Below are 247030 nucleotides of genomic sequence, written 5' to 3'. Positions count from 1 at the left end.
CCCACTGGACGAACGAACTACCGTCGAGTTTGTAATGGACTATTATCGAGGTAAGGTATTATAAACTCCGTTAATTTCCTAATCTTATCGTTGCAAACATACTCTTTGAGGAACCAAAATTTAGCGTTGTGTTAGTAATGTTACTACCAATACGGACGTGCGTGGAGGATAGAACTCCACACATCCGTACGCTCTGTATTCTGTAATGAGAACGGGTCTGGCTTTTTCATGAGGTTGTCAGCTACAGCAAGTGTTGAGAGTTACTTAATTAACAAGTATTTTCCAAAGCTCTTCCTGACGTTCGTAATCTTTCTCGGATTATAGCGTAGAAGATCACGGTACACTTGTAGTCTGGTGACCCGCATTAACTGACACCTTGTCGCCCAGATCACTGAGGGTTCCAGAATAGGGATTCCTGTTATCCAGATTCGTGTACGTTCCATTGTTTATCACAGTAGCAGTTGATAACTTAATATACATTATAAAGAGTTGCTCTACCGACCGAGTCGTCGTGCCTGGGAGGTGGGTAACCTCTACATTCACCTCTACAAAGGCTATGTATACGACACTACCATAGCGAGATATTTGATAGACTTTTGATTAATGCAGGTATGGTTGCGGTTTGCAGAGTTGAGAAAATACCGAATCATAAGCTCATTTTATTACACGGATAAATTATCTCGCGCATAAAATGGAGATACCAAAACCGAAGCCCAACAGAAACAGCATGCCCAGTTTTCGATTAGCATGCGTAGTTTAGTTCGGTATTTTGCGCTCTTGACCAGCTCGTCAGATCAAGCAGTTAAAATAGCATAAACCAACGGGAAAATATCAGGTACCACTCTTCCGGTTCCGTATTCTTGCTTTTGCAGATGGCAATTTGTCGGAATTATTAGACCGGAAACCGACCGTTGTATCGTCTATTGACCATTCGGTAATTCTTTCCTTTGGAATCCAGATTGCTAACGCGCTGAATTACTTTCATCAAAACGGCATTACCCACGGAAATTTAAAACCCGACAACATTTTCTTAAAGTGCAAAGCGAATAATTATCACAAGCTGATAGTTGGTAGCCTGGAAGGTCTCCACGAACTGTATGACAATCCTCGTGGTGCGCCAGCCGACATAACCCTGTACAAGCCAGAAATTCACTATATGTCGCCAGAGTTGCTGCTAAAACGTTTCACGGATCCCCGACGACCAGTTGACGAGGAAACGGACATCTGGAGTTTAGGCTGCATACTGGTGGATCTGGCCACTTACTGTGCAGGGAAATATAAGAAAGGTCGCCGTTGCATGATTCTGGGCGACCAGAAATTTATCGGTGAAGTGGAGAGAAAGGAAGAGTTCGCTGACAAAGTCGTGACCGGGTTCATTCCGTTCGCTCCTATCGGCACACCCGCAGATTTTGCTAGCTGCATTGAATACTGTTTGCAGGAGAACATTACAAAGAGAGCGAAAGCCAGAGAGGTACTTAGAGAGTTGATTGGCCAAGCAGAAAATACCGTCAGCGGGCTAATGCGAACGGTAGCCTCCTGTGACAAATATGAACTGTACTACCCACTCTGATAATACTCGAAGTTAAAGTATGGTTAATTTCCTGGCAAGATTGAATGTTTTTCAAACGTACTCTCCGGACATTTTTATGTTGTCGCATGCACCAGGTTTATTCGATTATTACTCAGTGCTGCATGGAAAACTAGCAATCTTTCGCAAGTGCCAGCTGTACTCGGCTTTTCCCCGAGTAAATATTAATTTTGTTATCACGTAAACATCCAAAAAGTTTGTGTCAGTATCACCCCCACGAATAGCTGCGATAGCGAAAATGATCGTACGGTACAATGCCGTGAATGAAATCGTGCACGTTTTTTTATTCTTATTTGTTCGATGCACGAATTCGAGCATGTGATATTTCAGAATTGGATAACAAGTATGCACTGGATGTCATTTCGTCTTTTTAAGAAGACTTTAAACTTTAGATGATTAGCAGCAGCTACTTTAGATCATTAGGAGCAGCAATCGTACGTCGTCACAAAACCATGTACAGGTATGTATCTTAAGCTGGTTCCCATCAGTATAAGGTTGTATTTCCTTGCGTTGGAGAGTACTGTCTGTTGTCTTTGGTGGTGATTTCATATACAACCACCAAGTACGTCAAAAGCGCTCCAATAACCTAAAAAATTTAAGAAGAAGTTATACCGTGTTGAAGTGTTCGTGGTCTGAGCGGCAGAATCACTTGTGCGCGATGTGCACGTTCACTGCACAACGTTGACAGCAGAACCGTACAGCTTCTAAGTTATAACAACCAAAATGGTTCTGCTACCCATCTGTATGAGGAAAACAAATTTTCGTATGTGCTTAGCCCAAAAAATCTTGTGTTTGGTACTCTGAATTTTCAAAATATAATAATTAATTTCATTGTACAGTATTTAGAAAAATTCAGATTTACCGTAGAAGCGGCGTAAACTACAATAGGAAAAACCCTGAGAAGAGTTTTTGTGTTTAAGGTTTAAAACACTCCAAAATTCGCGTTTTTGTGCACCAGAAGTCACTTTTACTTTTTGTGTAGCCTGTTAGGAAACAGCTACTCACAAAATCCTCCCTAAAGTTGTTAGCAAATGATTATGATTATGATCCGTGTTATGTCTTCCTCTTTGTCTTACGGCTTTGTTATCTTTTCGTGTCCTTACTGACACGAAGGTTTTTGATAGGTTTGTGACGACCAGCAGTGCTTACGGAAACAATAAAGTTTTTATCGAATAGGACAATTCCCAAGCTGTAAATCCCACTGGATTGTCCCGAACGCGTTCTATGCAGCTGGTGGTAACGCCTTCAATCTTGGGCCTCCATTTGCATGATATCTCCGCGAATCCATAATATGCATTAATGATGCCGTGTGCCTAAAATAATATACAAAACACCTTACGTACAGATTAACCGCATGAGTATGGCAGCGGGTAATTTCGCACCGCAGTATTAAAATCTGATCCATACGCAGAATCTGATGCACTGTTATTCTATGTAGGTTATTTTGACCACTATTAATGTTGCGTGTTCGACTGCTCGCGCTACGGTACCAAAAGTATAGAAATACAGTGGACGCCATTAATGTGGTTACACTAGACAATCGGCCCGAGGACCGATATTTTAACGGCAAGACCAACAGCAGACCAAAATAAGTCGGTCATGTCCATTGCGCGTAGACTCGTATGCTAAACTTAGGCACTTGGAACTTGCACATTTCTCAACGAAAACCACCAAGCGATATCTCAAAAGAATAAGAAAGAAATTCTAAGAATTTTGGTACCAAACAAATTGGTTTTTATTACATCTAAGAGAAAATCGAGACTCCTAAAGTTTCCCGTAGACATAGCATAGGATTTGAATCCACTGTTTGGTTTGTTGTCACGCATATGCTTTGTCTACCGGAAACTTCAGGAGCCTCGATTTTCTCTTAGATGAAATAAAAACAGATTTGTCTGGTATCAAAATTCTTAGAATTTTTTTCTCATTCTTTTGAGATATCGCGTGATGGTTTTCGTTGGGAAATGTGCAAGGTGCAATTGTAAACATCAGCAGGCCGATGGCCAGCACGGAATTGGCTGTCTGAGTACAGATAAGTATCTGGTTGCGCGCGGTTTGAATGTAACCACATTTATGGTGTCCACTGTATCATCTGTAATCTGTATTATTACCTGAGTATTTTGGTGCGCAGCCGATAAAAGTCGCCCAAACAGCAGAAAAGAATTGGCACATGCAAATCCTAGTAGAGTCATATAATCCACCACCGTATTCTGAACAAATACACCCAGCGATACTTTAAGCGGGCCTCCCATGACGATGCCGATCATCAGCGCAATGGCCAAGACGTCGAATATTGTGTGGAAAAACGACACAGCAGAGAAAACCGAGTCTAGGTTCTGCGTGACCTTTGTCAGTTTCTCGTGCCTTTCGCGCGATAACTCTAACTGCTCGAGAACATCCTTTAACTCGGTTTCTCCTCGCTGGATTCGCTGTATGAACGCAGTATTTAAACTAAACGCCTGGACAAGGCACAGACAGATATACTGATACGGAATAACGAAACCAAACTGACCGAAACCGGCGAGCATCGAGGGAACCAGCTGAAGTACGATGAGAATGAGATGCATTGGAAATTCATAGCTAATAAAAAACAACGATAGGATCTGCAAAGAAGAGAACTGGCAGGCATGGAGAACTACAAGCTATTAATAAAGGTCATTTGGCTAATCATTATATAGGATATGCGTCGTCGAGATTGTCTTGAGACTGGATTAAACTGCAGAACTTCTTCCAGCTCAGCAACGGCGGAGTTCAGTGTCCGAGTGGAGAAACGAAATATGAACAGCATCATAAAACAACAGCAGTGAAACTGCACAAACATAAAGAAAACCAGAACCAGTGGAGTTTTCTCCTGGATGTCTGATGTGGACAGAGATTGCATATGGCATCTATCAGAGCGATTATTTCGGTGACACTTGCTAGAACAAGGACGATATTGATAAACAATACGCGATTAGAGAACCGTTGGTTGTGTTATCCATCTTGTACCATGGAAAATAACCGCCAATGCGGAGAAGTGGTGCGCACAATGTGTTCCAATCTCGACTGAACTAGCTTTGGATCGAGTCGTCTTCTCGTAAGTGGATGCCGGGCATGCTAAAATGTTGTGCGTATACCTGGCGGGTGAAAGGCCACATTAAGTTTACAATTTATCGGTTGTAAAAGGTTAGACTATAAGACTTTCCGATATTTAAATTTCATGAGAGAAGAATGCAGTATGCCAACGGTTTCAAACTGTCAAGGGTTAGATTACGGTATATAAAAGTAATACATTTTGAAGGCTCAGGTGAATCTTTTGAGTGTTGCTGACTGAGCAGAAACTCTGCACGAATGTGTGTATTAATTAGTAATTAAATTCAAGCCAGCGCGTGAAATATCGCGGTTGGATGCAGTACGCGAGTTGGCAAATCGGTCCAACAGAAGAAGAACGGAGCCGGAATCCGTGAACGAGCGCTGTGCATGTCAGTATGTAGTAGAAAGGTTTTACTGTATAAGAAACGTGATAAGCGGATCATTGGCTATGGCACTTTGGCTTATGTTGAACTCGCTACAGTGACGCAGTGCGGCATCTCGTGTAGTCAAGAGCAGCGAACATTTGAAGTTGTCTCGTTGCCTGAATCAGAAAATGATGCACAACGTTGGGGGCACCTGTGACACTGATCATAATAACTCTCCATAGAATATGCAAGTTGGGACAACGCTTTTTTATTTTTTTTTTGGGACAACGCTAATAATGATTGTAATTCTCTCTAATAATGAGCGTCACCCTCATCTTGCTTACTTATCTTAATATTATTGTGTCGCCTCCAGTGAACGAACGAACTACGACTGATTTTATAATGGACTATTGTTCAGGTAAGATCGGCAACGCAGAACATAAACGTGTAGTGCGCACTTCGGCAGTACATCGATAAGTAACTTATTAGCGTCGGTTTCCGCCCTCTAACGTTTTTCCTTGCAGATGGCTGTTTATCGAAAATTTTAGACGAGAAGCAGACGGGTGGATTGTCTATAGACCATAATTAATTCATTTGGAATGCAGATGACGGATGCCCTGAATTACCTTCATAAATACCACGCCACTCATAGAAATTTAAAACCCGGAAATATTTTCATAGAACGAAAAGCGGATAATTGTTATAAGCTGGTAGTCGGTGGTCTGGAAGTCTGCATGAATTGCACGACAATCTTCCGGGTCCACCTACCGACATATCGCAGTACAAGCCCGAAATCCATTACATGTCGTCCGAATTGCTACTAAAGCGATTCACAGGCCCCATCGACCGGTTGGTTTGAAAACAGACACGTGGAGTTTAGGATGCATCTTGGTGGACATGGCCACTTATTGTACTGGGGATTATACAGTGATAAAGGTTGTCGCAATATGGCTTTGGGAGACAAACGCTTTATGGGTGATGTGAGCAGAAAGGAAGAGTTTGTCGACAGAGTCGTTGCCGGGTTCATCCCGGTTATCCCTTTGGGCACACCCATGGACCTGGCTAGCTGTATCCACCGGTGTCTCAAGGAGAACATTGACAGAGCGACAGTCAGAGAGGTGCTAATAAACCTGATTGATCTAGCGCAAATACCGTCAAAGGGCTGATGCGAGTAGTAGCGTCCTGTGACAAATTTGAAATAAGCTACGGTTATGGCTGAGAGATAACCAGTTTTACGACAAGGATCAAGTTTTTAAAGAAATTTATTGCAGACATGATTTTTAGGTTACGAATAGCAGGCCTGCGTGGTTAGTACTGCATGTGCCGTTCTGACTTCGGATAAAGAGCCACAAAGTATTCTGTGTACATGTGTGTAGTGACGTTTACTCCCAAATAACATTTACACAAATGTGTTTGCTGCCTGCTAATCGATGCAAGATTTTGAAAGTTAACCACCGACTGCCGACCTAACTTAAAGGCCTGCAACCACTCTAGCGGGTTCATCGTAAATATTTCCTATCAGAAAAGAAAACCAACCAAGCATACGTTCTGTCCGGAAATAACTACAACTAAGCATACGTTCTGTCTCATGTCATTATTATTAATTTTGCCATCATTATGTTACATGCGAAGAACAACATAGCAATCATAAAGCAACACCAGTTTTGTACATATTGGTGAACCAAACAAAATAAAGAAATTTAGCAGGCAAAATGCCACAAAAGACACCGGAATAAGAACTGGAATGTTTAACAAATTGTTCGCGTCGCCTCCAGAGGCGTTCAGTGTACATTGTAACAGTGAACATAATAATAGCATCAGTCATACAGTACGCTCTTTTTTTTCTTCCTGCACGGTCTTATCAGCATAGCATTGCGGACCATCTTTTATGGTAATTTCATACACAACTAACAAGTAAGTCAACAGCGCTCCGATAACCTAAAGGAGAATTCAAGGAAACAATTATGAATGGAATTCTGGCGTGTATTTGTATTTGTGATCTCCGATAGTACTTACAGAAATGATAAACTTGTTGTCGAACAGGAACAGTCTCCAAGCTGTAAATCCGACTGGACTGTCTCGAATACGTTGTATGCAGCTGCTGGTAACGCCTTCGATCTGATGCCTCCATTTGCCTGATATCTCTGACAACCCATAATACGCCTCAACGATTCCATGTGCCTAAATTTATACTGCATGTAAAATAATAAATATGTAAAACGTTTTAGTAATTCTGCATCTGATAGCGAAAATTACGTGAACATTGAGGCATGCAGCCGCTAAAAGTCGTCCAAACAGCAGAAAAGCATTGCCACAGGCAAACCCCAAGAGAATCACCCAATCCACCACCGTGTTCTTAACAAACACTCCCAGTGAGACTTTTAGTGGACCCCCCATAGCGATGCCGATCATCAGCGCAATAGCCAAGACGTCGAATATTGTGTGGAAAAACGACACAGCAGAGAAAACATAATCAATTTTCCGCGTGACTTTTGTCAGTTTCCAGTGCCTTTCGCGCGATAACTGTAACTGCTCGAGAATATCCGTAAGCGCGGTTTCGCCGCTTTGAATTTGCTGTTGCAGACTTGTTATGAACGCATTGTTTAAGTGATACGCCTGGGCTAAACACAGACAAATATACTGATACGGAAAGACGAAACCAAACTGGCCGAACCCGACGAGCATCGAGGGAATCAACTGAAATACGATAAGGGAGAGATGCACGGGAAATTCGTAGTTAATAAAGGACAATGTAACGGTCTGCGAAGAAGAGAATTGACAGACATGGAGAACCACAAGAACTAACAGCAACACAGTAATAAAGGTCAGTTGACTAATCAGTGTATAGTATATGCGTCGTCTGCATTGTTTTGAAACTGGATAAAATTGCACAACTTCTTCCAGTTCAGCGACGGCGGCGTTTAGATTCCGAGTGGAAAAAGGAAATATGAACCGCATCATAAAACAACAACAGTGGAACTGCACAAACATAAAGAAAACTAGAACCAGTGGCGTTTTGCCCTGGATGTCTGACGTGGAGACGGATATGGCATCTATCAGGGCGATTATTTCGGGGACACTTGCCAGAACAAGGACGGCAGTGATCAAGATTAGACGAATAGAGAACCGTTGGCTGTGCTTGTCCGCTTAATACCATGGAAAATAACCGCTAATGCGGAGAAGTGGTGCGCAGAATGTGTTCCAGTCTCGACTAAACCAGCTGTGGATCGGGTCGTCCTCTCGTAAGTGGATACCGGACATGTTTGAATTTTATGGTGTATCTAGTGAGCTGAAGGCCAAATTATGGTTTAAAAAATTATCGCTTCTAAAAGGCAAGGCTACATTGCAAGGCTTGCCGATATTTAAACTGCACGCAAGGGCGAAGTATGCCGATGGTTGCAAAAGTTTGGATTGCTGCATATAAGGTAAATGCATCATCGACGTTTTGAAGCCCCTGATGAAATCTTCTGAGTGTTGCTGACTAGGCAAAAACTCTGTACAGCTGTGTGTATCAAGTAACTAAATTCGTGCCAAGGTGCATGAATACTTGGTATGATCTCGCGGGAGTTACTCGCAATATTCATTTGCATTTTAAATTTGAACTACCTTTTTCATGTCATATTCAAGATAAACCAAGGTTTCGGTTTGCATCTGTTCGAATAACGACGGGAATGCGACAACAAGCTGCTGTCTGCGGCATGTTTCAAGTTGCAGCGTTAATTCAGTATCCGCCCAGATTATCCAAAGCAACTTCAATTTTTCAAAAGCAGGAAATTCTACTTAAAAAAAGACATGTGCGTACGAGAAAAGCAAAAGAAATCTGCACGGTAAAGTTGTAAATTCAAACTGCGATATCCGTAACTGCAAGACGAAGATAAGTGAGCAATGACACAAACATAATCTGAATTTCGGACATATTTGGCAACAACCCCCAGCTTCCCCCCACACCCCAAAACGATGTTGCCAAAATTTAAAGATTTTGGTAACATCACAATCTGCCTGCCAGAGCCATGCTGCCGAGCACGGCAAGATTCTAAACGGGACGAAAAAGGCCAGCCAGTTACAATCGTTCAGTGACGTCATGAATTTTTAATTTTCGCCGGCAGCATCAAAAACATTTATCGTCAGCAGCACGCCCTGAGTTTTCGCATCCGCTACAATAACAAAAGAAGTGCACCGCTTTAGCCTAACGCTAAAACAAGAAAGTGAAACTAGCATCTGCTATAATCATCTTTTTGTGATGATATAATTATATAAAAATCAAAACGTTAAAAGTGTGCACAAGATTCACAGACTGAATACTATTATACTATTATACTATTATACTGAAAGAATTTTCGTTCTGAATTGCTTGCGGTAAGAAAACGTTTTAGAATGGATATATACCAGAAAGAAACCATATATTAGCCAATAGCCATTCCGAAACGTTTTATATATAGTATAACTAATTGTATAATAATTATAGTAGGTACAGTATAGTGTTTACCAGGTGTATGTATAGGCAGGTTTTACTGTCTGCATTTTAAAACTCTGTACCCCTGAATTTCGTACACTTTCTAACTTCATGCAAATTTTTCCGCAAGGAGCTATCGGTTCCCATAAACATAGAGATCGAAATACCTACAAGTCCACAACTACCAACATTTTAGAAATATTCTGTAATAAATCTGTACCTTCTGGTAAACTCAGTGCTACCGAATGCTAAAAATTTTTTATCGTGTTTATGATTTACTGGAAGCCAAAGAGTGGAGAGAAGTTAATTTTTACAATGACTAGAAAGTAGCATGGTAATGTGCCCGTAGATTAAATTTACTGTTTATGGTCAAAGTAAGTACAACATTATCTTTAGAACAGCGTTGTCAGGACATTTTTTCTAATCCATGTTTTGTAAAACGGTTTGAAGAAACGGCGTGATCCACGTCGATAGAAATGGCGGTTATTATCGTTTTTGAAATTTGGAATTTTGTAGCAAAGTTCGACAACAGTTGTTGATCCTTTTCAAGCAAGGCGATGGTCAACCACCCTGTTCTCTTTCTGAAATCATTTAATTCTATAGTCAGTGCGTTTCTTCCTGCAGCGTCTAAGCCACCGCACACGAATATTCTATCCTCGATAACGCATGCTGTATGGTGGCTCCTCGGTTGCCGAAGTGGCGCCATCTCTTCCCACGCGGCACTTTTCAGATTCAGACGAATACAGCCAGTAGTTGGAAATGTTGCATCGGAAACACGAATCTCTCCGCCCAGAATATGTAGGTATCCGTTCACCACGCTCATTGCAAAGTGCGTTCGCCATTCGGGCAGATCGGGCAGCGTTTCCCAGTTGTCCGTTGTGGTATCATACCGGAACAGGGTCAGGCATGTCGCATAAAATATGTATCCATCATATTTGGCCACTGCTTGTGCGGCAGCTAAGTCAGCACTGCAAATGCGGTAATGAAGTTGCGTAACATACATAATACATATTTGCTATCTCATGTTTACAAAATGTAATCACTAATGGTCAATTTTTTGGCTTACTAAGCTGTGGTCGAATTGAGAAAGCTAACTCTGCCAGTTGAAACATCCATTGCTTGAAATACATCGAAATAGTCCCAAAAATAGATCTTGTCATCTACCACTATCGGGCCCATGGGATAATATATGTTCAACGAAGGCTCTAGCTTACGGCAAGTTCCATTGCTTATATCCCAGAATCTGAATTCCACCGGTAAGTCCTCGAAGCTGGTTATAAATAATATTTCTTTTTCCGATGCTGCTGACTGAAACCAGTATCGCGATGTAAGGTCTGGAAGTGTGGGCTCACTGATCGTTCCTCGAACATGAAGACATTGAGATGAGGGATCAAATATCAGTAAATTTTGAATGGAGCACCCACTGCACGCAAGAAACACGATCATAACTTCCTTTTTCCGTAACTCTTGCAAAAGCGCTGTTGCGCAAATTCTGTCTGTGCTAACTGGGTGCAGACACCGCCGGATGAGATCCCCAAAGTCTTGTTCAATGAGATCGCCCACCAGTGGCACGTAGCCGTCAATTATCAGCGTGGCATACCGTTGATGAGTGAGACCATTACCAGCATGCACAATATTTCCATCTTTCGCTAGTCGTTTTTTGAGTGCATGTTGTCCTTCACGACATTCGGCCATTTCCAGGATTATGCATCCCATACTCCAAATATCAGTTTTCCGTCCCGGCGCCTCTGTCCCTTCCTGAGAAAACCTTTTTAGCATTTCTGGTGACATGTAGCGTGTCGTACCGCGCAAATGCGAAATATCCGCAGAACAAGTTGTGTTTCCTTGCATCACAACTAAATCGTCCAAATCACCGATCAGCAGCTTTTCGCGGTCACCATTCAGAATTTTTACGAGGATGTTTTCCGGCTTCAAGTCGCCATGAATTAAGCCATTCTGATGTAAGAATTCAAGTCCTTGGGTTATGTCCTTAGCGAATTGGATGATCTTTTGGTAACTATTCAGAATATTTCCGTTTTTCTCAGCTTCTTTTAAGATAGAAGCAAGGTCACCTAAAAATTATTTGTCTGCGTCAGAAACAATCCGGAATACAAGCCAAAATGACTAATGCGAGTTATGTGGCTAATGTCACCTTTGTGGCAGTCCATTGCCAGCTCAACGGTCACTCCCCCGGAAGTTTTGGTGATGGATATTTTATGATAAGCAACGAGGTGCTCGCTAACCAGTTCGGTGAGCCTTCTTAACCTTTTCAGGGATTCCGTCCAGCTGTCGCGGTTGTCAGCAGTTTCCAAATGACCACCGAAATGGACCACCTTGACAGCTACGAAACCTCCTGCATAAATACCACGCTTTATAACTCTGGCTTTGTAGACCACTCCGAACGATCCCCTTCCAATTACATCGGCGTGAGAGAAAACATACTGCATACTGCGACCATATTCTTCCACTGTCCTGGGTGCGTTGACAACTTTGTTCCCCATCTCAATCAAATAATTTAAATCGGCGTTGCACACTTGCCACTTCGGCATAATACATTCGCCATTACAATGTTTGAGTTGAGGTGTAACATCTCGATTATCAAGCCCCAATTTATCATCTCTTTTCCAGCGCTCTAATAAGCAGCGCATTGTGCAGTGAAGCAAAGTAAACGGAGATGAGCTCAGCTATCAGTGATTATCCTGACTGTTATCATGGAAACACAGATAACACTACCGCAAAATGAATGAGTCGGCCTGCTTTGCCGTTGCCACTCCTTCGCCTTTGATTGATTGATTTAAATAATTATTTTCGAGCAGCCGATTGCCTTTTTCAGCTTTGCATTTTACCGTTGCTATCGTGAAACTTTCCCCGTCCCCGTTTTTCGTTGAAGATTTGCTTGCACATTTTTACTGTCCATACCCAGTTTTCGCAAAAAACTGAAGTACTGGCATCAAAACGTTTTCGGATACTATTAGTTTGCATAACACTGAAATACAGAAAAGATCTGTTGTCCCACGGCTTATTTTCTCGAGTCAAAACATATTTGCGATGTGACTTCGTCAACAGTGGCGCCAAAGTGGTTTCGCGTACGTGCATAAATTCAAGTCACAATCGTTTCTGAACTTCTCGAAGCAAGCAAAATCCATGTCAGTCTGTGTCTGAGCGGTTAAAATGGCTATCCCTATCTGTAGACCAAAAATGTACACTGGTGTCTTACTGTTCACTGTTCAATATCCTAAATCTGATTACTTGATGACCGGGCAGTAGACATGAGTCTTCTTTTTGTAAAAAATCATTTTGCTTCGTTTCGGCCCACTATGCAAGTTGGGGAGACAAAATGCTAGTAGATAAAAGCATCAGAATTACGGAAGTACACTCAGACTTCACTGAAAAATCTTCCATCATTGTAGTGTGCTGTGGAAGAGATAGAGCAGTTTCAGTACAATTAGCCTTCAGGATAATGCCACAGTTAGTCCAAAGATTGAGATAACCTAACTCCAACTGGAATCCCCATCAGAGCTGGCATTCCCACATCCACATGGTCTGGGTTCATCACGGGTGGTCAGCTCGTACATAACAACCAGGTACGTTAGCAGTACACCGATAACCTAGCAAACGGGAAACAGGAGCCAGTGGTCAGAGGAACGCGCTCATAATTTACAGTATCATTTAAAATTCGAATCTTACCGGAACAATGAAGTTAGTATCGAACAGGAAGAATTTACAGGCGGTAAAGCCAACCGGAAAATCCCGTAGGCGCTGCACTGTCGACATCGCCATGCCTTCGATTTTTATCCTCCAGTCGTCGGCTGTTTCCGCTATTTCGTAGTATACCGCAGCAAGTCCATGAGCCTGTTTTAAGCCAAACCAGAATAATAATAACAGCCACAACAATAAAAATAGTTAAAAATAACTCTACGGTTGAACTTGTTTTTATCTAAAACTAAATACGTGCAGTAAAGAGGGAGTACACTTTCTTGTAGAAAAACGAGAATAACTGTGGAAATAGTAGAACAGAATTTATCCATTGGTGTCCCCATGGAACTATTTTTCGTTAGCTTTTCAGCAGAGGGGACTCTGTTTGCGGGTATAGAGGGGAGGAAGACTACAGGGAAATAATAATATTGAAGTTTGCAAGAAATTGTCTCCGGCGGTGACACTAAATGTCAAAATGCGATGCGCCGTTATGTGCTGCAACTAAAGCTTTACGGGTAATTGTTACAAGCCCAATTTACAATAACATAACAGTCTATCCAGCACAGTTGCAGACTTTAAGTTTTACTTGTGCATTTAAACTGGCTGCAGAGATCATCAGGCACACGAGTAGAAAGACGCTCCCGACGGCAAAACCGTCCATGAATATTACATAAATCCCCCAGAGTTGCTGTTGTAAACACTCCAAAAGGCACTTTTAACACGCCTCCCATAGTGCTCCCGATCATCAATATAATCGCCGTAATATCGAATGCCAGCTCTACAAATAGTGCGGTTGAAAAGACTTCATCCAGGCTTTTCGTGACTTTCGACAGTTTCCAGTGCCGCTTACGCGATGCATCCAAAGCACACAACAATTCCGACTGGTCTTTGCCGGTACTATGCACCAGGGAAGCGGCTAGGCGGTTGTTTTCCTGGAAAGCCCATGACAAAGAGCCAGCAATGTACTGAAAATTTATAGTAAAAGCAATCTTGCCGAAGCTGCAGGAGCAAAAAGGCAGGAATTGAAAAATTGTCACGTATAAACGGGTGGATAATGTATACGGTACAAAAGACACCGTGGCAGTGTGTAATGCATCAAACTGGTGGAAATGCAGAATCCATAAGCAAACTGAGGCGCCGAACACAAAGATCAGTTCACCAGCTAGAAACATGTGCATATGTTTTCGTGATCTTAACGATACGTCACATGATTTTAAGACCTCTTCAAGATCTTCCACCGCGTCGTTTAGCGAGCGCGTGCAAAAAGGGAACAACAACACCAACAATATACCTACACTATGGAACAGCAGCATCATGGCGGCGGAAAGCAGCAGCGGCGGCTTATCGTGTCCTGCAGTCTTTGGCACAGTCTGATACAGCGTATCAACGAGGCCCACTATGCTGAACATACTGTTCAATACAACCAGGATCCCACTGAACACCACGCGCAGGGAAACTTTCTGCGGAGAACGAGCGGAATCAGTAGTCTCTCCGCTTTTCACCCAAGGAAAATAACCGTTCAGACGTAGTAACGAAGACAGTAGTTTCCAATCACGCTCGAACCAGCCATAGCCAGGTTTTTCGCTCAACGTATCCGATTGCATGGTTTCTGGGGATTCACCGTGAGTTGTCGGTTATGTTTTCCTAATGTCTGTATTCAAAAGAATAAGACCTACAAAAAGATCGTACAACCGGCTTAACATGTGAGGTTCATTAGGAACAGCATTGAAGCGTTATTTGAGTACGAGTATGGTATTTGTAATTTTGTAGTATAATGCTGGATGTTCAGTATGCCAGAGCGGCAGAGCCTAAAAGGGATCAGTTAAAAGTTAAAACCACCAATGGGAATTATTATGGTATATTTGTAAAGCATCTACGCAGCGCTTATTTTAACACATGAGAGCTGCGGAATTTATTCATCGATTCTCAAGGGAGGACCATGAGAATCGATAAAAAAATACAATGTGATAATTTTTCTGTAGGCTTTTTCTATGGTAACTTGGTATTGGTAACCAAGTGAAGCATGTAAAATTATGGAGTTAATCAGTGAGCGCGAAAGAACAAGTTCAGCCAAACGTTCTATTTAGCCAAGAATCTGGAAGACGGAATTATGCGTATCACTTGTCACCACAGTGGCGAATCTAGCCTGGTTTCGGAGGGGGAGCCAGAGAACTCACACCAAAGGGGGGTGTATTCTCTCGCTTTTTTGGCGACCTCCGCCGTAAAAAAATTCGCAATGTACCCCCCTCTTGCGAATTTTTTTGACGTCCAGGTTACGGGGGGCCATGGCTGCTCTGGCACCCCCCTAGACGCGCCACTGTGTCACCATACCGCTACTTTTTTATGTCATTTATTAACAAGGTTCCCATAAGTAGCAACATGAGTTACAGGTTCAGCAACGCCAAATCCGACCAAGAATAAACAAAACGACTATGCGCCCGGCTTTCGGCATTCTCCGAAAGAACACTGACCAGAATTAAAGTGCAGTGCTCTTTCGTAGAATTATATAGATATGTAGCTTGCTCCGTGGTGTATTTGTAATTATAAATGCTGCACTTGATACACCACTCCAACTGGACGGGTGACCATAAAGTCGATTTGCCATCTGTGATAATGATTGTATGCTCGTTCGATGTCGTTCTAGTGACTCACATCAGGCATCTGTCCGGTCTACGTAAAAACCCTAAACAAGCTAGAATCAAATTCCGTTTTGTTCAGAATTCTCATTCACCTGCATTACACTTTCCCAAAGAAGCACAGCAAAGGTTAAAATCAATTTATCTCATTTCATATACCATCAAATCGTAGCAGAGTTGTTGATAACAGAATGACCGAAATTAAGTTTAAGAACCTGTAGAATAAAAGAATTAAGAAATACTGTCCAGCGCAAACCGTTTTCAACGTACAATTAGCTGGCAACCGTGACGTAAATTATAACCCGGTCATTATTGACGAACCGCCGGAATGTACGGGGGACGGATTTAGACCCGGGGCGGATTTTTACCCCGGTTGGAGCGGTAAACCGTGACGTAAATTATAACCCGGTCATTATTGACGAACCCGCCGTAGTAATGTAGGGTTCGGAAAAGACCCGGGCGGATTTTCGCGACCCTGGGTGGAGCGGTTTGGGGAACCGTGACGTAAATTATAACCCGGTCAATATTGACGAACCCGCCGTAGTAATGTACGGAGGACCGAAATTTAAACCCGGGGCGGATTTTTTAGCGACCGGGTGGAGCGGTTTTGGGAAACCGTGACGTAAATTATAACCCGGTCAATATTGACGAACCCGCCGTAGTAATGTAGGGGTCCGGAAGTTTAAACCCGGGGCGGATTTTTAGCGACCCCGGGTGGAGCGGTTTTGGGGAACCGTGACGTAAATTATAACCCGGTCAATATTGACGAACCCGCCGTAGTAATGTAGGGGGTCCGGAAATTTGGAAACCCGGGCGGATTTTTAGCGACCCCGGGTGGAGCGGTTTTGGGGAACCGTGACGTTATCTATAACCCTGTCAATATTGACGATCCCGCCGTAGTAATGTACCGGGGTACGAAAATTTGGACCCAGGGCTGATTTTTTCAGCGACTTCGGGTGGAGTACTGGGGAACGGTAACGTAAAATATAACCTGGTCATTATTGACGAACTCGCAGTGATATACGGGTGGTCGTAAAATTTGGACCCGGAATTTTGCCCGCTGTAGGTTGTGGAGTGTTTTATGGTTACGGGTCCCGTAACAGGTAACTTTACCGTGAAGAGCGCTTGCAAACATTTCTGTTTACTATCAGTAAAATTACCATAACCGCAGTACGTTACCCTAGACGAGGATTACTGTTACCATAACAGATTACTTTTTATGCAACGGGTTGTCATTACCGAATTTCTATAATAATTAATCCTTAGGGTAACGGGTTACCGTTACCGCAACCTGTTTTGTAATGGATTACTATGGCGGGATACTGTCATTGAAACCGTTACCGTAATGGAGTACCGTGCATGTTATTGTCACCGTTGTGGGTTTCCGCAATCGTTGCTGCTACCCTTTACATGCTACCCTGCTACCCGAACAATCATTTAATTGTTGCTTAAATAAACTTAATGTAAAGATCCTGAAAAAAGCTAACCTGAAATGGAATTAGAATGACTAACGCTGACTGACGCCGTTATTCATCGAAGATGAACTACAGAAATTCGCGCTCACGAGGCTTGCAAGTTACAAATTTATTTAAAGGAGTACGCTTAGAAAGCGCACATTCGAGAATATTAAACAAAAAAGGATTCTAAGGCTTCTGAGTAATTTTTTGAAATAGTTTTGAAACGTTGCCATAGCAAAACATCTATTTAAGAAACCCAGCGAAGTCAGGAGTCATTACTACCATTACTAACATTAACACTGCATGTGTTACCTGCATTGCCGCTGTTGTTATTCATATTCTGATGGTTCATCGTTGCGCGTTACCGCTACCGGCGTTACCACTCAAACTAAGCGTTATCAGTAATAACTGTTACGTTTGCCAGACTGTAACAATGTACAGTAACTGAGTCTGTTTTTGATAGTGTATCATGTCTCGTTACTGTTGAAACTAAAGGCGTAGCCGAAGGCGACGCCAAAACGTGGCGCTAGCGAGCGCAGCAAAACAAGCGGAGCTGGAAGTAAAACAAAAGGGTTCTATGGTTCTGTTAATCTGAAGGTATGTGACTTTATTGGTCAAATCAAACTTAAGGCAAAATAAAAAAAGAAACAAGAATTACAACAAGAAAATTTCTTTCAGCTTATCAAGGCCTTCCATCGTGCCCAGTGCCCAGCACAGACGCCGCATTACCCGTTGAACATCTATCGACAAACGCTGACGTTAAACTCATGCGAGCGTGCTTCGCCGGTTTGCTGCTGAAATCTTTACCCCAGTTCTTTGGCAAATGCGATTGCTGACGGCCCCCCACGGGCCCAGGGTTTCAAAGGCGATTGAAGCGAACAGGTAGCGGCCAACCAGGTACAAATTCAATCTGGATTTTTTATCCTCTGCTTGCACGGCGGCCGTTCCGCTTTGATCGAGTTGGCTTTGACATGTATGGCGCAACCGTGTCTACACATGTCACGTCCCATGCTAGGCACAATCCACGTTTCCAGGCAAATGCCGTGCAGCCGTCCGGACGGCGCTCCGTGGTGTGAGAAGTACCACGAGGCTCCAGTTTTGCAGGCACGCCGGCAGATATACATGCTCGACAAATGATGCTATTTAATCCGCCGTGACGCGGGTGTCTTCCGGCGGAGAAGACACATGACAGCCCATGATGCCCGTAACCATCTACGCGTTTGAGACATTTGACGCAATCATGAGGTTCGCAAATCGTGGCGCTAAGGCAAAGACCAACACTGATCATGAGTTCGTCGTCTCCCGGCAGGTTGCCGATGTGGGCGGAAAGTTGTGCGTTTAAACAGATGCCGGCTTCTGGCCTAGACTGGGCAAGCAGGCGTGCTGTGTTGACTTCATCGCCCTCGAACACCTGCAACAAAGTAGAAAGGAAACGTTACATAAAGGCATGTCTCACGGCTTTTGAGACTTCCGGAACGCGGGTTCGGGAATTTCAGCCTGACGGGCTTTCAGTTTCCAGGACTCCACTGCGCCGGCGACGTCGGTAATATCGTGGGTATGGAGCAGCGCGGACAGCAAACCGGAAACAGAATTGAATCGAAGTCAGGAAGGCTGGTAGGGATAATTCTTCTGACCGGCGGATGCCAATTCCATCTCTGCTAACTGGAGTGTTACTTGACCCCAAGGCGGAGTCGTTGTGGTTGGTCCGTACGTTCGAGATTTTTCTTGCAGTTTCACTTAGGCTTTTGTTACTGTAACGATACGGTCGCATAAACCGAAGGCAGAGCCAAAGGCGACGCCGAGCTGCGGCGCGAGCAAGCGCAGCGCGAGCGGAGCAGCAAGTAAAAAACGAGCGGATTCTATTGTACTGCTGTTCTGAAGAGATTCTCCTTACAGTTCAGGTTAAACTTTTGTTACCGTGATGATACGGAAGTGGAAACCGAAGGCGGAGCCGAAGGCTACGCCGAGCTGCGGCGCGAGCAAGCGCAGCGCAGCGAGCAGCAAAGTAAAACAAGAAGATTCTATTGTCCTACTATTCCGAAGAGATTCTTCTTACAGTTCAGCTTAACCCTTTTGTTACATGATTATACGGTAGCAAACTACCGTTTCCACTGAAACCGAAGGCAAAGCCAGGCGATGCCGAGCTGCGGCGCGAGGAGCGCAGCATAATGAGCGGAGGAGCAAATAAAACGAAAGGATTCTATTGCTCTTTTATTTAAAAGAGATTCTTCTTATAGTTCCGCTTGAACTTTTGTTACCGTGTTAGTACAGAAGTCGAAACCGAAGGCGGAGAAAAAGCTACGCCGAGCTGCGGCGAAAGCGCAGCGCAGCGAGCAACTAAAACAAAAGCATTCCGTTGTTCTTTTCATTAAAAAAATTGTTTTACGGACGAAATTTCCGTTGTCATTTTGAAATTTGCTAGCAAACTATTGTTTCGAGGAAAACCGAAGGCAAATCCGAGCGGCGCCGCAATTGAAGCATCAAATAGAACAATAGATTTATTTTTTCTATTTCAAAATTTTGTTGCAATCTGCATAGAAATTTAGATATCAATTTTGCAAATGAAAACGAATTATTTGATTGCTTGATCGAAGTTTCTCGCTTTGTGCAACAACACCCTATTTCAAACTTCAAAACAGTCTCATCCATAAAGGTGTGTATAAATCTAAATACATAAGTACAAATAAAATAAACCTCAGTGATTGAGAGTTTTGATTCTTTTGCAAAGAAAAAGAGAGGAGATCAGCGTTAAAGGTCATTACTTTTAAATACACCGGTGTTCACAGAAATTTAATGACGTGACCTTGCCCTCACCAGAATTGCGTACAATAGGTAACTTCCTAGCTAGGTAACGTGAAATTCCCCGTTTTTGAAACGACTCTTACCAAAATTCACAAATGTTTAAGACTTTCATAAATTAATGTCGACATATTTTTTTGAAAATTACGCGATTCATGAACTTTATTGTAGACCAAAGATTCTGGCAAGCTTAGTCAAATCAACATCCAAGCACTAAAACACTTTTGCACCAGGTGGAGTTGAGTTAGTACGTCAAGACCAAAAACGACATTGGATTGCTAACCATTGTTTTATGCCTGAAACGGTCACTAGGTTTTCAACACCATGGTAAGTAAATATGAGTTACTCGACCGTTATGTTCCAGAATAAAATCGACCGAATTAAACTGAAAGACATAAAAATAACATGGCACCCTTTACCCAAGAAAGTGATCCAGTTGGGAATCGTTACTGCGTTATTGTTACCTACGTTGCTACTGCCCCCGGACATCGAATAAGCTGTTGAAACGATAAATCGTTTGCGTAATAAATCAAGCCAAACCAAGCTTTACGAAAAACATTTTTGTCTCTAAAACAGAAATCTGCGCCGGCGCTTCTCAGATCCTGTGTGGTTACATCGGCATACGCGGTTTGTGTAAATAAGTGTGCCAATTTATTCGCAGCTAAGACAATCTTTCCGTAAATTTGAAAATACTGAAATTTAAATGGCTTCCATGCGCCTTACAACTTGAAAGCAATGACCGGCATCCTAAAGTAAAGAATTTGGTGCGAAATTGACGGCAATGTGCGGTATGGTATTTATATTAGTAGTGCCGCGTCGCAGTTGCTTGCCTGGTCACATCTGATCATATAGCAGTCCATTTGTATCACCAGCGGGGTCGTTATTATCATTTATATCAGTATTATCATCATTGTCACGGAATGAGATGTCTCGAGGTGGCGGCATGCTCGTATCGCGTTGCGCCGCGTGCGGGAGTATGGAGAGACTACCGCTATCCACCAGTCTGCTAAACTCATGCCAGTCAATCACGCCGACTTTCCACTCAGCATTAAACTATTATAAGTAACCGCTTAAGCTGCTTATCGGCCAAAAAATCGGCTCTACAATGTCGAGCGTAACCGCAAACAATATTTTGGCCAATACACAGATCAGTAATTCCTTAGGCTTAGTTAGCTCATGGTTAGCCATCGTTTATTTTTTTTCACGCAATTTTCAGCCAACAATAAACCATTTCATCTTACAAAATTCTGAATATAGTTTCTTGGAGCGCATGCACCAGCACGAAGCTCAAATAATATTATACTTTTTTTTAACGGAATCAAAATAGAAAACATTCAAAAATATATTGTATCGGCATAATTCCGAAAAACGGCATAAAACTAATGATATCATATCGGCATCGTAGCGGTGGCAAAACTGATTTGAGCAGCTCTGCTCATAAGCCTTCCACAGCATATGAAACAGCTACAAAAAGCGTTTAGACTCTCAACTACTACTGTTGCAGTCTTACCCAACCGCGTCTTTACAAGAAAAAAGTTTACACGCTCGCTCGCTTGCACTAAGGGCGGTTACGACCTTTGTACTAGTTATAAATGCTGCACTTGATACACCACTCCAACTGGACGGGTGACCATAAAGTCGATTTGCCATCTGTGATAATGATTGTATGCTCGTTCGATGTCGTTCTAGTGACTCACATCAGGCATCTGTCCGGTCTACGTAAAAACCCTAAACAAGCTAGAATCAAATTCCGTTTTGTTCAGAATTCTCATTCACCTGCATTACACTTTCCCCAAAGAAGCACAGCAAAGGTTAAAATCAATTTATCTCATTTCATATACCATCAAATCGTAGCAGAGTTGTTGATAACAGAATGACCGAAATTAAGTTTAAGAACCTGTAGAATAAAAGAATTAAGAAATACTGTCCAGCGCAAACCGTTTTCAACGTACAATTAGCTGGCAACGTACAATTAGCCGGTGCGATTTACAGAACCGTGGGAATCGTCGTTTTTCGAGGTCATTTCGTACACCACAACTAAGTAAGTCAACAGTGCTCCAATAACCTGCAAGTTATGCGCATACTGTAGCATCTAGAAAAAGAATGAATGTAGGACGCTTTGAAATCAATGGTTTACCGTGATGATGAAATTCATGTCCAACAAAAATAGTCTCCACGCAGTAAACCCAACGGGCCTATCACGCAGGCGTTGAATAGTGGCGCTTGTGATGCTTTCTATTTTGTGCTTCCATTCAGGAAAAGTTTCCGCTAATTCGTGATAAATGTCGACGATTGCTTGCGCCTGTAGTATTGAAAACCAGGTATACAGAGTACGTTACAGTTTGCCTTAAAATCGACCGGATACGGAAAGCGTGCCTATAATACTAGAATAAGCCGTACAACTCTTGTCGTTTTTACGTAGCTAATATAGCACTTAACTGTTAAAATAAAGTTACAGTAATAGAATGAATGTGTGCAATTCACCTGGGAATTTACGGAGGCCGCTGTAATCATCCGTCCGAAGAGCAAAAACGAATTCCCAAATGCACATCCTGCCAGGAACAGTAAATCTACAATACTGTTGGTTGCAAAAACACCCAGCGGGACTTTTGACGATCCTCCCATGGCAATACCGATCATTAACGTAATAGCCAGCACATCGAATCCTGTCAGCACGAACAGCGCACCAGAATAAATCCCGTCCAGTTTCCGTGTGACCTTTGTCAATCGCCAATGTCGTTCGCGTGACATCTCCAAGAGGCCCAGCGCTTCCAGCGCCTGCATTTTGTCGTTCTGCAACTGCGACAAAATATTTTGGGCAAACTGATTATTTAACTGAAACTGCAATCTCAGGCACTGGCAGATATATTGAAAGGGAAAGGTCAGCGCCAGTTGTCCGTAACTGCAGATTATCAACGGACCCAACTGAAACAGAAACAGGTAGAGGTGCACAGGAAATTCGTAATCAATGAACGACAACGACACAGTTAGCCCCGGTGAGAACTGATAAGCATGGAGAAACAGAAGAGCGAAAGCAAATGGAGTGAAAGCCACCTCTTGACAAATCAGGAACATGTACACTCGTCGCCTTGATTTTTGTGGAATAGGATACAAGCTTAAAACCACGTCGAGTTCTTCGACCGTTTCGTTAAGGTTCCGGGTCGCAAAAGGAACTAACGCCAGCATCGCAAGGCAGCTGCAGTGGAACTGCAGAAACATCGTGAAGGTCATTAGCAGCGCAGTTTTATCCGGGATACGCGCAGTCGACAAGGTCTGATACAGCGTATCGAACAAGGCAACCAAGTCGGTCGCACTGAGCAGTGCAATGAACACTCCGGTGAAGAGCCACGGGACGGAAAGAAATTGCTGCTGCGTCCCGGTTTGTCGCCATGGAAAGTAGCCGTTGATGCGCAGCAGAGGGACGCAGAATGTATTCCAGTCTCGAAGAAACCAGGAGCCAACGCCATCGGTTTCTTCAGTTACCAACATGGCGCTCGTCGACCAGGAGATGCAACACGTAAAATACGTAGTAATGTGTATAATACGTAGTAATATACAAATGTGTACCAATCTTTCGTCCATGAAAGTGCCTGTTAGAAAGCAAAACAAATTGATGCACTGGAGTTTAGCTACGCTAGCCGATTACCTGCGTTCTGCTACGCTGCGTTCTGCTAGCTACGCTACCTGCGTTCTGCTGCTCTCCAACTCCAAGTAAGTCCCAAATGAATATTATGTCTAATATCGTAAGTGAATGCACACACACCCGGCGTGTAGCTCGATAGCGACACCCTCGGTAACATGAGAATTATGTACTCTGTACACAGTACATTGTTTTCAGCAGGTTCAAGCAGATAAATCGCAGCAGCATGATTTAAAACACCTGTCTTATACCTATAAAAAATCAACGTTATCAAGATACCTGAAAGCATCTTTGACAATTATGAATGATCATTACTAAGCAATTTATGGTGTCTGGTGTGGTTTGCCTGAGCATGAAAACGATGTAGATAACAAAAGCATTTCCGACGCCGAGATATTTTTTTAAAAATTGCACCTTGGATGGTCGTGTTGTGGGCCTTCGGAATTGCTGATTCTCCGGCTGAGAATGCAGTTGGTTCAATCGTCCACAGAACAGTCACCACCTCTGCTGCTGTTCAGGCGTGTCTAAGAATTCTGATACTTAAGCTGTACAGAAATGAAAGAGGGCAAGTTGAGTGAGGGGAACTGCATTGACCACCCTCTGGCCAAACAGTTGTTTAAATATGCCACTGAATCACATACGCGCCATATATCTGGTCATGGCCAGCCTGTTTCATCAGACAACGGACTCGATCCGCGCTTGCCATGTCTGGGTTTGTGTATTATAAATTAAAACTCGTTTAGGCTCCACTTTTGCACAATAGGTATTCAGAAAGAGGAAAAAATATCATTTGCTAGACGCTTGAATTTGCTAGGGGAAAAAGGCCGTGATACTTGATAGGGATATTTCTGGCCCTGCTAAGGATTTTTCTAGCCTTCTTGTACATAAAAGCGACTGGAACCACAGCTTCCGCTTCGGCAACTCACATGTACGGCAACCGGCTTCGCCGGTGCCGCACATGCGAGTATATCAGCCGGGCTTGGCGGCCCCCGCTACTGGTACGACTGATAAACTCACATGTACGGCAACCGGCTTCGCCGGTGCCGCACATGCGAGTATATCAGCCGGGCTTGGCGGCCCCCGCTACTGGTACGACTGATAAACTCACATGTACGGCAACCGGCTTCGCCGGTGCCGCACATGCGAGTATATCAGCCGGGCTTGGCGGCCCCCGCTACTGGTACGACTGATAAACTCACATGTACGGCAACCGGTACTACTGCTGCTGATTTACGCTACTTTACTTTCTACTGCACTGCATCTACGTTCTACGGTATTTCTACACTAACTAACTACTGCCACAGCCACTAACCTACGTTGAACGGCCCAGCCGTTAAGAAGAACGAAATCTTACTATTTGGCTCTTAGCGCGCACACATGAAACGCCGTTGAAAACGATAATTATTACAAATTCTTCAAAATCTGCGACAATAAATCGATTTAAATTGTTATCGCTTATTTATACAATGTACTTCTTCATGAGCAGTCAGTTTCGTCACTATATGTTTATTCGTTAAACTAATACGACGTTGACCGAATCGAGTTTTTATTATCTCCGAACACTTTTCGTGGCAATCCACACAAAATATCTTGGTAAACTCGCAATTTTGCTTCATGCCCCAGTTTCAGTTTTCGGAAAAGAAAAACGATCAACGGAAGCAAATAATTAAGTCAATAAAGCATTAATTAAGTAATTAATTTTCAATTAAGGCATTATAATGCCTAATTGTCCATATTGCGAATCACCCATCTCCTGCATTTCAAACCGGACTCATAAGTAAAAATGTTTAGATTTGACCGATAAATTATACGCGTAAATTATGTACATAGAAATAATAAATACATTGAAGTCCATGCGTAGCGTTGACCCCACATACGGTCATTTTCAACGGGAATATTTCAATCCATGCTTTTAATGTTTTGTACCGGCACTTGAACAACAGGATACTGCTGCAACAACATATTGCAAATCCAGCGGCATTTTAAACCATGTAGAAAAAAATATTTAAAGAGCACTTTTCATAGTTTATTTGTGTTAAGTTTTGAATTTTTAAATATTACATATGTTTTTTATTTTGTTTACTATGCGTTCTGCAGCAATTTTTTAGATGTTTTTTTGGTAAGTGTTGCAGCGGTGCTTTTGTGGCTACAAAAATTCCAACGAAAATCGAAAAAATTTGAAAAATAAAATTCAGAATAGCCACTTGACTATGATAACTTTGAACTGCGGCTCAGTGCCACAACTTCAGTTCTGGCGAAATTTTAATAAAATTAATTTTATTACAAGGAAAATATTAATACAATTTGCTTTAATACCAGTCTCATAAATTCAACAATTTTCTGCATTTTTTGAAAATATAATAAATGCAACCAGCATTAATTATGAAATATTTCCAAAATTAATTTACGCATTGGAGTCACTGTACTGATCCACAAGTCAGCTTGCTTATTGAAGCGGGCAAAATTAATAATTTTTAATTGCCCAGGAACACTGCGAGAAAAAATTACTAGAAAATTCAAAATACGCTTTGCTGCTGACGGCATAATGCAGTTTCCGCATCACCAGCTATCGCTGCACATTTCACCCCAGTAAATCAGGAGTCAGGACATGAACACTGCAAACAACCAATGACCTTTACAACATAGCTTCAACAGTCTGTTCGTTTTCCGCGGCAAAACGTTTTATTAATCCGTAAAGCGAGCTCCTTCTTAATCAAAATTCGCATCAATAAACAGTTCTCCCTTAAATACAAATAAATCCAGTTTTTCGAAAATGCGAATACGTATTCGAAATAACATTGAATAAACCTGTACGAACGACCTAAAATTCCACAAAATATCACCTACATAATAATTATTATTATACCCAGTAGCTCTGTTAACATGTACAGTGGAACTGTGGAATAACAACTGCTACACCAATTACATGGCTTAAATCCCAAAAAAATAATAGAAATCAATCAGTATTTAAGTAAAGCATTCGTTTACAATCGTTTCAGTAAATTAAGTAATTTTTATTTTTCATAGTCGACACTTTCTGTTATTTATTTATATAAATTTCATTATTTATTAAATCATTCAACTTAAACATCAAGTTACACCATACTACCATAGCAATATTTTATTGTTTTATTCTCTGCTACTTATTAAGATGGGACTTAAAATTTAAGTCCCATCTTAATAAGTACTGTATATAATACAGTACAATCAGTCCGAACGACGCACAGACCGCTAAACTATTTAAACATGATAACCGGTAAGGAGAAAAAAGGGAAATTACAGCAATTGGACGGTGGTTTGCACACCGGGAAAAAGTACTCAAAGCAAACGTAGTTTAAATAAAATAAATCAGAAAATATTACTGTAATTTATTTGCGCCGGTGTAATGCAAGTACTAACGAATTCGTCGGCTTAGCGCATAAGCTCGCCTCTCCACGCCACTTCTTCGCTCTTTCGCTCACCTACCTACACCGGCTACACGTGACGTGTTGAACAGTGGACACTGATAAAAAAATGATCAATGATCATTTTATTATTTCTCCCTATTTTTATTTACCGTTTCTCCATCTTCCAATTTATGATCCGTGTTTTTTTTAGTTTACGGATCTCTTGAGGTTTGTTGTTTGCAAATAGACACGGGTCAGATTGCCAACTACATCCAACGCATCCGCGCCCGTCCGCCCAGCAAATGTTCGCTAATGCTGAAATCCCTGCAGAGGCCGTCGTCGAGCTCAACACCGCGAGCCAAAACTGGACGGTCCGCGTCGCGCTGTTTTTCGCGGGGGTATCCATTTTCCACATGTGGCATCTGTCCAGTTTGCTTGAGAATGATCGGTTCTTGTCGCAATTATCACAGCTGGAACGGGAAATGACATTCCGTAGGGAACAGGTGAGGGTTTTGTGGCGGATGCGGTGTGTGTCCTGTAGTCGAAGTGAGTGCTATGCTGTACAGGGTTCGATGGAATAGCTGCCGTGTTTAAGGGGATCACTATGAGATGACTTTCATATAAATGGGTTATCGTCTTATCGATATTAACATCAGCTTGTAGGAAATTTTTCGGGCTTTCGAATAGTATGTCTCGATGGGATATATTGTATTGCGATCATAAGTTATAGTAAAAAAACAAGACCGGGTCAGCATAGGCGAAGTAAGTGCAATGATGTTATCGGCTAGCCATGGCCAGCCGCATGGCAGATAGACCTGGACAGCAGAACAGAACGCCTCATGCTGTCCTGTGGCCGGAGCCAAGCTGATTCTTCCCTCTCTAGCTATGCTCTGTCTGATCTCTATCCTGCAAAACGCGGGCTTGGGTAGCCGGCTCTGCCACACATTGCTGCCGGTCAGTCAGCAAGCCTTTCATTCAGCTGCCGTTTTCCAAAAACTTGTGAAATGGCTTTAAAAATCGATAACTCCATTGTAAAACTTGCTACACTTTCCAAATGGGCATCAGATAATGTGTTATTTTCTAGAAAGCTTATATACCGAGACACTGCCATAGTCCAATAAGGCATGTTTGAATAAACTCAAAAAAACACTTTTCAAAAAGTGTTTTTCTTGATTTTTTTGTAAACTAACAACATTTTTTATTAGCATGTTGGAGAATATAAGCTTTCTAGGCTAAAACACATCCAATGATGTGTATCACATCTAATTTGAAAAAACTTTCTCATTCGACTTTTGAATTCAAAGTTTTTCCTTTGTTTCTTGAATAGCTCTGTCCAGAGAGAGCGTAGACAAGATCGCAATACACCATTGTGTAGCCAAACCCTTTGCGCATGCAGTCAGAACAATGGAAACAATGATCTTCCAGTTGTTTTTAACCTATTCATGTTTTCCCAGACCCACTTTCATCTCATAGGGATCCCCTTAACTTTACGTGATCGTATTTTGTCTGCTGGTTTTCTGTAGATTTTCGGTTTTCGAGGGTTCTTTCTGAAATCTTCTGATAAAACATTTTTAATTTATTACATCTTTAGTGTTGTGTATCTGACAGGGAAAAAAATCACTGGTAGTGGCTTGATGGTATTTATGTCGTAGCGCGCATCTGGTTGTTTACGTTTGGTGAATGATTCGAAAAAAACCTGATTTAATTCATTTAACCATTTTAACAGAATAATTATTGATTAATAATTTTTCTGCCGTGTTGTATAAGCATGTAAGAGTTTTCAAATTGCGGCTTGATTTTTTCTTTTTTTTAGGGGTTGCATTAATCGTTTTATAAACGCATTGTGGAGGCGCTGAGTTTTTCGGCGGCGTGATGGAAAATATGCATGACACCAGCACGGGATTTCCCAACGAAGTCAACTTCAGTAATCGCTTCAAACTGTATCCTGAGGTACAGCTTAGGACAAAATGGTCGCATACCCAATACCTCCACATTCAGTACGAATGCAGCGCAGTGCACTGTACGACTGAGTTCAAAATATCCGTTTCATACAAGTGCACTGCACCGCTTGCGTACAGAATGCTGGGTATGGGGCTATGCGACCATTTAGTCCTACATTGTAGGTCTGTGCTCCTTGACAGTTTGCCGTAATTCAGATTAAATTATCGACAGTTTTCTTTACCGTTATTTGATGTTAGTAATGCGTCTGTTTTCGCCTCATTATTTCCTCGGTATTTTTACCTGCGTTGTTTATATTCGGGAAACATAAAAAGCGTGATTTATTTGGTTTTCTTAGCTGGATACGTAATTTTGAGAATATTCCTGTACTCAAGCAACTGAAAAATATAATTTCTGTTTTTTGCTTAAAATAAAAATATTATAATTAATGCTGTTTTACAATTTTCTCACTTTGGCGCGATCCAGATTTTGGAAATGAATTGTGAGCCCGTACACTACAATAACCTGCAATTAATCACTTCAAAATGGTTCAGTTGCAGATTGCAAGACGTACAGACAGGTAGTTGTTTTGGAAGATACTTACTTCTAACAACAGTAAGCAACAACATTAAACAATAGTGATTGGTGAGTAAGCAATATAGATATACTTGAAGTTGAGCAAAAAAAATTTAAAATTTGTCTTGTTTTTTTTTAAATGGAAAAATCTCGGGATTTAAGGAGAAATAATGGAATGAAAATTTAGTTTAAAAATTTAAAAGAGTGTTACCGGTATGCTTTCCATACTGGAAAACGCTGTTGCGGTGGGTTTTTCTGATTTCACTGATTTGTCAACAGCGTTTGTTTAAAAATATTTGAAAATTCTGCTTTGAGTTTAGTGATTTCTCAAGTATTTTTAAAAGTTTCGTAGTGGGGAATTTTTTTAGTTTACTGGTTTTATTCCGTTCGAAAACTTCCCATTTAAAATCCGGTTTTCCGCAGTTCGCGCCGTTTGTCCTGCTGACGCAGATTGGCGTCCTGCTCTTCCTCTTCATCGCGTGCTACCTGGAATGCCCCCTATCGCGCCGTCATCCAGGACTCATTCTACTCTTTAATGGCCGGCTACTTCCTGTTGTGTTGCAGCTCCGTTCTCTTGACGTCCGCCTACGGGATCCGATCGTCATCGCGCTTTTCCTTTTGATGCAGCTGTTCACCGCAAGGTCCACTGGCCGATCGTTTCGCCTACATGACGCGCTGGCAGATGGCCGAATTTATCAGGTGTGTGTGTTGCCGGTGCCGGTGTGGAAGGTGACGATGGACGGCGTGGATGATGCGCTACCTGGCCTAGTTGTCCGGGCCAAATTCACCGGCTGGAAGAATTTCCATACCATGCTGTATATGGGGGCGCCGGAGTTTAATTTTATTGGAGGTTAGTTGCTACATTCGCTGCGGAATTTTCGATTAATTTTTTATACGTCGAAACTTAAAAATATCAATTATAATTTCAATTATAGTAATATTTAAATATTGATTATTATCGTTTAGTCATAACTTATAGTGAATTTAAATATTAATAATGAATATTGTGAAATCCTTGTGAATTTCCACTGAAATTAGTGTGGTGCTGGTGTTTAAAACTTTCAATGAAGCGCGATACTGTAATCGGCAGTTGAACGAGGTCTTATTCTTTCAGGAGTTAAGCGAACAGCCGTTGTAGATTAGGATAAAATTATAATAAAACGAAGTTTTGTAATAATCAAATGCTGCCGTTATTTCCTTCAGTTTATGCACGTTATGGTCAATCGTAACTACTGTATTTAACTAGTGCTGCTCGATGGTGTTGTAGTGCAATGGCTTTAAGCGCTTCAACTTCCAAGCCGTGCGTATGTGGCCCTACTTAACGTTAACGAATTCGCACTTAAAAAATGCCAGTCAAAACTTCTTGATTTTTTCGTCTGAGCTTAACTGGGAACGAGTGCCCAGACCGTAAGACATGTTAACGAATAATAATCACCATTCTATTCTTTTAATTTATTATTCTCCGGTTGGAACCTTTTTAACCTCCCTTTAAATACGCACTTGTACAATTTTACTCGTAAATCGTGATTTTTTTGCTCTTAATCCATTCTTGAATTTTATTACTTTTTTCGCATTATTTATTTACGAGTTCATATTATGTATTAATTTTCATTTATCGTTATTATTATTAATTTGTTTATTATTGTTTACGATGAATAATTTGGTCGTAAATCGTAATTTTTGCTCTTGGTGCACCCTTTAAATCTGATGTTGTGTAATTTATTCATGATTACGGATTAGTACTAGTAATTTAATCGGAATTCAATCATGAAGCTTAATTTTTGTTCATGGTGTAAGTATCGTTGAATTTCATGAGCTGCTTTTCCCTTTGGTTTTACAAACAGCCGACTCTTCGAACATTTTTGCTCTGTATTTCTTCCTTCGGTTGAAATTTGACAGTTTGCTGTACTGAATTTTTCTGTGATAGTAACGCAACTTTCTTTTACTGATAGTTATTTGACTTGTATCCTGATAGCATTTACCCGCAGACTTTTTGTGGCGATAAATTTCAATGCAATTTACAGCCCGTTTCTTTTAAAAAATGGTTGATACTTGTACAGATACTTACTGTATCTGAATTTTTTTTCTGCTGACTTGTGAGCTGCGCGAAAGAACACGAGCTTGAAATTGCTGTGGACGCCGCAACTCTCATGTGGCGTCGCTGCTCGCCTCGCGATCGGTTTATGACCGCTTTTCTTTATCGTTTATCCTAATTGTAATAAATCGTATTAAATAAAAATTAATATTGTTAAATCAATAAATTGTTCTAGTAAATGAATGGGTTTTTTTTTTAATTTCGACACTTGATTACTACATCGATTTATTACTGCTAAATTTAATCGTTATTTATAAAATAAATTTTAACAAATAAAAATTCTTCATTAAATTTTAATTAATAAAAGTTATTCATTCAAGTAGGGAATTATTTGAAAAGTCGAACTAATGTAGATGAAATGCACAATCAAACTTAATTCCTTTAAGAAATTTAAGCGGATTACACGCAGGGAACATTGGATTCCCTGCAATCACGCTTATAGCCAACCGCTTAAATGTTCATGTGCAGTGTATTTGTAGAGTAGTGGCATGTTGGGGGGAACTTCAAACGCTAAACTAATGATTCTTTCTAGTGATACTTTTGTCGGCTGTTGAATGATTGAATGTCATGTGAATAATTATTCAATGTTTTTCTAATTACTGTATGCATTTTTTTGAAAAAAGTTCTGTTATGTTTAGTTTGTTTTGTGACAAGGACTTCGCAAGGATATTAGTAAATTGAGGTTACCCCCCATTGGGCCCAACCTGTTTTTGCAACCGTAACCGACTACAGATTCAAAATCAGCGCATTTTTCTGATCCAGAAATCATCCTTCAAAGTCAAAAAAGATCAAAACCAAATTCTGACTGCTGGCCCCCCAGTGCCCCAGAATTACCTGGGGTGGTGGCAGTGGAGTCAAAGATAAAAAATTTTGTTTTTGCATTCTGCATACTTATTCTAGGTGAATCGGCAACGCTGAATCCGAATATGATGTCAGAAAAAGATGTCAACGGTCGCCGAGGGCGTCCGGTCGAAAATTTGATTTGCTTATAACTAACGCGCTGCAACTGGAACAAAAGATATGAACACAATTAATTAACTATTCTCAAAAAATTTGTGAGCATATTTGTGTTGGAAATTGGAGCGCAAAAAAATACCGATGGATGGAGAAATTGTTTTTATGCAGATTTTTGGATTCTTACGACGTTCCTGGCACATGGGCATCGTGTTGGGTTTGTTGAGTCGTATGCTACCAAACGGCATGTACAGTACCTACCTCGTATAATCTGCGCGAACCGCACAAGATTTTGGGCGAATACAGCAATTATCCACTGGAAGATATTCTCACCTGGATCAACAACAACACCGCCAAAGGTACCGTGCAGGTCACGAAAATACGAATCCGTAGATAATACAAATGATTAATTGTAAGATAACTATAACTGAGAAAAGGCACTTTAACGTAAAATAATAAATAGAAATGTTTACCGTTTTTTCTCGTATTTGTGTATTGCGTTTTTAATTTAACCAATAAGTGCGAAAAAATTAAAATTAGCAATAACCAATGTTCACGTACCAAAGAGTAACAATTAGAAAATCAATTTTTGTTCAACAATGCTGATCGGCAGACCGGGCCCGATGTTATGAGATTGTTAGAAATTATTTTTCGTTAGTACCAGTAGGTTTTTTTCTAATTGGGAATTTTTTCCGCTTGGAGTATTTATTTTTTTTAGCGGTTGGATAGATGCTGTGTTTTCCGGCCCGATTCCCACCATGGCCAACCTGCATGTGAAAACGGGACGCCCGATTGTCAACCGTTACGAGAGCGCCGAGGTACGGTCAGCGAATTTAATTAAAAAATTGATTTATTAAAGTTTGTTCTGTAATAATGTGGTAAACCCTGTAATTTAATAGTTTCCTGTAATTCCCGTAAACAGTTTCTGGATAAAAATTACAGTCCGCCGAACAAAATTAATATCTGAAATAAACGGTAACAAAATTATCAAAAAAGCAGTACGCTGTATATAATATTGGTACATTGCACCTGTTATTGTAGTTAAAGATGTCAAAGTCTTGGCATCGGTGCATCCCTACTGATGTACTCGTATTATGAATCGTAGAGTTGTGGCTCAGTGAACCCATGTACATGTACATGTATTAGCAGTCTAATAAGCACGTGCTTCCGAGACATCACACAATTTTCAGAAATATCTGGGTTTTCGAATTTTTCTGACATAATTGAATTTTTTAACGATTATCATTTGCAAAATATTTTATTTCCGTGTTTGTATAATATAAAGCATTTATAATTGCATATATGCTTTTCGTATCACTTAATAAAGTATACTGTACTTACAATGGCCTATAAAATATTCTTTATCGTGTCGAAAACTGATTTTCCCTTCTGTTTTTTGCCATCCATTTTTCATCAGATTTCTTCGCTTAGCGCTCACACATTATTTGGCGTTCATTTGCAATTACCGTTGGCAATTCTTGAAGGTATACAGAGACAGCAAGCATTATCGAAACGATTTATATCGAACATAAAATTAAGCTAAACATTAGATAAAATACCTTAATTAAATGTAGAATGTGGATAAATGGTTAAAAGCCATTTTAAAATAAATCTGGAAATTAAAACGGATTAGGTACTGAGCTAGTGAACATATGCCAAAACGCCGAATTAATGTAGAACTGCTTGATAGAAAAATATAATTAAATTTCAGAAAATATAAACATTAATGCTGATTTTTGTGAGTGATAACATGCGAAAACGCTGTAATGTACGAAATTTTAATTGAAATTAAGAGATTTAAAGCGGATAGAATGACAGCATGCGAAAACGATGTACTCGTAAGTAATGCTAAAAATTATGACTGAATTTATATTAGTGAAATTTTAAATTAAACCTTGAAAATTAATGAGACGTAATGTGTGTTCATAGTGGCGGCATGCGAAAACGCGGAAGTTATTAATTGTAATTTATTTCTAATTGTGATTCCACTAGTAAGATTTGTGAATGGAATTATTCGAAATATATCAAAATTGTTACTGATTTTTCTCTGAATGACGCCCCACAAAAAACATTGGATTCACTCACTGCGAAATTATTTATCTGCATTTATCATGTTGCCAGTTAAGTTGTTTTAACGGCAGAATAGCTTGGCTGCGTCACAAAAGAAGTAACTTCTTTAAAGAAATAAAAACTTAAAAAAATAATTATTCCATTTAGAATTAATTTAATAAATTCAGAAACGAAATTACATGTACGTATAAGGTAATTCTGTGTGCATAAGGTAATTCTGTGTGCAGAGCGGGCTGCGCGATGCCGGAGATGTGGGATGTGGAGGAGCCGGCACGTGTCGAATGCGAAGCGTGCTGCTGGCGGGTGGCCGCCGATCCCTATCCCTTCACGTGGATGTACGGCAACGACGTCTACGAGATCCTCAGAGTGTGAAGAATGATCTCGCTGTGGAAATGACGCCTGGTCTCTTAACTCGGTTGATGGCGGATCTTTATTTTATACTACATAAATAATTTTGCCACAATTTGTGTCACGCGGTTCGTTGTCTCTGTAATAAGCCTTGTCATAGATTTTTGCTGTGACTTAAGTGTTTTTATGGTGTTAAGTGTCGATGTGTTAGAAATTATATTACCAATATAATATACACTCATAATGTGTCATCTACTTGTGAACTATGATCATTGTCTTACTAGCTGATCTATGAGTGTACGGTGCACCCAGGTCACCAATCCCCTTGTTTATCAGATGTTTAGGTGCAGTAACTTACTAATATCGTGAATGTACCTAGTGCTATATAAGAAACCTGCTTGTATAACGTTGATGAACAGAACATAACAGAACAACACCAGTGTGTGCGACGCTTCCGGTTTCTGTTCCCGGGACTATAATAATCTCCTAACATAAATTCTAACAGATTATGAGACCTGCTTGTCTCTAAGCAGGAAGTTGTATCTGCCGTGTCTTACTAGTATAGTGGTTTGCTACTGTTACTACATGGACGCCAAGATGGCAACGTTGAAGGAGATAAAGGTCACGGTACTCAATGGCTCGAACTACGCTCGATGGAGAGTCGAAGTGGAGGACGTCTTAACTGGAGAAGGCGTGTGGAGCATTGTGGATGGAAGCAACAAGATACCAAGAGATGATCCAGCAGACGAAAAGAAGCATGCCGCTTATAATAAATGGATATCCGGAGACGGAAAAGCAAGAAGTATTCTTGCGCGCAACGCTCGACGAGGTTACCTTCAATCAGGTACGCGACTGTGCAACGTCAGCAGAAATTTTGGATCGGATTAAAGAGTTAAGGGAGCCGAAAACTGGATGCGACTTAATGACCGCGATGACTGAGTTTTCGGATGCTGAGAGTGGAAGGATAACGACGACGTTAACACCTTCATGTCAACGCTGCACGTATTGGCATCGAAGATCGACGCCTGTGGGAAAAGCCGAAAACCAGCGATGAGTGGCTGATTTCGAAAACACTGTCCAGCTTCTGCCAGTTGGATACGGACCCTTTGTGGCATCATGGAACATGATGGCGGGCCCTGACAAAGATGAGCGTCTTCCGTGAAAAGCTGATGTTAACAGAACAGATGGTCAAGACCCAGGAAGAAAATCGTGGATATCCTAAAGACCTTTTGGACTGGCCTATTCAGCTATAACTAGAGAGAAAGAGAGAATCGAACCGATCAAACCGATCCGACCGATCTAACCGATCCGACCGATCTAACCGATCCATGCATTTTAACCGATCTGACCGATCTGACCGACCGACCGATCAAACTGCTAATCAAACCGATCAAACCGGACCAGTTCCAGTGTAACTACTGCGGAATGGAAGGACATACGACCAGACAGTGCCCAACCTGTCGCAAGTTTGTGCCAACTGTGGAATCGTTGGACATAAAGCCCAATATTGCCGACGTGAACGCGTGAGAGAATCAATGTAAAAGATATCAAGGATCCGAATCAAGAACCTTGGAACCAGTGTGCATTTCAGTGGATATGGCGCGCTGGGTGAGAGGGAAGTGTTAGAAATTATATTACCAATATAATATACACTCATAATGTGTCATCTACTTGAACTATGATCATTGTCTTACTAGCTGATCTATGAGTGTACGGTGCACCCAGGTCACCAATCCCTTGTTTATCAGATGTTTAGGTGCAGTAACTTACTAATATCCTGGAATGCCTAGTGCTATATAAGAAACCTGCTTGTATAACGTTGATGAACAGAACATAACAGAACAACACCAGTGTGTGCGACGCTTCCGGTTTCTGTTCCCGGGACTATAATAATCTCCTAATATAAATTCTAACACGATGTTTTTCTGATCGGTTGTTTGTGGATCTGCAGAAAATTTTTTGTATTATTTTTTTGTGCGGTTGGATGGATTTTGTTTAAAATTGTTAATTTATTTCAAACTTGTACAAGCAAATTTTCTTTACACAGTAAATGAAATTCAGGAAAATTTTCTCCAGTTCAGCCTGTACTGATTTATTTGCCACATTTTGGCTGGTGTCACTGAATGTTAGGTTGTAGGTTTTAGCGATAGACTGGTTCTGTACTCCAGGCTTCCAGATAACTGCCGAAATTTTACATTGTTTTTGCACAGCACTTGCTGTACTACCCTAGGGTAGCAGTCTAACACTACGATATATTACTCGAAACTGTCTGCTCGTTTCCGCGGGAGGATCACATCTTTGGATTAAACAGTGTAGCAAAAAGCAATTATTCCGTGTGTTGCCGATTGCCGGTTACGCAAGAATCGGATTAACCAAAACGTTTTATTCTGCCCCTTTTAAAATTGCAAAATGATTGGCGATAATCAGTTTATACTTATTCATACTGTGGATTGTGTGCATTTTACAAGTTGCTGACACTGGTGCGATTGACGGAATCAAGGGAATCGTCGTTCTTCGTGGTCATTTCGTACACAACAACCAAGTACGTTAACAAAGCTCCGATAATCTGCAAGCGAAGTTATGCGCACACATTATTATCAGAAGGATTTGGTTAGACTTAGGAGAAACGATTTACCGTTACTATGAAATTCTTGTCAAATAAAAACAGCTTCCACGCAGTAAATCCAACCGGGTTATCACGCAGGCGATGTATCGTGGTTGCTGTGATACTTCCAATCTTGTGCTTCCATTCAGGAACGCTTTCCGCTAATTCGTAATAAATGTCAACAATTCCTTGAGCCTGTAATAATGGAACTGCTGATAACGTTTAAGGTACACTACTGCTGAAAATGGTCTCCTGAAAATGGTCTGAAAATGGTGTGCCGTATGCTGTCCAGTAGGAGAAATACTTACGTGTCTCGTCGTCGAGTCGTCGACTTCAAGTATTCTGTACATTACAACACTGACGTAATAAAAAGCTAAAGCAATATTAAATACCAAGTGAATTTCCACATTTTACCTGGGAGCTTAAACAGGCCGCTGCGATCATCCGTCCAAACAACAGGAACGAATTCCCAAACGCACAGCCCGACAGGAACAGCAGATCAACAACGCTTCCGGTTGCAAAAACACCCAACGGGACCTTCAGTGTGCCTCCCATGGCAATACCGATCATCAGCGTAATGGCCAGCACATCGAATCCCGTCAGTACGAGCAGAGCCGCCGAATAAATCTCGTCCAGTCTCCGAGTGACCTTTGTTAATCGCCAGTGTCGCTCGCGGGATATCTCCAAGCGGCTGAGCGCCTCCAGCGCGTGCATTTTGTCGCTTTTGAATTGCGACAGGACATTTTTAGCGAACTGGTTATTCAGTTTAAACTGCAAGGCTAAACACTGGCAGATATATTGAAAGGGAAAACTTAGCGCCAGTTGACCGCTACTGCAGATGAGCAAGGGGCCCAACTGAAAAATAGTGAGATACACAGGTAACGGAAATTGATAGTGGATGAACGATAATGACACAGTCTGACTAGGAGCGAATTGATATACACGGAAAAATAGAAGGATAAAGGAGAGCGAACTCATAAGGACATTCTGACAGATTAGCGACGCGTATATCCGTCGCCTGGATTCTTTAGGGGTCGGATACAAGTTTAAAACCATTTCAAGTTCTTGAACAGTTTCATGCAGGCTTCGCGTTGCGAAAGGAACTAATAATAGCAACAAAAAGCAGCTGCAGTGAAACTGCAGAAACATCGTGAAGGTCATTAGCAGCGGAGTTTTATCCATGATACGCGCAGTCGATAAGGTTTGATACAGCGTGTCAAACAAGGCCATCAAGTTGGCCGCACTGGTCAGTGAAATGAACACTCCGGTGAAGAGCAACGGGACGCAAAGAAATTGCCGCTGTTTGTCGGTTTGTCGCCATGGAAAGTAACCGCTCATGCGGAGCAGAGGAACGCAGAATGTACTCCAGTCCCGCCGAAACCAGGAGCTAGTTCCGTCACTGGACGTTGTATCTGTATTCGACATTTTTATTGTGCACCGGGAGGTACAATAACGTAATTTGCAGAAATATGATTGGCAGTTGTATGGTACAACTGTCCGGTTATGAAGACGCACAAGTTATGGGAAATATGCAAAAAGGCAAGCCGGAATCATCTGGTACATAGGTGAGCACTACGCGCGATAAGTAACCCACGAGAAAATCCCAAAAGACCATTTTTAATATAGGAAATGCATGGCACATATGGAAACCTTTGCCGTGTAACCCGATACACCGCATGGATGCGATAATTATATAAGTTAAATGATGCGGTGTTCTCCGTACACGAGAATGAAAACACTTTGTGCAAAGTTTTAAGCATCTACCGTAAGCATAAATACCACAGGAGAGAATCCAAGGAATTCTTCGTCAGAATGACAACGTGTCTCATCTTTCATACACTGCCCCGGACAATACAGTAGCCATCTAAACAATGTCAGCAGCACAAAACCATTCTGCGGCAGGATATTTTTATAACCTATATCGTTCTTGGTACATCATATTGTGGATCTTTGGATTCGCCGACTTTCCCGCTGAGATCACAGTTTGTTCGTTCCTCCGTAGAACAGCCACCGCCTTTGCTGCCGTTCAGGCGTCCATCGTACGCATAGGCGGCTGGAACCCCTCGGCCAGGGGGTCATGGCCCCCTCCAAAAAATTTTTTTTAACATAGTGGTCTATGGGCCTGGCCCACCCCAAAGCCAGTACTGCTGGCCCACCCCAAACCGGGAAGCTCCAGCCGCCCCTGATCGTACGTGATTGCTGTACAGTTCTGTTATGTCTACAATGACTGGCAAAGTTCCACGTTTAATGTTTTCATAAGCGTGGTAATATTTTCCACGGGTATTTTAGTCGCCGCGGTTATTCTGCATACCGCATGGTTTGGATGGACTTCCGGAAACCGAATTCTGAAGTTAATTTTTGATGTCGATGTGAAATTTGGTTCCTTTGTTACCAAAACGCAAAAAACTGTTCTGTTGTTTGCTTTGACTGTTTGGATAGCTTTGCAGATATTCGTGCAGATTTTAAGCGTTGTCTTGAGCGATTTGGAATATTTTGGTACATGCATCGCAGTGAAAGACTGCGTTTTCTTTGGCATTTTCTTCTGGAGAATTCATGCGTTCTATCGAAGTGTTGTATAGAGCATGGTTCTCTTTACCGGACTTCTGTTAACCCATTTAACGAAAACAGTCGGTAGCCGAGAGACATCAGATTTATCCATCCTTAAAGCAAGCCGGTGAAATCCGTCGATTAACAAGACAGTTCGATAAGGAGTTTGCCTACATGAGTGCACTTTTCGCTGTTCAAAACATAATCTACATGGTGACATCATCGTATCAAGTGGGACAAAGCCTTGCAGAAAACAGTGTTATCAACTGGTTTCACCTCTTTCTTGTGACGTGCTCGGGAATTAGGATCTTTGTCGTTATGATTATCTTTGTTCGGCTTGGAGAAAGTGTAAGTGAAATAAAATTGAAACAGTCGTTCACTCAGTCAAATGCCTGATGAAACAAATCCTCTGTATGAGTTAAAATAACATTTTTTAAAAGGACAAAATGTAAGCGCGCCAGTGCGATCATTTGCTGTTGTACTTAAAGATACTTTTCATGTTACCGGCACTGAGACGCCACGCTTCTCACCACAAAACCTACGCACTGGACGCGCAGGATCTCCTGGATGTCATTGATAGAGATTCGAGCGGGTTCGCCCTTGGTGGAATCCCCTTAAGCCGAGTAACCTGCCTCGAGGTAAATTCCTCCACTGAATTCACGGAAAACGACCGCTCTTGTGTCGCACTAAGTGCACATTAAGCGGAGCGTTTGCCGAAAGCCTCTATTAATAATTGAACCTCTCCGTTATGTACAGATTGCCGGAATAATCTTCACAAACGCCATCCTGTTCGGTGAACTGGGGCATTCAAGCCGCGCTGCTCCCGATAAGGGCTGGTTTATGCAGATGTTGCAGAATTCCGTAGTCAACAAAACCATTGTCCGTCCAGATGCAGCAGAATGCTACTGTCTAGCTGATGTCATGAAATGATTACTGGTGTAACAGAAAAGAAAGAGCGACGAGTCTTGCGTTTGGTGGTGATTGGTGAATATTAAAGATATGTATTACGTAGCATATCAGCAAGATCGGTTTTCTCCGCGGACTACGTTTAGCTCAGTTATGTTTCAGTGTTAATATTTGAATGAAGTGCTGCAACCAGCTTTGACCCAATTAAAGAGTGAAAAAAACAGACACCAATTTCGTTTTGTGCTTGTCCAAGCTTGCGTATTCTATAAAATCCAGCGTTCCAAAAGGTTAAACTGGAGACTAACACAACAAACAGCGTGTGCAAGGCTGTTTTTATTCCCAGCGCTCGTTACAGCGAATTCCGAATTTTGCTAGGGCATGTATGTACCCGGGCCAGTGGTATGCATGTCATCGAATGACGAAGTGTTAACATCTTACTTTTAAAAGAAACACTATTAAAAGGGTCTAAGTATCTTTATACGTACAACTGCCTCTGCGCTCGTGCATTTATGCACTCCATTAGATCGTCCTGTAGAAAAACAGTTTCATTGACGAAGAAAGTCTGGAGCATCTGCATAAACCCGTCTTTATCAAGGGAAGCTCCGCTTGCGTGCCCCAGTTCACCGAATAAGATGCAATTCGTGAAGATTATTCCAGCAATCTGTGCAAAAAACAGTTTTGCCAAATGTTGGTATTTTGAAATAACTCAAAGGCGATCCTTTCCTCCATATCTAAAACAACAAAATTTACCTCCAGACAGATTTTTCGTGTTAAGAACAATCTACCGAGGGAAAAGCCGTTCGGATCTCTATCAATGACATCCAAGAGATCCTGTGAGTCCTTTGCGTAGGGTTTCTGCTGGCACGCGTGGCGCCTTAGTGCCGGCACCATAGAACGCATCTGTTGGTACAACAGCAAGCGACCGAATACCGTGTTAAGACTTTATGTTTTACCCAAATATAGTCTTTACTCAGAAGGTACATTTTCTGGGGCAGAAGACTGAGTATGATAACTGTTTTCTACTTACACTTTCTCCTAGCCGAACGAAGATGACCGCAATGAAAGCAAGTCTAATTCCCGAACAAGTCACGAGAAAGAGGTAAACCCGTTGATAACGCCATTTTTCGCAAAACTCTTTCCCACGTCATATGATGATGTCACCATGTAGATCATGGTTTGTACAGCGAAGAATACACTCACGTAGGCGTTATGTGCACAGTCGGCGAAGGTTTTAGAGCTCTTGGTATTTTTGTTTCTGTATACACCGCCATAATTAAGTTTCGAGATTTACACTTTAATCCTCATTCGTAAAATATGTACTTAAAGAAACAAAAGTGTTGGTACTGCATGGTCAAACACGACAGAAATCACTAAAATAAACGCTTGTCTTATCTATATGGTCTGACGTTTGGAGAAGTAGCAACGTGATACGCAATGTAGGGTTCTGCCTAATAAAGTGAACAACAGTTTGTTGCTGGTACCACTTGTTTATAGCTTGTTTGTAAGGCAGTCAGCTTATTGAGGTAACTTTTATAAATGATTCGTTAGATAATAAGCTTAATTATGTGCACCGATTCCGAAAATTATTATTTTAACAATCTAACATTGTAAACTTAAAAGTGTGTAGATGACGTTGTTGGTGTGCTGACAATTTTAACTTAATCATTTTCTGGACTACGGTGATGATTATGCTGTATATTATATTGTTACGGTATCATGTTATACCATTGTTACACACCTTGAAACTTAATTAAGGCGGTGTATACAGAAACAAAATATCAAAAGCTTTAAAACTTTCGCGGATCGTGCACATAACGTACCTTTGCAGAATAATGTGCAAAACCGTGAAACCGGAAACGCGTAAAAAACGTTTAGAAATGGCAATGTGCTAACGGTAATTCGTTTTCCAAACGGCAAAGGCTTTTACAGACGGCGTTCTGAAACGGCAAATTGGAATGCTAACGGCTTTTCCGACGGCAAAGGCAAAGGTAAAGGTAAAGTTGAAAACGGCAAACTGAAACGTCAAAGGCAAATGGACGGCAAAGGCGAAGTTGGCCGACCCTTATCTTACCGTTACAAAGTGTCGGGTTATACGGCAGAGGTACTTGTATGTGCTAAGCACTCACGATATTAGAAATGGTCTTTTGGGATTTTTCTCGAGAGTTATAGCACACAGCCGTACCTATGTGTCGTACCTTAGTACCTAATGATTCCGTCATGCCGATCCTTCTGTATATTCCGCAGGGCCAGCGAACAATTATTTTCATGGGCGACGGTTGAATCATATAAGTGCAAATCTTACTTCCGTATAAATGTATGTGCTGCACCTCTCCTGAACAGAAGAAATGTCGAAAGCCGATAAAACGTCCAGCGATGGAACTAGTTTTTGGTTCTTTCGAGGAGCCTGAATGAAACCGCTCAAGAGCTTGACGTGGCTTTAAACTTGTACAAGATCACTAACTAATCCAGGCGACGGATGTACACGTCGCTTACCTATTTGTCAGAATGTTTTCATCACATTCTTTCCTTTGTCCTTCTATTTCTCCGTGCTTATCGATTCGCATCCAGTGAAACTGCATCATGATCGTTTATCCACTATAAATTTCCGGTGTACTCCTATATCTGACTGTTTTTCAATTGGGTGCTTTATAATCTGCAGTAGCGGCCAACTGGCGCTAATCTTTCCCTCCGAAAACTTGCTTTTCGGTTTGATCATAGCCTAAAATAGTGTGTAGTGATACACATTTCGGGTAGTGATAAACGTGTAGTGTGAAGTAATAGTTGTCCAAGTGTTCCAAATCAAACCGTTTGATACAACAAGAAGTAAAGCAAACTCAAAAACTAACTTAGGTTTCTTATTGTCTTAGTTTTCTTAAGTTTCCTTACTTCCAGCTTTCTCAAATCAACAAAATGTTGTCAGCAAGTTGACGGTTTTTACAAAACGTCGTCCACTGAGATGTCGTTCAGCGATTGGTCGTTTCAACAAACCGTCGGGTCACCGTTTCGGCGGTTAGCAAAAAGTCGCAACCAAATTGTCGGTCAGCGGGATAGTGGTTTCTGGTCAACGAATTGTTAGTGTGCCCGTCAGAATGTCCTGTCTGAGCCCAATAGCGATAAAATGCACGCGCTCGAGGCACTCGGCCGCTTGGAGATATCCCGGACGCCATTGGCGATTGACAACGGTCACCAGGAAACTGAACGGGATATGAACGGGGGCGTTGTTCGTGCTGACAAGATTCGATGTGCTGGCTATTCCACTGATGATGGAATCGCTATCGGAGGAACACTAACGGCCCCTCTGAATGTTTTTGCCACCGGCGGTATTGTGGATATGTTGTTCCGAACTTGTTCCTCTCGGGGTCTTCATTTGGGAGTTCATTTCTGTTGTTTGGACGGATGGTCGCAGCGGCCACTTTGAATTCCCTGGTGAATTGTTCAAATTCGCTTAGCTTGTATGGTATTAATGGACTGACGACGCGAAAATCAGACGTATAACATGCCACTACTCTTTAGCATATGGCAGTAATGGCACACTGTATGTCATAAACCATTATTTTTTAAGTACTAGAACAATAAAAGTTGTCAGCTACTGCATTATTACAGGCACAAGGAATTGCTAACATGTATTGTATTACAAATTAGCGGAAACCGCTTCTGAGTGGAAGCACAAGATTGAAAGCATTGCAAGCACCCTAACCCATCGCCTGCGTGATAACCCGGTTGGATTTACTGCGTAAAGACTGTTCAGTACATGTATTTGACAAGAAGTTCATCGTGACGGTAATCCGTCTCTCCAAAATCTTGCCAAATGCATTGATAACAACGGGAGCGCATAACTTATTTGCCAAACAGCCAGCAATATACTGAAAAATCATAGTAATTAGTAAGTGACTATAACCGCCAGAAAAAAAGTATAAATTGGAAGACTGACGCGAAATGTAGGCGGAAATGGTTTAAGATACAAAGGACACCGATGCAGTTTGTGAAGTGTCAAACTACCAGAAATAGAGGGCCAATAAGCGAATTATGATGTTAATAATCACCTCAACACTTAGAACTTGTACATGGTTTTTTGGTGCAGTAATAATTTCTGAGTGTTAAAATTTCTTTAAGATCCTCCACCGCGGGATTCAGCAAGCGTGTGGATACAAGGGCAATCAGCACTAACAATATCCCGCCACTATTAAAATTAATAACAGCAAGATTGTGATAATTAGTAGCGGTGTTTTATCGTACAACGAAGTGCTGGGTACCGTGTACCGTACATATGTATATTGACGACGGTTATTATACGCAGCATGCTGTTTAAAACAGCGACTGAACAGCACGCGCAAGGAGAATTTCTGAGAGCGCACAACGAGCAGAACCGGCCTTGGTCTGCATCCATGGAAATTGGAAATAACCATTTAAACGAAGCAGCGAGGAAGTATCTTCCAATCGCGTGTAAGCGTAAGCACCTGCTGTTGGCATTTGCAGTTTGCTCATACAACCGCATGTTTTCCGATGCACCACAGAAAACTTGCTGTTTTTCACTGCTTTCGAGCTCCGGACCAAGTGAAGACCTGAGTTGACCTCCCTAAACAGTTTTTCGAAATAGAAATTCTCTGAAAGAAATGGTTCAGATGGACACAGATACAGATTCCTGGGATATGTTAATAGTTTTTCGCTATTACACTGTACAAAGTACTGTGTACTGCATATCTATATTGTGTGCAAGCTCTACTGGCAAGTGGCACAGCTTCTCTGTTTGCAGATACTATGGGTGTAATCCAGTTTGCAACGTTAGGATTTCCAACTAAATCATACTTGCTGCAACAATAGCCGACGAGAGCCGAAAATTAATAGAAAATGCCTCTGCATGCCGGTCTTGCTTGGGTTGTGATCATAATACGTATGATCAAAATGCGGCACTTCCGCATGCAGGTTATTCTGGTAAGACTTTGTACAACTGCAGCACTGAAAGAGTTGTTTTAATGCTGAATGAGATTTCATGGTCGTACACAATTTGCAGAAGCGTACTGTAGGTCTTTATCTGGCAGAAAACTCAATCTAATGTTTGCCGACCCCGACTAATAGACCTTCAAAAACCCAAAGTTCCACAATCTCACAACAACAGATAAAAAAAACTGAAGTACAAGATTACCAACCCTTATGCCGATTTTAGAATTCCAGAGGAGTATATCCACGCAGTCCACAGTACCTTCATGTTTTTTCGCAAACTACAGGGATTAATCCGGACAAATGCATACCTGATAAAGCAAGGACTCATACAATGACTAACCTGGAACTGAAGCTGTAATACATACTATCAATTGGTAATACTACCACGGCACTCGTCATGGTAAGCTACTGAATTTAATTTTGAAACCATTTGCAGTTCAGATGTTTAAACGGCTTGCCGCTTGCTGCATCAAGCCGTGAAAGATCAGTCAACTCCTTTCAAACTCGCGGTACCTACCTTTCTGCATCCTCATCGTCACACAACCAAAACCACTTTTCGGTGTTAACAGCCGGCTTTCGTGCAGCGTCCACGTGTCCGTAACTTCGTCGTAAAACTCAATGGAGCTGTCGCAATTCCTGATGTCCTCAGTACACCCACCGAGAACGTAAATCTTCCCGTACGCACACGCGCTCCCAGGCATATTGCGTCTTCTAAGCATGTCAGCTACATAAAAAAGGGTTCACGAACGAGTAATGATACTACTGTTTGTGAGCATTAGCTAACACGAAGTTGCGGGTGGAACCAGTGAACGACAGAATAATAACCTTCTACCTTTTTTCAGCCATTTATCAGCAGCTGGATCGTAAGCTTCCGTGCAGCGCAGACATTCTTCGGGCTGTTTGCCAGCATCCCCACCTACGAATAACAATCTTTGTTAACGATAGTTGATTCCCGTATTCTAAAACTCAGCAATCCTGCGATATACCGCTTCTTTATCGTACGTAATGCTCGTGTGGGGGAGACTTGACTAGCTTAGCATATCTGAAGTTCTTTAAAGGATAAGGATATCCCAGAGTGCCCGTTTACGGACTTGGCTACTCGAAAATAAATAAATTAATCAGCAAGTCAATGAATTAAACAGTAGAACATCAATTTGTTATTTTCGATTTTAAATGTTTTCGACAAACATTTAACGTATTACTATGTTGTTAAATGAGCGAATATTGCGCATTTCTTACCGACGACATAAATCAGTCCGCTCGGACCAATGCAAGCAGAACACCACCGTCGACCAGTTAGCATATCGCCCTTCTGGCTCCAGGCATCCCCAACTGGATCATAGCAGAAAACTTTATTGCTCACTCCCGACGGCGAATTTCCTCCGAACACATACAGCCGATCGTTGGAGGCCACCATAGCGAAATCCTCCAAAGCCAGCGGTAAGCTAGCTACATATTTCCAAGAATTTCTTTGCTGGTCGTAACATTCCATTGAAGTTAACTCTCTCCAATCATCCCCATTGATCTGACAACCTCCCACAGCGTATATACGATTGTGAAGTACAGCCACCCCATGACATCCCCGTCGTTCTATCATTGGTGTCACAGCCGCCTACTGATTACGAACGGGGTTGTACTGGTTGGCTTTCGGCGTACTGCTCATTCCATCATCAAATTCGATAAGTCCTCCACACACAAATATCGAGCTGTCGTCCAGTACGACCACACCGCAGTTGGCGACTGGCTGTGGTAAATCCTTGAAATGGTACACCATCGGTATCGATGGGCTAAAAACATTGGTTTCGTTCAGGGTGTAATGGTCCGCAGAGTTGCCACCAAAGCACGAAATCACTGTAGGAAAACCTTCAAACAAATATTAACAAATTCGATTAGTTGTTAATACTAAACTGCATTATTATCTACATAATAAGTTATTCTGCTTTTAAAGTACTGTTAATGTTATTACTAATAAGCTGCTCTGACTGTTGTTATGTCAAATGGCAACACTTCACCCTTTCAGGTGAGCTGCGAGAAACTATCGTCCTGCTTTTACAATGCTTGCTTAAGAAAAATAAAAACAATTAATCACTAAATACAAAATTATGTTGATGTTTTCACTTGATACAAAATTATGTTGTACCTCTGGTGAAATAAAGTATTAATCAAAAGCCCACCCCGAAATAAAGACTGAAGGATCGCAATGGCTCCCCGTCTTTGAAAACATTTTGCCCGAAAAAAGGCTATGCGAATCCTTTACGATAAAATAGTCCTCTACGATAAAATGGTATGCAGTTGGTAGAATACGGTATCACGGTTATTTCTCATTGCCGATTAACAAAAAATGAGCGCAATGGCGCAGTAAAATAACACTACCATTAGTACCATGTGATTCTCGCGGTCGGCCTCGGGATGTAGCAGCCTCCGCTCTCCGGCCCGGAAGTTCATTGATAACTCCAGATGAACTCGCACCAGTACACGGAACGCTCTGGAAGCCATTGTAAAGGGCCAGAAAATAATCTTCTAGGCAACCGGGATCGAGAAAGGTAACGCGAACAAACTGCAGAACATCCGACAACTGCGCCTTGCGTCCAGCCGTGTCGTGATCAAACCAACGCTTCACCGCGCGAAAAACGTCGTCCTCCTTCTCCACGTGCAAGGCATCCGACACGAACAGATCCATCAACTACCGACAAAAACACAAAATAGTGATATGATAAACATCTGGCATCTGCAGCAAATAAAGAACCGAAAGTTAATTGGAGAGTTTGTTGTCGAACCCGAAAATCAAAAGAAAACGAAGAATCGCTCATTTCGCAAAAATATTCAAAATTAATGGCAAAATTTTAGCGGGTAATCAGTACTATGGAAAATCTCGAAGTATGTACATACTTTATCTGCGTCTATCAGCAGAAAGTCTTCGCCTCGTGAAACTTGAGCAAAGTGACGGAGTACGAGGTTCTTGGCTTTCTCAGCCAGACACGGATTTTTATGGGTCTCCGATGCAGAGTAGACCATCAAGCAGCTGGAAGAATCCAAGTGAGTTTGTAGGAAATCCCAACAAATATCTGCGACAGGAGCAATATCCAGGAATAGCGCCGCAGTCAGAACGGACTGAACGTTCTCTTCGTGGACGTCGATTTCCATTGTGTATGCAAAATCGATGAGCCTGACAACACAGACAGTTATGGAGTACCTGACTAGTTATACAGAATTCACATCCTACTTTGTACTATGACGTTACTGAATGACAATTGGCTTCTGAGTTCTCTCATTTTTCTACAGTATCGACTATCGAAAAAGACGCAATACGGGAACCATACAAACAACCTGAATTAAATAATTTATGCGTGATAAATATCATAAATTCTTTAAAAGTACTTGCTCACTTGTGTAACATTTGGCTGGGGGTGTTCTTCAGCTGGATTTCCGACTGGGAGGACTCTTTCCATCCAGACGTGAATAGGGTGCGAAAATAGCTGCTGTGTGCGCTGAGGACATTACGGTGGCATGGAATATTAGCTGCGCTGTTCTCCGATCCTTTAAGGACCACATCGCACAATGTTCCTGTGGACTTAAGTTCTCGCAGTCCGCGTAGAAATCCATGGGTAATGGCCATATAGTTCCCAGCGGCGTTCATAATTTACTGGACATGGGGAAAGGACAGCAAACAATTTTTGTGGCTGAAACTAAACAACCGCAGCTACACTTCGAAATGCTGGCTGTGATTGCAAGTTTTGTAGCACTAGCAGAGAGTTCTCTCCACTAGCACGATCAATAAAAATAAATCAAATACGAGTACTGTAATCAAGTCTCTGACTCTCTACGAGAGCAGACATATTATAGTGCAGAAGTATCGTTTATTTCAATTTTTATCTCAATTTTGCGTGAGCTGCAGCACCGGATCAAAACACCGAGGCGGTGAGCAGGCGACGGGCAGCTCTGGCAGTACTTTGTTCAGTGTGACTGCTGACAAATTACGTGTAAATTTTAAATATTCGAAAATTTATAACTTTGTGTATTCTTTAGCAAAAATTGTATCCATAGGCTTGAAAAATACATAATAATATACACTTTTTGACAGTATGAATGCGATTTTTTATTTCGATTGCAAAGTAATGATAGGACTCTCCGCATTTACCATACTCCTCTATGGCAAACCCGGTGCTGGCTTTTATCCGTTTTCTCATAGAGGACTATGTTAAATCCGGAGAGTCCTACGAGAGGAAAACGTAGAAAACACCAGAAAACAGGGATAACCAAAGGAAACTTGCCCCACGATTTCAAAAGACTGAAATAAGCGGTGGCTGAAATGTGTGCTGGCAAATTGAAATGAGCATGAGCCGAAGTGTGCCGTGAAGTGAACTGTGGCCGAAGTGATCGGATGCGATCGCATGCGTACGTAACCGCAGTGTAATGCGGGCGAAGGGCAAAAGGCTATGTTACGTTTTCCTGATGTTTTCTTATGTTTTCTCACGTTTGTAACTTTTCTTAGGCTTTCTTTAGTCATTCTTAGGTTTCAGATGTTTTGTTGTGTTTTCAAAGTCAGTTTTTCGTGCCTTTGCAGACATACGAGTAATACAGAAACATAAGAAAGATAAAAGCTAGAACAATACAACAAACTCTTCTAGCTCTCTTGAATATAGGATTTAGCTTTTAAACAAGGGATCGATATGCGGAAACATGAGATACTGTACCTTGAGTAACTAAAATGCGTAAATGGTGTGACTCTCGAGACAAATACCAAAAGTTCATTTCCTAATATTGTAAGTGCTTAGTACATATCGCCGTCGCGCCACTCAATAGCGGTACACTGCTGCAAGGTAAATACGAGGTACCTTTGTAGTGTTCTTTGTAGATTCAAACCGACACATTTTTTCTAATAAAGCTCCTGTCGCATTGATACATGTATACACTTAAATTAGAGCCAAAAGAATCCATCGATGGGCTGACAAATTTAGTAGTCCCATAATATATCGGGCACCGACCTAGACATTACGAATAACCATGCCGCCATCACAAAAGCAACCACCGCCGGGACATTTTTACAAACTGTACCGTTGTTGGATAATCGTATTATGGGTCTCGGGATTCGCTAATTTTCCGGTCGAGAATACAGGTGGCTCATTCGTCCGCAGGGCAGCCACCGCCTTTGCTGCCGTCCAGGCGGGTGTCGTAATAGCTATCCAGATCTATGACATGTATGATTACTGGCAAAATTACAGATTTATTACCTTCATAAACGTAATAATATATATCACGGGAGTTTTAGACTACGCGATTATACCGTATACAGCGTGGTTTGGATGGGTTTCCGGAAAGCGAATTTTACAGTTAATTTTCGATGTTGATGTGCAGTTTGGTTCGTTTTGTATCAAAAAGCAAACAAATGCTCTCTTGCTGGCATTAATTATCTGGATAGCATTTGAGCTATTCGTGCAGATTTTTAGCGTTGTCTTGAGCGATGTGAAATATTTTGACACATGCATCGGAGTAAATGATTGTGCTTTTCTTGGCATGTACACGTTCTTCTGGAGAATTCATGCCTTCTATCGAAGTCTCGTACAAAGCATGATTCTCTTTACCGGCCTTTTGATGACTCATTTAACGAGTAAAGTGCAGCATGACCTTTGGACAGCCGAAGGTGTCAAATTCCTGCATCCTTAAAGCAAGCCGGTAAAATTTATCGATTTACCAAGCTGTTTGGTAAGGAATTCGCCTACGTGAGTGCACTTTTTGCTGTCCAAAACGTGATCTACATGGTGACATCACCGTACGAAGTGGGACAAAGCTTTGCGGAAAATGGTGTAATAAACTGGTTTCATTTCTTTCTCGTGGCTTGCTCGGGAATTAGGCTCGTTGTCCTTATGGTCATCTTTGTTCGGCTTGGAGAAAATGCAAGTAGATTTGTTTAATCTACCTTCTGAATAAAGACTATATTTAAGTAAAAAATAAAATTTTAACGCTTTTATTCGGTCGGTTGCTGTTGTACCCAGCAGATACGCTCCTTGGTGCCGGCACTAAGACGCCATGCTTGCCAGCACAAATTCTACGCAATGGATTTGCTGGATCTCTTAGATGCTATTGAAAGAGACCCTAACGGCTTCTCCCTCGGTGGATTGTTCTTAACACGAGAAACCTGTCTCGAGGTAAATTTTGCTGTTTTAAATATGGATAGAATAAGATCACCTGTGAGTTAGTATTTTAAAATACATACCAACATTTGGCAAAATGTTCTTCACACAGATTGCTGGAATGATCTTCACGAATGCCATTTTATTCGGTGAATTGGGGCACGCAAGCGGAGCTTCCGTTGATAAAGACTGGTTTGTGCAGATGCTGCAGACTTCCATTGTCAACGAAACCGTATTTCTACAGGAAGATCTAATGGAGTGCATGAATGCACGAGCGCAAAAGCACTTGCACTAAAATAAACATACACTTTTAGAATTAAAAGTGTATGTTCATTCTCTCCTCAATTCTTACAACTGCGACATGACAGTCCAAAGTGATATCACTACTGCCTGTATCCAAGTGAAAAATAAATCTACGCTGTAGTTACGAGTGATTTTGGCAGCATGGAATTGCTACTGAAAGCTTGAATCGCGTTTTCAAAATTTGTTGACAACTACCTAAATAGTACTTCAGCACATTTCTTTCTAAGCATTTACTTAGTACACTTTTAGTGCTTGTATTAAAAGAAAGTAATGAAACACTTTTAATTTTTCTACATTCGATGGCATACATACTATGGGGTACTTGTATGCCGTAAGTAGCGGAATCGCTATATTCGGCGAACGCCCTGAGTAGCAAATTTCGCAGTTTGCTGTAACGAACGCTGGGAAATCAAAGCCGCCCTCCACATGCTGCTTTGTTGTGGTCAATTAATTGTCTCCAGTGTTAAATCAATGCATTCCAAATCATTCTTTTATTGCTGCACTCCCGATCCGGAGTCGTGGTTAAAAAATGAACTGCGTGAGATTTTTTAGACATACTGTACTGGGACTAAGTGCAACATCAAAACGCAAATTCACAGTCCGATAACTCGATAAGACTGCAGAGCGCAAACGTAACTTCTACAAACGGATGGTCGGTAGTCTGAACGACCTGTATGACAAAAGTTTCGCAGTGCACACCTGATATTCTTACATGTGCCCAGAAGTGCGTTTAGCGCGGTTCAAGGATTCGCGCCAACCGGATGGCATCCGGAGCGAACCCGGCTGCGACTCGTGTTAACATGATCTTTAAGACATGCAGCGGTTTGAGTTAGGTATTCGATTATTATTTCCGACTATCTTTACGAAGCGAAGAGCATGCACTGGAGCACTGGAGTGGATCTCTGATGGCCTTCTTGGCAGACGACGTAACGTGTTTGCTGCAACAGAACCCATACAGAAATACTATAGCGTCTGTGCGCAGGAGGTCACCCTCACAAAAGCACCAGTTCTTCAATTAATTAACAGCCTGAAAAGAGGGTCTGACTTGAAAAACAGGAATATCGCATTATTGGCCAGGACATCGAATTCCGTCAGCACAAGCAGCGTCGTCATATAAATTCCGCCGGTGCACAGATGGCAAATGGCCGCCGGTGCTACAGATGGCAAAAATAAAAAACACTGATCAGTGTTTTTTATTTTTTTATTTTTGACAAGTGTACCTCATGAGGTACACTTGCCACGGTAATTTGCCGTTAATGCGGAGCAGAGAAACACAGTTTCCTGATATCCGTATAACAGATGCGCACTAGATATCAGGTGTCTGAGCTGTCGTTTTCGGTTCTATCTGATTTTGACATAGTGCTCAAGAGCGGGCAAGAGATTCATAAGAGATCCGATCATCTGTGTGCATCGAAGCTCGCGCTGCGTCGACAGATGTAATATTTGCGAAAGGATCGGCACAGTGGAAGCATTATTAGCTCGGAATGTCGAGGCAAATTCCCGCATTCTCCGATATAATCTAGTATTAGGCAAAGTATTACATAAAACACATGCAACGTTTGCGATTTTTGTGCTTCGGAAGAACAGATATATATTTATATTGTGCGCGCTGTCTTTATAAAGAAATGGCACAGCATTCCATTGTGCGTGAAAGCGGTAACAGTTTTGCATCGAATATTTCAATCAAGGAGTTGAAATATTAACCCACACGCACTGCATAAGACAATGCCCTGTGCATCACGCATGGTGATAACTGCCTCGAAAACGCGTTCAATGCCGGGATACTTTTATAAGCTGTACCGTGTATGGATAATCGCGTTGTCAGCCTTGGGATTCGCAGCTTTTCCAGGTGAGGTCATTGTTCGTGAATGGATCAACCGCACTGCCACTGTCTTCGCCATCTTTCAGGCGGGTACAGTAATAGTTGTTCAGTGTTATACGATATACGATGACTGGCAAGATACCACATTTACTGATTTCACCAGTGAGATACTCTTTACCTCGAGAATTCTAGACGCTGCAGTTATACTGCATGCAGCGGTATTTGGTTGGGTTTCCGGAAGAGAAATTTTGAAGTTGATCATGAATGTCGATGTCAAATTTGGTTCGCTTTTCCTAAAAAAAGAGCAGAAATCACTACTCTTACTTCTGATTATTTGGGTAGCGCTGCAGTTGTTCGTGCAGATATTCGCTTTTCTCTTGAACGAGTTAAAATATTTAGACAGCTGCGCTGGATTAAAAAATTGCGTTTTTCTTGGTTTGCACATGATTTTCTGGAGAATCAATACCTTCGCTCGAAGTGTTATACAGAGTATGGTTCTCTTCACGGGGCTCTTGTTGACCCGCCTAACGAAAAAAGTGCAGCAAGTTCTGTTGTCATCTGACGATTATTATACGGCTAGTTCGTTAAAACATGCTAATGACCTCTACCAACTAACAAGACTATTTGATCAAAAGTTCAAATACGTGAGTGCATTCTTCGCTGTCCAAAACATTATCTACATGGTAATATCATCATACGAAGTGGGACAGAGGTTTGCGGAAACTGGTGCCATTAATCGATTTCATCTCTTCCTGGTAACTTGTTCGGGAATTCGGCTGATAGTCGTTATGGTAATCTTTGTTCGGTTTGGAGAAAGCGTAAGTGTTGGTATTGATTACATTATGCGGTACCCCACCACAAGTACAATTGAAAATCTAACGTATACGTATTTTATTGATTGATAAAAGTTAAAAAACCGATGATTCTTCGCATATCAGCGAAAACCGATTTTCCATTAAACAGATTGGCTCCATGGTTGCAACCTTGAGAAGCCAGTCTTCCCGGGATGAACCATACGGACGGACCGTGCAGAACCTTCTGTATGCTATAGAAAGACATGGGAGCGGTTTCTCCCTAGGCGGAATAATTTTAACACGAGCAGTCTGTCTAGAGGTGAAGTTTCCTACTATACTCAAAAGATCTTGACATGAATCATCTTATAATGGCATCAATTTTTACAAACTGCTCCTGTTGTATACAGATTGCTGGAATAGTCTTCACGAATGCCATCTTGTTCGCTGAGCTAGGGCACGCAAGCCGAGCTATCCCCGATAATGACTGGTTTATGCAGGTGATGAGGAACTCCATCTCCAACAATACCGTCGTAACACAGAACGACCTAATTACCCATGAGAATACAAGAGACTGCATCTGTTGTGCTAAAAATGTGAGCGGACTACTGTTGCCATAGAAATGATTAAGCAAATCTGGTAACTGGGAATTGTTGTTTAGTCCAGCCTTGCTATTTGGGAATCCACTTGATGGTGCGGTCCGGATTTTTTTGTTTTATTGTATGTATTAATCGTTCCGATTCCGTACTTATGTACGGCTTACAGCGAAGTCCGTGTCGGCCTAACTCGTCGACCAGCCCACCGCAACCGCACACGTGTGGGGTAGCGATCGGTGCTCCCAGACAGCGCAACACTTATGCGAAAAGCGTATCCTATCTGACGATTATACAGAATCCTATCGGACGTATCCTATCTGACGATTTTACAGAATTATTCAAGACGTTTTCAAGCTTGTGGGAGCGTGACAACACAGTATTGGTTAGCAATCACGGGCGGCAAGGCCAAATGTTCATTTACTTAATACCGACCACGGCGACAAGTAATATCCTGAATGCAAAAAAATAGTCGCTTAAGAAGCTGTTTATTTGTAATATGCGGGCATACAGATACAGTACATATAGCATTACGTTTCAGTTTTCTTTTTCAGCTTTGCTTTTACTTTTGCTATTGTGAAACGCCGTCCCGCTTATCGTTGAAAAGCTTCGTTTTGATCTCGTGGTGCACAGTTTTATTGCTCGCACCCAATCGTCACAAAAAGACAAAAAGCGAAAACTTTCCAGTGTTATGCCTACAGATACAGCAGCAATGAAAACGTATCTGTATGAGTTCGCATTTTGCCTTTTTTGGTACAAGTTTTGTTGGCTGTTGCCCAGTAAGATATGTTTTTGTCGTTCAACTAGCTTATTTTCCCAATTGAAAAAGACCAAATTGTAACTCCGCCAACGCCAACGTCAAATGCCTAACAAGTATAGGCTCTGATGCAAATTCTGCCATTATTGAAATTACTTGTAGGGAAATTCGGAGCAAAATCATTATCAGCCTTTAAGATGATGCCATCGTAAGTCTTGGGATTTAGATGGGTATGCTCCAACTAGAATCCACACCAGAGCTGATGTTCCCACATGGTTTGAGTTCATCACGAGTGGTCAGCTCGTACATAACAACCAAGTACGTTAGCAGTACTCCGATAACCTAACAAGTGGGAATATGGAATCGGTGGCCAGTGACTCAGGGCAATAAGCTCACAGCATACAGTATCATTTTAAAACCCAAATCTTACCGTAATAATAAAGTTGGTATCGAACAAGAACAGTTTGCAGGCGGTAAAGCCAACCGGATAATCCCGTAAGCGCTGCACTGTCAGCGTGATGATGCCTTCAATTTTTATCCTCCACTCGGCGGCTGTCTCCGCTATTTCGTAGTAAACTGCACCAAGTCCATGAGCCTGTGGCACCAAGAATGTTTGCAAAACTTAAATATTTTGATATACGAGTATACAAAATTTCTGTAAAAGAAATAATACTGTTAGTACTGCAACTGCAGTCAGCAGTGCAACGTATAATAGCCTTAATGTACGAAAGCGGCGCTTTATACGAGCAAATAAATATTATTTTATGCAACAAAAACGAGAGACGTAATTCTTAAAGTGTACTAGCAATCTGCTTCTGGCAAACGTTTCCAGTCTTAAACACAGTCGAGTTTTACTTGGTAGTTGAGATACGCTGCAGAGCTCATCTTGCACACGAGTAGGACCATATTCCCTGCGGCAAAACCGTCCAAGAATATTAAATCTCCCACAGTTGTTGTAGTGAACACTCCCAGCGGTACTTTCAATACGCCACCCATGGTGATGGCGATCATCAACACAATCACCGTAACGTCGAATACCAGCTGTACAAACAGTACGGTAGAAAAAGTATCATCCATGGCTTTCGTGACCCGCGACAGTCTCCAGTGCCGCTTACGCGATATCTCCAAAGCATTCACAAACTCCAGCTGATCTTTGCAAGTACTGTGCAGCAGGGAAGCGGCTAATCGGTTGTTTTCTTGAAAAGCCAATGACAAACAACCAGCAGTGTACTGAAAACTTATCGTAAAAGCAGAAATACCGAAGCAGCATGAGCAAAACGGCAGGAATTGAAAAACTGTCACGTATGCATGGGGGGAAAATGTATACGGTATAAAAGACACTGCGGCCGTTTCCAGTGCGTCAAACTGATGGAAATGAATAGCCCATAAGCAAACTGAGATGCTGATAAGAAAGATCAGTTCGCCGGCTAGAAAAATGTGCAGACGCCTTCGTGACGTTAACGGTATGTCATATGATTTCAACGCCTGATCAAGATCCTCCACGGCCTCGTTCAGCGAGCGCGTGCAAAAAGGGACGAGGAGCGCTAACAAAATGCCAAAACTGTGAAATACCAGCATCATGGCGGCGGAAATTAGCAGCGGCGGCCTATCGTGCGCTGTAGTCTTGGGCATCGTCTGATGCAGTGTATCGATGACGGCCACTATGCACAGCATGCTGTTCAGAACAACCAGGATCCCGTTGAACACCACGCGCATGGAGACTTTCTGTGAACAACGGGTGGAGTCGATAGCGGCTCCGGTTTTCATCCATGGGAAATAACCGTTAAGACGTAGCAGCGAGGAGAGCAGTTTCCAGTCACGTGTGAACCAGTCACTGCCGGGTTCTTCGCTCAGCACTTCCGAATGCATGGTTTTTTACCGTTATTATCAGTTATTGCTTATGCTTCCACTATTGTTCGTCTTCGAAAATGAAAAGATCTTCAATAAAAAGATTGTAGAATCGGATAAACGTGAGTTTCACTGTTTCAGGAGGAACAGCCTTGGAGCGTTGCTTCTGCTTGATGGTATATTCTGCTGTACGTTTAGTATTTAAAGTACAAAAGCGTCGAGTTAAACCACTAATGGGAATTATATGATTTAAATTCCCTACTCAGCACTTATTGTATTTACTGTGAACTGCGGAATATAATCATCGAATTTTCAGGGAGGACGGTGGAAACCGATTAGCATCATACAATGTCATAGTCATTCTGTGTGTTGCCGAGATGGTAGCCAGGTAATGTGTCTAGACGGACTTAATCGGCGAGGGCGATGGAATAAATTTTGCCAAAAACGAAAGCGCAGCGCAGTTTTTCTTTCGCAGATTTAAGGCTCTTGCGGAGCGGTCCATTACAAACGCTGCGCTTGGTACACCACTCCAAACTGGACTAGCGACCTCAAAGCCGATTTATAGTCTACACTACCACATGCTCATTCAGAATGCTGGTCAAGTGGCTCTCGCTACATATCAGGTTAAATATAAGCGTTAAAAAAAGCCAGATGCTAATTCGATTTACTCGAAATTCTCACAAGTCGGTGCACTGTATACCCCTACCAAATGAAGCAAAGGGGTAGGGTAAACTGATCTGCCCCATTTCAAATATCGCAGAATCTTAGCCGGGGAAAAGTAAGCACAATGACAGAAGCTAGGGTTAAGACCAAACGGAATAAGGATTCAAAAATATCTAGCGAATTATTTTCTACTATAAATAGCTGGTAAGGGTGCGATTCGCGGAACCATGGAAATATACTAGTATCTTTTTATCGTTCAGCCTCTTTATTTTCCCAGTGCAAAAAGATTTAATTGTGACTACGCCAGCAGCTACATCAAAAGGTTAAGTACACTTAGGCTTTGCTGCAGATCAGCCCTTATTGAAATCGCTTGTAATAAAATGCAATTTGGAGATAAATCGTTATTAGTCTTTTGGATGTCCAGGGATTCAGATGGGTAAGCTCCAACTGGAATCCACGCCAGAGCTGGTATTCCCGCATGGTTTGGGGTCATCACGAGTGGTCAGCTCGTACATAACAACCAAATACGTCAGTAGGACTCCGATAACCTAACAAGCGGGAAAGTAATAAGACCGATGGTCAGAGCAGCGCACTCCGCTTATATTTAAAGCAGTATTATTTTAATCCAAATCTTACCGTAACAATAAAGCTAGTATCGAATAAGAAAAGTTTGCAGGCGGTAAAGCCAACCGGATAATCTCGTAAACGCTGCACGGTCGGCATTGTCAAGGTTTCGATTTTGATTCTCCAGTTCCCGGCCGTCTCCGCTATTTCGTAGTAAATCGCAGCAAGTCCATGAGCCTGTTGCAGCATAAAAGTTTGTAGAACTTGAGTCAGATCATGGCAGTACTACAGTTATACAGTATAATAAGACAGCAAAGCGAATTCGATTGCGCAGTGCTAAGGCAAGCCGCTTGTGTATACGCCACATACTTCTATTGGTGGTATGGTAAACACATTTCGCTTTATCGTGCAATAAAATCTTCCTGGTATAGCTCAAAAGAAAGCCCAAAAAATTTTACGTTTTCTGGTGCCAAAGTTTTCAGTAAAAAAGGCGAACTGAGGTTTTTAAAACGTTTCGTAAAGGAAATCGAGTTACGTAGCATACAAAGTCAGTTCAACGGTCGGTCCACACCGCACGACCGTTGTAAGCAAACTGCTTACACTCCGGAACCTTTCTGAAACCTCCTGTCTGCCCAAGCTCCACACAAACTTTGCATCAGAAATCTTAAAATTTTTTTCTCTATCTTTTAAGCTGTAGGTCACTCGTTTTTAACTTGAACTAACCTCAAAGCGCTGATCATAGCAACCTGTGGAGCCTACGAGCCGTAAAGCATTGCGCTGGTGGATGGCTTGCCTTATCATGACGTAGCACCGGAAGTAGGCGTGTCGCTTTTTTTGCCTTAATAGTTTAGCACTGCCATGGTCTGATATATAAAATACATACTTCTGTGACAGAAATATCACTCGTAATATTAGATTAGCTTCAACCAGCAGTTCAATATTAATGCGACAGTAATACAAAACTATTAAAGCTGGAATGTTGTACGGAGCCAAAAAGTAAATTGTTATGCCTCAAAAAAGAGAAGTATAGTTCCTCAAGCATTTTACGTTATACTTATTCGGAAAACATTTGTAATAATACAGTAGCACTATTCTGTAGTCACGTCTTACTTGGGAATTGAGAATCCCTGCAGCGCTCATCTTGCAAACGAGCAGGACCATATTCCCGGCGGCAAAACCGTTCATGAATATTAAATCTCCCACAGTTGCTGTAGTGAACAATCCCAACGGCACTTTCAACACGCCACCCATGGTGATGCCGATCATCAATATTATTGCCAGAACGTCGAATACCAGCTGAACAAACAGTACGGTTGAAAAATTATCATCCATGGCTTTCGTGACTTTCGAGAGTTTCCAGTGCCGCCTACGCGATGTCTCCAAAACATCCAATAATTCCGACTGGTCTTTGCCGGTATTATTGACAAGGTAAGCGGTTTGACGGTTGTTTTCTAGGAAAGCCAATGATAAACAAGCAGCGAAGTACTGAAAAACTGTAGTAAAAGCCAAAGGGCTAAAGCAGCTAGAGCAAAACGGCAGAAACTGAAAAACTATCACGAATGAACGAGCGGAAAATGTGTACGGTAGAAAGGACACCGAGGCAGTTTCCAATGCGTCTAACTGCTGGAAGTGAAGAAGCCATAAACAAGTTGACATGCTGATAACAAAGGTCAGTTCACCAGTCAGAAACACGTAGATACGCCTTCGCGATTTTGACGGTATGTCATAGGATTTTAAGACCTCTTCAAGCTCCTCCACCGCGTTGTTTAGCGAGCGCGTGCAAAATGGGAACAACAGCACTAACAATATTCCAACGCCGTGAAACAGCAGCATCATGGCGGCGGAAATTAGCAGTGGCGGCCTGTCGTGCGCTGCCGTCCTGGGCACAGTCTGGTGCAGTGTATCGATGACGGCAACTATGCCCAACATACTGTTTAGAACAATCAGGAACCCGGTGAACACCACGCGCAGGGAGACTTTTTGTGGACAACGATTGGAATCCAAAGCTGTTCCGGTTTTTATCCATGGAAAATAACCGTGCATACGTAGCAGCGAGGAGAGTAGTTTCCAGTCGCGTGTGAACCAACCACTGCCGGGCACTTCGCTTAGTACAACCGGCTGCATGGCTTCTGAGGATGCAACTTAAAATATCAATTTTGCTTCAGCTGCTGTTTACTTTTCGAAATAGGAAACCTTAAATAAGAAGATTGGGCAGCTTTAAGTGTGAATTTCATAAGGAACAGCACTGAAGCGTTGCTTGCACTTGTATTATATTGCGCTGTACGTTTGATATGCCAAACCTGAAAGTCTTCATTTAAACCACTAATGGGAATTATGGTATTATGCTTCAAAGTCTCCGCGTGGCGCTTACTGCAACAACTGCAAACTGCGGAATGTAGTCATCGATTCTCATGGGAGGACCATCTGTCGATTAGAATCATACAAAGTAATAATCATGCATTTTTTATTTTGTTGCCGGACGTTGCTTGCGGAGCGGTCTATAGTCAACGTTGCTGCGCTACACCAATCCAAACTGGACTGGTGATCGTAAAACCCATTTGTAATCTGCACTACCGCATGCTCGTTCAGTAAATTAAAGGCCTCGTGACCATCGTTTGTCATAGGTTTAGATGAAATAATGTGTTTAGCGAAGCATACAAAAATTGTTCCAGTCACGAGGAAACCAGGAACAAGTTCCGTCGCCGGAAGTTGTATCGGTTGTCAATATTTCTGCTGTTCACCGGGAGGTGCAACAAATATTATGCGGAAGTAAGATTTGTCCTTGTATGATTCAACCGTCAATCATAAAAACGAACCACGCTCTGTGAATATATCATTAGGTACCTGTACATAGGTACGGCTGTGCGCTGTAACTCTCGACCAAAATCCCAAAAGACCATTTCTATTATCGAAAGTGCTTTGCACATACAAGTGTCTCTGCCGCGTAACCCGGTAATTCGTAGCGATACCATAATGATATAAGTAAACGTTCCGCAGAAGATTCAAACCGAAATATGGTGTGCATTTGGAAGCATCTTCCGTATCCATACATAACACCAAAGGTTTGGTAGACCCAAAGGACTTCTTCAATTAGCAGTGGCAGGTTCACTTATTACACTGTCTTGGGCATTAGGAATAAGTTGATAACCATGCCGTCTTCACAAAAGCACTAAGCACCGGGAAATTTTCATAAACTGCACCGAGGTTGGATAATCGTAGTGTGGGCATTTGGATTGGCTGACTTTCCGGCTCAGAACACCGTTTGTTCGTTTCTCCGCAGAACAGCCACCGCCTTTGCAGCCGTTCAGGCGGCCGTCGTAATAGCTGTACAGATCTATAGCATCTATGATTACTGGCAAACTTACAGATTTAGTACCTTCATAAAGATGATAATATGCATCACAGGAGTTTTAGACTTCTTGGTTATACCGCATACAGCGTGGTTTGGAGCTGGTCAGAGAGTGATCCCAGTCTAGGTCCAGCTGCCATATGTAGATAGCAGAGAAAGGTATTATTGTGGACTGAAACGGAAATGCTTGAGCTTTATGTAGAAACACCCGGGAGGACCCGGCCTGGGCCGCTTTTGGCAATTTGCCTTTCTTTCGAAACACTACTGTACTGGGTATTCCGTCTACTGGTCATTCGCCCCGTGTGATGCTTTTGGGAAGGTTCAGGTTAAAACTGAATGCCTGACTCGGAATGTCATTAAACATTGTTAGCAAACGCGGATCGAAACGTATGGACACCGGTAGGGCACACCGCAGGCTGGTCCAGTTCGATTAGTCTCTGCGCTGTGCCGTAAACGTGTTTTCAGAGTTTGCATTACGTTGCAGGTGTTTTTAGAAATTTTCGGTGTTTTATTGCACAAGCGTAAAGGGGTTTCAAACCATTTTGTACTCGTAAATTAAGCTCCAACAAAAAACACAAACCATTGGTTTGCATTTAGTACTTCAGATCAAATAGAGATATTACAGATACCTATAACAGAAAAAACGACGTAAAAAAAGTTACGCTGTAAAAACTGGCGGCTTTCCAGGCCACTGGTTTGGCTTTCTTGAACATAAATGATGTCTTTTTCGTTCCATTGAAAATGTGTCTGATAGTGACTTTATATGACCACTTTTTATTCTGAATCTGTCCTGTCAGAGATAATTTAAATGCATTCAAACCTCAGGCAGCCTGAATGTACAATTGTATTCTACGCTTGACGCCATTTACATTGACTGATTTTGTTTTCATTCATTTTGTCTTCGGCTTTGACAGATACAGTATGAGCAACTTTTTGACATTTCAGAACAGAAATACTTAATCAAGTAACCAATAAGTTGCTTACGGCAGTTCATTTACAGGTACTTCGCTTTTACTCGCGTTCCGACCGCTTACAGATTACACTTTCACGTTCCGACCACCGGTCTGTATTAGTAACCCCCTTCCCCCCCAGCGCGCGGTTATATTTGAAAAGTAGCGACGGCAGGCTTTGCCAATGAAAATACTGGAATCCACTATCGTATGGCTCACGTTTAATGCTCACGTCTGATGCTCACGTTTAATGCGTATACATAAGCAGCATTTTGTTTTCTCTTTGGTCAGCCCATATTAATGTAGAGGTAGTAATAATTTGTTGTTGTTCCGACTGGCGAAATAGTCGACGGTGTTACCCGACGACGTCCTCCACTTGCACATCACCCGGCAGCGCATTGTCTATTATCCACGACAAATACTGTTCTATTTTCACGCTCTGTCCACCAACGTTTAAATTTTTTCCGCAGGTCTCTGTGCCGAAGGCTATGAGGCCAGCTAAGTAGTAGTTGTTGCGAGTGGGATCGTAACACGCCAGTGGCCCGCCATTGTCCCCCCAGCATTCATCCTGGCCTAACGCGCCTTGACTGCAACTGCAAAAGCGACACCAGTGCTTACCGAAAAGGCAGCGACAGTCTGCAACATATTGCCGCTACAATCTTACAGGAAATTGCTGATATTGGTGCAGGTGTTTTCCAAGCAGAACCTGACGCAGCTGTTCGACTGTGGGATGATTTTTTGTCTAATCCACTTTAGTGTAAACGCTTTAGGGTATGCTGCAAGCAAGTGACGAATGCAGCGAACTGTGCACTCGATTGTACATAATACTACATACTGACACAAAAATTACTAATATAACAAAGGCTTACAGTTTCCGTTGTTTTCGACTCCATAGCCACTCATGACACATGTCTCGTTGAAGGCCGGCACTCGGTTTGTCAGACATATTGAGCATGCACAGGGTTTGTTGGCAAGGTCAATGGCGCTCGATAACGTCAGTATACCTTCAAGTAAAGTAGGCATATCACAATATGCAATACATGGCATTCCGAAAGCTTTCAGAAACTCCCTTACGTCGAGCCGCTATAACAGCTGACACTACGGTTTTAATGGTAAAATATTGGACGTTAAAGCATTTTTACGTAGCTGTATATGCCCTGGTCACCATTCACTGGCCAGAACAGCTTAATTCGGTCTTCACTCTGCTAATGAGGGGTTTTAACGCCCCATGTGTCGCCCTGCCTCTCATACAGGCGTGGATTATGGCGGAAAGGGAGTACCTATTCTCCTAAACTGAACGTTAGATCAATATTGTGCTTACCGATATCGTTATCATCCGTCGCGAAGACATAACCAGGGTGCAACAGAACACTTTCCACGGTATAAGTCTGTGCACATCCGGTAGGGTCTTGGCGATTCGACGTTGGTGCGTTACTGTCCACTGCTCCCACGATGACCGTGTACGCCGACGCGTTGAAGGCGGAATTGCGGAGATAATTAAATAAGCATGTGCCAGTAGTAAGGATTGTGCGCGATCCGATGATGACTCCGCCACACATGACCTCCGTCCCGTTACCTTGATCGATAACGACAAAGGCTTGCCAGCACACCACCGAGGCGCTAGTCTCCGTCCCCCCGATACTGCGGCGCTCCCGGTCAGCTGCGGCGTCACGGCCTGGTCGGGTGAATTGAGAGGATAGTTCAAAGGGGTCGGAATGGGTTCCGCCTGGAATGCCACAAGCTTTGGGGATGGTGGCCCGCTGCGTTGTCTTCTCCGGGATGAAACGGAGACCATTATGCAGCCGGTTCACGCTAACGCCGGATTCCGTGCCGAATGTGAATTGATTAAGAAGTGCATCCCATTGTTCGCGCGGGATTTTTTGACGGAACCTGCTATGTGAGTCGTGCGCGAAGTTAAGCAGGCAGAGAATGAACAGCACGTAATGCATGATAGCTGATTAGCTTTTCTTGTCGAACGAGAAGCAGTGGTACTGAAACCTGGAAGAACGCTTTCCTGCTTATATAATTATAAGTTTAATAACAGAGAAATCGCAAACGAACGTCCGATCGTCGACCGTGCTGCCGGAACCGGAACTGTTTTAATGCCGTATCCGGCAGAATCGTAGCAGAAGCCTTGCTAATGTACTGTATTTGAGTCATTTGGCTTCAGGACAACTAACAGAGTGTATTTCTCTGCATATGTCAGTAGTCAGATATAAAATGCTTAATTATAATCTGAAAAGTGTAAAGTAATCAACATTTTAACTTTTGAATATTGCGCAATGCGGTGCTTCCGGTATGGCTCCGATTATGTTTTCAATAGTCGTGGCAGCAACCAAAGCTGCTAATGGTTTGGAAAAGCGCTGAATGATAGTGCTTGTGGCGCTTTTACTGATCATGTGCAACAGATCATTCACAACGTTCTCACTGCTTGCGAAACTGTTGGCACAGTTGGCGCTATGCGGCAGTTAATGTTTTGTCGAAGGCCGGAGAAGCTGTTTATCAGAGCCGGCGAGAGTCGCTCCTATTGGTTTTATGTTTCAACGTTTAAGTTTGCAAATAGTGCGTGGCATTGTTATGTGTCCCTTCTCCCGTTAACTGGTACATTTCTTTTCGGTGCACTTCGTAGGGTACTTTACGAGACGTATATTACAATAACATTATTATGAGAGTGAAAAAGCAGGAATCGGCCAGTCGGTCTGCGGTTTCAAATTTGTTGCTAAAAATCAGTAAACAGTGTCCGGCAATAACACATTCAATGCGTGTAAATTGAGATTTGAGTTCGAACAGCGAAGCGTTTGTTCGCGAAGCATCTATTACTTTTCATCCCGCAGTATCGCATGTGCTATCGCCTTAAATTGTTGAAGTCACGTTTTAGGGAAGAGTGTGCACAAAAAAGCTACTGTACATCAGTACTCAGTGATGTTTGAGTTACTCTCCAGGGAATTTAAGGAGGCGGCTGCAATCATCTGCCCAAATAACATTAATTAATCCCAAACGCACATTTCCACAAGAACATAAGATCTACAATAGTGCCGGTGGCAAAAAGCACCCAGCGGGACCTTTAACATGCCTCCCATGACAATACCGATCATCAGCGCAATGGCCAACACATCACCCCGTCAGAACGAACAGTACCGGTGAACAATCCCGTCTAATGTCCGGGTGGCCTTTGTTTTCGCCAATGGCGTTTGCGGGATACCTTCAAGCGTACGAATTTGATCATTTTTGAACTGCGCCAAGACATTTTGGGCAAATCGAGATTCAGATTGAAATCCAGATTTGAGATTGAGATTTCGGGATTGAGATTCAGATTTGAGATTGAGATTTTGAGATTATTGGAGTTAATCTGCAATTTTTTTTAAAACTTCACGTCTTTTGTTTGTTTCAGTTTCCGACATTCCTGTTGTAACACCGGTAGATGCTACGCATAATACTTAATTATGCGGAAAGAGGTTTTGTACTTGTATGACACAACCGTCCGGTTTTAACGACCCACAAGTTATGTGAAATATGGAAAGGTTCGGTACGACGGAATCATTTGGTACATAGGTATGGCTAAGTCGAGAAAAATCCCAAAAGACCATTGCCAATATCGGAAGTGTTCAGCACACACAAGTACCTCTGTTGTGTAACCCGATAACCTGTAGCGATACGATAATGATAAAAATTAAACGATGCGCTGTTCTCTGTAGATTTAACCGAAACAGTTTTTGCAAATGTGGAAGCATCTGCCGTAAGTATAAATAACACTGGCGTAGATCCAAGGAATTCTTTGACAGCGTGGCAGTCTCATCTACCATTTACAGTCCTGCCCCGGACATTGGTAACACCGATGGCCCACCACCCAGTGCCCGGATATTTTTACAAGCTATACCGTGCGTGGTTAATCGCATTGTGGGTCTTTGGGTTTGCTAACTTTCCGGCTGAAAACAAATCGTTTGTCCCTCCGCAGAACAGCCACCGCCTTTGCTGCCGTTCAGGCGTCTGTCGTAATAGCTGTACAGTTCTATGATGTCTACCATGACTGGCAAAGTTTTAAATTTACGGCTTTCATTCGTCTGGTAATATTTGCGACGCATATTTCAGACGCCATTGTCATACTGCATACAGCGTGGTTTGGATGGATTTCTGGAAACAGAGTTTTGAAGTTAATTATTAGTGGCGATAAGACATTTGACTCATTTTTCTTCAAAAGACAGAAAAATGCTCTGCTCTTTCCTTTGGCATTTTGGGTAGCATTGCAATTGCTCGTGCAGATTTTAAGCGTTGTCTTGAGCGATTTGGAATATTTCGATATATGCATCGTAGGAAAAGACTGTGTATTCCTTGGCCTGTGGACATTTTTCTGAAAAATTCATTCCTTCTATCGAAGTGTCGTACAGAGCATGGTTCTCTTTACCGGGCTTTTATTAACCCAGTTAACGCGGAAAGTGCACCATGACCTTTGGGCACCCGAGGAATACAGACGGCTGCATCTTTGCACCAAGCCGGTGAAATCTATCGATTAATAAAACTGTTTGGTAAGGAATTTGCCAACGTGAGTGCACTCTTTGCCGTTCAAAACATGATTTACATGGTGACGCCATCGTACGAAGTGGGATAAAGCTTTGCAGAAAATCGTGCCATCAACTGGTTTAACCTCTTTCTGGTGACTTGCTCGGGAATTAGACTCGCTGTCGTTAATGTTGTGATTATCTTCGTTCGGCTTGGAGATGGTGTAAGTAGAACAGTTGACAGTACTCGTACAGTTGCACACCATCGTCTGTTCATGATCAATGAAGGGTGGAAAATCAAAAGGCAAACTTAGATATAAAATTAATACCTTAATATCTTAACACGTTACTGCGATCAGGTGCTGTTGTGTTAAACAGATACGTTTCATGGTACCGCCACTAAGATGCCTCGGTTCTCAACACAGATCGTACACAACGGACGCGCAAGATCTCTTGGAAGTCATTCAGGGAGATCCGAGCGGCTTCTCTCTTGGCGGTATGGCCTTAACACGTGTAACCTGCTTGGAGGTACCTGTATCTTTCACTGGCTTCAGGAAAGACATCCCTCCCGAGTCTTATTGTCTATAATAAAAGAATCAATTTTGGTTGCGTATATATTGCCGGCATAATCTTCACAAACGCCATCCTGTTCGGTGAACTGGGACATGCGAGCCGCGGTGTTCCTGATCAAGACTGGTTTATGCTGGTGTTGCAGAAATCCTTAGTCAACAAAACTGTTTTTCTTCAGGAAGACCTATTTATCCGTTCGGATGCAACAGCATGCTACTGTCCTGCAGATGTTACGAAATTATTACTTCGTACTGATGTAACAGAATAAAAGGACCGATGGGTCTTATGTTTGGTGGGGAATATTAAACATTTGTATAAGCATATTTAGCAAACTCAGGGTTCTCCGTGGGTCAAGTGTGTTCTGTGTTTATGTGAGTCATGTTTTCTGTGTTAGTAATTTGAAGTGCTATGACCCGAAAGTTCTAAACATTTCTGACTAGTATCTTATTCCAGAAGCATAATTTTTTACCATGTCTCCCGAAATCTACCCGACTTCCCCATATAGGTACTGTAGGCTCCTGAGATTTACGGCGAAAAGCGCAAATTACCATGCTTCAGTCATTTCTGAAATTCCATCAATAAAGTCAGCAGGCGTGCTTAGCACTTATACTGTTTTGTATTTGCAGCGGCACAAATGTGGTAAATGGTTTTCATTTAGCTCGAGTGCGGTGGACAGCGTCACGAAAACAATATCAACAAATTAAATAAAGAAGTGATCCCAGTTCGAGCGTGAGGAGACGGTCGCTAAAACCAGCTGAGCATTGCCACGCCAAATCTCTAGACTTAAACGTTGAAACAAAAGGAAGTGGATCGGGACTCGCCGGTTCGAACAAGTGGTAAATTGTACCAACGGAGTCTTGTAATATAATAGTGTTATAGTACCACCTCGTAACTACGAGTAGCTTACATAAATAAATAGCGGTATGAAAGCTCAATCGTTTGGTTGGCATCTACCTAACACGTATTCGTGCAGCGTGGATTAACCTGGACGAAGTGGCTCAAATCCCGAAGACAGGTAGCACCAGCATTACAGGGTTTTATAACGAAATGTTCCCTGTTGGCTGTTTTCAAAGCCACCCAGTTGAAATGAAGAGGACGAGAACTCTAATACACTTATAAGTTGTACGTTCGTATGTTTTATCGTAATACAGTGTGACTTATGAGTACAGTACATGCAGAGGAAACACTCATAATTATACAATGGAATTTTGTAATCGCTGATAGGTAATAATTCCAGTGGATGGTTAGAACAAGTATTGTTCGGATTTCATTCGAGAAGCCCATCGCTTTCCTGTTGCATATCTGTTGTATAGGTACTTGTATTAGCGACACTAAAACTGGGATGTTGCGTCGTTCTTATGCTTCATTACAAACTGGAACAACAATCACTTCACCTTGTCGACAGAACAAAGACATATTATTGTGCAATTTGTATCCTGATGGACTGGAATGCCTGTCTGTTCCAGAAAGACTTTGTTGGCGATGGTCTTCTGCAACATTTGCATAAACAATCGCTATTGGGAGTTGGGCGCCTAACGTGCCCTAGCTCATTAAATAGGAAAGCATTGGTAAAGATTATTCCGGCAATCTGCAAACAATGGCAACACGTGGCAATCGTTGTTGCTGTTCCACAGTTGCGTATGCGTCAAAAGCAATCGCTTTCCCGAGATAGGATTATTCCGCCGATGGAAAAGCCGCCTAGATCTCTTTTTACGACATGCAAAAGGATATTTGCTTCGTGCTGGGCAGTGTGGCATCTTAGTACTGGCAGCAAAGAACCAGTCTGTGTGGCGCAAAGAGACTGCCTTTACTAACACCTTAAGTAGAGATTCTACTGATTTCGACCTCTTTTGACTGTTCTCGCTGGCGCAATGCGTGTCCTTGTGCTGCATGATAACTATGCATTGCACCCAACACTATGATATTTTCGCTACATATATTAGAAGTCTAAACTCGGTTTGGGTATTTTAAAGTGTAAAAGTTACTGATTTAAGGTCGTTATTTTGCGGACGCAATAACAATTCAAGCAGATTTTTTAAATTTTTCATTCAAGAACAGCAGTGTGTTCCGTTAGAATGACTAAAGTATTGTGGAGCGATTTTTCAAAAAAACCCACCCGGTATTGAAAAAAACAAACTTTTTTATACCCAAAGTTACTTTATTTTATTTTCTAAAGAGTACATAAACATTTTCCACAAAAACGCTTCACAACCCTTTTTGAAAATGATTTTTCTTTAGTCTGATCAAAGTGTGAAATTTTCTGAAACCGATGCGAATTGTTATTGATTTTAGAAGTTGTTTTTCAAAAATTGTTCAGGATGGGACGAAGAACCTTCTTTTGTACTGCGCTTTCCTTTGGTCTTACCGATTCTGCGCTTGCAGTGCCGCCACACTGATTGTGTGCACACCGAAGAGTGGACTTTGGCCACTCTTTCATGTGCACTCACAGGACAGCGCTGTGTCTTTCCATTCTCTAGCTAGCCTTGTCTGTTTCTGTCACACTTGCAATCTGGCATGGTGCATAACAACCACAAGGCATCTTCTCGAAGCAATCTTTCTTTCACTGGTTTTGACCACAGATGGCAGTAGTGTAGAAAAATACCCCAGCCCGCCAAATTTCTCCTGATCGCCAACCAAAAAACTTTAATAACTTTTTTCGTTGCAAGCTAATTTTACTTAACTTCCGCCCAGTAATAGATATAACCCTTCTTATTACAACTGTAGAATTTCGAAAATCTCGTTTTCCATCTTGCGACCATAGTACAAATTCTCCTTAAGAATTTATTTTTATCAGTGATAAACTCGGATTTATTCGCGTATTGAGAAAAAAATAACAGATTACCGAATAAGTGCATTTCTGATACGTACATATTCTCCGAACCGAACGAAGATTATCAAAAAGACTACCAATCGCATTCCCGAACACGTCACCAGAAATAGGTGGAACCAGTTAACGGCGCCACTTTCCGCAAAGCTCTGTCCCGCTTCGCACGATGACATCACCATGTAAAACATATTTTGAGCAGCGAAAAAAGCACTCACGTATTTGAACTTGTTATCGAAAAGTTTTGTTAATCTGTAGAGGTCACCCGCTTGCTTTAAGAAGACTGTGGTCTGGTACTCTTCGGACGCATAAAGCTGATGCTGAAGGTTTTTCGTCAAGTGAGTCAACAAGAGACCGGAGAAGAGTACCATGCTCTGTACAGCACTCCGATAGAAGGAATGTACTCTCCAGAAAGCGTAGCATAAGCCAAGAAAGACTCGCATTTCCAATCTGATATCGGTGGAAAACTCTCTCAGATCGCCCAAGCAGAAACTATAAACCTGAAAATATCTGCAGCGTAATCCAAATAATCAAGACAAACAGCAGCAAATTTCGTTCTTTTCTCACAAAGAAAGTACCGAATTTGCCATCGACGATGAGGATCAAATTTAAAAGTCGCTGTCCATGCGTCCATCCGAACCATGCTGTATGCAGTATAAAAACGGGGTCCAGGATTCTCCAGGCATACCGTACTTCGCTGATAAAGCTAGCGAATTGAAAAATTTGCCATTCATCGTACTTTGTCTTGAGCTGGACAAGTATCACAACACCCGCCTGAACAGCGGCGAAAACAGTTGCTAGTCGGCTGATCCGTGCACAAGCTGTGAAATCAGCCGGGACAGCATCGAATCCAAAGGCGCACAAGGCGATTATCCAGCTGCGGTACAGTTTACAGAAATATCCCGGTGCAGCATGCGCTCTTGAGGTTATCATTCCTGATACAAACTCTGCCTATCTCAAGAAAACGGTAACTTTTTAACGGGTTCTCTTATTTGTATTCGTGGCTTATATGGCAGAAAAACTAAATGTAACAAGTGATAGTAAATTTCTGTATCGTACATTCCGTAAATTTCTGAGGCATTTGTACGACGTTACGCGCTGAGGTGCAAATACTGAGTATTTATTAGGATTTTTACCGTGTCACTAGGCACGGTTATATTGTTCCTCCCAGTTAAATGATGTAATACTTGTTAATTCCCTTGTGGGAGAAAAAGGTCAGCGTTGAATTCACATCATACATGCATTCGACTTCCATAATATTATTATGTGGTCACTGCACAGGATATCAAGCCATTGGCAGAACGAACTCACTGTAATCGCCAAGGTAGAAGGCAGTTATGCAACAGACAGCTTGGAAATTTGTTATTACTGAAGGAAATGGAGAAACCTAATTTTTTTAACATAAACAGTTGCCGACGCCTGCAATCGACATCTGCTTTCGCAATGCCGAAAAAATCATAGAAGTATCGAAGCTACCGTAAAAGGCTAGGATTTCATAACAATTAGGTATATATGAATGACTTTTTTTGCCGGGAAACAAATGTCCGTAATTTTGTTGGTTACATAATGTCTACACTGATCAGCTCAATATCATTCCAGCCTATATCGAGCTGAGCCGGCTTTTACTGTGCGAGAAAAAGATAAAAACACAGCCGTACGGAACATTCCGCCGGTTGACTGTATGTTCAAGACGTTTTTCGCTGAATTGTTTTATACCGCGCTAATATACACAATACTCTTAAACTGCACTTAGGGCAACAATGTGTGGCAGTGTTTGGTGTTTTTGTCGGCACGTAAAGCGCATCGGCACTGTGTACCATGTCAGGCATGTCATAACTAACCGAACAGTTTTCTCTGATTTCTGCATCAATCACCGTTTTTGACGCCTAATGTTGTGCGAATCAATGTGGACTGTGTTGACAGAAAAAGGCTTATGTACACAGTAAAGCTGGTTCAATGTTTTCAGCTGTGCTGAACGCCATATCAAACTTCTTGTAAAAAAGTCCTAGTCATATCAACATTTATGATGTGCACCGAAGTAATAACAAAATGGCAAATAGTTTTATGTTAAATTTGTGAATTTCTGCTTTCTGGAAAATTTGCCATTATGATCGATCTGGGGAAACAGTTTGACGACGTTCTAAATGATCTCCGCGGCAATGGACGGTATCAGCTGCTGATAGTGTTTTGCGTCCTGATTCCGACAGTATTCTGCTGCTGCTTTTTTGCATCGGCTTTTGTAAGTTACAATAAAAATTCTACAAATTTGACAAATTTGCTAGTGCCATTTGCGGTATTTGACCAATTATTTTTTAGATTTTTATTATCGCGATTCCTGATCACTGGTGTCAAGTCGTTCCCGATCAAACACGTCTCTTGGCCCAATCGGAAGCGGCACGCTTTCTACCACGCAAAGATGACGCTCCGGATAAATGCTACCGTTATAATCTGGATTATACCAGCCTAATCAATCGCACCAATTTGAATTTGACCGGTCACTCAGAACTGGGAAAGATAGCGTGTCAAGCATGGCAGTACAACCGGACGTATTACCACGACACCATTGTAACCGATTGGGATTTGGTGTGCAGCCGGGACTTCCTGCCGACACTGGCGTTCCTCGTCAACACAGCTGGCACTGTGGTAAGCACTGGTAGAGAAGTACAGAGGTACAAAAGTATTGTACAAAAGCAGCATAAGTAAAGAGTATAACTGTTTGGGGAAAACACAAGCGCTGAGTACTGCAACTCTCTCTTGGTGAAGCAACAATATCAAATATTCCTATTTTTAATTCGTTTTCTCCCTAATTCCCGTAGTAATACTCTGTAGTTATAAAGCCTAAAATAACTTTGAAGCGGAAAACATGTGAACAAAAAGGAAGGAGCGATCGGTAAAAATTATGGCGAAAAACATAAATGCCGGTATGCTTTGTTGAAACGTTTGCGAGACAGGACTTATAGCCGGAAAACGGCTCACTGCGCATTGATATTGCAGCAGCTTGTAGAAATATGAAGTAAAACGGGAAATACATTTAAAAAGTCACTAGCGAGTTATCACAGAGAAATTTACCAGCGGTTTTACTGAAGACACAAAATACGAAAAAAATAGCGTTCATTTAGTGTAAATCTGTTTCGCTGATGACGCAGTACAAAGCAATTTGAGAGAAAATTAGACTCCTGTTAAACCTAAGAAACCTAAGAAACTTAAAAAACGTAAGAAATCTAAGAAAACTAAGAAACCTAAGAAGCCTAAGAAATCTAAGAAACCTAAGAACCTAAGAAATCTAAACCTGAAATTTTTTCCCATTTTAGGTTGGCACACCGCTGGGTGGATTCCTGGCTGACCGGATCGGTCGTAAACGCACTTATCTCTTCTTCCTCTTCCTGCAGATTCTTTTCTTTTCCGTCTCAGCTGGCAGTCCGCGCGCCTTCTACGGATTCTGGATCTTCATTGCATTGACCTTTATCCAATGCCTAGCCAGCAATGTCATGTATCTCGCACCACTGACCCTCGGAATGGAGTTGGTCACCCTGGACTTCCGAGCCACCTTCACCGTCCTCCTCTCAGTCGGCTACACCATCGGCGGGATGGTGTTCAGTGGCCTCGCGTATTACATCATGCCACGCTTATCCTGGCGCTACTTCACACTCATTATCACGCTGCCGTTTATCACGTACGCATCGTACTTTTGGGTGATGCCGGAGAGTCCTCGTTGGCTCTTAGCCCACGAGAAATTCGACAGTCTCCGCCAACATCTGCAGACAATGGCAAAGATAAACGGCACCCGCATCAGCGATGCGACGGAGAAAAAAGATCGAGCAGTTGTGCGAAGGCGTCACGAAGGCGAAACGCGAGGAAAAGGTCACGAAGCACTACTCCTATCTGGATCTATTCCGCCGCCCGCAGATCCGTAAATGCACCCTGATTATGATTGTCCTGACGGTGGCGTGTAGTGCGTGCTACAACGGCTTGTCGTTTTATGCACCGTCCGCCCTGGGGAGCAATCCGTTCTTTGCGTATTTTCTCGCCTGTGCCGTGGAATTACCGGCGGCACTCTTCACCAAACTGATCTGCGATCGGCTGGGGCGAAAGATCACCATAATGATATGCTTTTTGTTTGGAGGGACGGCCTGTCTAGCCACCCTGGGGGTTCCGTCCGGGAACGCGGCTTTTGCCGGCGTATTAACGTTGTTTCTGTTCGCCAAGCTGTTCGTGACCAGTGCGTATATAATGCAAGATTTATTGGAGAATGAACTGTTCCCGACGGTGGTACGCGGGAAAGCGGTGGGATTGCTGAATTTTCTGGCAGCGTTCGCGAACGGTATCGGACCGGTGGTGGTGTACGCAGGATACCATAATCCTTCCATTAGTTTGGTGATTTTTGGGGGGATTATGGTGTTTGCCAGTGTCTGCTCGGTATTCCTTCCGGAAACATTAAAGACGTAAGCGAACGCTGTAGGCCTTGTCTTTACTCGCAAGGCAATACATGTCGGTTAATTCAACGATATGATTTTCTCCTGAATATTTAGAGCTTTGCCGGAGACACTGGAGGAATGTGAAGCACTGGGAAAAAAATCGTCATGGAAGGATTCACTGCAATTGTGCGGTATATCTGGACGGAAGGCCAAGGAAGTGGAGCTCGGCTCTTGACGTAGTAATCATGCGTGAAAATTCTGTTGGTTTATTGGGACCAGCAAAATTTTGTTGCGCTTCTTCTGTAGTTAGCTCCACGAAAAAAAACGTGGTTTTGGAAGATATTTTTACTTAATGTTGTTCAAGGAAGAGATTTTCACTAATATATCATTGTTTGACGAGAAGCATAACATTATTACGGTATTCACCTTTAGTACCTACTCTAGTCACACAACAGTAACAACCTTTTATAATACAGTTTATACTGTAGCTTGCGAAATAACGAAGCTCTGTGGAGTAATTATGGAGTGCAGTATTCTACAAAACTTTTTACTCTCAGAGTCGTGTGCTGGTATGCCACAATCATTCCGACGCTGCATGGGTATTGTTGTTATTTTAAAAGGATGCAGTGTCATAATACATATAAACGAACTAATAAAATAAAATCAGTGATGGTGTGGGCAAGTGATAGAAGTAGTACTGTAACATCAATAAGAAAAAAACCCCAATTCGTTGGGTAACTGGTATCGCTCCACCGAGTATTTCCTTTCATACACGCTGTCCACGCACGACTGCAAGAAGTCAATCAATATACATGAAAAGGAAGTACAGCCGACGCATCAAATTGTGGTTACACCGATAGCACTATCGGCTTCCGGTGTAACCACATTTATGGCTTCCATTGTATATTGAACTTCGTTTCCTGATCGTTGTTATGCTGCCCTTACGCTGCAGCATCTGTCCTTGAATTACTCTAGTGTCTACTAATGGACACTGTGTCCATCACTGAAAATAATTTGTCCATCATGCTGCGAAAGGCGTTTATATTTGGAAAACTAAAAAATAATGGGGATCATTGAATTTTGAAATAATTTTTTCGTTAACTAATTTCTTCTTGTTGTGTTGCTGCTTTAGCAGTTTCCTTGATCCTTGGTGGGTGGCTTGACTCAGACTCAGCGTGCGCAATTTCGCCATTTCCGCTTAGAGCGCTCTGTGGCTTCACTACAAACCACATTCGACCTCGCGCCATGTGGACCGCCTAGTGGGCGGAGACCAGTTCATCGAGCACGTGGTACGCGCAGTGTTCGGCATAAGTAAACCGATAGCCCAGTCGCTCCAGTTGTCTGGTTCCCTGTGACGTGACGAGCCAGAGTAGGTGTTTGGTTGAGGCGATTTTCCTCAATACACGTTACGCATTTATTTATAAATGGTGAACATTAATTTATTTTTGCCTTTTCTCTATGTATATCCAGCCATTCTGGGCTTCTGCCAAGAGAACTGTCACAACTAGAATAATAGATAGATAGACAGGTAACTGTGCCATTCAGCTTCTTTATCAGAACTACGATTCTGCAAAATGAACTGACACAAGGTGGAGCGGAACAGATGTTACCTATACATAACGAATAAACGATGGAGCGAGTAATTCGGACATACGGTATGTACGTAAAAGTATGCAGTCAAGAAACAAAAAGTATGCAGTCTATTCAATTTACCAAAATTCAGAGCACCATGACTACATGTGCACAGCAGTAAAATTACAAACAGAAGCCAAACGGTCAACACACACACAACACGAAAGTCTCATAACGAATGTCTACCTATGGGAGCGTGCTCATCAGATTGTACATCCAGTCTAAAACCAGCACCAATACCAAAACACTGAGTTCTTTTGCGACAGCGGTTCTGCGGTTGGTCAGTCGTTCGGTTTCCGAGATACATCGAGCTCTCCCAGCATCATCCGACTTCGAGAGGGAAATGGCTTCCAGGTCGCGTAAACTGACGCCGAGCCAATGAAATCGGAAGCGCAGCATTTGCATCTGCAAACGAAGTCCGTCAATGTTTCAAGTGCTTTCACGTAACAGATTCCGCTTACCTTGCGGATCATGAGGAATCTCTGAAAGGCAGCTCTCCGCTTCTCTAACAATAAGGAGCGTCGCCGGTTGCCCAAGTCAAAAGTTAAACTGACTCGCTTCTTCTCGGAAAACATGGTGCCTCAGAAATTCGGAATCTACAATAATACTCAGTCAACCCTCAACAGACAAATTTCGTGGAGGCAGAATATCGTTTGAGAATGCAATATCGTGGAACCACAAGTATGGAGGCTTCAACTGATGCGTCTGCTACGCAGCCCACGCTGCGCGCGATATATGCGTACTCCGCTTTTAAGTTGTCTCATTCGGGTCAGCTGCCAACCATCGGCAAGCGGGTTGAGTCAAATGCGCATAATACACCCAGATAAGTGCAGTAGCCACCACACATGCGGCTGAGGCCGCTGAGCTGCCTGAGCATTACGATTCAGAATATTAATATGGAATTTTTTATGTTTAATTTGATTTGTGCTTAGTTTTGGAAAATTGGTTGCTAGTTTTATAACTTCATTTATTGTAACTTGACGTAATTGAGCGTACAACAAAGCGAATCAGCCTGTACTGTACAATTGCATCCGTGCGATTTTCTGGTAAAAATCAAGGCTTTGCTATGTTTTTTTATGTTATAAATTATAATATGTTATGTATGTAATTATTTTGATAATACAATACTGTCATTACTTCGCGAGTTCGTACGCTGAGTTTATGCACAAAGTACTACACTACGTCATGTATTACATCGATATTCATTCATCAGCATATCTTTACTTTGATGGAAAATTATGAAAATTATAACTTTTGTACCGCCAATCCGAATAAATAAAGGAGATTCTGTTAGTGCTGAAACCCTAATTTAGATTTTGAGCATGTTTCTCTTGACTGGTATAAATAATTTTTACTTTATTTCTCAATATGTACAAGGCGAGCTTCGCTCAACAAATATGATCAAATGAAGAATTTGTCCCAATTAACATGAGAAGGGACCGTGCACAATGCACTGGTATAAATGGTCTTTGTTATTTTGTTCTAAAGTAAACTCTGTTTCCTTTCTTAGCACGAAAACAAGATTATAACAATAATAGCAGCGTTCATATCTTTGTATAGGTACTCGTATACAGTTAATCCTCAACAGGAAAACGATAATGTGGATATGTGCTGCATATCTTTTAACAGAGAAGATTTCCAAGTGTTTCTTTTGTTAACAGGATGTTCCGCTTTATAACGAGCCAAATTTATTAAGAACATTTTCGGAATTTTTCAGTACAATCAGAATCATGCGTGTGTCAAGTACACCTCCGCATTATAAGTAATGTGACAGAATGCGAGGGAACTACAGACACAAGTACATAAAACATTTACAATTCCTCGTTTTGCCCATATATTTGAATTATGAACATACCTCATCGCATACTAATAAGTATTCCGATTGCGGCGACTACTCGAATACCTAAGACGGGATCGCGGGCGGTAATGTCGATTGCGGTACTTCCTTTTGTATGTGTAACGCGAGCCTTGCCGTTTACTGGAGAAGCCCTGGTCAGGCCGCTGCATAAAGCCTGACTGCATACCGTATGGTTGTCGGAGTTCTCCTTGACTCACTGGAAAAGGTAGTCCAAAAAACCCGGACTGAGACAAAGGAGTTTGATATTCCCACGGGAATTGTTGTTCATATGAAGGCCTAAACTCTTCAGGAAACTGCAGCCCAGGGGGACTCTGGACTGCGACGGAATACTGCGGCGCAAAAGGATTCTGACTTTCCTCTGGGAATCCTCCCGCTGGATCCACTGTCAGTGGACTGAAAGCTGGGGATGTCCCTTCGTCCGTAGTTTTCACTATTGCAAAATCACTAGGATCGATTTCTCCATTAGTGTCCGTTGGGGCTTTTTCGACAATATCAACTGCGTGAGATAGAGGCTCCGCTACGGCGGATAGTGGTTTTTCGACCGCGTTGGATGCTTCCGTTGTTGATTCTGCCGGTATCGTACTTCCCGTTGATTCGAGTATCTCGGAAGATGTTTCGGATGTGACCGATTCCGTGGTCTTCCTTGGCGCCCAAACCCAAGGCGCTGTTGCCAGAGCGGCTTCGGAATTCGGTGGAACCGGAAGCTCCGTTTCCGGTTCTGATGTCGATGACGATTCAAATGTCGTAGGCGGTATCGTCAGTGTGGTTTCTGGGTCCGGAAAAGGCAATCTTGTCGAGGTCACCGGCTGGAGTGACAGCGGCGTAGTTACTAGCGTTTTTGACGTCATAGTTGATCTTGAGAAGATCGCCGGTTGCAGCAATGGTGGGGGAGAAGCAACAGGTACCGGTGTCGGCGGCGGCTGAGCTGTTGTGGACAAGGTCGTTAGGAAGATCTCAAACGGCGGCCTGGACGATCTACCAAAGGAAGCTGGCAAGGGCGACAGTGTCTGCGGCGGGAATGTCATTACAACTGGCTTCTTAGTTATCTGGAAAAAGGTTACCACATGCCGTGAGCTCGATGGAGATGTGGCAGGTGGCGTTGTTACTGTTGATCCTCCAGTTGATACCGTCGCTGATGAAGTGTGGTCGGGGCTGGAACTTTTTAGCGAAGCTGAAGTTCCAGATTGAGGTGACACAACCTGTGTGGATCCGTTTGATGTAGTTAAAGTTGACGGCTGTGTTGTCATCGATGGGGTCGTCGAGAAAATGTCGCTCGGCACAGACGTTAAGGCAGGGAATTCTAATGCCGTCGAAGGGTGAGTCTGAACTGGTATGAATGTCGTCGAAGGCATAGCTGGGACGCGATGTTTTTCTACACTGGAAGAAGCTGTCCCCGATAAAAACGGCCGTGATCCTCGTGTAACCGTTGGGGCTGGAGTTGCGGAATTAAAGGGCGCGGGGATTGCGAGAGCCGACATTTTTTTGCGCCTTTCACTTGAAATTACTGGTTTCAGCGCAGGCGACATTGTAGTTCTATCCAGTCGTTCTGCACAAGCACTGGATTTGAGTTTTTTTTCAATAAGATAATATTAATTTTGAGTGAACATTGCAACATTGTATAAGGTGTCACGTACCCGCACTGGACGGTATCGGCGGCTGTGCCGATACCGTCTCCGGCTGGATCACAGAAGGAGGAGGAACGGTGACGAATTTCTGTCGCCGCCGGCGCAGTTCATTTAACGCAGATTCGTACAGTCGGAAGTTGTCGCGTGTGGGATTCTTCTCCGCCTGCTTTTTTATGTGCTCAAAAATACTGCCCTGCACATCGACCATGAACATTTCAATCCCGTGCTGCAAATGTTGCTGCAGAAGCGGAGAAGTGGAAAAGTACTGGGCTCCCGGCTCTTGATTCTTTAGGGCTTTTCTCACCGACGACTTTGCAGCTGCATATACGACAACAATCAGAACCGTAGGTTTATAATCAACAGATTTAATACTTCTGCATTTGCGCAAAATATTTACATGATGCTTGTCTCTGGCTCTATGCATGTGCTTAACCTCATTATTAACCTCATTAACAAATATTTAAAATAAAGATTACTGTTTCAATCGATAAAATTTACAAAATGGTATGCGCACGGAAATTCCGGGCGCATAAAAGAGATCTAAACTTTACTGGCTCTCAGTGTACAAAGTATCAATACTAACTATTTTTGGTCTTTGAAGTATTAATTACAATTCTTCCATAAATATTATTCTATCACGCCTATGAACTGCAGAAATTAAGCAGTGATGTACATATGTATCTTATTATGTATATCTCGGTGTATGTTCTGGAATTATTTCTGAAGACGATTTTACGATAAGAACGAACTGTTTGTTTATGAACAGCTGCTTATCAAAATAAGTTCGAACATATGCACACGTTTGCTGTTGAAACATTTAGCCTTAGAAATAATGCGCGATAATTCGCTGAACCCTGTAGAAACGGTTTATCAAGCCGCTGGAAAAGCTTTATATCTAATACACATAGATAAATTTTGTTAGCGGTTTGTGCCTGAACTTCATACAAAATCAAATATTATTCACTCTGCTTTTATTATTCTCGTCTGTCAAATGCATGCTATGGCATTCATGCCAGTTACTAGGGTAGAGCATGGCAAGAATATTTGTACTCGTACCGTTACTATTGCGAATATTAATCTTGCGAACTCTGTAATTAGTATTACCAGATTAATGATTGCGCTTACATATCGGCAAATTATTTAACTTTATCTAGGAGATATAATACTATAGATATTTTAACTGACGAAAACGATGTACAGATAGGAATGGATACTGACCTTCCATATCCGCGAACGCCTTGCACAGATCCGTCACATTGGAATGCTCCTTTTGACCGGCGACGTAAAGAAAGAACTGTGCCTGGCATCCGCATTTATAATTGACACAATATGCATCGGGAATCAAAGGACACGCTGTCCGAGTGCAAACCTTCGGATTACAGATTTTACCGCTTTCGGCTAGCGGATCGCACTTGTCGGTCTTTTGGAATGACAGTGAATTATCATCCGCTGCCGTGCTACCATAAAATGTCGACATGAGAGACAGCAACATAACAATCCTACAGGAAACCATGTTCGGTTTAATTAAAGGCTAGTTCGTTGTTGTTTACGTTTGTAATTCATGCAATACAAAACAGCAGAAAACGGCTCCTTTCTCTTACCAGGAAGCGAAACGGTAATATAGCGCCACAGAATAAGATGTATGGCCAATCGGTCAGGTCAATATAGTTCCGGTAGTGACAACTCGTTTTGCCCTTTACTTTAAAGTGTCCTGAACGGAAATGACCTGATGCACAAATCTGCAAAGGTATTAATATTTTCTCCTCTTTTTTTGACATGTGTAAATTAAACGTGGCACTGTTGTTTTGACAACTTTGAACCGGTAATTGCGACTTTTCGTCGGTGCTTGTGCGGCGTATACAAGGATGACTGTTGCAGTGCAATAACGAAAGGACACCTTCGTCATGAATTTATCAGAGCTTAGAAACATCGAAGACATATTTACAGAAAATAGATTTCCTTGGAGCATGATTTCTGTAGATAAAGTAAGTTTCTGTATAAATCATATGTGCACTTGAAGGTCTCTTTTGAAGAAAACGATACATAAACATAAATTCTTGTGCGTTGCTGATGAATGGACGATACGACAAACGAACTGATATCAACTGAAGATCTAGTGCTCGTTATTGTGCAGTATGTTAAGAACTTTTCTACGTAATAAGTAAGACTTGTCCAGGAAAAATCAAACTGGGATCATCGATCTTGTTATCCGTGGCGATTTTCTGCCAGTCCTTTCCCGTTTTTATGCCAATCTTTGCCAAGGTATCTCCACTCTGTACCGTGTACCTTCTCACTGAAAAAAACGCCTCTTTGATCGAAAGAAACGGCAACCGGAAACAAATACACATGCACACATACCCTCCGGAAAAAATTTAAACGAATGTACCACAATCTCCACATCGCGGGCTGGATTCGCATCCCCTTCTCCGTGCACACACAGGCTTATGGTAACCGGCATCTTGTTCTGGGGAATTCCCTTCGCATTGCGCGGTGCATACGTCCAGGTTTCCAACGACAACGCGGTGTTGCTGTCCTGATGATCGTGCTGCGAGCGAAAGGTCACATTTTGTGCTGCCCACTCGTAGGAATGCGTGGTGTACGTCCCGGTTAAGGCGAAGCTGAAGGGGTGTTGACTAGAGGTCCCCGAGGCGAAGGGTGAAGGGAGTCGGCGTTTAGTGATTCCGTAACTGGCCTTCTCCGCGTCGTCGTCGCCCCATTTGGCGAACTGGATGCCGATTCCTGGTTGACGGTCTGCCTGGCTGAACAGCGCGAAGGCCACGTTGGAGTCTAGTTGGTCCAACCGGCTTTCAATGTGGAACTGATAGCGTCCGAAACCGAAAAGGTCACGCGAGCGAACCGCCGCGCAATGGTAGACGGTTTTGCGTTTGGTAAAACGCAGATGCAAGTGGTTGTTGATGAGGTAAACATTCTTGGCGTCCATGACGGCGTTCTGCGTAGGATGCCCTATGATGATCCAGGTTTGGTTGGAGAACTGGATGGTGGGCGGAGGAGGTGGGGGCGGCAGTGTGGGTATCAGGGTGGAGGTTGAGACCGGTGTTGTAGTTGTGGTCGTCGTGGTGCTAGGCAGAGTTTTGGTGGTCATGGCGCTGTCGGTAGTGGTATCGATGCCAGGCTGAACGATCATAAACGGTGGCAGAGTGTGGTGCGTGTCCGTCGATGAGAAAGGTCGCGGCCGAGGCTCTAAAATATTGAGGAAAAAGCTTCCAAACCAGCTTAAAATTTTTTGTATGCCGGACATTCAACTGACATAGAGTAACAAGTGCAAACATTTTGGTGAAGATAATACAGAATTAGCAGTCTCATAAATCTTTTTTAATTATGCACGATATTATGTCACGAGACTATGTAGTTAATACTCGTACATAATACTGTAATTCAAATAAACGTAACTGCTACACTTTGGCAAATGCGATTGAGACATAAGTTTGTAATAATTAATTACAGTAAAGTGCTTAAATAAAGCATGTAAATGTAATTTATCGTACATGTGCCGCTAAGACATGGATCGGATACGCAGTTACGAAGTCGCTTGCACACGCTGAAAATTTTTAGGCATCAGAATAAGTATTAATTTTTTAAACTCTCTTATCTTACTACTGCCAAACGATGCACCGGAATGCAGTATGAGAGCCTCCTGAGCCGGTTGTCTGACGGAAGCGGAATCAATGCCGGGGAGTTCTTCGCGCATATGCCGCAGCTGGGTCAGCGTGGTTTCGTACAGTCTCTGGTTGACCGCACTGGGGTTTCTCTGCACCAATTTCAGCAGATACTGGAAGACAATGTTCATCACCTGATAGATAAACGTCTGCAGGCCGTCGAAGAGCTGCTTCTGGATTGACGGTGTGGTGGATAGGTAGTGGGCTGCTGATTCCCGTGTCCTCAGCACGTTCTTGATCGATGACTTTGCAGCTGCATAATAACAAATTAATTTCAAAATGCAGCCCCTTTTCACCTCAGTGCTTCTAATTTTATTACAAATGATCTGGCCGTCATCGTTAACCGTGTTAGTTTATTTTATTTGATCGATCATTCATGCTGCTCCTGCGATTCTTCTCAGACTGCTTTGAAAAACCATGACGTTTATTAAAAAATTATTATGCAGAAAATCAGCCTATACGGTGTTTGAACGGAGAGGGCTTTCTAACATTAACAACATAACTGCAGATATATACAAAAAAATACATCTGCTTGCCGGAACTGGAAATAACTCATTTTTGATAAATTAAGTTGTGGTTCGATGAAAGTAAAAGTACATAAGCAAAAAAACTGTTCAGTCAATATTTATTTTTCATACCTTCTAGTTCGGTGAACGCCGCGCACAAATCCGTTAAATTCGCGTGCCCCTCTTGTTCATTAAGAAAGAGGAAGAACTGCGCTCGGCAACCACATCTATCCTGCTTACAGTACGCATCAGGAATCATGGCGCAGGTGGTCACTGTACATGCCCCCGGGTGACAGATCTTCCCGCCTTCCGCGACGAGATCACAGCCGTCGCTGACAAGTGGGATTTCAATCTCCACTTCGGTTCGACGAGCGCCACTCAGCGCCATCAACATCGCCCATGAAATCACCAAAAGGAACGACATTCTCAAGAATATACCGGTGAATGGGAAGCGCACGTTCCAGTGCGTTGCAGTCATGTAATCAACGCTGTAACTATTATGACTTTGACATTTTGCAGGTTATACTACGTATCCGCCCTGACGAAAATTACTGTTTGACCTCGCTTTGTTTTCTTGCACAAGAATTTGTTTGCGCATTGCTACTGTTACATGGAAAATTTCGTTGGAGGTCAACACTCAATGAAATCTTGGCAAATTTTGTAATAATTTTAGGATGATGGAGTTATATATCGCACTTTACGGACATCGACCGCATATACAGCATATAAAATCTGCAGCAAATGCAACGTATTTTCACAGCAGGACATTTATTTTCGAGTCATTAACTGTATAAACCAACCAGCCAGAACTTCAGCCGACTGACAAAAAATATCCGTGCGCCCAGCGCCTGGAAAGCAGAAAGTTTAATCTAGAAGACAGCCATTCTTTGCACTTATTGGTTCGGATCATCGCGGTATAATTTGCCGGCTTCAAAATTCTTGGACATCAGCGGATGCGTCGGACTGCTCATCGTCTGTAATTTCTACAAAAGAAATATAGCTGAATTTACAAAGAAAAAACGCGCTGCAATTTCCATTCAAAAATCAGAATTACATTGTTACAATCCCGCTTTTAGAAATTAGTGGTCTTAATTTAAATTGATTTTTAGTTAAGTAACCGTATACTTACTGTAAAGTTGTCCGCTCTCATCCATTAGGAAGACACTCTCGTCGTTGGAAACTGTAACACAATCACCGTCACATAATTAAGACAGCTTTTGGAAAATGAATACTTTGTTATTGATACATGTCTTCAATGTCAAAGCACCCACTTTTTATGATTAGAATTTTAAACAGTATCATTGATGCTTTAAGTACACAAACAACGCACAATAATTCTTACCGGCATCCTTCAACTTCTTCTGAAGATCCTGCTGCAGATCCAACAAGGTGTTGTAGCGTTGGAAGGTGGCGGAATTGGGTTTGCGCTCGCTGAGCTGTTTGGCGTAGTGGACGACGATCTTCATTACATCACCGATGAATGTGTTCAAGCCGCGGAAAACGTCCTTCAGGATGGCGGGATTCTCCGATACAATGTCGGCGGCGCGCTCTTCAGTGGACAGCACGGTCTGCAGGGAACCCTTGGCCGCTAAAAATAACCGGAACCACATACAATGATTTATAGCAGCTAAATATCTTAGTAAAAGCTTTCTCAGCAAGATAGATCAAATTCTGCAAAACATTTAAAATAGCGGCTGCACGATTACAGAAGAATGAATAAGCAGTTTATTATGATACGAAAAAATTTACAATAAGAGGGCAACGGGTAATTTTAACCACTTTAATAACGAAATGGATATTTTTTTAAAAATTCAAAAAAGTCATTAATTTATAGCTCTTAATGATTGTTAATAAATGCATAGCGGGAATGTAAATCGTCGGTTACGTTCAGCAAAAATTACCATCAATATCGGCTCCGGCTTTGCAGAAGCTGGTGACCTCGGCGTAGTTCCTCTCCACCGGTTCGGTGCGGGGATCGTTGGCCAGGGAGAAGAAACGGGCTCGGCAGCCGCACTGATCCGACAGACATATGGCTGACGGTACGATGTTGCAGGTGGCGCTGCGGCAGGCATCGGGAGAGCATGCCTTTCCGCCGGCGGCCACCAGGTCACAACGCTGCGCCGCGGTCAGGGGCTCCTTCTGGGCATTGACGGCCAGCAGCGCCGATAAGCACAGGCAGATGGTAAAGGTCAACATTTTTAACGGAGACGATTTGATAGATTGGGTCAGTGTAAAAAATGACTCTGTAGGTTTCTGGTGTCCGTGTAACGGCTTTATATACCAGTTGAAAATATCCGTTTTGCCGTTTTCGATTCGCAGCAGATCCGGAATGAGACCTACCGTACGTATGTCTGCTGACCCGAAGATGGCTGCGACCAAAGACATTAGAGGCATAAAACTGTCGGTTCTCGTGTACCATCTGAAAGATACAAAAGATGATTGCGCTATATCAGTTTTTTTCGGATTTGAATGAAAATTCATTTGTGTAAATATATAGCTAGTTGGATCCGTTACACACATGCAGTCAAATTATTCTCAGAAGTATAGAACGTATAATATGTTGTTCGCAAGTACACAAAGAAACCAGGAAAGTGCATCAAATTTTCTGCTCTGTCATGGAAGCAAATTGGCATTTGTTGTACGAGTACATCTGCTGTTTCATAACAAAATTGCTCTATGGAGCAAGAAATTCTAGAATCGATTTAGAATGACCAACAATTGCGCCACCGATAGGTTTTCGGGTATCGCAAAAGTATCATCCTTGTCCTATTTCGTGACCTTTAACGTCTCATGCTTTAAACTGAATATGTCGTTCTTTTACTGCAAACGACATCCAAAAAAATATTTCGATTAATTGTTATAAGTAGTTTTTATCATTTCTAAGCAGAAGTGAGGAGTTTGAATTAAAAACGTTATCATGACGCAAAATGCACATTAAGCGCAAAGTCCTGCGCGGCAACTCTTGCTGTTTTTCCATTTTTTATTAAAGTAACATGTGCTCACGAATCAAACCACGTCCATACGAATCATCCAATACAACTTCGTTGTACTAGAAAATGTTTGCCACGCGTTATACTTTGTACATATTTAAAAAATTTAGTGTTCACACTATTAAAAGGTTTGTGCAATAAAGGCCGCAGAACACAATGTAGATTACTGCAAGTTGAATCAAAACTGAATTAATTATCTGATATTGTTATTCTCCGACACTGTTGTTGAATTATGAATGCAGAAACACGCAGCACACGATCGTATGATCATATTGTATAATTCAATTTTTAACGTTGGAGTTCCTTGGGGCATCCTAGATTACAACATCATGGTAAACGTATAGCACAGTGGGTATCACATACTTCCTGCCGGCGAGCGGAAGAATATCATTTCGATTGTGTAATGTATGTGTAACGCAATCAGCAAAGTGTAAACTATCGCTTAATCAAACGCTGCTAAAACTTCATACTTTTGGGATATATCTTTGATTTCACTAATGCTTTCCGGGTTTACTAGTTTTTCACTGCTGTAGTATATTTATTTATTACCTCATCGCTAATAACGATGCTCCAGTGGACGATTATACTGACAATTTTAGGTAGAGTTTTACAGTTACGTTATAACCAAGTTCGGCTAAAGATGTAGGTTTGTAGGTGCCGGCGTTGACGCTTTAAAATGCCACACGCATCGCACTACGAAGTCGGAGTGGGATTACACCGACACGTACACAGCCACATGCCAACCGGACGAAATATGCCGGACAGAATTAACGCGGATTTCCTTTTGCGACATCGGTACGTCTATAACATCATCCGCTGTAAAGTGATAAAATTATTGCCCATCACTGATGGGCCATCAGTCAGCAGCATTTGTACATTGTACTGTAACTCTTATTAACTGAATCACCGTATGCACTTTGAACAGAAGTCACCTCCCGAGGATGCGCAAAGCGGAGCGATGGCACTAATCTCGGATGTAGCATAACCCGGAAGAACCTGGCAATGACGTGCTTCTGTGATACCGATAAATGTAACGGAAACAACAAACACGGCTTCCCCGAGTTTTTGAATCTTATGCAGAATTTTAGTCCGCGGTTACATTTAAAATCGTACGGTGCTTATAGCATGATAATAATTGCTCTGATTCTGGTATTTTGTGGAAGCTAAAAACCGTCTTTCTTACGCTTCATGAACAATTATGTAAAATATATGGCGCTATTTGTTACAGAAACTGAGAGCCAACAATCAGATCTACTATTACTACATTTACTATTAGTATTAGAAATTCAGTGCATGATGCTGTTCCGCAGTGCTTAATTTGTACCAAGATTTCGCAACTGATGGTTATCTACCGTATAGCTTTAATTGGTAAAAGCCTGAATGATTATACGGTACATGCATATTTGGAATGCTAGATACAGGAATATAACATCCTACATACAGGAATACAACAGATTTTCATAGGACGAAAACAGCGGAAGCGTGTCTGCGTTAGTGTATTTGAATAAAGTCCTAACGCTAACGCATCTGGTCACTTTTTCTTTATATCTCTTATATTTTCTAGTACTTCTATAAGTCATACAGTGTGCACCAATAAATGCGAATTACTGGAAAATCTAAACTGAAGACTCGGCATTAAGCGCTAAAATGGCGGTAGATATGATTGCTGATCAAATGCTTAAGCCTCCAGTTGTAATAAACACTACACAATAAGACCGTAAATGTATAATTACGATACACGGCAGAATCTGGATGCTCTGCCGCACATTCTAGCTGCTGTCGCAACATTTTCGATCGAATTCTGCATTTGTTGGCTATAGTTTTTGAATGGAAGTCGGTTTGCAATATTGTTTGAATAAAACAAAATGGTACTGCATTGTACGTACTATGCTGTGTACGCAGCGATGCAAACAATCGTGTAATGCACGATCACGAACACGGTATATCGTAATCTAGTAATCTCGTACAGATATGTACAAAAGCCTGACAGAGGGATGGTGCATGGATTATACATGTCATTGTTTCGAAAACAAACGCACTAAAACATACGAAGGAAACCGTTTTTTTTTTATTTTTGCTGTACTGGCTCCACTCTTTCGGTTGTATAAATGTTAAGCACTTGATGCACAGCCGCCTTGCAGTACAGAAAGTTCAAATGGCTTCGAAGTCCGAAGGGAAACGCGCAGTTTTCCAGGTTACTATTTCCACTATGCGGTTGAGCTATAATGTCGTTTGTATGATACCGGAATGCCTTCCACACTTAAGGAATGCCTTCACGCCACACGCGCGTTTTTCCCATGCTTTTTTGATTGCATAAGATGTTATTTGTTTTGCTGTTTTCTCTAAAGACTGTGATATTTGGAATTTGCCGCGAATATAAGCGTGACGGCTTCGCAAGTTTTGGGAGCTGCTATTTATTTGAGTGTTCTGAGTCGAGGAAGTCACCAATAAAGACCATCGTAGTACTGTACATACGGCAAGAGCTCTTTTCCCGTCGTAGCAATTGGCGTGAAGAACGAGATCTCATCCTTCACGCCACTTGTTACGAGGGGCAAAGAATCTCTTGCAGCCTGCACCGCACAGTCCCTTAAACCGGAATGGATTTCGCATCATATATTCATGCGTACCCGTGACATAAATTCACAGTTCATGGGCAAATGTACGGTGATGTCGCTGATGTACCTACACAACGCACCCATCTACGAAAACTCAGAACTGGTTACACGATCAATAATTATCCGTCCGTGTCATGTTACCGAAAGAGATGCGCTAGTCGGTTACAAAATACTGGCTGGTACTCTGTTGCGCCATAATCCTACTCTGGTGCGTAAATGTTTAGCTTAATCTTCCGATGCTCTCTTTTGATAATGTGCAAAACGTTACCATGGAACGCTTTACTGGATAAAAACAAGTGAGTAATTAGTCCCAACGCGACGCTCATCTACATACTTTTGCCAGTGTCGCGCTTGATCTGCATGACTTGCTTAGCAGTTAAGCTTCCTTGCCGGAAATAACGTTAATAAATTACACTATCTGAGAAAACTGAACAACATAATAGTAATATTTTATATTTAATGGCCACCTTAGGCGTAATCAGTCATCGCATGCATGGAATAAGTGAATAATATTATGCTGACAGCAGTTAGAGCTCAGCATCGTGAATGCGCAGATTTCATGAGCGGGGGCTTTTCCGTTCTTTACCGGCACCGTATGCTTGCTCAAGCCCCTCTGATCCCAACCAGCTGTCTACCGTAGTGCTCACGTTTCATCTGCATGGCGAACTACACAAAATTATTAAGATGCATACTACGCTGCTTGAGCGGTGAGTCGGTGACTATACGAAGCGCTGGATTCGGATGTAACAATTTTGCAGGTAATCGAACCAGTTTTATATGAAAACATGCTATGGATTTTATTGTCGCACTTGCCATTTCTCCTTTGGTCAGGTAAGCAGAATGTCAAATCGGTACTGTATAGTGTAAATTATAGATACGTACAGTTCTCATGATTAGTTTGCTCCGTGTTTATATAAATTGTACGTAAGCAACAGAAACTGTTTTTGTGTAAGTTTATTAGGAGTCTAATCTAAAAAAATTACATTTATTTCACATTCCATTCATTCTGCTGTAAAGATACAATATTTTGTGATGCGAGCCTAATTAGACACCAATTTGTATCGCATTAGATACTTTGCCGGGACAAAAAACCAAAGTCGCTATTCGATACCGTTTGGATGATTTTCAAATTGTATTTGTGGATTTTTGCTTGAAAAGAGGCCTTTCATGGATAAATGAGAAATAGTTATGGAAATAAACATTTTTATATGAAAATCGTGTTACGGAAAAACGTTATGTACTGTATCTATAAAGTATAAAGAATCTATTTAGATGTGTAGTATATGGTGCGAATTGCAGGAACCGGCGCCGGAGGCCTAAAATGCATCAGCGGTACACATCCGTTAGAGCGGTCAATGGTGAAGACTGACACGTGTAAAGCTGATCAGGTGTGCTTCGGAACTCTAACAAAAACTGCCCAGGATACAGTAGGTACAGGAAACAAAATGTTCTCACCGTAGGGTTAGGAGCAGCTCGCAAAATTTGGAGTTCTAGACTGTTGTAATAGTACTGCTGCTTGTTTGGTGGTAGATGTACCGCGTGATAAACATTTTTCGGTGCGTTAGTACTAGAACAAGCCGGATGTGCCATCATGGATAGCACCAAGAAACTGGGATGTGTCATGTCCAGTCCTGAAGATATTCGCATGGTGTGCCACTGCGATACAGACCGCTGCAATCAGTATGGCTTCCGGGATTTCGCGCAAGCTGAATCTGGATCATGCGTTGCCTCTGGCAGTAAAATCGGCATTGTTACAGCGGCAGTAATTCTAATACACCGCTACTTTCAGTAGGACACTTAGTGGACCATTGAACACAGAATTGGCCGTAATAATAATAATAGAATGTGTATGCTTGTACCTGACCACCGGTAATGTATTTTGCAGTTAGTGGTTTAATTTTTTCAGTGCTTCGTTACTGTTCTACTGGAGCACGTAACGACTCTCATGCTTTCGGTGAATTTTACCGGCTCTTTTCTCGATGTCTACAATTCTCGGTTTGGTTCTTGCATGACTTGCTCAATTCTTGCTCAAGTCCTCAACTCCATGCTGATGAGAAATGCTGTGCAAATCGTTGTTTGGTTTTGCTGATGCAGTGACATGTCGCCCAAGTTGGTGCAAGTGCAACCGTCGTGTCCGATTCCGGTCGTACCATTTACACTGCCTTTGACTCTACGGTACCTGCCGCATTAGATCTTATTCCTGGTAAAGTTTAACCGCCACTCCAGTACAACAATAAACATATAGGCTATTGTTTCAATTTTTAATGCAATCCTAAATAAACGACTCAAAAGGAAATTAACCAGCTGCGGGTGTGCTCACGAACGGTGTACGATTAAGCATTTGCATTACTTCTGGCAAAACTTGTATCATCTTGATACATCTGTTTTCTTTTTCAATAACCATTACCTTTTAAATTTTGCAGAAATGGCTAGAAGTATCCTGCAGGTATCGGCATAGCATACCACGGAAGAAAAACCGAAAATTTTGGTTTGTGCGTTGTGTATATAGTCTATAGTTCGTTCCTAATTGGGATGTATCGGTTTTACGATGTCACGCCATTAAGGGTTAGGGAGCAATATGTTGAGGAGTATTGATTTCCCACCGCGACCTGCACCTCTTTCTAAAAACGCATTAGTTGAGTAAACAAAGTGTTACAGAGTTAGTTCCTGGAAGGCCCACGAAAATATAATTATGACACAGGGTACTGTTCCTTGCAATTTGCACAGAATGGCAGTTGCGGTATTATTAAAAGTTATTGACGGTAAGACGGTATACACGTAAAATTATTAATATTGACGTACAGACTGTACGTACAGTACAGTACGTACTAATTATGCAGTAACGTACCGCGCTGAAAGGCGATTTATTAAACTGCACTGCACTGTACGGCTTCATTAATTTTTATACACGGTGCATAGTGCGTACGATGTGTAGCAGTATTGACTCGTGAGTACGGACTACTGACCGAGTGCGGATGTTATTGCGTCAAAGGCTTTAAGTTTCACTTAGCTTGGTGTGAAAAGCAAATGATTCCAATGATTTCTGCTCCAAAACCGGATCTAACAAACTCTCACTGCCGTCCAAAGTGCTAGTAGTTCGATTAGTGACAGGCTTCTGCTTGTGCCTCTCAGACCTTTCCAGTCTTACACACGTTCCGCAGCCTACTTCTGCTAGATCTGTTCATTCGAATACTACAAGCTTTCGCGATTAATTCCCCCAGAAGGCACGATGGAGATCCCAGCGATTCCTGCAATTCCCCGCAAAGTCTCCACACGGAAGGAACGGCCCCCGGCTGCAACCGCGTCGTCGTCCAAACCCCAGGAGCCTGTACAACGCAGCGCGGACTGGCAGAATGACGGGGAACTGACCGCCAGCCAGCGGAACGAAATCGTCCTGCGTAATGGCTCCTTCAGCGATGTTCTCTTCCATGTTGGCAAGAAACAGGTTCCTGTTTACGCTCACAAGTGAGTTGTCGTACAGTAGTTATCTAGTGAATATGATAAGTAACACAGTAATAAATATGAAGATTATGTAAGTTTCGCCATTTTTACCTGCAGTCCCAATAAAGCAGGCAATGGATAACCAATAAGCTGTTTGTGAAATTGCAGATTATTGCTGGCGATGGGCAGCACGGTATTCGCCCAGATGGTGTACGATGAAAATCTGGATATTCCCAAAGTCCTGGAGGATGTGGAACCCGACGTGTTTGAGATCCTCCTCATGTAGGTTATCTGTTTCTTAATAATCAGTCGAGCTTTTTTAGAATTCATGATCAGTTTAAAAGAATACGCTGCTGATGATTGTAGGTCAGTGTATTCCATCAAGGAGGACAACGTGGACGCCAGCAACGCCACGGCGGTTCTCAAAGCGGCCCGAACGTACGGCGCCAGACGTCTGGAAGTTTACTGCATGGGGAAGGTGTACGACAGTATCGATGCCGATGACCACTGTGCCATGTGGACGACGGTGAGTTTTCTTTTCGCTGTATTCCATTCATCGCATCCGTGCAGTTGTAAAACGGTAAATTATTGTAGGCTCTCGCGGCTGGCGATGCGGATACGGCGGAACGCGCTCTGGCCAGGATCGACGAGGCCTTCGACACGGCCAGTCAGCAGGCGTCGTTCTTGGCGCTCAGTGTCAAGGACTTGGTGGAGCTCTTCCGACGGGATACGTTGAAAGCCGATGAAATGGACGTCTATCACGCGGCGGAACGGTACATTTACTAGTAGTAAACATATTTTCTTTGCGCTTCAAGTAATTCCCATGGTGGGCTGAAATTCTTGTGCGGTTACTGTAAATATGACAGTATTTCTTCGCAGATGGGCAGAGGCGGTGTGCAAGCAGCACAAATCGGACGACACGCCACAGAATCGTCGGACAGTCCTTGGCGAAGCACTGGACCAGATTCGTTTCCCACTTATGACGCCGGAAGAACTTACGAACGGACCCGTTAAGGTGCGAATTCAGTTATTAGATAGTATTTTTTAACAAGATTTGCAACTATTTCGGTGTTTTATTTTACTGCAAGCATTGGATGTTAATTCATATTTCATAAATACAAATGTTTTAGAGATAAATTGCACGTAGATATTTAAAGCATATTTAATTGCAAATATTATTATTATTACAATGAATAAAATAAAAATGAAGTATTTGTGAAATAATATAGTAAATACTGTATAACCGTAAAATGTTTCTGTATAGTCTTCGCTGATGCATAATCTGTTATTTTCAGACGGGACTGCTGCAGCCGCAGGACGTGACGGACATCATGCGCTACTGGTTCCAGAAGCCGACGCCGGTTATTCGTTTCCGCGGGGATAAACGCAGTGGCACCGTGGCCATGGATGCTGACGACAGTCAGCCGGAAAACGAGGAGAACGAAGTCCCCGACACGGCGACCGAAACCCCTGCTCAGAAACGCAAAACACTGCTGCAATCTACTCCCGACAACGAGCGGAAGACGCGCCGCACCTCGGGAAAAGCCCAGGCCAGTCCGGAGAAGGTGACGCGGGTCAGCAACAAAAAGCAGCGTTTTTGATGCTAACGACACGGAGGAATTTTCGTGGCATTTAGGCCAGTTCGACTGGAAATCGCTCATGAATGAAAATTGTTGAGATTTTGTATTAATTTTTATTTTTTATCGGGATTGCTATGTGTTTTCGCGTGCCGTTTGCGCCTTGTGGTATGTTATCGTGCGCAAAACTTGCGGAAATCTCATGATGGATTTGTACAAAAGTGATTTTTTGTTGCAGCGTGAGGGATAATTGTTGTCAGGAAGTGAATAAAATAATTTTTCTTAGGGCGTGTGAACTGAAATTCGAAACTGACATACAGGCTATACATACGGACAATTCCTTAAACTCTCGCAAAGTGTTGCACCAAGTCCTATTTTCTGGCGATGCAAATATAAATAATCTCGCATTACATTGAGTCATGAACTTATTCAGCTCGTTTTGCCAATATCGTTGCGCAGCACCAGGATTCATACTCAGTACCAGAAAACCACTTTAACATCGTTATTGTCGTCTTAAAATTCAAGCTGGCAAGTTGCCGTCGCCGCGAAATCTGACGCAACGGTACCCGGATTTATCGTTGTAAAACACTGTACGTGTTAACTGCGAAGTTCGAATAGGCTGCAGATTTGACGCGCTCGGTACATACTGCATCCCAGCGTGTCACCATTACTTTAGTCTGCATTAACTATCCTTTCCAGTTTTAGCGATAAAGCACAAGCAGTAGCAAATTCATAAGACTGTGTAGAAAATGATGACCTTTATGGTATGCATGTTGACGGCCCTGATGGGTGTTGTGGTCGCACAGAAGTTCCCCTTATCGCCGACGTTCCGTTGCAATCCGTTGGAGGGGAAATTCTGCCGTCCCGATGTCTGCGAGAATGCCACGTGCCAGCTGCTGCCGACCGCGCTCTGTGTGTCCGACAAATGTGGATGCCGGAAGCAGTTCTACTATTACGTCCGGGAGAAGAACACCTTCTTCTGCGTGACGAAGCTGTGCCAGGCCGCCACCGACATGGAAGGTAATTCAAACGCCTATACGACATTTCTTCGTTTTCAGAAATTTAACATATTTCTGTAGTTATAGTAATAATCAGAATTTTCATAATTACAGGATACATTATCGTATAATATTATCGTTATTTATCTTATAATTATAGTTTAATTTCTACTTAGATCATACTGCTTCCGCATATATACGGATTTTTATATTTTATTATTTTTAATACGATCACAAGCGCATTAATTATTTTTTGCGCGGAAGCTTCTGTGCTTTCCACTTATGCGTATACTGCATTATTCGGTTGTCATGACCTTTTTGACGTTACAGAATCGCAGAGTTTAATGCGGAAGGTACTGGGTAAAGACCAGACGCTGCTGAACATCATCTCCCATAACCCCGCCCTGGTCAGCTACCTACTGCAAGGAAACAACATGTTCGGCACGGATGTGAAGAAGAGCGTGGTGGATCACCTGAAGGCGGTGGCCGAGCAGGAGCCGACCGACGCCAATCTGCAACGCTACCAGACGGCGCTGCACGAACTCAACGCCGCCACACGCACACCGCCGGCGACCAATACCAGCGCGACTAACGATCCAGAGTGGAACTTCTGGTCATTGCCAAGTACATAATACTACATATGTTCTGCTGCTCAGAATTACTTACACAATTCGTCTTTGCAACGGAGGATGTTTAATTACAGAACTATATTGAAAATACTTTATAAGCACAAGTACTTAATTTGACAAGTAAGCCCATCGACACAACACAGGTTAATTAGCTTTGCTTTGTCTACATATTACAATCTGAAGATATTCTTGTGAATCATAAAAAATTTTTCTGGAACTGTAAATGTTCATAGATTTCGATATTTTGCATTGGTTTCATCGATGATTGCCGTTTCGTTATTTGCAGATGACCCCGAGCAGGAGCAAGATAATTCGTGAGCGGAGAACGCAGGACAAGCTAACGATGTACCCTTGATCAATTGTTGTATAATCATGAGTCGGCAATGTCATAGTGCACTGTTAAATAAAATTTAATTAGTGGTTAATGGTTTAGCGAGCGGATGGTGTTTCCAGAGAGACTTTACGATCTCCTACAGGCTACAGCAATGTCTGCCCTTTCTGCATCGGTTTTTACGGTTATGCATGTTCTTAGTAAAGAATAGAACGCATTTTCTCAATTTCTCAAGCACATGGTGCTAACTTTTTTGTACGCTTACCGCAGTTACGAGTCCAATCAGAAATTTATAAAAGAATACACCTGAAATTTGTACTCGCATCAACGACAATTTAATAATAACTTACACAAGAGAACATGTAAAATGAGAAGCAGAACGTTGCCTGAAACACTTCCGTAGCTACAGATATCTGTACAGTGTACATCATACATGGTATCCGATCTGTTGTTTTAGCTATTTTTTTAGGTAGCCGTTATCCTAGGCGGTCATGCGCAACACCGTGACACTTGTACTTACTTTATTGCCAAACCCATTTTCGGGTACGACAGTGCAGGCTGTGCAGCGAAAGTTATTTTTTGACTTTTGTTTCAATCTGTAACGGTACCAGAGTTATCGAGTCTTGGCGACTACATCATGCTAGTGTACGGGAATGATTATGCGGCCGTGTACGCGTGGAACGCAGTCGACGTCCTCGTCGACGGTATGTTGCAGCACGGGAGAGTGATCAACGTGGTGGACAAGGGTTTGATAGTCGATTTTGGCTGCCGCACACAACGCACACAGTTTATCGAATACGGCCGCATTTTCCTCACGATCCAGCCAGCTTCCTGCATGGAGACACACCCGGGCGATAACGTACAGGTGCTGATGCGAGCGAGCCCCGATGTCCCGTGGAAGTGGTTCGCGGGTAGACGGGTCCCCACCGATTGCTCCTTCGACAGTTGCTACATCGTAAAGGTCCAACTACCGCATGGCGTCGTCCAGGAGCTCCTGCCCTGGCAACAAATGCGTCGACCGCCCTCGGACACGGAGCTAGCCAGTCACCGGGTGCGGGCGAAGGAATTCGAGATCCGCTCTTGTCCCTTGCCAGCGGTCTGGTCCGACGCATCGCCAGCGCTGCAAAGCACCTGCCGATGGCATCTGCAGCGCGTGCGGTTGGTCTGGTGTACGAAAGTGCTCCGAAGCACACTGTTGTACGTGCAGCATCCCCAAAACGATCCGCTGCAGCCGCAAGAACTGGTGTGTAGATGCTGCACGTAAACTGGGTCGATCGAATTGCAGTTGTTAACATACCGATATGTGACGGTAAGACGGCGCTGTTTTTGCTTTTACAGGAAGCCGTATACAAGGACGCGTTGAAGGATCATGCCGAGAGCAATATCCTGCTCGGTCGAGTAACTATACAGCCAGCCAAGACAAAGCGCATGGACAGTGTGTCCGATGAAATCCGTCTGTCTGTTCCAAGTGAGCTGTTGGTAGAGATATTCCTGTCGCTGAACTCCATATGCCGCGTCCGCTGTCGGCGCATCTGTGCCCTGTGGGACCACCTGCTCACCACCGAAGCGTACTTTCCCGATGTGCGCGTCTCCTGCCGTCCAGAGGAAAGTCCCTCATCCTGGATGAAGCACCAGTTTTGGATGCTGTCCACTCTTCTGCACTGCGTTAACCGCCGCACGAAGATGGTTATTCTGACGCAGGTGGATATAGACGAAGGGTGCGCGGCCGTCTCCATCATTAGCCACATGATCGACCGCATCGGGACGCTCGTGTTTTATCAGTGTTGCTGGCCCCACTGGGATTTTGCCGTAAATAAATTCCTGGCATGCCACGGCAGTATCATGCGTATGTGCAACGTTGCGGAGCGCGCGGTGCTGTTCAGATGCAGCTTGGTGGAAAGCTGTTTGACTGGCGTCCTGTCTTGCGTTAGCGGCAAACCAGGACCACAGTTGGAAATGCAGTTGTGGGACCTCTTGGAGCAGAATCTCGTTGCGACGGAACCGTTTGATCGGACGGTCTTGGCGGAATGGATCGCTTATTGCGCCCAGCATGGCCTGTTTTTAAAGCTTGAGAGCGTAAGTAGTAAGTACCTTTTTTCGGTGGGGTTCTGTCGATACTTACTGATAGTGTTGGTCACTGTTGGAATTACCGTACCGGCGTACGTATCGCTGGTTCATACTTCAATCGTAATTCGGGGTGCAATAAAAACCTTACTTATAACAATCATTGAAAAAGTGTGAGCGCGTCAGTTATGTTGCAGCTTTGTTTGGTTATAAGTAATTCTCCACAGTACTACAAGTATGGAAGTTTACATTTTACGATTTCGATAGGTGGTACTGATTATTTCGATTTACGATTGAAGTGTGGACCCAAATTACAAGTATAGCGTATTCGCGCGTGAATCGCAGCCTTTGCAGGCACTGTACAACTATCAGAGCGCGGATCCGCGCCCTTCCAATAACTATCGCGATTTCTTCTGGTCGGCCTCCGCCATCTCGGGATTGGATGTGAACACACTGACCCCACTGGCCGCGGCAGGTTTGCACCGCGTCATGAAGAATATACAGTGGCTGCCGCAGTCGCAACCTCATCGCACATCCTGCGCGAAGAAGGAATGACCACCGGCTGCAAGGGGGTCGTTATCCTATATCCAGGCTTCAGGAAACTGTGAATACCATCGTGCACTGCCACCTATACCGTAATTATCGAATCTGCACCTCCCCCCAAAATAAAGACCCCCCTCCGTAATAAGCCCCCCTCCCATAACCCGTTTGAAAAATAGCGCCTCCCCCCGAATTTGCCGCCCCCGGGGGCGTTATTAAATGTTAGGCGCCGCAAAATTAAATGATAGATATATACCGTAAATTGCTTCATAATACCTGTTATGATTTAACGAATAAACAGCAAACGGTCACAAAAATAATGTGGCGCTATGCTAAAATGCTGTTCGCAAGATCGTGAAATTACAAATACCGGTATCTACTGCTCTCACAGTCAGTTTGAACTAAATAGGATGCGCATTTGTTTGAAAAATAACGGCCTCCACCGAAAAATATCGTTCCAAAAATAGTACCACCCCCCCGAAATAAGCCCCCCCCCCCCTCCTCCAGGACGTTTGAACTTTTGCACCCCAGGGGTGCAAATTCGATAATTACGGTTCGTGTATATGGAGTTGATAGGTATGGAGAAGTGGATTAAGTTTAGAGAGGAACTAGTATGGCATAACCGGGCTGGCATTTATGTTTTTATGCTACATATAGGTAAAGTACTTCCGTTATTCTTTGTAAAAAGTTAACAGTTCATTTTAGTAGACTCTGATGCTTTACTTCTGTGTACGATGATTTTATGCCACAACCGTGAATGAACTGATGATAATAATATTATTATGGTGTAATACTGTTTAGTTACTCGTACTTTGTTGTATGTAGTCAGTCTGTGTAGTGACTTGTGGTTTATAACATTTTTATGATTAAAGAATCGAATGTACAGAGATCGAATTACAGGCGAGTACTTAATTAATTTTGTACAATTACAATTTACATTAGCTCCGCGTGGCGTTTCCGGTTTAATAGCCGGCCGACATAAAGTGGTAAGAATTGGGCTCTTATACAGTACCGTTTAATGGAACTTATAAGTACCATTTCTTCGGAATATATATATCTTACGTTCAGAATTTACATAATTTACATAGTTTTTTAATAATAATATTTTTATTATGACAATATGGCAATGGTGGCATTGTACGTACAAGCCCAACCTCGGCCTCCGGCCTCGGTCGGGAAAATGTAGGACTGAATTTTGATTGTTTTATTCTATAATTGTTAATATGTAATGATTATGGAATTATTGATTAGCAAACTTTACTGTAAAGTCTGTCATATGACGAACTACTACTCTTCTGTATATCCGGCGAAAATCCTTACCCTTGTGTCTGACCGGCGAAAATCCCTACCCTCAGTCTAACCGGAGGAAATTCCTACCCCTGTGTCTAACCGGCGAAATACCCTTCCCTTTTGTCTGACCGGCGGTATTCCATACTCCTTTTGTCTATCCGGCGAAAATCCTTACCCTTTGGTCTGACCGGCGAAAAACCCTGCCCTTTTGTCTGACCGGCAAAAATCCGTACCCCTCTGTCTAACCGGACGAAATTCCTACCGTTCTGTCTAACCGGCGAAAATACCTGTCCCTTTGTCTAACCAGCGCAAATCGCTATCCCTCTGTCTAACCGCCGAAAACCCCTACCCCTCCCCCTCCGTCTATCTGGCGAAAATCCTTACCTTTTGGTCTGACCGGCGAAAAACCCTACCTCTCTGCCTAAGCGGCGAAAATCCCTGCCTCTTTGTTTGACCGTAGGAAATTCTTATCCCTCTGTGTGTCTGGCGAAAATCCTTACCCTTGTGTCTGCCGGCGAAAACCCTTACGCCTCTGTCTAACCGGCGAAAATCCATGCCCCTTTGTCTGACCGGCGAAAATCTCTACCCCTCTGTCTCACCGGGAAGAACCACTTACCCCTGTCTGACCGGCGAAAATCCCTAACTCCGTGTTTAACCGGCCTCAATTCTGTGCTCTTATGTCCGCATGCTAAAATCTGTCTTGCCGAATTGACATTATTTTAAAACCATCCGAATGCCGAAATTTCCACCTGAAACAATCAGTAAATGCGTCCGCTTGCTAAAATTTTTTTAATTTGACATGGTTTATTATTTGGTGATCACGTTTGTCAACTGCGCAATCGGTTTTCCAGCCAATTATTATTTTTCCAATCGGTTTTCCAGTCATCAGATGACTGATTTTATTATTATCAGTATTATTATTCATAATTGTTATTTGTTTATTTCTGATAGTAATATTTATTATTCCTTTGTTTAGGTGTTACTTTTTTCTTTTCAAAACTGAGTGCAGAACTTTATTTTGTGTTTTAGGAATAATATTTCTGTTAACAGTATTGGTTATTAAATTATCGATAAAACTATTATTTAGTTTACGGAACCGTATAAGCAACAATGGTATGGCGAAAGTCCAGCCTGATGCAGCGAGTGAATGTCCGCATAATGAAATTTATCTCTTGCGCTAAAATGAATTTATGGGGAAATGGAAGAGCACCAAAACAGTGAAAACACCGCTCTTATAATAATCAGTAGAGTAATTAATTATCTAATTAATAATCCATAATAATAGTAATTCACTCAAGAAATAATTCTTCCTCCACTAATAATCACTAGCATACCGCGAATTGTTAAAAATAAAAATGTCACGTGCGAAAACCGAAGTCACTGTGCATATAAGCAGAAAAAATACGCAATTAATTTCATGAAATTTGGTGTCTGGAACTTCAAAGTAACTTTCTACCAAAATCTAAGACGCAGCAATGATGTTTCCGATTATACGTAAGTTACCCGTTGCCTTACAGTTAATCGCGTTATACTGTTGCCCTTTCCTCTTTCCGCCAAAGAAATGATAATGTACGAGTACTATCGCTCTGCCAGTTACAAAATTTCGACAAACAGGAGTATTAAGTTTTACTGATTACTGATGTACCGTAGTTTTTATGTCTCAGTTTGCCACGCTGTGTCAGTAGTTTCCGCTCGAAATATACGCATTTCCGCCAATCCACTAATAATTACTTTATGATAGGCCAATCAGCAAAATTCGTTTTGGTCGTGTTTCGTAATTCGAAGGAAAAGAAGGTCGAAAAACTAAAGTTATAGGGACAAATTACAGGATCTTAGCCGTTTTTTAAGCTATCGAACGAAATTCTGCGCCGGACAGTGTTGGAGGAAAAGGGAGAAAAAAAAACGGCGGAGTTAGGATTGTATATATAATAACAATATCAGTACGTACTACAGCCCGGTTTAAAGGCAGCTAGTGGCGGTTGCCTTGAGAGCTGGCAAGTCGAGCGACTTGTGCTCGGCATACCTCAGCTGGTAGGCTAAGTGCCCACTGCCCATTAACAACGTACGTACATTTGCCGTATATTAGTAAAGAGAAGGCGTGTCCTTGGCTATTTATCCAATGGCCGTGGTCAGTTGCGTACACAAGAAGGCGGCATGGAGCTCACTATGATGTAGCGCGCTTGGTTTGGATCTGCAGTCTGAATTTACAGCCTGCAGATTCATGCTTTCAGTTTTTTGAAACCATCGTCCACGTGAGTTTTTTTGTTTCAAAAACTAAAAGCTGACTCCGTTTTCCTTTTTCTTTCAACCAAACTAGGTTTTGCGCATTAGTTGCGTGCGATTTTGCATTTTCGTAAACCGATTCGGGATAAAGTTACAGTAGAGAATAGGCTTGCCTAAAGAAAAGGAAGCGTGTCCTGAAAACGTCCAGTTTGTGGCTGCCCTGCTCAACTACAGAACGGCTACTCTTCTTCATTTGTCGCTGGACTTCTACTTCTGCCCCATGATCCTGACTAGACGATTTCGTCAGCGTGCAGTTCTAGGGCAGGTGCACTTGGGAACAGTGAAACATAACCAGGGACAGTGAAATAGAACTAGTGAAGGTATGTTGAACCACCGCGTCTGTGGAGTTTACTGTACAGCTTTTAAATTTTATCTAAAATTTATGATAAAATAAACTGTACAGTGTACACCATTAACTTTGTTTTGCAAGTTTCACTGTAAAGTTTTCTTAGTATTTTAATTTATTTAAAATTTTTAATCAAATTATTGAAAATGATATGGAGTGTTACAGAATTGTATGCTGTAATACATATTTATTGTTATAATCTTTATTTTTTCAAATTTTGTGTAAGTCTCTCAACAAAATTTTAGAACGTAAAGGCCGCGGAAATATTAATTATTTTAAACATGCTTTTTGCAGATGCGGGTTCGCAAGAATTTAAAATGAAATAAACGGGGAAGTTTCGAACCCCAAACATCCGAAGCAGAATTCCAGCGCACATTTGGCAAAGGCTTTGTTGGCGCTATGAAAGGTATGTAGCTATCCACTGATTTCACCTCGTAATTAAAATCTGCCTACTGAGGTTCTTTAATTGGTTCAGTTAAGTTTTTTATGTTTTTAGCACATGTCCTCACCGCTGACTTCGCGACGTGACAGCCGCCAGAGCGATGACCTCCTGGATGAATCGCGAAATCGCGCGCTGCCGAATTTCAGCCGACTACCGGGAACGGCCGCCAAATTAAGAGCATAAAGATACCGGTAGATTTGTTGTCCAAAATGACTTGACTTTTATTGTTGTGTCTTGAATTCGCTTTTTTTTAAAGTTTTATAAGGTAGTGATTTATATGACCTAGATGATTTTAATTAACTGGTCAAGTTAGTAATTTGGTTCCTGGTTTTTTAAAGTTATTTTGCACTTAATAGGTTATTGTTATGACTTCGTATTAATTGCTTTTGCAGTTACGGAATTAGTTTTTTAGCGGAAATAATTAAAATTTAGCAATTTAAACTGCGTTCCTAACTGAGAACTCTGTATCCGCTGCTTGCGATCCGGTTAAGAGTACGGTTTGCTCCACATACGACCCGCAACGAATTCCTATAGCATCTTTCATCGAAATCGACTCTCTTAGGACTCGACTGACCAGTTACGGTGAATCGTCAAACGAGCCGCTAGGTGCTCGAAATCTGTATCCCTCTGTACTCGTAACACGATCGCCTAATCATAGAGCTCCACTCTTCAACCAAAAAAATTTCACTATACAGCCGCTCCTCTTCGGATCGACTGAGGATCTAAAGTGCAGTACCTGTAGATCCTTTAGGGATCGTTTAGAATTAAGCCTTAGGATCGGGCAGACTGTATGAATGTTCTTTTCGCGCCCTTGCAAACAAATTTCGTAAAGAATTTCAAATGAATTCAGTTCAAATGTTTCATACGACGAGAGTGCGACGATGGCAGAACAGCAAATACAAACAGTAAAATTAATACTAATTAACGTAAATTATAAAGATACGAGTACATACGGCAAGTATGTCGCCCATGTCAACCCCCCAGGGAACCCGGTTCTAACACTACGTTATGTGGAAGGAAACGGTTGCAGCTCGGCACTCCACGCCATCCGTAGCACCCTGCTGATGGCGACACGCTTTGGCTGAAAAGTTAAGGCAAACGCAGCACACCACAACTTTCCAATGAAAACAGCAAATTCACCTTTATTTTTCCATTCACAAACGCAGCGCATCATTATCGCCGTTCTCATTATTTTCCTTATCAGCATCTCCGTCATTCATCTGCGCCAACAGATATCTTTTCACCCATTTTAATGATGAATCCATCCATAATCCACTGCATCGTGCCTGTGTTCACAGCACTACGTACAGTGATGGATCATCGATGATTTTGTGATTATTTATTTGGTGATTTTCCCATATTTAAGTTTTCCTCCAAAAATGGGAGACGATTCCCCGGTGATTTCCTCAGCCTATCCCATTATCATCAAACCCGCTTTTGACAAAGTACGCGCAGAATTAATTCCCCGATCCACTGCAACGAAAATCTGAGCTGTGTGCGTGATTGCAGGTCAATCAGAGCGTGAAAGAACCGAAGGCATCCGACGATGTGCGCGATGCTTTCTCCAAGGCAATATCCCTGATTATGCTGTTTTTCCAGTTGTTTCTGAACCCCTGGTGTTGCAGGTGGAATCGGCGTATCCAGGATGGACCCACGATTTCCTCTCGCAGCTGATTCGCGCCGTGGAGCTGCCCGTTGTCAGCCTGAACGAGCCCGTTCTCAGGCTGGAAGCCTCCGTAGAAAACGAAGGTTGTTTTTTTTCACACATTTTTTTAATTTTTCTAACGGTGTTTGTGGTTATTTGTGGGCAGGTTTGCGGATAAATCGGTCGGACGACATTTTCCAGGATCTCAATAAAAAGTCAGCCAATTTGAAGCGGATTTTATCGCGGATACCCGATGAGATTACGGATAGGCGGACGTTTCTGGAAACGATCAAGTATGACACAGAATTTTTAACTGGCTGTTTTATTGCTTGGGTGGGGAGAGTGTGCCTGCGTTGTTAGCCGAACTACTGATCACATGCGACGTGGGATATTGTTTTCACTAGTATAATTTATTAATTAATTAATTTTTAATATTTATTGATTTATTATCAGTGGTTTATTAATTTGCAGTAAGATTTTTTTATTTATTTGAAATATTCAGATTTATTCAGAAACACCATACCGTAACTTAGTTATCAGTGTTAAAATAGTAATGCATTTATTATGCAATAATGCTACTGTTAAGCACTTAGCCCATCTTTGGTAATTTTTTTTCAGAAAGTAAAAAATTAGTAATTTATTTTTACGTTTCTGAACATACGAGTATGAAATAAGGTTTTTGGCTTATTTTGTTAGTTTCCTTGTTTTCTTTCCTTCATTGCATTGCTAGATTTTATCTCTAGAATCGGTTACAACAAAAAAAAACTATTGTGGAAAGGATAATATTACAATTTGCAGATTTTTTCCGCGCGCTTTTAATCACTTCAGTTGAGACGACAAGTTTAGCAATTTCACTACGCTGACTTTGTCATTTGATATTTGGTACTATTTCGTACGTTTCCGGAGCTAGATCATTTTTATTTCTTTTTTTAACCAAGATCATTTTCTCTTGGTTATTTCATGCGGTTCACTCGAGAAAGTTTGCAATTTTGTGTCGACTGCAGAGGTATTTACGGGTATTATTCATTATTGCTCGCCCGTTATTGAGCTGTAAATTACTGGTTTTTACTGGTTTTTATTAAATTATTTTAGTGAAAAGCGTGTAATTGGCTTTCATAATAATATAATCAGCAGCAGATAGTTTTCGAATTGTTCTTCATGTATTGCCTGATTAATTCCAGAATTTAGCGAATTAATTCCGCAATTTGAAATGTAAATTTCTAACCAGAAAACGAAGTAAAATCTCTGATTTAAAGAAAATAATTTGCGCTGACTTGTTAATATCCCGTTGGAAATCTTTTTGCTGTTTTCTTCTCGATAAGCACTTTCTCTCTCTTTAATGCTCATGTGACCGAATTCTGACGAACGTTGCTTGGATGATTACGATTGCCGGATAATTAATGCAACGTGTAGGATCTGTGCGGTGAGGTGCGCCTGCGCGCGAACAAGTGTTTGTTGATTCATCGTTGGTGATGTCGTTGTAATGGCGCAAAGAATGCGGCGATTATTGATGCTACGCGCATGAACAGCGTCCGCGGCGTCGTGCATGAATAAACCGGGCACAATTATTTGGAACAAGATACACTACAACGGCATTTCTCCGTTTGTGGCGCTGCATAGGCCGCCATCAACACGTTCTTTTTGTTTGTTCATGTAACCACGAAATTACCACAGTTGTATGTATTGTGTCGGTTTCTGTTATGTTTTTGGAATGCAGGACGGATGTGGCTGGTGTTCGCGTTACGTGTAGAGAATTATGAGTGAATTTTTTCTGGCTTATTTAATAGCGAAATTATTTCTGTAACTATTGAAGCTTGCCAATGCAAGGAGACTCACAGGCAGTTTCGCGGTTTTGTTTGGCTTGTTTGTAAACAGTTTTATGAAATAATTTCACAACTAAAGTCACTAGAATATAAAATATGTTTTAATGGAATTTATTTAATTTTGAAGTCGAATAGACAGATACGATACGAAACAGCCTTCCGTCTGTTTTGCCGTTAGTTTAATATTGTTAGAAATAAATTCCTTCCAGTAATAAATCAGCCCTTTTATTGTCGTAGTGATATTTGCTAATTCCGTTGTCACGTACGCATTCAGTTTCTTGTCTGCGTCAGATACGATGGAATGGTTTTACTTGTTATTATTTAATAGAATATACTATAAAACTGTAAATTGCAAATTCAACATTGATATGTTGAAGTTCTAAAACAAAAACCTTTTGGTGGCGAAAATTGTACTTGACTTTCCAACAGTTCGTGACCACTGCTGCGTCAGTATTTGTAGCAGTATTATAGAATTAATGTAGTGTTGTGACACCACTAGTCCTAGATAACGATATCATGTCTGTAAGTGACTTTGTGCAAGATATGCCCTGACATGGACACTGTATAATGTCTACGCCAGTCAGTGATTAATTTTTCTGTTCGTCTCTTTTTAGGGAGATTGCCAGTGCTATAAAGAAACTCTTGGACTGTGTGCATCAAGTCACAGAAATTATTCCTTCGGACTCGGGACGGCAGGTGCGTCAGCACTGTAGTTTGGAAAACTCTTGAATCACCGGATAAATATTTCCCAGTATCAAGAGTAGTAATTGTTAATTAATACTGGAGAGAATTGAGATTTAAAAATGATCTGCAGAATTTCTTCATTTATTAAGGAAAAGAAAAATTTTGGAGTTGGAATGGTTTTTTTGGCCTCCTTTGGGCGTGATTTTTCTGAAACTACTATTAGGATTACTTGAGATTCAGAATTGCATTTCTATCATTTTCACTTAGGCAAAATTAGCCATCATCACTTGCAAAAGATCTGTAGCAATTTGCGTCTTTTTTACGTTGCTCTTATTCTAGCAGCTTATGTGTTATGATCTAAATTTTTCAAAGTAAATGCAAAAACGATTATTTTGAAAACTGTAAAATTTTCGAATATGTCAAGTTTTTTTAGCTTTTTCTTTGTTATTTTTTTATCTCTCACGAAACACAATTTAACTCAAATTCCGGAATTGCTGCAGTGGGCCATTGCACTACGATGCGTAATGGAACACATTAGCTTATGCAGCAGATCGTGTGGTATCTTAAAGATCTGGCTAATTTTGCAGACTCTGGAGCAGAGAAAAAAAGAGTTTGTCAAATTTTCCAAGCGTTTCAGTAATACCCTGAAGGATTTCTTTAAAGACGGACAGTAAGTGTGGTTGATCGGAGCATTTTGGCTTGATGGCAGCCGGCGGTGTTGATTTAAACCGCTATTGTTCGTAGGGCCAACGCGGTCTTCTACAGCGCCAACTGTTTGATCAATCAGACCAATTTGATTGTGCAGACTGTGAAGGAGAAGTGCGAGTAGCGGCGGTTGTTGTGTTTAGCCTCTGTTTTTGCCCCCCTTTTGTTGTTTTCACGTGTCGGCACGGTGTTTTGTCCGGCGGCCAATGGTATTTTTCCTCTCCACGCAGCGGGTCGCTGTAATTTTTTTTATCTTGCGCTTCACGCGGACCTCGGTGGTGTGTGCAAACACGATAATTATTAATTCTAAGGTTTTACGGAGGAAATGCAGTGAATTTTATTTTTTGTATTGTTTTAGCTTTTTGCGATTTTTAGCGGATTTTTTTGGAGGATGTTTTCTTCCTCGTGTCGTTTAATATGCTGTTCTCGGTGTGTTACTTTTTGATTGTTTGTTTTTTGAAAAAATGATGTATTGTACAAAATGCCCGTAAAGAGATTAAATTTTCAATGTTTCGCGATCGCTCATATGTTTTGATTAAGCACATTTCATCGCTTTCACCAGAGAATATCAGGGAGGTTTTAACCCTTGCACTACGAAAGTTCTGATTCTCCATTTCAGTTGGCAGCTGCCGTTAGAATTTTGGCTGATGGATAAATTTGGTTAACTCATTGTTAGACGGTTAATTAATTAATTCCGTAGATAATTATCTTAGCCAACAGATCCCGTGCATTGCAATATTCCAGAATTAATTCTTGCCCGTTTTCGGTAATGTACATACTGTATGCACATAGGAAAACTGGCACCCCTTAATACGATTTTTTCTGCTAGTGTGATAATTACGGTAAAACCGTAAATGATATCGCATATGCTGGTTTAATGGCCAACAGTTTATCTGTGAAACTATGGATCTTTTTCTTCAAGTTTCTTGAAATTAGAAACTGAAAAGAAAATTTTATTATTAGTCTCTATGTATACGTACGCTTCGTTAAAGCCGTTTTTTTTAAAAATAGCGTCAATCGAATTTCTCTTTCTGATAAGACATTTTTCTGATAAGAATTTCTTATTATTAAGAAATTTAGTTGCCGCACATTACGTAATTGTTGAAGTTCAGAATTTAATCGAAACAACTTTTTATGCATGTCTGCGATCGGCATCAATCGGCGAAAAATATGAGTAACTGTACAACCGAAAATATACAGGAACAGATGCACGCCTCGTAGTTCTTTTGAACTAACCAAATCACAATCAATTTACATGTACATTTGAAATATTCTGTGCTTTATAATTACCAGTTGTTTTTTTTAATTGTTGCTGCTCTTTTGAAATTGACTGACGGTCGTATATCATTAGGTGACTTCATGGCTGCTAGGTTTATTGCCCATTAATTGTCACATTCACCTACTTCACCGTTTTGTACGACAACTGTACATATGCATGTAACGTGGTATGGTGATTTGTGACCTTGTCAGGAATTAGTCAGTCATGACCGGATAGACGTTGCAGATTTGCATGTACCTGTTATTTTTACAGCATTAAGCTAACTATATCGTTTTTCGTTTGGTGTACTTGTAGTATTTGTGCATACGAAGTATACCGACTGATGCGCTGGTACGTCGGTTTCAGTTTTCATCCTAATGACTTCAATGTTAATTTATAAATCAGGCCCCAATAATTATTATGAATGCATCCAGAAAAATCCTCACGGCATGCCTGCGGTTACTCATTACTGTGTTTCTGGATATCGTCGTGGGTTCGAGTAATGATCGGGAACCCCGGCAAAGTAAGCGGCTTATATGCACGATTTCGTTCTTCAGATTTTTTTCGACAGATATTTTTTGTAAATTAAGTTCCCGTCTCGGGATTTTCGGGAATTCGAAAAATTACAGTAGAAACACAAGTTCGGCAGCAGAAAAACCGGCATAGTCGGTGGTATGTATATTCAATAAAGAATGCGCTGAAATAGATTTAGTATTATCATTGAATATTATTTTAAGTATTCAGCTAGGCTTTCGTTGCACTCATGTTTTCATCTCACCATCAGGTTAATACTGTGTTTTTCATAACAGTGATGGGAGGCATGGGAATGCCGATGATGGGAATGGGAATGAACGCCATGCCAATGCAACCACCGGGTAGATAACCTATCATGAAATCCGCTTATGGTTCACGGCAATTTTGTCATCGTTGTCTTACGTACAGAGGGTGATTTTGCAATATGCTTCCACTTTCTTTATGAATTTATTGCCATCCTCACCGTGCATATTTTATTTTTAGAGCCGTTAAGTTTGAAAGCCCTTTCTCTTAGCGATCATAACAAATTAATTTTAAGAAATAGAAAACAACTTAGAATACGGTGGGATTTTGCAAACCGACAAGGGCGAACCAAACCAACCGAACCAAACCAAACCAAACCAAACCAAACCAAACCAAACCGGGCGAACCAAACTGGGCGTTCTGCTTTAAAATCACTTTTAAGGGCCACTTACTTCTTTTTTCGAATTCAATTAATTATGAATTATAAAGCACATATTGAAGTATTTTTAAGCGACAAGAAGTGAAGGAAAGAACAAGGGAGAGAATTACTGCAACTTTGTGTCCGTGCTGGAAGCATATTGCGAAATCACCCTCTGTATATTTCACCACTTCTATAATATTTCACTACCATGTTTCACTACCGTATTAGCCATTTACATATTTATGCATTATGTATTGTACTTTCATTGTGTTACCTATACAGAGCCCGGTTTGCTTTCTAGCGGCTAATGGAATTTTTATTATACGGTAAACATAAATGCATGTCATTTTTTGAAATTTTGTCCCGTGGTTACAGCTATGAGCCCGCAGAACCCGGCACCACAACCGGCAGCCGCTTCTGGTGGTTCCAGCACCGACAATTTCGTGCCGCTGACCATGGTCAGCTCCTTGACAGCGGATAACACATTCCTCAAATTACTCAAGTAAACCGACATTTATTGTTTCCGTGTCGAGACGTTTTTCTTTTGAAATTTTTTCCTGCATGACACTAATATTCAGTACAATTTGTCGCCAATTCATTGTACAACTTAAAAGTGGAACTTTAATATAAGAATTGAAATTGGTTGAATTGCTTAAATAATTTTCAACAACATTTTTACCAGTGTGTTATTTATGAAAATCGTGATCATTTGCGCACGTTTTGTACAAATAGCCACGCCCATCAAAGGAAGCGTTCCTCACAAAAGTTAACTGTACTAAGTTATTGCCTTTGGTTATTAATTTATGGTTGCAGCGTAATTGATTTTACTTTGTGATTATTTGCGTTTTTTTCTGTGGTGTGATTCTTTTGCGCCACAGTACTAGAATATCAGTGCCTGTTTTTGTATTGCTTAATAAGTATTAGTAAATTGTTATTTATTTTAATAAATAATAAGCATTGCTTAATAAGTATTGCTTAATAATAATAAATAAGAAGCGTTGCTTAATAAGTATCACTTATTTTATTTTTTCAATAAGGAATAAATGGATCTTGTAGATCGCCGGCGTCATCATCGAGTGAGCTAACGGCGGCGGAACTGCGCGATGCCACGCAGCTGGTTTTTAACCTCACTGACCACCTGACAGCCATCTGTCACCTTCAGTTCCATCCTCCTTTTAAGGTACAGTAAACATTTTTATTAGCCAAGAAAACAGGCTAGCAGCATAATTTCTGTAATACGTGAAATAACTCTGCAAATAAGTAGTTGAATTTGTTTGGCGAATATACAATACAATACATACAATACAGTTGAACATACAATACTTTGATAAGACTGTTTTTAAGGTTTTTAAAAAAATAATTTGTAGAAGTTTAATTTATAGGAATGCTTTTGAATATTACAGATTTCATCGGGTAATGTCGGCATCCGGCCGCAAGTGCAGAACGACTTTCCCATCCCCAACGGCTTCATCCATATTGAGCCGCCCGACCGGCGACCGGAACGCACTATTCTGGAAATTATTCGCGGTACCCGGCAACTGTCGCTGCTGTACCAAGCCGTCCAGATCGTGCCCGGCTTGACGGATTATTTAGCATGTACATCATGGCGATTTTCTCATTTTGCTTCTGGTCTGAACAGTGACGATCAATTAGCAATCGGTATTGCGTAGGTAATTCTCCCATCACCTTCTTCGCGCCGAATGATGAAGCGGTGGAGACATTCGGGATTTCGCGGTTTAAACTGCTGTTACACTGGCCGAATGCCATGCAAGGTAAATCCGACAGATTCGACAATTCAGAGGCAATATTTTCCTTGCCTCTGAATTTTTAATGTCTCCATTTATTTATTAGTTGGTTTTTGCGTTGCTTACTCTGCTATTCTGATAAAACTTGAAATACTGAAATTAGAAATGCGTTTCCAATGATACTTAATATGCTTCTTATACGAGTATTTTAAGTTAAAAACATGGCCGTACTTCTCATATTCTAACAGAAATCCTAACGAACATGATCGTTGTCAACGGGTCGTACTGGTCGACCGACTGGACCAGCGATGAAGGCCTAAAAACCCTCAACACCTACGGTTCACTGATTATCAAGATTGCCGACGGTAACCGCACCACATCACCGCTCAACCACATCCATTACAAGTTACAACTACAGTGTACAACCATCACTGTTATTGACATTCTGCCTCGTTTACAGATGGTATCCTGCGCGTCATTAACTCCAAAATCTCCCCGGTCCTCCCGTCGGAACGCAACCGGCCCCCGGGTCTCCTCCCGGGGCGGGCGCGTGAAGACCAGGCGTTGGTATTAGAGACGGATCTTAAGGCATCCAACGGCGTGGTGCATATTGTCGATAATGTATTGAATCCGCCGGTGCCGTCGTTGAATGACACCGTCGCACAGATCTTCCCGCTGCATCCGTATATGCCGCTACCCAAGATCCGGGTTAGTGCGGAGTGTAAGCAGATCCTGGCGGATTTGTTTGATGCCGAGTAATGCCGTAGCTGATCGGGGGAACGCTCTCGTCAAACATCGGAATGGCGTTGTTATGCTGATTGGTGCTTTTGAAGAATATGATCTGCTGGTGTCCGTAATACGAGCAAGCACGCCGTTTAAGTCATCTGTTTTTTATGGGTTGACGCAAACCAAAATAAAGTTATACACGGAGAATAATTTGGAAATTATGTAAAAGCAACCTAACCAAAAAGGCAGAACTAGTAGTCGTAATACAAGGCAAAAATATAGAAAAAGGGTAGCGCAAGCAGACGTACAGACTCTGTATGTACTTACATATTGACTCGTGAATTAAAAGTACGTACGTTTTATTACTACATAATTGTAGAAAAATTTAGTAATATACCTTACGATTACTTCTTAGGTTAGGTTGTCGGCTTTGTCCGCGCGTCGTAATTTCCTTACAGTTAATATCAGATTTTCATTACATCGGTCAAACAACTACGATAAAAGTACCTTATATTATTTTATTTGGAGCGAGCTTTGCATATCTAGAGTTAGTAAGTAGTGGTTAAAAAGTGCAGCCTTGCGTGTCCAGATAGCGAAACTCTTGCTGCGTTCATAGTTTATAACGAGGCTGACGTAAATAAGAAACCCCTATGTCATATCGGTTTCAAGTTTCAACATAGCTGCCAACGGAATTTAAAAAGGTCAAGCCGAACTTGCAGTTCATATCTACGGCCGATTTCAGAAAATTCTTGTACTTCATGTTGAGTCTTGATAGTCTTGAAGCACGTTTTAAGATCTACGGTTTATGTGTGCTTCAACACAACGCTGACAAAGCACATGATCTTTTTATTGTGGGTTCTATCAATATTCATACAGCTGCACAAGAAAGGTACTTAAATTTTTTAATCAGCAAACCCATTTGATTCGTAAGTAGCGATTTCATGTAACAGAAGTGATAAGTACGTACGATAAATCGCTTAAATACGACAAACACCTATTTGAATCAATAATTATTATGGGCCACATCCTTATAACCTTGGCTGAATGCCAATCTTTCCAGTTTTTTTAAGTCTTTTGAGTTGGAGTGTCGTTGCTAATACGACCACGGGGTCCAGGATTATCTGCAGCCAGGACAGGACAAAGGTTACTGCGCTCATTTGACTGTAAAACTCACCATCAGCGGCAACAACCTGGAACGCGAATACCGCTGCTGTATCTAGTACTTTTTGTGGAACCCAACAAATTAGCAGAGAAGCAAGCAGCGTGACGATTGGTATAACTCCTTTATAACGTTTCTTTTTGCTTTGATGGTGAGCTAAGTATTTGCCAAGTATTAACGGTAGAGCCACGACCAGAAACAGCAACGGTGTAATGAAAACAGCAACCGAGACAACCTTCAGCCATAAACCAACGTCGCCGGCGTAGTAATTGCAGTTCTTGTCTGCATAACTGGCCTGTAGTATAATGCCCGGCACGCAAAGAAGATGGATGTAAATAAAAACCATCAACACTACCAACTTGGTTCGCGAGAGCGTGGAGCGCTGGTAATATGTTACGGGGAAGAATAAGGCCCACATCCGGTTGATGGTTAACAAAGCGTGGAGATGCAGAGCGAGTCCGTCCAGTGTATACTGCTGATACATCATTACGGCACACGGTATAACGTCAAAACATATTCTGGTATCCCAGTAACCCTATTAATAACATTTATATAGAAAGACAGTTTTATATGTTTCGGATGAGTGATTCACAAAAAACCGCATGTGATACACAGGTTTGCATGTCGGTTCATGCAAATCGCTTTCAGCACTGACTGATAACGCCTGGATAGTTATAAGTTTATCTCGTTCATCATGAATATTGTCGTGATTCGGCAAATTTCGTTCGAAAAATACTAAAATAATTTTAGCTAGCAAATTCATCTTAAGCTTCTACAGATACACTTAAACTTACAAAATTAATTAATCTTGTTGAAGATGTACGAGCATCATTTGCACAAGTTAATGTGTATACGTAAAAGCTAGGTGAATTGCGATATTTCGACCGTATTACTAGAAAAATTTGTATTACACCTTGAAAGATTGGGCATTCTTGTTTTTAATGCGTAGTACTCTGTAATTGATTACCGAATGTGCGCTTAACTGTAATTATGCATAATCGCAAATCACCTTATTTTTTTCTCTGCATGCTAGCCAGAATCTTAGGCAAAGATGTAATTATAATATATTTTATTGCACTCCAGAAAACTCCCGGTAGCAACGGTAGCGCCAAATTAAATATTACTTAAATTAATCTCCTTCGGACTCAGAGAAAGAGACAGAGTGCGCATAACAACAGCGATATCGCTAGCTGACTTATTTTTGTAGCAGGTAAATAATTAAAATTTACGGGGTAATAAGACACTGTAAGTGCGACAGCCGGCAGACGAAATGTTTCATTAGCGCCACGAAATGTTAATCGATAACGTTAGTTACTGAATATTGTACTACTTCTTAGAATTATGCACCCATTGAAACGGTCCGCTTTTGTATGCAGTATTTCAGACTAGCACAATCAATCTAACACAAACGCCTGATTATCTGATAGTTTGCCGGTGGTAAAGCTAAATTCATCTATATTCATCTATACAATAAACCTCTCTATGATATAACATTATATACATTGTCCATATTATACATAAAGATAAATGAACACCGCGCTAGTATTTGGCGTGTTTCTACCTGTATATTATAGAGATTCATTTCTGTTAGCTTACCGCAAGTCAGACTTACAAAAAGCCAAGTGGCAGTGAGTAACAACAAATGACGCGGAAAAAACTACCCAATAATGCGATAACATACCAACTGTCACTGCCGCGATAAGTGAATGACCGAACTTACGCTAAGTCAGTCTGTTGATAAACAACCGAGTACATGTACTTTATGCATCTTCACATCGCACATGCAAAAAAGAGCTCGAAAATGTTACTGTATATCCAGTTATCTTCAATACATCGGTAAAGCTAATTACTGCCGTCTTGAATGACTATCGAGTTAGCTTTAATATTGCTTAATTAATAATTATTGCGCGAAATTACCACCTAATTAGTAATGAATGCCATCTCAAAGTCAATAAATTAATGGTAGCATATATCTCTCTGCGTTGTAATTATGTTAAATCTGAATTTGTTATTACACAGAGTCAATAACACAGTATTAACAGCATTAACGTGCAATGCATTGCAGTTGCACTGCACTCGTGTACACCGTGTAACGCGTAACACGCACAATGCATGGATAAGTCAACGATGGCCAACGGAAAATCTAGTCGAGACTAGATTTTCCGTTTGGCAATGTTGCCTTAAAGTGGGCATGTGTTGACTGTTGCAAGAAACCAATGCACAACGCTTGCGTTATCTGTGAATGACACATAGGACCATGACGCACAGTCCGTTGGGCTGCATTATCATAAGGCAGTCAGAACTGAAAGTACCTAATCATTAATCGTTATGGTCAATCAACAGAAGACATTCAACGGTTCATAGCTGAAAACACATAGCAAAAGGGGCACGTACGCGTACATCACTGATGTCAAAAAAAGTCTCTTATCAGGATTTCGCACAGAGTGCATCCCAACGGCTGCGTGTACCATGCAGTTCCATTGCGGGTGCAGCACTTAACTTGTTAGTGAATGCGCTCGACAAAACTTGATGTTTCAGTCGAGCGCAATCTTCGTACCGCGCTGCACCAACACTGAAATTCTTGATTTTCCTGTGTTTTCCAATGCTACTATTTATCCAACAGGCGGCAAGTAATTTAACTGATGGTATTTATTGGGATGTATGTGTATAAACTGACAGCATCCAAGTCTATCCTTGACTCTTTCAGACAAAAAATGATTTACATCGTCTGGCCAGTGCAGCCGTATCTTATTACAAATTAATACCTATTTCTTTGTTTTGGGAAGTAGCGATAATTGCGAATCGTTGTACTAAAAACTGCGCACAGTGTACCGGTATTCTCTGACTGCATGACAATCGAACTGGACGCTCAGTGCTATCAAGCGAGGTTGGTGTGGATGGTTTGGTGATATACAGAAACTGGCAGTTGTCCACCGAGGAGGAAAAATACATTTTCCAGAAAAGATATGCAAAGTTGGATTACTGACATGTTTGCCGGTATAATTTCTATCAGTTGAAAACTTTTGCATACACTCATGCCCAACAACTACTCCTGAATCTAAAGCGTCAATAAATTCCTGCTGATTGAATACGAAAAATGGCAACGTACACAAAAGGGTCTTCAAATGACTAATCAGTACTGCACTACAAAGTACAAAAATTTAGGAGACAGACGCAAAGGGTCTGTAGAGAAAAAAAGCAGTATTTTTACCAAGGTATTTTTGCCGGGTTACGACAAAATAACTCCAGGACAAATTTTGTCTTTTTCAGGACAAAAAAACACTGATTTAAGGGTGATTGTGATCCATACGTTTCCCATATGAGTAAACGTCTAAATCAATGTACCGATATTACTATGATTCATATACAATGTACGACAAAAAGAGGTTGAACCGATCAGTCGGTCCGCGGTTCAAAATAACCTCGCAACGACACGCCACCACTAAAACTTGGACGCTTACTCACTACTTTCAGACGCTAGCGCTCCGTGAATATCAAAGTGCAGCTATACTAGTTGCATATCAAAAGGTGTAGAGAAAAATTTTAAACTTTTTGATACTAAACCTGTGGCTGTTTATGGCGAACAGCACAAATTCTAGCAATTTTGCTTTCCCATAGACTTCGGCATTGATTGCAAGCCAAACGGTTATGCGCACACGCCGCACAGATCCTATGCTGTGCTTAAGAGAAAGCAAAATGGCTGGAATTTGTGCTGTTCGCCATAAACAGCCACAGGTTTAGTATCAAAAATTTCAAAATTTTTCTCTACACCTTTTGATATGCAACTAGTATAGCTGCACTTTGATATTCACGGAGCGCGAGCGCTGAAAGTAGTGAGTAAGCGTCCAAGTTTTAGTGGTGGCGTGTCGTTGCGAGGTTATTTTGAACCGCGGACCGACTAATCGGTTCAACCTCTTTTTGTCGTACATTGTACTTCTTATTGATGGGGTAACAATAACTGCTGACGAACCCAATAAGACAGAATGCGGCGTTGACCGCACTCAGTGTTAGAAGTCCAAAGTAATAAGGTGTGTGGAATTGTTGAAGCCGTACAAACACGGTAATCAACAAGATATTCATAAGCAATCCCAAACAGCTGCTGACTGCACTGAAATGCATTTTCCATAGCCAGTCATTCTCGCTATACAGGTACGTGACTGTTGTATTGTCATCCGAGATGTTTCCTGTCGAGAGATCAACATCCGTTGCATCATTAGAGAAATTTCCAATGGACATGACGAAAGGTCGATCAACCTGCAGTGGTCAGCGGAAGACGCGTTTAACGAGAAAAGCAGTTTTGGAAAATTCAGATTGACGGATCATGAAAAGGGCTGATACAAAACGCTACTAGACCAGGTATAAATCGAATGGTTTCAGTAACCAATCGCTTGTGCTTTTCTGCAGTGGTTCGGTATTTGGTTAGCGCGTAAGCATTGAACGTCACTGCTTTTTGTAACCCGCTTGCAAGAACTCCATTAAGCCAAACAGCTGTAAAATTTTGCGCTGTTTGTAAAATCTCTTTTACCGATTTTCTTTTTTTTGGTAGGGGACAACTGCCACAGATCACAACGAGGGCATCAAATTGCAATAAACGGCAGCGGAATTGCGCGCTACCCCACAGCTGGCGTTTAACCTCGCGGATCACCATTCGGCCTTCCGGCACTTACAAATCCAGCATTATCCCACCCTCTCCTTACAGGGTGTATTTTTACGAGATTTTGCACAAGAAAAAAATGTTAAACGGTATGCAGAAGTTACACTGAACTTATTCAAGGAATTACGAGCATTTATAAACATACAAATATAGTCTGTATAAAATGTTGATAATACTATTTTTAAACTCTTCCAATAATTCTTGTTAAACTTAATTTATGGAGTGCGTGGAATGTTGCAGGTTTAATCGGGTAATGTCAGCATCCGGCTGCGAGTGCAGAACTACTTTGTGTTTATTTGTGTTTACTGTATTTCGGCGAACAGGTTGTTCGTTTTTTGATTTATGCGGCCCTTAAATCCAAGTCCAATGATTTGCTATGCCGCTATGGGAAGAAATAACTGATTTAAATTGGAGTTACGCCGCACTTAATTTGCCGGTTTTGCCCCCATTCTACTAATTACAGTGTATATCAGTGCCAGAATTTATATAAGTGTATCACGGGCTGTCTAAGTTGTGTTTGCAGTAATTACATATTGTGACAAAGAATAACAAATAATCATGTTCGAACTAATGTCAATGGTACAAGGTGGAAAAACTCAAGAAAACCGGTAGAAATGAGGCGGTAGCGAGCAAAGCAGCACAATGACCGGTATACAGCACACAGAAAATGTACGAGTAGAAACACAATTAAAAAATACGCAATCTTAGCGGAAGCAAAATTTAATGATAAATCTCATCAGCAACATTAAATCGAATTAAACCGAAGTCCACGGGATTAGCCAGTGCATTACCAATGCTGCAAATATATGCACGCCGTGTTCTAATCGTACCGCACTGCCGTGACGCCGGCCACATTAGGCAGGACCTTGCGCATCTCCTCCTTGAGGCGGTTGAGCACGTCCCAGTTGGGCTGACCGTCCGCCCGCGGGATGTCCAGTTCGATGATACTGGTGTGGCGCTGCTGCTGGCGATCCTCGTGCTCTTTGACGAAACTGGCGCCGTAGTGCTGCAGGAATTCCCCGTAGTACTGGAACTGGGGATGCATGCAACTAAGGATCTTCTGCGCGTTGAGCATCTTCGCGTCGATGGGGTGGGTGTGGCGGATGGCTGAGACGTACTGGGCCGCCGTCATGGTGTACTCGTTCTCGGTGGGGCTCACCTGCCGGCAGGTCTGTACCGGCTGAGCGTTCCCTGTTTTTCAGCCAAATATCTCGTAAATCGTGTGTAATACTCGTATAATATGTATATCGCAGATAAGAGTACATACGGTATTTTTATCTATATTAAACGTCAGCAAGCAAAAAATTCATGCATACGTCTAGTACATGCGCCGGCTAAACAGGTACCGATATAAATTCTTGAACAGTACGGTACTCTTGAAAAAATCTGAACCAGCCTTTCTACAATCCGACTTTTAAAATTAATTATCTCATAGTATCCTAATAAACTGTTGCTTTTGAATTTATTCAATTTCTAAATCGGGCATCTATTTCGAAAATTTTTGAGCAATTTGTTTTTCATATTTTTCGGAAGGTTACCTCTGCTGGGCTGCAGCAAACGTTATTCTGCCGTTGTAACAACTCACCTCAGTTAGATAGAAGCCTAATTAAGATGAATAAAAACTCCTTATTTTGTCCTATATTTTTCTTACCAGCTTGCGCGTTTTTCATTCGGTGATGTGTCAACGCCCGCGTCAGGGCCAGGAACGGCGATGTAGCCCCGGCTTCGTGCGCCATCCTCCCGATGCGCGTATCCGTAATCGGCACACTCTTAAACAGCTCCACCTCCTCCTCCATCCGCATCTGCATCGTCTTACTCTGGGTGCCCTGCGCCAGCCGGAACAGCTCCGGTGCCAGCTGCTGCAGGACCATCTCCGCCGCCTTATGCTTGGCCGCCTTCTTGCTAACCCCCGTCCCAAACCCGGCCGCCTTGCCCTGCAGCATGACGGTAACCTCGTGGCATTCCCCGGTACTCATTACCTCCCGGAATACGTACTCCGGGAAGCAGTTGCGCGCCCGCCTCGTGAACTCGTGGAGTAGCTGCAGCTGGGTCTTGTTAGCGATGTTGATGGTGACCTTTCCTTCGGGATGGTCCGGACAGTGCACGGTGACGTACTGTTCATCATAAATCAGTAATATTAAATAAAATAATATAACACATACAAAATAATACTAATATTTAACAACATATTGAGGATTATAAATTTGTATTAAATTTTGGTACCTGGGCGCCCTTAATGACCGGATGGGCTTCGGTATCGGTGTGGAGGTGCTTGGCCAGCGCTGCTACTTTACGGCTGGCTTGTTGGGCGCGGAGGGTGGGTATCTGGGTGGTGGCGAAGGTGTAGCGTTTCGCGCAGTATTCGCGCACTTCTTCGTTGGTCAGCAGGGCGGTCTTGAGGTAGTCGGTCCCGGAGACCACTTCGGTGACTACATGTTCGTTTCCGGGAACTTGCTGCAGTTAACGGCAAAAAATATAACGATTGCTAATGTTAACAGTACCATCGACAACACTTAATTAATCCACAAAATTATCACTACAAAATAGAATCAGTAAGTATACGATTTTAAATCCAAAGACGTAGCGCACCAGGTTGTCAAAGGTAAAACTGACAAGATCTGGAGCAAGTAAAACGGGAAAAAACTTCCAAAAAGCATTTGAAAAAAACAGAAAGTAAAATGTTAACAAAACGTTTGTTGTAATTACTGCAAAACCAACAATAATATCTAATAAAACAACATTACCAGCAACCGATTATACTTTTTTATAATAATGCATTACCGTAATGGTAAAAGTTAAGCGATCCCCCAATTCATCGTTACCCATTCAGTTTGTTTATATTTCGTAATTATTTTAAGTATGCTAACTGCTGCAACAAAATAAATTCTGATTTATTCTATAATTTCAGGTCACACTGCACTTTGTCAAATTAAATTAAAATCCACCAAATTACAAAATTAATTATATGAGCTAAATCAAGTTCGTGTAGCATGTTAGGTTGTATCAAGAACTTACTATAGGTAGAGGACTGGGAAGCGACTCTGCAACGGTCGACTACGTCATCACTGTCGCATACAGAATGCACTGGTGTGCTATTGCTTACCATAGGCCCACAGATTTTATTGTCCCTTTTTAAAGATATTCTCAGTTCCTTTCTCCTCCAAAGCTTTCTGATATTTTTAACAGATCATATTGAATTTAGAAACCCAAACATGAGGGGCTAGAAATATAAGAGAAAAGAAATATGCTGAGAAAACTGACAAAAACCGTAAAAAACCCGCATCTGTCACCATGGCAGCCGCCCTCCCGTGTATGCGAGAGTGATGACGTCAAACGGTAGGTTACCAGTCCTCCTCACACTATAGTAAGTACTTGGTTGTATCTAAATCTAAATGGTTCACAAGACTGCAAATACTCACCGCATCGGCGTTTTTGGCGTCCTCCTCCCGCGCGCGTTGATACTCCAAACACGGCACGGCCCCCACCGGGATCTTTCGGTACCGGACCGCCCGCTCGCACTCTACCTCGTAGGGCCGCGCGAGAACGCACACCCCGACACGGCGTGATAGTACACCGGCAGCCCGCTTTCATGCCACATCCGCTTCCAACCATCCGGCAGCAGCTGCGGCCGAGCCTGGCGCTTCTCCACCAACCGCACCCGTGTAACCGTCTCCGGCTCTTCTTCGGGAACCGGCTGCTCGCCATCCTGCAGATCCTGCAGGTTCTCCATGGCCATGTCCAGGTCGTCGCCTTCTTCGGCTTCGACGTCAGGAGCTAATTCCCCGTCTTCCATGTCCATCAGCAGCGGGTCGGTCAGGTCGAAGGAGAAATCCAGGGGGTTGGGGACGGTGGTGTCGAGATCGCTGTACAGGTCGTGCGCATGAGGATAGGCGGGAGCGACGGATGTCGGGAGGTCGTGGTGGTGGAGAGGCAGCCCGATAAAATCCTCCAGATCGGTGCTCCATGAGGGTGTGGAGGACATGTCCATGTGTGCCACTGCAAAGCAAGGAGTGCCTCCCGATCACGGGACTTCAAGCAAGCAGTGTTTGTTATGAAGGAAGAATCAAGAAACGTTGAGATACAGAACACAGTTGCTCAACAGGAGGTAGTGGTACAGAAAGGATACGTGAATACGATCGTTAAGAGACCAGGAATATGCCAACTGACCTTCCTAAAGACTAGCAAAGAGACGTTGTTTCCCATCAACCGCTAAATACTGAACTACATCCTTTTAGTACCGCAAAATCAAAAATCTATCGCCACCAGACAATTACCTTGGATTGATTATTGTCCACAGGCTCACAGCACACAAAGTGTAAACAGTAACGATGTGACTTGTGAATAATCCCCGAACTACGCCTACAGAAGAGTAGCCGTTTTACTTGATTCTTCGTCCACAAAAAGTTTGCTTGTGGCTGGATTAGCTTGGACAGTTATTAGAAGCGTTAACAAATTCGAACTGACTGCTTCAATCATCCGCCGAATAATGCGCACATTCGATCTTCAGCACTTTTAATTCTGTGCAGTGTGATTAGTATGTAGTACGTACTACGTATTACTGCCTAGCAACCATCACGCTTTCGAAACCATGCGAGTTATTTGCAGTGAAAGCACTTGTAGATTAGCATCATTAGCGTAATCAGTTAGCATATTAATTTATTAGACGCAGTTCACTACGGTTAATAAATTCAATGGGCTACATTTCTCCTCACCGGTATAATTTTATCTGTAGATGAACACACTTTACGTGAAATTAAATCCTTCTGCCGGAAAACACTCAGCGGAAGTAGAAATCCTGCTGGATGGGATAAGCGCTGTTTGGGTGAACATGTTTGCACTGGACGCACTGCCGGTCTCACGAGAATTTTACGTGGGTGTAAGTGCACGTGCTTATGCAACATATATCGCACCATTAGGACTGCATTAACGGATTCCACAGTGAAGCATACTGTAATATTCCTCTGTACTAGCGGCTGGCGGGATATTCGCCGGTGTCTTACTGTATGCCGAATTGAGGCACAAGAGCCAAACTAAGGTCCTCGGTGGGAGTGGTTCCCACAAGCATAAGCAAAAATTTTGAAGTGCGTTGTACTGTTCGACGGACAGGCAATAGTGCCGATATGCAGAATATTAAATGTCAACCAGTGTTACTGGTTTTAACTACGCTAAGATTTTATTCAACGGAATATTAAAGTGATTGTCAGTGCTCAGTTTGTCATCGGTTTCCGTGCCGATAAAAAAGTAACTTATTCCCACGTTGCCGTAAAACTTTCGTTTACAATATCAAGATTTTATTTCAGTATTAACTAGAACAACGCGCAAATATCAAGCAATCATCATCCTCGCACAAATGATTAAAAACTTTTCTGTACATCGTAAGTCCAATTTCACGTTTCCAAAACAAACTAACAGGCGCCAGCGCCAATTTCGCCGTAAACATTTTAAGCTACACTTTACAAGGACAAGTTCGCGACTCCGTCAGCAATCTCCAAATCCATCATGTATTCATCTACAAAGAAAATAAGACTATTAGGAAAAGCGAACCGGTAACACATTCGAATTAGATTAACTTTGATTAAAAAAAGACTCAATTAATATTTATTTGAAACGGGTTCTCAAATTATATAAAAACTGGCATATTAAATTCATTCAGTAAAAGCATACCATTGTCAAAGCCAGTTCCTTCGTCCTGCATCGTGCCACTATCGGTGTCAGTGGTCGTAGGACGCCAGATTTTATTGAAGAGATCCAGACCCATAGCGCCGGTACGGGATCCATCGCGGATAACGAACAAGACATCTGCATGAGTACCAACGACATGTAAAACGGTGAAATGCCAACGAAAAAGTCAAGATGGTCTACCTTCGTCAAGGAACTGGCCGATAACTTGAGCAGCCTGACCGACTCCGCCCACGACTTTCTTCCAATCAACCTTTCGCTCGCTCATATCTACCAACCAGACAAAATTAATTTATACAGCTGACAAAAATGCTGGGCAATATGCTCAAAGAGATTCTCCAGTAAATTACTAGTACCTTCATAGTCGGCGCCAAAGTCCAAAGCGCTGAAGGGAACACTGATCGCCGCGCCGGTCTGTTCATCCATCAACATCACTGGCTCTGCAGAAAGTCAAACGAATTAAAATAACAATATTAGCTAAAAAGCAAACTAAACGTGCTTTTTTGCAAAAATTAATAGCATGAATGAAGGTACCTTCATCAAGAAACGATCCAACAAGATCCGCAACAGTGCCAACACCCTTCACAATGTTTTTCAAATTGATACGCTCGACCATTTCTAAAGAAAATTTAACTGCCTGGTCAACTATACAACAATGCATGGAACTGAAGAAACTAACGATGGTTAAAATTGACTTAGCTGTTAAAAAATTAATTGTAGACTCCGTTTACCAAAAACCTCAAAGAAGCGCTGAATACACGATTTATTGTAAGTATAAAAAATGAGAGTACGCATCAGAACTAATGCTGCTCCCATTGTTTTTATAATAAAATAATTACATAATAATTTTGCTAATAATAAAATAATTTTACACGGATTGTCTTTTTACAGTTTCGATGAACGACACTCACCGTCATCGACGAACACGGTGTGATCCTGCTGGCCCTTAACCTTCTCATGGATGTCGGCAGCGGTCTGGGCGACATTAGCGGCGGCGTTGACTTTGTCGGTTTTGCTGGTCTTCTGAGCGGGTGCCGGCTGTGGCTTGCCCTTAGCACGCTCCATTAATTCTGAAAAGAGCCAGTTAAGCAAACAGAGAATCAGCGGCAGTTAATCGGTATATAACTCAAGTTCAACGATAAAGTTTAAATTACATAATTGAATTATCGAAAGGCCAGCCGGAAAAAAGCTTCTAGAAGATCACAAGTGTCTTACCATCATCGGATTCATCGTTGCTCCCACTGGATTCATCGTTGCTCCCACTGGAAACGGCCTTTGCGGTGTCGGTGATAGGCTTCTCGTTGGTGTTACCCTGGTCGAACTTATTGATCCACTCCTTGATTTTACCGTGGCGTTCCTCCAAAACTGTTAAAAAAATTATAAACCCGTAAAACCGGCAAACAAAAGCAAGGGAAAATGAAGAGAAAGGAAAATCATGATAATGCTTTTGTATTTACCTTCATCGCTCACTTCCGCATCTTCCGAGATTTCTACAGTGAAAAGAAAACCGTTATGCATGCCTCACGTAAAATAATTAAGAATACAACATAAAAAATAAATCCAGTGGAGAATCCAGTTTTTTCAGTTTATATTAGATGAACTTAAGCATCTTATATCCAACTGCAACCTGGAATTAAGTTTTTTTTTAATTTATAAACACTGGTTTTTTTATTCATAAACATTAATTTTTTTCAACATTAAAAACTTCATTAATGGGATAGCCATAGTAAAATGAGTATTAAATCATAATTATCTGTAGATAAAAGCAATAGATAATAAATAAAGATGGCAAATTTCTAATTAAGGGAATAAAAAACAATTTCTTCATCTGTGTTACCGTCATTGCTGATTTTCTTGTCTTTATGTTTCTCCAGCGCCTTCAGCTGTTCGATGGCGGTCTGGTAGCGTTGGAGGGTGGCTTCCGTCGGATGCTCCTTGATTTCATTCTTCAAGAAGGCGGCGATGACACGCAGTACATCGGCGGTCAGGATGTTCAGGCCCTTGAAGACCTTCAACAGCACTTCCGGGTTCTTGGCCACGGTGTTGACAGCGGTCTCGTCGTTAGCGATGACCTTCATCATGAAGTGGCCGGCCACTAATACGGCAAAAATAGCAATGCAATTCTCCACCACAGTATTTAATTTCCAAAATGCTTATTTTGAAACTTCATTAAATCTGTTCGAAAATCTTCTAAAATTCTATTTATTTTATTTTATTGTTTGCAGTGGGAAGCGATTATTTTTTTTATTTTACAAATAAAAATTAAGTTCTTCACACATTTATATTGAGAAGACAGTTATGACTAGCATTCCAAAAAATTCTGCTGTGCCCTAAATTCAGTAACATTAAATGAAATTAAATTTACGAAATAATTTAGAAATAGAAATGGCATTAAACAAGCTTGTGGCGTACCTTTGATTTCATGAGCTGCCTTGCAGAGATGCGTCACTTCAGCGAAGACATTCTCCTTGGCCGTGAAGTGGAAGAAACGTGCCCGGCATCCGCACTTGTCGGCGACACAGATGGCGTCGGGAATGATGGAGCAGTTGGCCACGGTGCAGACATCCGGTGAGCAGGTCTTCCCGGTCATGGTGGTGTTCTTGTCACACATCTCCGAAGGGGACAGCGGCAGCTTCACTAAGCTGGCCGCCAACGTGCCACCGAGGGCCGACAGGATGAGACAAACTGCAAAGGTCATCATTTTTCCAACTTTTTAACGTAAACGATAAAGTAAAGAGTTTGCTTGTACTGATCAAGAAAGTCAAGCAAATGGCAAAATGGAGGCCACTGGAAAGGTTTAAATAGACGCGGACGTAGCGCAGGTCCGGCCCAGTAATCTGTATCCAAAAACCAAGAAAGCTTCCGGATGCTGCTTGCGTAGTCAAAAGCCCGCTAAATGCTGCACAAAAGCTGATAAAGCAGGTCAAAAAGCGGTTAAGGTTACGTCTGATCTGTACTGTAATTCTGCTGGTCTTCACAAGGCTTTTTGGTAACGGATTTCGCACTATGCAAATCTGCTCGTCACGGTGCTTTTGTATCAGGCAGCGGTAAATTTTGCTTTCTCGAATTTGATCATCAGTAAACAGGATTCACTTGCCGGTAAAAACCGATTGTGCTGGCATTTTCCATTCTGCCTGTTATTAAACTCTTAACTGCAAATATTTAGGTGAAATATTCTGCTGCATGCACTTACCGTACTTTGAATTCACACAAACAACGTTACAGTTTAAAACTTGCAATTTTTTACACAACATTAGTTATGTAAAGGTGTATACGTAAAATCTTTTCAACTTTTAATTAAAACCTGCAAAAACTTTCTTCTAAATTCTGTTATAATTCAGTAAATTTGTTAATTTCTTTTCGTATCAAAAGTTTCTGAAATTTATGGACAGTGAAAATATAGGAAGGAATGCACATCTGCAACGAAATACACAAAGTAATCCACAAAGCTACAATAATATTTAATATTAATTTAGATAGCTTTTACAATGGGTTTACGCTGGGGATCGAATGATATCATCCGTTCACAGCACATCGTCCCATAGCCGTACGCGTTAGTAGGTCTCGGCTGGAGAACGATGCATACAACAACAAAACAAACACCCAGAAACCAGAAAACAAATATAAACCGTTGAACAGGCATCACACCCACCCCAAGCAATTGCACTTCAGTAGCATTGTGTTTGCACAAGTGTGTCTCAATGAGCGCACTCGGGATTTAGATTTCTCCCCAAAGAGAATCCCAGTGTGCCTAACTTTGAACTGTTTAGCAAAAGTGCAGATACATGCGATAGAAAATTCCAGTTTTGCAACTAATGACATCAGACATCTTTAACAGCAGCTCGGTATAGATAACATTTATCACTAAGGTCACGATGATTAAAAGCTGGATCGCAAAGGATAACGTAAGCAGCACGACCACCGTCGCAGCAACACCAAACAGAACCGGCAGTGTATTGTACACGGACGCACAGGTTAACTGGAATTCCGGCGCCGTGTTCTTAGCGTGCATCGCCGTTCTAACATTCCTGGTGAACACACTGATCCTTGTGGTATTTATCCGTCACCATGACCTCCGTTCCTCCTTCACCGTGTACATCATGGCGCTGCTGTCAGCCAACGCGTTGTACTGTGTAACCGACGACATTTTCGTCATTATCGAGCATGTTTTTGCCCTTTTCCCGTTGGGTTATGGATCTTGCACATTTCGCCTGTATTCCGGTTGGGTGCTAACCGGAATCCAGCCGCACATGCACGTCCTGATCACCGTCAACCGGATCTGGGCCATCGCCTTCCCGATCTCCTATCGGCAAAAACACACGATAAAAACCGCGGTTTTCCTAGTTATCGCTGCGATTGTATACGTGCATATTATTTGTGCACCCGGTGTCGTCGTCGACGCGATGTTTTACCGCCATCCGGTGGAGGTCAACGGCTGTAACATCAATATCGACTACCATGGGCAGATAGTGTGGGAAGCGATTTGTATGATTGTTATCTACGATTTGCCCATATTTTTCATGGCGGCGGCGTTTCCGTTCTTATGGCGACAGACCAGGAAACAGAAGATGCTGGTGAAGCATTCGGATACCGCAATGACGGTTACACCGGCACAAATCATCGTTAAGAAACGCGGGACGACTAAGGGTTTTCTGGTGTTGACAGCGTTAACAACTGGTGTTGTCATCTGCTGGACACCGTATAATATGTACTACACGGTGGGTGTGTTTGTCGATGTAGATATACCCATAATGCGACAGGTGGGATTCTATTTGTACTCCATCCAGCCGCTACTGGATCCTCTGCTGATTCTTATTACGATGAAGGATTTGAGAGTGGCCATCAAGAATGATGTGTTTCGCCTAAGTAAATTCGATTTTATGCGCATTGTTTAGTGCCCAAACAGTTGATACATCAACATGTAACAATCATGTGCAATTGAAATAAATATAATACGGATTGCTGTAGTTAGTATGTATACGAAGTATCGTATTAATTTGGGCAAAAGTGCTCTCAAGCTCTATTCGGTTTTATAAATGAAACGATGTCTTTTAAGATCTTCTTGTAAAGTAACAGAGGAACAGAGACTTTGGTCTTTTTCTTTAATCTGTATATACCTAAGTACCTTTAACTGTGAGGTAGTATGCCGATTTCTTTGCCTGGCCGGCTTTTGTATGTAAAGGAACTAAACCGGAAAATACACTGGAAAGGTCATGTCATATAAATGGCACTGCTATTCGAATAATGATACTGTTGCCTGGCAAGTTGGAACGAAAATGCGAGCATTTGTAATATGTTGTACTCAAGATCACAATAAGAGACATCTGAGCAAACATCACTTTAATTACTTTTTCACTTTCAAGTGTACTATTTATTATTCTAATATTTTCACCTGTACTAAGTGTCCGTGCGTTCAATAATAATGGACATACCCGCTTAAGTAATTTTTTCTGTTCTACTTCTGACCGCTCTAAAATCAACGCTAACGCTTTGGTGTGGAATAATTTGGACAACATTGCTTTTTGCCCCCCTCCTGTTTTTTCGCATACTTTTCATTTTTAGTACTATTTGTTGTAATATGCGCTCGGGTTGTTGTGAAGTTTTCCTTTCCAGTTCTTTCCTTTCTCTAACAACCTGCATCTGCATGGCAATTTAACTCCATTACTTTGTTAACGGTGGCGATATTCCAAACTTTTGAAGTCTTTCCCACTTACTATTATCATTATGTAACCGCATCAGCCTGGAAACCGTACAATCGTACCATGGTCAATTTTCTGTCTGTTTCGAGATGGTATTTTTCATTAATGTGGTTTGCTAATTTACAACCGCAAGGTAATATTCTGCACAATAATTTAGGCAGTGGCTTTTATGTACAAAACGTCATAACTTGAGTTGTGCTTGTACGAATACAAAATTGTATTAAATTTATAAATATTACAAAACGCCCGTTTAATGATGCATGTTTACTTTTTCTCAGGCGTTCAATCACTCGAATGCTACAGATGTAATGAAAAGGAGCAGACATTCCCAGATGTGTGCCTTACAACTAGAAGGGACACTAAACAAATTTGCGAGAAGGCCACCACTTGCGTTATCGGGACTGGGGTTCGAAAGGTACCAGGCAAGATCCTGCCAACATACTGTAAGTAAAACTGCAACCTCAGAACTAAAACCAGAAATAAGGTATGTACTACTTGCTTTTGTCGAATGTCGATATGAAAGGGTTGTTTCGAATTTACCACGTGCAACGGTGAAGATTGTGTAAAACGCTTAAAAAATAAAGAGGCGGGAAAAGCGCGATCAGGCTCTTTTTTGTAACGGGTTGCATTGTGACAATTTTATCGGGAATATACCATGTTGTAACCCGGTCGCTAAGGGCAAAGATGGAATGGGGTGCATGGATTTTGCCTTTTAAGACAAGTTTACAGTAGAAGTACGACTTTCTTTCCGTTTGAGGAGAATAAGCGTTCTGATGACCAAATAAACTGGGTAATTCGATGCAGATATTGCTACAAAGTACGAGTATATTGTTCTTGTGCCGTATCATAGTACATGTCGCTAGAGGGCTTTTTGCTAACTCACAGCACCGGTAATGGGCAGAGGTTGCTCAGTACCCAAAGACGTCGAAGGAGATGCTAAGATATTTAGAACCATGGCGAAAGGACAGAAGATGGTATGCCAGGAGGTTACACGACCGATGTCGTATGGTCCACGCGGCTTGCCTCTCGTGGACCGCCGGTGCTTCTGCGTAACCGACTATTGCAATGCGCTAGGATGGGATAAATTGATGGAACAGCCCGTTCTATCGGTAAGCACCGTTGGGGAATCAACAGAGCAACGATTGACGGCACTATACTACCGGCTAGCTTCCTGACTGCACTATATAGGTGAACTATGCTGAAAGCGATACACCAAAGCCCGCACCGGGGAATTTTTCCTTGGCCGCTATAGATGGCGTGATCAAGGTGAATTTGGTTTCACTAACCGTCACTGATCCGCCTATCCGCGACCCCGAGAAAGCCCCTACCACTGTCGCCGTCACTGCCAAGGTATATGATGATAAGGATGACGCTATTCCCGGCAATGATGACGCAGCTCTTGCTGCTGATGACAATGGTCACGCGCAAGATACAACCGTGTCCACGATGACCTTATCAACCAGTTACAGCAATGCCAGTGATCCTTCCAATAATGCTACAGGTACTGGCTGTAGCGAAACATTATTAATAACCGTTTCACAGGCGTAGAAGCATATAAGGTTATAATATTCTTTGACGCTTCTCTGCATTTCTGCTTTTAGGTTTATTTTATTCTTTTACTCATCCAAGGATCTGTTGTTACATTCATATTTTATACACAATAGCAAGCTGAGAAACTGAAATTTATTGATCTTTTCAAATATAAATCGTTTAGTAGGTGAAGGTAGAGGTAGTGGCACCAGTTCTAGCGGATCCAACGCTGGATTAATCGCCGGAATCGCGGCTGGCGTGGTAAGTCATATTTCACATATTATTCAATCTCGCTGACGTAGGAAATGGTCCTGATAATTAATCATACAAGTGCAAATTATTAAATCGCCAGTGTACTAAACAGTAACCGACACAAATGTAGAACTCTCTTGTATGGTTTAGGTAACTTTAGCAGCAGTTGCGGGTGGTCTATGGTACTGGTTCAAAATCCGCAAGCGAAAAAAAAGCACCAGTAGTGCCGCCTCAGGAGACAGCGATAATAGCGCTGATACCGGAGATAGTGCCGGCGGCGAGGAGGAATGAAGCCCTTCGGAGATTTCGCTCTCGCAGCCGGGATGTTGCTCATGGTTAACATCAGTGTCGATCCATGCAAGACTCTTATTATAACAACTACAGTTTTCCAATGTGTTACTGCAGTGTCCGGAAAACAGCAGTGGCCTGTCGGTTTCGGATTAAGTGTTTTTCCGATGCTTAATACTTTGCATTTCCACATCCTTAGTCATGATACGCTCAGATTTTGGGCAAAACGAGTGATTAAATTATAATTAAACAATTCCTATCAGAAAACATTCGTAGAAACCTGCTTCATTACCTTTCGCTCAACGCCAGCATCTGTAAGGTATGATGAAGCTATGTATAGAAGTATTGCTGAAGTTGTGCGTTCGGTGAAATCATAATTATCGCTATTGAGGCAATAGACTGCAAAAATTTCCAGGTTTGCCACAGATTTATTTTGCTCATGTATATAGGAAATGAAAGTTTAATCTTCCCGGTTATCGACACTAGGTGTTGGCTCCACAACGGTATTATCAGTGAAATTGTTGCCGAGTGCGTACCGGACTGCATAATTTTCTGACTGTTAGTATCGCGTTAATGCAGGGGAGTCTCTGCTACGTACATCAACAAGATATAGCAGCCACAAAAATAAAAATTTGTACAAAAACAGGACAGATCATCTAAATAACTGGGCGCCACTTTCTGCCTAAGACGTGAAATCCAGTTTTCCAATGAAAGTAGCCCACGCATACAGACAGAACTTGTTCAGCTTCCTCACATCCAAGCTGTCCAGGGTAGACAAAGACCACACCCGGCGGAAGTAGTGGTTGGATCTACGCGGATCCGTGTCGTTGGTACGCATCCAGGAGCTACAGATACACGAGCGACCTAACTCGCATTTCTTCTTGCAATCTCGGTCCCGACAAAAAAGCGTAAAAACAGACCACTTACCAGAATTGCCTCGGCCAGCTTCTGGCCGACATCGTTTACCTGTCGGGTAATCAGTTCATTTGTCCAGTACTCTAGTAGCTCCATGTCCATCGCTTCGCTGCAGACCACATGGTGTTCGAACAGATCCCAAATCTGTGCCGTATCCACACTGCGCAGAAGGAAGAACGCGTAGGGAAAGCGAAACTCAATACGCGAATCACTCAGTCCATAGTGGCAGCTTAACGAAAAATTCTTCCAAATCACACGATTACAGCAGGTCGCTAAACTGAAATACAGATCGGCGACGCTTCCAAAATACGTCAGCAAAATCGGGCTGAAGCGGGCACTTGAGATTGACAGCCGGTGTACAATTAACCGATCCAGACGGGCACCAATGTCTTCCAGCGCTTCCTTGACACAGACCATCATTTTTCCGGTGGTCAGGCGGCGCTCTGGCTCCATTTCGATGATGCCATCATTACTAATTTCCTCCCAATTGCGCAAGCATAGGGTTCGCGTTGCGGCCGTTATGTGCTTGAAGATGCAACCGTACGCTACGTAATCCACGCTCCGGCAGCTCTTCAACCGGGCGGTAAAGCTGGGTTGCTCGAATGAGATGTGGATAATTTGAGACACTGATGCCGAAGTGAGAATCTCGTCCCATAGATTACAGACACGTCGGCAGCGTTTCCGATCGATGGTGTCCAGCGAGAGAAAGATTTCGGTCAATAGTACCAGTGGTAGCGACAAACTACACTGTTCTGTGGTACTGGACTGCGCTTCATCTGTTACAGTTCCCGAGCCCTCGGTCGTTAACGGAACCAGTTTGAAGCCAGTGTCGAGCTGTAACTTCATCCGTAATTTCGCCTACGTAAAAGAAGCACAGCTGTACAATTTGCAGTTTTGTACTGCTATAGCCCTATTAATCAATTTTGCTAGCAGGTTTGAAAAATTCCAAGGTTTCTGTGCAGTGTAAGTAATTTACGTGTCGTTAAACTTAGGGCAGTTATCTTTCTGCCACGAATATTCATTAAAAGTGTAAGCAAGACTTGAAGAACAGTTTTTTAATACTTTGCTTAAAGTACTGTCTTTACATCTGAAATTATCTTTGGTCTGCTGGTCTCTCGGCCCGATGGATAAAAAATGTTTAATTTTCACATGCTGTGAGGCTGTTAAAGTAGGGTTGTCATCCCACCCAGATTTTTGAAGTGGGATGTGATGGGAATGGGAACGTGAAGTGATGGGATTGGTGGGATCGGTGGGACGAAAATAAAATGAATTTTAATCAATTTTTTTTAAAACAAATGTTTTTACAAAACTTTTTTTAATGTTTTCATAAAATATGAGTGTTATAAAAACAGCTATCACAAGTGAGAAATGCATTATCATCCAACCAAATGCACTGTTGTGGAAGCGGCAAAGCGTACCGTGATGGCCAGAATGCTCAAGACCTAGCTTATAAATTTTTCCCATACGGCGTTCGCCTGATTTAAAAACGAAAAAGACTTTGTAGCGCGCAAAACTTATGCGGCATAACTGACGCACAGTAAAATGTGCCGCTAAAACACCAACTTCTTGGCACTGGGAAATCATCCCTTCACTTCCCAATCCCATCACTCATCCCATCAGGTTATCACGGCCAAAATTCTTCGGCATGATGGGATTGTGAACAGGAAATCGGCATGATTGTGATAGCGTGTGATGACGTGATGACAACCCTATGTTAAAGAACGGTTTATTTAGAGTATATAGAGAGGCAACATCCTGCAGCTTACGGCGTCTCGGGTCGATAGCGGGGAATCGGTGAATCGCTGCAGGTATCGCATACTTCCACCGGCTTTCGATATCAACCGAGCCCGAGGTGTCCGTTCAGAATTGTCATTACGGAACCTGGCCGGCAAAAGTAGGTCCAACACATGCCGGTTATGATCGGGTACGTTACACGTTCTAATCTGGAAATGACCGGGCTGTAAAATTTTCAGTTGGAGCGCCTCTGCCGACAAACGCTGCCGAATCTGAATACAGGGAAGGAGTTCGCGAACGCGATGCCCGTCTAGCATTGATTCCACCAGGGCATACTTCCCCTCCGCAATCTGGTCCTTCATGACTGTGGCGGGGTACCATTTCCACGGCTGGTCGGGGTGGCTGCGCAGCAGCGCCTCTACTGAAGCTCGTCGCTTCGGGATGCTTTGCCCTGGCTGCGAGCAATCGAAAACCTTTCCATAATTAACTAGCGCAGACCGCTGAGACGGACATCCAAAATCGACGATCAGACGCGGCGGAAATTTATCGACATCTTCCAGGCCAATTACATGGCCGTGCTGCTGTAGTCCGTCAACTTCCACATCCACAGCATTCCACGCGTACACAGACCGTTCGGTATCCTCGTACAAATACATTTTTTTCTATACGTAGAATGGGCACACCGCGAAGGTGCCTCTGGTCTTCTAATCAGCAGTACAACGTCTCAAATGAAATTTAATTAAAATGAGTTCAGCGAATTTCGTTAAGTGTGGTTTTGTGCTTCTGTAACGGTCTGGTTGTCAGGCTATGGAACTTGAACAGGAAAGGTTTGCAGTGTGTGTAATCAAAAAGTAAACAAAGCCCGGAAATGAGGAAATGAGCAAGCCCGCAGAATGATGTTTTTCACCATTATTCACTGCGGCTGGCATACCACCGTTAACTGGTAGGCACACGGTACTTTCGGTCTATTTTTGAAAGTGACAACAACGAGCTGTTTGACGCTTGCAGTGATCTGTGCATGATACCGGCATGGAAGGACCGGTATTATGCCGGCAGCGCATACTCACATTACACACAGTTGTGTCTCTGGCGGATCAAACCGACCAAAAACACTGGCTGCTTAAAGTTCGGCTCTCTTAGAATGCGGCTCTCGTAGAGTATTCATTCCGGGCATTTCCGGCCTTTTTAAAGGTCAAATAGGAGTGAGCGATGACTTTCGTTGTTTTTTCAGTCTTCCGTGTGCCTGTTTTTCTTGGTAGTGTGATACACCTGATTTGCTTCCTTGATGGTGAACATGTCGTAAACAAAAGTTATAAAGTCTGCGACGCATTGTAGTTGTCACTTGTGGCATCATCTCAACAAAATCAATGACATGCATCTTCGATCTTGAATGGCGTACTATTAAAATACAGACAAACGAAATTTCTATACTCGTAGCAATAAATAGCCAAACATTCCGGAGGTGTGGTTTGTGTGTTGCGGCATGCTTTGTCGTGCCGACTCGTGCGTGTTCTGTCCTTAGTGGTCTGGATAGGTCACATTGTTGTAATTTTGTTTAGTTAGCGTACGGACGGCGAAATGGTTCCAGACGCAAAGATGTACCGCACGAGATGACAGCTATTTACGCTCGTGTATTCGTCTGTCTAATCCATCCCCATAGGTGTAAATTAGGTGAATCTCGTTGCACCTGGTTATGTTGCGAAACATCGGCACCAGTCGATTCTGAAATCAACATGCAAACACTTTCTGGATAAAAGTTTGGTGATCTACGGAGAATGGAGAGCAACGCCTAAAATCGTTCGTTGGCTTTCGCGTTACGTGTGAATGCTTACCTTTGCGGCAGCTTTCTGCACTTGGTATTGCAGTGCTTTTGGTCCTGATTGTGCCGGTCTCATAACACAGGCTTCGATTTCTGTTAAACGTTGTTCTTTGAGTTCCGTTGCTTTTGCCATGACGAACCGCTTCGATACCGTTCATTCGTTTTAAGAGCTGCGCGGTTCTCAGGAAAAGAAACACGCGTGCGAGCGTCTGATATCTGATTGAAAACCGCGTAACTTTTAATAGTCTGAAGCTGCGACGATGGTTTGCCGTTTTCAAAAACGTTTTTCTACGTTTTGTCCTGACAACGCTTAGATTTTTAATCAGATCGCTGTTTCTAATTTGCCACAAGCAATTTTTTCGCTTAATTAAGTACTAGGGTAGTAAGCAAAGCTTTTGTACAAAGACACCAGTGTAAAGGCCTGTGTCAAGGCAACGTATGTATATTATCTTGACACTCCAAATTTTGGCTGCGTGTGCTTCTGTCATTTTTCCATTAACGGCTAGGCCTATACTTAATCGTTTTATGAAACCGCGGGAATTTTCGCCTTCGCAATCAAGGCCATGCCAGATGGTGTGTGAGTTGCGTTTCCACGGCAGAAATGTCGTTTGGAGAATGATCGTAACGCAGTGCGGTATTCTTCGCTCAGCACAAAAAACACCACCTAAAATGTAACAGTAGTGTTAAATTGTGTAACGCGTGTAAAGACGAAACACCAAATACTCAGCATCAATGGTGAAACAACTTTTTTACTTAAGTTGCCGGCAGAAGACTTCGACTTCAGTATTAAGAATATCAATGCAGCCGTTAACGAATGTGGGCGAAACAGAGTACAGCAATTTTCTGGCTGTCACTACCGTGCTGACAACTAAGTAACAAGTACTGAAAATTTTACATACTGTACTGTATTAGCGCAGTCCCATTAATTTTAATGCTATTTTGCGCTAACACAGTACGAGCAAAGTTTGTATGTGGTACTACTGACTACAGTAACTACTATCTAAAACTATGTGTACGAACTTCCGTATGTACGTAAATCACTTGACCATCGCACTCGCCAATTTAATTACACTTTAACTGCAAAACTGATACGCACTTTATTCGTACTTTGAGTGTGCTACTGTACATTACATGTGTCATGGTTAAAACAAAAGTGATGAATTAACCAGTCGGGTATACAAATGTTATAATAAAATCAAGAAAAATGTACAGTAGTAGAATATCCAATACGTATAAATTGTCAACATTGGGTTTAAACCGAAAAGCGGTTGTTTTCACAATATGCAATAACGGAAGCATCTACGTTCTGAGCATGACATCGTAGACATTTTCGGGGAATCTCATTTTAATAACCGCATAGTTGTTATCGAGTTGTGCAAAAAAGCAGTATGTAACGGTAACTTTTATCGTTCAATATGCGCTCAAATCGCCCGCTTACCGGCGTCATAGAGAAACCCAGCACGCTGGAATTTCTGACATAAAGCTGCAGTATGGGATCGTCGGCATACACTGGCAGATGAAAGCTAGCGATAATTGTCATGGGGTAATAGCATGCAAAATTCCAGAGGGTGAACCCCAGCAGAACTTGTGCCAGTTTCCGACGCTGTATTTGCTTTTGGACTAGCGCATCGTTTAAAGCAATGCGCTGTATTCTTCGGCGCGCCTTATGAGCTGCATGCAGCAGCATCACCAAATAAAGCGTGAGTTGCAGTGTATTCGGAGCATACACCGTGCAGGCTCGCAGAATGGGGAAATAGCGTGAACGTGAATCCCTGGGGTTTTCATGGAAGCCACAACTACCCCAAGTGTTCGATAGCCCGAAAGAGCCGCCGATGCCCAGCAACAGTGGAAAGGTCACTAGTATACCAAATCCCCAGGATGACACGACCTGCAATGTTGCTCGTAACTAACAGCTTTGTTAAATTTTTATTTCTGACAATTCTCAATTATTTATTACTACAGTTTCATTATAGAATTGTAGTATCGACTAGTAAAAAAAATTCAGATTTAAGTTTTCATAATAATTTATTAGTATAATTAATTAATTCCAATTAATAATTATAACTGATATGACGTACCATTAATAGTAGTACTTTTCGAGTTGACCACGCTTTGTACCGATGGGGAAAAACCATTGCCACAAACCGATTAAGTGCGAGACAAGCATTCGAATAAAAGCTGACATTGTTCGTGATCAACAGCAAACTGTGTACGTAGACGCAGTGCTGCGGCGGAAGAAATGTGTGGCGCCCGTTGAAATAAACTACCATAATGTTTAGTGGAAAATGTACGGTACATAAGGTGAAATCCAAGATAGCAATATGGAGAAGTAAGATTCCCGATGTTTTTTTGTGTGCGCGCATATGAAATTGTGCGGCGAAAAAGATCAGGAACATAATAGTACCGACATATGCTTCCAGCAAAGACATAATAAACCATGTTTTCAGCTGCCCCGCGAACGTCACCCAAGCCGGTGTTTTATTGGTAGCGTTTACCGAAGCGACTGCAAAACGGGCGGAATTATTAAACACGGCACCTGACATTGCTCGGAAAAATTTGAGAAAATGAAAAAAAAATCTGTCCGATTGGCTATTTAGTGCTCAAAGAGAAATAAGCCGAATGAAAACCTTTGGTTACATTAAAAATATTCCATAATCAACATCGCCCTTGAGACTTCCAAATATTTACTTGTACATTACAATGGGCTAATTATCCGGAATGGGCTAGCCGGATGGCTGGCCAAGATAAATTAAAAGAAGCCCAGAACGCTCAGACTGTCAAGGTTCTGTCATTCTTTCGTTACCGGCAGCCACTTAGCTGGCAATCCCATCCGTAACAGTATGGACCTGACGTCTTGCAACGGCAGCGTTTGCCTTTAATTTTCAGAAGACTTACGCAGGAGGCTATACTTGTCTGGTGGATGACCTTGAGCGGCATGTGACTTACTAACTACGCCGATGTAATGTGGGGTTCACCATGCAGCTCCTTAAAATTTAATTTTTCGATGCAGTGGAAAGGATTCCAAAAGGCAAAGTAATTGCTTATTAATAACCCTATTACAGTAATAAACCGGTACTGGACGGTTTGTTAGAAGTCAGCTCCACAGGTAAGCGGTGAAAAATTTATACCATGCATTATGGTTCATCCATGTTAAAAATATTTAGCCTTGTCAGGTTTCGACAGTTCTAATAAAGTAATAGTTGGGCAAGGAATGGAAATGGTAAGTTTCATGTATTTAAAAAACCACAACGCCTTTCGGCAGTTTCCATATGAAATAAATGTTAACTTCAGAATGTCTCGAGCAATTACTGTATAATGTACATCATAGTTAAGGTTATGCCTATTTTCCCACGTGAAGGTTTTCACGGTATACTGCAAATGCGGGATTGTCGGTTAGAGAAAGTTTTCTATAAATCAGTTTTCCAGTTCTGATAGAGAATCAAGAGGCAAGCGGTGCACAGCGAGAGTTTAGACAGGTTTGCTTCGCATATAGCGCCTATCACTGAAATATTTTGCCAGTTTCCAGGCAATGAATTTTAAGTACTGTACTCACTACTCACAAACGATACTACAAGTTAGAGCGGTGCACGTACTTGTACGAGCGTTCACCAGACAACAGGCAAATTTAAGAAGTCCCAGTATGGTTGTAACTAGCTGACACTCATCACTGGAAAAGAAGCAGCAAGGCCGCCTGAAGTGTATAGTAAAGGATTCTCGTGAATGACAATGTGAAGTACGTATTGTGATTGTATTGTACGTATTGTTGTACCTGGCAACTGGCGTAGCATGGGTACGTACGCAATTGCATTGTTATTGTTTAGTCTGCTAAAGCGCAGATGCTGAGCTGCTAATAAAAAAGAAAGTATTAGCGCTGAGTAAATTCACGATACCGAGTTTTGACAGGTTTGCTTCGTCTAGCAAACCCAACTTACCCAACGAGGACAAACCATGGAATATACTGGCTTGCATCTCAGGTGGCGGCAACAAAATATCTGTAGAGTCGTGCACCACAACTTTCGTGTGTACAGAGTAGAAGACAAAGGGAAAAGCTGTAAAATAGTCCGCAAAACCTTCCAATTTTACGCTTCGTTTGTTCCATAGTTTTTTTTTCAAACCAAAATTGCATGTCAGCTGATCGGTTTAGCGGAAGCGCAACATTTCCGGATAATACTTAGTATGGATAGTCATGAACGAACTAGTTTCTTTATTCTATCAGTAATGCCTCCAGTAAAAGCGTTGAAGCAGTATTGTTTTCAGTGAAAGATTCTAAAAAGAACCGTATGCGAGAGTTTTCGAGATCGTTACTGGATTATAGAATGTAACGGTTTCAAAGAAACTGAACGTCTGTTGCTGGCAGTTTTAGATGGAGGAGTAGAATCTAGATGGCTCTGGTTCCTTATTGCGAGAGCCATAGAGTTCCCCGGCTGCACATGCGGATGAACGGAATGCATCCAGCAGAGCCGTTTTGTTGTGGATACTAAGCCGGTACGGTATTCTTTGCTCAAAACAAAGAAAACAACCTGAAAACCACCAAAAATAATTGTTGATGGAATTGAAACATGTTTTCTGTGTATCACAAATCAAATCATCTCTGCAATATCCGCCTACCGGTGTCATGGCGTAACTTATTACTCCAAAATTCCTAACGTACAACTGCAGAATGGGATCCCGTTGATACGAAGGCAGGTGAAAGGTTGCGATGATAACCATTGGGTAGTCACAAGCAAAGTTCCACAAGGAAAATCCCAAAAGCACCATCGCAAACTTCCTTCGTTGTAGCTGCTTTTTGGCTATGACATCATTGGCCCGAGACAAAGGCGTGTGCCGGGCAACGCAGGCGGAATGCAGCAGCATTGTTACATACAGGGTCAACTGTAGCGCATTCGGAGCGTACACCATCAGCACTCGCATCACAGGGAAATAGCGCGCGTGTGGATCACCGGGATTTTCATGGAAGCCACAACTGCCCCAGGTATTTGACAATCCAAACGAGCCACCAACGCCCAGCAGCAGAGGAAGGTTAAACGTCACGCCGAGTATCCATGATGATGTTATCTAAATCAACCAGTTGATGAAATCCATCAAAAACAACACCTGACCTACAGTTTTAATGCTGCAGGGAATTGAATTTCTTGTACAGCATGATTACTTCGCACGGTGTTGGTATCATGCATAAGTCATAAGTAGTGCATACAGTAGTATATGCATAGTGCGTACGTGTTGTGTTCGTAGTGCATTTTTGTGGCAGTGACGTACACTCACGCCAGCGTCCATTTTTTACATTCCCAATATCAGTACCTCGATAGTACAACAGCACCGGCATCGGCTAATTTAGATGTAATGTTCTGCATAATTATTAATTTGGCCGCTTATTTCTGCTGTCGGCTGAGGCAGTTTAATCAGCATATCTTTACCTTGATATCTATAGAAACATTTTGACTTTTGTACCGTCAATAAAATTTAAGACGTTTAACGTCTAGATAGTTGATAAAGCGTACACTTTAGTGCAGTAGCCGCAAAAATATAAAATACATCTGCACCTTCCTTAAATTGTTGCAAACTGCCAAGTAGCTATAGCTACGCCATTTTAGTATGAATTATTTTTATACAAGAATTTATACATGTACTGATCGTGAGAGTTGCGTGCGTTACTCTAGATGCGTGCGTCACTCATACTTCCGTTTCGCTTACCATTGCAGTTAATGCTTGCCTTGCTGCCCATGATTTGTAGTGATGCGGAAAAACAATCCCAACAAACCGATTTAAAGCCAAACAGGCATTAGTTAAATTGGTAATGGTACCACTTATCAACATTAAGCTGTGAGGATAAATGCACAGTTTGTCCGGCAGAAATTTATGATCACCATTAAAATATACTACCATAATATTTATCGGTACATGAATGGCACACATCGTAAAATCCAATAGGGCAGTATGGAGAATTAAAATCCCCGAAGCCCTCTTGTGCGTGCGCAAACGCAGCAACACAGCGAAAAACACCAAGTACATGACACTGCCGGCATAAGTCTCCGATAAAGAAATAACAAACCAGGTCCGCAGTTGGGCATGATAGGTGATCCATGCCGGCAAGGCTGTCGTGGAATTTGCGGTTATATTGAGATTCATGGTGGGATCGAACCAGACACTAAGCAGAAAGCTCGTAACGACCACATCAGCTTTATTTACTGGCAGACTGGCAGTTATAAAGCGGGATAAATTAAGGACTAATGCCACATAAACGGAACCTGAATATAACATACATATTACTGTTTATTCAGTTTGATCTCAAATCAAAGCTCCCAGTCCGGTTCCAAGACAAGCACATGCAAGCATAAGCTAGGTGTTTTGTTTAGATTAAAACAACAATCTCAGGTTTGCAGCGTCATCGTGGGCGGTGGTGGACAAACAAGTGGAAGGTGACCTTTTATTCTCCGTATAAAAATGGTAACGGAGCACACTGCAGATTTGTGCCTTCCGCTGCGGGGGATTTCATTCAGTCTTCAGTTTTCTGAGCGATCACGAGTCGGCTTTACTTGAATATTTAATCTGGAATGCGTCATGGAGCATTCGGAAACGAGCACCGTGTATGATGCGGCTAACAACAGCGACATCCTGGAATACTGCATTATGTTTGTAATACTACTCGCTTGTGCGCAGGCGTTTGTTGACTGAAGAACACATAACGCAATCAAGTAGGTCCTCATCTTGGTTTCATAATAATGTTCCCGTTATGCTATTGTGTTAATACAAAGCCCATATCAAAACGATTTGCCCTACTTCCGCTGCAGACCGATTCCCTAGTATTTGGAAGGTCCTCACCGTATATTTACAAACTGCAAAAGACGACAAAATGTTCGAGTTACAGTACTTACAGCCAATTGCTCAAAGCCGTTTCGGTTCACAGGCAGAAATATCAAGAGTGCTGCATCTGCTAATCTGATAGACAGACAGCATCATATTAACTGCATTATACAGTATTTCATTAGTCTTTCATCTGTTATTTTAAGCAAGCAAAGAAGATGTATATTTAAATGCACTACTTATATCTTAAACTCGTAGTAATAAACTGGAGAGCGTCTACCAACAGGGCACTTCTCTCAGTACTCTGGTCGTCAAGTAAAAGCAGTGAACAAACTATCCAGCGCAAACCAGTACTGATGTCGGCAAACCAACTGGAAAGTGTGTAAAGAATAATTAAAAAATTCATAATAAACATCGTTCAGAACCATCGTCAGTACCATAATTCTTAAACTGAAAGTACCGTAATTACCTGGTGCCGACACTAAGTATAAATTGTAGAGACGCCTCTGCAGATAGCGTTGCAGTTGCAACATGAGATAGATATCCACAGTACAACATCCCAACAAACGAAGCACTTTAAAGGAATTACTGACGTGTACAGTCCCGGACACATTCATTAACCGCCTTCGACGTGGACAAGTGAAAGCTTTATAAGGTTCATTAATATCATTTGTTAAAATTATAAATCAAATTATAAATCAGGAAAGCAAGGTGCGTCGATCGTTTTATATTACGGATACAGCACAAGCTTAGAGTAGTAATTCGTTATCTCAATTTCACAACCCAGCTTGTTTTTTTTATATTGGCCAAATTACGTGAAATGTACAGCGCAGCAGAAAAAACCCTACATCACTTCAATCCGTATACTACTGCACCGGTACAAAAAAGAGCAAAACAGCAATTGTGCGAACAATGAGTACAAAATGGTTTGCTCGTTTATAGTGGTCCGGTAGTCAGTTCACGGAATTTTAGGCATTGGAGGCAGAGCTTTCATGCTCACAGATGGATCCACTTTTTTACAACGATGACCATGACACTTGGGACAAATTTTTTTCAGTATGTCCTGCAGGGCTGCGCGGTAGGTGGCATTCAAAGAGAAGAATATGATCTGAAAATATAAAACATTTTGTTCAGTGGAATCACACAAATGTACAGTACAACGATACACCGAAAATCACGCTTACGCAGTCTACTTTCCCCTTTGTGATGCAGCGTGGAAGTGTGGAAAGTGCAACGTTACAAATCTTTCGCTTATAACGCATTTGAAACATTAAAATTAGCATTACCAATTTAGAAAAATCAAAATTTGGTTCAATTATATTGCGCATAATTCGGTGTTAAAATGCCAAGGTAGAAGTTATCCTGGAAGTATAGACAACTTTACCGCCGACATAGCGAATCCTGTCAGCGGAAAATTCCGGACGTATAACTGTACAGTAGGATTTTGGCGGTAAGTGGGTAACTGGAATACTGCTAAAATAACCAGTGGGTAAAACCAAACAACGTTCCACACCGAAAAGATGAACAGGACTACGGCCAACCGCCGGTGCTTTTGAACTTGCTTCTGCAACACATTATTCCCAGGATATCGTGTTTTCCGGGACCGCACCAACATAATCACGTAAAGAAGTATTTGGATCGCATTGGGAACGTCCATGGAAATTGATTTTTGAATGGGATAAAAAAATCCATGCGGACGGTTGCGGTCGACATGAAATCCGCAGCTTCTCCATGGCTGCGATATACCAAAAGAACCGCCAAAACTAAGCAGTAACGGTATGTTTGCCACGAATCCAATGAGCCAGGATAAACCTATCTGTAAAAAGAAACGAATTTCGTAGCCGAAACATTAGAGGATGGCGGTTAGGTATCATGTTTGGATAAAGTTGATGTTTGAATAATCAGAAGTTAATTCAACATACCATTGCTGCTAGTACTCGTCGCGTTGTCCATTTTTTGTATTGCCTGGGAAAAACCACGGCGACGAAACGATTAATCGCTAGACACGTGTTGGAATTATACGTCAACTGTGCGTTAACCAAGCCTATAAAGTTCACAATCGCACAGGATGTCGTCGTTAGGAATTCCATGCGACCGTTTAAGCAAATGGTCAGGATGTTTACTGGGAAATTTACAGCGCACAAACTGGTTTCGAGAAGAACGGTATGTAGAATTAAAATACCGGAAGCGGATTTGTGACCACCGGTGCGGATAAGCACCACAAGAAATAACACCAGCAGTAGCGTACCAATGCAGCACTCCGACAATGAAACGGCGCACCACAATTTTAACTGATCTTTGTAAACAATCCATGCTGGTGGTTGTGCAGTATTATTGGCCATAGAGCCAAGCAGATATGTCGAATTTCTGTGCATTTTAACCGGGCACCGATACAACAAGTTCTGTCGCCGGCACTGAATGTCAACGCGCCAACAAATCCGCACGCGGTGAATCGGTACCGTCATTAACTAACGGGACTGTTCCGACAACCAAAAATAAACTTGCTTTGCGTCAACGTTGGGCCGACGAAAAGGTCGGAGTGACCGGCGGACCTTGATGCAGGCTAAAGCTCAGCTTAGTGCCGGCTGAATTATAGGGTAACTTGCCGTTCTGTTACTGACAGAAATTGTACTGCAAATGGTGTTGCTGTCTCTGCATGCCCGGGAAAGCATTTTCCTTATGCGTTATGTAGTATACTGAGTTCACGTGTTTATTGTCCTTCTAATACTTTCCTATTTCTGTCCTTTGTCCTTGTCTTCTTAGCAACTTCTCTTGTGTTTTCCCGGTTCTCTAGTTACGATTCCTCAGTTTCCTTTCAGTTGTTTTCCTGACCATTACGATACAATAAAGATACGATTCCTACACATGACAATACATGACAATGGCGTGAAGCTTGTGTAATACTGTAGATCTCTATCATTGAAGTGTACGAGTTCTTTATATACGGCTTAACAGCGCTAGTTCGCTTCTTAATTCGTTCGAATATGGCGACACCAGAAACTCATCCCATCCTACGGTTTAATCCCGAGTCGATGCAGTGGGATATGTGGAAAGAAAACCTCCACAGCTATATCGAATTCGCCGACATCCCCGTGGAGAAGCAGAAAGGGCTGCTTCTGAACTCGCTGGAGGTCAAGCCATTCGAGATGCTTGTCTCGATGTGCAGGCCGACTGCCATCACGGACAAGAAACTCACCATAGAAATGCTGCTGGCCAAATTGGATACAGTGTACAACAAGTACACATTCAAGGTCGCGGAGTGGGCACACCTGTTCCGAACTGTCCAAGGGAAGGACGAATCGCTGGCGGCATACTCCAGCAGGTTACGGTACAGGAGTACCGTATGCAAGTTTCCCGCTGACATCATCGACCCGATGCTCAGCGCCGTCTTCATAAACGGCATCCAGTCGGATTCCGTCCGCCGTCACCTACTGATAAACGAATACCAGACCCACGAAGAGACCCTGAACGCCGCCAGGAAGATGGAAACCGGCATTGAAGAAGCTACGGCCAGTACGTCCAGCCAAGACCGTGAAACTGTGATGAAAGTCACAGCTAGCAGAAGGTCAACGGTTGTCAAGCAAAAGACATCCAATTCCAGTGGTCAATCCAGTGCAAATGGAAGCCACAAGCCACCCACCAGCAATCAAAACGAGTCCGATTCCGATTCCAGTTCCCCTAAGCGAAGATGCGATTCCTGTGGATCAACCGATCACATGCGCGAGCGCTGTTTCTACAGGAAACACGTATGCCATAACTGTGGGAAGAAAGGTCATATAGCAAAGGCATGCCGCTCACAGAAGAAATCCGACGTCGCTACGAATAACTACATTACGGATTACGCACCGCGTCCTCCATACGACATACTGTGATTCCAGTTCCGGTTCCTACGACGCTTCGTCTCAGTGGTTCAGAGTTCACTAACTATATGGTTCTGTTGCCGTGGTTCTTGTTGCTATGGTTCTATGGTTTGTATGCTGCTAAATATATGGTTCTGATGCAATGGTTCAACCCAGCTCTTTTTGGGCGAGGGAAGGGAATGTAGTATACTGAGTTCACGTGTTTATTGTCCTTCTAATACTTTCCTATTTCTGTCCTTTGTCCTTGTCTTCTTAGCAACTTCTCTTGTGTTTTCCCGGTTCTCTAGTTACGATTCCTCAGTTTCCTTTCAGTTGTTTTCCGGACCATTACGATACAATAAAGATACGATTCCTACACATGACAATACATGACACGTTAAGCTAGTAGGTTGGCCACATCAAGCGTTAACAGCATTATCAATTTCTAATTTTATTATCGCTTGGGTCGCCACGGCACAATGTCTTCGATAAATCGGATTAAGGTGCGCTCGCGGACTTTGCGAGGGTTTTACATGCATATCAAGCAGGGAATCAGTAATAACTGATGCGCAGAGAACGCATGTGGGAGTAGTGGGTTTCATGCACGAACCGAGTCCACAATGTGCGGTTGTGCAATATTAATAACCGTCATAACTCATGCAATCGCACGCTGACGCAAAAGGGTATGTTTGCTAATAATGCAAGTTACGATTATGACCGTACAGAGTAGTATTATCAGTGGTGCAGCGAAAATCGTTGTATATGGCCGCGGTTTAATAGCAAAATATCCAAAATGTATCTGTCCTTTTTATGCAACCCGTGCGAGTGACGTACTACTTAGGAAAAGCAGTCAAAATTAGTTTTTTAGTTACTTTCCTTGTACCCCTAATGTGTATTAATCAGTTAAAAAAGCTGAACAGAAACAGGCGTCTTAACAGTAACAGAAACGAAAATATTTCCGCCGCTCTGACTTCTCTGTTATCAAAGCCACGTTCCACACTTATTGGAGCTTCCACCGCCATGCCGAGCAACACATTTTTGAGCCCCAGGGTTTCTTGACAGAGAGCGTTTCATCTATTTCCGTCATGGCGATGCATACGCGATTATGGATTAAAAGTATGAGCATTATAATGGCATCAGCTAATCGTACAGTCATATCAAACAAAAATAATAAGAGTATGTCACTGAGAAAAACAAAGATAATTAATTTTTTAACGTCTTTACTTTTGAACACAGGAATTCGAGTTATGATTAAACGGCGAGAACATGACAAGAACAGTGTATTCTAACGTAAGGTTTGAGCCTGGGGAATGTGCCGTGGCCTCGTTCGGACGAGCAGGTTGTGTTCTTGTTGAGAAAATTCTTACATGTGTCCACTACTAAAGTTTCCGTTGAAATGTTACGGACCTATCTGAGATATGATGCCAAACCATTTCGGTATTCGTCACTGAGGAGGAATAATACAACCTGAAATGCATGTAAATGCACCGCTTGTAAGGGTTCATAGAAGTATATATGGATCAAAAGTCACAATGCACACCTATGTATATCACGAATTTACCGGCGTCATTGCGAAACCTAACACACTGCAGTTGCGGACGTAAAGCTGTACAATGGGATCGTTTTGATACCAGGGCAGATTAAACGACGCCAGAATGACCACGGGATAATAACAAGCGATATTCCATAAGGAGAACCAACAGAGAACATCGGAGAAATTTCTTCGCTTTCGCTTTTTTTTATCCAGTATGTCGTTCTTGGGAACTAGCGGCGATCGTTTCCATGCCGTGTATGCGGAATGCAGTAGCAGGCTTAGATATAGCGCTAACTGCAGTGCATCGGGTACATACACTGACAACACGCGCAACACAGGATGGTAGCGCCAGTGTGAATCTTCATGAAAGCCGCAACTGCCCCACGTGCCAGATAGTCCAAATGACTCACCGATTTCCAACAGTACCGGAATATTGACTAACACGCCAAGCGCCCACGCTGAGCCAAACTAAACCGACGAATTCAATGAGCTGAGCGCATCAGCAAGATGCGGTAGTTTGTGAGTGAAATAAATTTTACAGGAATTGCACATAAATTAGTTCGTAATATTGGTTAGTATAACTGTGCCAGATTTATGAAACTGTCAAATTGCTTTTAAACGCTTTTCTCACCATCGACGACAGCGCTTTTCTGGTGGTCCATGCTTTGTAGCGGTGTGGGAAAACAAAAGCCACAAAACGATTGACTGCCAGATATGCATTGGCAAAATGAATAACGTTCGTCGTGATCAACAGCAGACCGTCAACATAGCTACAGTATTTCTCTGGTAAGAAAGTGCGGCGACCGTTAAAGAATACCACAAAAATATTCAGCGGACAGTGAATGGTGCACATTGTGAAGTCCAAGAAAGCTGTATGGAAAATCAAAATACCCGATATTCGTTTATGAGCTTTTATGTGAAAGAGTACAGTGAAAACTATCAAGAACAGTGCACTGCCCCAATAAGGTTCAGATATTGCAAAGGCGAACCAAACTGTCAGCTGATATTTATAGATTATCCATGCCGGTAAGTCGCTAGTGGAGTTCTTGCTGATATTATGCACCATATTCTGCTTTGTGGAGTTATTAACGGCTGTGTTCAGCTTTTGTTCGGGAATAAATGGCTTTGATGACTGAAGAAAATTTGAGTGGATGCACTGGGAGCCAAATGCAATACTGAACGGCATCCGATGGTTGAGATGGACTAGATGCAACGCTAAAATTCAAGTCCATCTATTTTTATGAAAGACATTATACGACAATACACGGCTTTAAAATTCAAGATGCCGGTGAGCTTTAGAAGTAGATGCATACTCATGTAGTAAGTAAAGAGAAAAAGGACAGCATGTGCATTTCATAACGCTAAACAATGGAAAGTGATATTCATAGTATTCATAGTATAGTATTCCACCATTATCCGACACACCAGTAATGAGTAAATAAACAACTGGATATTATAGGAAATTAATAATATCGGTAACCAATCTAGAGCTATGAAAACTTCAAAGAACCTGATGACCGCGGTCGCTAACTTTTCATAATCACCATCAGAGAGCAGAAAATGATTACATGTTTCTACTCTAGGTACACGCCAACTGCAGAGACGTCTCTGCAAGTTTACCAGTGTTACTGCATCAGGAAGTACGACCTCTCAACGCAATTCTTGCAGTACTTTGTAATCCGTTAAGCAGTCGACTCGGGCGCAATGACAACACCGCTTTGAACAACATACAGCCACCTTCGCACACTTTGTGGTCCAATGTCACGAAAACGACATTTCGGTAAACGCTCTTTGAAATCATTAAAAAACAATAAAAATTGTCAGAAATGCAGGACGTTTCGATCGGACCTGGCACGAATCATGTCCAGAACAGCCATTCCGGTTACAAGGTCAGCATACATACTCTTGATAATCATTCTTGCTTGTTGTTGTCCAGGTTTGTGGGCTGTGACATTTGTTAAAAATGTCGAATTTCTTTGCATTTTAACCGAACACGTTCAAAGCAAGAATCTCTGAGTACTGTACGAGACAGTAATATTATGCTGACCGAATGGAATTTCTACGATAATTAAAATGAAACTGGTGAGGAGCAGTCGTATAGTAAATCCAGCACCGCGGGAATCGTAGCCTGCAGGCACCAAATGCTAGTATTCCCTCATCCGCTAGGTGAGACGTGCTGCATTGATGACCTATTGACTGTAAAATTCCGCGCTGTTATGTCGAGATCTGGACCGAAGAAATCAAGCCGCATTAATGAATGCAAAATTCTTTGTTATTTTCGTTTTGTAGCTTAAAGTGTCATACAGTAGTATTAGTAAGGTGAAAGTAATATTATTTTAGCTCTACTTTCGTCAAGGTGTTCACTGTAAATAGTGGATAATTAATAAGTTTGCTGCTGTATTATTAGGTTCTGCTATTGTATGTCCTTTTTATTTAAGTGTAAAAGTACTTAAACGAAGACATACATGTTTCTCTATACTGCTACAGATACATCATAGAATATTCACTTTATAAATTTATAGAGTAAAACGCTACCTACGAGTTTACGACACTGTCATAGTCCTGTATACGTGCAGTCCCATATTGACGGAAAGATAAGCGGGTGTTCATATTCCAAGTTATGTAAGCCAATTTTATAAGCAGTCCTGGTGCAGATTGCAGTACATGGCAGTAATTAGCAAAGCTATCGATGGACTTACAGTATCAGAAATTTAACGCTAAAAATCAACGCAAGTTGGCTTTCTTTTTCAGCGATTGCCAGCCAACATTACTGAATAGTGTTTAACATATTATTTGGGACTATATCTAGCATTAAGTCGTTTACTATACTGATGAGGGAAATATAGTGTTCCAACTCCAAGGCAAAATATTCTGATGGACCGCTTAACTTGAACTGCCAGGATATGTCTTTGTGGCTAGACCAATGACTTATTTCCTTTATGTGCCTTTCTCTCTACAATTCCTCGGACACGTCTGACGAGGGACACCAAACCATTTCGGTACTCTTCACTGAGTACGAAGAATACAACCTGAAACACAAACCCTTTAGAACAGTTTCATAAATCAGGTTGAATGGATATACAGAATTGCTCACACTTACCGGCGTCATTGCGAAACCTAGCACGCTGCAGTTGCGGACATAAAGCTGTACAATGGGATCGTTTTGATAGGAGCGCAGATTGAAGGACGCTAGGATGACCATCGGGTAGTAGCAGGCAAAACTCCATAGGGAGAACCCCAGCAGTACACAGGCAAATTTTCTCCGTTGCAGCTGTTTCTTCTCCAGTATGTCATTCCGGGGAGCAAGCGGCGAGCGTTTCCATGCGGTGTAGGCGGAATGCATTAACATCCACAGATACAGCGTTAGCTGCAGTGAGTTGGGTACGTAAACTGCTAGCACGCGCATCACCGGGTGGTAACTCCAGTGTGGATCACGGGGATTCTCATGAAAACCACAGCTGCCCCAGGTACCTGATAGCCCGAACGACCCACCGATTCCCAGGAGTACCGGGATATTGACTAGTATGCCAAGCGCCCAAGCTGAGCCAAGCTAAACCAGAATCAGAATCAGCCAATCAAATCAATCCCAGTAATTCTGCCCATGTGGCATGTAAAACACGTATGCCTTTAAAAAAATTTGATGGCTGATTGAAGCACAAAGTGACAACCTTGCTCGAGGGCACAGTGTTCGCACTGAATAAAATCCTTCGATTTTCCTGCATTCCGATCGGTTTAAATTTACATTTCTTGGAGTCGGTGATTCGGAGTTCCTGCTTTTCTTTCTGAATTTTTTTATGGAGACCTATCCAACTTTCTGCAGTACTAATGTTTTAAACTTCATTATAAAATCATCATTAAAGATTTTATTCTGGAATAGAACCAATTATTTTATCGATTTAATGTTGCTATTAAATTATAATACGTACAGTACCTGAAGCCCGGTTTGTAAAACAACATGCCGTTACAGTGCACGAGGTATGAAGGATTTTAGATAGTGTACATAGGCTGTCTATTTTGGATGGTAGCAATATTTCAATCCCAAATTTGCCTAAATATCGGGTAAACATATTTTTGCTTACCATGGACAAAATTGCTTTCCTGGTTGTCCACGCCTTGTACCGATGTGGAGAAACAACTGCCACAAAACGATTGACTGCCAGACAAGCATTAGCATAATGAATAATGTTCGTCGTGATCAACAGCAGACCGTTAACGTAGATGCAGTATTTCTCTGGTAGGAACGTCCGGCGCCCGTTATAGTACACCACAAGGATATTCAACGGGCAGTGAACGGTGCACATTGTGAAGTCCAAGAAAGCTGTATGGATAATCAAAATACCCGAGGCTCGTTTATGAGCGTTCACGTGAAACAACACGGTAAAAAATATTAGGAACAGGACACTGCCCAAATATGTTTCGTACAGAGAAAAGGCGAACCAGATTGACAGCTGCGATTTATGGACTATCCATGCCGGCACTGTGCTGCTGTTCCGGCTGATATTGTTCGCGTTATTTACCATTGCGAAGTTGTTGATCGTTGTGTTCAGCATTTCTTCTGTAAGAGAACTTGACCATGATGGCGTTTACAAGTGAAATAGTAAACCAATGCGACAATTAACTGCGCCAATTGGTACTGTATATTTTGGCAAATTAGAAATTAACACGTTCGGTTCTGTCTTTCGGCTGTTTGAATACTCATCGTTGAATTTTAAAGCAAATAGCCTATGCCTGGATATCGAACAACCGGATGTGATCTTCTCACCTGTGACAAAATTAATTTTCACTTGCGGTATGCGTATTCAGGACGAAGGAAAAGGGAGCAACCGCCGCGTTTCGGTGCACATGACGGAAACAAGTGGTCGTCCCTTGGGTTAATGCTGGCGGAAACGCCGTGTGCGGAGTTCTTGTTATTTCGTTCTCGGTTTTTACCTTATGATCGCTCTGCATCGGCACGTGCTCCATGGCATTTATCGCGCCATTAGCGACAATTAACGCAGCTACTGCGCAAGTATAAGCAGAGATTTTGTACAAGTGTCAGCCTTGTCTTAGGTATGCGGTTAAGTGTTGCATGTGGCGATAGCTGCGATACCATTTACGGACCGATTTGTTTGTGTTGGTTTCTGTGTCAGCAACTGCGGTTGAATACCTAAACACAATCACTCGAAGTTTGTGAAAGCGAAACGCTCCTGCGAATTTTCCAGTCGATCAATATACGCGTGCACATTTTCCATCGTATAAGTTCATTATGCGTACAAGTAGGTTTCCTGCGTGCGTTAACTAACTTTGTCCATGTATTATGTATTATCTTCCACGAAATAATACCTTACGTACCATTATTTTACATGCACCCTGTTTAAAGGAAGAAACCAGACGTTCACACTGGCACGTGGCAGTGGAGGGCGACTTGACGAAGTGCCTTATCGAAATAAACACACTGTCTACAAACAGCGGCTAATTTTACAAATAAACACGAAGGTCATGATTTAGGAAGCCGTTGTAGTAAAACCATCCCAACAGAACCAAAAATTCCAAAAAAAGTAGGTGGCACTCGAAATAGGATATCATGAAAAAATGCAATGTGCCTACAGGCCGAAAGTTTATCTTGCTTTCAGTACACGATGCCCCAATCCAACGCCTGTCATTGCGATTCAGTGAAAATCATGAGACTTTATGATAAACTATTGCTACCATTGGACTGACACATTGTCACTCACTTCCTTCATTTCCGAAGAACGGCGAGAATTTTCATGGATAGTCGAAGAAGGAAGTAATCGTTTCTTCTCCAAGAGTTTCTGCGTTAGCAGTCACTTCCGGTTGTCAACTGGCATTGTTCACGACCGAGTACAGAGCCTTCAGTGATTATGCATTCTTTAAAAGTTGCAGTAAAACTGCGGCAAAGAATAATTCGATAAAAATATTTCCCAGCATAGGAATACAAAGGCTGTGCACAGAGCATTATAAACTCACATGGATCTATATTATTTACTGAGTCCATCGGTTTTTGCTTGCGAGAAGGTTTTTGTGGTTCGGGGTGTGAGAGCCCTCCTACTCCGAACTCTTCTGCTTTCCGCGGCACAGGAATCGGCAGTCTGGTTTTCCGTGAAGCACGGCCGTCTCAATAACTTCAGCAACACTTTGCGATATCTCGCATTACATGCTAAAAATATTAACTGAAAGAAAAACAATATGATAGTTTTTTATAGCAGATTCAGTAATGCAACTTTTCGAGACAGTAACAAGCTGCAAAATATGTAGTGACCTTTACCACACATGGGATCTCTTACCGGCGACAACATGTATCCCGATAGGCTAAGATTTCTCACGTACAGCTGCAGAATGGGGTTCTTTTGGTAGGTCGGCATCTGGAAGGACGCCAACACCACCAATGGGTAAAAGCAGACGAGATTCCATAAAGAGAAAGCGAAGAGAACAACGGCAGTATGGCGACGCTCTTGGAGCGTTTTGTCCATAGCATTCCGGGAAGAGTGGTCTTTTTTGGAAAAGTACGCAGAATGCAGAAGAATGACAATATACAGCACCATTTGTACTGCGTTCGGGACATGCGTAGCCAGTGATCTCAGCCAAGGGAAAAAACTGGAATTGTGGGCGTTGGAGCTGGCATGAAATCCGCAACTTCTCCATGGTTGCGAAATGCCAAACGAACCGCCGACTTTAAACAGAAGCGGCATGTTAATTGCCAAACTGAGAACCCATGCTGAAGCAATCTAAAATCAATATTTCATGGCGGATGACATCGTTTGTTATTTATACCAATGTGTTTTATAGAACGTTCACTTTTATGTAAGCAGTTGTTTAATCTTATATTTTTTCAGTTTTTTCAGGGAGACTGATTAGAAAAACTGAACGGACAAATGTAATAGCCGAATAAATAGTTAAGGATCAATGTTAATGTGGAGTTATCGTACGTTGATGATTAACCTGTCTTGAAGTGTCTTCCTTATCCCTTTACGTATAAGAAATCTTTACCATTGCACAAACGACCCATTTGGCTGACCATTTACTATACCGACGCGGAAAAATGATAGCAACAAAGCGATTAATTGCCAAGCATGTATTGCTGTAGAACGTAACCGCGCTGGTGATAATCAGAATAAAATTCACACCGGCGCACTGCTGGGCCGATAGCATACTGTAACGTCCATTCAAATATATGGTTAAAATGTTGACAGGATAATGTACTGCGGCCATCGTAGCATCTGCCCCAATAGTATGCAGGATCAAAATTCCCGAAGCTGTTCGATAGGCGCGTATTTTCATCAGCACCCAAAAGAGTAAGAGAAAGAAGAATGTCCCGAAATACGCTTGCGATAGTGATACGGCACACCATAATTTCAAAGCTCCTTCGTACACAATCCAAGCCGGTACGGTAGTGTTACTTGCGATGCTAGTGACATTGAAAATTATGCTAACATTGCTGTAATTAAACATTTTGTATCAAATATAAGGGAAACTTTAATTGCATATATTTATATAAAATAATGAGCTCCTCACACGATTATATTCAGTGCATTTAAAAGCTTCCGTTAAGGCGCAGTCGAGCGGATATTGCTGTATCCGTCGCGTTAGAAGAGAGGCAGTTCAAACAAGTGCCACTTCTAATGTCAGAAGGTAAGGGCCGCCATTCTTGTGACTAATTTGTGGAAGACCACTGTCGGAAGCAGATGACAGGAACGAATTAATTCAACGAATACCTGCCGGTTATGCGAATTCCCTTGTCACACCAGGCCAAGCACAAAGGATCTTCCCTGAACCTGGGAAACAGGAGATTTCTGATGCCTTCTTTCCCGAAATTGAGACAATTAAAAAAAGGGTAATTAATATCCACTAAACATTGTAACCATATAGTACAAGTTTTACGATTCTCTTAACTCCACAAACTTACAGCACAGAGGTAAGCAACAAATATGAAGAAGACGATACTACATTCTCAACTTCGTTATTCAATTACTGCATGATCTGTTACAATTATTAATATTTTCTAAATTAATGTACCGTATAGCAGGATGTAAATATGCAGCTGTGGTAAAGTAGCTCTATTTGCAAAGTCGAAGGTTGGTTTGGAAAGCGACGTGATTATTTGGAGCACCATGCTTTCAAACTGAAGCAAACTGCAGAGCAGTACTCTGAGTTATTTTTAGTTATTTTGCGTACGCACTTGCTGGTTGTTAGCTAGCCACTCAACGATCGTGTGTTTCATGACTGTTTATCGAATGTAATCAGAAAATATAGTTACAACTTACAATTATGACGTCATCCCGCGATCGTGGGGTGGCTTACTCACCAATGCAGATAGAGAATTTCCGTATAATATTATCGTTTATCCACAACTGAATCTTTATCCGACTAAAATTATAAAAAGGGAATTTAAGCCGATTGCTGCGTCACTTTTGAAAAAAAGCGATAATGACTGTGATCTAGTTATGGCCAAGTTCCAACACGCCGTTCACTACCGATATACACATTCCGCTCAACCCCAAGCGATAACATTCATTAAACGTTTGTGTATCAAAGGTTAAGCCTATCCCGGTATTATGATGTCAGCGATGTATTAGGTTAAAGGAAAACTGATGCAATAGCTGCGTTACTGCGTACAGAATCGAAAGAATCGTTTAACCGGTAATAGTTATATGATCCATCTTTGTGTTTTCATACGGACCTTCAACGTTCTTGAAATTTACTGGATATTGTGTTGCTATAACTTCCATCTTTGTTTAAACTAATCGTACGGTGGCATATTCGAAACATTTAAGGAAAGGCTATGGAGAGAGATGGGAAAGACAACCATCATCTGATAAATTTAGTAATCAACGGACAATGTGTTCTTCGCACAAATTATCGCTTGCTGATGCAAATTGCGCCTGATTACTTTGGATTATTGTTCAGTCAGGAAAGCTATACGGAAAAGGAACCAAAGGACATCAGTCTAATTCTTCCGGTCGATGTGGACGTGAGTACAGCGAAGCGGCTTCTAGAGAATTTGCTCAACAGCGAAGACCCCTTCGATGAGCATAAGACGGGAGTGCCGCTCGCTCAACTGTTGGTAACTGCTAACCACTTCGGCTTGGCGGAAATTGCCGGTAAATGCGCCGAACGTCTTGAGTTGATAGTTAATCGGGATAATTGCTGTTATCTGTGGAAGTTGGCCAACTCCTGTGATCAGCCGAAACTCGGCCGGCGCGCTGCCTCCGAATTATTTCAGTGCGATCTGCACAGTCTCGGTACATCGGAGACTTTTCTGGAATACAGCAGGGATGAATTTTCATGGTTCTTGTCCCATGAAAGTCTGACGGCCCAAAACGAAAAAGATATATTTAGCGTAAGTGCAACGGTATGCTGTGAATGCTTTATTACGTGACATTACTTTTAATGTACTGTACCTAAATGTACTTTTGTTGTTGAATACAAGTATCAGCATTAATGTCGTCATTTTTTTAAGAAGTTTCGCTCAAATTAAGGATTGCTACGCTTATAAGTAACTGATATCAAAGATTAATAAAATAAATGTTTTGCAGCTCATCATTTCGTGGTGCCAGTTCGATAAAGGCTTGCGTTGGAATGTGGACGTGTTCACAACATTATCAAAATTACACTGGGATCAGTTAGTCGAAGATCTTGATAGCCTAACAGGAAAATCGCACGACCCATTATTGCTATCGTCATTATAAAGGGCAGCGGCATCGCAGGGTTTCTTCCTTTCGGCAAATGCGCTTTCACTGAAGTAAGTAACTCCACATTACCGACTTCCGAAGCGTGTCGTTATAATATACGTAACCGATATGCCCACCCAATTGGACCAGAGCGGATCAGACATTCAAACAAACCCAAACGGTGCGCAGCTATACGCATACTATCCGCGCTGGAGGAAACTCCGGAAGGTCGAATGGCCGTGGAATGCGGATGATCTAGCGAACAGTTCGCATCGGATGAGCAAGTATGCTGCATGCACTGGCAGGGAGTTGATCTTTCAGTGGTGGAGTGAACAATGTCCGTGTTGCATCTTCGAGGGGAATCGCATTAAGTGGGAAAACGGTATCAACAGAGTGGTGCCGAATCTTTCCAGTGTTTCTTCGTCGGCGCATCAACGTCTGCCGCCCTGCGGTACGGTGGCGTTGGACCTAGGTACCAAAGCTTTCCGCCGCATTACCACGCTGAATTGTCTAGATTTCGATGCTCAACAGCCGGTATTTATTGACCATTGTGTGTATGGATGCAACAAGCAATGCCAGTTCCTAAAACATGATCTCCGAACTGGCTATGTTCGGGGTCTGCCATATTTTGAGGGGAACCGGTACGTACTGTGCTTGTTGGTCGTTTTGTTTTTCCTCTTGTACGAGTACTAAAGTATTTCCACGCACCTTTCTTAACCGATTTTAATAAACTGAATGAAATTGAATTGCAACAAGTGAAAGATCTCGACTGCATGGGGAACTGTTCATAACAACCGACCACAAAGACATGCTAAGCTAAAAGAGCACCGTCCTAGATTTGAAAAGGTTTAAACAGGCTTTACAATCACAAACAAAACTTAAATGTTCAGTTTAATAACAAGCATTATCGTTTAAAAATTTTTTTTTAAGTTGTGTTGCACTGCACCACCGACTTTTGCAGTGACCTTGTCGCTGGGTGTCTTACGGTGATCGGCAACCAAATTACCCGCATAACTTCCAACCATACAAAAATCAACGTCTTCAGCACACTCACTGAACAGTGGAGTTGCAGCCGCTGTCCCAAGACAATCTTGCCACGCTCGAATCCCGTAGCGGCTCTTTGCGGACCGTTTCTGTACATGTCCGAAAACAGTCCGTGGGGCCTGGCGTACGCAGCACATCCGGCTCCTCTCCAGCGTCTGGATATGCGCTCCGGATTCTGGGAGCGAATGCAGCCGCTTTCGGCACATCAGCGTCGAATTCTGGGGATGTTTTCCTATGGAGATCACCTGCTGACCTTTGGAGATGAGTTGAATGCGGATCGAGAAACCGTCAAGACTGTCCAATGCTATGATGCGCACAACAGCCGTTGGGTGAACGATAGCGTGTGCGATTCGGCTGCTCAGTATGCTCATCCATTTTGTACGACTTGTTGTTTTCACATGGAGCTGTTGGACGTTTTATAAAGTAGAATACTTTTCGCACAAAAATATGGGCACCTTCATAATCGGTGAAATTTACTGTGCGGTTTAAAAAGTATGTGATTACAGAAAAAAAATCTGTGGGACTGGGCATACCATGTTCTTCACAGGTGAGACTGTATAGTGTATAGAAGTGCAGTCTTGCAGTATGTACACCTGATGATCCATCCTCATCTAGTGTCTAGTATACTGTTTTGACTGATTACAGTGGATGACAAAGATATTTTAAAATGGGCCGGTTGGTTCGCAGTCGCACTTCATGAATTTATTTTTGTCATGCAAGGTATTTTGACAACGGTGACGGTTAACCGTTCAACATAGCACTGCAAACGGAAATCGTTTGCATGGAGGGACAATGAAAATGTAAAACCAACCAACCAACAATGAAAATGTAAAACAAACCAATGAAAATGTAAAACCAACGGCATGGAGGGACAATGAAAATGTAAAACCAACCAACCAATGTAAAACCAACGTGGATCCTCATGGGAAGCACATATAGAGGAACTTCCTGTCTTCTCTCCGGTCCGCTTTACTGGATGGAATCTAATTCTAGAGCATGATTAATTAGCTCCAGCGGAAACGCAGTATAGCTGTGCGCAAGAACCGGGCATTATTCTAATAAACGTAATACTCAGTTCGAAGATCTGTTTAAGAAAGGCTTATTAATCACGCAGTTTATCTCGTTAATAAGGGTCACGAGCTTGAGTAGGCAAATGGTTTCGTCGATGCCCCTCCCGGAACCATTAACATTTTATGAACATGGCTGATGGCGCTGCTGTAATTTCTCTAAACCTTTTAATGTCGAATGCGGTTCGTTTTTTAGCCTTGTAAAGCAGTCATGCACTCATTGTTCTAAAGCTTTTCTCCATAACTGGCGTGCAGTGTCAACCGGCACTCCTGGGAACTTTCACGAGAGTGAAAGCGTTCTTGGGATTTTTGTCTTCTCCGGATGAGCAATCAGTTATCTGATTCTCCCCAACGCAAGGACACCTTAACAAAACGAACAACTCTTGACGGTATCTCGCGTTGCAGACGAGAAATATTATCTGTAAATTGTAAAGAAAACAATATAATTATGTTCAACATTTATTAAATAATTGGTAACCTTACCGGCGAAAACATAAATCCTGAAAGGCTGAAATTTCTCACATACAGTTGCAGAATCGGATTATTTTTATACGCCGGAAGTTGAAAAGATGCCAGCACCACCAGTGGATAATAGCAAATCAAATTCCACAGCGAGAAAATGAACAGTACAATCGCCATGTGGCAGCGCTGTTGCAAAGTCTTATCCACTGCACGCGTTCCGAAGATCAGGGTCCCATTTTTTGCTGAGCACGCCGAGTGAATAAGAAGACTAATGTACAGTATCAACTGCATGGCATTCGGAACGTGCGCCGCCAGTGACCTTAGCCAGGGAAAAAAGCTGGAATTCAGAATGTTTGGACTGGCATGGAAGCCACAGCTTTTCCAGGGTTGTGATATGCCGAAGGAACCACCGACGTTAAACAGAAGGGGTGTGTTCACGGCCAGACTCATAGTCCATGCCGAAGCAATCTAAAATTGATTCGTCTAACATTTATACTAGCAAATATCGATTGTTTATGCTTTATGCAGGCTTAATTTTTAAAACCGTTTGAAAACTTCTAAGATCATGCGACAAAGGTTTTATTACTAAATAACAAATTGCAAAAATATTTGAAGTTACAAATTCAAAACAGTCAAATTTGGAGCTTTGTAATAGTAGACAGAGCTATCCAAAAACTAACGCAGGAAAAACCGAATTTGTTTGCTGACGCACCATTGCAGTAATTACCGTTTTCGTTGACCATTTCTTATAAAATAGACCTGGCTGGCTGGCGGGCTAAATTTAGCTCTGTCAAGCCAGCGTTAGTTTTTTTCGTTTATGTTCCTATAACTAGAACAACGGTTAAGTATTTTTGTAACAAAATGTTCAATTTTTTTTCCTGCGTCTTGTGAGTGTATGGTTAGTACAATCGAGAGTGTGTCCGCGATATGGGGAACAAGAAACAGTGTAGGCTTTCGACCGTTGTATACCATCATCTGAATATCCAGGGGCTGTCCTATGCTAAAGTCGATCGTCTCCATCAGTTGTTATCGAATCAGGATAATCACTCTAAGATATTATGTCTGTCAGAAACCCATTTAACTGCGAACGATCCGGATCAGCTATACTCACTCGCTGACTATCAGTTGTTTCGTAAGGACCGCACGAAAGCATCGGGTAAATTACGTGGTGGTGGTCTTCTACTTTATATTCCTGCCCATATCCCCTGTCAAGAAGTTCGACGATCGGAAACTTGTGGCCAATGCGAAAGTCTGTGGGTTCTGCTTCAGATTGGGCCACGTAAAGTGCTCCTTGGACTTTTGTATAGAGCCCCTGATGCCAACGCACTGGATACCGAATTTTTGTTTAACCATGCAGACGAAATACTCCTGAAATACCCGGGCATTGATCATGTTGTGTGCGGCGATATTAACATCGATGTTTCAGTGGCATCATCTCCTTTTTTTCGACATTATCATGACTTAATCAATAACCATATGTTGGAAGATAAGGTTTCGGGATTTACCAGGGTAGCTTGTCGAACACGAAAGCGAGATGGAGCGTTAATGCACAGCAGTAAAAAGATCGACGTGTTGTTATGCTCACCAGCGGACAGCTATTCGTGCCTTCCTGCTGAGGATGTGTGTTTTTCGGATCACCGCCTGTGCAGGACAATTGCGTCTTACAAATCCCTCTCCCCAATACACAAAACAATCACGTTTCGCCTATGGAAGCATACGCCTATGGAAGCATTTTATCAGAGAGTTGAAGCAGTATGTGAAAAGTACAGTGTACACAATGAGACTGTTCCGATCGACGAATGTGTAACAAATTACGTCCGAGAGTTGAACCAGATCGTAGACGAGAGTTTCCCTTTACGGTCCCGAAGAGTACGCCAGAACGATCCCCCCTGGATGAGTCTATCACTGAAAAACCTGATTAAAGAAAAGAACAAGTGCTACCGCCGCAGATGTCAACTACGTGGTACACCAGAATACATGCAGTGTGACGCGGAATTCCACCATTTGAAAAAGCAAGTATACAGTAAGATTTTGGACGAAAAGCGCAAATTCTTCAAGAACAATCAAGATAGAGCAGAAATTGTTTGGCGCGAGCTTGGAAAGCTACTTCGGAAAAGAAAGCAGAACGACGAACCGACGTTGGATCCAAACGTGCTCAACTCACATTTTGCAGCACAAGGATTGCACGGGAACGAACACGCTGTCCCAGCCGCCCCCTCGGGGGGTGGCAGTACTAACCCCTTGCTTTGCAGGTTTGAAGACGTTACCGAGGATACCGTATCGTTTCTGATACAGCAGATGGCCAAAAAGAAAAAGAGCGCGGGGCCGTGTGGTATACCAGTCAAAATCCTCGGCGGGATGAACGGATACATGGCGAAACCACTGATGATTATGATCAACGCATGTCTCAAAGCAGGAGTATATCCCACAATTTTCAAAAGCGCCGACATAACCGCGATACCGAAGCAACATAATGCGCAACATCCGGATGATTTTCGACCTATTTCGTTACTTTGCAACATCTCCAAAATTTTTGAAAAAGTCATTCAGAACCAACTCGTAGCAACCCTGAAAGCAAACAACATCCTTTCAGATAAACAGTCCGGATTCAGAGAAGGCCACTCGTGCGAAACGTTGCTGCTGAAGATGTCGGAAAAATGGCGAACGACAATGGATGCCGGTAAAGTGACAGCCGTATGTTTTTTGGACCTGAAAAAAGCCTTTGATTCTGTATCCCACGCAAAATTGCTTGAAAAACTACAGACCATTGGAGTTGAGGGAAGTGCGCTGCTATTGTTTCACGATTACTTAACATCTCGTAAGCAGGGAGTGAAAGTGACAGCGAAGGTGTCTGACTGGCTCCCAGTGCGGTCAGGAGTGCCACAAGGAACGCGAATGGGGCCAATTTTCTTTACGGTGTATATTAATGATTTTCCAAATGGGATTAATGCGGAATGTTTTGCGGATGATACGATACTGTACGGTATTGGCAGCACGAAAGTGGAAGCTGCAGCGGAATTGGCCATCCAGGTCAAAAATGCAACGGCTTGGCTTGCACAGAACACTCTTTGCATCAACGAAAAAAAGTGCAAATTCATGTACATCTGTACTGAATCAAAGAACAGCCAAACTTCCCCAGTGCTTACGATCAATGGCCACCAAATGGATGAAGAAAAGTGCGTGAAGTATCTTGGTGTCTACATCGATCGCAACCTAAAGTGGAGCAATCACTTTGATCACATACTGCGGAAAGTCAACTACGGTATCGCAATGATAAACCGCGCGAAAGACGGCCTGGACATGCCTCAGCGTAGGAGCCTTTACCATGCCTGTGTGCAGCCACATCTTGACTACGCGTCGGATACGTGGTCTCCGGCATCTTCGGCTTTACGTGGCAAACTGGACAGGGCACAGCGGAAAGCACTGCGGGCGATTTCTGATTACAAGGAGCGGGTTACACCCGAGCTGTATCAGAAACTGCGCATCCTGCCGGTGTACGACCGTTGGAAGCAGTCTGAAGCGGTGTGGCTGTACAAGATCTACAACCACGAAGCGTACCATCCACCGTCGTATATGGTCGAGATGATTAATTTCACGGATATGGGAGCGCGTTACAACCTACGGAATCCGACGAGAATTGCCGCAAGAGCGAAAATGAAGATCGGAGAAGGCACGCTGGCCATGCGGCTGAAGGACATCTTTGAGCGCATTAAGAAAGTCAACATGCAGATACTTAGTGTTGATGGCATCGGTTTTTTCAAATTTGCTCTCCGAACTGTAGATCTGTTTTGAAGTTATGCACTGTTGAAGTCTTTTTTTTAGCGACCAGACGTTGAAGTCCTGCTAAGCGGGTTGTCTGCTCTTGGTGGAATAATAATAATAATAATAATAATAATAATAATAATAATAATAATAATAATAATAATAATAATAATAATAATAATAATAATAATAATAATAATAATAATAATAATGATGAGGAAAAACAATGGCGACAAACCGATTAATAGCCAAACAAGTGTTGCTGTAATACGCCACAGCGCTCGTGATAATCATGAAAAAGTTGACACCGGCACACTGTTGCGGGGAAAGTATGTTATAGCGGCCATTGAGATAGATCGTCAAGATATTCACCGGGAAATGAATGGCGGCCATCGTGGCATCGACACCAAGCGTATGGATTATCAAAACTCCCGAGGCCTTCCTGTATTCGCGTAATTTGACCAAGACACAAAAGAGCAGAAAGAAGAGAAAGGTGCCAACGTAGGCTTGCGACATGGATACCACAAACCATATTTGCAGTGCTTTTTCATAAAATATCCACGCTGGTATGGTGCTGCTGACAGTAACGTTAAAAGTTGGTGAAGTCCAAATTTTGTTAGTAGCATTTAACATTTCCAGTGTCTACTAAAAATTAAACAGTTTAGCAGCCTGGAGCTACCGGAATGATTTGCAGACCGATTCGCAGTTTGCTTCCAGTACTACGCATTGGGATTAATAAGAAAATCCCTATTCCGTATAAGTAATTTGCGTGATTACGCTACCGGATACTGCGCGTAGGGGAAGCCTTACAAATTGACAGGTGCCTTAGTTGTATACGCTTTAGCGACGTACCTATCTGCAAAGGATTCTCAAAGGCAGTGCGTGGAACGCCAGTTATCAGGTTAATTAAGATTATTAACGGAAGCCAAGGAAAACCACTCCCAGAAAGGCCATCGGTGTAGAACGGGTTTCCTTGCTGTAGACTTTAAATAGAGAGCGCAAACGGCCATGTGAGTTGCACGGTTGCTGCGATTATCAATATTCTTACAACAGCGATTAATTATGAAAGAACTAATACACTATCACACTGTAAGGTTGGTGGCGAAGATCTTTTGCTGAACGTGCACGGTACATATGCGTGCTGTCGTTACGGGTACAAAAATTTATACGTATGCGGTTAGGCTGGCGTTACGCAAAGCAGTCGTGATGTCGGATAAACGTATTCGGTGGAAGGTTACGCTCTACAATTATATCGCTTTATGTAAAGAATTTATATGACTGCATTATACAGATGCTCGCGTATACTTACGTACAGAGCACATAGGGGCAGAGAGGGATGTTACAACAGCAACAACTTTAAGGACTGTTATGCCGATTTGGATAATAATATTGTGATTGTCTTGTACGTATAACTTGGATCTCTGATGTGCGGAGACAGCCATTGTGCAATTCATTTGTGGAACATTCGGTTTGCAGATATTTAGGATCTTGTTTGGACCAATGCGAAAGAATTCAAACCAATTTTTTATTCAAACTGTATTCACACCATCATTCCACAAGATATCATTTTAAGAAACTTAAATGGGATTTGCCCGTCTTTGACTGCGGTGCATGTTACATATAAATCACAACTGTATGAAGCAAACCCAAACGACGCGCACTCTGCAAGGTATTTCAGCCATAGCAGCTGCATTAAATACATTATAACATATGCAAAAAAGATCTTCCAAAGCATCTTCCTAACTGAAGCATCTGTACTAGCACGATCCCACCACCATTTCCGCCTTCTAGCCCAGAATGCTGACGGCGGCACAGGCGTTGCAGACGGAGACCGGAGGGCAGACATTGGCGTTGATGGGAATCTGAAAGCCGGCGCCGTTCAGCAGGTTCACGGGAATACCGCTGAAGAGAGATCCTCCGCCCAGATTGCCTGCTTGCTGTAGCACTTGGGTGTTGGTGTTGCCATTATTCTGGCATTGCGCCTGACCTGTAATACGAACCATGTTAGAGGCTGGTGCGGTTAAAACGCCATAAAAATTAGTAGAAAGCTTACCACACAGCGCCTTCTGTTCGGCGGTGCAGGTAGCACCCGCACCCGTTGGCGGAGCAGCAACCGGCAGAGTCGGAGCAGGAACTGGCAGACTGGGAGCCGGCGCAGGGACGCTCGGGGATGGAACAGGAATACTGGGAGTAGGGGCGCTCGGAACCGGAATGCCGGGAGCCGGGACAGGAACGGCAGGCGCCGGCACATTGGGGAGCGGGGCGCTTGGTGCCGGTACGCTGGGGACCGAAGCCGGAACGCCCGCAACCGGTGCAGGTGCTTGACGAGCGAAGCGCAGCGCGTTGGTGCTGGCGCAGGCGACGATCAAAAGAAGGGCAACAGTCTGCATTTCGACAAGAGTAGCCGGTAAAAGTGGTCGACTGTTAATAACTCAACTTTGGAGGTGTTTTGGATATTTTGAAAGTTTTTATGATGCAAAGATAGTGCTTTGCTAGCTTATATACGGCCAGACGAAATTGCAAAATTTTGCCCCTTGAACTTGGAAATCATTATTTTGCGGACTCAACATAATGGGTGAGTCAGTGATTTGAACTTATCTCACCAGCAAACAGTAGTCGCCACAATGGTTTTTCGCACAAACGTTTGCTGTTTGTGCAGCGGACACATTGTTCACAGGCGTGCGCTGCCGAAAAATGTTATGAAGACGTAGTTTTACGGCAACAACGTGAGCTGAGCTACAAAACAACCAAAGTCTTAGAACTGTTGCCCGTATTGATTGTTTAGAGCTATTGGACTTGTTGTTGTTGAAACACCACAATATATCGATTAATGAATGACTCATTAGCTTTTGCTGCATTTATCTATTTGTCGGCCACGTGCAAAGAAAAACGTTTGTAGCGCTTGTGTGACTATCAAGTACAGTACAAATGTACGTACAATTAATCGCAACTGCTGTTGCCCGGCGCCGCTGGCTTTTTGTCTCGCATGATGTAAAGCTGGTTAAAACAGCAGTGTTCGCGATTGTCTACAATGACACCCGCTGTGCCAAATAAACTTAGCGGTGGTCAAAATGACGACAGGCCAAGGCTCCAAGCTTCAGTCAGAATCGTAATGCTTTCATGCATATATACAGTATACTTATTCCTTACAAATACTCATTCCCTCTTGGAATTCTAGAGTTGGGAAGGAATACATACAGGAAGCCTGATACATGGAGTCAAGGAACACTGATTTTGCTGAAACGTGCGCTTGCTTGTTCTGCGGCGCACAAGAGCATGTGCACAGTAAAGCATATAATAGTGATTCTAGTCAGTAAGACTAAGCACATAATAGTGATTCTAGTGTAAATAATTACGATCGTATATACGTATCTGCAGTACTTTTACTGAATGCATGTAACGATGGTCGTCGCGTATTGCATCCATAAAAGCGTTCCGTAAACTTCAGCTTTCCAACTTTCATACGAGTACCGTCAATAATTCATTTTGACAACTTTTATTTTCAGTATGATTACTTGGGAGCTTTGTGCAGTTATAATACATTGCAAGAACTGGGAAATACATGGATAACCATAAAATCACCCTACTGCTACGCTTTATGTAGCGAAGAACAACGAAATCAACATCAGCTATGAAGAAAGCGATCCCAATTCGTGCGCCAGGAAACAGTAGCCAAGAACAGCTGCGCATTACCATGCCAAATCTCTACACTCGAACGCTGAAACAAGGTGGCGTAAAGAGTTTTTCAGTGTTTAGGTTCAGCAGTTTTCGCCCTGATGGTTCAGAACGTTAAGCGGATGTCGATTTACGGCTGTGGGACGTCTCACTGTTGAGCCGGTTGGCCTTGGCTTGCTGGACGGATATTGCGCTGGCTGAATCAGGCCGCAATAATGCGAACTCGGCCACTTTTCTCTGCTGGCAGCAAAACTCAAGTGCACATGGATTGTTTCTGTTAGAACCGGCTTGTAAAACAGCATAGAAAAATGTACTGTACTGCTGTGCCGTATTACGAAGTTACTGTATGTCCACTTCGTGGTGCAAAATCCATTGTTCATTGTCTTCCTGTCGTTGCCGACAGTTTCTCTGCTACTGTATATGTATTAAATTACTTACACAATCGTAGCAGCGACAGTGTCGGTAACGACAGAGAGACAACAAACACTGAATTTTATTCAACACAATGTACGATACATAAAATTCTCAATTGAAATCTGCTTTAGCTATGCAGAGCCGGCTGCGTTGGCGGACATTTTGTAAATTACGATTTCTCAAGTTATACTTAATTTTTAATATGTTTACTGATGTAGTATTTGAAAAGGCATCAGTTGATTTCTGGGGTTAGCTCTTGTGCCTGCTCTCATTGCCGCCGGATGGATTCACAAAATTTTTGGTTATTTGATGCGGAATATACTGTTGCAGGAGCCAGGAGGAGCTGGATTGTGCCCGTATTATTAAACCAGTCAGACACTTTTGCAGAGTATCTGCAACCGCTTACTATCATAATTATAACAATCAAAAGAATCGACGACTGTAAAGGGCTATTACCTGCCCTCTGCATGAGAACAGCTAGAAACGTCTTCTTGGTATCTCTCCCCTCCCGCTAAAAACTCATTTACTCTTATGACAGCTACTTACAATGTTGCTACAGTGATTGCACCGATACGAGTACAAAGGAAAGTATTCAAAATTTCTATTTGTTGGCTTTATTGTGTAAAAGGCATCTCAGATGACATTCTGAAGAGATTAAGACATCTGAATTCGGTTAACAAACTTATCATTCAAATAAAAGAAAACGATGTGTAAGCGTCTACCAGCAGATTTCGGTAGATAAGTAGTTAAATTCTCTGCAGTTGCGTGCGAGTATTATGTCAAGTGCAAACAACTTTCGAACCCTCCAGATTCTAGCTGGACCGAGCCTTCTCGACATATTTAGCCGAGGATGTTGACGGCAGCACAGGCATTGCAGATGGAGACCGGCGGACAGACGTTGGCGTTGATGGGAATCTGAAAACCGGCACCGTGCAACAGGTTCACGGGAATACCGCTGAAGAGAGATCCTCCGCCCAGGTTGCCTGCCTGCTGCAACACTTGGGTGCTGGCGTTTCCGTTATTCTGGCACTGCGCTTGACCTTTCATACGAACCAAGTTAGACGCCGGTTTGGTTAAAATGTCACTGAGTAGAAGCTTACCGCACTGCGCCTTCTGTTCGGCGGTACAGGTAGCCCCGGCACCCGTTGGCGGAGCAGCAACCGGCAGAGTTGGAGCAGGTGCTGGCAGACTGGGAGCCGGCACAGGCACACTCGGGGACGGAACAGGAACACTGGGAGTAGGGGCGCTCGGAGCCGGAATGGCGGGAGCCGGGACAGGAACTGCAGGCGCCGGCGCATTAGGAAGCGGGGCGCTTGGTGCCGGTACGCTGGGGACCGGAGCAGGAACGCTCGCAACCGGTGCAGCTGCTTGACGAGCGAAGCGGAGCGCGTTGGTGCTGGCGCAGGCGACGATCAGAAGGAATGCAATGGTCTGCATTTTGGAAAGAGTAACTCGTAAAAGTGATCGACGATTATCAGCTAAAGTTGAAGGTTTTTTTGGGTATTTTAGAAGTTTTTATGAGGTGCAGATAGCGCTTTGCTAGCTTATATATGGCCAGACAAAACTGCAAAATTTTGTCTCTTGAACTTAGAAATCATTGTTTTGCGGCCTCAACATAATGGATGAGTAAGTGATTTGAACTGATCTCGTCAGCAAACAGTAGTCGCCACAATGGTTTTTCGCACAAACGTTGGTTATTTGTGCAGCGGACATATTGTCCACAGACGCGTGTTGCCGAAAAATGTTGTGAAATAGTTTTACATCAACATCGTGAGCTGAGCTGCAAAACAACCAAGGTCTTAGAACTGTTGCATTTTGGAGAGTATTGACTGTCGACGTTGAAACACGAGAATACATCGATGAATGAATGAGTCATTAGCTTTTGCTTTGTTATTTTGCCATTTTTGTGAGCCACGTGTAGAGGAAAACGTTTATGTCTGGCTACGGCACAATTAAACGCGCCTATTGAGGCAAAGCCGCAGGCTGTTGTCGTGCATAATGACATTGCATATTGTGTGTACCGTATTGTGCATGCTGTTTTATCGAACTATGTACATACATGCAACGCACGCTGCTTCCTTAAACTAACGTAGACGTTCTATACGCGTACCAACGAGAATTTTTGGGGAATTGAAACACCCAGAATCAAGTAATGAGTCACGCAACGTGGCGATAACCACAGAACTTATAATCAGACAAGGCATCATCCTTGCGCGTGTCAGCTTGTATATACTAAAAAAATAAGTGATAATCATGCCCGACAAAAAAATTAACTTGCAAAGAAATGCTCACCTGTACAGGGAATCAAAAATACGGATACCGCCATTCACTACACAATGCATAATTATTGTGTACCGGTAGTATCCCTGAATCGTGTACTCGTAGGTACAGGCATCCCTAACAGACTCAGTGCGCAGACTTTTAGATTCGTAGCAATCATAGCGGTAATAACTGATTTTGTTAGCTTTATTTAGGATTGCTTAAGATGTTTGTACAGATAATTAAAAAAATAGACGACAGGAACAGACAAATAAGGAGAACTATACAGTTAGAAAACCGCTCCCGCTTTACGCTCTTGTTCGCACTACCAATATTACAGGACTGGCTGATGTACTATTTTGCCTGCATTATCCATAACTTACCGTAGAAGCGTGCACTATTTAAACAAGGTTATTTTTAATTATCTGAATTATAGCATATAACGGTTTAGTATATATAAGCAAGTAAACAGTGGCGCACGGAGCTGATCCTACTTAACACTTGATAAAAGCGTCGTAGTTCTGTAGTACACAAAATCGGCAATAAACGATTCAAAGAACGTGAGCGTCAATTGTGGAATTTTACCACTTGGACCGATATGTATCGAGCACAAGTGTTTACACAAACACTCCTCATGACACATCCTGTAGCCGAAGAGGAACGGAAATGAGTTTTTCTACCCCACTGTCGCCGGGTTATAAACCTTTGTCGAAGATCAAATAACACGGATCTGGAAAGCCAGTAAACTACAGACTGAACCGCTATTTTAATGTTTAAGTACCGTTTTCAGAAGGATAAAGTTGCGTCTCAAACGTTTTTCCTCCTGCGGGAAATTTTTTCATCTTGTTGAATACTCATTTAAATAGCGTAATGAATTTCGTTCAAGTCACGCGTGACTTCCAAGAAAATATTGTGGTACAGGATAATGATGATTCATAGTTGGATTACCGTCGTTAATGAAACTGCTAGTTACAACGCCTCATTTTTCGTTCACAGTGCAATTTGGACATGGAACGCTTATTTCCTCACGTTTCTTTTTACCGTTACGTTTTTCTTAAACATTTTTATTGCCAGCATTTTCACTTTTCACCCGGAACTGCGCTCACCTTTTTCCGTATACGTTATCTGCCTTTTATTATCCAACGCGATTTATTGCGTAACCGACGACTGGCTCGTCATCGTCGAGCATCTATACATCCACTTTCCGCTGGGTTTCGCCATGTGCACTTTTCGCAATTACACCGGGTGGGTGTTCTCCGGGATTCCCATGCATATGCACGTGTTAATCACCGTCAACCGAATCTGGGCGGTGTGTTTTCCGCATTCGTACCGCACTCGACATTCGACGGTTACCGCTATCTGCTTAGTGATCGCCGCAGCTTTTTATGTTCACATAATCTGTCTACCCGGTGTGATTTTGGACGCACTGTACTATCGTGTTCCGGCTGAAACCAGCGGCTGCAATGTCGACACCACGATGACCGGACAGAAAGTCTGGGAGCAGCTGACGATGATTCTAATTTACGATGTGCCGGTGGTATTCATGATATCTGCCTACGCTGTTCTCTGTTTTAAAGAGTTCCATCGCCGGGAAGCCGTTGCCGGTTTAGTCTACAGTGTGGTAACGTTGGGGACGTTAGGGATCAAAATAAAGAAGAAGAAGGCGAAACGCACAGGGTTCCTGGTGTTAACGGCGTTGACCATCAGCGTAGCGGTGTGCTGGACGCCGTATGAAATGTATTTTACCGTGGGGACGTTTATGGATATCGATGTGCCGATGATGCGAGAAGTGGGATTTACGTTGAATTCCCTGCAGCCGCTACTAGATCCGATTTTATTCGTGATTACTATGTCAGACTTAAGAAAAACGTTATTGCATTGTTTGCATTTTGCACAAGTCCACTAATCAACGCAGGCTACACAGCTATTCTCAGTGTTCTGTTGTATCGGTACTTTGATTGTACAAAGTACTGTAGGAGGATTGTGGACAAAAAGAATTCTATATGGCATTTTTTACACTGATATACACCAACTATTGACGAAACCGGTGGATTTTGTGTATAACTACGTCAACTTCAAAAATACCGAAGGATATTCGAAAATTATTTTGCAGGAAAATTAATAATGATAACTGCATATAGATATTATATAACATAAAACGTACAGTACAGATACAATGGTTTATTAAGCCATCCATGTAGAAACTGTTGCAACTTATAGCAGCTGTTGTAAATACTCTGTAAGTACCTATTCATAATGTGTGCTTGTACCTAACTTAAACCACGTAATAAGAATATTATTGCGCATTTTATCTTTATCAGTTAAGCAATAAATTGTCTAGGGTAGGCGTTTATTGCTAACAGATACCGTAATATCTATATTACAGTACACCGCACCACGGTTATTGCTTTGGGTTTTTGCTGTAATTTTACTTCATTACGGTAAGACTTCCATTCACAACAATTCCCATTAACCTCCGGCAAGTGGCAGTGAAGGTGCGAAGCAGACCTCCCACGAGCAGGCAACGAATTTCTTAGTTCAGTTCAGTTTTGTTTTTCATACTGTTTATTCATTCAATGCTGACGACTGTCGGTACTGTAGAAAACGCTTCCCACCCGGCGTTCGTTCAAGAGATTCTTGTGCACTTCCATTATTTTCTCAACCCAACCGCAGACAGTATCTGCCTGCGTAATACCTTAGTAGTATACACAACCAATAGTGGGTCCATGATACCTTGAACACTGTATAATACAGAAAGCAATGAATCCATTGTAAAATTATACCGACCGTCAAACGCGGCTAAAACGTAGTAAATATTGTAAGGCGTCCAGCAGATAGTTACACTAACGTTCAACAACACGAGCATCTGAAAACCGGCATGACGCTGGCGATTGTGGAGACCTCTCTGCTTCTTAACAATGATCAGCGCTGAAGTCACCATAAATACCAAAGGCAGGAGGTACATCAGGATCAAGGCAGCAACAACCCAGCTGGATAGCTGTAAATAATTCATGTCGCATTCGTTTGGTGCAGCAGGGTCTGTTCGATAGATAAGCACATTCAAAATAACCAACGGGAGGACACAAGCGTGGACATAGCAAATCCCCGTCGCCACCATTATCCACGCGGTTGTCTTGGTGCAGTTCCGGTACGAGACTGGGAAAAGCAGCGCCCAGAGGCGGTTAACGGCGATCACGGTGTGAATGGCAATGGGAAATGCGGCGACAACCCAGTTCGAGTACTGTTTCATGGCACACGTATAGTAATTAGTGGGAAAGATGGCAGGGAAGTAATCGAGGAGAACGGCCATGTAGCTGGTTATGCTGTACAGTGCATTGGACGTCATTAAAACGAAAATACAGAGAGCAAATGGTGATGGAAGACGGGTGAAGCCCATTAACACAGCGACCGTTGTGTTGCCGAGGAATGCTGTAATTGTGATGCAGGTTATCACGGCAAAGGAACTGGTGAAGACTCCTTCGTGGCCGGTGGTAGAATTTGTAGAGTTCATGGTGGAAAGTAAAATTTGAAAATATCAAACGAAAAGAGAATAATCGTATATCACATGCGGGAAAAATATATTAACATTGACGCTGGTTAGTGCAAAATCTGATACTGTAAAAATACTCGTGAGATCCAAAGGTAGCGTTTAACGAAGAATGCATCTCATGGGAGCTAACCGTGACTCTGCAGCTGTTTCCATAAGGTTAGCAGTTTCTTGATGCGCTTAGCATGGACTTCCGGTTCCGCGAACCGTAACCGAACTGTGGTTGTGGGTGGAGCTACTGCATGTAGTTACTTGCTACTTTATTCAGAAGAAGTTGTATCGCATCTTCGTTTAAGGTGCGAGACGCCCTTAATCTTAGGATACTGCTTGCTCTAATTGTACGCATACAGCATACAGTGCAATTATTCTCAGTATTTTATTTATTTCGCACGTCAAGCACTTTGATTAATTGGCGAATTAGGCAGGAAATACAGAGCAACAAGCAGCAAGGAAAACGACCACAGCACAGCTGATAATTACGGTAACGGGACCGCATGAAAGCGATTAAGGAAGCGATGCATTTCGGCAAAATATCTTCAGCATGTCTGCAGTTAAGAAATTCTTGGAATCACTGGCGGCATCTGAACGCTCGTTGGATGAAGCTCTCTCATACATTTCCGAGAAAACCAGCGTGTAACTGATGACACCTCCAACAACCTGCGACAAATTCATACCTGATCACCACTTGCATACTTCTAATGTTATCAGAGAATTATAGAAATTATACGCTGTATTAATTAATAATAGAATATTTAGGTAGTATCTACGAGTACTTGCATTATAATACAATTGTGATACCATGCAAACTAGTATGAGTTTACAACAGCAGAAGTGTACAAACCGTAATTGCAAACTCGCGGTTCACCACCACTTTCGCCAGCGTTATACCGGCTTTTTTGGCCGACACCCGTTTATGGTGCGCATCCATCATCATCATATCGTTTTCCTTCAGCACATTCTCAGTTAATAATTTTGCCATGTAATCTTGGATGCCGGCTTCCTGTAAATCCATTCAAGCACCGTTATGTAAAACGCTATTGCAGAATGAATTTTCATTGCTTAACTCTGTCAGAAATTTACCGCTTCCGTTGCAAGTACAAGATTAACAGTGTTGACCACCATAGTTATGGTGACGGCAACCAGAGATGCCATTGCCGGCCACGGCACGGGGCCTCCGTTCAGATACAGCTTACAGCATTGATTAATCCCAAAAAGAATGCGTGATAACCGCTCCAGATATGCCAACATGGAGATCAGATTTATGCAGCGATCGTACGTCAACACTATATCGCACAGGGCATCGTGCGCGGTCATAATATTTTGAAGATCCATTTTAGCACTGTGATCTTGTTTGATACATTTGCGTAAATACAAGCGAATTTGTCGGAACGCTGCGCCAAACGCATACGGCATCGTTGTAACAAAACAATGCAACATTTGTTTACCGAGTACCGCCACATGCGCCACAGTATCCACCACGTAGACAAACACTACAGTAAATCCCGGAAAAAGGTTCCACTCGGGATGATGGAAGAGTATGCTTGCGTGGCGCTCGGCATTCTCATGGAAGATGGGATAGAAATTTATAACGCCATGTAAACCGGGATGGATCAATAGTGTCAACACGATTAACGTGATGAGTGTAGCCAGATCCGTATACGACAGATAAATCAACTGGTTCTGGATGAATGTGAATATCCGGTCTATTTTCTTGGAATTCCTCCATAGTTCGATAGCGTAAATGGCGTATATTACCGGGAAGAAATATGTCTGCAGATTGAGCAAGATATCCGAGATGCGTTCGACAGATTCCGTGTTCTGATTGTACAGACCGCCGTCTGTGGCAATGGCTGTGGCGATGACTTGCAAAATCATATAGAAACCGATAAAGACATTCAGGGTTTTCTTTTTAAATGATAGACGTCCGCCAGGAGTGGCATAACACAAGTGGAAGCCAAAAAGGCTTATAAATCCTTTCCAAAAATTGCATACAAACTTTAGCATTTGACCTTTGTAGTTCACTGCCATGACCATAATTTACGGTTGTGACAGTTGTAGTAGTACCGTAAGTTCATGGAAATTTGCACATCGAATCGTAGACAATATATTGATTCTACGCGCCGCTACCGACGTTTCAAATTTAACCGATGTTTGAATGTTTCGGCAGTTTGCCGGCACCGTTAGAAGTATAGACAAAACATAAAATCTCCGGTTACGCTGCTCACTTTGTACTTGTAGCAGGTGCAGGTTTGTGGCAAATGCTGATAAACTTTGCCAATCGATCCCTGAGAACGTTACCGAAGTAACAGGTCAGAGCAATTTGACCTGTACTAACCTTTTGCCTAGTCATAATCGCTGTAAAAATACAGTGCAAAATGACACATTAGCTTTCCGTTAGATTAATTTGGCTGCTTGTCTGTTTTTTTTGGAAAACCATTTCTTCAACGTTAGCCGCACTTCTTTCATACTGCAGATGACGAGAAGCGGGTCGAAAATTCCCTGTACATTGTACAGCATAGCGAACACAATATCCAGCAGCGCATTATAATCGCCGTCAAACATTTCCAATATGTAATAAATTCCATAGGGAATCCAGCAAACCCAGACGCTCACGGTTAACGCCAGTAAGACGCGAAATCCTGTGCGGTGTCTCTTCTCAAACTGCCGCTGCCGTATCCATAATAACAAAGCCGAGACGGCCATAAAAATCACAGGAAAAGCGTAACCGGTTAACATAGCAAAGATTATCACGGTGGAGAAGACGTATTTCCTATCGGTGCAACCGGTAACAATTGGATTGAAGAGAACGTCCTGAATAACTACAGGAAGACAGGTCAAATGTACGTATGCTAATGTAGCCAGTACGAGCCACAATGCGGTCCATTTCGTGCAACGGCGATACGATAGCGGGAAGTACATTGCCCAGATGCGATTGGTCGATAATAAGACGTGCAGATTCATGGGAATACCGGCAATGACCCAGTTAACATATTCAAAAAAGGCGCAGGAATATTTTTCGGGAAGAATAATATTTCCAAAATGATCAGAAAGCACTATTAGGTAACTGGTGAAGCAATAAAGAATGTTGGACGCCAGCAACACGGTGAGGCAGATAGCGAACGTCGAATGAAGGAATTTATTATGAATAAACACCATCATAACAAGAAGGTTGCCGGCTAGCGCCAGAAAGCCGATGAAAGTTGCCGCCACAAAGGTTACGGTTTCGGTATCATTCAGGGTGGCATTGGTGGCATTCATTTTTTACATTTATCTGGATCTGTGAAACTGCTGGAAAATACACAATTCTTGTTACGGGATTAAACTGTTAGTACAGTGCATAAACAGTTATAGAAAGGCAACCTGCCATTTTTTTTCCACTTGAACCATGATATATTGTCGCGAACGTGTGCATGGTTCCATTACATCAGCCACTTGATCAGTGCATACTGCATATTGATATCTGAAAACACTACATACTTAAAATGTCCATAAGAGGATACGGTACGAAAAACACGGTACGGTACGAATACGGTACAAAAACCTTGAACATACTGTACTTAGTACCTTCGCCTATAATTCGATGGAAATAAACAATAAGCATTTTATTGCGGCGTATCTTTTTTTGATAGCTGCGCGTCACAGACAAGCAAAGAACAGTAAGAAATTTAATGCAAGGAAATGGCCGTGTGGGAAATCGATTCCCTACTTCCAAGGTCATACGGCAGAATTAAACTAAGTTTTGATTTGATATGTTTGTGAACAACAATTGAACAGTCTATGTTACGAGAAAAGGTCTACTCAGTGGATTACGAGTCTTAATTTACGACCATTACGTAATGCAAGCCAGCACAACTTCAGCCAAGAGTTATCAGATTTAGAAAGTTGAAGTTCGATGTCGAGACAGTAACTGTATTCCTTGATCAGCCACCGAATTTCTCTTCCGACGAAAAGCACACGCTACGGCAGCACGGAAGCTCGGCATGGAATAGACGATCAGAAGGGGATCCAAAATAGCCTGCACATTATAGAGTGTCGACAAGAGGTAGTTAACCAGTAAATTCTGGTAACCCGTGATACGGTACTGCACGTAATACAGCTCATACGGGATCCAGCATACGCACACACTAACGGTCAGCACCATCAGCAGCCGCAGTCCCGTGTGATGCTGGTGCATCAGGCTCCGCTCTCGTACCCACACCGCCACCGCTGCGACGATCATAAAGACAATTGGCAGGCAGAATATTACTACTGTGACAGCAATCGACCAGGCATTCAACCCGTTTGACACTCGAACATGTATGTAACATTCGCCTGGATCCTGTTCATAATGCAGTGATTCAGCAATCAGCCCCGGTAGACAGACCAAATGGATAAAAACGAGATTCATGACGACTATAGCCAAAGCGGTGCGTTTCGTACAATTGCGATAGGATGTCGGCGCGAAGAGCGCCCACAGTCGGTTGATGGCGATGACCATGTGCAGATTCATGGGAACCCCAGCGATAAGCCACATCGAGTACAGTAGCAGCCCACAGGTGCCGTCACTCACAACGGGAAAGGATTCCGGGAAGTAATACACCAGGACTTCTGCATAGTTAGTGATGCTACAGAGGGCGTTTGATAACAGCAGAGCGACGAGGCAAACGGAAAACGGTGTCTGCAAAGTTTTATGACAGAAGTAAATGAATATAACGACGAGGTTGGCGATGAAAGCACCAACAGCGATGAGTGTTTCGACGACGTAGGAGCTTACAAAGCCCAATTTATCCGAGAGAAAATCAAATGTATCTGTGGAATTCATGATTTGCGGATTTCATGCAAACTACACAAATCGCAACATAATTGTCTGAAAATTGTATGTGACCTTTGGTATCCTATTAGAAAAATTTGCAATATTGATGCAGTTGTGATGGATACACCAAAACTGTTGCAGGAGAGGTTATTATAAACGGTTAAACGGGATATTATGACAACACTCTTGACATTTGATTAATTCTCGGAAGCGTCAAGAAAGCATGTGATCGGCTTCTCCTGGGAGTAAAGGACGCATCGAGCCGTCGAATGACGAGACTATTGCCCTTGATCTGCGCACCAACAGTGCAAAGTAAATAAGACAACAGATGGAACAACTACAAACTATAAATGCAGCCACTCAATTAAATGCACGAGGATCTGTTCATCTTGGCCAGTTTGTCTGTTATCACGACTTTACAGTATGTGTTATTACATCTTTTTCCGTTGTGATATCTCGTGAAGCGTATTAAAATAACAAGAGCTCTGTTCAGGACAAACATTGTCAGCAACATTCAATGAGTAAGCACGCATTCATATCGTTTGTTTTATGACGTTGCTTTATACGCACCAATAAAAAACGTGATAGAAATTACTAAAGCACTAAATAACTAAAATGCGCTTTCCTTTCCAATTCAGACGGTTCAGTATTGCAAATTATAGGCAACGGAAATATGGGTCCTCCAGGCCCCGTCACCGGTCACGGTTAGCTATTTCATATCAGAAGCGATTACCAGTGAAGCTAGCCTACCAGTATAATTTAGCTTTGTAAATTATTATGCGTGTAGTTAAAAAGTTGACCTTTGATATCGTGATGGATGCAATTCTCCATCGGCTACAGAATTTCTTATTCGACCAAAAGCCCGTGTCACGACGGCACGAAAGGTCGGCATGGAGTACACAATCAGAAGGGGATCCAGAATTGCCTGAACATTATACAGTATCGATAAAAGAAAGCCAACCAGATAACTCTGATACCCCGTGAAACGGTGAACCAGAAAATACATGTCATACGTAATCCAGCATACACACACACTGACCGTCAGCACCATCAGTAAACGCTTTCCTGTATGGTGTTGATGTAACAGGTTTCGTTCTCTCCACCTCAACGCCACTGCTGGCAGAATCATAAAAAGTACTGGCAGGCCATAGATCGTTGTCGCGACCGCAAGCGACCACGCATTTAACGCATTGGATGCACGAAAATGTATGTGACAATCGTCCGGATCCCGCTAATAATAGGGAATTTTAGATTTACACGTAGTTGGGCCCACGTACATGAGAAACTACGAGGTAACATAGGCTGTACGACGGCGAACCGGAAGCGCTTTAGATTGCCATACGGCTGCAGTGACGTACACATAGCAAAATTTTCACTGTCGCGACAAACAAAAAGCCAAATAAATGCGAAAAATTTTAATCATCTCGAGAATAAATTCAAATAAATTCCACAAAATTCAGACTGGGTTTTAGTTTTACTGCTTTTAGAATCTTATTAAATACAAAGTTTTCTAAAATACCTGTCCTCTGGGGATTCATCTGAAATATTCACCGTTTCCTGTTCAAGGGATCATGGCTAATTCCTTCACACAATTTCTTCAAACAGTTATCGCCCTGGATGAATTCGAACCAGAAGAACTCGCACTATTCCTGTCCCTCTATCACGATCAAAAATCCCAGGAAAAAGAAAACAGAAAAAGGTTCAACCTTAATGATATCAGCGATGAGGACTGTATTGCGTGGTTCAGATTCCACCGCGAGGATATCGAAGAGTTGCGCAAGGAGCTTCACATCCCGGATGTTGTGCGCAGTGAAACAGGATCCGTATTTGAAGGAACCGAAGCTTTGTGCATCCTTCTTCGTCGCCTGGCGTATCCTTGTCGTTATACGGATTTAACAATCATATTCCATAGATCCATAGCGGAACTATCCATTGCCTTTCACTGGGCTATTGAACACATCTACAGCGAATTTATTCACCTGTTAACGACTCTTGATTTATGCTGGCTGACACGGCAGGACCTTGAGGAGTTCGCTGAGGCAGGGCGTTCCAAGGGAGCCCCCCTGGAGAATGTTTGGGCATATATTGATGGTACAGTGCGACCAATTTGCAAACCTTCAGAGGGACAGCGAGTAGTTTGGAACGCACATTATCGTATGCATAGCATGGTATTTCAGTCTGTTGTGGCCCCCAATGGAATGATCGTAAACTTCGATGGCCCCTGGCCGGGGAGGAGGCACGATGCCGGAATTCTTGCTGACAGCAAACTGATGGATAAATTACGAGATAAAATGGCAGAAATTGGGAAGAAATTCATTTTGTACGGAGATCCGGCATACCCGTCAAATCAGTACATCGAAGCTCCATTTCGAAGGCGCATGGCTCCATTGCCCGATGATCAGCAACAGTTTAATGAAGACATGAGCAGGTGCAGAATATGCGTGGAATGGGGATTTGATAAAATTGTTCAATATTTTGCATTCGTTGATTTTTCAAAAAACTTGAAAGTGTTAATGCAGCCAGTGGGTAAATTCTTTTTGGTTGCTGCTCTGCTAACAAATTGTCATACCACACTTTATGGTAGTCAGACGGGATCGTACTTCGGAGTAGATCCTCCATCTTTAAAGGAATATTTAAGGAACGCAAAATTTAATGATAATTGAAAGCAAAAAAGATCTGTGCTGCTGTCATGAAATTTCTGTATACATATTGAGAATTGCTATTAAAGTGCAGTTAAACAGTGCGTTCTGACAAAAATTAAAGTAACTGGGAATATCAAAAACAGATCCATCAGAATTACCACAACAACAAACCGGAAGTCAGAAAGTTTTCTGGATAGAACCCAATACAAAACTTACATTGATATTCATTATACCTCCATCAAAATTATTCACAGTGCCCAAAATTGTAGCTGTGCTTTTACCCAGTATTTTTCTCCGTGAAACGCGTGACCATTTGCCCAAGCATGCGGTTGTTTTCGTACAGCGCTTCTCGGTCTCGTGCTGCCTGATACAGTTTTTGCGTCTCCAGTTCGAGTCTTTTCTCTTCCAGGCGAAGCTTTTCGCGTTCGATTTCCAATTTGCTCTCCTCCAGTTTGCGATCAGCTAGCTTCTCTTCGCGCTTGTCCGAAAAATAGCCCGCTATTGCTGACTGCCAGTTTTTCCTCCCCTTTGTAGGCTTTAACGCTGATCCCGTTGGTTTTTGTAGGCTCGTTCCCGCATTGTATTCGTCATCGGTGTTGGGCTCGTCGTCTTTCTCTTGTTCTTCTGCAGTTACACATTATTCGTGAAGTTTATCTACGTCATTTGTTTCCTATATTTTCCTAGTTTATTTAGCAATGAAACTTACGTAGTTTTCTTTTCTTACGGCTGTTCTTGGCAGCACACATCAGTTTCTGTTCGTGGCGATCTCTTCGCTGATCTGCTTCGGATTTCTCTTTGTCTTGTGCGCGCGCATGTTCTTTTTCCAGTTGACAGATTTCCAGAAGGAGGACTTCTTTTTCTGTAAAATTTCCATCCTCTGGATCACCCGTTAACTTTTCCCAGTTCGGATTGTCCTTCTTGAACTTGGTGATCATTATGGTAACATGATCACGTACAGCCCGTGGAGAATTCAGGTCCACACCATCTTTTTTGGATTCTTCGAAGATGTCTTCCCACATTTGCCCACGTTTGTTCGCTGGAACCGAGTACCCTTCGTGAAAACGATAGGAACGCAAGACTCCACATTCTTCTTCATGGGTCCACAAATGCCGTTTACGTTTGTTCTCAGGGTTCTGGGTCTGCGATGCTTCCGGTTCCACAGACATAATTGGGTACCACAAAAATCTTTTTTTACCAAAAAAATACTATCTTGACTTGGCGATTCAGTAAAATTTGGCGATTCAGTGAAATATATTGAAACTAGTGTTTCAACCAAAAAGCGGTGTAGTATAAAAGCGCGTGTTGAAAAACATAAGTCCAACAAAAGAATTTGGTTTTCGCTGACTGAAGCGTGACCAACCTTCTGGCGGCAGGCGGTTTGAGAACACAAAAAAGATCCATGGGCAGCCAGCGCTAGAGAGTAGTTGAGATATATGTCTGAGTCGTTGCCTAGATCTGCGTAGGGCAGATCGTTTTTACGCGTCATGCAACGACGCTAGGTTACAGATGCTTACGTCGCGGACGGACGTAAATCGACCCGTAACGGAAAGTTCTTTGCGAAACCCGACCTGAACGTAACTTGTTTTGTGAAATCTAAAATTCGCTAATGTGCCACATCCGAAATCAATCCCGGTATACAAACAACATGGATATACACAATTGTCACGATAACGGAGGCCAACGCGGTGCGCTTTGTACAGTTTCGGTATGATGTTGGTAGGTAGAGCGCCCACAACCGATTGGTGGCAATGACTACGAGCAGATTCATGGGGATACCGGCAAACAGCCATGTCGAGTACAGAAGCAGCCAGCAGTTGCCATCACCAAGCGGAAATGTTTCCGGAAAGTGCCACACTAAGACATCTGCGTAATTGGTTACCCTGTAGAATGCGTTGGATAACATCAGCGCAACGAGGCACATGGAAAATGGCGACTGCAGTGTTTTATGGCAGAAGTACTCTGTAATGAATGTAACCATAAGATAAGCGGTGAAGGCAACGATGATAACGAGTGTTTCAATAACAAACAAGCTAGGATCCCAGTCGGTTTGCTATAAAATCGGTCATACCCGTGAAGTTCATAATTAAAGTGGGTTTCAACAACTGGTTTGGACTGCAGTCAAAACTGCTGGAAAGCAAAAGTGGCGTAATACCTGTATTAGTAGGCTAGCCCAATTTTCTTCATTAATATTGGTGTAGTTGGGAAAGCGAAAATTCGTGCCATATTTTAGATGCATTCGATGAATTTTCGGAAACGTCAAGCACCCATATGCCCGTTTTCTTCTGAGACTAAGCGATGCACCGCTTCGCCGAATGCCGATACCGTTACCGTATTCCTCGATCTACGCATATTCAGCGATAAGTACATAGGAAACCAACTTTTGGCGGTTGCAGAATTTGACGTAATGGAAATGCAACCGCTCGGTAAAATGAAGATCGCCTTAAAATGATGATCGCTGGCCGAAAAACTGTTAACCTGCTGTGAAATGGTGGATACTTGTCTTGGAATTACAAAAATTACTTGCCCGAGTTAAAACATATTTAATGTCAAGAACAGCAATTAAGAACACGTTACTTTGCCTTGATGCGAAGGCACATCAGTCCACTAACCTTTGTTCCAATGCCCGATAAGTAGCTTACCGACTGGTTGCTAATTTACATCTTTCGTAGACAGACAAATGATGGAGCGGTCATTCGCTTTTTCATAAGTTGTAACTACTATTTAGTTTATAAGGCTGGTGTAAATGCAACAATAAACAAATGGTCCATGCCTAAAAAAAGCCGTTTACGCATCGCTTAAGCTAAGAGCATTATTATGTCGCGCGCCTTCTTGAGAGAAAAGCCATCTTCGGATGGTCAGTCGAATATCTGGCATGCTAAAAACCACAAGGATAGGATCGAGAACGCCTTGTACACTGTACAATGTGGACAACCAGAAATCCACAAGAAAACTATAGTCATTAAGAAACGTCTCCACTATGTAGTACACGCCATAAGGAGTCCAACATACAAACACGCTGATCGTTAAAACCAGTAGAACGCGAAATCCGGCTCGGTGATTACTTTTCTCTAGCGGGCGCTGCTTTATCCACAAAACCAACGTCGAGATTACCATAAAGACAATGGGAAAGATGTATCCGGCAAACATGCCCAACATAATTAATGAGACAAAGGTGAAACGTTTGCTATAACACTCGGTGAAGAATGGGTCGTTGTATAATCTGTCCATGATCACAATCGGCAGGCATGTCAAATGGACGTAAATCAAGGCAACAACTATCAACGCAATTGCCGTTAATTGTGTTGAGCTGCGATAAGAAACCGGGAAGAACATGGCCCATAAGCGGTTGATGGCTAACATGACGTGTAAGCTCATGGGAATACCCGCTAGAATCCAGTTGTTGTAACTAAACAGCGCGCAGATGAAATGACCCGTTAGAAAGGTAATGGAAAAATAATCCGCCACGACGACAACATAGTTCACAACGGCGTACAGAATGTTCGATGCCATCAGCGCCAGAAGGCCCATTGTGAAAGAGGAGATGGCGCCGCGTTTACAGATAATCGCTACCATAACCACAACGTTACACAGAACTGCCCAGACGCTGATTAGCGTCACAGCGGCAAATGTAATTTTTTCTTCTGGTTGCAGTGTGATATTTGTGACATTCATCTTTAAGCTTTGATACTGTTTTGAGTACAGAACACCAGCTCGCACGATTTGATGAACCATAAAATATTTTACAAGAAATACTCTAATAAATGATGATACTGAATTTCCGCATTCTAGCCTGATATTGTCCGTTTACTTTATTGACGCTTTTGTACATTATTTACCGTCAATCGCAGTTTTAAGGACCTATTGCCAACCGGAAATGAGGTCGTAATCCGGTGATGGGGCTGCATAATTGCTGTTACCGGTTAAATTATCAACGAACTGTGAGCAGTTTAATACAAATTTTCGAAAATCTATTAAATTTTATTTTGGACGAAAAAGCACCAACTGAAAGAAAGCTGCAATAGCAGCACGAAAATTTTTCATCGTGCAAATAACTAATATTGGATCTAATATCGCTTGAATATTGAACAATGCGTAAAGAAGAAACCCTAACAGGCTGTCTTCGCTGCCGGTAAAATGCTGTACTAAATAGTGTACTTCATACGGTAACCAGCATAAAGACACGCTCACGGTCAGGACGATGGACAGACGAAATCCGGCGTTATCGCGGCGTGTGTGACGTTGCCGGTGTTTCATCCAGAGTAACCCGGCGGACACACATAAAGACGATGGGAAACGTATAGACCACTATCATCACAATCTCCACCCACACCGCCAATGCAACATTATTCAGATGACACTCATTCGCAGAGGAAACGGTCAGACGATAAAGCATACTATCCAACACAACACCGGGTGCACACACAGCGTGAATATAAATGACGGTGCAGACAACAACTGCAACCGCCCAGCTTGTAGTGCAGTTGCGGTATTGTAACGGAAAGAAGAAAGCGGCTAACCGACTAGCGGCGATCACCACGTGGAGATTCATCGGTATCCCAGCTACTACCCAGTCTGAGTACTCCATGAGCGTGCACGTACGGTGTCCGGCCGGAAAGTGTTGAGGAAAGTACCACACCAAAATAGTCACGTAGTTAGTGATGCAGAAAAATGCATTAGATGTCGCTAAAGCGACCAGAAACACGGAAAACGGGGTGCGTAAACGCCGGGTACAAGCGTACGCGATAATGATAGGCAGATTGCAAAAGAAGCCAGTGAAAATAATTAAGGTTTGGATACAAAATGAGCTCGTTAAGCCGAGTGGATGGTCATTCGTCAGGTTGGTTGCATTCATTTTTCAAATTCTTCTTGGAATCCTTTGCGGGCAGGATAAGTGACGCTGCCATTTGTCTGGACCTTATGCCAAATAAAATACAAAGCTTGGAAGAAAATATACTGAATATTGCATGTGAGCGTATGTTATTGTTGGGACCGTCAACAGACGAAATGCCGCGTTAGCAAATTTTTCTTGTTTGCTTATGGGAGCAGCTTGAATTCGGCCAAGTTTTGGTCGATGCAATCATTATGCAACGTTATCAAGTATATTTTATGTAAGGAAATAGAAAACAGGAAATAGAAAAAACAAGACAAGACCTGGCATGAAGAAAATAGACTGGTTTTGTGCACACGTAACGTATGCTGACTGCGTTTAGCGCTTAAATGTTACGTTCAACCACAGAATCATTACCCATACTTACAATGACTGCAAATCCCCAGTTGACTGCTTTAACGTTCTGCTTATTTAACCATGATCAGTTGCCGCTGTAAATCGCCAAGTCACTGTCATAAAGTTGTTTTCACCAATGTTGTAGGTAATTAATGTAATAAAAGTTAAGTCGTAAGAAAAGGAGACAGTTGTTGAAGGTGTCCTTAGGAATGAATAAATAATATTTTGGTGCACCATGTCAAAATAATGGTTCAGCAGTAAATTTATCAAAATTGTGTTATGAAACAGGTGCAGGGAAGGCTCTACAAAATGGCGTCCGCGGCTTGTGCAAACCTTAAATCGGGATGTCGATCAACCCTGGCCCATCGTTTCACCTTTTCACCACGATGCTCCTCGGGTAGTGCAGTAAAAGAACAGTGTTCTGGTTCATTCGTGCAGAAGGGCTGGTTGACAAATTAAGTTTAAAGGTATCAAACCTGATCGTCATCGGTCGAAGGAGACAAAACCTTTCTGTTTTGGCAATGATTTTGATTTTCTAAAAGAATCGGCAAAACAGATGACTTTTTCGAAAACGTCTACCATGTTCATACTTTCTGTGTGGTCCGTGGATGCCCACCGAATTTTTTTCTGTTTCAACTGTTTTGGGAAAAACAGAGAAGTACAGTCTGTATGAATCCACCACCACTTCAGCCAGCCAGGGTTAAAGGTTGCGATGCGGCGACATTGTCTGGACCTGGTTCAATCGTGTGGCTCCGAATGTTAGTCATCATCGCCAACAGGGCCGCGATGGAACCACCCATTGCTTTCGAAATCGCGATGACTTCACAGATCAAAAGCCAATACTGAACTTATATACCATTCGAAAACCGATTGGAATAACATCTTCCACATATATGCAGAAAGCGATTCCAATCGGTCTTCGAATGGACCGGTTGGGGCGTTACTGAAGTCCTTCGGGAAGAATTAGTTGCAGTTTGGAATAATGTCCGGTTAAAGGAAATTATCCAGGTGCTGAAGAGATGCGAGGACTGGTCAAACCTGGCAGTGGCCGTAGCATTGCATATGATCATATGTCATGTTTTGCCATTTGTTGCATTAAACCCTTCCATGAAGGGATTAAAAGCAACAAACGGCAAAATTGCATTGAGAAACAATGAAAATGCAATGAAAACTTTCAAGAAAGTCATCGCTTTGCTGTCTGTTGAAAGCAATATTTGAGTGCTGATGAAGCAGCTAGAACATCCAACAGTTTAAATACTTGTTGGCAGCAATATTTACGATGGCGCTGTCTTGCGTGAATGGCCGATAATTATCGTGCAATAAATTTTTAAATGCTGGAAAGCGACCGTGTCAGCATCGCCCGGAGGGATAAAGAAATTATGATTAACAATTGTTTACGACACAACGAATATTAATATGCCAAAAGTCATTGTTATGACTAAGCCATTAAATCGACTTGTAAGTTTAACCTTTTTTACTGTATAGTAAAGCTGCCGTTGATTGGTGCGGTATCTTAAACAATAAACAAGGACCATGACAGCGTATTTCGTGGTCAGAAGTTAAGCACCACTGCACCAAGACAAGCAAGCGCTACCCGTAAGACAAGCACCAAGTCAAGCACCTATGATTGCTATAAGAGACGCAAAGATTTATCACTACAAGCTTGTTTTCACGATTAGGTACTGTAGTCGTACTGTTAACCTTCATTAATTTTATTTTGCAGTGCGTTGTACTCGTATGTATGTTACGTTGTATATATGCAGTTAATCCAGATTTTAGACCGCCAAACTAAATCAGCCAGTAAAAAATTCAGCGCGCACAAGCGTCAGCTTGTTACATTTCTTTCGCTGTTCTGACAATAAACAATTGTGTGTCTTAAGATGGAGCAGAGACGTTGAACTCCTTCCATGGGTTAGTAGTATCCATCGACACCGGCTTTAAAATGGTACATTTCTGTTCACCGTTCAACTCGGCAAAGACCAGTGTATAGCTTACTACCCCGCACACAACCTGTAGAACGCACTAGATTAATCTAGGAGCACACAGGAAAAAACTGGCTAATTCTGGGCATGCATTCATTTTTTATGTAGACAGAACTACCATACTCACAGAAACTGCAAATTCGCGGTTGACTGTTAATTTTGCCAGTATAATGCCGGCTTTTTTGCTCGTGACACGCCTTAAATGTTTCTGCAGAAGTTCTTCGTCATCATTTGCCACGGACTCCTCTGCCAGAATACGTTCAACGGTAATTCGAACATCCGACTCCTACAATGTATACAGTGTTTGTCTTTGTTAACATATACAATTACATGTAAACCGCGGTAGAATTGAAATAAATATACGAGCCGTAAACATTAAACTGATAATCAACCATTACGATTTTTAGTAAAGGTTAATGCGATATTAATAATTTATCTCAGGGAAATGCTTTTAAAAGGGGCTGTCTTTCAAACAACCTTAATTTGCGATCTTTTTATTGGATGGTCTTTAAAGCAGAAAAGTCACTAAATGGCAAAATGCAGTTATCCAAATGTGATGATAGTACAAGAAACGCAAATTCGGCATTACCGATTCTGTGACCAACACCAGTGCTACCGTTTGCGCAATCACTGTAGCAACATCCGAGATCAGCTGTAAAATAACGCTCCAGGGCATTGTCGCCGGCGTCCCGTACATTTTGCAGATCTGATTAATGATAAACAGCAAGCGCAATAAGCGTTCAGCATAGACAGTAAAATTCAGCCAATGTAAACAGTCGTCATACACTGCAACCGTTTCGCAAATGTCTACATGATCTCTCAAGATGTCGCGAAGGTTTCCCTTGGTGGTTGGCCTTGGCGAAGCCGTGCGGATTAACTGTTGCTTAATACGTCGAAACAGTAAGCCGAAACAAATCGGCATTGTGACAATAAAACACTGCACTGACTGTTTACCGACAGCTGAGAAGCGCAACACAACATTAACGCTAATCAGCAGCGGACCGATGATTTGTTGTAAAGGTGTCCAGGCAGGATGGGTGTGAAGAATATGCGTCTTCTTTGCCTCGTAATCGTGAACATCCTCATAATACACCCCTGTTGCATTAAACACGCGATGCACAAGGAAGATGCCAATCGTCAGCAAAGAGATAATGGTGACATCGCTTGTGAAGAGACACGTGGTCGATAGTTTCCGAAATAGATAAAAAATGCTTAACAGCCGCCGATTTGCAAGCCACATGATTGTAACGTACGTTCCATGCAGTACGGGGAAGACATACGAGTGCAGATCTAGCAGCACATCGGATATTCGCTCCGACTTCGGTGTACTGGACATACCTTCAACAGCGGCAAAGACATTCGCAGTAATTTGCACCGCGACATAGGTGGTCAAGAAGAAAACGCCAAGCTTATTAGTTTGTTTTGCACTGTGTGCATGTCCTATTGTATGGGTCCATAAAAACCCAAAAAAGCTCAAAAGAAAAATCCAGGATGAACAGAAGACACTGACCAGAAATCTTGTGCTTCGAGATTTTCCCGTATCTTCGAACATTCTGAATACTTTTTAAATTTGATTTTAATGTACCACACGACAGTTCAATGAAGGAAGCTTGAAACAAAATCGCTTTGCTCAGGCAGCTCGTTTATGACTTGTGTATGTATGTAACTGTATGGGCTGACAACGGGGTAAGGCGCGGCTCCAATGACATGTCAACCTCTGTTTCCGACCTTTGCCATTTGCAGAACTGTCCGAATGTCGTTTAACGATCGCCTGCTGCTATCATTGTTTGATCACTAAACCACTGTGTCAAAATAGTCTCAAAATATTATTCTACTAAAGGTAAATTTTATAGCATGCATTTAAAACAAGCAGACCAACCTTATTTGGTTCTGAGACATCTTTAGCAAAATTCGCAAATGATTTCATAACAAAACCAACCACTGTAGAACCGTTTTCTTGTAAATTTAAATTAGCCTCCAAATAAACCTACTTTCCTAACAAAAGCTTGTAGATACAAGTGACCCAAGATATGCAGTACAATGAGCGGCAACTCGAACACCTATAGATATGAGCTTATGACACGTACAATCTAACGTCAAACACGGCATTTCGAGCATAAAAACAGGATAGCAACTTTAATGGGCCTGAAACTAGCTCTTATTATAAAATCTAGCTCTTCAAAACTTTCACGGATGAAGGGCATTCAGATGTCTTTGATGATTGTAACGAGTTCGAAAATCGGGAAGAATTTGTGAGTGTCTGTGCTGGAACCAGTCAATCGGGCAATCAATAGCATCGGAAACCTGGCGGCAATTGCACCTTTCCTGCTGCGTTTACATCCCAATAGGCGTCCTAAAAATTTGACATATTGTACATTGTATCAAAATATGTATGATGAAGACAAAATGCGCATACCGATTCTTGTTTGTACCTATGGTGCGTGTAGCAGCTCTGACATCTAGTGACATAACTGCCATAACATGACATAATGTTTTCCTGACCGACATTAGTCACGAAGACAACTGCCACGCTTGTCTTTCAAGCACTAAGGTAAAACGTTTAATCAGATGGTGCGACAAAAAATTTTCACAAAAGGAGTTGCCGTTACATTTTGGATTTCGAATAATTCATTCGAAATTTTGCAGCTATTACGAGTGCAAATGGAAAATCACACAGAATTTTCTGAGGAGCAACAGTTCCTGCTCCACTACAACCGCTCCATGAACCACGCCAACTACACCCAAACCAATACTGCCATCTGCATGATTTGGTAACCGGATGTTATATTTCTGATAACATGCAGTGTCCTTATGATAGTTTTTAATCTGCCGGTTGCCGTACTGCTCTCAAGAAAACAGCTACGGACACCTTTTTCCGTCTGCCTCACGGCGTTATCATTCGCCAATGTTCTGTGCTCGGTGCATGGCGTGTTCATTGCTCTACACATTGCGTGTCCTTCGGTCTGGTATCCTGGTAGTGCTTGTTATGCAAACCATTACGTGGGCTGGTGCATATCTGGTCTGCCCGAAAACCTCCACTGCCTGATCGCCGTAAACAGAATCTGGGCCGTGACCTTTCCCGTATCATACCGGAATTGGCAAACAACGCGAATGACAGCCGCTTTTGTCGGTATAGTTATATTGTACGTGCACATCGTGGCACTGCCAGGATTGGTAATGAATTCCATGTATGGTCGTCCACGTCCATCAGCACAAATTTACAGATGTTTCATCGACACTACAACATTTTCGGCATGGCATACCGTAGCTATGCTTCTCGTATTCGAACTGCCGGCAGTGTTTCTTCTGTTCGCCTGGATCAACCTTATGGTGGTGACCTTGGAAAGGCGTAGGAAAAGAAAACAAGTAGCAGGCAAAGCCCAGGAACAGAAGAAAGGCAGTAGTGCCTTTATGGTGTTTTCGGTATTGACGGGAACCGCCATCTGCTGCTGGCTGCCATACGAGACAATGTTCGTGATCATAGGATTCCGTGAATTTGTCGTAGAAGAGTGGACACTGTCAACGTATCTCCTGGGTTTGTATAAAATGCAGCAGATTCTGGATCCCATTCTTATCGTATGCACTATGAAGGAGCTACGAGTGCAGTTGAAAAATGTGATTTGTACTTGAAAGGACCACAGAAAATGCAACAAGAGCGGCGGATGGAAATAAATTTATTATACCGACCAGAAATGGCCACAATTTCAGCATACTTTCGAAGTATTGACAATACTGAATCATTCAGGCTAACACACGTGAAAGGCAATTTATGTTTTGTCAGAAAATTAATCTGTAATTCATGTTCTGTCTGAAAATTACATAGTTACAACCAACAGCACCAAGGCTGGGCAGTTGAGTGAAACCAACCGTCCAAGCGTGGAAGGAAGCTCTGACTGACGACGCACTACGGCAGCACAAAAATTTCTCTAAATCCCATTAAAATCTGGAACTTTTGTTCAATTTCTGCGTGCACGTTTTATGTCTTTAGCACCTTTGGTAATCGTTTTTTCAAGTTAAAATGCATTAGACGGATGCCAAAATTTTCTTTGCATTTTTTTGCGAGAAAATTTCACTTATACACGTAATGTCTTAATAAATGGTAATGTTCATCCAGCGATGACTGGAGGTTGAGAATTACTAATTTAAAGGATGCTTTTAATGGTCTCTTCCTAACTGCTTTTGAAAAGGAGCACCTTGTGTCGATTATAAGTGCACTTGGAAATTGCGTATTTTCCGGCAAGCGTATCGGAAACACAAATTGTTCAGAGACCGCCCTGACCGTTCATCGCGCAAAGGTCTTCTGGTAACCAGCAACGGGCACCTTTTGGGTCATTTTTGTGGCATTAACAGTTTCCAGAAAAGGTCTGGCAAAAAAATGCTTTCGTAATTTTTTTAGAGGTACGAGGACGAGCTTAGTACATGTGATAGACAAAAAAACTAGCGAGAGAATCTGATAACCATGCCCGGCCCGTGCATCACGGGCAACCACCCAGGTTTGTCAATGCTGGTAAACACATCACATTTAATACAAAAATCACCCCAGTAATACCGCACACTTTATTTCTTACAGTAAAACTTTGACTTTGTAGAACCCCATGTGAAATTTCAGAGGACTCACTTTTTACCCATTCTGAAAGATTTTTTAATTTTAGTCGGAGTATTTGTCACATCGCTAAGTCCGCTACGAGTGTTTCTTTTTCGCTTATTTTTCTGCAGCAGTTTTTCTGCTTCCCGTTGCTCGAGCGCTGCGATTACTTTACTGTCCGTCACAATAAGCCATGCTTCGGCGCGCAGACGAGAATCTTTAAGTTTTCTCTTTTTCTGAGGATGAGCGCTCATGGAATTATGGTGCCAGTCTGCAGCCACTTTGTCAGCTGCAACCGATGGAAGAAAACCTTCTGCTTTAGAGATTGCGAACGCCACAATCTCTTCTATCTGTCCTTCAGTCAAAAGTGGGATTTTTCGAAGATTTGTGCGTATAACTTCCAGCTCGCTCACGTATACGGTGGCAACAGAAATGGGAACGTCTGATAGAAATTGGCTTGGAACGGGCTCTACGTAAGCTCGGCAGACCGCATCCGGGTTGAAAGGATAAATTCCGGAAGAAGCAAACCCAGAAATAATATTGGCGGCCATGTTGAATTCATCCCATTTTTTCACAAGGTGACGAGCGAAGTTTTGTTTGTTAACCTACGATCAAATTTAATTTTTAGATTAATTTATCACATTTATTTATTAACTAAAATTAGCATAAAAATGAAAATACCTCTTCTTCAGCGATAAGGGTCATCAGTCGCAAATAATCCCGCCAATATTTTTTAACAGGGCCGTACACCTTCAGATCCATGGGTTGCAACTTCCCGGTCTGACCAGACGGCAGTATGACAACGGTAATATCTTTGTCAGACTTCATGCACTCCGATAAAAACTCCAGATTGAACATATGAGAGCTGTGCCCATCGAGAAAAATAACATTCTGAAAAAATACACAACATACACAACATACACAACATTTTTCAACATTTATTTTTTATTAAAATGAAAGAAATTTATGACAACTAATTTTTTAAATTTTTTTAATAGAGTAAAAGAAAACACGCACTTTTGCTGCCGTCATTTTGGGGATGACTTCTTCTCTGATATATGAAGTGAAAGTTGAATTATCCATCACGCCTGACGAGTTAAACCCAATATGACATCTGTCGTCTGTGCCGTCAAAACGAGTAGCAAGGAAAACTTTGCCGTCAAATAAAATTAATGGTCGCAGAATTTCTCCAGCCGCATTGCCGCCCGCCAACACCGTGATTAGTTCGCGGTCGTTACCGTCATAGTACGAAAGGACTTCCTTTACCCCCCGCTTGGCGTATACCGTCGTCACTTTTTCCGCTACCTGGAACGCTGACTCGTCAAAATTCCAGATACCTGCAGGATCAAGCAGCAGGCCCCCGGTATTAAGCTCACTCAATCGTTGTATCCAACCCTCCCGATTCTCCACGGTCCACTCTTTAGCCTTTTTTCGGGAAACGCTGTGTGAAATTCGCTGAACAATCTTCGGGTGCCTTTTAAGAAATTCGCGATGCCAGTATGATGAAAACATCTTTCGATTTTTGGGCACATCTGTACAAGGTAAAATTTTTGTAAGTAAAAGAAAAACCAGCAACGTACAAATATTCTCACACTAACGTCACTGAATATTCCGTCAGAAACGGACGCATTCAAATTTAAAATTTAACCAATATAAATAAATGCGATAACAGTCAATAATTTAATTTAATTTTACACAAATAATTTTAAATCTCATTTTTAGCTACCTTTATATTTGGTCAGTAACGGCACAATCCGCTTTAAAAATCTTTTATCCAGAGGGATGCCGTTCTCCCCCACTTCAGCAGCAGATTTTCGATGTAGTTTTCTTCGGCTTCCGAAAATTTTCTCATATGTGCGCCTTTCTTTTCCGTACGCACGCCCTTCAGTTTATTCCAGAACGAAGAATAAGGAACCTTGTACTTTTTCGCTGCAGCGTACTGTGACAGGTTCCCCGTTCTACAAGCCTTCAGCGCCAAGGCCATACGATCATCGTACGCTGCTGGTAAAGGCACGTCGCTGGCAGGTTCCTCCACACAATTCTCACTCAACGGTAGGCCGGAAACAACGCTGATACTCGCGCAAGAAATCTCCATCGCAGGTGCAAAAAACAAACTGGCAGGTAGCCGTACGTCGGTGATATTCTCATCGTAGTACATCTCGCCAGATGAATCTTTATATTTAGATGGTAATTTTATAACATTATTATCAAGAGCTTGGTTAATTAATGTCAGCCACTGGTTACTGGAAATTTTGCGGAGAACCAATTATAAACAAAGTTATAAAACCAAAACAAACAAAGTTATAAAACCAAAACAAAACTCGCATTTAAATCGGCTACCGCCAGCCTAAGGTGGCTGACAGTGTTGCACAGCACGCAAATGGTTATCAGATTCTCTCGCTAGTTTTTTTGTCTATCACATGTACTAAGCTCGTCCTCGTACAATTACAAGTATTCCAATAATATACCGCTACTCCAACCACTAGGTTACTTACATATCTCGCTATTTGTTTGTTTGTTTGTTTATTCAGCTTAACGTCTACAACGATCAGGATAAGTTCCTGCATTAGGTGGTAGACTACCGTAAACCAAGATAAGATCGAGACTTCGCAAAGTAAAAAAAATATTCAAATTCAAATTTTACAACAATTTATGGTGATCAATATGCAAAAAACGTTTAGTCCAATTTAGATCCTTCCATTTGAGGGAATCCAGAGAGGTTTGGAAATAGCCGATTGTCCTGTATGCGTCCTTGGGTAACTTTATTTCGTTCCACAAACTGGCTGCCAAGAAGGAATAACTCCGGTCACTTAGAAATATCCGTCCGTTAGATGATTGCGTTCCAGTAGGCTCCACTGCGTAGGGATGCTCGTCCAAGGCCGTTACCTGTCTCGTTCTACCTGCAACACAATCAGCAGCAGAACACTTCTCGCGAAATTTGAAAAATCTAGTTCCATAAGGAACCAGACCAAACAACAGTTTGTACATTAGCAATAACAGTTTCCGAATTCGACAGAACAACAGCGATTTGTACCCTGCTTTCTCAAGCGTTTCTATGTATTCGAAAGAACGCGGGCCGAATCGAATAGTTTTTGAAAACCTTTCCTGACAGTTTTCTATTGCGTCAACTAACAACTTTTGCTGGTAAAATGTAACAGTACTGCCATATTCAGTTATCGGTCTTACTACTGAATCATACAGTCTTCTTCGTGCTGCACTATTCTGAAACGGAAAAAAAAGCGCGTTTAAATACCGTATTCGTTTTTTCATGCGACTGGCTAAACTGTAGCAATGAGACTGCCAACTAAGATGGCGGTCAATGTGAAGACCGAGATATTTGGTCTCCTTAGCTACCGGTATACTTTCATTGTTTAAAAAATATAAACTGTCCTGCAGTTTGACACGTTTCTTCGTAAAACGAACATGAACAGATTTCTTTGGGTTAAAAGTCAGTAGGTTGGTTTTGGCAAACTGGGAAATTTTATTCAGCGTTAACTGAAAGTCTTCTTCGTCAGCTACACACTCAGCTTTTCGTAATACACAAACATCGTCAGCAAACACAAATAATTCGCAATCAGTCGGCAAATCATTGATATCGTTCATGAGGCATAAAAACTTTTGTGGTCCGACAATTGAGCCTTGTGGAACACCACTTGTAACATTTCTGAATGAAGATATCTTTCCATCAACAATAACTGCCTGTGAACGTCCCCTCAAATACTCACTGAGAAGTTCGACTAACTGGCAGTTAACATTCATCTTACGTAACTTAGAAATTACGGTGTTGTGATCAGCTTTGTCGAAAGCATTGGTACAGTCTAAGAAAACGCAGTCTACATCTACACCATTATCAATGAAATCCATTACCTTTTGCACAAAAATCTGACACAAAAGTTCTGGGGAGTGACCTTTACGGTAACCAAACTGATAATCGGAAATAAGTCTATTGTTGTTTATGTACACAGTTAATCGGTTATTAAGACTTCTTTCGAATAGTTTAGAAACTGGGTGGAGATTAGCAACTGGCCTCCAACTTTTTGGAATCGTCAAGTCGCAAGACTGTTTAGGAACCGGTGTTACATAGGATACTTTCCATGAAACTGGATATTTTCGTTCAGACAGACAGGTGTTAAATAAAATTTTTAATGGCGCTATCAACGCGGCACCACAGGTTGTAATTAGCTCATTGGTAAACACGAACGGCCCAGAACTTTTGTCGTATTTACCGTCTTAATTACACCCCAAATATCAGCTTCGTTTACAAAATTCTCTTCGTCAACAGGCAAACTTTCAATCTGTTCATCTTCTAAACAATGTACTGGACACGGAACTAGTGCGTCTGAATAATGGGAATTCAGAGCTTCAGCTTTTTCTTCGTTGGTGAATGCAATGAGGTCACCACAACGTAGTGTTGGTATCCCCTCCCGGTCAACACACTTACGAACGTACGACCAAAATTTTTTCGGATTTGAACGAGATGCAGTTGCTACATCCTGAAGACTACGATTCGTGTAATTCTTGATGATTTTATCGCACTGGCGGGAGTAACATTTTCAGGTTGAACGTAATTTGGCTTTTCTATCATTACTGATCTCCTTAACGAATTTTTTGTGGGCGGTATCTCTCTTTCTTATTAATCGTTTTACGGACACGGGAAAGGTCACGGAAAACACTTTTGGTTTGAGCTTGCTTCTTTTAAAAAACTGCAGCGCTAATGTAACAATCTGGTTTTCGATACAAACGGCTATCTCCGAACAGTTTTTGTTTTTCAGTGCTGAAGCCCAGTCAATCTGGTAAAGCGAATTTCGGAACGGGATAACGTTTCTGTTAAAAATTTCCACACAACCTTTCTGTTCCTATCCTGAAAATTGTTCTTAGGGAGAAATAGTGAAAATGATATCCCTTGATGATCGTTAGTACTTGCTGGTGGGCTAACAGCTTTGATACCTTCGATAAACCATCGGGTAGGAACAATAACTAGGTCCAAGATATTTTCGTTCCGAGTTGGAAACGTAACAATTTGCTTGAGATTAAATTCTTTTAACGATTGGAGCAAAAGTTTTCCATGCAACGTACTGGAGGTAAAACTTTCCCAATCAACGTCTGGACAGTTGAAATCACCCATTAAGCAAAATCGCTCGAGATCAATTTCAGAGAATGTCACACTGATATGCTCTAAAAATTTTGGTAGAATAGTAGCGATTACATCCGGCGCTCCATAAAACACGCCCACAATGACGTTTACATCTTTAATTTCAACAGCAATGAATTCATAATCTTTACTTTCGAGATCAAACCGCCGCTTCCCTGTCGAAGTCTTTCTTAATAAAACAGCGACACCGCCACATTTTTTCCCGACCCTTGCGCGGCGAAAAACCTTAAAAGATCTACCATCCCGAAACAGACTGTCTGGCATATCAGGTTTATCAAATGTTTCCGTTAGTCCTACAACGTCTTGATTTGCTGAAAAAAGTTTTACTTGTGCTGATTTCTTTTTAATACCATTAATATTACACAGCTTTACTGCTAGTTTTAACGAATTGCATTTTCTTTGTCGTTTTTTGTTGAGCTTCTTTGTCGTTTTAGATTTCATTTTCCGAGTTTAAAACATTTGCACCTGCGGACGCAGTTGGCTTCTGAAAGTATCTCCACAGCTTAACTGAGATATTGCTCGGCCAGATATCTGCGTTCAAGATCAGATTTTCACAGTCTGAGAATGTACCGACACGCGCAAATGTACTGCGGCGCAAATCTTTTTCCCCCCTTGCTCTTACATCCACAAACCGCACCCGTATGTTCCTGCTTTCCAGAAATGATTTTAGTGAATCCACAGTACAGTCTCTGGGTAAACCACGTATACAGTAGTCTCTGTGTGGAACTGTATTTAGAATCAAAGCTTTAGCAAGTGGGTCATCGCTGTTGTTACTGCCCGAGCCTCTTACGGTATTTGACCATTGTTTCTTCGAATTTTCCGATTTATTCGATACGCTCACCTTTGGCTCATTCCGGACGTTGGCGTTCCAAAATTCGCGTCCACTATGAGTCGCATCTGCATAGCTCCGCTTCGTGTAAGCCGGTTGCGCCGATTTCTTAGTCCAGCCACGGTATCCGGGTTCGCCGCCATATTGGATTTCCATCACATCTGGTTCTTCGGCAAGTAGTCCTCTCGCGTCTTTCAATTCTTTGATTCCGATTCTGATATTACTGGATTCGTAATAAAGTAAGGTGCACGATGAAACCATAAAAACAGAAACAGACCAACTGACGCAAATATTTTCAGAAATATGGTGGATGCAAATGCCCAAACTATGTTCGGCAGAGCTGCATAAAAATACTGTTTTATCGTAAATTAGTCTATTCTGCATTGATACCGCTGTCGGTAGTCGGTAATAAATTGTAATTAAATTATCCACGAATTCTGATGTGGCATTCCGATGTGTGAGGCGACGCGACGTGCGGTTTGTGGAGTTAAAAGTCACCGGCATGGCCGGAGGTGCGCAATTGCAGCTGAGAGTCTTACCTGTCGGTACAGACTGCTCACTGCCGGCACCCTCCGCCTGTGCCCGATTATCGAAACTTCTGCGGTTAGCAACAGGTGAAAAACCGTTATGGAAAAGCAATGACGATACGCGATGCGCAAAGGCAAGATGCACACGGCCCGAAACAGTGCCGGAAGGTACAGGGAAGCAAATACAGGGAATTAACAGAATTACGCGGTAATTTAATTTCCGCTAATTCTTAACTGACATTTACTGTATAAACGCATCAGTCTCGTTGTGCCTTTATTGCTGGTACTCTTCACCTGCGACATTAAGCAATTTTAGTGGTTTCTAAAGAGCCGGAGACTAGATCCGAATCCCGGTCTGATCTGTGCTTTCTTGGAGCGCAGTTTAGCGATATTTTTGTCACAAACTATTAATTTTCTGTATTCTAATCCTTCACTTATGAGCTCTGTTAGCTGTTCTGTTATTAATAACACACTTGCCTGGAATACATCGGGCAAATGAACCAAAATGTGCAACAAACACTCGGCGATTTTACATTATATTACAAAGTAAATTTTAGAATGCGATATTGGAGAGCAAAAAAGATGGCAGAACGCGTCATCCTTGTCTGCAGTAATGTTCATCTGACACTTAAATGTTGAATTAAATACGACACGGGTATAGTCAATACATAAATAATGACAAACAATTCTAAGTAACGCCATTACAGAAATGTGACATTACAGAAACGCCATTACAGAAAAGTCTGTTTGAAATTTCCGCTTATTACAGTTGCAGGATTCTTTTAATTTAGAATCGTTCCTTAATCGTAAACGTCGTGGCTTTCTGCAGATTTTTCTCTTAGAGTGAACTTTCGCAAATAATTTCGCAACGATGAGCTACAGATACAACATATCACGGGAAGAGCACGAGTTCTTCGTAGCCACAATGGGAAACGCTACGGTAAACGAGACTATGAGTGCCTTGCACGTCTGTGTGGCCCTCACGCCCGAAGTAACCCTTCTCCTAGTATGCAGTATTCTTATGGCTGTCTTGAATTCCCTCCTCGGAGTCATTTTCATATTGCGCCGGGAGCTCCATTCCCCCTTCTCCGTATATCTCATTGCTTTGTCATTCGCCAATGTCTTTGGTTCGGGGCACGGGTTTTTCAACGTGATACAAGCAGTCTGCCCCCATTTACTGCAGGATCCTGTCTTATGTGATATGCGTCTGTACATTGCATGGTGTTTATCCGGACTGCCGGAGAATGTCCACCTTCTAATCGCGGTCAACCGCATCTGGGCGATAGCCATGCCAATATCATACCGAAATCATCATAACATCAAACTGGCGATTGCCCTGATTGCGGTAGTATTCGTTTATGTCCAGATTGTTACACTACCGGGTGTGATTATAAATGCATGGTATTATCGTCCGCCACTGGATAGATACGGATGCTTTATCAACACATTCAGAATGGCTGTATGGCATGAAATCATCATGATCCTCATATTTGAATTCCCCGTTATATTCATTCTATTTGCCTGGATTTATTTGTTGGTGAAACTGTGTCGCGCCGGCAAAAGAGCGGCAATGAGAAAAAGTCTGTCGCACATCAGCCAACCGGTGGTAATAATTAAGAAGAATAGGTTCAGCGGATCGTTTGCAGTGGGCCCGCGCTCAAGCTCTGACTCTGACTCAGACTCTGACCGCTCAAACTCTGACTCTGACTACTCAAAGTCTGACTCTGACTGACCAAACTCTGACTCTGACTGAATAACCTAAGAATAACTTAAAAAACCTAAGAAACCTAAGAAAACTAAGAAAACTAAGAAACCTAAGAAACCTAAGAAAACTAAGAAACCTAAGAAACCTAAGAAAACCTATGAAACCTAAGAAACCTAAGAAAACCTAAGAAACCTAAGAAACCTAAGAAGCCTATTAAGAAACCTAAGAAATCTTCAGAGTCAGAGTCAGACTTTGAGCGGTCAGAGTCAGACTTTGAGTAGTCAGAGTCAGAGTTTGAGTGGTCAGAATCAGAGTCAGAGTCAGAGTTGGAGTCTAGGCCTTTGCAGGGTTTTGTTCTGACATTGTGCGCTGTGGTGTGTTGGTTGCCCTACGAGACCATGTATGTGGTGTGGGGATTTCGCAACCGCACGGAAACTGAACAAAACTTGCCTTCGTACCTGTTGGCAGTTTACATGCTACAGCAGGTCTTGGATCCGGTCCTGATTGTTCTGGCCAGCAACCAGTTGCGATCGTGCATGAAACGCGTCATCGGCTGCTGGACGTAAATGTCATCAATGAGCATGGAAATTTTTAGCAGAACAATGGTTATTTTTTTGCGAAATTTTGCGTAGTACGCTGAATAGACTCTGTAAACTATTTTGCGTGGTACTCTGTACGCTCTGTATTGAAGTATCAATAAATGTGACTTATTTGTGCTTTTCCCCTGCTGCGTGTCGATTTACGTATGCAGTATACTGCCAGATACCAAATACTCGTACGTTAAGTAAATAATAATGGGCGGCTTGAGACTGATGGTGAAGAATCAAATAATATTGCGGTAAAAATTCATAAAAGATTTTATGGAAGTTTTCTCTTCTCTGTACCTGTATGGTTTCTGACAGTCAACTGGGGTGGGACAAAATTTCTCAATAAAAAGGAAATTACGCGATTGTATAATATTGTATTGTATTGTACTGTATTGTTACGGTTATTCCTGTTGCCGTCAAATAATATTACATCCCACTAATCAAGCTTTCCGCCTTGTATGTGAATTAAGTACACACCGACGAAGTAACGCAACAGTTGCTTACAAGCCGTATCTCTTTGACAATTTTGACAACCTGGCGACATTTCCATGCTTAATGATATTTAAGCCGCGGCAGAAAGTTTCACACTGTCACTTTCTAATTCAAGTCAGCAGCGTAGAAAATTAACCAGGTTACACGCCAAAAGGCCTTCAGTAGCGCACAAGAGAAATAACCGGTAATTTTTGCTCCAATTAATATTTCTAAGTTTCCTCGACTTCCTGTAGATGATGGACAAGAATACCAGCTTGTCTGACGAGTGCCATTGCCTTTTGGCTTCTAACAATTCCACAAACAACACTTACTATTCCCTTACTGACCTCGCCGTCTGCCGCTGGTCACTGGATGCGATATTCTTGGCCACGTGCAGTGTTTTTATGATTGTCTTCAATCTGCCGGTCGCTGTGATCCTCACAAAAAAAGTTTTGCTCACACCGTTTTCCGTCTGCCTTACGGCGCTATCATTCTCCAACATTCTCTGTTCTTTGCATGGCTTCCATATCGCTGTACAAACAGCGTGCCCTGCAACACCGTATCCCAAGATTGTTTGTTACGCGAGCTATTACGTCAGCTGGTGTTTATCGGGGCTGCCGGAAAATCTACACTGCCTGATAGCCATTAACAGGATCTGGGCCTTGACCTGTCCCGTATCCTATCGAAATTGGTACACTAAGCGGACGGCAGCTGCTTTAGTGGTTTTAGTTGTAGCGTACGTGCACGTCGTAGCGTTGCCAGGTTTGGTGATGTACTCCACGTATGGTCCCCCATCACCCGATATTGGTGGATGTTACATCAACGCCCAGAAAGTCCCGGTATGGTATACCGTAGCCATGCTGTGCATATTCGAACTGCCGGTTGTCTTTCTTGTGTTTGCATGGATTTATATTATGGCGGTAACCATTAAAAGACGTAGAAAAAGAAAACGTGTAGGGGACAAACCGCAGGAGCGGAAGAAAAGCAGTAGTGCCTTTCTGGTATTTTCGCTGCTGACGGGAAGCGCCATCTGTTTCTGGATGCCATACGAAACATTATACGCTATTTGGGGATTTCGAGATTTAACTAAAGCAGAGCTGGATTTGTCAGCATCTTTCTCGGGTTTGTTTAAATTGCAGCAAGTTCTGGACCCCATTCTAATTGTGTGTGCTATGACAGATCTGCGAGTTCAGTTAAAAAGTTTGCTGTGTGCTTCGAGAGCCGAGCTACAGAAAATTGTAACATGAGCCGGAGATGGAAATGAGTGGTATTATTAATTTGCGGCACGAAGAACTGTTTTCTCAAGCATTAGGCTAGCAGCAATGCGTTTATTTCTTTCAGAAATTTCTTTAAATATGTCTGAGTTTGTCTGCCTCCATCGGTGGCATTCGGTGCTAAAGTACTGCATTGAATGAACTTCTTAAAGCATGTGGTTGTTTTGTCTTATCTTACATAAAGTACTTCGTACCAATTTGGTTCACTCAGCCAGACTGATGGAATTTATATAAAATCAGGCTCCCAATCATCTTTTGACACTTTTGAAACAGCTGTTATGTGTTGCTAAAACCAGCATACCAATATTTCAATATTATACTTGTTTTCTTTCTATTTAATAGTATACCTCGGTACAGGCTTTCTCGTATAGAACTTCCTATTTCCTGTTAGAGCTTTTCGCATCTCATGCCGTTCTTCTTGTGATATCGGTTATGAATAGTTTTTAAATTTGCCATGTGCCTGCATTATATCTGGCACGAAAGCGAAAATGTGCGATAAATACTCCGCACCTCTGACAGAATATTGCTAAACACATTTTGAAATCTGACACTGGAAGGCATGCAGAGTGGTAAAACGCGTCATAGCTGCCTTTAATAGAGTTCACCTGACAGTTAAACGTTAGATTATAGGAAAAATAGGAGCAGCCGACACATGACACACCCGAAAACTGCCTACAACCGCGGTTAAAGATGCAGTTGCTGGCATTTTCAATTGAGTTCAGCTACAGAGTTTACCCAATTAATTACAACACTTCCCATAAGTCTCGGCTATTCGCAAACCTCTTTTTTTCGGGTGGACCTTTGGAAAACACCTTGCAACGATGAACAACAGATACAACATATCACGTGAGGAGCACGAGTTCTTCCTAGCCACAATGAGAAACGCCACCGTTAACCAGACTATTAATGACTTGCACGTGTGCGTGACCTTAACACCCGAAGTAATCTTCCTCCTAACGTGCAGTATTCTCATGGCTGTCTTGAACTCTCTCCTTGCGCTACTTTTCTTTTTCAGCCCAGAACTCCGTTCCCCGTTTTGCGTATATCTAATTGCTTTAACCATTACCAATGTCCTGTGTTCGGCGCACAGTTTTTGCAACGCGATACTGGCTGTATGTCCCCATTTACTGCGCCATCCAGTTTTATGCGATCTACGCTTGTACATTATGTGGGGCTTAACCGGGTTGCCGGAGAATATCCACGTCCTGATCGCTGTTAACCGCATCTGGGCAGTGACAATGCCAATCTCTTATCGCAGCCATCAGACCGTAAAACTGGCGATCGTCTTAATTGCGGCAGTATTTGTTTATGTCCAGATTGCTACGATACCGGGAGTGATTATGAATGCATGGCATTTTCGTCCGCCACTGGATAAGTACGGATGTTTTATCAATACGTTCCGAATGCCAGTGTGGTACGAGATTACCATGCTCCTTATATTTGAGTTTCCGGTTGTATTTGTCCTGTTCGCGTGGATCTACCTGCTAGTAAGGGTGCAGCGCATCAGCAAAAGAGCTGCTACGGGGAAAGGCCTGTCGCATCCCACCCTACCGCAAGGAGCGACTAGGCAGAAAAAGTTCAGCGGCTCGTTTAAAGTGTTTTCTGGCCTGACAATGTGCGCGGTGGTATGTTGGCTGCCCTACGAGACCATGTACGTGGTATGGGGTTTCCGTAACCGCACGGAAAGTGAACGGAAGTTGCCGTCCTATCTGTTGGCAGTGTACACACTTCAGCAGGTCCTGGATCCGGTGCTGATTGTCTTAACCAGCAAACCGTTGCAACTGTGCTTGAAACGCGGCCTTGGTTACAGAAAGTAAGATACTACAAACGAATACGGAAATTCGTAATATAATAACGGTAATGTTTTATCGAACTTGTTGAAGACGAAACGTTGAAGTAATATCTTCACGGAATTCGATAGACAATTACCATTAACGTTGTTGTATCTGCCCACTAGCACTACTTCTACGGGCAGACGCTCATCACTCACCACGCCAATGCGAGAGCGGACATTCTAACCCGTTGCGTTCATATACCGAGTTCTTCACCGCACTACGCTACGGACTGACGTTTTCCGGTAAGGTTTATTTGCAATTTTTTATTTTTTCATCGTGCTTTTTTTCATTTTCCTCCCTTTTCATCCTTGTTTTCTCCCTTTTTGTATTGCACCTTTTTCCGGTCTTGACACGGAGTGCGGTACGGATTTTTAACGAGGATTTTCATAGTACTGTTGATCAAAGTACTGTTGATCTGCTGCCATTGTGAACGACATGGTGCTCGCATTTAGGAAACTCAAATGTGGTCTCCTTAAACTCAAACTCGGGAGGTCTCCACAATATAACCGGCTTTAGACGCAATGCCTCGCCGTGAGATGTGTCCGAATCCTAAACGACCGCAGTCCGGCGGCGCCAATAGAACTTCTACAAAATTTTTTTATGCATAATAATGGACACGGTATACTACTGTGCATATTTTACTGTTTGCAAGTCTTTATCATTCATGCTGCAAAAGTTAATTAGTACTTGTAACTTTGCAAGTGCCACTAAGACAGAAATCATGAAACCGATTTCTCGCCAGAATTTTCGATTTGTTACGTGCTGCAATTTTCTTGCTTGTTATCCTCGTTCGAGACTGCTTTGTAATTCACGGTCGCTACGTTAGAGAATAACAATCTTTTGTTTCAAATAGGCGCATAATCTCATTACCGTGTGCGATGACCTGCAATAATTAACGTTGAGGAAACAGCTTCAGCCAGTCTGCCAGTCGTTTTATGAATCTCTGCGTCCGCACTCCTGAAGCGTAGAAGAAACGCGAGATAGACACCCTGTTTTCAATTATCGAACTTCATGTTCGATAAACTTCCGTTGACGAATGCGCTCACGTGAATTCATCTATTAGAATTTAATAGTTTTTTGCCTATTTTCCCCCATAACATAGAATGATGGGAAAAGCAAACCCGCTGCTGTATAATTTGCTCACAGAAGGACAAACAGCATGACAATTTTGCCTTGAAAATTTTGCTTTTAAAAAAATGCCCAACGTCACTGACAACAACACCAGTTCTTTTAATTCAGTAATTTTTAATAACACCCAGAATACGAGCATCCCTGCCTGGATTTTTTATGCAGAGCCATTGAAAATATGGTGTGCTGTTTCGTTAACGCAGGCTTACATTGGCACGGTGTTGTTTGTAGTCCTGATTTGGATCATTATACAAACGAATGAATACCGCAAAGCCTCGGGCTTTCTGATATTGCATACCATCGTCGTAGATACGACAATTTGTGCCATTCATTATCCGGTGAATATTCTTACCATATATCTCAATGGTCGCTACAACATTTTGCCGCCTCAACATTGTATGGAAGTCGGTTTTCTTATGACCATCACCACCACGGCAGCGTTTTATAATAGCACTTGTCTGGCGCTAAACCGTTTTGTGGCTGTTGTTTTCCCGCATCGGTACAAACAATGGACAACGAAATGGGCGATTTTGGGCATGGTAAAATGCAACCTCTATATTCTACAAATTTTTTTATTGGGTACATTTAACACTTTATCAATAATTATCAAAGTTTCCGTGGAAAGAGGGGTTAAAGTATAATTCCAGGAATCCAAAAGACACGGTACTTTATACATTTTAAATGTATGTATATTACTTAGCGTTTTCCTTCAAGCCGTTATCGCAAATTGTCATTAAGTTTGGTACTTTTATTTATCTCATAGTAGGATGCTAGCGTCAAAAAATCGGGATACTTATAAAATAACAGCATGATAAATCTTTCGTTTCTGACTTTTTTCTCGGTATAGTATCTTATTTACAACAGTGTTACGCTTCTAATACAGTATTATGCAGTTTTGTTGAAACTAAGCAGCTTTGCACAAATTGGTTTTCTTACAGACATCGTTTTTTTAAAGGTAAGCGCACCGTGGCTGCTGAGTCTGGTAGTGTATACTCCGCTGCTTTTTGGAGTTGGCGGCTCATACGGCCTTTCGCAGCCATGGAAAAGTTGTGGCTTCCACAGCAGTCCCAAAGCGATTGCAGCGTCGTTTTATCCGCTGATCGTGTCCGTTGCCACTCATGGTCCGAACGCGGCCCAAATGACCCTGTATATCATCGTCCTGCTGAAGTTTGCCTTCGCGTCACGCAGCAAAACCCCAATGAAAGCCGAGAATGCTCTGGATAAAAGGCTGGAACGACGCCGGCGGATGGCGTGCGTCCTCTTCTGCTATTCACTGTGGAATCTTTCGTGTTTGTATCCCCTGATTATCCTGGGCTCGTTCCAGTTGCCGGCCTACCGCAATAATCCCATTGTTCAGCTGTACGTTAGGAATATCAGCCTGTCCGGATTCACCTTATCACCGGTAAAACAGAGAACATTAATGCAGCTGCTGCATCGTTTTTGTTTTTCCATAAACTTTTTTCCAGATCATTTTCTTGACCCTTAACGAGATCTACCGCAATGCTTTGATTACCACCTTGAAACGGTTATTTTCCTTGGGATACGGATTAAAAGGATCCAAATTCCGTCCAAGCAAAAGACTCCCACAAACATTACCGCAAAATCCCGTTCGACTGAATAAACTGCAACATGTAAGTAGATAAGCTTAGCTGTGTTAACGCCTAATTTCCAGAGCAGCACAGCACCTGATTTTATTCTGCTATGTTTTTTGGCTTTTTGTAGACCACCCTGGAGCCCAAGATCAAATCTGTTTATCGGCAGCGACTAGCTTTGCCCTCTGTAGTGGTGTTTTTAGTTTGTGTGCTACAGTGTGTGTGTTTATTATACATAGTGATTCTACCTGTCACATTTCTCTAGTTCTAAATAAATTCGCTTCAATTTGCAGATATCGCTTCTTCATTTTGAGATATAGTGCAATTTTTTTACGGTACGAGTACATTTGCTTCAGTGTCGCTTGGTAAAGCGTTGCTAACTGTAATAATATAATTTTGTATCTGGAAACGCTTCGCATTTCATCCCATTTATTTGCCAAATTCTTAAAAACAGTATATAATACATGATGATCAAAGCTGAGGGCTATCCAAATAAAACAAGCATATCACCTGCATTTGTGCGCTTTTCAGTGTTCAACACGAGAATTATAAGATCTTCGAATAAGAAGAAACCTTGGCTCTTCATATTCTGACTTTTGAAGCCTGTTTGGAAGTAAAAAAGTATTTTGTTGTATTCCGCTTTCGCAAAAGAAGCTAAAATGCATAGAAATGTGTACCGTCTACTAGATTTTCCACAAAATTAGCAGCATATGTAGGCAAAGACAAATAACAGTAGCCATCGGAAGCCTCAAATAAACGATCCAACATAAATTTTTGAGTTTTGAGCGTCAAAAATTGCTAATTTTCCCTTTAAAACAAATCCGCTCTCACAATAACTCTCATCTTCTCACAGTATAATTCTGCAAACTTTGTGAAAGACAAGGAAAGATATCAGCAAAAATTTATTCTGGTTAGCATTCTACTGACATTATCTGGTCATTTCCGCTAGCAGAAGACACGCAACCTGATACATATTTCATCTTCTCACTTTTCAATAACAATCCAAACTGGAAAATTGCGTGCAACATCCAACACCTAGTTTATTAGAGAAGACCGTCTCCTTCTAGATAAATATTGTAAAAACTAAAAACCATTCCTTCGCATAGTGAAGCGGCTGTGTTGCCCGCAGTTAGCTATCCGGAAAACAACCTTACAAATTTTGTCAACAATGTCTTACAACACAACCATCGGAAATACATCCAGCCTAATTAATGTCACCAGGAGTAATACCACTCTGCCTGCGTGGATAATCCATGAAGACGCACTGCGCGTGTGGGGTGCGGTATCGTTAAGCCAGTGCTATATTGGCACGCTGCTGTTTATCGTGCTTATTGCGGTCATGATGAAAACAAAATCCCACAGAAAAGCCTCAGGAATTTTAATCTTACACGCAGTTGTAGTGGATGCCAGCGTGTGTGCCATTCATTATCCCATCAACATTCTGACCATCCTGCTAAACGGACGATATAATATGCTATCCACTCCGAACTGCGCGGTTGTCAGTTTTCTGCTTGGTTTATGCAACAACGTGACCTTTTACAGCAATACGGGTCTGGCGATCAACCAGCATTTTTCCCCGACATTATAAAAAATGGACAGCCAACTGGGTTGTGGTGATTATGGTATGACTAGGCAAATGAAAAGCTTTGCTTGAACCAAAACCTAATTTAAGTCATTTCGTGTGGGGAATACGAAGAGAAAAATGAAACTGGGTAACGCGTCATTTAAACAATGGAGAATGTACAAAATATTTGGTAAAATTTATCATCTCAATTAAATACTGTGTCAAAGAAGCAATTAACGAAATCCATAATGTTTTTAAATCTAAAAATTTCGATCTATTTCGTTTCAGATATTTGAAAAATCCCTTAAACTGTTTAAACTTCAGTTTAGTGTTGTGGACGGCAAAACTAATGCCAATTTAAGTATTAGGTTTTCGTGATCTCAAAGTCTTGGAAAAAGAAATAATGTGATTTGAAAAAGAAGAACATAGTATTCTAGGTGCTTGTGTTGTCCATCTTCAAAACCAAATTGTTGCAGATAGTTGCCGCGTGGCTCCTGAGTATAGGGTTATTTATGCCACTCCTGTTCCGCGTGGGCGGGTCGTATGGCTTATCCCAGCCGTGGAAGAGCTGTGGCTTTCATGGTGATCCCACTCAGCGCAATGCCGCCTTCTTTCCAGTACTTACTAGCGTACTTATCCATGGCCCTAATACAGTAGAGTTGGTTCTATATCTCAGTATCCTCGGAAAATTTACCTATGTGTCTCAGAAGCACACATCATCTGAAGGCAAGAATGCTATGGAGAAAACTCTTCACCATCGACGAAACATGGCAGTTGCACTGTCATTGTTTTCCTTTTGGAATCTCGCCTGCTTCTACCCGCTAATGCTACTAGGATCCCTGCAACTCCCAGCTTATCGAAACAGCCCGATTTTGCAGCTGTATGTGCGAAATATCAGCCTATCTGGATATACACTGTCGCCGGTAAAACGAAAACATCGTTAAAACAGAATTTTAAGTAAAATGAAGCTAAGGTAGGAGGACCAGTGACAAGGAGTCGGTAACGAAATTACCCAACGTTAGCGACGTTGACGACGTTAACGAAGCTAAGGTAGGAGGACCAGTGACAAGGAGTCGGTAACGAAATTACCCAACGTTAGCGACGTTGACGACGTTAACGTTGAACACTTAAGTTTAAGGCCAACAGCTGTTGACTTAACCAACAACCGTCGATGGTTACTCTAACATACTTGTGTAACCGTTAACCACGGAGGTTTGAAATGGTTACAGACAGCAATCCTCCTTGGCTGACGGTTACCCACATGTTTGTTGGGATAACCATCCACGGTTGCCGGTTAAGTCTTTATTAAAAATCATAATTCCTATGTTTTTACTGAAAGTTTTTTTATAAAGAACCGTAGGTTATCAAAAATGTTGTTTTATATTAAGGAAATGCTTCTGTGTAGATAATATTTTTATCCATTAACGAGACCTACCGCAAGGCCCTGCTGAACCTTTTAAAGGGCGACTGCACCCACGTCGGAAGTCGGATATCTGACCATTCCTCAACGGGCCATAAGACACATCCATAACATTCGAACTCCGATGGCGATGCGAAAGGCGCATGCTGATATCAATGATCGGACGTCTGATTAATCCTGGTTGCGATTATGATTTACAAATTACGGATGTTTTGTTTTTCACCGAAGCTGGCTTTTAAGCACTTTAAACATTTTCTGTTTGGTTTGTTTCTGTTTGGTATTATTTTCTTACTGTGAATTGAGCATGGAATCATTTTCAAAGTGTGCTAGAATGAACACCAATATTTTCAAGAATCAATCAGTCTTCTCGGAGTTCGAAAAGTACGAACAGAAATGATAAAATAAATAAGGATCGGCTAGCTACAAGCATTAAGGAAATTAATTTTATTATGCAACGCCGTATGTACATCTTATGGCAATGGAAAACTAATTAATTTTTAGAGCTTTGACTCATGCAGCTCAAACTCTGTACATGTTAACGTTTCGTTACCATTACAACTCGCGACAGTTTTTGTACATGAACATTAAGATGAACATGAACACATGAACACATTTTTCTACACGAATTTTGACGGTTAATCACTGTTATTCCCTTTACTGAATTCGTCACCTTATTTTTCGGTTGAATTGCAAGACGAAGATTGCCAGAATTTCGCCATCCACGTTTTGGCATATTGGATTATCTTCTCTTCAACTCGTGCTGACACAGAGCAGTCACACTGTCGGTGGTTAAAGAATTAGAAGCGTAATCGAGTATTTTCGTAATATGGGTGTAACGGCACATAACAAGCCGACCAAATAGCGTAACTCCTTACAAAGCAACCCGCATTGTTTTTGCAATCAAAGAATTCCAGTGTGTTCATCGTCTCGACTCTCGAGGGACTGCTTACAGCATCCACAGTAAAACGCTCAATTTGTTCGATTGCGCAGGCATTAACCTGTATGCATGCGGGCTTGCTTGGTGACCATGAATAATAACTGCTGAGGTCACGTTTTACAATGGCTGCCAATAAGCTTATCTTAAGCTTCTTCCCATCGCCTAGTATCCCCCAATCACGCGATGAACGTAATCACGCCAACCTCCAGCTTTTTCATACAGTATTTTTCAAGCTAGTTAATAGGTTTCGTTGACTTGTACGAAGACCCTAATTACATAATTGTCTCTACTAGCTGAACTACTTTCACGACTACAGGGCTGAACTACTTTCACGTTTGTGGCTTAAACTTCAGCGATCTTCTAGGCTTTTTGTGTTTGTCACATGCAGCTCAACTTGTGTACAGACAGCCACCAGATTTGTTGCTACGATATGTACAACCAAAGCTTGAAACTAATCAATTTTACGTCTGTGTCGCTAAATGATACCACGAATACTACCATCCAACCGGCCTGGGTAACCTACGAGGCTGCTTTGGGAACGTGGTCTGCTCTGTCTTTAGCGCAGTCTTATTTGGGCAGTGTATTATTGGGAATAATGATTTACATTTTACTGAAAACCGGTGAATACCGCAAGGCATCAGGATTCCTAATACTGCACGCTGTTCTTGTGGACACGACCATCTGCGCTATTCATTATCCGGTGAATATTTTGACAATGTACCTCAATGGTCGCTACAGTATTATACCGCCACAATATTGCCCGGCGGTAGGTTTTTTTATGGCGACCACCACTGCGACGTCGTTCTACAACAACACCTGTTTGGCACTTAATCGTTTTATTGCCGTTGTTTTTCCTCACCGTTACAAAAAATGGACAACTAAATGGGCTTTACTGGGCATGGTAAAAATCTTGCGAGGGAGAAGTTTTGAACCTTCATGTTGTAAACTTGAAGGGCATTAGCATAGCCGCGTAGAACGCGCTCGTTTTTTAAAGTTAATCGGTCTTTATACGGTACGAAACGCTAATTGGTCTTCTTAATGTGAAAAGTACTATTATCCGTGACATAAATGAGTTATGTAGGACGTATTGCGAATGTTAACGCCACATCTAAACAGTTTTGTAAAAATCTAGCTCAGGTTGAATGTCGTAATGCAGTAGGTTCAGCGAAAAAGGCAAAGTGTTAGCAATGAGCATGCGCTAACTGTCGCATGAATTCCTTTTTATTTCCTCCCTTGGCTTGCAGCTGCAATAATCACAGCGGCGCAACGTAGCGTAGTTTGCTTGCGTTTAAAGAGAAGGTGTTTCCATATTTTCCGTGTAAACGTTTGCTGGTATTTGCAGGCAGACTCGTACAGAATTTCCTTTTTCATGTTATTTTTATTTGTTACGTGAAGTAGTTTTATTGGGTTGTTTACCATAACATAGGTTAAACGGAGAATTACGCAGTTCATCATTTCAAGACATTATACATTTGTTACAGGTGATCACGCCATGGCTACTTAGCCTAACTATGAATACACCGCTGCTGTTCGGGTTGGGCGGGTCATTCGATCTCTCGCAGCCATGGAAGGGCTGTGGCTTCCACACGCACCCCAAATCCCGTTGGGCGTCATTCTACCCGGTACTGGTCTCCATTGTAATCCATGGTCCGAATGCGGTACAGATGGTCCTGTACATAATTATCCTGTTGAAGTTCGCTTACACGTCACGCAGCACCGCTCCACTGAAGACGGATGGCGTCCCAGAAAGATCACTTCAACGGCGTCGTCAGGGCGTCTGGGTGCTCTTTTGTTTCTCAGTATGGAACTTGGCGTGTATGTATCCCCTGGTATTGTTGGGCTCGCTCCAGTTTCCGGTATATCGTAATAATCCCATGCTGCAGCTGTATGTCAGGAATATTAGCTTATCGGGGTTTTCATTATCTCCGGTAAGTTAGCATTAAGCAATCTTTAATATATTATGGTGCTTGGTCGCTGACTAGGTGTTCTATGCTGATTCCGGAATATGAATAAGTGGCATAACGCGAGTCTAATGCCCTAATTTGTACAAGATCGTTTTCAGATTATACTCTTAACACTGAACGAAATCTACCGCAAAGCGCTTGTTGAAACCTTCCTTCAAGTGTACTCATTATCTGGGATGTGGACTAAAGAAACGGAATTCAATGCAAGAAAAGATTTCTCTTTCGTAATCACCGGAAGTCATTGCGAACTAGAGATGTTATTTAAGTTGTTTGGTCGAGTCATTGACAGATAAATAATCTGCAGTCTGGGATGAAAGGGTACGCCAAACCGCGGTTATCGTGCATGATATGCGTGCGCGATTCCATTTTTTGTACGAAAATCTATTTGGACTGCAATGCAGTTATTTAGCAATTCTAAGTCAATCCTTCCTCAATCCGAGCATTTGGTAATCATGCTTGTTGCAGCATGCGCTGCTCAAATCTCTTGTACGATAGCTAACGACGATTAAGAAGATGCGAAACATGTGCTGTAGTTGGTGTTTTGTATTATCAGCCTTCAACGGATATCTAAAATACAGTTAAATACTCACCTCTGTACGTAGTAACTACATACTAAGACTGATCATGTAATACGGTGCCTCCCAGGTTAATGTCGCTAGTTTCATATGCTCGTTAAGTTCACGTTTCGTGTTCCAAATAATAACTCTTACGTTCTAGATGCATATGTTTTTTTATTAGCAGTACAGTAACAGAGAAATGCAAAATCATCGAAAAGGAACCATAGTGCGTTTTACGCAAGGTTATGAGTCACTTCTACGGATTAATTTCCATTACTGCGCATTTTGTGCGCGGGTCCGGAAGAATCAAACACAAAGCGAAAATGCAATTATAATTACGGTATATGCGGTACAGAGTGCGTTTTAGTTACATTATCCGTATCTGCAATTTTCCAATTTGCCAAATGCAGCAAGTGTGCCTGTAATCTTTCCGCGCAAGATTACGGTGATCCGCGAAGACATTTGCCAGGATCTTATGATCTGTCATTGTCCTACTCTACTTCCGCCTGTCCTATATATGTCTTTCGATTTCATCTCCACGCTCTTATACGTGCGAACGGCGAACGGTTTCAATAGAATGACATACGCACGTCTAGACCATCCACCGAATTTTCATTTTACCAAAGCACATACGTTAGTTAATCACTTTTACGCACGAAGAAACTCACGTGAATCTTTCTGTTACAGAGAAAATCTGTTGCAATCTGACAGTCTTAGAGTTAACCAATTACAAGCACCTACTATACTTTACCCAGTGATGGGCTTATTTCAGCTAGCGCGGCGCCTTTTTTGTCTCGCTCAACGTTGGGATGATTCTTCTGAAGAAAATGACAGACGTTAGTTTCGATTCTCCGTTAAACGCTACAACGAACACCACCATCCCACCGGCCTGGATAACCTACGAAGCCGCACTGAAAACATGGTCGGCCGTATCCCTAGCGCAGTCTTACCTAGGCAGTGTTTTAATGGGAATTATGATCTGGATTTTGATAAAAACGGGTGAATACCGCAAGGCGTCGGGTTTCTTAATACTCCACGCCATCGTTGTGGATACGACCATTTGCGCCATTCATTATCCTGTGAATATTCTAACGATGTACCTCAATGGTCGCTATCGTATTATACCACCGCAATATTGCCCGGCAGTAGGTTTTCTAATGACGATCACCACTGCGGTATCCTTTTACAATAACACTTGTTTAGCACTTAACCGGTTTATTGCCGTTATCTTTCCGCTCAATTACAAGAAATGGACAACAAAATGGGCAGTTCTGGCCATGGTATGTAGCTAAGAACATAAAACGGGAGTTATGTGGTTATTTATTAATTGCAGTTAAGTAGTACTTTCTGTGTACAGGATACGTATGCTTTAAAATTTGATCCGCACTTACTCGTCGTAAGTAGTACCTAGCATCAACTATCAAGTCTCCTAATGTTAGTTTTTAATAAATTTTTAAAGTGAATGTAAAAACTAGTACAATCTTTGATTTTGTGCAGGTCAGCGCAGCATGGCTACTTAGTCTAGTAGTATATACGCCGCTTCTCTTCGGAGTTGGCGGCTCGTTCGATCTCTCACAGCCATGGAAGGGATGCGGATTTCATACGAAACCCAGTGCGTATCTGGCGTCATTCTATCCACTAATGTTATCGAACGTCACCCATGGTTCGAATGCGGCCCAGGTGATACTGTACATCATGGTCCTGTTGAAGTTCGCCTACGTTTCACGCCAAAGAGACCCGCTGAAGGCCGAAAACGCGCTGGATAAAACACTTCAACGGCGCCGTCAGGGTGCCTGCGTGCTCTTCTGTTTCTCCATGTGGAATCTGGCGTGTATGTATCCGCTGGTCGTGCTGGGCTCGTTCCAGCTACCGGCATACCGCGCTAATCCCATGCTACAGTTGTACGTCAGAAATATCAGCTTATCGGGATTCTCGTTGTCTCCGGTATGTTAGTCCAGCAATTCTGTATAATTACGCCGTATCACTTGTCTGTGCCCTCACGATCTTTGCATTGTCGTTTCAGATTATATTTTTAGCTCTTAACGAAGTCTACCGCAAAGCTCTTGTGAGCGCCTTGAAAAGCACACTGTGCGTCGGATGTGGATACAAGAACAGAGAAGTGTTCCCACAAACTTCTAAAGTGGATAGTACTTAAACTAAGAGTTAGACGTACGTTGGCGGAGGCTACAGTGGGTGTAAGAGGTTAAACCCAAATGTGAATCTGCGTGTGTGTTTTCCAGTGAAAAAAACAATTTGCTTCAGACGTCGAAACTGGTGCCGTTGATCAGTAGTTCAGTCTTTTTGTCTGCATGAGTCCTGCCCAGCTGCCGCTCTGATGTGAGGCAATAAGACGGTACATTAAGAAATTTTTGATGGGCCAACAATTAATTATTTCGCATTGTAATTTCCGCTGACGAGCATGGATCACGATTTCATATACACTTGACACACCTTGCTTTCCATCAGCATCTGGGAATCTAATATCTAAATTCGCGGGCATGATCATCTCTAAGAAACGGATTGAGTAGGCATATTACTCTCTGCTGAAGCCTAATAACAAAGTACTCACAGGTTCACAATTAATCGCTTTATATAGCAAAGAATTTTTTCTCAGTAATCTTGTACAGTCAGTACTTGCTAGTACGGCAATTGCAAATCACTTGACGGTGTGCTCGAACAGGGGCTTTAAAGAAAGGGATTTAAAAAACTTCTTCAAAACACTGTATGAAACCAAGAAAACACTTGTTAATTGGCACGCCCGTCATATTCTGCCGGAAGGATAGCGTAGGATTATTTCTGTATTGCAAGGGAATGCGGCTAGCTCATTTCCGCTCAAACACAGAAAATGCCGGATTATGAAGCTGCTTACTCGTATTACAAATTGCAGTCCTGTCCTATAGATATAGTATTTCATTCGTTATGTTTCTGACTGTGGCTATCCTCATGTTTGGAAAGATGATGACATGAAAATAAATGACTCAATTTGTCATTTTTTACTGCGGATTCTGTGTGCAAATAGCAAAAAATGCTCAAGATTGTAGTTATCAGCATGTAAGATGTACAATTCCAGCGCCGATAACTCCTCACCTCCAAATGCCACCAAAAACAATAACACGTTACCGGCATGGATAATTTACGCTGATGCGCTGCGATTGTGGGGTGCGTTATCGCTAGCGCAGTCTTACGTTGGAACACTGCTGTATATTATCCTAATTGTTATTATGATCAGAACGAAATCACAGAAAAAAGCTTCCGGTGTTTTAATCTTACACGCTGTTCTCGTGGATGCTTGTATGTGTGCCATCTTTTGTCCCGTCAATGTCCTGACGATTTTACTAAACGGTGCTTATAACATGCTGTCACCGCAAAACTGCGCTCTGGTCAGTTTTCTGATTGGACTGTTTAGCGCAGTATCGTTTTACAGCAACACTGGCCTGGCTATTAATCGTTTCGTTGCCATTATTTTACCAAGCCACTACAAGAAATTAACCAGCAACTTGGTGGTGCTGACAATGGTACGATCTTAAAGTGGGTCAAAAAAGTACTCTATAATCACTGAAGGTCACTAACATAGCCAGCAACGGGAAGGACTGCCGTCTATGAGAAATCTCTTAATGCAGTAATGTCCATAGACTGCAGTTGCTGCTGCTTTAGACAGCTGACACTGCTATTCTATCGTAATCCGTACAGAGTACTATTATAAAACACGTATTATTACACTGCTTAGTTTCTAGTGCTGATGCATAATGTCGTTGCTACGTTTTCATTCTTTACAGATTGGTTCAGCGTGGATTATTGGCTCGGCTGGCTTGATTCCGCTCCTATTTAAAGTCGGGGGATCCTTTGGACTTTCACAGCCTTGGAAGAGTTGTGGCTTCCACGCTGATCCATCGCAGCGATATGCAGCGTTCTATCCCATATTCGCATCGATTTTCACTCACGCTCCAAACGCCACCCAAGTAGTATTGTACCTTATCATTCTGTTCAAGCTGGCTTACATTTCTCAAACCGAAAAATCATCAACGGCGAAGACAGCAGTGGAAAAAAGCCTGCAGAAACGGCGCCAGATGGCGGTTGCACTGGTTCTGTTTTCTTTCTGGAATCTGGCATGCTTTTATCCGTTAATGCTACTAGGATCTCTGCAGCTTCCGGCATACCGCAATAATCCTATCCTACAGCTGTACGTCAGAAATATCACGATTACTGGATATGCGCTATCTCCGGTAAGTTTTTCGACCGAAGCAGAACGTAGATCCTCTAAACTTAAAGATTATTGGATCCTCTAAACTCAAGGAAGCTAATACATTATTGCGCTTGTGTCCGCTACGGAAGCACGTTGTGGATGTGTCGCTATGGCATGCCACGGCCGTGACCATTAACTGCTGCGTTAATAGTATTGTTGGCTGCCGTGACGTTGCGGGCGAATACCGTGGCAGGATGTTATGAGAATATCTAAGAAACTCGGTTTACTGTAAGCAGTTTTCCAAGTAGCGATACCTAATTACTCTCCCTTTTTGACCTTTACGTTCAGAACGACACTTACTGACAAACTGATGTTTCTATTGAGCCTTCTAGTCATATAACGCAGTTACTGCTTCCAAAATTATTAGACAGTATTTTGCGAAGCAATTGATGGTTTTTTGGTAACAGCTTGTAATTCTCGTGCATTTAGTTTCCGTATCAATAGATTCATATATCCTTACGTCCTTATTTTTTGGAAATTATCTCCTAAATCAAGATTGATTTTTTTAATAAGTTGATAATTTTATAAAATAGAGCATCGCGCAAACGTTTCTACCTATATCTTTAAAAAAGTCTCAAGTTTTGGAGAAGGTCTAAAAAGATTTTTAGAAGCTGTAGTACTTAAAGGTTGTTAGTACTTAAAGGTCGTTAGTTTTGGAAATTATCTCCTAATTCGAGATTCCATTTGTGAAGCTTTTGATTATCTTATAAAATCCACCATCTTCTAAAGCTTCCTACCTGCAGCTTGGAAAAAAATTTTGGTTTCTGGAACGTTTTAAGAAAACCTTTCAAACTTTCAGTACTTAGCGTTTAAAGTTCATAGAAATTTCCAGTAAATTCTAGAAACGTCTCGAATGAGCAAATACAGTTTCGCAACTTAGCAACCTAAACTATAGTTATTTAAAATTGTCAATCCCATCCAACTTATAATTTTTTTAATTCTTGAAACCTTTAAGATGTTTTTTAAATCTGTTTGAATACCTCAAAATAACTATAAATTGTTCGAAAGTCGGCTCCAAAGCTTTTACATTTCAAGAATTTCTAAATATTTCTAAATATTTCCGACTCGGCCCCGCGCAGCGGGGCCGTTACCTCTAATTTTTTGAGCCTCCAAAGTTTCAAAATTTAAAAATATCTGGAAATCTGAGTACCTCAATATCTCACGGTCTGAATTGTCTAATTTATATGTAATTTCTAAATATTTGAAAGCCAACCTGCGGCCCGTTTACCGTATTCGCTCACATAGCGGCTCTGTGATACTGGCGGTAGCTTGGGTATTCACTAAGCTCAAGCTCAAAATCTAATAAATATGTATTTAATTTATCATTTTGGATATAAATGATATTTTGATATATACTCACGAGCTTGATCGAATGGCTGAAAACCTTACAATTACTTAGTAGCTAAAGATGCAGCCTCCCAGGTCACCTTGGGCAACCGTTAATTGTTTCTCACAAGTTTCCATTAACTCTGCGCTAAAATATCGGCTTAATGGTTTTTGTGGGCATTGTGTAAATGATCCCACTCCATTCATTTAATCACCGTTTGAATATTTTCGGTCGTACAAAAAAATTCAAGTTTTCAGTTCGTTAGATCGGCAATACAAAGTTACATTAAAAACGTGAAAAAGAACCGTGAAAAATGCAAACAAAAAGAAAAATTGCTGAGGCTTTCACAGTTTTTATAACACTGGTCGAATTTTACCGGGAAGCTTGAAAACTGTCCGCATTTCTACATGTTAAAATATTTTCGTAGCTGGCCTCGCTGGGTTTCATATTTGAAACATTTCTCAAAATCATTTTTGTGGCTGTACGAAGTATATTTTGTATTTTTTTCATTCTTCCATACCTCGAACACAACTGGTCGCGCGCTAGCGCGACCGATACTTGTAGTAAGAAATTGCTATGAATATTTTTTTTGTTTCAGTACTAAGTGTGTACTAGCGTGCGATACTTATTAAAGGTCTACAGCAAGAAATGGTTACGAAGGCGTTTTCTGCAGGTCATATTTCTGGTGTTGAACGAAACCTATCGTGGTATCCTGCTAAGCGTCCTGCAAGGCAACTGCGCCCTCCACCGCAACCGAATAGATGACCAGTCGTCTACCGGAAATAAAACAAAGCAATAACACTGGATCTGATGTGTGTGCTTTTAATAACTTCTCAGTATTTTATTAACATGTTTGGATTGCGGAAACATGCGCTTCTTCATGGGTAATCTTGGGTTATGCAATCAGTTTATGAAAAAAGTTAGTTTATGCTACTTATAAATGTAAAATGAAATGTATTCTGTGAAGATTTTGCGTTGGATGTTGTAGTGTATGTGCACTACTGCCACACAGGCGCTAATGTAGTATTGTAGCAGCTATGCTGTCAGAAAAACCCATTGGTAATTAACAACTTGCGTCACAATGTACCTCCCAGCTCTATTTACAATCATTCTGCCCGTGTTTCGGCGTTTGCTTGTATTGTACGAGCACTAAAATCAGAATGCAGTTCCGTAACATTTTTATTCTTTCTCATGAGTAATGTTTATGAGCTGCCATAGGTGTACCAATGTTATCACACCATAAAAGATCTGGCTACAATGACAACCATGTAGTGCTCGATTCGGTAAAACTAAGGAACTAATCTACTAGAGTGGTGCATTGCATTTTCGATTAATGATTAAAATATCACCTCGTTAAAAGAAATGCAAAATAATCTAAAATAATTATTGTTGGCATCTGGTCGTTTGCCACAGGTAGGTTGCTTATACGCGAGATAATGGCGAATTCAGCCATTCTAATTTGATTTCATTTTTGGTTTACCTGAATTGTGCGCTTTTGTGATGGAAGGATTGTACGCATCTGATAGTTTCGTTCGTCTTGAACAATGCAGTATGAATATGCTTTATCATGCAGATACTATCGCCGTATTCGCCATCAAGATGCAGCAGCTATACGAGTATTGTTTGTAAGTATAATAAGTAGGCGCGGGATAACAATAATTTTCATTCCGCAGAAAATAACCTGAATTACCTTTTTTTGTCAAAAGTAAATTGCCAAGTGGGATCAGTGATTGAAAGGTTTCATAACTATCAGTGCAGTGCTCCTGCATCAATGTTTGCTAAATGCATCATGCATTCACACAGTGTGCATTACTTCTATTACTTACTAGGGGTTCGGCTCTGCACTGGAATGACTGCATGCCGTCAGTAAAATAATCAATAAATGCACTTGCTATTCATAACACATCAAACAGCGTTTAATAATAATTAATAATAATTAATAATAATTTACACAGTGTAATAAAATATGTTACAAGTGCCGAAAATGCCAGCAACTAAAGTGATACCGACAACTATGACCTTTTATGAACTGATATAAGCCGTCAGGTATGTTCTGATAGTACGAGAGAATTACTTTGCGAAGGCCCTGATATTGTTTGTCCGTCAGAGAATCTTGGGGATTGAAAATTGTTTGCCAACAACAAACACCCAAGTTTCTCCTTCGGGATTTGAGATGCATTAGGAAAATCGACGTTCATATTGCACCCTCCCTAATTTTATTCTTTAATGTGGATGGGAGTTCTGAAGCAAAACGAAACGTTACACGAAACGTTTTGCTTGTCTAGTAAGCTAATATTACAGGTAGTAGTACTATTCCTCCAAAGTATTCCTCCATAACTAGTATTCCTCCAAAGCATCCGCAAAAGAAACCTGCCAGTGCAAATACGGAAAAGGAATTCGATTTCCAGTTTCAAGTATTTTATATCCGGAGTGCATTTTCAGAGTACAGACAATAATAGACTTTTACGACTGCGACACTAGTTGCACAAGCAGCACGTTCACCTTGTGATTTTCAGTTGCTGAAAGTGGATTAGTAGCTCAAAGAAATATTTATGGATTTCAATGAAGGACTCTACGTGCAATGCCGAACGCTGTCACTGCTTGTCTGTACAGTTATGCCACAGCCGATCGATTTCGTAGACAAAAATAACCACACGCTGTCAACCGAGATGTATCTGAATGTGGATAATTTGATCACTGTCAGTGTCTCCGATAGTCCTCCGTGGAACTTCGAAAGTCCTCCTGGTTCTGGATGCTTTTGCGGATTATCAGTTACTCTGCTGACCTTAGTTGGTCAAAAGCTTGGGTTTCGGTAAATCCATTATTCCCATTATCTTTTTGAAGTGGAACTGACTCACTTCAACTGACTCAAATTTGCTTTAGGTTCTTGTTATTACCGCCAGTATCTTCATTAGTCACTATTACGACAACAGAAAATGCGACGTATGATGGAGCTCCGGCGGAGCTTCTTATGGGAAAGGTAGACATGAGTTTGTGCCCGTTAGCCATCACGCCGTCTCGCGCAGCGGATTTTTATTTGATCACCGGATTTTTGTCCAGGGATTACAATATCGCCGTGCATAAAAGATGGCTGGTCGATTCAGCGATTACCGATAAGTCCCTGATCAGAGCCCTGTTCCGCACAGCATTGATCGATACATGGCCGGGCTTGCTTGTATCCGCAGTGAGCGTAATCGTGACTATTTTTATCGTACGCTGTTTGAGCGCAAGACAAAGACAATATTATAGTACGACATCGGTAAACCAAAGTTTAAAAAACGCGGATTCGCTTCGAACACTGGCCATGCTCAAATGGATTACCAGTATTTTGACTACCATGCAGACTCTGATCTTCAGCTTTTTCAGTCAGGGTAAGAAGTGAAGAACAAGCTGAACGTTGTTTAGCCGCTAGTGGACGATGGTTTTACTAATTTTGTAGTGGATATTAAGCGCCCACGGTTTGCGGGTGCCCAGTTGGCACTGCTGCAGTGGATCATCTATTCTTACTTTGCGATATGCTTAATGAATGCCTACGTCAGTTCAAGCCTATTAGGAACAACACTGACCCTCCCTTTCCACAGTCTGGTGGGATTTGCGCGATCAGGTTTCGATCCTCTTGTGGTTGGCACAACAGCATCTGTCGGCTTAATGGTAAGGTTACGAATGCAACTGCGTCGGACCAACGACACAGTCTAGAAACCGTCTTTTTGCCTAACGCAGAATAGCTGAGTATACGAAGAAAAAGTAAATTACTGCGTTAGATAACTGTCGTTTATATGTACTTTAGTTAACTCGGAATTCTTTTAGCATACCACAGTTTTGGAACCGGTTATCCCACGATTGCGCCACTATGACGCAAAAACGTCCCAGGATGCGTTTATTTCATATGCAGCCAACTTATCGAGAAACGAGCGCATTGCTATATTTAGCAATAATGTTTTGGAAGCACCTCAATTTCAAAAAGCCGGATTTGTTTCAGCGGTGGATTCATTCTCTCGCACTTTTGTCGCCCTATACCAGTTTCAGCACGAAACAAAAACTGCAAAAAAGATAAGCTTTATGTAGGTTCTATTTTCAGAAATAGCTGCCCAGAGCAGCTCTTTCGATAATAAAATGCAAGAGCCCTAACCAACGACGTCATTTTTTCTAAATTCAGGGTGATGCAGCTGGTGGAAAATGGTAATCTTCAGCACATTGTTGATGTATATTTGACTATGGTATATTCTGCGCATGGAACGCCATTTGCGAAATTCGACCTTAACTCGAAAGGCACTACTTCGATACGCATGGAAGCTTTGCAGTCAACTTTATATGCATCCTTATGTCTGTTCTTTGCTGCGACACTGCTTTTGCTAATCGAGATAATTTGGCGAAGGAACATGTTAAAGGCAACACGATGCATGCTTCATGGGTCTTTCGTATTTAATTTAAGCGCCCCTCCTTTAGTGGACGACGTTGTCTTGGCTTTTCTTGAGTCGTGTAACATTATGGCATTCCGTATTTCCTTAATGGCGGAGTACCTACTGATAGTGGTAAGTTGTAAAGTGCACGGGGCACGTGGTCATACAGTAACAAAGCAGCACGGTATTGACCGATATGTTTATACCTTTTCTCAACGGCACCGGGAACGTTGTCACTGATCAAAAACTGGCACCTCAGCTGACAAAAAAACTGCAACGTAAATCACAGTTCACAGAGTACGTGATCTTACAAACCTTTGATAGGTACAAATTAAGCCTAATCAGCAACCGGAAACGCTGCAATGGTAAAGGTAAACTTCTAATGGATTTATTTGGAGTATTATCCAGAACGCACATATATTCAGGAAGATAAAATCACATAAAATGACACATAAAACCTGCCACTACGTAGTTTATCTCACTTTTCTAAGACGGCTATTATGCATAAAACTAATACGGAAAACCAGGGATCTTTAGATTTGTGAGTATCTGTGATTATGCATGGTGATTGCAGGCTACAGCATTTTACAGTATATACGTTTTTTTGGACTCTGACTGAATTAATACAAAAATGATGATAAAGACAGTTTTGTAGTGTAATGGTGCCAAAAAAAAATCACGTCGCCGGGCATTTTGGAAAAGGTTTAGGCAGCTCTTTCTTCGAGGTGAGCGCATAGAAGTTTGAAAAATCCATATAATATGTGCCAATGGGCGACGGTGGCACTTTTGCCTTAGCATCGGGTTTGGTACACTGCGCATTCTTCCCCACGACCAGGGCTTGCTTGAACGACTTTAACGTACACGTCAGTGCCGCAGGGTTACCAGAGAGGACAAATCCGTTGCAGTCACTGTGCAGCAGGCACATTCTGCGACAGTTAGCATCAGTCATATTGGTGAACACGTTCACTGAGCTGCTGTGCCCGTCACTGATGGATGCCGCATTGGCGACACTGTCGTCCATCATCAGGTTCGGAATGGCTATAAACGGCGGGTAATCTTCGGCGCCCAGCGTCACGTGGGTGTTTTGTATGCCCAACAGGCTATCGCGCATTGGCGCACAATACATTGTCGGGCTGACCTTCGCGCAGTTATCCTTGGCGGCGGTTCTGTCGTACACCGTAGCCAGACAGGGGTCCTTTTGCAGGCACATAATCTGGCAGCGCTCCTTGTTGGCAATACCGGAGTACGGCTGCAGGGAGGGACTGCAGATCATGGTGATGGCCTCTAGCTCAAAAGGAGGTCGAGTAGGTCCTGGGTTACGGGGAGGAACGCCACGCACTGAGCGAAAATGCCGCGGGGGATGAACATGTCCCGATGGGTCGTCACCGCAAGCTAAAAAGATGTTATGCTTTATGAAAATCGATAACCAGTCGCAAAATATCTTCCTTTACTGGTGACATCAAGCATCGAAATATTTACTTAAAAAAAAACGTCTATGTAAAATGTAAAGCAAAAGATATAAAAGCGCGAAAATCGGTTAGTCGTTCCGCGGTACGAAAAATTAACTTCAGAAAAAAGTAAAAAAAGCACCACAAATACATCCAGTGCGCATAAATCGAATAGAAAAGAACATCGGTGCGTATAAATCGCCACCAATGGGTTTGAACTGAGAAGCGATTGTTTGCGCAAACTGCGTTAAATTAATTAACGAAGCATTTACTGTACTGCTTAATTGTCCTACATTGTAAAATGATTTATGAAGCATCATTTCAACGCAATATCATACTAAGAGCACATGCATTAAGCAGTCGAATGAAAATGTCATGCAAAATTCTTACCAGTAACGGTCACCGCAATTCCCCCAAACATGATAAGCGCTGCAATAGCACATAAGCGTGTTTGTATACAAAACTTGAAGTATTTTTCCCAGGTACTGTAGAGTCATACTAAACAAAATGTGTTTAAGCACACATACCTTCTATGATACGGTGCATGATTTAGACTGGGCAAGTGGAGTGAGTATGATATCTTTTCAAATGAAACAATCCTTGTAAAACAGTCCTTTTAAATTTATTTGTAGTGAGTAGTGAATACGCGCAATTTGAAAGTTGTTTTCTTGTATACTGCTTCCGAAAATTCGACTCGCACGGAGAGTGGTAAATATCTGCGACGTTTACGCTGTGCTTTTTTACGTGTTCACGTTTTTGATTGATAACATAATAATTATTTTTATATGCATCCGTTGCTAAGCTAACGAAAATTTCAGGTTTTGCTGCCAATGCGCAGATTGTATCAAACACAAATTTTCCCCTGTCTATCTGTACAAATGTCTATCTGTAATTTTCCCCTGTCTATCTATGTCGTTAACGTCAGCCAGAATTTTTTAATACGTACATTAACTTAACATTACAGCATTTCAGTCTTTTTATTTTTATACAACAGGTTTCGATAGCTAAGGGACGGAAAAGGTTATACGGTAATACGATAATATTGACGCCACTAAATTGCAGTAAAGCTTCGTGACTATTTTCAGCAATACAGAAAATGGTTTTGAAGTCTTTCGTACTTCCACTGATTTAGCCAATTATTTTATAAACTACAACCATTCAAGGAGCGGCTCATTCTGCGATTTAGTTACAAATGGTGTCGGTTTTTTATCCCCATTATCCACTTCTTTTTTCTTTAACGCACTGCCAGCGCTTGCTCGGAAGCTCTCGTCTCCCCGGAAGCATATGATCGGCAGCAGCACGACCGACGTCAGCGCGATAATGTGCACGGCAAGATGCAGGGTGCTCCCGTATCGTCCCAAGGAGATACCGGCAAAATCGTATAACGCATTCATCAGGTGCAGTGGCAGCCAGCACACACCCAGCATTACGCTGATCTTCAGGGCCACGAGGCTGGTGCGACGCTCGGCTGCAGCATCCCGGGCGACGCTGACTGACCGCAGCTTCTCCATAAACACGGTTTGCGCCAGGCTGATAAAGACGCTCCGGTAGATTACCAGGCCGATAAGGAATGGTATAGAAAATGTCATCAGGAATGTGGTGGTCCAGAAGATTTTCCGTGGTGTGTCGGGGAAATTCTCCGAACACTGGGGAACTGCTGTTGTGTTGCTACTATAGAACAAAGATTATTAAAATATTATTCCAAAATGGAAAATACATCACCAGTTACTTAATTTTTCCATAAAAATACAGTCATATTCGTATACTTCGTCATAGGCTTCATAAAAATACTTCGTATCAAAGCGTATTTAAATACGGTACATACAGTGTAGATATGTACTACATAGTACAGTCATATGTATATGTACTACATTTTTTAGTTAACCATGGTACTGTAAGTATTTAATATTTCATACTGATTTCAGTACCGTAATTACGAGTTTTCCTCTGTGCTCACATCACGTACATAAAAAAATTAAGCCACATAAAATATCTTTAATAGCTCAGTAAATACACAGAAACAACCGAAAACTGGAATTGCCTACTGATAATTTCATAGTCGCTATAACAGCATAAAACTAGACGAAATACGTATTGTATTGCGGAATTGAATTGCGTGATTAAATTAATAGCGCTATATGTTGTGGTGTTTATTAATCTAAATAAAATGCTTTGATGCAGAATAATCTACCGGTAAATAAAACTGAATCGGTCAAATAATTGTGTGTTTGTTTTGTATCCGTAACAAAGAACTTTTAAACGATCTTAAGGGTAGGCTCTAATTACGGGGTTTGGCTTGTATTTTGGTATTTTTGGGGGGGGCTTCAAATTCGATAATTACGGTATATCACACTGCAAGTTCAGACGTACTTGGTCTCATAGCTTGCGTAAGCAGCATATGGTAGCGAGATAAGATTGGCGGTAATCCAAATCAAAAAAACCGTCACGCACACATAACGCGAAGAGAAAATAACAAAATCCTGTTGACAATGTATGACACTGTAATAGCGCTCCGCAGCCAGCGTGATAATGGTCAGCGCCAAATTAATGACCGCTGCCGACGTCACCAAGAACGCTACGTGACAGGCTATCCAGCCGAAATACCAGCCGCCCAGGTACGGTGGGAGGACGGTGAACGGTATACTGGTCAGGCAGAGGAAACAGTGGACCAGCGCGATGTTGGCGATCAAACAGTGCGCGGAACTGCGTCGCAGGGCCGATCGGGAAATAACGGCGAACAGCAGCGCTATATTCCCGATTAAACCGCCGATCAGCAGAAGAATGTACAATGAACATAACACGGTGGCGATAAAGGGATTGAAAATTAAATCTTGCTGACTTTCCGCCATAGTTTGTCGGACGGATTTTGCAATTTCAACCGGTAAAATAAGTCACCGGCAAAACTGGAAAATGAAAACTAATATCTGACAATATGTCTGCTGCAGTTGAACGGTCGGTTTATTGAAAGAATTTCACCGTGGAAGGAAAAAGGTACCCAAGAAATCCGACACTGCATCCAGATAAACACAAGCACGAAAGCCGATACACTCACAAAACAGGTTCCGTTTGTTTGCGAGAAAAAAGGCCGAATAACGCGCGTTCCAGCTGCTGTTTATTCCCACGTGATGGCACACGGAGATTGTACCGCCGTTTTATCGTCCCGTAGCATCTCTGTCATTCATTTTGGCCGTCCAACTCCAACGGCATAGTACACACACAGGAGTACCGGCATTTTATAAATTACATGCACCGGTAGGCGTTTTATTAAACGCACCAAGGTTAACATGTTGTCGTTTTAATTAATTTTCATTGATTTTTCATGGCACAACCTTGGTCACATGAGCTGCACATTGGCGCCTATATACTATGTACGTAAATTGGATTAATGCGGTCAGTATTACAAGCATGACGCCAGCACACACACGTGAATCTTAAAGGCCAACCACGGATGAGCAGAAGCATATTTTGCTTGAAAAAAGTAAAACATGATTTAAATGCAAAGTCAATACAGAATGCATCGCTTCACAAACGCGCTCATACGCATCAACCGACCGGAAGAATAATAAAATGAGCTTCTTAGTACGTGTGACAGGGCAAGTTATCAGGGTTGCGAATGTACTTACTAACTTCAACAATTACACAAATAAGTGCGGCAATCATTTTTCCGCTTGATTGCAGTACTTTTCAATACACTGTGTGGCAGTTGGTTTAATCGATCGTGCAATGCACCGCCGGCGAAAGTTTTTAAACACCTGCTGTACATCTTGCATTGTGGCGATTATAATGATCGGATCCAGCATGGTTTGCAGTACATACAGGACAAATGCGATGGTTTGCGCCACCGGGATATCCTTATTCTCGCTAAAATCCACAAACAATCCAATAGTATCAATAAAATTATACGGCATCCAGCAGATAATTACGCCCACCTAGGGAAGAAATTCACACAAGTTGTGGCTTATTTCAAATTAACTGGAAAATATGAAATTCTGAAATCTCTTTTAACTAATTATTACGTATTTTTCTAGGCTTTTTAAGACAGAAATCAATTACGATGTTAGCAAATAGATATTATTTTTTAATATCCTTTACTATATTCAATTAAATTTATATAGATAGTTTCTCCTGTTGAAAATACATAAGTAACTTCAATACCTTTACCTTAAATTCTCACTATTAACGATTAGTTTGTTGCTTTCAAGTGTCGTTACGAGCAAAAAGCAGATATGACACCAAAATTACTTGAATTTGAAACAAAAAATGCAATACAAAACCTTTTAAAAAACCTGCTTCATTTTTATGCCCACCGTCAACGCTGACAGAACGATAAAGCCTTTATGCCGATGTTTCGTAGTAGCAGCGGATTTGCCGGAACGTAGATAAAAATGCCGGATTAACAATGCGGGGTACGCAATGACCATGAATGAGTACAGATCGGCTTGTCGATACTCGTCGTAACGGCATGCACGATGATGGACCGTGGGATTGCGATTTTACTAGGATCCGGATATCGTGTTAATGGGAATCCCGGCGATCGTCCAGGCGCAGTAAATCTGGAATGTACAGCCGGCAAAATTCAAGCATTGCTCAGTGTGGCGAAGATCGTTACAGCCATTTAATGACTGGTGAAAATTGTTCAAATAAAGCACAAAGGCTGCTGCAACTTCTTTACTGGGTGAACAGGAGTCGCCTTTCACAACTTGCGCACTTTTCATGTTTTCCGGAACGCGGGCTGTTGCTGTAAACTAATGTATGGCAAATCACAATCGATAGTAAATTTATTCCGCAAATAAAGGACAACACGTAAAACTTCATCGCAATTAACCGCTTTTACTGACGATAAATGAATTTATTGTAGTTTACAGCAATAATGTAATCATATACGCCGTCTGTGATTAGTAAGCCAATTGCCAATATTAACAAAATGATATGTCCTTGCGCGTGAAACTAATAGTACATTGTATTTAAAATAACTACTAAGCTAATATATTATATTAAATTCTACGCTCAAATCAAAGAACAAGATAAAACTAACACAGAAAAATTATTACTTATCTTAATTTATGGATAAGCGCGCTAGTATTGTCAAGACTCTTGATCAACATGCAGAGATTTAATAGCGGTTGGTACTTTCGATTCCACATGACTCTTTGATAACCAACTCGGTTGCTGTCGTATTCGGACGATGGCCTGCTGAAATTCTCGCATTGTCGCAGCGATCAGAACAGGATCCAGAAGTGTCTGCAAAAGATACAGTACGGACGCAAACCCCGAGATAACCTCCATTTCCGCCACGTTGGTGAAATCCACCCACAATCCAACCGTATCAATCAAGTTATAGGGTAACCAGCACACAACGGCAGCAAAAGTCAGCGCCGACAACGTGATAAAAGCTTTCTGCATTTTCCGCGAATGCGACGACACTGATGTTGACGCGGAGTGCATGGAAAAATGTCTGACGAGGAGAACAGGATAGGCGACAAGCATAATCAGCACCGGCAAATCAAAGACTACAACCATGGTGACCTTTACCCAGTTAATCAAGCGTATCCGGTTTAAGCGACAGCCCCCGGTGACCTTTCGAAAATACAGCGCATCCAGAATAATTCCTGGTATCGTGGCCACGTGAACATACACCGCCACGCATATAGCCAAAAGAACGGGGACAATGTACGAATGATGATTCCGGTACGACAGAGGAAAGAACATGGCCCAGATCCGGTTAACCGTAATCAGGACGTGCAGATTGATGGGAATAGCGGCCAGTGTCCAAGCGGAATAGATCGTCAGCGTGCATAAGGTGAAGTTGGTATATAAACTAGCCAACCAATAGGCGCAGTAGGATATCAGAATGATTAGGTTGTATAGTGTGTTACTCAGGGTCAGGGCCAGGAAGTACACCGAGAAAGGCGTGCGCAAGCTCTTCAGGAACGCAAAGCAGGCCGCAACTGTTGAGTTCAGGATAAAAGATATGCAGGCGCAAGCGATTGTCAGCTGATCGGTCCAGTGATATTCCGGTGCACTGTCTAAAGTACTGGTAAAGTTTGCGTTAACACCTGAAAAATTCATTTTTTATGCACAATTGACCTCCAATTTGTATCTTTAAAAACAGATTTTGTAGAAAAAGTTGCAGGTTATTTGCAGATACATATAGTCAAAAAAGAGCGTGAGCATGTTATGCATGCAATGAGATTCTACTTTTTGCCTACTTGTTTGATCTGTTTTATATGAAACTTTAATGTGGTTAGATTAGTACGCGAAACTCAATACAGATTTCATGCCTGATAACAAATTGTTTTATTGATTATGCAAATACACTTCAAGTGCTGAGCTGATCCAGGGTCACAAGGGAATACGGATCATGTTTTTGATCAGCCGATGAATTCACCTTAAAACTAACAGCGAGAAAATTAGGCAAACATTGGATTAATGAAAAACCAACATGTTTTCTATCGATAAACGGATGAGATGATCAAAGTACATTAACAGCAGAAATCGAGGCAACTCACAGTCAAGCAAACAAAAAATTTAATATCAAACATCTTGCAACGAACCGTAATTCAGCAAAACGCAATTAGCCTACGGAAATGTCCTTTCCGACATCTTGGTTTCCAACGGCTTAATCGAGGTTTTTCTTCTGCTTTTTCTTAACAATCCTTTAAAAACTGGTTGTACGTCCTCCATCGTTGCAACAATTAAGATTGGATCGAGCAGACTCTGCAGAAGATAAAGCACAAACGCGCTGGCTGACACAACCTCAAAGACCGCATCCTCAGCTACATCAACGAAGAGCTCAACCGTGTCAATTAGGTTGTACGGCATCCAGCAAATAATCGCACCAGCGGTTAACGCTGACAGTACCACGAAACCTTTATGCCGACGTTTGGACGGTCCTGTTTTCGCCGCGCTGGATGACCTTAATGCGATATGCTTGACCAGAAGTGCCGGGTATGCAATCACCATCACAAACACGGGCAGATCGTACACTGTAATCATAGCGGTCTTCACCCACGACATTAACGGCGCCCGGTTCAACCGGCATCCTGCATTGAGTGGCTTGCGATGATACAGCGCATCCAGAAAAATCCCGGGAAATGTTACGGTGTGCACGTAGACCACGACGCTAGCTACCAGGATCAGCGGGATTTTATAGGAATGGTGGTTGCGATAGGATATCGGGAAGAACATAGCCCAGATGCGGTTGATGGTAATCAGCATGTGCAGATTAATCGGGATGCCGGTGATGGTCCATGCGGAATAAATCTGGAAAGTGCATGATGTAAAGTTGGCGCACAGGCTAACGGACCAGTAGCAGAAGGATGTGGCGAAAATCAGGATGTTGTAGAGGGCGTTGAAAAATGTTAATGCCAAGAAGTAGAAGGAGAATGGCGTGCGTAGTTCTTTCTTAGCTGCGAAGCAGACGGCCACAACGCCGTTGAAGACAAATGAAATAAAGGCGCACGCGATGGTGATGTCATCACCCCAGCTGTTTCCCAGTATGTCGCTATCGCTGGTTTGATTAACATAAACTAACGATAAGCTGCTGCTGTTAAGGATGGTCATTTTGAAAAATCTAGCGAAGTGGTGTAAGTGCCCTGGTTTGATTAAAGCTGGAAGTAAACGTACTAATGCAGTATTGCAAATGGGTTTTATCTCAAGAGTCCAGACAGGAAATCCGGTGTGTAATACGGAATGTTGGAACGTGCGTTAAGCAATATACTATTTGAAAGGCGTCCTGTTTGTCAAAAGCTTTATTTGCACAACAAATAGCAAAGTGTTGGTGTTTCCGTCAAACTGTGCCACTGCACACCTGTAAATATTGATGAATATTTTAGCAAGCAATAACATCTTTTTACGATTCACGATCCAGATCTAATGCATAAAAATGGATGCTGGAACCGTTACTTTGCGGAAATGACACTTGTACACATGTATTTGTACATATTTTTATCAACTTAAGCAAACCAGTATTAAAAAATAAATGACCAATAAACATGTTAAATTTGAGCTCCTCCACATTGATTAACATATCGGCTTGATAGCAAAACAGCAATCTAAACAGTTATTCCTTATTCGCTCTGCAGATACGTTTTACACTTATGTGATATTGCTAACTTACCTTAACCCGAGCTTTTGAAAATTGGCGGTTTTTATTATCGTGTACAGATAGTCTGAGATAGATACAGTACTTACTATGACGAATGAGTAGCGTCAGTATTATTTCGGCGACGACCTTGCAGGTCATCTCTCACTACTCTCAGTCCGATACATCGCGGTGAAAAGCATCAGGATTGGTGTTACATCATGATCAATAAGTCAAATAATAATAATAAAAAATGATCGGCCTTAAAGTGGACCTTTCCTTCCTCGTGGAAAGGTCAACAAGAAGAAAAAACAGAGCAGATGTCTATAACCATAAGTTTCAATGCCTTATCATGTTGTGAGTGTTTGCACTCCTTTTTATTTCTACAACAAATGCACGGAAAAGCGATTTTTAATGCCTTACTCAAGGTCTGTACAGGTAGCACTGACTGCTGATATGCTGAAAATCATTAACACAAACAACAATGTCGCAAAACGTTCAAAATTAATATCAGTGCCTTATTAAATCTGAAGTACTCATACAAATGCTAAATAGCAGAATACTGCAGCACGGCCGAAAGCAAACCTAGCTACGGTAGTTAACGGTTTGTATAAAATGAACAATTTGCACTTTGGAATTTTTAAAATTCTAGATACAAGGCAGATCGAAAATAAATAAGCTTATTTACAGCGCAGCATTTGTTTAATAGTTGCACGCAGATCATCCATCGTAATCATAATTAATATCGGATCGAGAACCGGCTGTACGAGATACAGCGCCAGCGATACATCAATAATCCTCCGATTCGCTGCTTCATGGATATCAAAAAACGCCCACAGCGTGTAGATAGTCTCATACGGCGTCCAGCAGATAAACGCACTCAACGTTAGCACAGAAAACACCAAGAAACCTTTGGTATATTTCCTTCGGTGCGGTTTTTTACCGCTCCGGGTTTCCATAGAATGGTCCACAATCGTCGCAGCATGGGTAATGGCATGGATGGTATTCTGTTGCTTCCGCTGACGGTACATCAGATACATCCAAGCTACGATCATGAAAACCACCGGAAATTCGTAGATAACAATCTGCACCATCTGATACCAGGTCGTCATCTTGCCTAGATTAAGGGAACAGCTGCTGCTGGATAAAGGTCGTCGGAAGTACAGTGCGTTCATAATCACTCCCGGTAAGGCGATTACGTGAACGTACGCGATGGTCACAACAACCAGTATCAGCGCCAATCGGGAGCTATGATAGCTGCGGTACGATAACGGAAAGGCAATTGCCCAAATCCGATTTACGGTGATCAAGACGTGGATGTTCAACGGCACGCCGATCATTACCCATGCGATATATAAGCGGAAATCACACAAAACGACGTTGCGCATATACACTGGGTAGAGCTGCTTGATAATCGTCAAGCAGCCGTGAATACTCATTAAAGCGTCGGAGGTCAGTAACGCGGTTAGGTAGATCGTAAAAGTCGTGCGCAGTTCCGGACGAACTGAGAATACAACAACTACCACCGTGTTGAAGAATAGGGCTAATGTGCTACAAATAGCGTTTAGAACCATTTCGTAGCCCCATTGTGGACTGACCGGCAGAACTGTCTGATTGCTCGAAACAGCGGATGATGCGTTCATTATTCTAGTGCCGGTAAAATCGAAGCTTTATTTTATTATTACATACATATTTCCAAGAAGATACAGTAAACTGCCAAAATATTCTACCGAGCGTGCGCGTGATTTAGGTTTGTGCAGGTGTTACTGTTACAGTACGGAGTGGAGACACAATCTGTGAAGCGAACACACTTTTTGCCTGAAAAATATTTGTCAGGATATCCGCACGTGCTCAAGGTAAAATGCAAACCGAATGAATTCGACGTTTATTCTTTATTCATATTACTACAGTAGCTAGAGTTAAAACCGCTACTGTTCACTTATGAAGTGTTTTAACGGAAAACGAAAAGTAAGTAACTGGTTTAAGAGGGTTCAGGAGAAAACGTTCCTGCTACTGAATCACGGTCTTATGATCCAGTCACATAAAAATAATGTTACGTTATTTACGAACTCTCAGGAACAATTAATAAAATATTACTGCAGTCGTAGGTACAAATACTCGACACAGCGGTGCGCTTTGAAAAAAGACATTCCAGGACATTAATTTGTGATATTGCGCTTTCTGTGCCAAACAGCTCAGATATGCTAACAATAAAGTTTCTGCTTTTGATACTTTGCACATTTGCGAAGAAACAGATACAGCTCAGCTCGTCTTTGACTCATGCATCCACAAGAGTGGCGACCTTAGTATTAAGTTACTTCTTCGAATTCCTTCGAAAGAGCTGCTCAGCATAATCAAGTGTTGCATGGTGTTCGGAGGATCAGCATTCCACCTGTCAAAAAAGCAGTTTCAAAAAATTTTCGAATAATTATATACTACTGTATTTCAAAACCTTATACGGCAAAAGCTGCTAGAAGCTTAGTAAAATTTGGCACACTGTTGACGTACTTCATGAAGCAAATGATGAGGGATTCCAGAACAATATTTCCCACAGCCTGAGATTATCACCGAACCCGCTGATCGTTGATATGCGGATGCGTAGCATGCCGTAGAGCTGCGGCTCTATTTCCGGACAAAAGCCATCCAACCGATCAAAAAATTTTCCTCGTGGTCATTTCGCGCATGATGCCCATCAACGCATTACACGAAGAAGGAGAGCTGATGAGGCTCAAGTTGTACACATAGCTATACCCTCGAAACATGTCGAATTTATAATCCTTGAGTACGATATTTCGGCAAATTTCTGCCACATCAAAAGCAAAAAAATTTTCGCTGGCATGAAATAATTCACCGATAAAGTCATCGATATTTGTGGTTATAACCAGATCGTTTATCCTGACACCGATGTAGGTTAGCAGTACGGTCAGCAAATTGACTTCTGAATGCCATTCTTCAATCAAACAGGCAAACCGCCTCCGTGTTAAAGGTTACAGACATTTGAATTCTGTAAGCCAGATTTTCCGGCGGATCCCCAAACCTCGCACCTTATGGCTTATCCAAACTATCATGTCGAATTGGAATTATGGTGCTCCGGTGTAGTAAAGCGGTGCTCAGTGCCGCTTTTCAGACGGAACTTACTCTACAGTGTACGAGTACAATATAAGACGTGATGAAATATGTGTGCTATAGTACGCACAATTAAAATTACTGAAAATAATGGTACGTACATCAGGTACATGTGGGGTTGGTATTAATATCATCCCATACTTACCTTCTCGGCAAGTTCCTATCGTGAACGTCCAGATAGGAGTATGTTGCCAATTTAATGGAGAATATTGTTGCGTTGCATTTCGGAGAATATTGTTGCGCTCTGTACAACGTCTACAAATGAAAAAACCGACATTAAGTTCAGCTGCGAGGTTTATTTACTGCATACAAATAAAACTTACAGCTTGAACAATAAAACGAAGTACAGTTTAAACCTATGAAAACTAAAAAAGTGCATCTAGGCTAAAGATCTGTGCATTAATACGGTTTGCAAGGTATGCAAAGCGACGAAGAGCGCTGAAATTAATTCAACTTAACTGCACTATATGATGCCGACATTCGTGAGTCGCTAGGCATGCACACATACTTTAGCCAATCATAAAAAGTTTTAAATTCTTTTGAATATCATACGGAAAATTTTCAAGCTAAAAATTTAGTAACAACTTCCTCTGATTCAAACAAACTGTTTCCGCAACAAAACTGCCTCATCATACTACGTAAATGTATGATAGAAAACTTGCGTGTCCTTATTTTACATGCGTTAAGGAGGGGAGTGATACTAATCAAGAATGCTAAATAATCTTGCTTGTAATTCCAGCTCGTCTGCCGTTCAATACAAACGTTTTAGAGAGAAAACTTTTTATTTTTATTTGCTCCGAATATTTTGAAAGTAGTGTCAACTGTCAAGAAACTTTATTTAACCTCGCTGTGTGGCAAAATCCATTTTACGAATGGAGAAAGTGTAAAAGTAATACAGTGCTATGATTGCCAGTCCTGGATCACAAGCCCGGTCTACCGTACTTTCCACAGGGTTGACCGCGAAGTACAGAAAGCACTGCTGCCGGACTTACATTATCCTATGCTTTGTGGTCCGTATCGATTTACATACTTTTGCTCAGAGGGCTGTACAGGTTTGCTCGTTGTGAACGAGTAGTGTACAATATACTGAATACTAGTATAGTATAATATACAAATGCTCTATAGTCTGCAATCTGCATAGTCGCATATACTAGTACGAGTAGCGTTCCCGGCAAAGGCAATCGATTTTACCGCGTGTTGCAGACCTATGCGTGCAATCTTAAATACACCATCAACTCAGTTTTGAGGGCAGTAGGAAGCGCAAATGAAAGGCTAAAAGCCTGGACTGCTGCGAATATGGGTCACTGTTTAGATTTATTTGGCTAAGAATATTTTTCGAATACCATAAATTACCGTATTATGACGAAAAGGTTGCAATCTTTTCCACTTCCAGCGTTATATGCGCCAAAGAATTTATTCTTACGTCGTAGAAATTTTCGCCTGTTCCTGCAGTACTATGAGCTGCCATAATCGTAGCGTTTTTTGTCAAGGAGCTGCTTATTAACCGTATTGCTGAGGTGCACTGCCATGCCGTTCGCACACACTCCTCTCGATAAGAGCGCGACGCCAGTGCTGAACTTGACCACGATACCGTATCACTGCGATCGGAATATTTACGACAAATTTTTAGTGGATATAATCGGTGATGGTAAAACTCTGACCCGTGGTTACGTGTGTGATTTGGAAGATCAAGGACTGTTGGTGAAGACCAGCATGTTTGACGATACTGCTCATCTGATACCCTTCAAACGCCTCATAGTATATCCCTATACTTTATGGTCTTACGTAAAATATCGGCTGAATGTGGCACTCAAGCGCCCAATGGAAGTGCTGATCAGTCGCGGTGATAGTCAGCCAGCAACTTGGCATAAAGCGCACATCGTGCACGAGGATTGTTTTGAAGTGCCATACATACCCGAACTAGAATGGCAGCTAGTGCAAGTACAGGTGGCCGGACCCGATGGAAACCCGCAACTATGTTTGGTCAACAATGATCTGCGGGGGTTGATCAATCGACGCATTCGCTACCGTGGTGGTTGTAGTAGCAATGTAACGCGAAAAACTTTTTGTAAAACTTATATACCAATTCCGGAGCGTTGGGTGGTGATTTTGCGACACTATGTGCGGGGTCGGAATTTTCAGAAAGAGTGGCTGCGCCATTCCGGAACGATCCTGATTGGAGCTTTTGATGGTTGTATGGAACTGTTGAGCCGTGGTTCGCTCAAAAAACATCACCGGAATGATTTGATGATTTTAGCCCATGCTTATATTTCTGGTACAATGTGGTCAGACGCGTGGATGTTGTCGGAAGTCGTAGGAAGGCTCGTTCAGAGTATGGTGCACTTTGCTTCGGACAATGCCGGTGAATAATCATATTAATTAACGTTTAATTATGTTTCAGAATGAAAACTTATTCTGTCTTCCTTTTTGGTTTGTGGACCGTTTACTCAACGTCAACAAATTTCAGCTACTACGTCAATACTGATTCAGTGCCTGCTCTTATAGGATAATATACAATGGTAGTCACTCTTTGTAAATAATGATCATACGTATTCGGTATTTCCAAATGTTATGCTATTTAGTACTGTACCCGTTTACTTTTCAGATGGTCTGCCTAACGGCACGGTCTTCCAAGATATCCCCATATTCTTACAGCTGGAAATATTCTCCCACTTCGATGTTTACGATCGGCAGTTGCTGAGAAGGTATTTTACTATTGCTGCTAATTAAGCGTCTTGTTTCTTATTTTCCTAACCTTGGCAGAGTAAATACCCTATGGCAAGAGGCAATGCATACACCTTTTTTGAGACGGGACACTATAATCCCTCTGCGAAATTCCACATGCGAAAACAATCCCTATGGTGTTGGGGATTTCTTCGAGACGAATCTAGTTCTAATCCACAGAATTCAAATGAGCGTAGCAAGACATACAAAAGTAGTTTACGTGACCGGAACCTGGTACCATTTCTTAAAGCCGTTGGCGGTTATGCTTTCTTGCATGTCCATAAAACTGAACTGGTTGGTGATCACTGGAGGCCGTCACGATTGCATCGCCGAATTATTTGACACCGCAGAAAATATGTCAGCATTTTCCTTCCCCAAACTATGCCGAGGAATCGCAGTCAAGGATTACTCACTTAATATTTATTATCTATTCTCCGATTCATTCGCCGATTGCTGGGGATGTCCAGGCGAGAAAAGCCCTTTGATCATTGTTCCGGATTTTATTTATAACTTTGATGAACAGCCTTCTGATAAACTCCAAAACGCCTTTTTTGATCGTCTTAACGACTGCTGCCCAATTTGGAATGCTAAGACCCGTATAGACATGATCGAGCGCTTCGCAAAAATTTGCCAGTTTGTCAGTCAGGCGAAGATGTGGAAAACATCGTTCTCGGATACGTTATTCCTTTGCTTCTCTAAGTAAGAAAATAGTAATGTGCCAATTACGTACGCTACTACGAGCATGTTTTATGGGTTAAACAGTGAGTTCAAGAAAAGCGCTGCAGATTTATTACGTGGTTAGTTGTCGTTAAAACTTCAGAAACCAACCAGGGCACATACCGAGGCTATAAATTCGAAAAAATCTCATTTTTTGCAGAAAGGTAGAACAACTATGCGGAATGCTTAAAAAAATTAATTCATGTGCCATGGACAATAGGGCGTGGCCAAGCCAAAATTTAGAAATAAATTCTACACTGTGCTGTAGCCTATTGGAAATGCACTGCATCATACGCTATAAGACTTACAACGTTACTGGACAATCTGTACGAAGGCAGCTTACTCGTTCAAAAGATTTCTCTGTGCTGCTCGCTATAGTAGTAACTGTTTCCCTTTATGCAGATCATCGTTTAGATTTTGGATCGGTTTGCACTGCTCTTTACAATTAATTTTTGTCAGCAACTTTTCAGCTAGTTACAAAATCTAGGTAACACGCGCGTACCGATCCATCTCGACGTACACAAGTTAAAGCATGCGCTGCACACCCTTTACAAACCCGTTTCGCAGGGCTGAATGGGGAATACTTCTGTGTTACGACGTACACTTATACCTGTATACGAAAATTTGTTTTCACAAATTAAGGTAAATCGTTTCTACTGAGAAAGGAAAGTGTAAAATGTATAACTGATGGTACAGTTGACACCTAACTTTTTCTGGAGATATCTCCAAAATCGGTGAACTACAATCAAAAAGCGATCAGCACAGACAATAAATGTGAAAAGGTAATCTGACCCGTAAAGATGGTTCAGCATGACGTTGTACCGTACGAAGCGGTGCATTACCTGTAGGCTACAGCATCCTGTAGGATTTACTTTTAAATTTTTGTTTTAGCCACGCCCATTGGTCATGGCACATGAAATAATTTTTTCAAGCATCCTATATAGTTGTTCTGCCTTTCTGCCAAAAATTAGATTTTTCTGAATTTATAGCCTCGGTATGTTCCCTGGCAAGTAACCAATTAACAGACAATGGACATTTAATTCATAGCTGTAGGAGTTTAGCATTTTTACTAAGAGCCTGGAATTGTTTTGATGCTTAGATGGAGAGTCGATGCACCCACCAGCATGCAGCATGTGGACCAACTGCTAAAAATCTCGCTTGCGGGAATTGCACGAAGAAATTTGATAATGCACTCACTGAAGTTATGGATGGATGAAGTCGAATATCAACTGCGCAGAACGGCGAAATCCTTGAACTAATAAGTGTAGAACCAAACCTTTTTACGCACATTTGTTAGCTGATGTATTATCTGGAAAACTAAATTGTATTTGGAACGAAAAGGTTATTTTATTTGCACAAAATCGATTCTTTTTATATTAATCAGGAAAATCTGCAGTAAATTTGCTATAAAAATGGTTGCGCAAAATTACTGAAATACTTTTCATAATGGTGCTGCGTGCCATCGGCTTTACCAAGTCGACTACTGATGGTGAGAAAGATTTGTCTGTCGAGACCAATCTGCTTATAACCGACAGAGAATGCCATGTCCTGATTGCTGTCCTGTTACATCCTTGCTCGACAATGAATGACCCAACATTCGGAGATGGTCATACCGGACATAACCCACTATATATAACTTGCATGTATCTTTCATTAGCTACAGTGTCTGCGTGCATTAGCTACATTCAATGTCTGCGTTCACTCTAAAATTTTCTTCCTGCCCACCACTCCTATTTTTTCCACGGATGGGGCCGCTCTGACGCTGTGCTCCCTCGGGTTTGTGACTTTTTTCCTGTTTATTTTGAGTCATACTTGCCTTCCGTTTCGTCTGTAGAGTTACCAGTGAAAGTTCATGAACAGCTACAGACTATTATTATTTACTGAGTAAATAATAATGTTTAATGATTAGCATTCAACCTACTTGAACTTTCCATGACCCTTGGAAGATTGTTAGCAATCCCGCTGTATCATCCGTTCGTTAATTAAAATCAGTCAGTAACCTTTGGCAAAAGTCAGATTACGTAGTTGACCTATAGTATGGTTTACATGGCAAAAACGTAATTAACTTTTTCACGCTGTAAGTTTATCGAGACCTTTCTGGTCTGCGCTGAAAGTCTGAGTGTGAGTCTGATTCTGTCGGACTTCGGTTATCACCGGCCGGATTCAGAGTCTTATTATTCATAATTTCAGTTTTCAGATTCAGAGCTTCAGTAATCAGAATCAGAATGTCACTATTCGGACTCGACTTTTGGCATTCAAAATCAGACTCAAGCTCAGACAGTTAGAGGCAAGCGGCAATGCACACAGCTTTTGTGGAGACGGATGCAATAACTCTGTGAAATTGCAAATACAAACGCGCCCGTACGGTGTACAATTTTGTGAGGAAAATCCCGTTTTAATTCACAGAATTCAGATGTCCGTAACAAAATCCACAAAAGTAATCTACTTAACCGGAAACTGGTACATGTTCTCAAGGCAGTTGGCCGTTATGCTCTCTTGCATGTCCATAACGTTGGACTGGCTAGTAAACGTTGATAGTCGTCACAATTAAATGTACAATTAAATGTGGCATTTAATTATGATTAATTTACTTGAGCGGAAGTGGTTCTTTGTACTGTACTGGCGCCCATTGCTTGGCAACAGTCCTGTTGTGGAATTGTGTCGATGCTACTCTGAATACGCGTGTACAAAATGTCAAGTTATTCGATTGTCTCTGTCATGACTTTACTTAGTTCTCTGACGTCTTCTTACTAATTATGTAATATCACAACATAATATCATCGTGGACTATCAAGTATAAATATGTACAACATGTTGTTGTTATGCTACACTGACAGCTTTCCCAAGTGAGGAACCCACTTCACGAACACAAACAAAACAGACAACTTATTGCTCATGCAATAACAGCTTGGGAGCAATTCCAGCGTTCGCCCTTGCTGTACGACGTGGTTCCACCGGTTCCGGTTTGGTCTTCTTGGGCTTCGTAGTCTGCGGCTTATTCACTGTGGCAGGCTTGGTTTTCTACGGGCTTCTGCGGGTGGAAAACCTTCACCGCATCGGGTTGAGCTTTCGGCTGGTCAGGTTCCGTAAGAACATGGAATTGTAACATCCTCTGTAAGTTTTTGCGTTGTCTGCTGTTATCAGAAAGATATATTTGCAAGGTTTTTCAAGCCTTATAGCGGCAATTTACTATGTAAATTGTAGAGATATAATTGTGTACAGTACTGTACTTAATAGTTAATATACACTTCGAGTTAACAAAACATTACTCAAAGCTAGCATTTTTGTGAAACAAATCTGTTATGTAGCATGTAAGTGCTCGTAGTTTTAGCCGAACAGCAGTGTCGTGATGTTGGCGATACCAGCTCGGAACTGCCCTCTTTTGCATAGGTGTAGAGTGGATCCACCTACAAGCATGCATCATGGAGAGCAGCTACTGAATATCTCGATCAAAGGAATTGCACGAAAGAATAGAGGGATCTATTCTGAGGTTAAGCTCCGCCCACCAGATCGAGATGGGTGAGACGTCTCTCATTTTAGCATGCACCGAAGGTTTTTTCGGAGGCCCATGGCAGCACCCAGGAAGGACACTAATCGAAAATTACTCTTTCTACTGAGTAT

At 42.1% G+C, this 247030-nt stretch overlaps 32 protein-coding genes, 2 long non-coding RNA genes and 1 pseudogene across 39 annotated transcripts; 16 read left to right on the top strand and 19 right to left on the bottom strand.

Annotated features, from left to right (window-relative positions):
- Positions 1 to 9828: 9828 nt before the first annotated feature.
- LOC129582723 (uncharacterized) lies at positions 9829 to 12093 on the bottom strand. Its single transcript, XM_055474323.1, has 3 exons — positions 11628 to 12093; positions 10542 to 11547; positions 9829 to 10443 (listed from the first exon to the last, which is right to left on the bottom strand). Exons 1-3 carry the CDS (start codon positions 12022 to 12024, stop codon positions 9882 to 9884), a joined length of 1965 nt encoding a protein of 654 aa, XP_055330298.1. The 5' UTR covers positions 12025 to 12093; the 3' UTR covers positions 9829 to 9881.
- Positions 12094 to 14726: 2633 nt separating this feature from the next.
- LOC129582737 (uncharacterized) lies at positions 14727 to 23157 on the bottom strand. Its single transcript, XM_055474344.1, has 4 exons — positions 22548 to 23157; positions 22201 to 22365; positions 22016 to 22128; positions 14727 to 14843 (listed from the first exon to the last, which is right to left on the bottom strand). The coding sequence occupies exons 1-3, from the start codon at positions 23136 to 23138 to the stop codon at positions 22036 to 22038; spliced, it is 849 nt and encodes a 282-aa protein (XP_055330319.1). The 5' UTR covers positions 23139 to 23157; the 3' UTR covers positions 14727 to 14843; positions 22016 to 22035.
- A 22979-nt stretch (positions 23158 to 46136) lies between these two features.
- LOC129582695 (kelch-like protein 1) lies at positions 46137 to 47666 on the bottom strand. Its single transcript, XM_055474283.1, has 4 exons — positions 47309 to 47666; positions 46902 to 46985; positions 46587 to 46793; positions 46137 to 46377 (listed from the first exon to the last, which is right to left on the bottom strand). Exons 1-4 carry the CDS (start codon positions 47664 to 47666, stop codon positions 46331 to 46333), a joined length of 696 nt encoding a protein of 231 aa, XP_055330258.1. The 3' UTR covers positions 46137 to 46330.
- Positions 47667 to 47681: 15 nt separating this feature from the next.
- Positions 47682 to 49934, bottom strand: LOC129582694 (kelch-like protein 26). Its single transcript, XM_055474281.1, has 4 exons — positions 49456 to 49934; positions 48959 to 49235; positions 48452 to 48752; positions 47682 to 47932 (listed from the first exon to the last, which is right to left on the bottom strand). Exons 1-4 carry the CDS (start codon positions 49704 to 49706, stop codon positions 47682 to 47684), a joined length of 1080 nt encoding a protein of 359 aa, XP_055330256.1. The 5' UTR covers positions 49707 to 49934.
- Positions 49935 to 63770: 13836 nt separating this feature from the next.
- On the bottom strand, positions 63771 to 66063 carry LOC129582673 (protein masquerade-like). Its single transcript, XM_055474249.1, has 4 exons — positions 65162 to 66063; positions 64710 to 64844; positions 64505 to 64616; positions 63771 to 64433 (listed from the first exon to the last, which is right to left on the bottom strand). Exons 1-4 carry the CDS (start codon positions 65787 to 65789, stop codon positions 64196 to 64198), a joined length of 1113 nt encoding a protein of 370 aa, XP_055330224.1. The 5' UTR covers positions 65790 to 66063; the 3' UTR covers positions 63771 to 64195.
- Positions 66064 to 73635: 7572 nt separating this feature from the next.
- On the top strand, positions 73636 to 76717 carry LOC129582657 (beta-alanine transporter-like; annotated as a pseudogene).
- A 1028-nt stretch (positions 76718 to 77745) lies between these two features.
- Positions 77746 to 78451, bottom strand: LOC129582875 (uncharacterized). Its single transcript, XM_055474498.1, has 2 exons — positions 78239 to 78451; positions 77746 to 78182 (listed from the first exon to the last, which is right to left on the bottom strand). The coding sequence occupies exons 1-2, from the start codon at positions 78350 to 78352 to the stop codon at positions 77964 to 77966; spliced, it is 333 nt and encodes a 110-aa protein (XP_055330473.1). The 5' UTR covers positions 78353 to 78451; the 3' UTR covers positions 77746 to 77963.
- A 7758-nt stretch (positions 78452 to 86209) lies between these two features.
- Positions 86210 to 87668, bottom strand: LOC129582795 (uncharacterized). The gene is made up of 4 exons (XM_055474409.1): positions 87345 to 87668; positions 86786 to 87031; positions 86573 to 86623; positions 86210 to 86426 (listed from the first exon to the last, which is right to left on the bottom strand). Exons 1-4 carry the CDS (start codon positions 87637 to 87639, stop codon positions 86374 to 86376), a joined length of 645 nt encoding a protein of 214 aa, XP_055330384.1. The 5' UTR covers positions 87640 to 87668; the 3' UTR covers positions 86210 to 86373.
- A 1227-nt stretch (positions 87669 to 88895) lies between these two features.
- Positions 88896 to 89663, top strand: LOC129582877 (uncharacterized). The gene is made up of 3 exons (XR_008689692.1): positions 88896 to 89032; positions 89088 to 89228; positions 89359 to 89663. It is a non-coding gene; the product is annotated as an uncharacterized LOC129582877 (long non-coding RNA).
- Positions 89664 to 91635: 1972 nt separating this feature from the next.
- On the top strand, positions 91636 to 93088 carry LOC129582793 (uncharacterized). Its single transcript, XM_055474408.1, has 3 exons — positions 91636 to 91879; positions 92348 to 92479; positions 92614 to 93088. Exons 1-3 carry the CDS (start codon positions 91834 to 91836, stop codon positions 92838 to 92840), a joined length of 405 nt encoding a protein of 134 aa, XP_055330383.1. The 5' UTR covers positions 91636 to 91833; the 3' UTR covers positions 92841 to 93088.
- A 990-nt stretch (positions 93089 to 94078) lies between these two features.
- On the top strand, positions 94079 to 96321 carry LOC129582769 (BTB/POZ domain-containing protein 6-like). The gene is made up of 6 exons (XM_055474379.1): positions 94079 to 94513; positions 94658 to 94771; positions 94856 to 95015; positions 95084 to 95262; positions 95369 to 95504; positions 95785 to 96321. The coding sequence occupies exons 1-6, from the start codon at positions 94278 to 94280 to the stop codon at positions 96088 to 96090; spliced, it is 1131 nt and encodes a 376-aa protein (XP_055330354.1). The 5' UTR covers positions 94079 to 94277; the 3' UTR covers positions 96091 to 96321.
- A 494-nt stretch (positions 96322 to 96815) lies between these two features.
- On the top strand, positions 96816 to 98011 carry LOC129582828 (uncharacterized). Its single transcript, XM_055474443.1, has 3 exons — positions 96816 to 97086; positions 97395 to 97688; positions 97980 to 98011. The coding sequence occupies exons 1-3, from the start codon at positions 96816 to 96818 to the stop codon at positions 98009 to 98011; spliced, it is 597 nt and encodes a 198-aa protein (XP_055330418.1).
- A 584-nt stretch (positions 98012 to 98595) lies between these two features.
- LOC129582827 (uncharacterized) lies at positions 98596 to 100643 on the top strand. Its single transcript, XM_055474442.1, has 3 exons — positions 98596 to 99267; positions 99363 to 100100; positions 100443 to 100643. The coding sequence occupies exons 1-3, from the start codon at positions 98662 to 98664 to the stop codon at positions 100641 to 100643; spliced, it is 1545 nt and encodes a 514-aa protein (XP_055330417.1). The 5' UTR covers positions 98596 to 98661.
- Positions 100644 to 104152: 3509 nt separating this feature from the next.
- LOC129582797 (uncharacterized) lies at positions 104153 to 105330 on the top strand. Its single transcript, XR_008689686.1, has 3 exons — positions 104153 to 104521; positions 104842 to 104953; positions 105044 to 105330. It is a non-coding gene; the product is annotated as an uncharacterized LOC129582797 (long non-coding RNA).
- A 776-nt stretch (positions 105331 to 106106) lies between these two features.
- On the top strand, positions 106107 to 110359 carry LOC129582780 (programmed cell death protein 10-B-like). The gene is made up of 7 exons (XM_055474393.1): positions 106107 to 106434; positions 106499 to 106558; positions 106615 to 106738; positions 106801 to 106927; positions 109072 to 109153; positions 109729 to 109811; positions 109886 to 110359. The coding sequence occupies exons 1-7, from the start codon at positions 106369 to 106371 to the stop codon at positions 109968 to 109970; spliced, it is 627 nt and encodes a 208-aa protein (XP_055330368.1). The 5' UTR covers positions 106107 to 106368; the 3' UTR covers positions 109971 to 110359.
- A 1041-nt stretch (positions 110360 to 111400) lies between these two features.
- Positions 111401 to 114968, top strand: LOC129582776 (uncharacterized). Its single transcript, XM_055474386.1, has 8 exons — positions 111401 to 111627; positions 111914 to 111979; positions 112678 to 112804; positions 113359 to 113482; positions 113706 to 113898; positions 113973 to 114074; positions 114296 to 114412; positions 114508 to 114968. The coding sequence occupies exons 1-8, from the start codon at positions 111525 to 111527 to the stop codon at positions 114804 to 114806; spliced, it is 1131 nt and encodes a 376-aa protein (XP_055330361.1). The 5' UTR covers positions 111401 to 111524; the 3' UTR covers positions 114807 to 114968.
- A 6163-nt stretch (positions 114969 to 121131) lies between these two features.
- LOC129582779 (uncharacterized) lies at positions 121132 to 125047 on the bottom strand. Its single transcript, XM_055474392.1, has 5 exons — positions 124861 to 125047; positions 124006 to 124582; positions 122810 to 123040; positions 122238 to 122700; positions 121132 to 121777 (listed from the first exon to the last, which is right to left on the bottom strand). The coding sequence occupies exons 4-5, from the start codon at positions 122560 to 122562 to the stop codon at positions 121407 to 121409; spliced, it is 696 nt and encodes a 231-aa protein (XP_055330367.1). The 5' UTR covers positions 122563 to 122700; positions 122810 to 123040; positions 124006 to 124582; positions 124861 to 125047; the 3' UTR covers positions 121132 to 121406.
- An 860-nt stretch (positions 125048 to 125907) lies between these two features.
- LOC129582775 (uncharacterized) lies at positions 125908 to 129480 on the bottom strand. The gene is made up of 11 exons (XM_055474384.1): positions 129459 to 129480; positions 128678 to 129399; positions 128103 to 128360; positions 127723 to 127755; positions 127481 to 127630; positions 127177 to 127335; positions 126800 to 126883; positions 126622 to 126705; positions 126449 to 126535; positions 126251 to 126385; positions 125908 to 126095 (listed from the first exon to the last, which is right to left on the bottom strand). Exons 2-11 carry the CDS (start codon positions 128964 to 128966, stop codon positions 126040 to 126042), a joined length of 1335 nt encoding a protein of 444 aa, XP_055330359.1. The 5' UTR covers positions 128967 to 129399; positions 129459 to 129480; the 3' UTR covers positions 125908 to 126039.
- Positions 129481 to 130140: 660 nt separating this feature from the next.
- On the top strand, positions 130141 to 131160 carry LOC129582826 (octopamine receptor beta-2R-like). Its single transcript, XM_055474440.1, has one exon. It carries the CDS (start codon positions 130141 to 130143, stop codon positions 131158 to 131160), a length of 1020 nt encoding a protein of 339 aa, XP_055330415.1.
- A 428-nt stretch (positions 131161 to 131588) lies between these two features.
- LOC129582778 (uncharacterized) lies at positions 131589 to 134287 on the top strand. Of its 3 annotated transcripts, none has more exons than XM_055474391.1 (6): positions 131589 to 132097; positions 132243 to 132407; positions 132866 to 133073; positions 133153 to 133465; positions 133679 to 133755; positions 133897 to 134287. In XM_055474391.1, the coding sequence occupies exons 3-6, from the start codon at positions 132918 to 132920 to the stop codon at positions 134035 to 134037; spliced, it is 687 nt and encodes a 228-aa protein (XP_055330366.1). In that variant the 5' UTR covers positions 131589 to 132097; positions 132243 to 132407; positions 132866 to 132917; the 3' UTR covers positions 134038 to 134287. The 3 variants fall into 3 exon arrangements, with proteins under 3 accessions (XP_055330366.1, XP_055330365.1, XP_055330364.1); XM_055474390.1 differs by having other exon boundaries at positions 132850 to 133073; positions 133682 to 133755; XM_055474389.1 differs by having other exon boundaries at positions 132850 to 133073.
- Positions 134288 to 134475: 188 nt separating this feature from the next.
- Positions 134476 to 137604, bottom strand: LOC129582772 (uncharacterized). Of its 3 annotated transcripts, none has more exons than XM_055474382.1 (4): positions 136716 to 137604; positions 136486 to 136658; positions 134962 to 135807; positions 134476 to 134879 (listed from the first exon to the last, which is right to left on the bottom strand). In XM_055474382.1, the coding sequence occupies exons 2-4, from the start codon at positions 136552 to 136554 to the stop codon at positions 134844 to 134846; spliced, it is 951 nt and encodes a 316-aa protein (XP_055330357.1). In that variant the 5' UTR covers positions 136555 to 136658; positions 136716 to 137604; the 3' UTR covers positions 134476 to 134843. The 3 variants fall into 3 exon arrangements, with proteins under 3 accessions (XP_055330357.1, XP_055330358.1, XP_055330356.1); XM_055474383.1 differs by having other exon boundaries at positions 136513 to 136658; XM_055474381.1 differs by lacking the exon at positions 136486 to 136658.
- A 10683-nt stretch (positions 137605 to 148287) lies between these two features.
- Positions 148288 to 149175, top strand: LOC129582825 (uncharacterized). Its single transcript, XM_055474439.1, has one exon. The coding sequence runs from the start codon at positions 148288 to 148290 to the stop codon at positions 149173 to 149175; it is 888 nt and encodes a 295-aa protein (XP_055330414.1).
- A 10104-nt stretch (positions 149176 to 159279) lies between these two features.
- LOC129582777 (uncharacterized) lies at positions 159280 to 162054 on the top strand. 2 transcript variants are annotated; one of them, XM_055474387.1, is made up of 3 exons: positions 159280 to 160013; positions 160210 to 160985; positions 161306 to 162054. In XM_055474387.1, the coding sequence occupies exons 2-3, from the start codon at positions 160474 to 160476 to the stop codon at positions 161808 to 161810; spliced, it is 1017 nt and encodes a 338-aa protein (XP_055330362.1). In that variant the 5' UTR covers positions 159280 to 160013; positions 160210 to 160473; the 3' UTR covers positions 161811 to 162054. Both variants share the same exon structure in this region, with proteins under 2 accessions (XP_055330362.1, XP_055330363.1).
- A 6412-nt stretch (positions 162055 to 168466) lies between these two features.
- Positions 168467 to 169069, bottom strand: LOC129582824 (uncharacterized). Its single transcript, XM_055474438.1, has 2 exons — positions 168733 to 169069; positions 168467 to 168666 (listed from the first exon to the last, which is right to left on the bottom strand). Exons 1-2 carry the CDS (start codon positions 169067 to 169069, stop codon positions 168467 to 168469), a joined length of 537 nt encoding a protein of 178 aa, XP_055330413.1.
- Positions 169070 to 174246: 5177 nt separating this feature from the next.
- On the top strand, positions 174247 to 174933 carry LOC129582823 (substance-K receptor-like). Its single transcript, XM_055474437.1, has one exon. It carries the CDS (start codon positions 174247 to 174249, stop codon positions 174931 to 174933), a length of 687 nt encoding a protein of 228 aa, XP_055330412.1.
- A 2091-nt stretch (positions 174934 to 177024) lies between these two features.
- Positions 177025 to 177938, bottom strand: LOC129582782 (uncharacterized). Its single transcript, XM_055474396.1, has 3 exons — positions 177655 to 177938; positions 177416 to 177574; positions 177025 to 177231 (listed from the first exon to the last, which is right to left on the bottom strand). The coding sequence occupies exons 1-3, from the start codon at positions 177904 to 177906 to the stop codon at positions 177079 to 177081; spliced, it is 564 nt and encodes a 187-aa protein (XP_055330371.1). The 5' UTR covers positions 177907 to 177938; the 3' UTR covers positions 177025 to 177078.
- Positions 177939 to 178968: 1030 nt separating this feature from the next.
- On the bottom strand, positions 178969 to 179832 carry LOC129582822 (probable G-protein coupled receptor 21). Its single transcript, XM_055474436.1, has one exon. It carries the CDS (start codon positions 179830 to 179832, stop codon positions 178969 to 178971), a length of 864 nt encoding a protein of 287 aa, XP_055330411.1.
- Positions 179833 to 180448: 616 nt separating this feature from the next.
- LOC129582821 (substance-K receptor-like) lies at positions 180449 to 181063 on the bottom strand. The gene has a single exon (XM_055474435.1). It carries the CDS (start codon positions 181061 to 181063, stop codon positions 180449 to 180451), a length of 615 nt encoding a protein of 204 aa, XP_055330410.1.
- A 2946-nt stretch (positions 181064 to 184009) lies between these two features.
- Positions 184010 to 184958, bottom strand: LOC129582781 (uncharacterized). The gene is made up of 2 exons (XM_055474395.1): positions 184715 to 184958; positions 184010 to 184632 (listed from the first exon to the last, which is right to left on the bottom strand). Exons 1-2 carry the CDS (start codon positions 184941 to 184943, stop codon positions 184286 to 184288), a joined length of 576 nt encoding a protein of 191 aa, XP_055330370.1. The 5' UTR covers positions 184944 to 184958; the 3' UTR covers positions 184010 to 184285.
- Positions 184959 to 191107: 6149 nt separating this feature from the next.
- LOC129582820 (uncharacterized) lies at positions 191108 to 196869 on the bottom strand. The gene is made up of 4 exons (XM_055474433.1): positions 196817 to 196869; positions 196481 to 196690; positions 196273 to 196404; positions 191108 to 191242 (listed from the first exon to the last, which is right to left on the bottom strand). Exons 1-4 carry the CDS (start codon positions 196829 to 196831, stop codon positions 191108 to 191110), a joined length of 492 nt encoding a protein of 163 aa, XP_055330408.1. The 5' UTR covers positions 196832 to 196869.
- Positions 196870 to 225671: 28802 nt separating this feature from the next.
- Positions 225672 to 226607, top strand: LOC129582818 (uncharacterized). The gene is made up of 3 exons (XM_055474431.1): positions 225672 to 225891; positions 225972 to 226282; positions 226351 to 226607. The coding sequence occupies exons 1-3, from the start codon at positions 225848 to 225850 to the stop codon at positions 226605 to 226607; spliced, it is 612 nt and encodes a 203-aa protein (XP_055330406.1). The 5' UTR covers positions 225672 to 225847.
- Positions 226608 to 227703: 1096 nt separating this feature from the next.
- Positions 227704 to 229497, bottom strand: LOC129582565 (uncharacterized). Its single transcript, XM_055474091.1, has 3 exons — positions 229287 to 229497; positions 229150 to 229188; positions 227704 to 228703 (listed from the first exon to the last, which is right to left on the bottom strand). The coding sequence occupies exons 1-3, from the start codon at positions 229303 to 229305 to the stop codon at positions 227988 to 227990; spliced, it is 774 nt and encodes a 257-aa protein (XP_055330066.1). The 5' UTR covers positions 229306 to 229497; the 3' UTR covers positions 227704 to 227987.
- A 192-nt stretch (positions 229498 to 229689) lies between these two features.
- Positions 229690 to 232312, bottom strand: LOC129582563 (prolactin-releasing peptide receptor-like). The gene is made up of 2 exons (XM_055474088.1): positions 231130 to 232312; positions 229690 to 230430 (listed from the first exon to the last, which is right to left on the bottom strand). The coding sequence occupies exons 1-2, from the start codon at positions 231606 to 231608 to the stop codon at positions 229908 to 229910; spliced, it is 1002 nt and encodes a 333-aa protein (XP_055330063.1). The 5' UTR covers positions 231609 to 232312; the 3' UTR covers positions 229690 to 229907.
- Positions 232313 to 237522: 5210 nt separating this feature from the next.
- LOC129582816 (histamine H2 receptor-like) lies at positions 237523 to 238485 on the bottom strand. The gene has a single exon (XM_055474430.1). The coding sequence runs from the start codon at positions 238483 to 238485 to the stop codon at positions 237523 to 237525; it is 963 nt and encodes a 320-aa protein (XP_055330405.1).
- Positions 238486 to 241234: 2749 nt separating this feature from the next.
- LOC129582561 (uncharacterized) lies at positions 241235 to 245227 on the top strand. The gene is made up of 4 exons (XM_055474086.1): positions 241235 to 242330; positions 242574 to 242673; positions 242732 to 243391; positions 244509 to 245227. Exons 1-4 carry the CDS (start codon positions 241496 to 241498, stop codon positions 244666 to 244668), a joined length of 1755 nt encoding a protein of 584 aa, XP_055330061.1. The 5' UTR covers positions 241235 to 241495; the 3' UTR covers positions 244669 to 245227.
- The last annotated feature ends 1803 nt before the right edge of the window (positions 245228 to 247030 follow it).

This window comes from Paramacrobiotus metropolitanus, unplaced genomic scaffold (genome assembly GCF_019649055.1).
Source record: "Paramacrobiotus metropolitanus isolate TYO unplaced genomic scaffold, Prichtersi_v1.0 Parri_scaffold0000008, whole genome shotgun sequence".
NCBI lineage: Eukaryota > Metazoa > Tardigrada > Eutardigrada > Parachela > Macrobiotidae > Paramacrobiotus > Paramacrobiotus metropolitanus.
Note: the sequence above shows the minus strand (reverse complement) of the source record. Positions and strands in the feature narration are given on the sequence as shown.

Coding starts and splice junctions, on each gene's coding strand:
- LOC129582778 (XM_055474389.1), top strand. CDS start 132,028: ATGGTCAATTTTCTGTCTGTTTCGAGATGGTATTTTTCATTAATGTGG. Junction 133,466..133,678: donor TCCTTCCAATAATGCTACAG/GTACTGGCTGTA, acceptor TAAATCGTTTAG/TAGGTGAAGGTAGAGGTAGT. Junction 133,756..133,896: donor CCGGAATCGCGGCTGGCGTG/GTAAGTCATATT, acceptor TGTATGGTTTAG/GTAACTTTAGCAGCAGTTGC.
- LOC129582776 (XM_055474386.1), top strand. CDS start 111,525: ATGAATGCATCCAGAAAAATCCTCACGGCATGCCTGCGGTTACTCATT. Junction 111,628..111,913: donor TGATCGGGAACCCCGGCAAA/GTAAGCGGCTTA, acceptor TTTTCATAACAG/TGATGGGAGGCATGGGAATG. Junction 114,075..114,295: donor CTGGCCGAATGCCATGCAAG/GTAAATCCGACA, acceptor ATATTCTAACAG/AAATCCTAACGAACATGATC.
- LOC129582565 (XM_055474091.1), bottom strand. Junction 228,704..229,149: donor AATTGCGGTGACCGTTACTG/GTAAGAATTTTG, acceptor ACATCTTTTTAG/CTTGCGGTGACGACCCATCG.
- LOC129582563 (XM_055474088.1), bottom strand. CDS start 231,608: ATGGCGGAAAGTCAGCAAGATTTAATTTTCAATCCCTTTATCGCCACC. Junction 230,431..231,129: donor TACGCAAGCTATGAGACCAA/GTACGTCTGAAC, acceptor TTTGTTCTATAG/TAGCAACACAACAGCAGTTC.
- LOC129582772 (XM_055474381.1), bottom strand. CDS start 137,339: ATGTATTTGTACGAGGATACCGAACGGTCTGTGTACGCGTGGAATGCT. Junction 135,808..136,715: donor CGCTATCGACCCGAGACGCC/GTAAGCTGCAGG, acceptor TCTTTTACGTAG/GCGAAATTACGGATGAAGTT. Junction 134,880..134,961: donor AGCTGGCCGAGGCAATTCTG/GTAAGTGGTCTG, acceptor GTGTATCTGTAG/CTCCTGGATGCGTACCAACG.
- LOC129582824 (XM_055474438.1), bottom strand. CDS start 169,069: ATGCAGACTGTTGCCCTTCTTTTGATCGTCGCCTGCGCCAGCACCAAC. Junction 168,667..168,732: donor CGAACAGAAGGCGCTGTGTG/GTAAGCTTTCTA, acceptor TTCGTATTACAG/GTCAGGCGCAATGCCAGAAT.
- LOC129582823 (XM_055474437.1), top strand. CDS start 174,247: ATGTGCACTTTTCGCAATTACACCGGGTGGGTGTTCTCCGGGATTCCC.
- LOC129582777 (XM_055474387.1), top strand. CDS start 160,474: ATGCCCACCCAATTGGACCAGAGCGGATCAGACATTCAAACAAACCCA. Junction 160,986..161,305: donor CCATATTTTGAGGGGAACCG/GTACGTACTGTG, acceptor CGACTTTTGCAG/TGACCTTGTCGCTGGGTGTC.
- LOC129582875 (XM_055474498.1), bottom strand. CDS start 78,352: ATGTTTTCCGAGAAGAAGCGAGTCAGTTTAACTTTTGACTTGGGCAAC. Junction 78,183..78,238: donor GATTCCTCATGATCCGCAAG/GTAAGCGGAATC, acceptor CTTCGTTTGCAG/ATGCAAATGCTGCGCTTCCG.
- LOC129582780 (XM_055474393.1), top strand. CDS start 106,369: ATGGGAGACGATTCCCCGGTGATTTCCTCAGCCTATCCCATTATCATC. Junction 106,559..106,614: donor TGCGCGATGCTTTCTCCAAG/GCAATATCCCTG, acceptor CTGGTGTTGCAG/GTGGAATCGGCGTATCCAGG. Junction 109,812..109,885: donor GATTTCTTTAAAGACGGACA/GTAAGTGTGGTT, acceptor TATTGTTCGTAG/GGCCAACGCGGTCTTCTACA.
- LOC129582694 (XM_055474281.1), bottom strand. CDS start 49,706: ATGAACGCCGCTGGGAACTATATGGCCATTACCCATGGATTTCTACGC. Junction 49,236..49,455: donor CCCAGCCAAATGTTACACAA/GTGAGCAAGTAC, acceptor CTGTGTTGTCAG/GCTCATCGATTTTGCATACA. Junction 47,933..48,451: donor CCGACCGCGAGAATCACATG/GTACTAATGGTA, acceptor ATTTGTTTGAAG/GTTTTCCTACAGTGATTTCG.
- LOC129582821 (XM_055474435.1), bottom strand. CDS start 181,063: ATGAATCTGCACATGGTCATCGCCATCAACCGACTGTGGGCGCTCTTC.
- LOC129582695 (XM_055474283.1), bottom strand. CDS start 47,666: ATGATAGAACGACGGGGATGTCATGGGGTGGCTGTACTTCACAATCGT. Junction 46,986..47,308: donor CGGACTGATTTATGTCGTCG/GTAAGAAATGCG, acceptor TGTTATTCGTAG/GTGGGGATGCTGGCAAACAG. Junction 46,378..46,586: donor GACGATGAGGATGCAGAAAG/GTAGGTACCGCG, acceptor TTGCTTTATCAG/GTATGCATTTGTCCGGATTA.
- LOC129582561 (XM_055474086.1), top strand. CDS start 241,496: ATGCCGTTCGCACACACTCCTCTCGATAAGAGCGCGACGCCAGTGCTG. Junction 242,331..242,573: donor CTTTGCTTCGGACAATGCCG/GTGAATAATCAT, acceptor TTTACTTTTCAG/ATGGTCTGCCTAACGGCACG. Junction 242,674..242,731: donor GATCGGCAGTTGCTGAGAAG/GTATTTTACTAT, acceptor TAACCTTGGCAG/AGTAAATACCCTATGGCAAG.
- LOC129582782 (XM_055474396.1), bottom strand. CDS start 177,906: ATGGATCTTCAAAATATTATGACCGCGCACGATGCCCTGTGCGATATA. Junction 177,575..177,654: donor TTGTACTTGCAACGGAAGCG/GTAAATTTCTGA, acceptor ATGGATTTACAG/GAAGCCGGCATCCAAGATTA. Junction 177,232..177,415: donor ACCGCGAGTTTGCAATTACG/GTTTGTACACTT, acceptor AATTTGTCGCAG/GTTGTTGGAGGTGTCATCAG.
- LOC129582828 (XM_055474443.1), top strand. CDS start 96,816: ATGATGACCTTTATGGTATGCATGTTGACGGCCCTGATGGGTGTTGTG. Junction 97,087..97,394: donor GGCCGCCACCGACATGGAAG/GTAATTCAAACG, acceptor TTGACGTTACAG/AATCGCAGAGTTTAATGCGG. Junction 97,689..97,979: donor GAACTTCTGGTCATTGCCAA/GTACATAATACT, acceptor CGTTATTTGCAG/ATGACCCCGAGCAGGAGCAA.
- LOC129582822 (XM_055474436.1), bottom strand. CDS start 179,832: ATGAATGCCACCAATGCCACCCTGAATGATACCGAAACCGTAACCTTT.
- LOC129582818 (XM_055474431.1), top strand. CDS start 225,848: ATGCGACGTATGATGGAGCTCCGGCGGAGCTTCTTATGGGAAAG. Junction 225,892..225,971: donor CGGAGCTTCTTATGGGAAAG/GTAGACATGAGT, acceptor ATTTTTGTCCAG/GGATTACAATATCGCCGTGC. Junction 226,283..226,350: donor CTTCAGCTTTTTCAGTCAGG/GTAAGAAGTGAA, acceptor CTAATTTTGTAG/TGGATATTAAGCGCCCACGG.
- LOC129582779 (XM_055474392.1), bottom strand. CDS start 122,562: ATGAGTACCGGGGAATGCCACGAGGTTACCGTCATGCTGCAGGGCAAG. Junction 121,778..122,237: donor AATGAAAAACGCGCAAGCTG/GTAAGAAAAATA, acceptor GCTGAAAAACAG/GGAACGCTCAGCCGGTACAG.
- LOC129582795 (XM_055474409.1), bottom strand. CDS start 87,639: ATGTTGACCTTTACCATCTGCCTGTGCTTATCGGCGCTGCTGGCCGTC. Junction 87,032..87,344: donor AGCCGGAGCCGATATTGATG/GTAATTTTTGCT, acceptor GGTTATTTTTAG/CGGCCAAGGGTTCCCTGCAG. Junction 86,624..86,785: donor GAAGAAGTTGAAGGATGCCG/GTAAGAATTATT, acceptor ATTGTGTTACAG/TTTCCAACGACGAGAGTGTC.
- LOC129582737 (XM_055474344.1), bottom strand. CDS start 23,138: ATGTTCCTGATTTGTCAAGAGGTGGCTTTCACTCCATTTGCTTTCGCT. Junction 22,366..22,547: donor CGGCCTCCGTAAATTCCCAG/GTGAATTGCACA, acceptor TCAATACTACAG/GCGCAAGCAATCGTCGACAT. Junction 22,129..22,200: donor ACATGAATTTCATCATCACG/GTAAACCATTGA, acceptor CATAACTTGCAG/GTTATTGGAGCACTGTTGAC.
- LOC129582816 (XM_055474430.1), bottom strand. CDS start 238,485: ATGAACGCATCATCCGCTGTTTCGAGCAATCAGACAGTTCTGCCGGTC.
- LOC129582781 (XM_055474395.1), bottom strand. CDS start 184,943: ATGATCACCAAGTTCAAGAAGGACAATCCGAACTGGGAAAAGTTAACG. Junction 184,633..184,714: donor CCGTAAGAAAAGAAAACTAC/GTAAGTTTCATT, acceptor GTGTAACTGCAG/AAGAACAAGAGAAAGACGAC.
- LOC129582723 (XM_055474323.1), bottom strand. CDS start 12,024: ATGCCGAAGTGGCAAGTGTGCAACGCCGATTTAAATTATTTGATTGAG. Junction 11,548..11,627: donor GGCAATGGACTGCCACAAAG/GTGACATTAGCC, acceptor AATAATTTTTAG/GTGACCTTGCTTCTATCTTA. Junction 10,444..10,541: donor CTCAATTCGACCACAGCTTA/GTAAGCCAAAAA, acceptor CCGCATTTGCAG/TGCTGACTTAGCTGCCGCAC.
- LOC129582793 (XM_055474408.1), top strand. CDS start 91,834: ATGCTATGGATTTTATTGTCGCACTTGCCATTTCTCCTTTGGTCAG. Junction 91,880..92,347: donor GCCATTTCTCCTTTGGTCAG/GTAAGCAGAATG, acceptor TGCGAATTGCAG/GAACCGGCGCCGGAGGCCTA. Junction 92,480..92,613: donor AACTGCCCAGGATACAGTAG/GTACAGGAAACA, acceptor TCGGTGCGTTAG/TACTAGAACAAGCCGGATGT.
- LOC129582673 (XM_055474249.1), bottom strand. CDS start 65,789: ATGCATTACGTGCTGTTCATTCTCTGCCTGCTTAACTTCGCGCACGAC. Junction 64,617..64,709: donor AGTCGAAAACAACGGAAACT/GTAAGCCTTTGT, acceptor ACTTGCTTGCAG/CATACCCTAAAGCGTTTACA. Junction 64,434..64,504: donor ACCAATATCAGCAATTTCCT/GTAAGATTGTAG, acceptor TCGCTTTTGCAG/TTGCAGTCAAGGCGCGTTAG.
- LOC129582769 (XM_055474379.1), top strand. CDS start 94,278: ATGGAGATCCCAGCGATTCCTGCAATTCCCCGCAAAGTCTCCACACGG. Junction 95,016..95,083: donor ACTGTGCCATGTGGACGACG/GTGAGTTTTCTT, acceptor AAATTATTGTAG/GCTCTCGCGGCTGGCGATGC. Junction 95,505..95,784: donor TTACGAACGGACCCGTTAAG/GTGCGAATTCAG, acceptor TGTTATTTTCAG/ACGGGACTGCTGCAGCCGCA.
- LOC129582825 (XM_055474439.1), top strand. CDS start 148,288: ATGGCGACACCAGAAACTCATCCCATCCTACGGTTTAATCCCGAGTCG.
- LOC129582826 (XM_055474440.1), top strand. CDS start 130,141: ATGATTAAAAGCTGGATCGCAAAGGATAACGTAAGCAGCACGACCACC.
- LOC129582820 (XM_055474433.1), bottom strand. Junction 196,405..196,480: donor CCCTTATCGCTGAAGAAGAG/GTATTTTCATTT, acceptor ATTTGATCGTAG/GTTAACAAACAAAACTTCGC. Junction 191,243..196,272: donor ATGCGGTCTGCCGAGCTTAC/GTAGAGCCCGTT, acceptor TGCGTTCTACAG/GTTGTGTGCGGGGTAGTAAG.
- LOC129582827 (XM_055474442.1), top strand. CDS start 98,662: ATGCTAGTGTACGGGAATGATTATGCGGCCGTGTACGCGTGGAACGCA. Junction 99,268..99,362: donor CGCTGCAGCCGCAAGAACTG/GTGTGTAGATGC, acceptor TTGCTTTTACAG/GAAGCCGTATACAAGGACGC. Junction 100,101..100,442: donor TGTTTTTAAAGCTTGAGAGC/GTAAGTAGTAAG, acceptor CAGCCTTTGCAG/GCACTGTACAACTATCAGAG.
- LOC129582775 (XM_055474384.1), bottom strand. CDS start 128,966: ATGATGACCTTTGCAGTTTGTCTCATCCTGTCGGCCCTCGGTGGCACG. Junction 127,756..128,102: donor CAAGAAAATCAGCAATGACG/GTAACACAGATG, acceptor TTTTCACTGTAG/AAATCTCGGAAGATGCGGAA. Junction 126,386..126,448: donor CGGCCAGTTCCTTGACGAAG/GTAGACCATCTT, acceptor GTACTCATGCAG/ATGTCTTGTTCGTTATCCGC.